Source organism: Aphis gossypii, chromosome 2 (assembly GCF_020184175.1).
Source record: "Aphis gossypii isolate Hap1 chromosome 2, ASM2018417v2, whole genome shotgun sequence".
In the NCBI taxonomy this organism is placed as follows: Eukaryota; Metazoa; Arthropoda; class Insecta; order Hemiptera; family Aphididae; genus Aphis; species Aphis gossypii.
The window spans coordinates 49,306,837-49,553,303 of NC_065531.1; the positions used below are offsets into that span (position 1 = coordinate 49,306,837).

Here is a 246,467-nt window from a genome sequence, read left to right on the forward strand (position 1 = left end):
ATATTATGTAAATGCTAAACTTTATAAAATAATTAAAATCTGTAAATACGTAAGTAGGTAAAAATCTATCATAATCTCAAATAAAATATCAGCTATATTGAACATACTGGTATTAGGTAACCGATAAAGTAAGAACAAATATTTTACATAATTTGAAAATTTTAACAGAATCTTAGAACTTAAAAAAATTAGAAAAGCTTATGTAGATACTCATGATATAAGAATATTAATAGATTCTATAATTAATTATGGTATTTTGATAAGATAACATATAATATAATAATATAATATATATAAAAATACTATAGAAATAACGATAATATAGAGTAGCTATATTTACAAAACAATTCCAATAACATATTTATGTAATTATATTGTTGTGAGTAGGTATCTTAATATGTTTTGAGCATGCGTATTATTCATCTAATACATAACACTATGTACTTCGCAGTATATATTATATATAATAAACGATGCCATAAATACAATATTTTCGCCATGAAAATATGTGCTTGTTAGACATAGATGTGAATATTAGTTGCCTAACCTCCCAAAATATATTGGTCGACAACTTAATAATTTTTAAAAATTTTAGAAATCGATTTTAAACATAGTAAAAATGAAAATCACACAAAACGGCTTGGTGAGAGACACGAGTACCATGTGGTACTTCGAGGAAGTAGTGTGGACGAAGGATTTGGCGATGGCTATGCAGCAGAGTCGTTTGAAATCGATACACCGAATCAAACGCGTGTGGTGTATGTCTTGTATTTAACATGGTTTGAACAATAAACAGCCCCCTAACGGAAGGGTTGACGAATCGTTCAAAATATTTTCGGTAGGTACTAAATATTATAATTTATAATATAGGTACGGCACTATGGCAATAGTATATGTGTCCCATACCCATACCTCGCATCAGACTGTATTGTACGGACGACGAGGCATAAGGTTTGATCGATAATCGAATTACACGACAAAACATTAGTGAATAAACAATAATTGTAAGCCAGACAAACTGACCGACGTCAACGGAAAATATATCTATATAGCTATATATAAACTATGACGTGCTATTTTTCGTTGGTCGTTAACAGTTTTCCTACACGTTTAACGCGCTTTAATCGTCCGATCTTCAGTGATTATTTTTAAGCTAACTAATGGAAATTAGTATGCTGTATTCTATAATATTAAATATACTCGTGAGCTGGTAACACCATGATAATATTATCACGACGTAGGGTTAATCAATCTGAGGAAAACGTTGTCGTACGTTTTCCTCGTGCCTTTCTATTCTCGGTCAAGCCGTCGTAGCGAGTGCGTTAAATGTCATGTTGTACGATTAGAGTCTATACAATTCTATTCGTATATTTACGATCCTCATCACTTCCGGTCCTACTTATCCGTTAGCCAAGAATAAGCCTAACGTGGCATTTCCTAGACGCACATTAGTCACCTATAAGTATGTACACAGTAAATATACTGTACTCCTAATAATAATTAGGAGATTATTCGTATAACTACTGGCCAAACGCTTTTACAACCATTATTTACAATGTGCCGATACGAGTTACGTAAGTTATATTATACCTTATTAAGTCATCAACAATTCAGATAGAACACTATCGTCATCGACAAATTCTAAAATGTCAAAAAAAAAAAAAAAATAGCTTAAAAAGATTTCGACCATGTTGAAACATAAAAATTCCAAAAATCAGAATTTAATTAACGAATAACGATAGTGTGTCGAGAAAGCATAAAATGTCACTCTGAAGTCTTTTTATGCGTATTATTATAATACATGTGGGACTAGAAACATATATTTAAGGAAAGATTTACCTAAATGAAACTTTTTTATATACGGACAATATATTTGTGTTGGTATTGTTTTGTAACAAATATTTTTATCTTGCTAAAAAACTTTTTATCATTAATATCCTTATTATGCACTTAAAACTCATGTGGTCTGAATTCCGAGATCACGTGTTTTGATAGCAAAATGTTGAGATTTATAATAAAAAATGGGATACGGAAAATATTATAATACTGGGTCACAAACATTTTGAATAAGTAGGTACGTCTCAAAAAACGTATACAAGAAGTTAAATACATTCAGATTTGCATTTTTATTCAACATTTTAAATATTAGACAACTCTATCAAATATGTTTTTTTATTATTATTGACTATAATATTTCAGTAATACAGTATTCAAGGCTCAAGTGACTGTACGAAAATAAAATCAAACGCATCGTTTGTAATTGTCGGTCTTTTTTTAGGAACTCTATTAATCGTTATTCGTTAGCCACACTTTCAAAGGATAGGTACCTAAATCATACTGCATCATGAATAAATCAAAAAAATTATAATGTTAAATTGAGAACATTTTTTTTAATGTTTTGTCTTTACTGCGATGTGGTATTAAGAGAAAACGATGATTCTACTATTGTGAATTCATATAAAAATAGACTTTTATCAGATTACTAAACTATAATACGTACAATACATGTTCTCATAAAATGCAATAATAATGGCATAAGAATTGCTAAGGGCTATTAATTTATGTATATATATATATATTTAAAAAAGTTCATAATAAATATAAATCTGAGTTAATCAGGCGGTGAATTTTATCTACGGTACTTCTTTCGATACCTATGGGTGTAAATAAATTATGTGTAATATATCAAATTATATAATTAATTGGTAATATTATAAATGTGACTTAAAAGTTATTTATCAAAAATCTTGAAAATATGAATGCAAATAATCATTTTAAATTATTAAAATAGTTTAACATGTTTTATATAATTATTTTTAATATTGTACAAAGTAAAATAATAGTTTGTGCCACTTTGTTATTAATAAATTTATAAAAAGAGATATATTTTATAACATCTTTTAAAAAATATAAATAATTGAATACGTCAAAATATTAATAATATAGGTACCTATCTAAATTAAAATATTCTTTAAGCATAATATTATAGTAGTTTATTATTCTAGTTGTATCTACATCATGTTAGGTTGTGAAACATAATAACGGAACATAGGTACTAACACGTATGTTTTATCGGCAACTTAATTTTAAGTTATGAGATTTTGACCGTTTGAAATATTCGATAGTGATCTATGGTTGTCCAAAACTGGTTTACTAAATATTCCGGTCGTTGTCTATTTATTATTAATCGATGTCAATATTTTTTTTTAGATTCTGAGTGGAGCAATGAATGTATTGATTTTATCATGATGTGTTTATTATTTTTATTATATTTTATCTTTGTGTGTACGAATACACGATACGTTGTCGATAAAATGCTTTAATTTTTAAAAATGGAGGTGGTTTTGGATACCAAATTGGAACTTAAAAGTTCTCATTGTTTATTTTTATAACTGGAAAAAAAAACAAAAATTAAAGAAAACAGGAATTTTTACGAAAATCCAATTTTTGACAAAATTGGTTTATTTTTTGATATCTCTCAAAAAAAAACCCGTTAATAATTGAAATTTTCACCAAATCATTAAAATTATTGTTTTTCAATTGTGATAAAATTTTCAAAATTTTTGACTACCCACCCATTTTAATAACCACCCAGCGATAAATAATATTATTATAAACAATATTGTTAATTGGGTCAAAATGATGAATATTTAATGCAATATCCTAAAAAACTTATTGTTATATTTGTATAAAAATATTAAAATTAATATATAACTTTAACCTTTTTTTATATGCATTTGAAGTTAGAATTTCAACAAAATTCGTCAAAATTGCAAAAAATGACATACTATTTTACAGTTAAAAATGTATATAAACTTTTGTTTTTGTTTCCAAGTTTTAATTTATTTAACACAAGATTCTTCATAAGTAATTCATATTGAAACCATATAATCTCAAAAATGTATAAAAACAATTATTCTTTACAGACATTTTAAGTTGCAATTTGAACGAAATTACTTATTTAAACAGTAAATAACGACATGTAAATTATATTGTCACAATTTAAAAACATTATTCGTGGGTATTTAAACTTAAATGAATTTTATACTATTATGCATTTTACAATATCTGCACAATAACATTTTGATTTATTTAAAAAATTATCCATTTATAGTTACCTAATATAAATATATTTTTACTGTTATAAGGTGTTTACAAAAATATGTTATTGTGTCGTTTATAGTCGTGCTATTCTCTCGAAACTTATTATAATATAGTAGATCTTTAGGTTTTTTGTCGGGTATAAACCATTTCAACTCGAGCAATAAAATATGTAGGTACATGGGATATGAATAATAAACGATAAATGAATAAATGAAAAACAAAATCTTTTTATTTTGTACACAAAAAATGTTATTTATAATATAACAAAAGTAATATTCATAACAATGAACAAATAAATATTAACTAACCAAAATCAATCATTATAAGATGTACTTAAAAGCTATTGTTACAGGATAGATGGATAAACAAAGGGGGGGGGGAGAGAACCGATGGCGTTCGTGAGAGTTGAACGAATGCGACCACTGATAAAATATAATTTGACCGGTAATAGTTTCGATGAATAATAGTTAAGTTTTCCTTAAACTGATAATCTCTCATTAAATGCTTCGATTTCGTGGGTAAATTCATCTCCATAATCTTCCTCGCCTGATGAAGCCGCACTGCACCCACAACAGCAGATGGTCTTGAAGACCCTGCGGAGACCTCTCCGCAGGGCCGACAAGAATCGACTCTTTTTCTTTTCTAACGGAACCAAGACGTCCTTGTCAATATTAGATGTTTGTTTGTCACTTCTTTTCTCGCCTGACGACAATGCCTGTACTTCCGTGAGGCTCACCACCGCGGGCGGTGCAGCCACCGCGGGCGGTGCAGCCACCGCGGGCGTTGCAGCCACCGCAACATTTTCCATGTTGGGACCGAATATTTCAATAACACAAGTCGAAGTTTCAACCGGCGCATTAGTATCCGCTTCCACGAAACTGATGACTTCCGTCGTCATCAGCTCCGTGGAATGCGCCAGTGACAACGTCTCTTCTTCTGCGGGGCACACCGCCGACTTCGCCACCTCAATATTGTCCGACTCGGGATCAGGAATTTCAATTTCACAATTTGTAGTATCGACCGGCGCATTGGTTTCCGCTTCCACGAAACTGATGACTTCCGTCGTCATCAGCTCCGTGGAATGCGCCAGTGACAACGTCTCTTCTTCTGCGGGGCATACCGCCGACCTCGCCACCTCAATATTGTCTTGGTCAATTATAGATGTTTGTTTGTCACTTTTTTTCTCGCCTGACGACAATGCCTGTACTTCAGTGGGGCTCACCACCGCGGGCGGTGCAGCCACCGCAACATTTTCCATGTTGGGACCGAATGTTTCAATAACACAAGTCGAAGTTTCAACCGGCGCATTAGTATCCGCTTCCACGAAACTGATGACTTCCGTCGTCATCAGCTCCGTGGAATGCTCCAGTGACAACGTCTCTTCTTCTGCGGGGCACACCGCCGACTTCGCCACCTCAATATTGTCCGACTCGAGACCGGGCATTTCAACTTCACAAGTTGGAGTATCAACCGGCGCATTGGGGTCCAGTTCTACGAAACTGATGGCTTCCGTCATCAGCTCCGTAGAATGCGCCGGTTTCAACGTCGGCTCCTCACCTGGATAAACCACCGGAACCGCCACCTCGAAATTTGTCTTCACAGTACCGGGACTTTCAATATCAAAAGTTGATGTTTCGTCCGTTGACAATACTGGCGACACATCCTGATGATATAGATTATATTCAACATCATTTGAACTGGTTGGATCCATAATTATACGTATATTTTACGTATGTTTTGACTTGAAATATAAATACAAATTTATATTTATATAGAAAATACAATTTAGGTACCTATTACAAAACTTTTTGTACAGAAAATTGTTTAGATACCTAGCGAGTATGAACAGTAAGTGAATCAAAAATTGTCTCTATGATACACTTCTTAGAATATCGCCTTGACAACAATTAAAAATGATATAACAAAATACTATGAACACTGAACAGCCAATAGATGTATTAAAACTCTTAAATAAAATACTACAGTTTTTATAATTTAATTATATTTTATTATTTGACAAATTTTATTGGAAAACAATTTGTAATTTACCTACTATTTACTGTTATAAAATACTAAATAGTAAATTTACATTCACCCGTAAAATAACTATTACTGTTAATGTTTTATGGTATAATTTAAAATCAAAAAAACTATAGGTACTTAAAATTTTCACAAAATTTTTATGTCATCGTTGTATAGTTTTCAAAATATTTCAACTCTTTTTAAGCTAGTATAGACATTTTTAATTTTTTTTTTTTTAAATTTTAATAAAAATTATTCGCTGGGTAAAAATTCTTAAAAATTTTATCCAAGATTCCATAAAATTTGTTCATTGATAATAAGATGTACTTAAAAGCTATTGTTACAGGATAGATGGATAAACAAAGGGGGGGGGGGGAGAGAACCGACGGCGTTCGTGAGAGTTGAACGAATGCGACCACTGCACGCGTTGATTCACGCGTTACCGCAGCCGGTCCCGGCGGTCGACTGCTGTATTGTTGGACATCATAATGTAAGGTTTATGGGCGCCCGACAACCGTGACCATGGTGACTGAGCGGTGGACTACCAGATCGACCCGTGCGATGTCGTGCACTCGGATGACAGCGGGGGTGGAGGGCGACGACGGAGATGACTCGGGCGAGTGCAAGGTGCACTTGCCATAAAGTGCAGCGGTCGGAACGGTGGTGGTCGGCAGCTCGTGCTCGTCCGACGTGATGCCGCACGCCGATGCATCCGGAAACGCTGCGACCGGCTGCGAACACGCATCTTGCAATCGGTCGCAGCGTCAACTGCGCTGCATGGTGTCGCGGATATCCACAGATATCAGCGAACCACGTCGATACCCGACATCCGGTATCGGTGGCGCTGTTCGATTGTAGCGTCCGTATAGCGCCAGTCGATCGAACGGTTTCGATATAAACGTCGTCCCGCTTCAAACCCTAACCCAAACGACCATCAAGCTCGACTTCTCTTTGGGTTCTTCTCTGACACTGAATAAGACGTGTCACCGTTGCGTCGGCGCCCACGAAAATAACGGACATCTCCTCCTTATCGTCCTCGACCTTGGGCTCTGGTACCATAGATTCTGCGGCTGTACTTCCAGTTACCATTATCGACCCTGATATTAATTGTTGTTGGAGGTTCGACTGACGCACAGGAATCGATTTCCATGTAGACCAAGAACTCCGACATCATATGCTCCGTGGAAGAATCCGACATCGACGTCCGTTTCTCTGGGCAATCCGATATTCTGATGGGTGTAAGTGTAACTCATTTTATGTTTTAAATGTATCGGTGGTCGTTCCTCTGTTAGTCATACAAAATCTACCAGGTCCTTATTTTCGCTTATTCTGTTTGCTGGAACATTTTGCATACTTGCATAACGTTTTCTATCTATGTTAGGAATAAATAAAAATAAAAATAAACTGTATAAGTTGATATGGTATAAATACACATTATTAAATAATAATTAAATATTAATAATAGAACAAATACAATATTTTCAGTAAAATTATGACAGCTTATTACTGTAATACTAAAAGTAAAATACGACTTTAATATAACATCATGAAATATACTTTTTTTAATTTACTCGACACCTAATTTACAGCAAAGAATTATACACTTTTCTACTTTTTTATTACTTAAGTTCTACTCCAAATATTAGCAAAACATATTAAAAATTAAACTTAAAAACCTATTCATATACGCACCTAATTATATTATAAAATAAAGTCAGCAATTAAAAATTATACTGTTTTTTGTAAATAAATATTAAAACATAATTCGTTACTCACTTGGAGTGGTATAGTGTATTTAATAAAATAATAATTTGGAATACAAATAACCCTAAATATACTTATTTATATACAATTTGTAAATGTTATAGGTAGGTATTTGATTTTTTAAAATGAAATTTATTTAGCTATAAATGTCATAATTTTCTTTTTGATTTTTTCTGTTTAAAGGTTAGTTTTATTTACAAAATATATTTTATTACATTTCTATACACATTGTTATTATAATTAAAATATAGTTTATAGGTCATACAATGTTACAGTATAAATATATAAAATACATGCATATTATTTACATGATATTTATGTGTAAATATTAGATTGTATTTATAATTTATTCAAAATAATATTTGAACATTCGTATTTTTGTTACTACCATAATTATAAACTAAAGAAGAAATGTATAAAAAAAAAAAAGGAAACTTTCTATTACTGCACTGCTAAGTTTGTATTTATTATTTATAAAAAGTGAATAATAAAATTAATGATAAAGTACCTTGTATAATACCGCGTGTACCTACTTGTAAAATAAATTATAAAACAGATTTTGCTCACTTCAGTAATAGTTAATAGATTCTAAGGAAAGCTCAATTAAACAGCGCTTAGAATTAATTAATCAAAAGTTGTCACCTAGTTTGATTTAAAAAAAAACAAATGACTGCTTTATTTTAATTATCATCTCAATTAATTTGTAAACAATTCTAATATTTAAAAGTTCTATAATATGTAGTTTTTGTATTGCATAATTTGGTTATTTACACTACTATTCTACAGTATCCCAGTATCCGTTTTTATTACATCTATTAATTAAGATTTTATGTGTATAAACTGTTCAAAATATTTAAAAAATAATAATTTGATTTATTTTATATATTTTATTAGTTTTGAACGTTTTTATTAAAAGTTATAAAATATTTTTTAGATAAAATTGTTCTTATTACCTGCCTGAAATAATGTGTTATTAAATTTTTTGTATTAATGTAATAAAAAAAATCAAAGAATTATAACAGGACCAATTGATTTCAGTAAATATAGTATCTATTTCGCCAGTACAGGTTCATAATACACATTTTATAAAAATTCACATTTCAATTTAAATTAATTTAATAAAAACTGAATATTGAAACGGAGTTGACCATTATTTAGCATTATGATGCATAAACATTTTTCCACCGGTTATAATTTCCGCGAAAATCCCTCGTGTTTTAAGTCAATAAAGGATAAAAAATTACCATAACTATAGATTATTAAAAATAATAATGAATAAATGCCGGTGATTTTACTGACATGAATATATCGATCATCAAATAAATTTTAAAATTATATTTTAATTAATTAATTACTCACCAATGAAAATGATAAAATAGCAAAAGGTACTATCACTTATCAAGTGCATCGTAAGTATCAATACTGGCTATTCACACATCCAAATTGTAAACGTATTTTAGGCCAGTAGTATATATTATGTTATGGTAATAGTACGAATACCGGTAAATCCTAGGTTTTACCGATCGCAGTCGGCAAATGTTCAAATTTCGGTTAGGTTCAGACAATTACCAATTAATTTTGGCAAAACCTAGGATATACAAAATAATTTGGTCAAACCTCGAGTGATTTTTGTAGTTTGGACTTTTATAAACGGGATTCGGTAAATCTAAGAATAAACAACCACCGTTAGTAAAGGTCCGAAATCTTCGGAAAATTGCGTTTTCCAAAAAAGGTTATAGTCATAAACTATGTACATTGCTGCCTGGGATATTCTGATTTCCGGTCGGTTGTATACTTTAAAGATAAGTATTAATATTATCTTTAATATTGATCGATTAGATATGTTGTACAGTTAAAACGTATAAGTGTTTTTTGAAATATAATGATAATATTTGTAATGATAGTTTTAAAGATCACAATCATATATAAATTTAGGAACCAATAATATATTGACAAAAATTTAACAATAGTTTAAATAGAAAAACGTTAGAAGTAATATTATTCACGTATGTATAAAATATACCCAGGACACAATTTTCATTACCAATTATGTGATATATTTTTTCTTTGTTTATACTCGTATATAAAAATAACATAACGTCAAATAATATATATTATTTAAATATATCTCGTTTGTAAATGTCCAAACTACAAAATTCATTCCAGGTTTGACCGAACTATTTTGTATAGGTATCCTAGGATTTACTGGTATTTATACTTTTACCGCAACATTTAGATACGTTACGTGCTGCAAATCCTTTGACCATTAATGTAATCACATTTTTACCAACACATATTATTCTATTAGAAACCTTCTGCTGTTACTATTGATTATTATCGTTGTTTTTGTAACATAGACATCTTGCGATCTGTAGAACATGTAATTGAGAATTACAAGAATTTATTTCGGTTTAGAATCTTATTTGATAATGCATGTATTTAGTAGGTAACATTATCTATAGAATAAATCGATAACTTAGTTATTTCAGCTTAGTGTAAAAGCGTTGATTACATTATGTCATGTCATGTAAAATTAAAAGTCTACCTGATTGAATGGGACTTTTATAACGCAAATGATTAAATTATTAGTTATTAATTATTACAATGTAGGTATTACATAACAATGAAATATGGTAAATTATAAAAACTAGCCTTGTGGTCTTAAAATGCTCATCGTCAAATGAAAAGCATAATGGAAATGCCGTATAACGAGGTTTATTAGGTAAGTAACAAAAAAAAAAAAAAAAATCGTTAAATAGAATTACTTGTATTTTTTATTTAATTAAATTGCATATAAATTTATTCATATAAAACCATATTTTTAAAATTCAGTTTTTTATTTGAAAGAAATAACCAGTGAGTTTCGTTTGCTTTTTATTATTTTTATAAACAATACTTTTTTCGTGTAGTTATGTTCATTATAATATCATAATTATGTATTCACGATATTTCAATATGGTTAAATAAGAACCTATCGGAATCGGAATACCATATTTTTTAGAAATATAATTTTTTTAACACCTTTTTCGACTTCATTTAAAATTGATCGACAGTTAATAAAATAATAAATATTTACGTTTTGACATTTTTCGTATGCACCTATAGAAAAAACGAGAGAAAATTTAAGCGTACGTTTACGTCAATATTGGAACTGCAGTATTACTGTAAAATTAATTAGCTTGTCTACCTTTGGTATCTTATCTTTATCGGATATAATAACATTTTTAACAATTAGGTATAATATTTTGAAAGTGACAATATTATAAAAAACATGCCGAACAATTTATTCGTTTTATAGAAATATCAGATTCATTATTCATAGATAAATTAACATATAATTAACAATGAAAGTCATTGTTTTTAAAAATATTTTGTTAAACAGAAATTTTCGTTAAATGAAAATTCGTTACATGGAAGTTTCATTATGTATTATTAGTATTTTCAAATAATAGATTGGTTTAAAAACATTTTTTTTTTCAGTTTTTTTATTAATTTACTAGCCCAAAGCTTCATACTATCTATTAAAAATATAAAAGTTTCAATAGGTATAGTTTTATTAAAAAATCGTACTCACGTCGCATTATTTTCAGCCATAATATAAATATTTGGATCATTTTTAGCTTGATATCTTGATAAAAAAAAGCTATTTATTTTATTTTTCACATAATTGTTTTATGTTTCTAAGCCAAACCTCCGGAATTTTATGACCATCATTAGAAGTATCTCAACTATATTATAACCGAGAATAGTACACTATATACGTAGTATATATACAATTTATTGAATACCTACTGGATAAAAACGAAATTTAAAAAAAATATATAATAATAATAATAATAATAATTAATTAATAAATAATCCGTAAGTACAGATACAATTCATAATCGGTGGAGAACGATTTCGCATAATTTTAAATGCAACTTTGTCATTCCGAAAAAAAATATATAATATAACAAAATATAATATTTTATATAAATATAAAATATAATAATAATTATAAAATTATAATAACGTCATATAACATTATCATTATAAGGGCCGATCCACGCTAGAGTGATTTTGGCGCGAGGTAAGCATACAACTACTACTACAGCGTGGCACTCAGTAACGCGCGTTACTCGGGTCATACGGGTGCGTTTTCACCGCGCAGCAAAATCACTCTATGCATAACGTGTAACGATACAACGAAATTATCGATAAAGCGAATAAAACTGTCGTTGTTATATTTTTTATATGTTTTATAATAAAAAATGTTTTAATTGTATATCTGATCGTTTTTTTGTGAATTTTATAACTTCTTATTACCTGTTTAATATAATTGCATACAATAATAGCATCATAATATTATGTCATTAAACTACGTAATGTAAACATAATAGTATGTCGCGTAGGTGTCTGAACAAAATACAATCTTCGCGGAATTAATAATTAATAATTTCTCACTTAATTGTGGTATACTGGTATGTAAACAAGTACACTTATAAAAAACTATTTCATCGAATACAAAATACGTCTGTATCAAATAATTAGCTTAAAGTATTAAGACTTGAATCACGTAAAATAAATACATAAAAACGGATATGTATCCCACGTCCTATACCCCATGTATACGTTTTGGGAAATCGCACCTTACTAAGCATCACTGATTGTTTGTGTTACTCAGAAAGGTTCGTTACAAAACTATTTACATGGCATATTAACGTTTGTTTAATAAAGAATGTAATTATAGGAAGTGGATAAAAAATACAAATATCATTTTCCGGATTACAATTATTATATTTATTTGTTTGTGTTTTGCTCGTGTGCTAATTGTGTTCAAAGAAATGAAAACAATATCGTAACTAAAATAATTTGTGCTTTGGTCGTGAATCGTGACATGTGCGTACCTATATGCAATTTACAATATATATGACCTAAGAACTGTATTTATATTTTTTAAACGGTTCTAAATTCTAAATAATATAAATCGCATGACTATACAGTGATAAAATATACTGATGATCTAATGAATTATTTTTGTTTAAAAAAAGTTAAATTAGTTAACAAAATAAAAACGCGATCAATTTTGATAAGAGTTAAATTATATACCAAATAGATTAAATGAATATCTTTATATTGTGGAGAATATATTTTTTTAAAAACTGTAAAATAATCAGATCAAGCAAATAAAGATTGATAGAAAAATATGTATATCATATTTTAAAACTATTAAAATTCAAATAATAAAATGCACATATAATATTAAAATTTCAGCGTAGTTGTTTTACCAAAACAAATGTTATTTGTTAAAAATATAATAATAATATTATACAAATATGAATACGTAGTAAACATCTAATAAAATATTTTTTCAAAATTATTTTCTTTTAAGTCAGTTAATGTTTTTTCATAACAACAAAATACATATGTTCATATCATTGAAATGGTTCAAATTTTAATTTTTTTTATATTACTCGCATTGTATACTTAAATAAATTTTAGTTTTGAACTTAAATCATTTAAATTTCATCTTAATCAAGATCTCAAAACTCTATTTTTAGTAATATTCCTGAATATTAAATATATTTCTTCTCACAATGCACTTCCCTTTTTTCAAATACTAATAATTTTTTTTCCATTTATTGTGTTACATTATAGTTAATATTTAAAAGTATGACACATCTATTTCACGAAAATTATTGTTGTTATTTTTGTATTCTTAATAAAAAAAACTTACTGTTCAAACTTCGAAAGTATAATTCGTTTTTATTATGCTATTAAATTATTATAATAAAATAATATAATTTTCAACTATTTATCATTCACTAAAGACCATTTTAAAATAACGAAAAATAAAAATTACATTAATTGTTAAATCGAAATATTCAGAATTTCAAAGCTTCCGACACAATTAACGATCAGTAATCTATTTATGAGCTTACAGGCAAATTAATTTTATAATTTTGTTATAAATATGACATATTTTCTGAATCTCATTAAATCTAATTAGTTTCCTTTGAACTTTTTTAGACGTAACTTCATGCATTTAGTTATTTTATTCGATAATATTAACATAAGCTAAGTTATATTTGCTAAAGTTTAAACATGAAATTATTTTTTTCTTGTTATAAACTTTGAACCATTATAATAATATAACATTCAATATTTTACCACAATTGTTTGTATTACCTTAGTATAAAAGTACAAACTTTAAATTTTTAAATAATAACTATTATATTATATTTTTACTTAAAATTTTGCATACCATAATTTAACGTTGTTGAAACAAACGATTATGACTAATAATTGTCAAAGACGCAAATTAGTAAATTATTATGCGTAAACAAGTTTGTATTATTCGCTATTTTTGTTTCAGTTATATGAAATATTATAGTAACATCAATAGAGTAAATTTTTATTTTATTGGTAGCTAACGAAGGGTAAAACTCAAAATAAACTCTTAACTCTTTGAAACAACCCTGAATATAGTTGCTAATTTAACGGACAACAGAAAGCTCCGTCTTATACAGAATTTGAAGTATTAAAAAATCGCGGGTCTTATTTCTCTGAGTATTATAAAAGAAATAAAATCGCTCTTTAAAATGAAACATTATATATTATTTACTTTTTTTTTCACTGTATGCCTATATTTAAAATTTATAAATACAAATAGAATATAATATATGCCCTTACTATATATTATTAAGCACACCATTCTATATAATATAAGACACCCCATATACTTCCTATAATAATTTCAATTATTGATGATGTCTCCTGGGGCCATGATGCCTTTCGTAATATGTTCGCACAATTGGCCATAACAGCGTTTTACGGGTTATTTTATTTTCAAAATAAACTACGTCGTTGTCGGGGCTCTGTGCTTCCGCTCTCCAAAACTATCGATGCAAGAATTTGTGTATCATTTCTTAAACTTTATGGTTCAATTACATCTATCTTATCAAGTCTGGTAACCCTTTTATATGTTTCTAACTATAGTCCCATAAGCCATTCTTCCTCATTTATCCACAAACTATTTGAAACATTTGTATTGAACTCCATTCGTTTGCAACCAAATTGCCGATGACGACTGACAAACGAACGATATTGCTATAATTTTGGTAGAAATATAAAAAAAATAAAAATAAAAAAATATATATATATATTTTATTTTAAATAAAATTAACAAATACCATATGTAAACCAGTTCTTTAGAATTGTATTAGCTTAACAAGTAATGATGGATTTTATACACGAATTTTGTTAAGGTTATAATTGGATTATTTTTCTGTGTTGAGTAACATGTGCGTTTTCTACTTACTTGCCAAACTTTTCACTGTATCACAAACTATGAATACTACAAAATGTATATTTTTATTTGATTATAAATTGTATTAAGCTTAAAAAAATATTACTGTTTAAAATATTTTAATGAGAAAACAAAGACATTTTTATTTTTTAGTGTCTAAAAATATAGAAAAAGTCATCATTTTATTTGTATGCTTAATTATAACATATATGATTTATTTTTATTATTATTATTATTTATTATTGCGCTGAGATCAAGATAATATATAATATGAGCTTATTTTTTTCATAAACACATTTTAAGTTTAGATGAAGTCGAAATTACATTACAATTTTTATGTATATTGATATATACATAAAGATATATGTGTATTTTTTACACACAATGACATTTTTAAATTCAATATTTATGGAAAAAAATATTTCAACCTACTCTACTGCTAATAATAAAATAAATTACCTTAAAAGCAATGCCAGAAAACATAACATTAAATATAGTAAGAGGTATAGGCTAAGTCCGATTAGTCGTTTTTCGTATCCAATGATAATATATCATTTAATTCAAATTTAACAAATGCATAAATTGCATATAGCAAAGCAGTAACCTCTTTCCCACCTTTTTATTTATGAAATATATTTTAGTTATTTACTATCATGTTAGAGGTTATTTCAAGTCTTTATTTTGATTAAAATTAATGACGCTACTGTATAGCCATGCATTTATTTTACAATTTCACAATAATTCAGTCGATGACCTTTTTTTTTAATTTTACGAAATTATTTTTAAATTTTAGAATAATTACTATACATTATTTTAAATTGAGAAGCGTTTGAGTAAGAATTCCTAAGTGCGAAAAGCTGTTACTACTGTTTTAAAACAACATTATTGAGTATTTAAGTTGATATATATTATACACTTTATATAGACCCAATTAGCCATTTAAAGTTTTAAGACTCCAAAAACTTTAGCTTTTATTAAAGTTTATTATTTTACGACATTGAGTATTAGATTCTTAATATATATTTTAAACAATTTGGTTTCTTTGCAAAAAAAAAAATATATATATATATTTTTAATAAAAAATATATATTCAATCTTTAAAAACTTTATATTATTTATTATTATACAAAGATATAATAATATTCTAACAAAGTTAACTTATTTTGATAATTGTGAATGCACTATTTGGGTAGGACAATTGTTTATTTTAATATTATTAAAGTTTAAAATTATAAATAATTTACAATACGGTTTACCGTAAATCAAATTTATGATATAAATGTACATTGTACATATATTTAAATAAGTTACTGTAATTTTTATATTATATTCTATATGTATTTTTTACACTTAAATAAAATCGTTATATATAATAATATGTATACTGTATAAAAGTTAAAATAGTACAATTTTAAATTATTAGAAACATAATTTAGTGATAGCCTGTAAAAATAATTATAAAATGGATTATTTTATTTATAGAAAAAGTAAAAGAATATTTGTGTGATTTACGTTGTTATTGTTTAACATCAGTAATAAGATACTTTTAATAAATATCTAGATATTATAGAAACAGATATAAGAATCTTAAGATATATTTAAAAAAATCTATTTTCCTTGTAAATATTTAGTATTTTAAACTTTTAAAGTAAATTAATAAATAATATATTATTTTAAATAGATACAATCGAATTTTGAACATATTTTATACATAAAATACAGTAATTGTCAATAAAAATAGCAAGTAAATAATAGTGGTTATATTATATTTCATGATACATCATTGGCTATATAGCTTAAGAAAAATAAATAAAAATTTAATATGTTTAATAAGTAAATATAAAATAGGTAATAACCAAAAGGTTAATATATTATTCACCTGATCATCCATTAATAGTTTATAAATTAATAGTCAATAACTAATAATTAATGATCTTACATTATAAAACACATACGTTTAGATTTTAGTGTTAATTTTTCAAATAACATTCCAAAACATTCGTTTTAAAATAAATTTATTTTTAGAGTTTATAATTGTCACTTATTCCAAATTAGTCGCTCAACTGGAGCTCTAAAAAGGAGAATCGAATCATATTTAATGAATACTTTTTTTTTTATTATTAATATTAAGGATTCAATTGCAAAGATTATTAGCTTAGGGTAAATAAATACTATATAAAAATGCTTTACTAAAAACCTTAATAAATTGTTATTGGTTTTTCTCTTAAATGTTTTATCTATAATAAGACATAAGTTATTATTTACTGTATTGCTATCAATCATCATTAATCTCTAACAAGATATATTTAAAAAAAAAAGTCATCTTCAGAATTCACTCTTTGATACATAGGCTAATTGAGTTAAGCTTTTGTCGAGCATTTAACATTTTGTAATATAGTAATAGTTGTATCTTAAAAAAATGTTTTGGATATTTTCTTATGTTCTAGTGATTTTCTCTAATCACTAGAAAATAATATATCCTAAGCTGATAGATCATCTCCGTTCAGAATCATTTTTCGCATACCTATCATTGCATTCAAATTTAACAATTCAACTATAGTGACCTACTCTATGTCTGATGTCCACTCGACACCTACTATGCATCAAAACGTTACCTACTTAACCACTCTTTGTTTTATATTAGTTTATGGTAAGACTTTTAATCTATTAAACATTTTTCAATTGTAATCGTATAGTTCAATAAAGTTTTTGTTTTATGGTTTAAGTAAACTTAAATTTATTATAATATTTTATATCATTAATAATTATTATTTAGGTTATGCATATTTTTGTTAAAAATTATGTACTTAAAAAAAAAAAATTAATAAAGAAATGCTTCTTTAATTGAACAATGAACTCTAATGTAATTGAAAATTTCCAAAATTTGATGAAAGATTACATCTTGAAAGTTAATTTAATTTACATCAAATAAAATTTTGTAATAATTTTGGCACGATAAAATTGTTAAAATCAAAAAGTTGTATTATCAAAAACAATAATCAAAAATAAAAAGTAAAAAATTAAAAACTAAATTTTGGTATTTTTAAAGCTAATAAACTTACAACGGTACTAAAAAAAAACACTAGTTTAAAATATTGAATACAATTTCATAGATTTTGGAAAGAGAAATAAATTACAACAATGAACCACCAGAAGATTTTAATGCAAACGATATTGCGTGTATTGTGTAGTACTGCCGGTGAGCGAAATTTTTCAATAAATAAAAATATAGATATTCATAGATAATCAGAAAAAGTGGATGTTCGAACACATTAAGAGACTTTTGATCATCGAGTGCAATAAAGTAAGTTAATATAAATTCAATTTTTTTTTTCACTTTTTATAAATGTTCGAAAAGAATGTAGTGAAGAAGACGAATTAAAAATTTTTCAATATTAAATTTTTGCATAATTTTAAATAAAATGTTTTCAATTAAATTTTAAATGTATTTTTGTAGCATATTAGAGTAATTTTGGAATCACATTTTAAGGAATTTTCGTTTATACAAATTGTTTCCCTAGTTATAATCTTAAGCCCTACATATTAATATTATTTATCTATCATAATATTATATTAGTATTATTATTGTGAAATAATTAGGTAGTTAACTAGCTGTATTAGTATAAAATTTTTGTAAATTTTATGAAGTTCTGTGTACAGTGCTAATTTTTGGAATACTTGTGGGAATTAACTTAATTAATATTTTTATTTTTTACAGGAACGACATTTGAGGAACAATGGTCAATTTATAAGGTTGGCTAAATAAATAAATTTTACTAACGTCTAAAAATCACTTAACCTGGCCTTCTTTTGACCAATACTACATTATTGGAAGTAAAACATACTATAATAATTTATTCATTTATATACTTGATCGATGCTTATTTATAATTATAATTATATAATTTTATGATTAATCCAATATTATATAATATATTATGTATATTTTGGATTACTACTTACTGATTATTTATTTACAAATATAACATGTGCAGTTAAGTATATCGTTGTATCACCGTCTTAGACTGAAATCGTGAAAAATACATGAATAATATATTATGTTGTATCCACTTAACCTCAGAATCAACCACGAGAGTACAACTCAGATATGTTATTTGTAAATTTTAAATTTTAAGTCAATAAATAAGTATTTTATATTTTTGTCAAATTAATTTTATTAGAAATGTCACTTCTATTTCTATTTTATTCGAGGATCAATTTATATAATTCCAAATGACTAAGTCACTATAGCTTGTATTCACGCAAACCACTAACATTAAACACAACATTCGAAAAACACGCGATATAACATGTGGTAATTACAGCTATTTGGCCTTTACGACTCTCTAATCACATTTTAATCCATCCAAAATATTGAAACCATAAATGATAAAAATAACTAATGAAAATTTGTCAATTTGTTTCTAAAAACGTATATTTTAAGTTACAACGCTGACCATATTTCCCTACACTATTATACATACCTATTATATCATATTGTTTGAGTAAAAAAACAATTTTGTTGATTCGAGTTCGACACAATAATATGCGCGAATATAAGAAAAAAACAATTGTCAAATTAAATTCGCTAACCGAATTGTATGTATTAATAATAAATGAAAAGTTAGATGTTAATTTCAAATGATGATAAATATTTTATTGTTACAGAAATTATTAAGTATTAAACGTATTACAAGTGCATTATATTTTCAATTATTTTGACCAATTATCGTGTGCTATGTTTGTTTAATTTATATCATGTTTTCCAAAGAGATGTTTGTAAAAATCTATCTATGCAATTTCATGAGTTCAGACATTATATTATTTTGATATTAAATAATATTACAATATTGTAATCTGTTTTCTGTATTTTGTATGCAGATTTTATTTATTATTAAATAAAATATTCAAAGTAGCGTTTTAGAATCAAACGAGTTCAGTTGCAGCTCATCCCGTTTCAACAGGTCTCCAAGTATGACAATATGGGACCAGTAAATAGTATAATAAAAGCACATCGCATGCATAAATTAATTAACTTACTATAAATTTATTACATAAACAACGCGCCATGACATCTCACGGTAGATGTAACCGTCGACATGGCTAGGATTTAACCACACTATCGTCTAATAATTTTCCCGATGAATCGTATACGCTTTTACATGTCATAAACGAGTAACTACGATGATTATGGTTAAATTCCATCTCGATAATATGAGTTTGCGCGTATCCACAAAGCATTGTGTCGGAACTCATTTAGTATACCAATCATGAGAGTTCAAAGGTTACAACGTCTCTAAATCCTTTCACGAATTTGTTTCGTATAGCAGCAACAATCATTTTGATTATTTTTTAACGACTTTTCTCGTATATTAATCTTCACACGTAATTAAAACATCAATAAAAATATACGTAATCTAAATGAAGTAGGAAAAAAAAACGTTTAAAAACATTTTCTATTGGGATATAAAGAATACGTATCTATCTATCTATATATATATATTTATATGGTAATACATTTTATAAATTGTGCCGAGTCCAACATAAAATCATAAGTTTTAAAGCGTCGAGTTTTATGAGCACCATTTATCATGACGAAAACTTTTTGATATTTTATGTACAACATTATTGCGAGAAAAATACATTCGAATACTTACGAAATATATTTGTCATACGTATGTACAATAAAACAATGTTTTAAGTGCAACACAAAAAACTTCGCGATAAACTTAACATTGCACGTGTTATATACTATTTCGTATACAATATATTAAAATAAACGCAAATTGATAAATATTACGAAAAACTTATTTCGTTAATATCAATGAAAAAACTTCTACCTATATAGCAACCACCTGTGTTGGACTATTTAAACGTGTATAAATTATAATATTATACTAACACAGTGTCTTAGAATAAAAAATAAAAAACATTATGGAGTCGCGTTTTTTATACCAATATTATTGTTTATATAAATAAATAAAAATTAATACTTTTTTTAAACCAAAACATATATTTTAAATAAATAAAGGTTTTTTTTACTCTCGTTAAATATACGATTAGGTAACGATATTTAAATGCGATTTATCTTCTTCCATATGTTTTTATTTATAATTCAATTATAGCATTAATTTCATAGTCATTATAAATCATTTTATCTGATGATGATAGATTCACATCACACGATCATTGAAACGTTGTTCAAAGAGAATAACAAAATAAAACTATTGGATTTTGTTAAGACAATAATAGCGAATTTGAAAATTATATGTACGCTCTTAAAGTATCTTGCAATTTGAATATATCTATAAACCCTAAATAAATAAAAGTGAAGGTAGCGTACAGTAGTGAATAATAATGTCAATTATTTGTTTTTATATTCATTAAAATACTCTTATCACAATTCACTATTAAGTATAAATTGATTACAACAACTAAAAAACAAAGGAAGTAGCAAAATTAAATTCAAGTAGTACACTCTATAATAATTGTACATTTAAATGAAAAGTAATGTTGTTAGTTTTTTTAATCCAAAATATATTATTGCAATGAGTAATGACTTACAAATTTTCACTACTACTTATATTAATTATTTTCAGTACTCAATGATATTTTCAATCTATTTATATTAATTTTATGTTATTCATACTGCTATAGGTAATTCTGTTCAGATCATTTTACGTATTCTGTATTGAACGATAATATGATATAATATTAAATTATAATATCAGATTTCTTATAATATTATTATTAATATTTGTTATTGACAAATCAATCGGTAGTTCAACTTTCAGTATTATTTTTAAACAAATAAGTAAATAATAGCAATATAATGTATAAAAAAAATATCCTTTGAAATATAGGCCAACTGGCCGTTTTTGTTTAGTAATGTTTTATCATTGAATTCAAATTTAACACATCCATTACAATGATATACACTCAATGGAAAAGTTCATACTCAATATTTACTATACAGCAGACCAACATCGATGGTTTTATTTATTTTTCTTAATTTTTTTTTTTTAAAGGGAGAGGGGTTTTGGATGCTCATAATGGACATACGTAGATTAGAAGTTGTCTTATCATCCCATCATATTATAATATAGTACAAAACACTTCATCTGCAGAGTTGGAGCTGTGATTTTATAATAAATATAAATGTCATCACCACAGTCAATATCGAAGTATTAAAAAGTGTGCAATACAATATAGGTATATTATTATTCATTATATCATTATCAAAAATAAAAAAGTTGTCAGGTTAAAAGAATCCACGTAATTTTCTTTACGTTCGTTGGTACTAATTGAATAAAAATTATTAACAATAATCTCAGTTTCACTGTAAAACGCTAAAACCCAATCAACTATGGACATTTTACAACGAATAATATTTAAAAAAGCATAAATCAATAGAGGTACGTATCATTAGTTATACTTGCAAATTATTATCAATATAATATAAAATTATTATATTTACATAAAAATGTTAATCTTGGTTTTCTTCTTAAAATCATTTTGAACACTCGATCTTAGAAATTTTGTCCTATTTTACAGTTAAAAGACCACCTAATCTGTTTATACTATTACTTTATTTAGTATGTTTAGGTGAAATAAAAAAAGGGTGAAAATATTTATTAAACATATTAAATTTATCATATAGCCAAGCAAGTTAAGTAAAATTAATAATAATAATAAATAGGAACACTTTAGTGTTTTTGTAAAATCGTTTGGCAATATATATTTTTTCTTTGATATTTTTAAAGAAACTCCCCAAAAAAATACAGCCAAATTATAAATTGTTCAATGTGCTGGAAAAAAATACAACACACAGAATAAACTTTTTTTTTACTAAATCGGTGAAATTGAAAAAGAAAACAATTTCGTATAAAACACGAAAAAATAATATAGCTGCAAGATTTTTATTTTTAATCACTCGTCATAATAACGGCTTAGTCTACATTCTTTACATTTTGAACACAATTTATTGAATTTGAGTAAAACGTTATTTTTGCTGTTTTCATACTCTCGGCGAATTATATAGAACAGGAATGTAAGTATTATATATATATCAAGGTTGGCCAACTTTTATGAACTTTCAATCGACCTCTGAGTTTTTTAGTCTTTTTAAATTGTTGCGATCGACAAAAAAATGGTCGTTAATAATCAAAAATATATAAATATATTTATATACATTTCTTGTATTTAGAATAACACGAGGGAGTCACAATCGACTTGTTGACCACCCCTGATATATATTATTATTTTATTGCGTGAGTTATTAGCTCTGATAGAAAGCTCATATATTTTTTAAAGAAATAAACTAAAATAATCAAATAAATACTCTATTAATATATAATGAAACATAGGTTAAATATAATTCGGCTTCACATCGTACAACTGATAGATCAATCTGTTTTAAATTAAAAGAATGATTAATCTTGAAAATGAAAATAATATGATGAAACATCAGTTTAAATTCGTTTTTTACCTATACGTATTATTGAGTAGTATATTTTGTTTTCGTAGTATAATAACACTTTAATTCAATCAGAATAAATAAGCTAAATAAATAAATAAATAAGCTGTAAATCATAAAAAAAATCGTCCATGCATTTACATTAAACGCGCAAAAACTATTTATCATCAAACGCGTATTAAATGTTATACAATATAGTTATTCCTCTCATATCGTTTCATTGTAAATAAAGAAAACACCAAAGCGATACATCATAATGATGCTGCACACTTAAGTTCGCATAAGATAATGGTATACATATATATATATTTAAATATATGTATAATATATTAAATCAAAAATCTACTTTAAAATGTGACGTCAAAAAACCTTTTACACATTATAGTAGGCACGCATATACCTACCATAAAATAAAATATTATCTTACTTTTTCGCACAGGTTTATGCGATATGTATATTATTGTACAGTGAATGGAGAACAAGCACAATATCGCTTCGATAGACTTTATTAAGTGATCTCGTATATAAGCTGACCGTAGATCGCGCGGTGTTCGATGGAAATCCATCAGTCTATAGGTATAATATATAACTTCCGAGAAGAGAGTTTCATATTATAATATCCGGTGGAAAATATCAGGTGGTCATTGAAGAACCGTTTGATATTTTACCAACCAATAAAATTTATATTGTAATGTTAACTTACCTGCCCCTATATCATATTACTCCAGTACCTTCTGTAGGTATTATATATCAAACAATCAAAAAATATATTTCAAATATCTTATTATTATTTCAAAATCTATTAATAAATTTTAAAAATATTTTATTTATTTGCAAAATACGTTCCAGTCGAAATAAAAAAAAAAACGTGTCTTAATTTTTTTACTTTTTTGAATTAAAACATGCATTTTTAATGAATTAAAATAATTTTGAATATTTAAAAAAAAATATATTTTTTTTTTTACTGGAAATTCTGTACGAAAACGTTAATAGATTTTGAAATAATGAGAGTATTGCTCGATAAAAGAATCACCCATTCACCACCCAGTACGGTTTTACCATCACTCATCGTACATTATCATTGTGGTCTGTTCGAAAAACGCTGAACGCCATTACGATCGCACACTTGCACACCCTCGGTAGCAAAATAATATATTCACGAATTCCACTCACGTGTGTTTGCGTTTAAGTGCACACACGAGAACAAAACGTTTGATTGCATATTATATAGACGAAATAGCGAAAAGCAAATATAGTTTCGACATAGAGCAGTTAACGTCCAGTCCTGCAGCAGTATACTGTTAATATAACGTACTGAAAGTGTATTTTTTTTATGTCACATTATGACCCAATTTCGTATACTGTTGACGTGGTTAGAATATTATGAAGATTCAAGAACCAGAAATGAAAAAGAGTGGTGCTTTGTGGCTTAATTTCCTATGCGAGAATTTCAAAAAGAAATTAAAAATTTACAAATACCTTAAAAGCATTAAAGAAATTAAACACATTTTTTTTAGCGAGATGCGAAACAATGTTTACTCTTTACATTTATGACATATATCTAGTCAAAATGCATAGTATTCTCTCCTAACATTTGAAACGTACGACCATCAAAAATAAAAATGAAAATCTTCAATATTTGTTTTAAATTATTACGAATGTGGAACTAATCTAATATATATGTACTGATCAAACCTATACCTGAGTTTAGGTTAGGTAAATCATCCTGCGTTGTGAATTTTGAAATTAATCATTGTAAAAATAAATAAATAAATAATTCGTTCTTAACTAAAGCATGTTAAATTTCCAAAATATAGTAAAATATATAAGTATATTTTAGCGTCAAAACAGTGAGATATTGCTGAAGTTTCAGTAGATAATATTATGATATTTCAACGGATTTACTTAACCGTTCAATTATGTAATGGTTTTGAGTTTAATAGATATAATATACTATAAGTTAATTCGAGGAGCGTAATTCGTTCATCATCTTATATTATATTCTAGATATAATATGAAAACTTATGGAAGTGAGCTTGTCAAACGTTATAAATTTCTGTTAACTGCATTTATTGGTACTTAACCTAAATACATCAAATCATCAAAGGAATCGTTTATTTTAGAAACGAACGAACTAAAAACCTATACATCTTTATTCCTGTCGATCGATAATATTTTGAAACAAAATATTATTATATTTATTATTTATTAACGAGCTGAATCCTATAAAACAGCTTACAATTAAATACAATATACAATTTAAAAAATTAATACAGGTAACAGTGTAACACACATAAGCTTAAATAAAACAACAATAATATAATGATGTTACACGGATGCACCATCTCGTAGTTCTGCGTATTCTGATACTATAAATTGGTATAATTCGCATAGTAAGACCATCCAAGGCAATAATAAAATTATTTATGTCGAGAGTCGTAAAAGTTCTTTTTTTTATCAACCAAGATATCTTGCACTATATCAGTGAAAATATACTGCAAAGGAGTGATACATGATTCCGTCCAATACATTTTTTTATCTACGCAAATTTTGGCCATTCAAAAGATTTTTATTTATTTTTCTTGAACTTAACACGATTCTACGAGTACATAAATTTTTCACGCTACGCTACCAGCTACAATAAAATAAAAATAAAATAATCAGATTATTTTTTTCCAAATTTTGTTACATTATAAATAAAACCAAATTAGTTCGTTCAGTAAATAAAAATATATCAATACAAAGTACGAGTATAATATAAATATATATTACTAAATACAATTATTATTATAATAGTTCACAATTCTTTTCTTTAATTTGCGAATAATTTGAGATAAAAGTGAATAACAGTTGTTTGATTTTTATGTGTATAACCTTATATATAGATATATAGTATAATGTATATAGTATATACATGTATAAAGTACCTAAGAAAAAAAAATCATGATTATTTGTTTTAAAATTCTATTGTTTAAAAATAAAAACAAAGCAGCTAATATAAATGGATAACATATTAATAATAAAGTATCTATAAAAAGGAAAATATTATATCAAAATGTTATTTATTACAATTTTTTTTTTTCATTTGAGCACCGACTTGCGATAAATATTATATGATGATAATTTTATTTTTCATTTTGATATCTAAAACTATTTTTAAAATACAATTTACTAGCAACGTCAAGTTATTTTATACAGAATTGTTTGAGTGAAAAGTTATTCCCTACCTGTAAATATATATTATATAGCTCTTTTCCTTTCAAGTATTTAAACATTTTAGCTTTTGCGTTTTTACGCATAACTTTGTAAATTGTAATTAGTTACAATTAATAAACGATATATTATTAAATAGACATTGATATTTAATTAAAATACTAATATGTTTCTCGAAACACAAAAATTTTAAATATAAATAACACGTATATTATGTGGCTTGTGTGTATTCATATACGAACAAAACTTTTCAGTCTGACGACTGAACGGACCTCGGAGAAACTATAGTGGCCACAGGCCCCCCTTAAACCGACTCGGACTTTTGGCTCGGACTCTCACAACAAAAACACAGAACATATTAAATAATTTCCCACGCACGACGTGCTGTCTAAAGGGACCTTCCATGTTTTATGGTTAGAGGACATGAGAAAATAGGACCATTTCCAAAGCGTATTACTATTACTTATTGCCGCCATATACACTTGGGTGGAATTGGCTAAACGTCGTTCGGCCAATGTTCAGGGTGGAAAGCGGTGTAGTAGTGCGCACACCGCGTGTAGGTTATTCCGCCTTCCCGCGATTAAACGATATATTTTCTTTTATGTGGTTTCATCGTACAAGTGTTAAAATAACAAACGGAGCGACCGATATAAAGCCTTATTCCGATTTTCAAACCTTATTAATGTGTATGTGCATAGCTGGATTGAGGGGGGAGGCTAAGTGGGCTATAGTCCAGGGCTCCCAAAAAATATTATGGGCTTGCAGCTTTTCTATAATATTGTAGAAATATAATTAAAAAAAAAAAAAATGATTTTAACAATATTTATTTAAAGATCCATTCACATTAATCATTTGAAATAATTTTCAAAGTTAACTATAACTAATATAGATTAAAATATTATTCAACACTTAAAAAAAAATTATAACTTAATATTAATTACTTCTAGTTACACAAATAACATGAAATATTATATTAAATATTAATTTGTACTTGGACACATAGTTACAGTAGCATTATGCAATTTGGTAGAAAACTGATTAAACAAAAAAATAAATCATCTTTGTTAACACAAATAAATGCATTGCATTATCAAAAAGTAACTATGCACAAATTTAAAAAAAAAAAAATACTACCAGTTATGATAAATAAAATAAAATATACAATACATAGACTATAAAATAAAAATTATATATTTTTTCATAAAAAATATAAAAAAATAAGAAATATGCTAAGGTTTATTTTTCAAACGTGTCATTATATACAATAGATTTCTAGCTTAGTAGCTATAAAACTAGAACATAATAATATATACAATATACATAGTAAAATATAAAATTCCTACAATTTTTAAGTATAAAACATATTATGTTATATTCGACACAATTTTTCGATTTAACAATTAAATGATTGAAATATTTTATTTAAGTTAAAGACTTTTTATTACGTAATGTATTAGACGTACTCTTGTTAAAATATCTGTATATTCTTATGTTTATTTCAATTTTTGCGATAGTGCCGTTAGAATAAATGAATAAACTTCACTAAGAAATAATTGATTTTTTTACCACGAAATACTAGTCAAAATATAAAATCCAATTATACTCGTATACTTAGTATAATATTTCACTAAAATAGAATTTTAGTATTATACCATATTATTAATGAATATATATATATATTTCTTTAGAATATAAATGTGCATTTTTCCGTGTGGATTTTTTAGAGGGTTATTACTAATTTTTAATTTAATAACTTTTCAAGAATATTTATTCATGTTTGTTATACAATCATTCGAATTAAAACAAATTTGCCTGATATATTATTTATTTAATTCGCATGAAAATGTCTGTATTTATTCTGCTGTCTTGATTTTTTTTTTAGACTTTTGCGGGAATTGCTTATAGTATTTCACTGTAGTTCATATTTAAATTATTTTATCTGCATTGGAAATCGTTATCTAATATTTGTTTGAGGATTAACTATATAAGTAAATGATTGAAAGACTGTTTGTAATTTTTTTTTGGTTGATTGGCTATATCAGTGTTTCTCAAACATTTTATCTTTGCCACCCACTTGTAAAAAAAATGACAGACCCTCATCTTATAGAAAAATGTATTGGTATATAAGTACGCAATGAAAAATTAATTAAGCTTGTAACTTTCATCGTTCCCCTGGATAACTCTATCGTCCACTTTAAGAAACGCTGAGCTATAATAGGTAGGTATAGGTTACCAACTAATCTCGTATAATTCCAATACCAATCAATGCAAAGTTAAACAAAATATATTTAATACTAATATTTCATATATTTACTATAATTCGCTTGGTACCCTCCCTGCACTGACTTGTATCTTAGTTTAATTTTTCTATTTCTTAGTATTTATTTCATTATATTGAATAATTTTGAAATGTTATAATATATAATTATTAATAGAATTATGGTATGCAATGCAATTACATAGGTAATTTAATTACTGTAAAATATTTTTCATTAATTTCTTCAATAAAAAGAATACAGTAGACACATATAAAATATGTACTTATAAATTGTTTACATTTTAATATTTGTTTAAATTTATTTACGTGCATCGAGTACAAATAAAGTTCTAGTTTAAATATATTACGAATACTATAAATACTATTTTCATTTATGTATTAAAAATGTTAAAAAAAAAAATAAATTACCAAGTTAATTTGTTTATTTTAAACTAACAAATCTATAGTGTATTAAAATGTATGTTTTGTAAATTATAAGCAAATTATTGACTGTAAAAAAAAACAAAAAAACAAGACTATTTATATTTCAATATTATGTATCCTGTTCATGAAAAGGTTAATATCTAAGTATATTATTGAAAACAATTCTATACAAATACCATACATTTTCATGAAACAATTTTACTCCTTATCATTTATAAATGTCAACATTTTTTTAATATAACTGTGGGATTGCGCTAGTAGATTAGTATAATTGGTCTAACAACATGTGTCTCAATCTATATAATATAAATTTATTGTTAACGATCTTCGGGATGCTTAACTATAAAGAACAATTTTCTTATAGAAAAATTTTCTAAGAATTAAATAAAGATTGACCTTCAAAAATTGTTTTTTGATCTTTCCCAGAATAGTTTTAGATAAATTCACATTAATCATAAAAATCAAGGAACTCTTTCTATAATAATTAATAAGGTACCTAGTTTGCCTATTATCATTCAGTAATTCACTTAAATGAATGTACCTAGGTATTGAATTTTAAATCATTGCGAATTTTTCAAAGAAGAAGTTAGATTATCAAATTGTTTTAAAAGTATTTTATGTTATTTTATTGATAATATTGTAAGTATTTTCATAATTTAAAACTGACTAATTTTTAACGAAAACATAGAAAATTAATTATAAACTAATACCGATTATAGTAGAGTAGATTAATGATAAAAATAACTAAAATTGTATTAATCTTATTCTAAATATTTTCAAAATTGTATTTTATATTTGTTTATAAAAAGATATTAATACAACTAGTTAATGGCAGAATTTTTAAAGCGTTACTAGTTTTTTCAATACCTGACAACAAAATACTTAACTGCGTTTGAGGGAAAATCGTTATTTTTCGATTATATATTAAACATTAAAAAAAGTGAAACTCAAAAGCTTAAACAAAAAAAATATCGCTGTGATTTTTAACTATTGTAAGAAAAACTTATAAGAAACCTTTATTAAATTTTTAAGTCAATAGTATAAAAAATAGATTTCAGAAACTTTTAGTATAGGCATTTTAAAAAGTATAATTTTCAAACATCTATAATAAAAATAATGTCCTCTTTTCCCCTAAATAATAAAATTTTAATGGAAAATTATAAAAATAAATATTTTCATTCATTTCTTAGTAAAATATAACAATTACCAATTTCTTTTATTTGTTAATATTTTATACTATTTTCCCTCAATTTTAAAGTCTAATTTTGAAATTTTTTAACCTCCTTATCTTGAAAAATTAAAATTATTCAACTGAAGAGAAACATAATCGCCTTTTCATTTTTTTTCGGTAAAAATAAACTTTTTCAGACGTTCTGGCATTTTTAAATAAAAATTTAAGCCTTGTAAGTTTTTTAATGTTAAAGATCTTTGTCAAAGTCAAAACTTTTAACATTTATATAAAAATAGTTACTTTTGATATTTAAAAATTCAATATACGTATCAACCTTGTATTTCTCGGTATCGGATCTACAATCGCACTAATTATAGTTTACGACCAACTAGCTCGGGCGGTGACTATGAGATTATTACATTATTACCTAAATATGACCCCTTATTAAATTGAGGAGAACAATGCCCTTAAATAAATGTATGTATCATAGATGTGAATTGTGGATATAAGTTCGACAAATCAATAATCAACGTATGATCAACGTTAAACAAACCCAATTTTTTCACGAAAAATATCTGAGTATACATAATAATACGCATCTTATAAATTATAATGTTTATGCATTAAATTAGCCTATTTCAACTTATATAATACCGTTATGGACGTTATGGCGTTATAATATGAATATTAACTATATATATATGTGTACACATTAAAGTTATACTCAGTTATTATAAGTGTAGATTATATGTGTTATGTTTACTGGAATTGTACCAAGCATTTGATGTAGAAACTAACATTTTATATTCGTAAAATAAAAATTAGAAAACTGTATCTTTGTTAAAAAATACTTAACATTAAAATATTTGATAAGTATTTCTAGTGTCTGCAGTTATTCCTATCTGAGTTACGACAAAAAGACAAAATCAATTTGGACAAAAACTGATGTTTTATAAAAATTCTTATTTTTCCGTTCTTTTTCGTTGGTTTCCCATATATATCATATTATATCATATAAATGATTGATAAATGAATTATGCATTTTTTTAATTAATGAAAACACCAAATAGATCAATTAATATTTACTGCCACAAACTTTTGAAAGCCATACACTGCGGATTCTGTATTGAAAATGGCACGAGATTTCAGTCATCTTCCACCAGTCAGTCGCAATTCGATTTTTAAAAATGTTATTTTTGCATAATATTATATTGGACAAAAGTGGGCGTGAGTGTATCTTCTCTGTCGTGAATTTCGATAAATGTGTTTCCCGTTCCATTGAAACGATATACGCCATTTCATATTACAAGCTTTTTATTTTTTTTTTTTTTTGGAAAAACTGCATGATAAACGAATACAAGTTTTAGACGGGAGGGAAATGGATAAGTTATGCATGGGAACATAACGTTATTCAGTCGCCGGTAACACCCCATTACTACGAGTTATATGATACATATATAGTGGACGGTGCTGACTATCACTACAATTTACGGTGTAGTATAACAATTTATAATCCATATGTTACACATACCTATACAGTTATACAGGGTGAAACACTGTTTTTGAAGCCGAAAAATTCCATAACATATTCAAAATAATATAAGTTTACCCATATTTATAAATATATATCCATTAAAATATTATTGTTAAGATTTAAATATTGTATGCAGACAACAAACTTAAAAAGTGACGCAAATCACCAAAATAATTTTTAGATGTGCAAAAATTGTATTTATATTTTTTTTGTTTCAGAGATAAATTACATTCACCCACATATTTGAATAAGTTGAATAATTTCTAATTTCCATAGAGTAGGTATTATAAAAAAAATTTTGACTAAAAGATTAGTAGATAGATAGGTCTATGTATATTAAATTAAAGTCCATGATACTGTTCATATATTGTACACACTTAATTTTTATTTGACGATGAAAAACAATACAGTTTGATTGGTGTTTCAAATAAAGTCTTCGACACTTAATATTGCCGAAATATAAATAGTTTTTTTTTATGTTTAATTTATAAATTGCTATAAAACATCATGGAGACCTTAGACTTATTACTTTGCGTGTTTTAAATTTCTATAAATAACTCAAAAAGATTCATAATATTTTTTAAACGCTTATATAAACAGATAATGAAAACTTCAAGTATTTACGGCTGAATTTAAAACTTAATAAGAAGATCGATTTGCCAGACAAAAATTGGATTTATCCCTAATTTTATTTTAATTTTTTGTTTTTTTCCCAATTTAGATAAGTACTGGGAAATTTTTATTTTTGATTCCTCCCTTTGTCCTTTAAGTACCAACTAGATTCATTTTCCTACAAGAAAAGATGTTTAAGCTACAAATCTTAGCATTTTTACTGCTTAAAAATGTAATGATGGATACACAAAAAAAAAAAATCCTTCTGCTTAGAATCTAAAATGTGAAAACCATATCCTTTTATTAACAATACAGATAATATATACAACGAAGACTGAAAAAAACTAGTTTGCATAAAAATTATAAAAATTGTTTGTCTTATTTAAATCATATTTAATAAAAATATTCAAAAGAACATAATTTCTATTTTTGTAAAGTTGAACTAAAAAAGATTTTATTGAAGCTGAAAACGCATTGAATTTTGGGATATGATCTCCACGAAAAAACCTTTTATTGATGTATTGTGCTATAGTTTATTGTTTTTCCATTTTGATTAGAATGACATATTTCTGGCATACTCTTTTTATATCAAAGAGTAATTGCCGATCATATTGGATGTGTATTATTATATTACTGAAGTTTGAACTTTAATTTGTATCCACATTGTCATAATGTGGTTTGACGTACCACTCAAAGTCCGACTTTGATATTTTATAAGTATCGTCGTATTGACGAGTGACGAAAATATTACTCAAAAGAATAAAACGTCATCTGTATAATACATTATATCATTATCCTTACGTTATTATAATACAATAAAATTTATTGAACGACTGACGAAATTATAAAAGCCACGTGCACCCTGTGTAGCTTTTACTCGCATAACAACTACCAGATAATTGGCTTGCCCTTAATAACAATAACAATGTTATTATGGCGTATATAACAATATACCACGTATACATATATATTGGTATGTGAAGTGAAGTGTGTATACATTAATGCATGGGTCATTGCTCGTTGGAAGAGATGATAATATATTTTCGTTGGTGTATGTATGGGGCAATATTATCAATCGCTCCCTCAGGATTATATTTTTTGTATTGATATTAGGTAATACATCTGATAATCAAACTTGGAAGTTGATGAAAGTGATGGTCCCCATTCAGATATATGTTGTTTCTATAGTTATAGGCTATATAAGGTTTGATGATAAATAATATTTATTGATGACTTATTTATTTTATTTCCTACAAAATAGTTAATGATGAAAACAAAAACGTCAACTTCAGTACAAACATTTATTGTTAATTATGATGCATACAATATTGTACATTACGTACCCTTTTGCATATTTTAAACTAATTCCATTTGTTATACATTTTAATTACCCATATTTTATAATATTGGTTAGTACAGTTATTGAAAATAACAAATTGTACATAATACACAAAAAAAAAATTACAATCTGAAATAAAAATTATAATATATTGTCTCATTTTTATTATTTATAATGAATTTCATATAACGTTAAAACATCGAACAGCTAAATGTTGTTATTTTTATTTTTATATTGGGCTTATAAAAATCAATAATAGTTATCAAAATATCATAACAATTAATATGTTCAGACCACAGTTATTGTTATTATAATGAAACTTTTAAATAGTTGACATTTTCAGTCAATTTTGTCCACTATTTGGAGGTGTCCACTAAGCACTAGGTCAAATTAAATTACTATATTATTTTATGTTTTCAGACATTGTATCATTTAGGATCACGTTTTTGTTGATGATCCTCATATTTGTTTTGACAGGATAAACGTCATTACACGTATTACAAATGTGTATGTATGTGGTCAATTTTTAGAAACTTAATCATTAAATCATATACAATATACATATTCGTCGATTATTACAAATTAAAATAGGGAAATGGTTTTAACTAAAAGAATATTTAAAGTTTTTATTGATGACAAGCTGTCTGTCAGTCAAATACTAACACGAGTTAATATGTATGTACTCCAACTGTTTTTTCTATATATTTAGAAAGTTTTAATTTTGTTACACAAAACTAAATTTTGTAAATTTTAGAAATTATTGTCATCGATAATGAATTGAATCATTTTTGAAGATCGATATCCTGAATATTTTATCTTTATTCCAAAGGTTTAAAAACATAAAAAAAAAATTGTTAAAGAATTCAGTTGGATATTTAAACGAAAAACAAATATGTTTGTTATTTTGGTGTAAGGTTTTACAACTATTTTAGTGACTTAAAATTATTGGCACCTATATTAACGCATATAATTATTTTTTATAAATACTTAAATTAATCAAAAATATGTATGTGTGGGCATTAATTGATTCGGTAATCATACGTATTAACCAGTTTAATTTCTAACAATTACTTACATAGAATTTAATTATTTATAAATAATGGTATTCGACAAAATATCTACGCCCAATGCCCTTATGTAAGTACCTATTAGGTGAAAGTATAAATTTAAAGGTGTCGTTCAAAACCGCATACAAGAAATAACAATAATATTACAATTCACAGAAAAAAGTTAATTTAGGATATTTATTAATAAAATATTCAAACATTAAATAATTACACTTTATAATAGAATTTAATAAAAATTCTAAAAAAAGAAATTGTTTTTATACAAATACATTGATGGGCGCATTTCTCGATTTTAATTTAATAAACAGTAAATAGTGCATACTATTGATTTGTTTAAAATAATTTTTTTTTAATTAAGCAAACAAAAAAATAATAATTAACAAATATCACACATCACAAACACAGATAATAAACAATATATTATTATGTTTTTAATTATATCTGTGTTTGCACAGTATTTGATTAAAATAAGAACAATTCGATTCATCAATTCCGCATGGATTTATGATTCAAATAAATTGTGTTTTTTTTTAATTAAAATTTGTACCTACAAAATGTCTTTAGTAACACTTATTTTTTAAAATAAATAAATAATAATATTAATTTAAAAAATTATTATTTTATTGAACATTATATTTAGGAACGAAGTGAATTTTATTTTATTTTAAAAATAAAAATAATCATTGATTTATTTCATAAAAAGACAAGATAAGATGAAATAATAAAATTTGATTTTAAGTTTAAATAATTTGATTACATCTTAAAAGAAAAATATAAAATACATATTTTACTGTGAATATTTTTGATATTTTAAAATTTTATTTTACAGAAGCAATTTCATCCAAATATTATAACTATTCGAGAAAGTGTGTAAAATACCAACATTTTTCTTATAAATAAAATTTAATCTAGCAATAAGTTAAATTATCTATTTACTAAATATTAAAATTTAGAGTTTAAGTCATTTAATTCTAATAACTCGAAGAACTAAAATATGCAAAAACTAATACAATCTATAAATTTAAAATAAGGATCAATAAATCTTGAAAAGAAATTTAATGGGTGTATTTATTTTCATTAACACTGAATTAAATACTTTAAGCAATTTAATTTGAAAGTAAATGATTATAATACCTAGTTCTTGTAAGATTAAGGTGTAAAACATTATGTCTGATTATATATGCCCAGCAAAAAATAAACTTTTTCTGCTGCTATAAAAACATTTATTAATTCATGAAAAATGTGCTATTTTTATTATTAAAAAAAAAATAATAATAAATAATAATGACGTTATTCAAAATTAATAATTTAAATTGCTTAAGTTCAATGCTTTTATGACCATTAGTTTCTTGAAAATAAATTATCCATTACGCATAATTATGAACAACTAACATTATTAGGTTATAAACTAAATACGTTTTCTTTACTTAACTTAAAATGAATTGCTATTTTACAGCCCTGACCAATTTAGATTAATAAATTATTAGAATTGAATAGAATATTATTTTATTAAACATTTGATTCATTATAAATTTACTAATTTTCATTAATAGCAGTATTACTCTTGAAAATATTTAAAATTACATTTTCAATTCTTTAAAAATAATTTTTGAGATACAACAGTCACTTGTATAGTTTGGTTGTCAAATATTTAATTAGATTTTCATGTACATAGACATATAATTATTGTAGTTGATTTATTGTTTAAGATTCTGATTAGATGTAAGTATTATGCATTATATCTAATAACGTTAAAGTAATAAGCTAAATACGTAAAAATAACTAAGATTAAATTTTCTTGCAAACTACTAAATTAGAATTTGTACTAATGAGAGCTTGATATTTAATTAGATAATAAAATTAAGTTATCTCATTATCCTATATTTATTCAAAAGGATATTTGGACTGAATATTCGAGAGGATAACATTTCGTGTGGATTATGGTTATTGGAGTCATGTAGACGTCCACCGATAATGTGTTGAGCTATTGTAGTCATATCAATATATTAAATATGCAATGAATTGTAGTATTGTACATAACATGTTGTCAAGATGGTAGAAATGATTGTGAATAAACATAAAATATTTGTTTATATTACAATAACTTTTTAAATTTTTACATGTTATACACCAGAACACTTTTATGTTATTAAAAATATGCTAATACGATCTATGTTTTATAGGCTATAAAATAACAATGATGGGCAAATTCTATAAAAAGAAATTTTTGACACGAAATTCGAAAAAAATTGAGAGCACTCAAAAAATATAAATATTTATTTTATTGTATTTCATTTTTAATACACTTAAAATACCTTAATGTAATACGTTTTCATTATCATTTAAATTATGTAGAAAATAATAATAGATCCATAGAAAACATACCTACCTATTAAACGTAAAACGATGCAATGGCTATAATTACTCTAAAATAAATTATGTATTTATAATTTTTCATTACATTTATTCATGCGAGTTACTCTTACAGTAAAAAATGTACAGCTAACAAAATTTTAGTATCAAAAATAACCAAAAGTATTATTTATATTAACGTATATAATATTTTATACGATTTAAATAAATATTATAATCTCAGAGACGTTCTAAAAATGTTGAACTCTATATTACAGTTCTTTATTTTGTTAAATATGATTATATTTCTCCATAATATGGCGCAATACTGATTGTATAACATAAACTACCTAACCAATAATATATTTGTAAGTATAGTTTTAAATAAACTTACTGAAGAAATATAAACAATTTTAAAATTCTCCAAGTTGATCTCAATAACCAATACATTATATAGAGTATTCATCATTAGATCGAACAAAAGTCTATGTTCCTTCTGAATCCACTTCGATTTTTTTACAGGTACGTGGTAATGGTTTCAAAAATCAGAATCGTGTACCTATTCATTAAGTAAAAATCAAAAATCCAAACTTCCGCACGGTGGCCCTTTCCGCTATGTACAGCCGGGTTATTTCCACACTAAGAATTATTGTGCCTACGCCTCGCGGTGCGTAAAATCCGAAGAAGTCCGCCAAACAGGCATATGCACAAAACCACTCACCAAACGTCGTCCCTGGAAAATTTGCGTCAGGTTCAGTGACCTGCCCTTCTCCTTTCTCCGTATTGTCATAATGTTGATCATTTTAAGACAATCCGATTGGGCGGGAAACGCTAGGAATCGAATACATTACATCACATATCTTCTCGTCTTCGCCGTTCACACCGCGCCACGTTTGATTTCGATTTTGAATTGTCTCGATGTATGAAAAGCGGTATTTGACCAATTATTACTACACATCTTTCTTTTGGTTCTAACGAATTGTTTATACTTATCAATAACTTTTTTACTTATTTATTTCCATCACTCGCTAATCGCTACTAACAATTATTATTGCAACTTAATGTCTTTAAAAAGTATAAGTATATTGAATAAGTATAAATAAACGTACAAAAAACACCTATATTATTAGTATAACAAAAGAATATCGACGTCAAATCTGAATTATAATTCACTATAATTGTATTACAAAAAAAAAACTGTTAATGTATTGTAATAATAATAATAATACTTAAATGAACAAAAAAAATTATACGGTATATGCTATTATTATAATGAAATACGGAGAAGTTTTTTAGCTTGTATAAAGAATATATACATAGGAAAGTTTATATCTTGTTCATCGTTGTTGATGATATTTTAAAGCATTTAAGTGTCGTTGTTTTTATGGGAAAAAAATATATATACTACAAAGTTATCACATTTTTATTATTTTTGTAAAAACAATTATACTGCAACTGTAGCATGCCAATGGGGCTATTATATTAAAGTAATGTAAAGTTTGAAGTAGAATACTAAGATTTGTATAATATTGTTTTCCGTCTTAGTATAATATTGTCGTGGAACTAATCTACCTCTCGGATAATCGCGCCAACCGCACCTTTGAAGTACCTACAGTTTAGAATTCCTGGTATATAAATAAATATAATAATTAATATTACGGACAAACCTAAGTATAATAGACAATATTATGCATTATAAATCCGTTACGTTTGTATTATATTATTATAGGCAAATATCCGTACACTGAACTATGAATCGTACTGCACGTCAATTATTTTGGTAGGTTCCCACTGTTAAACCTTTGTAGAGCTGCATTTTGCCGCAGGTTGTGCTGTTTGCAGTACCAACTTACTTCATTGTTCTGATGTGCAGCCCAAGTGGCGTGTCGTCACGAGTCATCAATAGTTTCGATTAATATGTGTGCAAACTCGGAGACGACGAGCCTGCACGGCCGCGGGCCGATGCCGTATTGAATTTCGAATTTGCGCGCGGATATTGCAATCAACCGACGCGATGTCTTACGATTCGTATTCGTGTCCCGCAGGAATTTTCCTGCAACGCACGCTAGTCATGCAGTGATACATTATTATGTCGAACATCTTTCGCAGTTGCTGTCGTCCATGGAGTCTTGTCGTTTCTCAATCGCTCTCTCTCTCCCCATCTCTATCTCTCACGCCTGGCATTGTCCGAAATTAATTATTTTTAATTGTAAACCCACCATTGGTATCCGAAATAAGATTTAATTTACACGCAAAGCACACGTTCTGTACAGATAGTCATCGTCAACGATTAAAAAGCAATAAATTATGAACCATAATTTATTATAATACGAGAAAAACAAATAAATAAAGTGCTTGGCGTTCGAATGAGTTATCCGTATGCGATGTATATTCAATATTCATACATAATGTATCTAATTTTATGTCGCAGAGACACTATGAATATCAATCAAGTATTCTAGTGGTGTGGCTTGTAGGACGTATACGTGCAAAATCTAACGAATAAAAAACGAAAATTAAATATTGACGTATTAATTAAATCACATTAAATTGAGTATTTGTCAATATAAACGTATAATATGTATTATCATAATATTTATGTATCGCAATGGATATAATATTAAAAGTACATAAACCTTATTTGGTGAAGTTCCGACCAACCTTTTCTGTCCAAATACCACCTAACCTAATATGCTATATAATTATATTATTATTATTATTATTCGTTAATTAAATGTATACATTCATTGTAGTCCTATGACCCAGATGTGTATTAAAAATATTAAATCCTTATTCATATAAACGATTTTATTTAAGGTAAAATAATATAAAAGTACATACTAAGACTTTGACATACTTTTAAAAGCTATAATTATTATCTTATTATAAATTTAAAAAACTGCTATCAAAATATGTTTTCCATAAATATTATCTAAAACAGGTACAAAGCGGTGTAGCTATTTTAGTTGTACATTAAATCTTTATTTTGTTATTGATACATCATGTATATTTTCATACAATATTATTATGAAAACAAACAGGGACTTGAAAGCACAACATTCAATATTAAAACGATCTGTATACTAAATAAATCAAAAGTATACTGCACCAATGTATTATTAGGTACACACAATATTAGGTTTATAATATTTATACTGCAATAATTCAGAAGTTACCTTACGAGAAAATATTATAGTTTCGATTAATTGTGTTATTTATTTACTACAATAATTTGATGGAATTTGAAAATAACCTAATTCCACTCAAAAGAACATTTCTGCAAAAAAAGAGAGAGAAACATAATAGAAGAATGTTTTATTTTTATTAAAACAAACTAATCATCATCTCCTCAAAAAACATGTTTTTTCCTCCCATTACAAAAAATAGAGTGATAATGTTTTTTAAGTGCATATAAATTATAGTATCATTATTGGTGATTTTAATAGCAGACATTTTATATATTATTATTAAATTTGTTTTGTTACACAAAGCTCAGGTGTGAATACAAAAGAAACAACATAAAAGCCATAGATTTCCTTTTAAATTTCACAATTGTATTTGTTGGCACTATTTAATTTTCTTTATACTGACTATTTCTAAATTAAATATTTTATGTTCATGTAGTTTTCAAAATGATTCCCCTTATAATTAAAAGTGTTTTCATTTTTTGTTCGATACTTCTTTCAAAATAAACTGGAATATAATAATAATTTATGTTGATAATATTTATGTTTCAAATACATCTTAAGAAACAATTTATTTTATTCAAAAGATTTAATACCTTTATAATGATTCGATTTTATTCTATAAGTAATTACTTTGTATTGTATGTAATTAGTTTTATTTTGTTAACATTAGAATCAATTGTTACTTTTTTAATTTAATTAAATAGCAATTTTATATGATAACATAAATAATACAATACCATGATGAGCAAACTTTAATGGTTATTAAATATTTTTTCAACCAAAACTTTATTTTTACTTTATTCATTGAATATAATTATAACTCCGTCAGTTATAACATTATAACTGTGAATAATATGTAACTCTACTTGAAGGTTTGAAAATATCTCAATAAAATATACCTTAAGCATAAATGATAAACAAATATTATTTGTGAGAGGAGGGAGTTTCTCTTCTGACATTGTATAGTGTGCACAAATATATCGTTTTGCACCCCTATTATTTTAAGTTCTAATTCATTGAATATTTTTAATTTTAACACAATTTTTTTTGTTTTTTTTTTTGCTTTAGGTTGAATATTATTTTTTATATCCACCGAGTGGTGCAATTACTTATGTGCCATTAAAATATGTATAGTGTAAATTCTTGTGGGTAAACTTAAAATTTTACTCATTATAGTACAGAAAGTACATTTTTAATAGTATCACAAAACTCCAAGGACTGCGCTATATAATATTTAATTGTATACTTTTAGATTTACTACCTATCAGTAAATTATTTGAGTTGTAGGTACTAGGAAGTCGAGAATGTCAACTCTTCTCCACCATATTTTCAATTTATTTCTCTTTTTGCAAAAATTAAAATACTCCAATTACGCCAATGGCATTATACGTCTATTATTACTATTGATATTATTAAACCTATAAAGCTTTAGCTTTAAAATTAAATATAATACTATTTACATTAAAAAACATACAAATATATAGAAAAATAAATACATCTTGTGATTATGTATTGTAATTATAATAATGAAAAAGAATAAAAGAGGAAATAAAACTGTTTAAATCGTACATCATATTATTATTTACACCACTGCACAGACAAACTATTGACTTATGATATCTTTGTATTACATTCAACATAAGCCATAAGCGTATTATAAAAAACATTAAAATACGATACAACTATAATACAATAGTAATGTGTTTTTATTTGTTATATTATTTTTTTAGAGAATATAATTATTAGTAAAAACAAAATATAATAATATATAAAATCATACTTTTATACAATTCATATTATCAAAATATTTAACTATTAACATTATTATTAAAGTTTTATGATTAATTAGTTTTATTTTATTATCTCTATACTTGATTGATTTTTTCTGTAAAAACTATTTTTATTGAAACTATTGCAATAGGCACTGATAACAGTATTGGTAACTGTAGTGGTAGCAGATTTCGGAACAAATCTGCAAAGTATTGAAACTACAAACGTTCGATAAACATAAGGTGTAGTATGCCAAACTGAAGTTTTAATTAGTATCTAATTATGTGGTACGAGTACACCTTTTGTTCAAAAACAACTTATTGTGATAGCCAATTGCTTGTAAATGTCATAAATCAGTCATGATATGTACTATATAATACACAACCTTATGATAGAATTGGGAAAACTTATCAGAAAATCGAACTTCTTGTAATCCCCTCGATAATCGATGTCTCTGAGTACTTTAGAATATATTTATTTTAAGTATAGATGTGGTCCATAGGGAATACTTCTGATTTTCTGTGGTTCAGTAACCTAACCAACTCTAGTGTGACAAATTACAACATAATATATACAAACAACTCGATACATATAAGTGTAATTTAATAACTCCCAATCAATTAGTACTAATTTTAGTGACATAGATGTGTAAGTACATGATACTATTATGATATGTTATTGCAATAAAAATCTAGCCAAGTACTAATGTGATTCCGGTTATAACACCCCAAAATAATCACCTGAGTTATGAAAAAAGTAAACATACATTTTAAAAATAATATGGATAAGGCTGTCTAAAATAAGATGATCAACACATTACACATTCATGATGATGATGTGCGTGTTATAGTTAGAGCTTATAATTTCTATATAATTTGTTTAGATTATCGTATTATTACTATTATTTATACATTTTTCAATTTATAATTCTCGTATTGTTATTCAATAACGAGATGACATAAATATGATACAAATGCACAGTATGTATATACGAATAATTTCTCAGCTTAGTTAGAAATTAGACATTGCTATTTGATTCGTGGCGTAAAATCTTTTTAGTTAGTTGTACGATGCATAAATCTGTAAGCCGTGAATAGGTTTTTTAATTTAAAGAGAAACCAATTTTACAATATGGACGCATGATGTTCACAATCTCGTTGTTTGATAAATCTGATGAAATTTTCAATCCGTTAATTTTTTTTTAACAAAAAATGGCATTAGTTTTTGAAAAATGTATTGGATAAAAATATTAAAATTATATTTAAAATATTATATTTTGCGTTGTTAAAATATTGTTTCTGCAAATATATTACACTGGCCACCATTAGGAATCTTATTCTGACACGACAAAGTTATGCATCCCATTGATGCGTTAACCTCGTAGAGCATTCCGACCGCATTGACACTGTTACATTCAGCAAGTAAGACATTATTATAGTAAACTATCTATCACAGATAACTATACGGTTGCATATGTCCGGTTCCGGACGCCCGTTATATAATACAAATTTTGGTCATGTGAGAACCAGCACCGTTCGACATAACCGAGTGGTTATATCGTTATGATATACATGTCATACTCCATCAATATTTTGTAGTTTTATTTAATTTGATAATAGTATATTTTGCAACTCAAACATATAATTCTGCAGTCAACAATGTCTGTGAATAGGTCACACGATGTTTTCATTAACTTCATTAAATATCACGATTGATATTATAAAGTGTATTTGGACCAAAAAAATATTAAACGTTTACGAAATGTGTATTTATACTTCTGCAAAATATATATTTATCTCAAAGCGCTTAAAGAAATTGTTAACGTTTCAGTAATCTTTTCACCACCATTCCGTGACTTATCATTGAACCGTTTTAATTCTCGAAAGACAAATTATTTAAAACGAGTCTCGTGACTTTTATATTTTCCATTCATACTTCAAATATTTATATTATCTATTAACATTTAAAACAAGTAAATGTATAGGCTCCGGTCATAAGTTTTAGTTACTTAATACAACTTTAACTCTAGTTGGCAACTTCTTTCATTTTCCTTTTTTTTTATTATTATTATTATTGAAGTTATGGCAACTTTATATAAAGCCAAAGAAATTTATCAAATGGAGACGACCTAGACGTTCATCTGACTGGATATTAAAACGTCTTGAAAACGATCTTATTTCCTGAATTGTTGCTCTCAGCCATATTACATTTTTAATATTTTGATCGGTGTTAAGAGTTTTTTTTAACCATTTCATAAGAATAATTTGATTTACTTTTCTTTGAATATTTTTATATTATTTGCTTCTTCCTTAAAAATAATACCATATACTATATTTCTTTTATTATTTTCAGTTATTCATTTATGTTTCGTTCATTAAAAGTATGTATATTTACGACGTGTCATGACTTATTAAAACATACTTGGTAATTCTATTATTGCTTTCTTCGAGGAAAAAAATTAAGCATTTATAATAAAATACCTAATTTTAATATTTTCAATTGTTTAGTATTTTACTTTCATGGAACTCAAATAATATTTAAGTTAATAAGTTGTGATCATAATAAAGTCGAAATTTATTTCTCTCTTAACAACGAATTATAATTTAAATCATTTTTTTTTTTTGTATTGAAATTTCTATATTTATAGGGGTTTCAGTTAATATGCACGTCTTAGTTGTATTTTAGTTTTTTATTGTAAAATATACTTTCAATAAAATTGCTCTCGTAAGTATGATATTACATATTTTTCTATATTGATTATTATAAAGCATAAATATGATCATGATCATTCCACGGCTTCCACTCTACCACAAGTTCACTTTGAACGCTCGTGTATTTATTTGGTGTAAGCTGATAAAAAAAAAATATATCTATAAATACCTTTAAATCAGTTAAAGTAAACAAAAATCTTAGATTCCATTACGATCATTTAACAATATATATGCCTCTAGTGCAAAATGGACAAAGAGAGACCTTTTATAGCTCTTAATTTTCAATTATTAGATGAGTCTTTAGCCATAAATGGAAGTATAATGTAAATAGATAGGTAACATAGTGTTCACTTAAAGCATTGTGTATTTTGACGGTGTCCATAAAGTGAATGCTAACCTTTTGATGAATGACATTCTTGTTATATTTTGAATATAAAGAAAGGTTTTTTTTTACTGTCATCCATACCCATAAAAATGATAATAAACGGAACCTTTAGGTAATATAAAATAAATCGCTTTTAGGTAGTATAAAATATTTTAGTATTATTTTGAAAGACCAATGCTGTTTTTAATTTCCAAATAAAAATGATACAAGATTATTTGAGAAAGGAGATAAAAAACATCAATATGGAATCATTAATTTAAATTGTTTTGATTCTTATCATTTTACTTTGCCAGCAATGTGAGAATCAACGTCAATCAAATTATCATTGGTGATTTTTAATTAATTCCACTTATTAAATATTGTCATAATTCATTATTCTTCCTTAGTACCTACCTATACCAAATTAATCAAAAAATATATTTGAAATTGAAATATGAGATAACAAGTTTACAACAATTGGATGGCTTATAATTCTTCACATAATTTATAATATTCAATATTGACTTGACAATACTACATTAATAGTTTAAGTTTAAAATATACAAATTTAAATTCACAAAAATAATCATATAATTTAATGAAAAATTATAAAAAGACTTGATTATATGAATATATTTTCGTTATTAACATTAAAAATTATATACAATACATATTTATAAAATTATAAATGGATATACTATTTAAACATAAAATATTTATTATTTTTTACTTGTGTGTTTTTTTTTTTTTTTATCACTTAGGTTCTTGACATTTGTATAAATATATATTTTTTTCTTAGTCAAATTAATTTTTTTCTTTTTTTACGTAAGAATATTTAAAATCTAATTAATGTCTATTATAATTATAATAAATACTTGAAAGTAGTAAGGTATAGCACATACATTTATATTGTTCCACACCACTCATCACTGTACCTAACAGCTTTTTTCATTTAATAACTATAGTAGGAACGAGATATTTCTGGTAATGGATTTGATTTAAAAAAATATATATTACATGGAAAATGTCTTAAATATAAAATACGAGATTTTTTTTTAATTATTATAAACTGAATATAGTTTATAGCAGTATGTTAGTAATCGACTATCGAAAGATGTTTTAATTGCTTTTATTTTATAACTACATATTATAATATTCTACACTAATCTGAAATTTTTAAAAATAATTTTTATATAATAATTAGGAACTATACATTTATTACGAAAAAGTTTAAAATAAATATCAGTTATAAATTTATAATAATAAATTTAAATGCAGTTATATTGGTATATATTGTTATATATTATTAAAATAATTTAGCTAGAAATGCGTCCTTAGGTTAGGTTATTTAGAGCTTTATGTCCTCCTTCTACTTTGGAATTTCGAAGCAAAATTAACTCCATTCTTTTATGCTTTGTGTATGCTGGCTTATGAATTTAAACAAACTATTTTCTAATCTAAGAGGTTTTTCTGACAAATAAAATACTTTACAATATAGACCATAGAGGTAAAAATGATTAAATGGACAATTAGGTATCATAAGATTCTCAACTAGTATATCTCAGACCCTAAATTTCAAATTCGTGTATCTCGAAAAGGAATAAAGTATAAATGAGACATAAACGGATGGAGTTAATTTTGACTTAGTTGTATTCATACTGTATATTTTTACACTATATTTTATTTATAAACTTAATATTTGCAACTAAGCTCAAATGATTCTAAGTTTTTATTAGATTTTATTGTTGTAATAATTTTAATATTATAAATTTTATGAAATAATAAGTTGTATTATTACATCACATTAATAAATAAATAACTCTACCATTAACACACGTTACAGTGGGTCGATATTATGAATGAAAATGTGTTAGATTTAAATAAAAAATAATTTAATGTTAAGATATGAAATCATTACCTATACAATATTAACATTTATTAGAGCTCAGTAAACAAAAATTAATAAATGTAATCTAAGAGATTTTTTTATTTAGTGTTATTTTCATGTTACGGTTATATATTTTTTTAAATGTAGCTTACAAAATGTTTATTTAATGTTTATTCTTCAGAACCATTAGTTAAATCTATGACTGTTCAAAAATTATATATTAATAACTGTACATATATAGATTAAAATATAGGTAATATGTAAAAGTATACATAAAAAATAACGAATGATAGAGATAATATTCGACATGTATATGGTCTACCTCTTAATAAGACCAATTAAGCAAACATAAACAGAAAATTATATTAAAATGTAATTTGATGTAATTAAACAATAAGCAATGAGATATCATAGAAACATAGATGTTACGACTATGGAAAAAATAATTTTTGTAGTATCTAAATAAGGAAGGATATTAATGATCCGATTACAGAATTTAATTTTATAATAAACTGTGTTAACACTGTTGTGAGTTATTATATTAGTGACGATGTCTAATGTAGGTTTATTATTTACAACAACTTCTGTACATGATCTCATATAGGACTTGGCTTGAGCGTCCGGAATCTTGAGTGGAGGGGGTTTTGGAGGAGATCTGAGTATTATAAAAACCAAAAGAGTGTGTTTTGTCCTGGGAAAGTCTAATTTTTTTGTGAGACGTGCATCCTTTATAGTTAGCGGTGTGCTTGCCAAAACATAAAACGCATCTAGCCAGATAGTCCTTTGTTTGTTGCATGATGCCGAGAGATGTTCTTCCCCACATTTAACACATCGTGAAGAGTAGAAACAGTACTTCCGGATATGCCCATAAGTCTGACATACGTGGCACAGCGGAGGACTTTTAAACGGGTGTAGTTTTTCGACGAATATTTTTTTGCTGAGAAGAAATTCGGTCTTGTATATGTTCAAATTATTTGAGTCATTTTTTATGTCTACGAAAAATAGTGGAAAGGGTGATTTATTGGAAAATCGTTTAATGTTATGGACTTTAGTAACGTGGTGACCAAATATGAAAGACTGGCAATGATGTCTTCATAGAAAGTGGTAGGTTGAAGATTGCGAATAACTACGCGTAACAATCAATTAATATTAGCCTAATAAGTATGAAAGAAGACGTCAATATACATTAGATGTTGTATGAGCTGGTTTTTATTCTCTCGAAAATGTGTGCGGAAAATAAGATAAGTTTTAATAGATTTACAAATGAAATCAGTAGTTAAAAATAGGTAACAACTAACAGGGTAGAAGTGAAGGTGAAGATATTACTCACATTTTTTATATACATTGGCGGTTGTTTGCCTGTATCGTACTCCAACTGTAGCATTTGAATCTCGACTTTGAATAGTGTTGGAAGATGAGTTAACGTTGTGCTTGGCAATCATAGAAAACCGATTCGGATTGGAGAAGAACTTGGTTTTCTTTTTTCGCCTGCCTTTGGTGACATAGAAAATGGAGAGTTTACGGTTGTTATTATTTTTAGAATCATTAGATTAAAATGATATAATTAATTACTCTTACGTACGCAGTATACGATTATGAAATACAGGCTGAGCCGTATAATCGAATATAATATAAAGGAGTAACGAGCATACTGACATCGGAATGCGTGTGTGCACCTGACGGTATTCGAAACTGAACTGAATATACATACTTATATTTAACAATTAGTTAAAACATTTATGATAATATTATTGTTGTGTTTGAATTATGTCAAAATGACACCTGATGTGGGTTTCTGCAACCATGGTGAAGTACAAATGTACAATTCTACATATTTGCATAATCGTGTAGATTATTAATATTCACAATTCCACATAATTTTAAATGCAATGTTGCGATTCCGAAAACGCGTAAATTCAAAAAAAAAAAAAAACATAATACATGTATTATTGTAACATTTGTAACATAATATTATATATTATGACAAATCGTTTTGTGTTTAAAACGATTCTGCATTCTTGAAAACAAAACTTAATTCAGAAAACATGGTTTTAGTTTATATTTTACACATTGTTGGATTCGTTAAATTATAGAATTTTTTGTTGTAACTTAGACATGATATGGTTAATTATATCCTTATGATAAGATACATATTGGAATTTTAACAAATCGTTTTTTTGTCTATGAGATCAACATCATCAAATATCAATTATTGTAAAAAGTTCATAAATTTTATTTTACAGATAAATATAAATTGCGTTATAAAATACACACCTACAACACTACAAATATTATACATAATATTATATAATATTATTTGTATTATTATTATATAAAATATTCTATTGAACCGAAATAAAATGTTTTTAGTTCCAATATTCTCCCAAATGGCCAAATCCTAACATTTACAAATGAAATGAATTTAATCAGTAACATACATCCATAATAACGACATTAAGTTTAAAAAAAAATGATCAATTTATGAAGTAGAGTTAATTAGTTATTGTATGGCATTATTGCATTTGAAATTATACGGAATCGTGTGTATATAATATCAATAGCTATTACAATTTACAATGTAAATTTGTGGAATCGTGTTGCAGTCAGACACCGAAATGAAAATTACCGAGCTCTTACCTATGTACATTTATTTACTCAAATCAATTTTTTTTAAATATATAATTCGTATATTAGTTAAATAGTGAGGTGTATTATTCAATACTTATTATAAATTTTAATAAATACAAATCGTAAAACTATAAATTATTGAATTACTTAACGATAACATATAATATTCTTGAATAAAGTAAAAAAAAATTGTATCGAATTAATATAATAATGTTATGTAAAATTATTTTATTAATATAAACCTTATCAAAAAAACAACTATTTTTGAAAAAAAAAACCATTTATTTAAATATTTATAAATTTATAGATTTAAATATTTTAAAACAACATAACGATCGAGTCATGTACCTATACGTTATACATGTTAAAATACGTCATTATACTTTAAAAATTATATTTTCTAACTTATTGTAATATTATTCCCTCATCATGTTATTTCTTATTACAAAGTAAATTTTGTATTCTGCACAGCATACATTTTATATTACATAGTGCGAGTACCTACAACACAGATTAACCTATTTAGTTATATTGATAGAATTTAACGATAACGAACAAACTAATATGGCAGTAATAGTATATATTGCATAAAATCATTGATATGCATATGTTACTAACGACATAAATTTATCATATTTTGGACATCACTTATAACTTATAAGTTATAATATACACAATAAATGCGTATCGATTAAATGTTTAAAATAAATTCACTAACATCAAACAGTTTTACTTGATCTTCATGGTTTAAATAATCAAAATATATTTTTTTAGTTTATGATTGATTAAAAACTATAATAAAGGTCATAACACTCGTTTTTATAAATCTAAGAATAGAATAAATAGCAAATACAATATTTTTGATTTAATTGTTATACTTTAAAAACGTATATTAGTAAATCATATAAATTTATACTTTTTAGTTTTTTTCTATCAAATACAATGACAAATAATGTGATTTTTGACGATTTATTATCCATGTTTTATTTTCCATAATTGTTATTACTATATAATATTCTAATGAAATGTTTTGATATAATAAAATGACAAAGTTTACTTCAAGTAAAAACGACAGCTGTAGACAGAATGTTTTACATTGTACACAAAATATGTATAAAATTAGAATTTATGCATTATAACTTTAATATTTAATTTATACCTACAGCAATAATAACTTTCAAGAAATAATTTTAACGTAATGGTACGTACTATGTCTATTAACCACCCCGTAGACGAGTTTCTAAATATCTCTTTTATATTGCTACCTGTCATGAAAATCAACTGAAAATGTTCTGCCAGGTTTCCATACAGGATATAGCAGGGAAAATTGTGATGTCCTATAATAATAATACAATGACAAATTAAATAATGATATAGTATAATTTCTATTAAACTGTGGAAATTTGAACATTTTTAGGTAATACAGTATTTAATAATTAATAAGTAATTTATATAATACTATATAGTAATAATATTATGATAATTAGTATACATTTATTAAGAATAACAACTATACACGATCTTGAAGGAAAATTTGTCTGAAAACCTTTCTTCGACGACTCTTTTATAAAAATCAAGCATCGGAAAAACTAATTTTTTTTATACCAAAATGTTAGTAATGCATTTTTATTAAAAATATTAATAAAGTAAATACAGAATTTAAATAAAATCCAACATCATTTTATCAGATTTTTATTTTATTTGCAATATTTTGTCTATAGAGCACCTCATTTTTGTGATAATGTTATAATGGTTTTTTTTTTTTTAATATAATATAATCCCTGATGAAATGGCGATTCAAAGAAATAAAGTAATTTTTTTTATATAAATTACTAAATAACATATTGGTCATTTGATTGTTCTAAATAACTAGAAAATTTAAATTTTAAAATAAACTAAATAAATCCCCAATTTCCTAATTTATTTAATTTGAAACAGTCTAATAAAATATACACACAATTTACCAGCCAAAATTGTAGTGCTTGCAGATAGGTAATTCATTATTTTAAGCTTTTTACTAATAAATAAAAATTATACCATAGGTAAATTAAAAAAAAATAAAAATAAAAAATTTCAAATATATATTTACAGAACGCAAAAAGGTAAAATATTTTGAAAATTAAATCAAATGAAAAAAATGATTGTACCTATTAACAGCCAAAACTATATTTTTTTTTTACATTTATTCATTTTTAAGTTATAACACAAAACAAAATCGTTTTTAGAAAATCTGGTTGTGCATAAATTTAATAGGTATTCTATATTTTTCTATATTGTTTTTTTTAAGTTTTTATGATTATTTTAAAAATACTGAATATTTTTACTTATGACCTTTCAAAGTACCAAGTGGTTTTATTTGTTACCAAAAATCATTATTACTGATTCAAACAGAAATGACAGATCTAAAAAACATACATACATACTGCCCTGCTACCAAGAATTGCAGTAACTCCAAAATTGTGAAAAGTGAGGTTATATAATATTCTTATTAATTGAACTATCCCGCGTCTTTTTTTACTAAGGTAAAATGCAGTAAAAATCACTATAAACTCCTTGAAAATCGATTATTATTTCAAAGATATTCTGGAATTCAGGTAAAATACTAAGCAAAAGTGCAGTAACGCCATATACTAAGAACAAAAGCAGCAAGTCCATGGATTTACTGCATAATTTCTTAGGAATCGGATTTCTAGAAGTTTTACATGCTCTTACTGCATATTGCCTTAGTAATATTGTGTGTTTAAATGGCTTCTTTGCCGTAACTCCATAAAATAACTTTTTGACATAACATAGGCTTCAGGATCTTTGAATTTAGATAATTCTAAGTTCTAACCATGGTTATACTTCATAATAATATTGTATTTGATTAGATAAGATTGATTACTCCTAATCTAACAAAAATCAATAGGAATGGATTTACTGCATTTTGTAAATTTAATGTGGGTTATTTCTTAAGTAAAAATGCAGTAACTCCTATAATATGTTTAAAAGTGGTAAAAAACATACAAAAAATGAATAAAGTACAAAAAAAATATATCAACAAATAACTTGAACATCTATTAAAAATGATTTATAGAAAAAATCATTAAAAAATAATAACTTCTGGGTCAAAAATTAAAAAAACCTTTAAACACGATTTCCCAACATTTCACTTTTTGGAGTTACTGCAATTCTTGGTAGCAGGGCAGCATACTCATAACATCGAAAATTCAATACATGGTGCGATGAGTTCCCTCAGAATCTATTATCTAAAACAAAAAAATACCGAATTTGATTTTATTTCTATTGTAAAATATGTATGTATTTAATTTAAGACATTTCACCCAATTATAGTTTAAAAAAAATACTTGGGAATCTTTGCAATTGAATACCTGAACGTAGAACAAATAAATACATTATTATTTAATGCAGATTATTAAATTATATTATGTGCAGGTAAATGCTAGTCAACTGGGACCCATCGTTAATAAAATGTAACGTACCTAAGCCTTCCGAGAATATCTTATAGTTATTTGTGATTTCAAATTCTTGGTCGTTGTCGTTTGTCTTGATATTCATATTTTATAGATTTCTATTAAAATTATTTTGAGACATTCCGTTTGATGGTCAATGAAATACTGAACAATATTTTATTAACATTTTATTATTGTCGTTGTATGTTCCATTGCTAAAAGACTAGTATCAATTGAAAATACTCGTTGTATTAAATTCTGATTTACAGATTTTAACGATGTATCGTAGCACAGTTTTATGTTAAAACAGTAAAATATAACTTAAGTCAATTCTATTTTATTCCTATCTCATAAGTGTTTTTAAATTTTTTTTTTTTAATTACCCCCTTCTATAATATTATATTTTAACTTGCTTACTTTTTACAAAACATTTAGTCAAGCACACCGGTCTACATCATACATAGCTGCATTCTATTATTATTATCGGTACCTATAACTTATCTCATTTTAATACTTTTTATTATATTTATTTAAAATTCAAACAATTTCCTTGGCCTAATAGTATTCTGGATTTATAACTACATATTTATAATTGGGTTTAATTAATTTATTATTATTAATTATTTTTTAATTATTTACAAAATATCAATCCATATAATATCTTTTTAAGTAAATAACGAATTAACGTAAGAATAATTGTATTCTAATTAATGTCATGAACTCATGAAGTATGAACCACATTATTATTTTAGTCTGAGTGATTTAAATTTACAAATATTGGATAGTGATCAGTATACTTATTAGGTATAAAATGTATTATTATTCCTATGATATGTTTGGGTATTGAGATACTCATCGTATAAGCAAATATATTTCGATTTAAGAAACTATTTGACAAAAAAAAAAAAAAAAGAAAAATTCACCAAGGCTCAGAAATAATACACGTACAGTATAGATAATTGTTAAAACTAATTGACTAATTAATTTTCTATGTTAAAATGTATACTAAAATTAATAATCCAACTCTGTTATTTTCTATAAGTCATTATTGTATCGACTTAATGTATAATTATAATTAATTTTAAAATCTACAATTAAATTAATAAATTCATTTTTGTCTGTTGTCACTAGCAGGCTTCCCATTAAAATTAATAAAGGTACCTAAGATATCATATTATTTGTCGTGCGATTATGTCTTCAATTATAAAAAATAATACATAAGTCATTAAATTAACCAGAAAAATCATCATCAGAAAATATAATATTTAATTGTCAAGTTATTCGACTGTTGTTTCGGATAAACCGTGTGAATAACAAACCAAAAAATAAACGTTTTAAAGAGATTTGACACACAAATCACTTCTGAAAACTTCATATTTTCGTAATTCTTCTAACTTAGGACAATATCAAATAAAAGTTCTTAAATTATTCTTCTTATTACGTTATTACTTAAACTTAATAAAAAAAAAATCGAAGGTTCTTCCGAATATTCTCAATATTTACAGTGTGTCACACTGCAATATACTTTCAAGAAATAATAACGAAAAAAAAATTGAATAGCAATGTACCGAGCTGTTAAAAACTAATTTCAGTAGGTACTCGTTCTACGCATCACACGTGATTGTTATTTAATAATGAATTAATAGGGTTCAAATTTACGATGGGACTAGCTATTAAGTCACCCGAACTTTGGTCGAAAAACTCGATGGCCTGTTTCCCAAATAACGAAAGTGGGGCCGTGATTACGGTGTTAGGGACAATCACTAAGCTTTACTTGACATCGAGACTGCATTCAGTTTGATAGAAATTAGCTTTGGATAGGTCATTTTGGAGGGCGTGTTCAAAGAAAGACATTATACATTATAAAAACAATTTCCAAGTAGGAAGTTTAGTACACTTTGGGTTCTGTTTATAAATGTAGCCATTATTAACAGCGTTAAAACAATAATTATGTATAATGACTCGGACAACTTGGGACTAAACTATTCTTATAAATTAAAAATAAATAAACACAGCGGATTATTCTGTATAATGTTTTAAAGTTGATATACTGTATATTGGGTCATGATATAAAAGTTCATACGAGTTACCTTTACCAAAATAACTATATTATCCCTATAAAATAGTAATACCCATCGAAATAGTATAATTCAATAATAATATTTACAATACTAATAATAGATCTATAGTATAGTTCATATTGTTTTGATAATTGATAATATTGTAAAATTAAATATGTACTTATTTCTTATTTATAAAAAAAAATAATAAAAACTTTTTTCCGTATAAAATATATAGATTTTCCTTGAACATATATTTATCATAAATATATTATGTTATAAAAGACAAAATTGTCAACCACTATAGACTTGCTTTTCCTCCGTTCTCTAAGCGCTTCCTAAAGTTTAGACTTAATAACAATAATTGACAAAAATCTGAAATGCAAAATCTACAAAGTATAACACAAAACAAGCACACCAACACAACTTACGTGACATGCTTATGCATGGTAGTGTCACTATAATCTATATATGATGGGACACATCTTAACCATGAAATATTCAAATACCATAAGAACGACTGGAACATACTTACTTACATTTCGGTGTATTTGTAATCTTCATAAAATATACGAAACGGCACCACTGTATGGTAAGCAACAACTAAGCCAACGCAAACCTTCATTGCGAACATATATCAACAACTATAATATAGTTATAATAGCTATAATATAATTTAATACAGTTTTATAACAATCTCAATAGTATTATCATTATCTTCGATTTATCGCCTTTTGTTAACCTCATTGTTAGTTATCACTATTCTTGACTGGCCTTTATTTTCAATAAGTGGTGTAAATGTCGTAAAGAGATCACTAAAATTTATTAATAAGAAAAACTTTAGAAAATAATTAAATCCGCATCGCATTGCGGTGTCATTAAAAGTTTTTTCATCTAAGCTACTAATTTTATTTCCTTGAAATTTAGTATAAATTTATTAATTTACAAACAATCTCGATTGAATTTGAATATTTTTTATTTGAAAACGTTTGATTCTTAATATACTACTCTACATATAGAAATTAAAATCAAATAAAAATATAAAATAATACTGAAGTCAAGTAAAGTACATCTATAGCTTATAGACGTTTTGCATTATATATAATTTTTGTTATATAAACCAGTACGATAATATTAACTTGAAAATCAATAATTCATTATAATAGTAAATTACGGCATCATATTATAATATCCGTGTATGTTTAAGATCGAATTTTTAAAATAAAACGTGTTTTATATGTACGCCGATAAATACTAAAAACGAAATTTTTGTATTTTTATACCCATTTTAAAACAGTATTTATAATAAATAATACCAAACTACCTATATATCTACTATAGGTAATATATTATAACGTATGCTTATGATTGATTGATTGTTAAATACGTGTAGTTGAGCTTAGCTACTTACTTTTTGGGATAGAAAACATACAGGTAAGTCAGTTACAACGCATCGTAATCAGATTATGTACGATAAATTATTCTCTTTTGTTTTGTTCGTGAAACGGCTATATATAAGTAATAATATATCCGTCTTTAGATCAAAACGTAAACAGTAAATAATACAAAATAAACATTTTATTTGCATCGACAATAATAATATGGTTTTAAAACACATCTCTAGCTCTCGAGTTAAGACTTTTTTGTCGTTTATCGATCACCATCATATAGCATCGTAAAGTATTTAGTATCGTATGTATGCTAACTATATTATAATATTATAGCGATATGAGTACTCGGGGATACGACGACATTATGATAATAATATTATTATGCTGTAATATTCCGAAAAAACATGATGTAATTCACGTTCTGATGACAATAATATCCTACATCACAACCCGCTATAATATTATTGCAGGTCGACGTTATAACTCTATAATATATCAGCAGCCGAAATTACGGGACGTGCAGAAATTACGACAGTAATAATGACGGCGATGAAGATAATGATATTAAATATTAATAACAATAATATAACTTTCGATGAAAAATCGTACAGGGTTTATATGCGGTCACCGATTACGCCGTTCTCTCTCATCCGGTCACGCCCGAACTAATATTAACCCTCCGGACGCGAATATATATACACGTAATGAATATAATATTATTACCGAGCATACAGCGTATGTCCTGCGAACAAAACAAAAGGCCTAACGTGAGGCGACAACCACTCGATTCGATTGTTTTTGACGTTTTTGAAAAACGATATGTCTTACATTGTACTCTTATTATTATAAATATATAGGTAAAAATAAATATAATAATACAATATCGCTCTACTCGACCACTCGGAATCCATTAGCCCGATCTCGGCCGGGGACATCGAGAGTATTACGATAAAAGAGAATCACCCTGTATACTAAGTGCGATGACCCACCGCCGCCGACCACAGGTCGCTCTGAAACGTCGTTTATCACAATATTTTACCGCCAATGGCCATCGTCGGTAGGTTTTCAGTTTTCAATTAGACGCTCTCACCTCGGTCGCCTTCACTTTACTACATAGGTCCTATGCACACAACAACGGTCGAACGAAAGTGTGTCGTTAAAAAATATTCGATGCACCGTCGCCGTTTCGTGACGGTTTAAAAGATGTTTATTTTTAAAGTCGTACATTTTACTTTCATAGGCACTCGTACGATAACCTAACCTAACCTACACTGGCCATAGAAAGCTTTAATGAAGGGATACAACTAAAGCTTATATATATGTTTAATGCAAGACGAGAGAAGAAAGCTGCATTGAAACGTTCGTTTTTTTTTCATTTTATTTAATAAAATAAGTTGCGTGATGTCATCATGTACACTATCGATCGACCCGTAATAGTACTTATGGTGTTATCAGAATTACAAAATTTCGATTATTTTTCGAGGGCTTCGTGAAAATAAATACTTAAATGTAGCCCAGTTCCATATTATGACTCATTGAGCTTGGTTAATAGTGGATTTCGGAGCAGAATGACACGTCAATTTGACACGCTTTTATAAAATACACCCATAGCATAGTATATTATATAATAATCAAACGCGTGATTTCGACGAGGCCAAATTTCCATAAATCCAGGCGATTAAACTCGATACCAGGATTCCTTAACATACTCTTACCAATTTCCTGAATAAATAATATCTACCGGCAAGTCTCTAAACGTATTATTTCTCTTGTTTTTTTATTTTTTTTATTTTTTCGTCTACTTATACAAGTAGAACATAACTATGTAAAAAAAAATTATACTTGTCCCTCGTATTTGAAAAAAAAATGTATATAATACAATCACTATAACAAGTGTTATCGACATCCTATACCTACAGAAAATTTCAAGAGATTCCACCGAAATATTTATAAAAAGTTTTCATGGTATATTATGTAGTATCGAGTTATGACTGTATTTTGTGGCTTAAAATCCACAAAGGCTCATAAGTTTTAACCTATACATGTTAACAAGTAAAATCCGTTTTGAATTCAAATTAATTTCCAACCACATTTTTGTTCTATTGAGTAGTATTAATATATTAATTTGTATGGATAAAATTGTAAATGTATTGTTACCTACGTAATTCAGTGTTCAATTGTATGTTGTTAGCTTGTAAGCTATTTAACTATTTTATTCATGCGGTATATATTGTTACAGACTTACAGTAGCGTTCAACATCTACGACATCCAATTTTAACTCGCCATGCTGCATTTAAAAACAAAAATACTTAACAGTTCTAGATCTCGTTAAATTGTTAACGGTCTATGATCAACTGCTCTCGAGACAAAAATTGTGTCCAAAAATCTACGTGTGTAATCAGCAAGCGATTAAGATATATTAAAAATGGTTGCTTAACAGATGCACATGAGTATTAACAATACAATTATATATAACTTATCTCATATGTCATATAGCATAAATTGAACAATGCGTTTACATTGCATAAAATGATCATTGTATAGACTGTATAGAGCATAGACCGTTTGTAAACGACGAGTTTATATGAAACATTTCGATCAAAGGGCAGTAAATTAAACTGTAAAAATACTGTGTTTAACCTAATCACTCTAATTTTCACTTTTCAAACTTTTAGTCAATATATCAAGAGTACTAATGATACAATCCGTGTTCTTCCTCACTAATAGTTGTTGATTTCAAGAAGTTGTAGTATTACAAGTTGAATAAACAAGTTCAACCTATATGAAGTTTAATTTACTCCAAGACAGTAAAATAAAACGTAAGTAGAATATATGTTCTCTTATTTGTTATTATCGAATTACAAATTATATATTTACATCTTATATTATTCCAATGCATTCAAATTAAAATATTAATTTAAAAATTATAATTTTCTATTAAAAATTATTTCAAATACTTTAATGTTTTAATATTTTTGACGATCAGATGTCATATAAATCTAAAATTTTGAAACAAATTTAAAATTATAAATATTTATTATATTAAATTTATGTCTCATTAGTATAACCGATATTTATAAGCAAACAACAATATGATACTTCCTACGTATTCACGTATTATATATAGCAATAGCTAAAATAACATTAAATTCATTCAAGTCTTTCAAAAAAATGTTTTTATTTTGTTTTTTGTATTCATTTACTTATAATAAATGATAATTTATAAATAGTATTGATTTGTAATCACTTATGTAAAAACCAAAATTTACCAGTTAAAAATTATCTAACTAGGCTGGTATAGAACATGAAATCATTATCAGAACCCAAGATAAGTTTTTTAGGTGTTTATTTATTATTTAAGTACTCGAGGGCAATTGTCAATAACAGTTATTTAACTTGAAAATTATTTATAGCTAATTAATATAACAAATAAAAATGTTAATATAACTTTTTTTTAGCAATATCTGCTATATATAGAACTTTATCTTACTTAAAATGTTACTGGATGCAAAACTCAGGTGATTTTGAAATTTGCTTTGTAATAATTTGTTGGTTTTTATGGCTTTTATGTTATTTTTATCTACAGTATGGTTGTAATATCGTTGAACGTTTTAATTTATCTGTGTTTAAAGTTCTTTTAAGTATATCCATAGCCCATAGGCACTTAAAAGGAATACTTTTTTATGTTTCTTGTACATCATAAAATCTCCAAAAACTAACTTTTTAGAATTTTCTCTCCGTATACTGAGCTCTAATAGTTGCTTGACTTATAACATAATACAAAAATATATCATAATAAGTACGAAATATTAATCTTGATCTGAAATATTTTTACTATATTATATATACCTAATATTATTAAAACAGATAATCGATCACTAATATTTTCATATACTTATTAATAATTTTACAAGTGCAAATAGGTAATGAGTGGTATTAGTTTTCAGAATTGATGAATGTATAACCGTATGAGGTGACAATACACAACGCATATAGATGCAATTTAAAGAGATTTTGTTATCCCAAAAATATAATTTAACCATATTATCACCTTTGTACCATAAAATATAGTGGTCTAATGACAAATACATTAAATTTCTATCATATTATATCGTGTCATATAGATACCTTATATTTTTTTCTCCAAGTATTATAACATTGTGACTTATGATTTACAATTAGAGTGTTAAATTAACGCCAAAATTCCTCATAAATTTATCTAAAAATCGATATTAACAATATCATCAACACGTCGTACACGTTTATTTACTTAAACCGTCTGAACGCTCGTTTATCAGTTATTCCGCATTAGTTATGACTGTTATAAGTGTTATGACTCATCGACGCTGTAGGCCACAGACAGCCCATTATCGGGCTAATGGGAGCGTCTGATGGACGTATATTTAGAGTGTTCGCTGTTAACAGACAAATCGGGACATGGTTTTTACACCGAGTCGATTACATTCTGTTCAGTGATAGGTACACTGTAGTAGAAGTAGCTGATCACAAACTCTGTTTGATTTTCCGATTGCGATTTGCACTGATCCATTCATTTTTGTGCGTAGTACGCCGAGTATATAACATGTGGTAATATTACCTGTTTTTAACATAATATTATAGAAACGTTATTAATCATCGAGATATATTATTTTGTATTTACCGATTATTGGTCGAGAAACTTACTTATGGAGTGAAGAAGTGATAATATATATTTTTTAAATAAATAATTCTATAAACAACGATAAAACGGGAGGAACAAAATATAATTCGCTCCAAAAATCCTAAACACCTTACGTGAACGTAGACATATAAAATGATTATTATATTGAGTTAGAATTTTATAGACATATTTCGATTGTAAGAATGTGAAATGTAAATTCGATTCATATTACGCATAATGAAATACACAACATTTTAATTTGCAAACCTGTATTCGTCATAAAGTGAACACGTATAATATATTAAATTAAATTAATGAAAAACTAAATACATAAAATAATGGTTTTTTTTTTTTATAGGAATTTTTATTGCATTTTTGTTTTTTTTTTTTATAATTTTAACTGTACCCTAACTCTAATATATAATATATTGGTGGACCAGTAGCAGATATTTTCGTTTCGTTAGGTAGTTTCTTACAGGCGTACCTACTACCTATATCATACTGACATAGTAACACGACACTAATGCGGTGTGTACATTCATCTTTATAAAAATATTTCCGAGCGACGTTTGCACACGAACCTGCACGAACGTCCAATAGACCGTGATGTGGACACAAAAATATTTGCTTTCAAATCAGATACGGTTGACCTATAGGTTCATGTCACGCCGCAGATACAGTTTAGAAGACATTGGCGAACTCGAAGTTCTATATATTTTGTTTTATACTTGCACAGCTTTATAATATATTATAATGCTATGGCGATGTCGCAAAGCAATATAATATATAAGCTCGACGGGCAAACGATCGGCAATTCGGGTAGGTATATACCGTATACCGCACCTCAATCTTGTCGACAACCGGAAAAGGTCCGTCCGGTCAAACAGGACCTACACCGGAGACAATAATACACGAACGTGTATATACATACGGCTACCCACATCAAGAATCGGTTATTGATCTTACATATAATATGTATATACGCGTACAGCGGGAGGCGATTGTACGGCGTGTCGAAAAGAGATTAATGACGTTTAGTGGTGTGTTATTCGAACGTTTTCGTGGCATTCGTACAAATGTTTTATTGTTACCTATACGTAGGTATCCATCGTTTTTTAGTTCAATATTATATTGTTACAATGTTGTATGGTACGAAATGGAATTATAGAAAAACGCTTGTTTTTTTTTTTAAATTTAACGTGTACAACATTATAACCCATTATGACATAATATTTTGGCCGTAGACATTTTCCTCCAAAAACGAGGTACCGTTTTCCTTCACTCCGTTTTTTCTAAAAAAAAAGGTTGTTTTCCATTTTCCTCTAGATTATGTTTGATTAAAATCATGTTTATTTTTCTCCAATAAAATTTTGAAATTGGTACTTGGATTAGAAATACGTTTGGGTTCACATTTCTAACTCCTCAATAAGTTTCTTTATGTTTTATTAAAGATTTTATGAGTATTATACCTAACAATAATAGTGTGAGTAAGTATACTGGCTATTTAACAGACACGTAAGCTACATTTCAGAAAATACTACATTTCCACCACTTATTTGGGTAGAATCATCATCAACCTTATTACGAACTACCAATACATTTGAGTCATTCCATTTACATTTTAAAGAATATTTTTATAACGAAAAACCAAGTATATTTATGTGTCTCAATATTATGAAGAAAATTCACACTAACATTTATTGTAAAACAAGAAGTATTCATACTCCAAAAAAAAAAAAACCATCGAAAGACTACCGATCAAATAAACGTCTTGAAGCAATTGACAATGCAATTATTAAATTGCAAAACGGAGACATTTCTAGGTATGCAATTACAAGAAGTAAAATAATTTTTTATATTATGTCTAGGTTATATGGTACCCCACCTCCCCTCATAGCAATAGAAATGATATTATATTTGTTTAACAGTTGTGCGCATCCTGAAGATTAAATGATTTAGTTTTTTAACACGTCCAAGTTATTTTGACGATATCGTGTTAACTGTTTCTGTTTATAAATTTTACCGTCTCGAAACCAATAAAATCACCCGAAATAATACTATTGTGTTCCTGAAACTTGCTACTGGTGCTGTGTTCTAATCGTTTTGTTTTATTTTATGATTAAATTTAGTTATTATTTTAGCCACCGTGCATCTGTTGTTTGTGTTTATATTTAGTGATGTTGTGTAAATTGACACATCATTAAAAAATCAAAATTTGTGTGGGGTAAGGCGAGATAGACAATAACATAATATATGTATACACTATACATATACGCTATACAGGTTTACCTGTACGGCTATAATTGGTATTGGACGTTTCCATCCTGAATCAATGTATATTTTTTCACTCATATTAATAGGTTTGAAAATAAGTTCATTAGATTTACCCGAAATATACTATCATAAGCATACCGAAATCAAAATAATTATTTAAATAATTATTTAATACAAAAAATCTTATTAACACTACATTTTATAATTTATATTGTATATTATTCAAATTATACGACAACGCATTTTTTTCAAAATAAAACGAGATTTAATACATTAATTTTATCAACTGCATTTTAAAACAACAGTCAAGTCCACATTCATATTTTTTTAGTCAATCGCAGCCGTTGTATTCGATAAATCAATAAAAAAAAAATGTCCACCATTGTAGCTTACTTAACGTGTCGATAAGTCTTCTAATATATTATAATAAACTGTAATTTTGTGTCATTCTACCGTAATTTCGTATGTTCGATCGCAATTTCGTTTTGTAAGTCATATTATTATGCCTCGTTTCCGATCTTAATAGAATATAATATTATACGTTTCATACTACAAAAATATACATTCATCTGACACTAATCTAGAGTAATTTAATAATAAGTAATATAAGGAAATATTTTGGGATTGTATAAGATCATGGATCATTGTAGGTGAACCAAACAAGGACTGGAAAATAATAACAATTTTAATGTTTACTATTCATTTTTACTGCTCACGTTCTAAATATTTTTGTCTTTATTCGTGTGATCCGATTAAATATATACATAATAATAATAATACTAGTCTCCGTATGTAGAAGACCTGTTATTGAAATACAGTCGTGTTTTTTTTTTTATCATGGCATATGACATTCGAAAAAGCAAGAAAAAATAAAACATATGTATACGCCTACCTCCTGCCTTCCTATCATCATGATTCATGATATATGAAACATACAAATACTATGGTCAAACTAAAATAAACGATAGCACGTTTTTTCTTAAGATGTTCTGGGATCGATGGTATATAATATAAATGGAAAAGATGACGTATTAACTTGGTGTAAATGTAATAATATCTTAATGTCCGTTTCATTTAAAGTGTATAGATCACCATTATAATAAGTAAACTTTAGGTTCAATACAAAAATTTAAATAATTAAATAGTAAATTAAAACAACTTATAAATAAATAATTTAATTGACGTATTAACAATAATAATATCGAAAATACTACGGATAAAACTAATCATTACCTATTCGTTATTCGATTATATCGATTATTTTCTTAACAAATTTTCGTTACAGTTGCAATGGCAACCAAAACATTAACAAATAAACAAATATTATTTGTATTATCGAAAAACCGTTTTTCGACATATTAGACATATTATTACTATTATTATTATTATTATTGCACTATATTTGTTCTATTCAACAGAAACCACAAAAAAACATATATTATTCAATGTTTTTTCATGATGCGAAAAATATACATCAAGTTTTTAACTATGTCATGGCGACGTCAATATGTCATCAAATAAATTACGAAAGTATAGTTTTCCTTTTGGTATAGAAGTGTTATGGTAGAAAATGTAAAAACATGAATATTCGTTATTTTTGAACTTGGACTATAATAATTTCATATTGAAAACCAAATAAATTTTTTTTTTAACTATTTTAAAAATTAGTAGGTCTACAACAGTAATTTATGAATAAAGGTAATAATTTATATCATGTTTGTAAGCAACTTTTTTTTCCAGTTATGTATTAAATATAGTTTGGAAATCAACATAAGTAATAATTAATAGGAATGATGTGATATTATTTTTACAAGTATTCAAACGAATATTGATCAACAATTTAATGAAATATTACATATTAATAGTAGGATTAATTGAGTGGAAAAAATACCAATGAATGTGAAAAATGTTAAAAATCTATTAATATGTATCAATAAAAACGGATATTTTACTAAATTAAATATTTCAAAACATATTCAAATGTTATAGTTGTTACATGAGTAATGTGCACTCATCAATAATAGTTTAATGAATATTATTGAGTATTTTTACTGTCACAGCGTATAGCAACAAATTATGTGTCCTATTATAATTTTACTAATCATAGACAAAAATGCGATACGTGAGTACAATATAATAATTAACATTAATAAATAATAATAAATAATATTAATATGTTAATTTCAATCAACGGTCCTATCTCGAAAAAATCGCGTTGGCAGACGAAATCAAAAGAATAAAAAAAAAGATACAAGCAAAGACGATTCAGTGCGAGAATCACAGACTAATAATAGTCCATTGGTTTTTTTTTTTTTTTGTTTTCGAATCACACATCATGGTGTATATTATTTTATGAACCTGCCTACTGCCTACGCGATGGTGTGAGTGTGGACAGACGTGGCCGTTACATATATTATTGTATCTATTCATATAGTCGGTGCATAGTGTGATACATATATATTATATTATATTGTAATATAATAATAATATGACAAGTGGAATAATAATTAAAGAATAATGAATGCTGATATAGTATATAATAATATAATATATATATATATATATATATATATAGGTATTTATATATTAAATTCATTTTGTAAACAAGTTATCTACCTATTACAGTTCGTTCACCCACTTTTTGTTTTTATATTTATTTTTATTTTTTTTTTTTTAATACATACGGCCATACGTAGGTATAAAAATAAAAAACCACCTAGCCCACCTGTTGTGTCGTACAGTTGTCCGTCAACGGTCGATCAACACGGTCGGAGAAAAAAACCTTTCTCGGGCGATGTCTTTTGTGCCCAACGTATACCATTATAAATTATAATTACTAAAGTATATAATATTATACGGATTGCGATTATCATCATTTATTTTATTCGTGATTTGCCAAATTCAAAAACGCGGGCGAGCACCTAGCTAAAAACGACATTGACGACGTATCATTATAATAATATCGACCAGACAGGAATATAAAATATAATATAAAAACGCCGAAAATTAAATACCGCGCCATAAACGTTATAATTATTATTGTGTGTATTGTAAATTATAATAATATGTAGGTATGATACAATATCGCCGGATAAACCGACAGTGATTCGCCTATGATTGTTGTGATGTACACTATATCATTATTATAATATATGCATTATACTACCTAGCATACTGTATATAGGTATACTAATTGTATATTTGTATAATACGTTCTGGTTTATATAAATCTCTGTACGAGTACGAGTAATCTGTCTGTTGTTCGTAGCCATTTTAAAAAACTTGCGTCCTGCGACGTCAAATGAAAACGCTCTATAGCAATTTTTATTTACTTTCGTATTATTTCGTATTATTTCTATACATGAACTACAACCGTATAATATAATGTTTATAAAAATCCCTCTTTATATTGTAATCACCTACTTAAGGTTTAATTTTATTCATTAATTTCATTCAAAATGAAAACAAAGTGTATGTACCTATACACACACGCCCCTGCGCGCGCGAGCGTATACGCGTATAAAAGTACGTACGTAGTACATATAAATATATAATATTATATTATTATCGTATACAAAAACAATAAGCTCACATTACCAAAACTCCGTAAATTACAATAGCTTATAAAAATATAAAATATTTTTATTTTATTTTTAAATTAAGAACGCATTCAACTTAATCAAAAGCTTTAACAACAGCGATTATAAGCTAATTTTCAAGTACCTTTATTTAAGTATTTATATTATTTTTTTTAATATCTCAATTATTTTTTAAAGCTCTGTCTGTAGTAGAAAATTAATTTTTTTGATTGCCGATTTGATTACGGTACCAGAGTTCTATATTGTTTTTAATTGGGAAGATATAATGTTAAATATATATGTATATACAATATACTATATATATTTTAATGTGTTTTCCAAGTTAATAAAAAAAAGTGATAGAAAAAACCTAAGGGAAATAAGGCTCTGTAATGTCTGTGTTAAATTTGAATTTAATAATTCGTCATTACATATTATTAAAAACGATTCTGGAAAAAAGAATTTCTGTCAGTCTATATTATTTAATAATTTATGATTTATTTATATTGTTATTAAAGTAATTTAACTATAAGAGAATATAGTAACACGTTAGGTTAAATTAATTTTTGCCAAAAACATTACATTTATTTTAATAAATTATAAATTGTTAAGTTACTTAACTATTAAAATTTTACATTTTTATGACATATTATATTATTATTGTTAAGTCAATACCTAAACATAGCATAAAATCTAAATATTTTGAAATGTAATTTTGTATATTACAGATCTTTGTACCCGAATGATAATGATTTATTCGGATTTCGGATTTTGAGTGCTAACTGTTAGATCTATCTAACCTCTAAAATTTAAAATGTAAATAAATGTTTGAAAGTTAATAACCGTTATTATTTGGGTTAATATTGGTAATATAGCCTAGTAAGTTCAGAAAGTAACATATTTTTTTATAGGAGACTGAGCTCTACAAACTGTTAAGAACCCCCTCTGTTCTCTCAAAAGTAAAAATAAAGTCAAAAATTAAAATATTTATATTTTCAACAAAATATCAATTTCCAATAACAGTGCGCAGCAGATTTTTTAAACCAAACTAGGCTTATTAATTTAAAGTATTAATATTTTTTAAAAAATCTACAAGAACTAAATCAATTGAAATTAATATTGGTATTTGTTTTATTGAAGCTATAAAGTCCTTGTTATATTATATGTAAATCTATATATTTAAACTTACATTTTAAAAGTTTCCATATGTATACTTAACTATTACTATTTACTAAAAAGTAACCTATGCCATGGAATAATTGTTACTGTAAATACTATAAAATATTAGTTATGGATATTTTTAGTATTTGGTCACTGTCAATACGTACTTCAGTTGTTGACATCAAACAATTGACATCAACATTTCAAATTGCTTTTGCTTATATTTGGATTTATTTTACGTTATATTTGTTTCAGGAGTTTAATTTTTTAAGGGTGTTTGGAGCGGTATTTAATTCTAGTGCATGGCCATGGTTCGAAATATAGCTATACTAACAATTATTAAGAATCTTGTGTTAAATTTGAAACGAACGAACCAAACGAAGTTTTTATCAAAAAATATTTTTAAAACAATTCACGTGCTCGAAAATTGGTTGAAATGAATTAAAATATTTTGAAAATTATTCTATGCTAATATTTGGAATTTTTTTATTTCCAAACAAGGATTTGCATAGACTTTCAATCTGGAATTGGCTTTACTTAATAATTTTTTTATCAGATATTATATCAAAGTTGAAAATTAAAACATTATCAGTATAAAAAGTGATATCAGGCAAAAAAAACACACACACATCATTGTAAAATAAATTGCTTCACTAAAAATCTAAAAATTGGTAATATACTAATAGATCTTATTATTTCTTATTCGTTTTAAGTATACAAACATATCAGAAAAATCTAAAATATTACTGTACTTAAAACTTTCTTACATTTAAGTATATCATAATATACTTTAACAACTAAAATTAATGACCCATCACTTTTAGTTACAATATTTACATTATTCATATATGTTTTGCAGATATTGCTATAAAATATCGATAAAATGTCAATATAACCCCACATTACAAATATGTATTACGGCATACCCTATAAATATTTATAATCGCAATTTCATTAATTTTTAAATTTAACCGCTTCTCGGAAAAGATTATTTACAATTTATGACATTAATATTTTTTTATAAAACATTTCAAAATATAATATACAATAGTTAGATCCTCAAAAAGCTCTCGACATTGAATAATGTATGGATTATTACGTAACACTGAAAAATAATTGTCATTTATTAATATTTAGTACCTGTTTGGTGTTTACGTCAATTTATTGTGGTGGTGAGTACTTATTGGTACTCATTACAATTCACATAAGTGGATAGATACTTATAAATGTTTAATTAAACAACGATTATACTATCATTATCATTTATCACTAATCGGGATGAATTTTATGTATACAATTACGAGTATTTTTAGCTACAAGATAATAAGTAGGTAATAATAATAATAAGAGTATTTTAATAATGCAACCATACAGTGTACATATATGCTAAATTATAATTTAATTAATGAATAATAATTGATTTTAAATATCATTGAATCTATAATAATTAGTAAACATCTTATATAATATATGTATTTAAGTTACACATTGTATCAAAAAAGGATACCTATTGCGTAAGAGGTGAAACTAAGGTAAGTACTTACTCCAGTCGTCGCTTCCTAAAAATAGAGTACTTTTAAAAGTAAGCCAACAATTATTTTTCTCCTATTCGTTGGACAAATATTGACATTTATTAAAAAAAAAAAATAATAATACGTAAAACAATTAGGTATAATGGCTATCGTCAAGACGTATTCAAAAGTAAATTATTAGCAAGAAAACTCTGTACCTAAGGGTTTATTTCTGAGATGGCTTTAATCAATAATAATTACTACAAGAAAAAAAAACGATTCTTTATTAACTAACACGAAATATTTTATGTTTTCTTACAAATTAAATGCTCTTATTAATAGATCAAACATTTTTTTTTTATCTTTATATCAAACTGGTATCCAATTCTCAGATTAAATAACATCATACTTTTGTAAAAAAATAATTATTCATTTATTCATTATATTTACTTTTAAACTGCTCCGATATTTTTGTTCTTCTAAAATGAAAAGTTTATTTTACCTGATTATTTAATTTTATTAATTAATATAATGTTTTTTGTTTCTTTAATAAGTAACTGAAAAAAAATACCTGTGTATGTATTATGTTGTAGTATTGATGAAGCTCATATCACATATACAGCTATGTGTCATCTAATTTTTAAGAATGTCTCGTATTATATTATATTATACGTCTCAACTACGACAAGACAAACTGCAGTGAAAATATTCCAAGCTACAAAATAAAATAAAGTTGGATATTAATAATTACTTATTAAGTGATTATATATTCATATTATGTTAATAAATTGTATTTAATTTTTCACGTTTATAACATTTTTAGAAGGATATTTAATATTGGTGTGATTTTATGAAATCTAATATCCAGGCATACTCGTGGTCGAAGATTCTACACAATTTTTATAAGGACATTGCTTTGTATAATCTGATTGAGAATAAAAGTCTTGCCACACATAAGGTCATTAAAGAGCGGTATGTATATTATAAAAGTATTAATAATAATTACATTATAATATAATAAATATTTTTTTTTTTTAATATTTATGTTATAAGTTATAATATTCATAAAAACTGTAACTATTTTCATTAGATTTACGATTTAATAACTTGTTTATTTTAACTTAAAGCAAAAGTGGGCTAATAACTATCGATGTCGAAACCTTCACAAATATTCAAAAAAAAAAATTATTTTATTCATTATAGTGATGGCAGATGCAATGTATTCATCGCTGGCGAAGGAATTAAGTTCACGCGAAAAGAAAAACGACATTGTTTAACGTATATTATGTGCATATTATTATTGTATACGCAATGGGCATAATTTATCATTAGAACTTAATGGTAGCGGTGTTGGGGATTTAATACCTTCAAGTTGTTCACGTTGCATACCATTAAGTAGGTGGTATAGTGACTAGTGATAAACTCAGATGCTGCAGCGTTACCGCATCACGTAGTAATCTGAACTGCGCTCGCTGTCTCTCCGGTGGAGAATATCGTGTTTTAAATGTATATTTTTCAATTTATTTCAACAGGAAAAGATGTAACAGTGCGGTCTTATCGATTTTTCATTTTTTTCCTTCGATGCAGAACCCGTAAATCCGTAACAGCAACAGGATCAAGGTGGTGTGGGTCGTTATATATTCGTACTTACATAAATTATGCACAAAAATACGGTTTTATGATGTTTGTGAAGAAGTCTTTTCAGCACGGCAAAAGTTTAGTCTTTCGAGTTTCAGTTAGTATCGAAGTCCCTAGAACTATATGTGATTCACTTTTGTTTTTCGCGGTTAATACGGATTTTCATTGGTTGATGCAGATCTCTGTTATATTGGTCATCGACATTGTTTTTTCCTAAGTTCTATACGGATTTAAAATAATTAAGTTCGAGCGCATAATATATTATAATTTGGTTTGTTGTCATGCTAATATGTTTAATTTTAATTTTTATTACGATTATAGTAAATTATTTATACTTAATAAGAACAAATTTTAATTATTATATTATTATAACACTAAAAAAAAAAAAATAATAATAAAATTAACTTAACGTAGAAAATTGTTTCATGTAAGTGGGTATTATTTAAGATGTAAAGTTCTTTGTTTTTAGTACAATACAATAATAATTCTAGCTCTCGAAGACATGATAAGCAAACATTTTAAATTGAATACAAGTTTTCACCCGTTTGCTATGGTTTTAGTTCAATGTATTGTATGAATTAAAATTCAACAAATCATTTTTATCGATAACTGTTTAGTTATCTTGATTATTTTATTGTTTACATTATCGTACGGCCAAAGAAATTAGAGCTGATGTCATCGTTTGACTGTTTGTCAAATATCGTTATTTTTTTGTAAACTATAAAATAATTTTAAACCTTCGATTACACAGATACAGATTTTTTTCATACCGAATAAAGACTAACTGTAAAAGAAGTGTATTCAAAATGTTCACTGAGGGAACAATCCTCTCGCATACACTTACATGCATTTCAAAAAATACGGGAATATAATAAATTAAACATTATCATTTCATACCGTAATAAGTTCTAGATTGAGTAAAAATTATGTGTGATAAAAAATTAGGGGATTATTAGAGCGTCGATGACCAAATGATTAATATGGTTTTTTACATAAATTGATTAAATTAGAAACACACCTGTTACAGCGGTACAGTGAAAAGATTTTCATAATTAATATAATATAATATACGCCTATAATCAAAAATATATTATTTCAGCAGGTACTTATAAATCACAATGATGAAACTTTTTATGAATATATATATTTATTTATATATATACATGGTCACTTGTTGTATTATTTTAAGTACATATACATATAATTTTAAAATTATTAACCTACCATAAATCTGGTACTATTGATGTATTTTTTTTTTATAAAATATTCCAAGTATCAATATTTTTAATATATATCTGATATTCTGGTATATTGCTTTGTAAGCAGTTATCACCGTATTGATATAGTTCAATTTAAATCATTCCGACTTAATTAAATACTTTTAGTACGTTTTTATATACAATTAATATAAATTTAAAAAATAACATAATATCAACTATATTAAATAAGCTGACCTCGACATTTATAATGTTCATTTAGTATATAAATATTATTGAAAGTATTGTTATTATTCCTTTTAAATTTATAATTATTTTTTACACCACTGTTTAGCTAGTCAGCGAAACAAGTGTCATTCATACATAACCTATATATATTTCCCAGTACAGCCCACATCGTTAGAATTGATTATATTTTTAAATATATTATCTGGTTTAAAAATATTTTTATTTAAGTATCTGTAAGATACTTATAATAATCAAATCATGTTAAGTACTCGCAATAGAATTTGATATTATATATTTTGAACAATATATTTGCGTTTTAACTTCTAGTATACCAATAATTACGTATTAGTAGATAGGTCCGAACAAAAATTCAATACAATTTAATACAATTTCAGATTTTAATTAGTATATGAACATAAATGTGTTGAAATACATTCTTTGATAGAAATCAAAAATCAATTCTTCAAGTTATAATTTAAATGTTTTTAATGCATCATATAATAATATAAATTATTTGTAAGTAGGTATATTAAGACAATTAGGTACCTAGATTTTTGTTTGGACGATTTAAATTATTTAAAATTATTATAAAAACATATAAATAATATATTGAATTTATTATTGAAAAATAAAATGTTGATTCTTTTATTTATATTTGTTATAAAACGTACGTCATAAAATTTCACTTTATACAATATACATTATACATAAATCATGATAATATTTGTTTTAATATTTATTTTTAATTATTTTAGTTTATGAATTATGTTTTATTCCATGGTTTGCGAATTGACCAAATTTTGTGTTTAAATCAGTAACATTTGATTAGTCAATTTTCAACTGATAAATTAAAAATAGTACATTATACCATTTTCAACTTATAATTTCAGTTCAATATTTTTTATAAATTTTATAAATAATAATCGATAGGAAACAATACGTTATACTATTCATTTGATAATTGAGTAACTATATAGTAGACATAATATAATTGACACTTAATTTTTTTATCAGAATATAAAATTAAATCTGGATGTAAAATTTTAAAAATTGAATTGGTTTAGCTGTTCGGAGTATATAATTCAATCAGAAAAGGTCTATATTATATTTTTATCAAAGTGCACAGTCACCCGTATAAAATCCTCCGTTCGTGACGAGCTTTTGTGCGTGGAACTTTTTTATATGTATAGAATTCCAAAAGTAATGTATTCGTGTTATCGGATATATATTATAATAATAAAAATAAAAAATGAACTTTAGGGCGAGATGGCCGACATCGATTACACTACAAAATGGACAATGAAGGCATTACTTGCCTATTACTTTTCATTGCCTGCAGGTCATCCACATGGATTTCAAGTCACGCGAGATTCAGTACAAGTTATATCGAGTGTGCATAAAAAAAAAAAAAAAATAAAAACAACGAAAACTTTGATAAAAAAAAAAATGTATAAAACGTATGGTTTTTAGTGCTCCATCATCAATAAAGTTATATGTTATAACAAGTAATGAAGTAAAATTTGAATTCAAACGAATCCATAGGGAGTTTATTTTAAATTAACTAGGTATAAGAAACTAATAGAAGACTATTAGAAGAAAATAACTAGAAAATGATAAAACCATTATTAGCCGGCTTTATTAAATTTGAAATTTCATATCATACAATAATTTTATTGTGCTAAATGTTATTGTATTCATTATAATAATAAAAAAAAAATAAGATTAATATTATATTCTGCGCTGACAGATTTTACAATGATATAATATGGCGTACTGGCGTGTGCTTGTTTTTTCTTGAAGTCTTATTTTCTATTTGAACATTTGAGGATTTTGTTGAGCTTTAGGACTTGTAGGGCTCTGTTTATTATACATTTTTTTCCGGATTTGATCACCCGTATCATAAAATATATAATATCAATATTAAGTAATGTTTTAAGCGAAAAAAAAACTCAACGTCTCAACCTACCATATAATTATAGTGGTTGTAGGACACTTTGTACGGTCACCCAGAAAAAACTTAAACAACGGACAGTTTGTACTATTTTAGAAAGTAACAGCAGTCAATATGGCAAATACTTTGTAAGTCATAATATATAAATTTAAAAATTTAAAGTATGGCAAATTATTTCAAGTTATTGTGTAATTGTTATTATTTTATTTGCGTGCAGTGTGTAGGCTTCGTGAATTGTTTTTTTGTGTATTTTAGTTTTTTTCTTACATTTTAGTTTAGATGACAAGCATATTAATCCAATTGTAGAGATCGCAAAACAATGAACTGTTCTATCCTTCGGTAAGATGATTTGTCTTATGTGAATTATTAATCGTTTGGTGTTTGACATTCCAAATTTGAAGAGGAAATCTAGGTATACCATTCTTTTCACTAATATAATATGTTGAATAAAAATAAGATATTATTATATTTCTCAGTTTATCTATGCCGTATAAAGTGTCCATGATCGATTTTCAAACAATAGATAGTAAAAAGTGTCCGTTTACCTATAAGAATAGTGAAATAAATTACGTTAATAATAATATAAATAAATCAAATATTATTATTTATATAGACAGATAGATCGTTTTCGCTCAGAATCGTTTTTCATATGTTATGATTTATCATTTAATTCATATTTCACTTATGTATTACAGTGACTTACTCAATGACTCGACATATTCTGTAAAGTAGAACAGAATACATAGGTAAATGGTATAAATAGTTTTAAATTTATGTAAATATTTTGAAAATGTAATAGTTTCTAGTAAATAGTAGGTAATATATTTAATATTACAAAACAATAATATGAGTCCTTAATATTATTTTTTCAACTTCAATCAACTAATTAATATTGTTGTTTATTTTAAAAATATTTAATTTTGTGAAAAAAATAAACAAATTCAAATTCAAAAAAACAAAAATGATACAGTGTAACATAAATTTTAGATATTTTGAAGTTCCTATGTGAAACACTTATAAGGGACTATGTATTACATTTTAACCCTTACAGTTGTTAAAACTAACAATGATATGCATATTTTTAACTAAAAAATAATTTTGAAATGATTTTAGTGACTTTTATAGAAATCCTTATTTCATATACTCATAAAAAATTAATAAGGATCTAGTAAGGATTCCAGTAAGACAAATTAACGACAAATCTTGTACTTGATTTCCAAGTGTTTAACTAATATAATAAAAATTGTAAACAACGTCTGTAGAAAAAAAACGAATATAAATCAAAATTTTAAATAACTTTATAAAATAGAAGTTCAAATTGATGGCATAATATATATATTTTTTAATTTAATTATACCTAATACATTTTATTATGAATATAACAGATAACAACAATTTCTAATTTCTCCGTGGTTATCGTTTTTTAAAACTCAACAAATTAACTAAAAATATTTCGTTAAAAATTGGTGTTCGGTAACTTGTAAATATACCAGTTTTTTCTTATTGTTCGATAGATAATACAGGTTATCTTAATTATTGCAAATAGAATTGATAATTTTTACTTTTGAAGATCCCTTCCCCTAAGGCTTAAAGTTCCGACTAGACAAAAATTTCTATCAAAAACTACCCTCTTTGTTAAAGATCGATGTATTTTTTTTATTATTAAACATGTTTTCAGAAATAATAAAATAAAACAAATTGTAAAACTAACAAATTGATAGCTCTGCTCAGAATTTAAAACATAATGCATTCACTAACTACAACCTTCTATAGACCGGATTACTTTGAATGCAAAGTAGCGTGCTGAAGGTACTTTTTATGTGCAATTGATGATTAAATTAAATTAGTGGGTAAGATTTCTCCGGTTTTATATATTTAATTAATGGTTCAGTATAATTTTATCATGTTTAATACGTATAAAAAATACTTTATGTTTATTTGTTTTTTTTTTTTTAGAATTTGAATAGTATTTTCAATTTCGCTTTTAAAACCAAACTTTAGACTTATGATCATAAAACGTATTTAACAGCAAAATTATGCGTGCAGTTAAAATTATATTAAAAACTAATGTGGTGTGTGTAATGTACATCGATTTTCTAATACCTAATTAATGTTCATTAAAACTACGATGTATACGAAGCACGGGGTCGAGATGATGAGCTGTTAAATATTCGTTTTTGCGAAAACCACAGTTGAACTCATCACTGTTCGTGCACAGTCTCACATTGCAATATAGGTAATACAAAATAAAAGCGGTGCTCTGCGCTTATTATATATATTATATAGGCTTACACTGATAATCTGTCTTCGCATCAACAGTGTCTTGTGAACGAATCCAAACAGATACAACAATAATACCGACCGTCCGTTTTTGATCATTGCCATTTGTATGCATTTGATTATTACCGCTACACGACTATCGCCTAAATATATATATATGAACCACGTTATTAAACAAACAAACACACACACACACACTAGTTCAAAACCACCACGGCTACTGTGTATAAAATATATATGTATATATACACTACTGATGATAATACCCGCTATTATACGAGGCTAATACTATATTAAAATATATACGTGTAATGATATAACAGGACACTGCCGCAAGCCTAGTGTCGGGTCTGGTGGCGTTTCAGCCGGGAGAACGGTTTTGACAAAGGCGACGGCTACGTCGACACTGTTAAACAGAGGAGCTCATTGTTAAACGGTCGCAAGCTATTAATCACCACCACCACCACAACAGCAACGGCAGCCGCTTTTCCTCTATTCCTCTCCCAATCGCTATCTCTCTCTCTCATTACGTATATATACATCGTCCAGATTATTGTTATCCGTTAATCTGTCGTCGGTCCTGAATTCCTGGAAAATCACGGCAGGCTCCCGTCCCGAAAATCGCGTGCGAGACTGATAGTCGTTTTACGCGCAACATAGTCACGTTTAATAATAATATAACTATGTATACGATATATTGTTACTTGTCACTTTGTGGTTCCAGGATAACGCACCTTATTATCATGTGTATAGGTTATATTATGAGTGGTTAAAACGATTCCGCTTCTGAATTATGTAATCGCCCAGGCAGTACTGGATATATATATATATATATAAATATATTATATCGGTGCAACACGATTGCGCACCTCAAATATTTTTTCTTTGAGCAAACACAAATATTTAAAAAAATTATTAACATTAATAATAACTTAATACGTGTAGTAAAAAAAAAATCTTATAATATATCACAGTAATTACTCGTCAAAAAAAGGAATAATATGCCGATATTTATTTATAAAAATAAAGAATTAAGATGTACTCATAACGATGACAGTAATAATAATTATTAACAACATAATTCGTATAGTAAAAAAACATATATACATATGTATATAAATATAAATATATATAAATATATTATATATATGTATAATAAAAATCAAGTTCTTATAACTTTTTAACACAGAAACTTAGTCCTAATGTCAGCAAATAATCATTTAAAGATATTTCATTACTTTTATATTTTTCCCAAGTGTTAATTATAAATACAATATTCTCTTCTTGCTCTTTACGAGGCTTGTTAATATATTGTTGTTTTATACTATATTATATTTTTAAATAAGTTTCACTTTGAATATCCAATAAAATATGTATAATTTGGTGAATATATGGATGAGAAGTATAAAACTGAGCATTATAGTGGCTATGGAAAGATTCTGGCCCATTGGTCGTTCTTACCTCTGTTGAAGGTTCAGTTGCCCATAAAATCGGTGAGAAAGCGGCATCAGATGATATATAATTGTTCAGTTTATAATCAGTAAATTCAAAATTATCAGTAGGGCTATTTTCAATTAAATAAGTAAAAGTATCTTCTATACCTTCCGAAGGTAAAAATCCAAGCGCAAAAAATTGTTTCAACCAAACACCTAATTCAGATTTTGAATTATAGTTTTTTAATAAATTACTGTCTCTTTGAATTTTCCTGAACCAAGATTGGCCTAAATGAAATCTGCAAACCATAATTTTGCAGTTTGGGAAAAAATTTCTAACAGTGTTGTGAGCACTTTTTTCAAAATCAAAATGAAAATTTGAATACTTTAATGAATTTTGTATATCTATGTCGAATCTTAAACATAAATTAATAATTGTGTACCACATTTGTATAAAAGTTTCAGTTGATTCTTAAATTAAAAAACAATAAATTACAGGAGCATAAAAACCATTTTGTAATATATGTATTGAATACAGTTGTTCAAAATATTTGGGTGCATATGCAAATGTTCGTCTGCAAAAATATGAGAAGATTAACTCAATAGTTCAAGATTAGTTTTGCAAGTGAATAAAACTGAACTTGAAGTTTCTTCCATGTGACAAAATAGTTCACCAGTATTAGTTATAATATTTTCACGACCATCAAACAACTGAGTTATCGCTTCCTCTAAAGATTTTGGAATTTTTTGCATATTCTTCTACGTTTATCATACATACCCTTTCTTCATAACTTTATATCAGAATAAACCGGCTGGATATCGTTTTCGGTATTTCTAAGTTCTTGCCTAATTATTTTATTTAGTCTAGTGAGAAGATTATTTTCACATTTTCTTTTTAAACGAGAACTCACAATTTGCCTACTAATAATATTTTTTGGAATCACCTCATGTGTGTACTTATTCAACATACTTAACACTTTGATCACATCCTTGTCAACGAGTAAACTGGCAGAACAATTTTTAATTGTACAGTTATACCGAATGTTCCCAAACTTTTTCAGAACTTTAAATTCACTATATTTATAATCTTCAACTAAAATACACGGTTTACCTTTTACTGTTTCAAATTTTTTTTTGTATTTGTTTCTCCATTTCCCCAAAACAAAATTGCACAAAAATAAAATGGAAATATACACGTTGCACAATTTAGACTGTCACAATATAATAATATAACTTAAGATAATATGTCGTGAGAACGTGACTGACGACTATCACACTATAGATCTCTTTAACGTACAATATTAGTTAATTATCAATAAAATAGAATCTGGTACAATAAATATTAAAAGGTAAAAAATCCGCGATCGTGTCACGCCCGTACTTTGTACACGGATATATTAGTCATCTAGGAAGAAAAAAGTAAAGCTAAAAATAAAATTTATGCAACCTAAAATAATTCATAAATCACAATAAATACTTGTAGTTTTAGAGTATTAATGAGCTATAAACACATAAAATACAATTATAGACAAACACTGTTGGAAATTACAAAATATAACACATTTTTGTAAGTTACCTAATAAACAAGAAATATCTTTTAAAAAATATACATATTGTCTTGTAGCTGCCTCCCAAACTATAAAAATTGTGTATGTATAATGTATAATGTATACAAATAAATATTTTCTAATGAATGTAACATCTACGCAATGGTTTGATATCACGTATCTATTTGCTAAATCAATTTATTGGTATTAATTCCGAGCGAAATTTATTCATTTTAACTTTTATCAAAAAAAAAAAAAAAATGATTGATAAATAATAATTGATAGAAGGATAAATACCCACTCGTACTTTTAAGTTAACAAAAAAAATTGTAATTTTTTAGGTACCTACTATTTCAAAGGTGAAAATAACCAAACTTTTTTTAGGGTGTATCTCTAGAATCAGGTCATTATAGTCTCCATACACAATAGTTATCGATATAAAAATACAAATCATTATTTATATGAATACATAATTTACATTCAATATCCATTTTGTATCTATATAATATGTATACTTAACTATTACGCTTCAAACGGTCTGAATTATTATGAGTATGACGTGTGAATAATTATTTTTTTAAAACATAATACAATGCATAAGTATCTAGATACCTATTCATTGAAATTATACATGATAACGAGTCATCTAAAATACTAAATTACTTGTTTTATTGAACAAGTTATCAAATTGGATTTTCGTGTTTATAAATATACATAAATAATATGCATGAATTCAGTGAATTCAGTAACAGTGTATGAATATTTTTTCGTCCAAATTTGACTTATTATAGTTAATGCACGTCACGGACCGTTAAAGCCATTTTATGTCTAGTCTGGCTTTTAAGGTAAAATACTAAATTGCATAATAAATATATTAAATTATATTATTCATGTATTGGTCAATTTTATATTGTATATTGTTGTTCATTATGTATTTTTGTCAACGGACTCGTCATTATCAATTCACTGATCGGTCACCTATAGACGGTCACGCAATATACGCAGCGATTCCATTTTAGTTTCAATTTCCGTTTTGTCGTATACGTACAATTCATTCCTGCGTGTATCCACTATATGGGCACTTATTAAATAATGTGTAACTCGAAATTCTAATCTAACCAATGCTTAACACAAACAACTTGACTAAAGTTGCACGACTGTATATCCGAACTATAAACGACCACGATAACGAGCAATGAATAACTTAGAGGATAGTCCGTCAGCGTAAATACCGATTTCATATTCGTTTACCATAAGCCAGACGACCGCAGAATAGTTTAGAGTGAATCATGTAATATAGTATACACCTGTTTAATTTAGTATTATCTATTCCTTTAATCCAAACGACCACGATAATTACCGATAGATAGATTGAATGAATATAATATAGTAAATGCAAAAATGAAATCTGGTAGGTAGACAATTTTCGATGAAAAAAAAAAACAATTTTTTAACACAAATTATTCTGTGGACAAATTCTCTACATCGGTCTGCAGGCCCATAATAATTTCTTCGTTCCTTTAAATCTAATATTTCCAGAGCACTTAGATTATTATATAATAATATGTAGGTATTATTACTTATTCGTGAATTTATTGATGTTTGTAGTATACGACACATATATTTAAATCAGTCTACAAATTGACTTGGCCATCTAGGTGGTTGTCATAAAATGAAGTTTTTTTTAGAAATAGCACTCAACGTAATTTATTAAATTATACATATGCCGTGGCGCCGTGCAAATATAAACACTATTGGGTATTAGCATAATAATATAGTATTGTAACATGAATGCTATTAATTTGATTGAAACATTCTGTTTGACTAAGCTTCTTACTGGGATACCATCGGGAATAACGGTAAAGCGATCATTCGTATATTATGTCGGTCTCAGAAAATCAAAGTCAATACACATTGTAATCATTACAGCTTATAAGTACAAAATATAATATCTAAAATACGGGTGTGATTTTAAATATATAAAAATATTTAGATTTTCTAGTGATGAAACTTTCGAACTCACTTTATAAATGCTTAATGATTTTTCTATTAAATTGATATAAACTACCAAATTAAACATATGGTATATATCGAATGCAAATAATTTTAACAAATTTTATATTTAACGATTTATTTATAGTCTAATAATATTTACATTTCGTATATAATATTAAATTTATAAGTGGTTTACAGTCAGCCTCCTGTTTATAGGTACATCTTACGTATTATATTGCTATTATACTCAGTAGATGTGGTTTATTCAGCATTTTAATTATATTGAAAACTCAAGATTATGTCATTAAATCAGGTATTTAATATTTCAAATTATCTATAAAGAGTAAGAACTTTGTTTTGGGGATTTTTCTAATTAAAAGTTTTCTTTATTCAACATTTTATCCTTATGCTAAATACTAAAATAAAAAATAATAACATTTAAAACTTATGGCTTAAATTATAATTAATTTCCATTCAAAAACTTTTTTAATTACATAAAATATCAATGTATATACAAATTGAAGTGCAATCACTTTAAAAACCTTTTAACATAAAATTTATTTAATAGCAGATAAATGAAAATACTATTGTGCCCCATTTGTTTACTAACTTATGTGTACTGTAATAATTAACAATATAATTAAACAATTTATTTATAATTGGAAATAATAAATTTTATTAAGCACGCCAAGTTGAAATACAGTCATAAAACTATAATATATTGTATGTTTTATATCGGTTTATCGAGAACTAATACAATATGTGTATTGTGTATATATATCATAAAAAATGTATAATATACAATGTATTTCAACAACTATGATCTAGCTATGTCTATTACTATATTATTATTATTATTATTATAAAATATACAGTGTAACACTATCAATATGTATTACCACAAGTGTTGTGTAGTTTTCCTAAAAACTCAAAACTAATAATTTTATTTTTAATTTTTGTAAAAAAGCATTGATAAATTATTATTGCATTTTATATATTGTTCAATCTTGATATGTGAAAATGTGTGAGTGTTTACAGTTTTAGTAGGTCGTTTAATTACCAGCGTATAAAGCGGGTATTAAACTAATTTTTGAAAATTTTGCAGGAGGACAGCAGTAAAATTTAATTTTCCATGTGTATTACTGTAAAAATATATTATAATTTCTAACATACGTTATTATGCTTTACTTTATTTATTTAGTCAATTGACAAATATTATAAAACTCGTTAAAAATAATATACACTTTAAATAATGTAAAACTAAATTCTATAACAATAAAAAACAAAACGTAAGTTGGTTTCTTTTTGATTGGATACGCCGATACGGGTATGATCAGTGCGGTATACATCATATAATGTATATATACTTTGTTTTATTTCTGTCGATTCGCATTTATTTTTTGCAGTAAAATCTACATTGTTTATTTGCATACGTAAATTAAAGTCGTATGTATATATTATGACAAATTCATTATTAAATCGCGGATAAATTGTAATTGCACGCGCTAAAAAAAAAAAAAAATATACATAAAACTTGTGTTAAAAACAATTTGAACGTGATTTTATTTTTCAGAACACTATCGTAATAGTTTTAGTTCTACCATTTGATAAAATAACTGAAATATAACAAATAACATAATATTGATACATACCTACTGATTCATGGAAATAAGTACGTTTCTGTGAACCTCTATATAATATTCTTCTGCAGCATTAGTCATTATTACTGGTTTCTATATACTACATTCACGTAATTCTAAATTATTATTCCATTAAGTATATTATTATAATTATTCAGTGAGTGAAATGCAACGATTGGATAACTAATATTATATTGATGAAATAATATCGAAGAATAATTATATTTCATTTCGAAATAATGAATGAATTACTAAGAACCGTGCATAATAATAACGAATGCAGTCGTTGAATTATACTATTGAGTTCCAAATAGAAACATAATGAAAACTATTGGAATGGCTTTATACGACTTATAAAGGTACCGCAAGCTATATTCGCCGTTAACATTACTAATAGAAATCATGTTCATATCTCAATAATTCTGCCTTAAGATAGTTGACATTTTAACGTGTACTATATATGTTTGTACGTATACGTTTAGGGTTTTCAATAATAAGAGACATGTTGAGAGTGTTGTAGGAGAAGCATATAGACTTATTCGTCGAACAATAATTCAAAATTCCCTGTTCGTATCGACAAGAATAATACACTGTGCCCTGAAATGATGTACAAACATGCGCCAAATTTTAATTTAAAATATAGTCCTAATTCTTTTCACTATAACGCAATATGTGTAAGTATTTTTCAAACGATATAATTTAATGAGATGATATTCCGTTCAACTATAGTATTAAAAAAATATAGCTCACGAACGTCTTATTCGAGACACAAGTACCTACAATACCTCTATATATACGTGTCGAAATTAATAATACACAATTTTTTAAATATTCGCGGATTACAACGGATAAATGGCGATAATTTAATCAATAATAATATACTCGTTTCCATCGAAATCGCTCGCCACGGAGTCTTATATATTATTATTGTTTTAATGCTTAAAAACGGAAACAGGAAGTTATATACATATTGCTACAACGCGCAGGTATATAACATGGTACATACAGCAATATAATATGTACCTACCACTACACCAACTATAGTATGTTAATATTATGCTGAAATGTAAATTATTCGCATGATGGGGTTAATAATATATACTCGTTGGAAAATCGACATAACGATATAATATTATATAACTATAATGTATATAACAGCCAGCGCGAAAAAGTGTTAACAACACCGGGAGATTGATGTGAATAGTTGCATTTAAAAATGCCATAATACGCACTCAACTTTTAAGAGAAAAGCTATTTTACGCAAGCAGGTAAACGCTCCCCAGGAACTCGTTCTTCGCGCGAAAAAGTCAGTTACGCGGATTAAAGAGAAGCACATTTTTTTTATCAGCACACCGTTGGGAACACATAATAATTTACTCGTGGCCAGGCGCGAATTTTCCACGCGAGACCTTTGGCGCACACTTGACTAGACGATGTGAAGTTTGATATGTATTTCCGACGAAACGGTATTAGTGTATATATAGTGTTGCTGTAATATTACACTGCGGAGGCGACTGCAGGATACGCTAATAGCAATAAATGTTTATTAGCTCCGCGAATAAGTGCTCTCTGCTGCTGCTTCTATATTATGTATGTAATAATCGTTGTCGTCGTCGCGTTGTCGTCTTCGTCTGGCGAGCAGTTAAGTTTTTAACAGCGACGCGTATAATAATAACATTAAAGTTATATTTTATCATTATTATTCGTTCGCGGTGCATATGCACTATGCAGTATGCACGTTGCAAGTTGCAACGCAGTTTTCGTGCCGGCTGCAACAACTAAACAATCTATGCATCATAACAATAATATTGCATCTTTAATATATTGTGGTAATATTGTCGTGGTAGTGACGAACATGCGGATAATATTATGACACTATCAATTCATAATAATTGATATTAGATATTGTTATTTTTAAACGTTCTGATTTGACGAATTTATGTCGTGTTACACGATAGGGTGAAATGCAAATATTGATAACACTTTCTAAATTATTTCTTAAATAATATTGTACGACGATAGTCTCGCGGTCGTTTTTTTTCAGTCGACTGCGAAAAGGTCAAAGTTGTGGTTAGTAAAATCATCTGACCCGTGGCCCCGTATCGCCGACCGCCCGAGTTCGGACGATTTTAATTAGCGATGACAAAATTACCGAATCATTATTAATATCACACTCCCTTCCGCGCGGAGTATCATCCATCGCTGCTGTAATAACTATCCGTCTCCGTGGCCTGACACGTGGACCGATTAGTATATAATACATAAAAAACGACACGTCTACACCGACCCACCCTGTTACGCGCACGCCAGGGTTGATCTTTGACCACCTCGAGGTGGCTCCCTCTACATAATTCGGTTTATAGTCGTTAATCATCCCGCGTGGTGACGGGGCGAATCAAAACAAACGATTAACCGTCTGTGAGCATTCACGATTATAATCATCGTTTATATAATTATTAATTACATTTATTATTTTACTTAATATATATATATATATATAAATTGCCACTAGATTGTTATCAGCCAGTTAGCCTAAGCGATTTAATTTCGTTTTACGCAAATATTTACATTTGTATAATATTTACGAATATTCAGTAGTTTTTAATGTTTCTATCTAATAGTATAGGTATAGGTATGAATTTTCAACGGGTTTCTCTAAAAATATTGAGCAATTAGTGTTATAAAGTGCATAAATATTAAAAATTAATAAAACTAAATGTCTATATAATTTAATTACAATGTATATACTTATTTATTAATTAATAATATTTATAATATTATTTTATGCATCGTTTAAATAGCCAAAGCCATAAATCTGTTTTTTTTTTTTAGTTCTTATAATATATTTTTATTAATTAAATACATTTTATAAAGGCAAATAATATTATAAGTAACTAAAAATTTTCCTAGAAATTGTCATAATTTTTTACTACAGTAGATACAACTATTAATTGTGATGAAAAGTGACTTACATTATAAGTTAATAGCGTTATTAATTATTATGGTAAGCCAGTTTTAAGAATTATGTAAAAAATAACTATTTTAAACTTTTAACTTGAAGTTAAAATAGTTAACTCAACCTTAAATTATCTGCCTATAATAGCTGTATTAGGACGCACCACATTAGAGACTAAAATATACATTTTTCTGTACTAAAAAATCTATGTTAAACTTTGAATTACCGCATGGGTTAGGTCTGGAATCTCCACACCCCTACTCTAAAGTATATATTTAAACCATATACATAAACACGAATTAGTCTATTTAATTGATTAGTTTTTATTTTTTTTTTTATTTATGCTTAGTGTTTTGAACAACACATAATTTAGAACCTGCGCCTTATAATCATATTATTAAACCTTATTTGACGTAGCTAGCTATTATTATAATAAGTAATAACTATTCCAGTTTCAGGTGCAGCGTGTGAAAGAAATTTTTCATGTCTCAAACGATTGAAAAACTATACGAGGAATCGAATGACAAATGATCATTTAGTTAATTTAGCTTCAATAAGCATAGAAAAAAAAATGTCCAAAAACTTAGACTTATATGTTTTTATGTTGTTGTTTTCTGAATGTCACAAAAACAGGATAATGATTTTATAATGAACTGTTTAGTATTTATATCGTTATAATATTATATTATTTTTTATTATCGTTTTATATTTAAATATGACGTGTATTAAAAAACAATAATTAATATTGTTAAAAAATTATTTTTGATTAGTAGTTAGTACTCATATTAAGATATGAAAATTATTTTTTTGATCAACTAATGGTAAATTTTAAATTATTAAGGTTCTTGTTATCAGATTATGCCTATGCCTAAGAAACTTGGGGAGTATGGAAATATTATATTAGTATATGCCATCGGCATAACAAAAAAATATATTAACAAACAAATAAACACGTATAGAGATGTAAGCTCTCTGCAGGCTTTACAAGTTTTTCACAGGAAACAAATTATGGAAGATGATACAAGGGCCCGAAATTGTTGGCTACCCTAATGCAAATTTCCTGGTTACGTGCTTGGATACAGGAGTTGTCTCACAAATTATTCGAATAAATTTCTCGAAAAACTAATTTTTTGTAAATATAATATTATGATATTATTGAATTACACTCGTCTAAACTTCAATCAATCGTTAAATACTAAATAAGTACTTAATTATTATTAAGTTATCAATTTAAGTATTACCTTTCTAAATTATTGCTTTGGTTTTGAAACAATATGAATTTACGTGGTATAAGTGTTTATAACGTGCGTCAAAAGTTTATGTACATTGTACAGGTAAGTAAAGTTGTATATTATATTTATAAAAAAATAAGGTCGCTACCATGTACGGTAATTTAAATGTCTAAGACATACAGTAAATGTCTACAACAGTTGCATGTTACGCTTATTGATTTTATGTTAGTTATATTATACCTAATAATAAAAGTATAAAATAGATCTAAGAAAATAGTAGTAAAAATTAGTTATCAATTTTTATCAATGGCCGTTACAAATTTGTTTGAAAAATAAAAACAATTAACTATATTAGACAGATATATTTAATGTTTAATTAATATTTAGCACTAAATACAGCGCTATATAATGCCTATGAAAAATTAAATAAAACTTCATAAAAATAAGGTACCTTAGCGTTTTTAAAATCAATACGGTTACCCTAAACAACTCTAACACGGTAAAGTTTTAACACTTTTTTTAGGAGAGTTGAAAAAATAGGATAATTTCAAATTACCACCTTAATCTAGGTGTGTGGTTTTTTTAAATTTTTTAATTGCTTTCCATATCACACACATGGCTTATATTACAAATTAATAAATTCATCATTACATATATTGATTTACTCAATACTTTAGAATATTATGTTTTTTTATTGTGTACATCATTATCGGACATCGATCATTGATTATTGTTAAAAACCATATACCTATAACCATTAACCATATACCTAGGTATTTATAGATACCTAATAATTTTAATTTATTATGAATGAATTTAGTAATATTTTTTAAAAGTCTAGACAATGACATACAACTAAGCACATGCCTTAATAACTTAAAAACACGTTTATTTAGTACCCAGTTTCGCATATTTTCTAGTTTCACATCACGGCTTAAAATTTAAAGTATAATTTTTACAACTAGATAAAACCTTTATTTCTTTACATATACTTATTAGGAACAAGATTTTTATTCAAATGTATACTATTCCACACTTGACTCAAAATATTTTTGATTAATACAAGTATATATCAATGTTGTGTAAATGTAATTTTATAATTTTTTTTTGTTTTCATATACTTGAGTACAAATTAAAATAAGCTAATAAATCATACTTTTAGATAATTTTCATAAATTTATATGTTTTCTATACATAAATAGTTAACATTTTTATCCTATATTTAATTACTTTTTTGTTTGTTTTTATTGAGTATTAATACATTTGAAGTCTAAGTTTAACAAGAGATCGACTGAATAAATTTATCATTTTCTATGAATATTTTATACAATACTAAATGCCATTTCGAAATAACCTTTTTAAAAAATAAATCATGAGAGGCTATTCAAGTATACTTAGGCACACATTACATAAAATGTAATTTACTGTTCATTTGAACGTGATAGATATTTGAGTGATATCAAATTTCATTTAGATTGGAGTTTGTGATAATATAAAGATGGTCAAGATTTTGTTACGAAAAGATGCTCGAATATGTTTGTTTGTAGATTCTAGGTTTAATATGGTCGTGTTCCGTTTTATTTGATTGTAAAAGAAAAATAACTACTTATATATCATTCGCCGTTGTAAAATCATTGATAGCGTCAATTTTAGTATAATTTGCGAGAGGTGTGGATAGAAAACAAACTTCTGTTGAATAGTGTGATGATCTGAATTGACAAATCAGATTCCAGCTCAACTTGTAAATAGTATTATGTGATTAATATGACCGTAAAGATTTGATACGAACATTTTTTTTGATTCACAGATGTGGGTTATTTGTTAATAGTTAAAAGTGATTTTTAACCAGATATTTAAAAAGCACATCGTTATTGTTACACGTTTAGGTTATAACCACAATAATTAGTTGGCTATAATAATACTATAATAGTATGCCTACAAGCAAGTAATAGAATATCATTAGTGTAAGAATACTTACACTAAATTACTGTATTAACTATGTTATATTAATAGGTATAAATAATAACATAAGTATAAGTAATTATTGTTTTATTTGAGTTAAAGAACCAATGATTATTATTTTATTTATAATTTAATTTTAAATGTAAAATATAATAACATTTTGTATAGGTATTAAACTATATAAATCTATATAATAGCAAATACGGTAATTGTTTTTATAAAAGTGATTTGTCAACATTTTTTCGCACTAAAAATAAAAATAAAATAAAATTACATTTACATCTATAAACAATAAACGAATGAAGTTGATCAGAAAAATTGTTTAGTAGTGTGATACAATTTAACAAAATATGCTAAATGAAACGAGAAATCGTTACTAACCTATATAGGTACTTAATGTTTTTATTAAGTATTAATAATAAAGTGTTTGAAAGTTTAGTATTACAAGTAAATTATTATTTGAAAATTATCAAATGATTGATAATGAATCTTTTATAGCTTGTAGGAGGTGTATACTAATAAAACAGGGAATGATTGAAATTATTAGCAATTTATAACACGAATACATTGTTTTTATGTATAATTATACATCTCTATACCAGTCCTTTTTATATGGAAAATAAATTATCGTGAAATTAATATTACATTGTTCCTTGATAGGTTCACAACTTAAAAAATTGGGGAGGGGAAACGCTAACCAATATATATGTCTCCGAGTCTGACATGAATGTTATAATGTTTTATATATATACTTCGGCGCATTGCTTTATTGGTAGGCTCGTGCTTACAACAACTTGACGTTTGATCTTGTAAATCTGGTCACTAGATCATAATAAATACTTGAAACACGAAAATCGAAAGATTAAAATAAACGAAAAACGTTCATCGATATCGGTGTATTATATCGACAACGCGGTAGGAATATTTATAAGTTAAAACTTTTCTTCAATAACGGCTTAATGTTATTTGTAAAACAAAAACATTACTTCTTAGAATTTAAGTTTTTTGTTTGATTGGGTATATACTAAACTCAGTGAGTTTATTTTATCTTTGTAGTACGTAATTATTTTTTGTCTTTAACATTACGTGACCTACTCTTTTTAAAGAATTTTTTTTTGTAAAAGTAATTATAATTATTAATTTTACGTTGATAAAAAATATTCCATATCTTGAAAGTGTAATAAATACATAAATTACTTGTATTTTAATAAAACAAAAACGTTACGCCAGGAAGAATATGGTAGAACATAAATATTATACTTTCTATATTTGGGAATATTATGGTCATAGTTGTATATATCTGTTTTGTAATAAAAGGAAACAACTAATACTTTATGATTATGCAAAGTTGAGTAAGTCGATTGATTAATTCGTTTTTTTTTTTTTTTTTTTACTATCATTAATACTGTTGTCAACTGATAGACCTTAGTTAGAGCACTTATTTCGTATACCTGTATAGGTATTATTAGAAAGTGATGTCAAATAACAAATATTATATTTCACCGAGTTACGACTTATGTGAACCGTAATAGAGGTCACATCAAATTGATGTACAAACAATTATAATAATAACTAATGAGTCAGACTATAATTAGTGGTTGCCTAACTTAACCTATTAAAGTATAGGTATATCTAAAAGTAAAAATGAGTAGTCAAAGAGATTTTGTGTGTACAATTTATTATGAGTTTTGAACATAACCATTTATCATTTGTTGTTTCCACATAAACATCGGTCTCTAAAGAATGGAATTTTATTATTCTTGGATAAACAAATCAGTGAAACGCAAATTTAAAATGTCCTGTTATAAACGATAAGAAAAAATGTACACGGATGGTAATAAATTAATATTTAGTACCACGCTGGTCGCAATGAAAAGGCCTGGAGAAGAGGGAAACTTAATAAAAGAAATGGTGATTTATCTATATAATATATTTTAAACGATAGAACACCCAATCACGGTAGTGGTGATTTAATACCTAGAAAAACTGGACTTACTATCCATTAGTGCATTGCATACCAAGTGGACTTAACTCGGGTTTGGTTGACTATTAAAATGTGCATAATTGATTAAACGATTAATTCTGTCAAGTAGTAATCCGTTTTAAGTTTTTATACGATTGGAAGTAAACTTATACGTTAGTTAGGCATTCTTTCTAAACACAAAATATAAGCAAAAGCATAAATGACTTAAAATGATTTACATATTTAATATGTAAGATATTATAAGATAATATGTCATATTATTTTACAATATCTTCTAAAATAAGTTAGTTTATCTGTTAATAATAAAAATTACTTAGCTAGGTAATAGGACAATAGGTATATATTATAATAAAAAATTATGATAAATAATAGGTACTTGACAATGTAAAATAACATAATATGTTGTCTTTTCAAAAATTTGTACGTATTAGTTCTTTCAAACTCGTATAAAAAATGTAAAAAAAAAAAAATATCGACTTTCTATTTATGTAAATTATTAGTTAATATTTTAGTGATTTTTATGCAATTTTTGGACAAAATTTATTTTAATTAATTTAATCACAGAAAATGTATGATAATAAAGCCAAATATGTTTTAAATCAATTTATAATATCAAAATAAACCTAAGGTAATAATATATATATATATATATAATTCATAGGTAATATTTATTAAAAATACTGTATAACTGTTTTTCAAATGACGTAAGTTATAAGCATGATAACTGAAATTTGTTTTAGAGATACATTTTATTTATTAGAAACTAAAATTATAATATTTTAACAATTATTCATTAATCCTATATTTAAGAATTTTACAAAAACTTAAAATTTTATCTACCTCTTTTACGTTTTTTTTTTTTTGTTTGTTTATTGTGAAGCTTATATGTTGTAGTGATTTTAGATTATCTTCTTCGATTAGTTATATTCAATTTGTTACTAAAAAAATATTTCTTCTTGCACTATTATAAACAAATACACACTTAAAATTAAGATGAATTTACCATCCAAAAATATAAGTATATATATTATATATATAGGTAGGTATTGAGTAATAATTATTTTATTTTTAAACATTTATTTATTTTACGTAATGAGAATAACGATTCGTAGTACCTTCGAAACACTCAATATTTATACCTGCGTTGTAAGCAAAACAAAAAATAAAAATGTTGTTTTAAATTAAATTTGTGTGAATTTCGCCGAACGTGTTGTGATGAATCGAATCTCATTTATTACAGACCCCATTGAATAGCACACCGAGTGGGCAGCAGAACAATATATAATAATAATATATACGAGTGCCACAAGCCACATACATGTATGCGTGTGTGGGCCATACTGCAGCACTACAACGTGTGTCAAAAGGTTGATAAACGTAACACATAAAGATACGTATTATTAATATAATATTATTATTCAATCGATCTTTATAGTTATTACCATTATTATTTTAAAAGTCAAACGATAGGTAAAAATATAAAGACTATTCTATGTTTTATGTGGCCGGTTAACGGTAAAACGTTTACGAGAAATATACCGGTTACTACAACTAAATAACTACAATGCCATTATGACCTAACGTATCAATAACTACCTGTTATCATTGTGAGAACCACTAGGAAATGGCATCCACTAGAATGACTGCAGAAATGCAAAGCTGCTCATGTTAGTAGATCTACACAATAATTGCCACAACCACTTATTATTATTAGCAAAACAAGCGTCTAGACACTAGAGTTTAGCTAGGTATTATTCTCAATTGTACGTTTATCAGTACTAAACAATTATTACTAAATTAAAAAAACATATTTTACCAAGTACACAAAATATTATGCAAACAATAAACACCCATAAATTCAAGCTATTCGCAAAATTCTTTATCTACAAAACTATTACGTATTTTTCATTAGTTTATCTCGTCTCATACACACTTCTTCATTAATCTTTGTTTATCGATCGTGCCTTCGTCTTATTTAATTTTCAGTGAAATTAATTTTGGTTAGAAATGTGATAATTTTATCAAGTATTTCTACCTAATTTATTTGTGGTTCATTAATTGTAGACCATATATTTTATAGTTTGATAGTTTAATTTGTGACATCCTTTATCTAGTACCTATCTACTTACAAGGTGTGTAGATAAAGTAATAAGACTGATAGAGTATCATGTTATTTGTTAACACTAATAGCTTTTCGTATAAGAAGGTTTTGTAGATAAACATCTAATGTAACTTTAGTGCGAGTTTGAACTCTCTAGAGGTTGGTCCGTAGCAATTATTTTCTTAAACCGGTTTTTTTTTTTTTTTTTACTACGTTTGGAAAATGAGCGACAACAATTTAGAGCAACTGTGTGCTACCCGATTTTATTTCAAACTTTGACACAATGCTAAGAAAATTTTAAAAAAAACTAAAAGAAGCATATGGAGATAGTGTGCTTTTGATGGCCCGGTATTTAGAAGGTTTAAGGCATATTTAAAAGGCCGACAGTTGATTAAAGATGATGAAGTCTTAAACTGCAATTATAACGGAAACATCATCTGCAGAGTTCGGGATTTAGTCTAATCCAATCGTTGGTTGTCGGTGAAAATGATTGGAAACAATTAGGATTAACTCATACCAACGTTCAATCAATTTTGAAAAATTATTCGGGGATGAGCAAACTAACCTTGTATGTAACAAACTTTTTTCTCTTTTCATGATTAAAAATTTACCTCAAAGGACGATATTTTGTGACACTAGAAAATACTCAAACACTGACAAACAGTAAAACTCCTATGATCGACGAACTGAAAGCTATATTCTAGTAACCAAAATCCAGAATTGCTACGGACAGAGGAAACGTCGCCTCCAATGCTGTGGATATTTTCAAGGCAATTACTTTGAAGGAGATAATGTAAAATACTCATTTTAATTCAATAACTAAATTATAAAAATCAGTCTCAATATGTTATTTAAATGTCTTGTATGTCTTATTTTCAAATTTGATTTAGAATGAATGAGTAAATGCAATTTAAACGCATGTTTTCAGATACAAATTTGAATAATTTGTAACAGCCGAGTTCCTAACTACTGAAAATAGTATTGCAGTCACGTGTATGTTACGTTGAAAAATAAATGGTAATTTCATGTTAATATAATACTATTAAACTTAAAATACTTAACATCATCGTTGTAAATTAATTATCTAGACGTCGACGATGTCCGCTAAAGAAACTAGTGCACGGTACGTGTTGCAAATATATTTATTGCCAATTATTGCAACAGCCGTAAAGGTTAATGGTAAATTATATATGAAATAGGTAATTTGTGAAAAATCATATTAATTGATTTAAATATAGGTAACAAATTATACGTTGCTACGTATTACGCGTATACCTAATATTTTTGACTTAATATGAATATTAATAATTTAATAAGTAGTAACTAATCAATATATTATTATTATTACAATCATCTCGGAACTTTGTAGAGACTCGAAGTTGTGTTTACGATAAAGTCATTTATGTTTGATTTCTGCATCACAATATACGTCAATATATGGTAGGCAAACAATTGTACGTTTACGCCAATAATTGTACTTCACGCGTTATTTGCTTGAGTATTGTTTGAACTCATCCGTTGCAACGTAATAAATACCTATTTACATAGAATACTCAGTTCGTCGATGCAAAACAAGCAAGCTCGTGTAATCATCATTATTAAAATAAAACATAAAATATCTAGTAACGGTAGTACTTATAATAAATGGTTTACTATGTTAATATGTTTCTTGTCGTATGGTGTATTTTAATATTCTTATTTCGAATTATATTACTTTATTTCTAGATTTTACTGCGGTTAATTTTATTAATTAAATATTCACGAGTTCTTTGAAATTAAAAACGTTGATTAATTTTTTTTATGTTTTATGCATAATAATATAATATAATATGTGCTAAAAACAAGTATAAGAATGCTCCGAGATGTAATATAACACATGACATAGTAAATACTAAATCTTGTATAATAAACGTATATCACTCGAAACTTTACTACAATACATGTTATTAATATCTGTATTTTGTTTAAACGTATAAAGCACTTCTATAATTATGCGCACGTTATATATATTATATTATAATACACTTGAAATGGACAAACGTTTTCATTTACTACTCACAAATTGCTTAAAAAGTTAAATTTTATTTAAGAGATATTTCACAACAAATTGAAGACAATTTTCAGTTAGTTTCAGACTTAAGTTTGTCGAAATGTGGCGAAATCTTCGGAACGAATGTAGGGTTGTCAAAACAAATGCAACGGGACAACATTAAACACGAAAATCTATAATCTCTATAAAAAATAGTAGTTCTTTGAATTAAAACAACTGTTCAAGGTTCTGCTAAAATCAAATTTTTAATGATAGAAAAATTTATTTACGCCTTACAATAAAACATTATAATATGGAAAAATATGCGTTACGCTATGTTATCCATAGGTACTGTATCTATTTGAACATTATTTCACATTGTTTTACTTAATAATTTATTATGAATTTAAAAACATTTTTAGTATACTCAGTCAAATAAATAAAATCTAAAATAGTATTGTATTCAAAAACTTTGAAATGGACACTAATTTAAAGTTAATCGTAATATTTATAACATATAACTGATTGGAATATTGTACTAAAAATTACGATACAACATACATTTTATATCTTGTAATAGATTTATATAAATTGATACTATACTAATAGTAATACTTACGAATTCACTTACTTTTTTCTTTTGCTAATACTTGTATTATAAATATACATTAATTTGCTTACAATATATAGTATTATATTTATATAATACTATATTATAAGTATTTTTATTATAAAATATGATATCACAAACAAAATATTATTAAAATATTTAAGTATACTCAAAATATAATAATGTTATTTCTTAACACGTTTAGTCTAATATTTCTATTTGTGTATAGTATTTTAAATTGTATATAGGTACTTACACACTATGTATTGACGAATTTTATATTTTTGTATACATTTATTTTTTATATGACAATTATTTATTTTCGTAAATAGGAACTTATTTGCTAAGAATTGGCTAATATTTTCAAATATGATTGCCATATTGTTTAAAACTGTTAACGGAACAATAATATTAACTCGATTATCCAGCCGGAACGTTCAACCTTAACCTAAACAGTAATAATTTCATTTAGCAACAGTATAACAAGTAGGTAAATAATTTAATTTTGTAAAATCTTTAATATGTAGTTAGATGTATGTAATTGTAATTTTTCAACTGTTATTAAGTTGGGTTATTTTTTTAAAACAATGATAAAAATGAATAAAAAAACCTTTTGAGGTATTGGATATTAATATAATGAATACATTTATTAAATATACAATATACATGATATGCTTATTTCTTTTTTTGAAAAAAAAAAGTTACTAAATAAATAATTTAAAATGTATTGTTTCTTATAATAGCTGCAGTTATGAATAAAGAATTAGTTTAAGTTTATAATTTTAATTTTGACACAGGATTCCACACAATATATCTTTTTATCTACCTGATTCCGAAAATTTTCGTTATACAAAAGATTTTTTGATTTTATTCGAATGTAACACGATACCACATAAATATTGTTGCGACGTTGCCAGGTATGGCTAAAATATATTATATATATAATAATTATTATTTGTTTTTTAATTCTATTGTATTAGAAATAAAGAAATAGCAAAATTTGGTTAAGATAAATAATTAAAACTAGTTTATTTTATTATAATTTTTTCCTTAAATATCGAGGACCAACTTGTGTCAAAAATTGAATTTTATCAATATTAGATTAAATTTATATTTATTGTGAGAATTTATGATAAAAATTTTTTTTACGTTTAATATTTTTGTATAATTATTATACCCACTCAATACTTATTATAAATTATTTCAATGTCTAAAATAAATTATAATAATAGTAAAAGTATAATAAGTACCTAGTGTCGATGTTTATTCTCTTCACTCATGTTTTTCTAGTCTTGCACAAACATAACTAATTTACTTATTGTATTAAATGTACTTTATAAATAAAAATAATAACAATTTATTTTTAAAGTAACATTTACAGGTTGTAAATTGATTTTGTACGGATTTGTGTGAATAAAAAAGTATACTACGCGGAATCGACGAAGCACATCCCTCCATTATTAATGGTTCAACATTAAAGTTTAATTATTTTTTAATTCTTAAGTACTTTCGTAATGTTAACGTGGGTACATAATAGTAAAATACCTATTACATATGTATTTATATTTAGATAGGTTGATTAAATTTAAAAAAAAAGTTATTATTATTTTTATTTAATTCAAAATACAATTAATTTGATACATTTATACATATGTATAATGTACATTGTATACATATATATTCAACATTCTTATCATGAATATTTTTATTATGAAAATATTGGCCACAGTTGTTCATTATAAAATGAATCGTTATCCTGGACGAAAATGTTTATGAGGAAAATGTCCGGTCAGATACTAAAAAGTAGGCATTGTAGAACTGAAACTTATTCAGCAACAAATCAATAAGACATGATTGATTTATCTTTTATTAAAAGCTAAAAAGAACTGTTGAGTTAGAAAAAAGTTTGAAACAACAATGTTTTCACGACAGTTTATAGATTACAAATTGTGTTGGTTAGTATACATTTTTTAATCTTAACTTTAAGTTTAATATTTTTTTTTTACAATTAACCTTTCATTTCGATAAAATCTTGGTATCAAATTTTAAGTTGTTGTTATACATTTAATTTAAAAATCATATTTATTTTGCAAGTTCTAGACTTATGTGTGTAACAGCGTATTTTTTTCTTGAATTTAGAGTATAATATTATTGTCATATAACGTATGAAAATATTTGGATTTCATTAAAAGAGTATAAATATATTAAATTGTAAGAAATTTTATTTTTCTTACGATTTTGACACCACGCTAAAGATTAAGTTATACAATTTTGTCTCATATAATTATTATATCGATTGAATAGTGATTATAGTGCCAATAATAAAATATTTTGATTGTGCAGACCTCTTATATGTGCAAAAAAGAATGAACATATAAATAAATTAATTAATTTATGAAAATACTACAACCATTTATAATAAAACGTATTCTTTGGACAACAAAAGTTATTATTTTGTCATTAATAATTAGTTGATTTATAAACTTTTGTACAATATACTGTATTCGACATGAGATTAGTACCTACCTACCCGAAAACGATGTTTTCATCTCCAATGATCAGATGACGTCAATCGCTTAGACCTAAGCTTTGAAACGAAGCCATGCTCCTACGTAGGTCCAAGTTATCTGCCCAGCCTGCCAGATACTCATTTCATTTTAAATAGAGTATAGGCACATATCAATCATTAAAATAGTACACATCATGGCCGTTACCATAATATTCTCGCATGGGGCGATGCGATGAACAAATATTTTAACATAAAATAGTATAAAACCACAAAGTAACCAGATAGTTTATTATTTTTTTTAAATTTATATTAAATAAGTATATTAACAATATTAAAATAAGCGATTTTTAAAATAATAAATTCTGGAACATAATATACTTTTAACCAAAAATATGAATATTAAAATATTAAATGTTTATTTAGGTATAATACTCGTAATTATGACTAGTGCCTATAGTGTTCATTTAATAATCAAGTAGGCAATTAAATAATTTAATAAATTTACGAAATTTTAAAATTAATAATTTTAATACTACTTATTACTTACTACTTATTAATTATAATATAGTTAAATACTTTAATCCATATAACGCGTTTTTAAATAAAGTTTCATTAATCAATTCATTACTATTTTAATTTATTGTTATATAATATTTTAATGGAACTTTTTTATTATATCCACACACAATTTTAAATTAAATTTTTTAACCATTTATGCATCATACTTGCATAGAAAATTTAATATTATAACTTGTAGCTGACGTTTACTGAGAAGAAGCCAAAAGGTAATTGAAATTTAATTGAATATAAATTACAATTGAACAATATGCAGGATTAATAAAAATATGTTTGCAATATAATTTGAAATAAATCTATGACTTAATATTTATCCAAAAATCGGAATTGTGTGCATACATTTGTAATTTAAATTATAATAGTACACTCAAGTAAATAATAATAACAATTACAACATTTTTATTTTTGATATATTTTCTTTTTTAGTAACAAATTAACTAGCATTTATTTTCCATTATTAGTTATTAGCTTGATCTGTTGTAAAACAAAACGTCAAAATAATATATAATATTGTGATACTATCAGATTATTAAATATTTAATATAATATTAATATGTAATGAACTTCTTATATTATTTTCCAAATAGTATGTCTAATTGTCAGGCACATGTTATTTTCAAATGCCGTATTATCAGAATACTAAATATAGTTTAATTTTGTATGATGTCTTAATGATATATGATTTTACTTACATGGGAAAAATAGCACTATTAAATATGAAAAAACTAATTTGCACACAAAGTACAAAGTACAAAGGATATTTTCATTAAATTCCATGGAATTGGAATATTATTGCTACCTACTCATATGACGATATAATTTATTAAATTTGTTTTGAGCTCACTACATATAATAAGGCACAATTTATTGTTTGTTGGAACTTGTTACACTTGTTTATTTATATCTAATAAGTGTTTACATTTGTACTTGCTATATGTTACCGTTATGCTAGTGGATTAGCTAAAACTCAGCTTGGAGAGTTAAATTGTTAATCGGAGAGATCAATCTGGGTGTAAAGGATGTTAAGTATAACAACTCATGATTGAGTTGATTAACTAAAATGAATATGTTAAATTTAAATTTAATAATAAATCATTCCTTAAAAAAAAATGTTTTGAACAAAAGTAGGTCTGCGTATATTTATAAGGATATTATATTCTATTTTATTTAAGTATTAATAATAAATTAGTAATTACTATTAAAATTATTAATTAAAAATTTAATAAGTTACTTCGTGGTACTTAAAGATCAATTATTTTTCTCTATTTAATTTCAAAAAAATATATTTTCGTATTAAATATTATAAAATTTATTGTATTTGAAAAAAGTTAATGATTAATCTATATATTATATTTTCTGTGGTATAAAAGCTTTTGAAGTTATCATTACATATTGAACTAAATTAAAATTTAAGCTATCCATATTATAATGATAATAATATGATATAGTAAAAATTAAAATTAGTAATTTCATAAATATAATTAAATATTAAAATTAATTCAAAATAAAATATGTACGATGAACTTAACTAAATTATTTTATATATCCATTTAATTTTAATGTAACTAACTAACTATTATTAGCTAAAAGTTATAACTTCAGTAATTCCCATTGCAATATCAATGCATCAAGACTTAACAAATCGCTAAGAAACTTAATAATTAAAAATATAGTTCAAAAATCTAAATTGGAAAAATATACAGCTTAATATGTCACGTGATGACCTCTGTTTTGGCCTCATTTCAGTACAAATATTATAAAATTACTGCCATCAGTAGGTACAAGAAAATATAAACTTGTATGAAACACGCGATATTTTTTTTTTTTATTATTATTCAAGCTGTTGTTCTGCAATATAGGTAATATAAATATTATATGAACTGTTATTATCTATTCTGTTTTTACCATTTTATTATATGATTGTGGATGTGTAGCTAGGTTTTAAAACATCTTAAATGTAGTTTTGTGTGTTAAAATAATAATACATACATATATATGAAAAATATAATAAAGAAATTTAAATACATTAGTTAATAAAATAAACAATATACTAACTATATATTAGTTTATATTATTGAATATTTTTATAATAATTATAATATATTGTAAATATACATTATACTTTATCTATGAATTATTTATAACAATATAAGTATTTTAAAAATAATAAGTATTTTATTATAAAAATTATTATTTTACAGTACAATTGTTTGTATTATACCATATAATTTAATGAAATTATAAATAATAAAATAATTTTTGAGTGTAAAGAGTTTAAATTTGAATATAAATAATAAATGATACACAATTTTTAGAATATTTTTCAATTAAAATTATAATTTGCATAATATGCAATGTAAAATTAAAGAGGTTATTAAAAAGATTACTTGAATACCTAAAAGATACAGCTATTTAGTATTAATTTTAACTAATAATAGTTAATAATAAAACAACGTAAGTTGATAATGAATTAAATAAACATCTTTATTAGTAAAGTTAACTTAAAATAACTAAAATTATTCCATAAATATAATATGCTGTACATAATACGCAAACTCTTTTAGACTTTATCGAGCTTAAGTTAATATAATTGTTATATCATTAAATTATAAATTTATGTAAATATATATTAATCGAGTTTTTTAATGAAAAATGTAAATTGTTATTAGTTATTATAATAATTAAAAATACAAAAAACTTTACACTAAAGTATTTTGTGTGCATATATTGGTGTAAAATGAAAATATAATATTATGCGTTAAAACACTTAGGTAGGTATAGTTGTTTTTCTTTATTTAGGATAGTATCTACTGTAATATAAATAATATTATACAATAATGGGTAGGAAATATAGGTGCCTTACTCAGATATCTTTAGTGTAAGTATAATCATGATTGATATTTGACAAGACATACATATATATATATAGTATATAATAAGGTTTATACAGCATTATAATAAATAAAAGTATATCGACCTTACGTATTCACTTAATACGTTGATGATATCATATAAGAATATAAAAGATTTTGGAGATTTATCCAACTTCACGTCTTCGCCCTTTACATAATTGCGATACTATCCTTATCTGCTATATCGAGAATATAGTATAGATAAAATAATATCGTAGCTATAGTAACTGTAAATTGTGGGGATGAAGAAAATACAAATAAAACTATAATTTATCGTTTCATTTGATTATAGAGTATGTTACATTTTTATGTGGTACCTAAACATGTAAATTAATACAATAATAGTAAATTATTGAGTAAATTTCGGAATTATCATTTATTACACCTATAATATTATTTACTTCAGAACACAGGTCTGAGAAGTAATCTTCTCCACACTTGACGTAGTGAGAATCATTATTAGGTATGGTTGTAATTCGAGGTAAGGAAAAAGGGTTAGTCTAAAAAAAAAAATCAGTTAGTACTGTACAGTAGAGTAGGTACATTAGCTAGCTCTATAGTAACCACTATACAATGATATGTACACCCGGCTGTAACGGATGTATTCAATTTGAATTCAATGATAAATCAATTTTTTCATGAAAAATAATTGTACATTTAAAGTGTCTAATAATAGTTATTCAAATTTAAAAATGTTATAATTCTTAACAATAAAAGTTTGAAATTTTATTGTTCGTGATTTTGAAAAACTTAGTTGATTTTTTTTTTTAACTTTAATTTTCTTAAAATACAATATATATTTATTATAATATTCCTACTTATTTACAATAAGAGTAAGTGCTGTTTGATGAATGTTATAAGTGGAATTCATTAATGAGGAATATATTAAAACGTTATATTCAGGTAATTTACCAAACAATAAGTACTCCCAATTTTAATAATACATATATATATATATCTACTGTAAATTGTTAAACTGATGATTTTTTTTTTAAAGTTGAAATTTATTTATCTACATTGTATTTTAAAAAGTAGTTTTTAAGTTATTAAATTAATGTACAACGATTTAAGGATAACATAACTATTGCTTTTACATACAAAATACAATTTAATGTATTATTAAGTTTCGTAAATTTGTAGAAGTTAAATTGTAGTAAAATTGTAGTAAATTAATAACAATTACCTACTTTAATTTTCAAATCATCATAATACTTATATTTTTTATAAACCTATTATTATCATATAGACTATTAATGAATTTTCTTTATAATACTTAATACATTTTGTCAAAGGCAGAAATAGCGTGAGCCCAAAAATAGAATAATTTTATAGAAAAAAATGTTAAATAATATACTTTATTTTAAATCTATCAACAGTGTGAACTGTGAAGATATAACCAGCATATTTCTGAGAAATGGATTATATTTTTAAAAACAATATTATACGCAATTACATTGTAAAAATATGTTACACATATATATTGCTAAAATAAAAAAAAATTATAAATTAAATAACTTAAAAATAATAAATGCTCTTGCCTAGTATAAACGATAAACATATGGTAAGTAACTGAAAAAAAGTACTGAAACAACTACTTTAAAATTGTTAAAATTAGTTTTCAGTTTTCAATTATTTTCTGGAAGTTTTTTCTCATCAAGTTATTTGTTTCCTACTATTTTTACAAATTAAACTTTACAAATACAATACATACACTTAGTACGTTTCTGAAATATTGAATAAGTAACCATTGATATTATAGACATTTTGTTGTATAATAAAATGTGATATATATAGTAAAATTTATTTTGGAACATTTTTTTTTTTATTTATATTTTTAATTGTGTGTTTTATGATATTCGAGACGTTTATTAATAAAAATTCTAAATTCTTAATTAAGAATAAGCTTTTAACTTTAAATTTCTTTATTTGTACACAAAAACTTCTGTAATATACTCAAGTGCTGCGTCTAATTAATTGTGCAGTCCAATTTCTAAACTTAAAAGTCCAATTTTTCGACAAAACTAGTTACACGGTTCCTAGATGCATACATATAATAATCAATGATATAATGATAAAATGAATATATAATATTAAATGATGTTCTTGATTATTACATTTTTATACTATGTATATTTAAATAACACACTTGTATTTTAAAATATAAATAGACTGGAATTAAAAAAAAACATGATAAAAACATTAATTCATTAAATCATTCTGTGAAGCTTGTCGATCATTCGTACCACTTTATTTACCTTTATTCAAACTCTTCGCCTGTGGCTATATTAAAGCTGTATCACAGAGAAAAAATTTGCATATCCTTTTCACAAGATTTTCTCAAATGAACATTCAACAAATCACATATAAAATTCATTGTATGGATTAAAAAATTAAAATAAGATTTATTTATTAATAATATTTAAAACTATATCATATTATACTAAAAATAAATTTACATAAATTTACAATAATAGTTAAATCTTTATTTTATATAAGTTCAATTTAATTATCTCAAAGAAAATCTATTTCACACGATTTTAATTATAATAATAAATTGTATTGTATTATATATTATATTATACCAAATACCTATACCTGACCATTTACTATTACTTTTTTATAATTTGCAAGATATAATATTATGTTGAATAAAAGTTTTAAATGCATTATGGATCGATTTATTTAAGTTAACAGGTATGTTCTACTCTTGTTGACAGAGTTAATAACGCTACGAAGGACTATTTCATTTGTCTCCGAAGACCGGAATAGAAGAAGAGTGTTTAAATTTTAAATATGTTTATTTCTAGGTACCTATTCTTTCTTGTACGTAAACAATGATGAATAAAATATAGAGAAAATGGTTGTATCCAAAGAATGCCGAATGATGTGCAGTAAATATTTGAACAGAGTAACAGACAGAAAGAAATATCTTGGATACGACTCAAAAGTTTGAGGTAATAAATCATGGGAATACAAAAACAATAATTATTGCATTTACTCTCAAATATGCTATAATAGGTTACTGAAAAATGAAACGAATTATCAGTGCTTCAAATTCTATTTAAGAATACAATATGAATCATTTTTTTTTTTTATCTTATAAATTTAAAAAGTATTTATTTACCTATAATTTATTTGTATATAATACAATACTTTTATTATAGTATAACGTATAAATACGAATACATTTTAAATACAATTATTAAACGAAGTATAGGTAATAGAAGGTTTTTCACGGTGTCCCTAAGGATCACTATAGGTACCTATAATGACTAATAAGTATTCTTATGAGAAAAAGTTCTTGCGTGAGTTTCTTTCGGAGATGCCCAAGTGCTCCGATTACAGGTAGTCGTATTATTGTGTCCCAAATATAAGTATTCCTGTTACGTCCAAACACATTGGTTCAAAAAATAACGCATAGTTAATAAAATAAGTTTATATAGATAATAAATAAAACTAAAGTTTTATAAACACATATTATAATATGATAATAACTTTTGTTATGATATTCATGATAATAATACCTATTATAGTTCAAGTATCCATACACTTATACTTATATATAGGTTGAAATTTAAATGAAAAATTTGTTATTTAATGTTGAAATGTTGAAATGTCATTGTTTTTCATCTTTCAATTTTTTTTTCAAGCATTTTAATTTTAAATGTTTTTTTTTTCTGTAATGTATAATATTTTTTTAGTATTAATGCAATTAATTAAGATATTCATATATTTATTTGGAATGATCTTAAGACGTAAATGAATTGGGAAATTCGTAGATGACGAATAAAAATATGAATTAAATTTCGAGTGAAAAGATTTACATTAGGTATAAACGCGTTGTACTTTGTAAACTATTTAATATAATACTGATATAAACACGTGGGTGTACAAATAGTGAAGTTTATTATACTGTTAAGTTTATGAACTATTGATTTTAGTGACAAGATATTTTCGATTTTAATGATTTTAGTAGATAATACCGATAATAATTATACAGCCGACTTGTGACTCCAAAACGAGACGTCATAGTTACCAGCTAAATTTACTATCTATAAAATATAGATATCTTTTTTTGGAATGCACGTATGAAGTAACACGCAGCTCTCGTATAAATCATCATACTATCTGGAAAATATTTTGCTTTTTTAAAAGGAAATTATTTCTCAAAAACAATATTGAGTTGTATATCATTTCTTTCGAAACTGGAAAGCATACATATACAAATTCATGTAACGTATTTATTTGAAAATAAAATTTAAATCACACATTATTCACTTGTTAATTTTTACACCTACCTGATAAAATATAATTATACAGAATAATTAATTTTAGTGCAAAACGTGTTTCGTGAATTTTATTCAAAATAAGAAAAAAATCATATTATAATAATTAATGATTATCGCTTATTAAAAAATTGAAATTACATTTAAAAAATTATTCCTATACTTTGTCTTCTTCTTGTTGGTTTATTGGTTATTATTATTTTATCATAGATTAACGAATTTAATGAGTTGATTATTGTAGGTATATTAAAATACTTTAATATCTCATATTATCCTAGGTGATAGTGAAGTATTTTAAAGATAAGAAAATCAAATGTCTATTTTTTAAAGTATTTAGTTATTGTATTACAAAACGTCGTAGGTACTCGACGTATTTATTTATATAATCTTCATTATTTATTAATTATTATTATACAATATAACAAATTTGTGTTAAGCAAAATCGATTTTATACTGTTAACTTTAATATTAGAGTCGATTTAACTATTAACAACAGGTAAGAATCTAGGGCATATCCGGGGATCTTATTAATACAAGTTGTACCTAATGTTTTACATTGTTATAAATCGCTTTAAAATGAAAATATCAATAAAAGCCAAATAGATACCCTATAGATACTTAATATTCTTATCTTTAAGTTTGATATTTGTTAAATTAATTCTAATATTATAACTAATAGCATAAAATTTATTTCGTTGAGCGCTGCATTTAATTTTCCACTTGTACCTCGTACGTCTATAAGATGGAGACAATACAATGCACATTGCACAGGTACGAATAAGTTCAATTAATAAACAATAATATATTAAATAAGCTAAATTACCTAATTATTAAATCATACTATTAATTTTATTTTAATTCAGTAGCTTAATATTTTTTCAATTTTTTAATGAACTCGGCTATATATTATTATTATTCAAAATTGTTAGAAGATAATAAAACACCAAAACTAGTCGCCATTTTAAATATTTTCATAAAATGTATAAGATGCTCGGAGATTTTAAAAATTTTAACTAAAAAATTTTTCCACGATATTATGTAGACTGTGTATCTAGATCTATAGAGTTTAGTTATCGAAATCGAGATTTAATGTTAGTTATTCATAATAATATATTGTATAAATTATTTTAAGTTTATATTATAATAATATTCTCAAAGTGAGTCAGTTTTATTACGTTTTATTTGCGTTGAGTAAATGTACCAGTTGTGTTTTCAATTCGTTATAAAATATATTTTATTAAACTTCTACTCCCTGCAGTCGTATTTATAAAATAAATAAAAATGTACAAAAGAAATCACGATATAGGTAGTTTGTAATTTCCAATAAGAAAAAAACAGCCAAATCTATAGATTTGGAAATTCCAAAACGAATTTCAGTGGTAAGTACGTAATAGCACTAATAGTTAATGACAAAAATTGATTCAAATATGTATCAGAAATAAAAATATAAATTATTCTATTAAATGACAAATAAACAAAACAATAACGTAAAATATATGTAATATAGATTGAGCGCCATTTTAAGACAACCATATACTGAAATACTGGAAGTGCATTATATTATTTATAATGTGTGAGGGAGGTATAGCTAAATAAGAGACCAGTATAGTTTTTCTGGCAGGATCGAATATAAAAATAATATAATTTTTATCTCGAGATTACTTGTTGCGCGTGACCTATAAGACTTGCACAGTTGTACACTGCAGTGGCGTAGACGGGAATTTTCGTTTGGGGGAAAGGATACATATCGCAAACCATAGATAGCTATTTTTTGAAAAAAAAAACATTTCTTCTGTACAAATTTTATTTTTTCTATAAGTGGTATACCTACCTAATGTCTGAAGTATGAATAAAAAAAAGTCATGGGGGGGATCACCCGTGTCTACACACATGGTGCACCGAGTACCTAATATTATTATAGATGTATTGTTGTGAGCAACTACAGAAAATAGAAACAATTAGCTCACTCATATAGACATCATTAGATTAAAACCACCACAGATATTGTTTTATAATTAATATTAATGTTATGTTTGTGGTGATAAATACTTACACGTCATACTATTACAAAAATTGCCGACGATAATGGCAATCCGTTGGCGGGAGACATAATATTATAATGTAATATAATATATAGTAAAACGTAATAAAACAATAATAACAAAAATAACGTTGTTGTCGAGCTGGTATCGACGATAAGCAATCGCGAATCATATTGGGTGGCGTACTGCGTCGTGGAGCGGGCCGCGGTTAGATATCACAACCGATTGCCAGAGAAGCGTTTTGACTTGGGGTTAATAATAATAGTAATAATAATTAATAACGCATGGAATAATAATTATTAATAAATAATAACGACATGACATAATAATATTATTATATATTATTTTATAGACCACGATACCGAGAAGACGCAGAGAACAGTTACCGGGTGTCGGCGGTAGGTGGCATTGGCGTCGCCACGCCGCCGCCGCCCCGTCGGATAGTCTTTGGTCGGTGTGCCACTGCTGCCGAGGAGCGCGCGCGATTTCCATTATTATTTTTTTTCCTTGTTTCTATCCCCGTCCGATTTTATTCGCCCGCGTCGCGCGACCAGTTCACGTCCGTCGACCGTCCGGTCTCGTTCGTCGATCGTGTCATCGTCCGCCGTCGTCGTCGTCGTCGTCTCCGTGTTTGCCGGTCGCGTATACGAAATCGTTCCGATCGGGAGTTGTCGTGTTATTTTTCTATAATATTTTTACCGAGTTTTTCGTCGATTTTGACTTCGCCCCGTGGTGTCCATTGGTCGTTTACCGTTTCGCAATAAGTGGTGTCCGGTGTGTTGCCGAACGACGGAAAAACGATTGGTGAACTTTTGGCGGTGAGTACGATTTTGAAAAACACGGATTGTATTATATTTTCATAGAGATGATTGTTTACGGTTTGATTGTTGTTATCTCTACGATGACTTTTCTATTCACCCCTTCCCCCCCAGGGGGCCGCTTATTAATCGGTAGGTAATCGCCATATTTTTGATTATTTTTGTGTTCGATGACAAAATCGGGACGACAAACGGTCGTTTTCTATCGATCGATTTAATTTTGTACATCAATTATTTGTGTTCGAACCCGAGGTATTTTCAATGTGAGCGAATCTTTTAAAAATCAACGGTTTTTTTTTTTGTGGGTGATTGTAAAGTTTACTTTATTATTTTGTGACGTAGATATTCACTGCAGTCAGGTACCTATAATAATTACCTATATACATTTGAATTAATTGGTGAAATTCTAGTTTGTTCGTATACCTACGACAATAACTGATTTCACCGTTATCTTGATTTAATAATTATCTGAGACACGCAACATTTCTGTGCTTTATATGTAAGTCGATTAATTTTTCAACGACGAATGTTCCCTGATAATTTAAATAAAACGTTATGAACTTATGAATCATAAATCATTCAAATTATAATTATAGGAACTTTATAGTTTCATAAAATGCAGAAAAAAATATTATTTTTTTTAAGTAGGTACTAGGTACTTAATATTATCGTGATTTTTTTTTAATATAAATATGTAGTTTTGATTATTTACTTGCATTGTTCACTTAGGTACCTACTATAAATTAGATGGGTGACTAATTTATTTTTGACATGTAGAAGATATTCTAAGAAATTGCGAAACTTTTTATCAATATAAATTACAAAAGATAAAAAGTTTTAAGTTTGAACTAAATATTTTACTTAATATAAAAATCATTTTAATTCATAACTTACGCCTTACGGTTAATTATATTTTTTCAATCGAAGTTCTTGAAATACTTTTTTTTGATAAGTAGGTACCTACCTACCTACCTGTTAATTTATTCAGAGAATGTACCTATTACATTTTACATAGGTATCCATAAAGTTTAATTTAATGTGAATTTTACTTTTAAATATGAACATGAACTCTTAATAATTTTTAATTTTTTAATTTATTAGTTATAATGCTACTATAATAGTTACTAAAATTAGTGTTCAAATGAACATGCAACGCGTGTCAGCATATTATATTTTTATGAACTAAAATAGTCTGTGTGTCTGTTATTTTTTAAAAAAAGGAATAACAACTCATCTTTAGAAGCCATGTATGATAAGGTTCAACAACATTTCGTGGAAACAAACCATATTGTAACATCGATTTCTAGAGTCGCGTTAATAGGAAAATATAAAATTATCATAATTGTATATTAAATAAAATAATATGTTGACATAAAATAACAGTATAGTTGATTTTTAATAGAGCTTATCAATTATTACGTGCTGGGTCTTAATTGTTCTAGATAATAATATATTATACCTACCTACAGAGTGAACAAAAAAATATAAGTATTAAGTAGGTATTAAAAATATTTGACAAGTGATAATATTTGAGTGGTATATTTTGTTTGTAACAGTAGCGATTATAAAATATTATAATAATTAACTTCGTCTTAAAAATGTATTTTTGTAAATAGTCCATGATTACCAGTTATATGTGCCTAGGTAATTAAAAAACTAAATTATTAAAAAAAACTTTATTATTTTGTACAGGAGTTGTAATTTCAAATGATAAGATACATTATTTGATAACATAATTATTATCTATTAAATATGACTCTAAATCTATTATTTGATCACATAATACTGTATTTAGGAATATAAATGTCGATATTTATATTTACACTAAAATGTTTATAAAGATAAGTATAGGTGTAGGTATAGGTATAGATATATTGTAACTATAGGTATAGGTTTCAAATAAAAAAGAGAATGTTTACTTACCTACATACATATTTTCTAATTTTTATTTATTTTTTTATAAATTTATAAAAAGAGTTGGTACCTAATTAATAATAGGTATTAATTATTAAAGTAGTCATTACAATTATTTTGACAATTACCCAAAAGGTATTATCAAAAACTTGATTCAAAACAACTAATAAAATATTAATTATAGTAAGATGAGTATTTAAATTGAATTATCTGTGTAAGTTCATAAAAATCAATTCGTTTTGCCAAGATTATTAATGTTACATTTTCAATTCTCGTAGGTAAATAATTTATAGACAATATAATTTCAGGTGTTGTTATATAAAAAATAAAAATCAATAATTTTACATATTAAGTTCCAATCGTATCTACTGGTTATTTACTATAATAGCATCTATACGTATCTATTAGATAATAACGGGATAATAATAAGTGTGTTATGGTTGTCGAACTTTCTTTGTTTGCTGATTACATTTTCTCATGAACGTCAATTTTAAATAAACTTGGTCAAAAATAGAAAAACAAATTGTGCTTTAAATGACGTTTTAAAATCTCTAGTACCTACCTACTTACTTGCAGCATATTAATGTTTAAAATAAATTAAAGATGAATAATTTGTTTTAGTCGTTTCTCAATTACATATAGGTTTTATTAATTTTATTAATTTGTTTAGGTATAGGTACATTAAGTTAATAATAAACGCATTTTGGTAGATACACAATTTAAATGATTTATTATAAATGTGGATAGTAAGTTAAGTAAATATAATATTGTCTAAAGTCGTATGATATATAAATGTATTGTATCTATATAGTATCACATTTACCTAGTACCTATTTATTAAAAAATAATTAAAAGGGATAAAATTTAAAATCTATGTAAAATAAAGGTAGTTATCTTATTAAATTAACAATACTTATATAATTTTGTGAATTGAAAAAAAGTTGGAGTTAAATTAATTACTAAAAATGAATTCAGTATGAGGTACCTATATATATTATAGTTTATACATTTTATTTTTCTATTAATCGAAGATAATTTTAAAAACAAGGTACTAATAGTATACGTAGGTATTCGATGTTTTAATATTTACCCGAAAAATAATTTATACTTATTGTTTATTATGTTATAGAGTATTTAAGTATTATAATGTATTATGATATGTTAGAAGGTATACCTACGTTTTATTATAGAATAGATAATATGCACTATATGTGTACCTATAGTTCGTTATACGCCATAATAGTTTTTTATATGGCTGTCTATTTTATTGAGCATTGTTAATTTATTATAATCGACCATTTGTCAAGTAAGTTTCTGTAATATAAAATATATCTCAAATATATTGTATTATCTACGGTATTATCTAACTATATAGTTTTTTCCTTGTTATTTAATTTACTAGGTAGGTAACAATTGAAACTGAAGCCACGTGTCTTCATTCTTGTAGTCGTGTACTAGAATTGTATTTCATAATATACTAATATAATAGCAATAGGTGTATAATGTATATAGCTTATTATTAAAGTATACATTTTTATACGTATTATGTATACAATAAACATGGCTTATATATTACCTTTAGGTACATTCATACCTATTGTCTATTTGCATTTGGGTTTAAAAACATGATTTTTGTCGTTTGAATCGTAAACGAGGGTTTTAAATAATAAATATACCCTATAAGGCCTAAACTAATTAAATATTATAAACATAGGTAAATGTATAAATGTGTAATACACCCAATAATACATTTACAAAATATAGTAGGTATAACTATATAATATTATTAAAATTGTAATTTGTATGTTGAGATAATTAGGTTAGATGGGCAGATTAATATATTTAGGTACTTATTTTTTTTTTATATAATATATTAATTAACAGTTTATAGTATATTATATAAAATTACTTATAAGTTTTTCATTAGGTATATTATATTTTAGGTAGTGAATATTATATTGTGAAGAAATTGAGGATTGTTGAAATAATTAAAATCTCGATGGACCATTTGATAATTAATAAGTGATAAGTTTAAAATGTCTTTCTGCTTTAAACTGCAGTACTTAAAGTATATTATATTATATATTATTTCAATCATAATGAGGTTTGTCGTAAATATTATGGTAGGCAGATGCTTGATAGCGATGTACTAACTGGTCTATGTACCTATATTGTTTATGGTTAATTATTTTATAAATATATTTTTAATAAATAATTCAAATTCAATTTCATTGAATAGGTATTTTGTTTTTGTTTTTATTATAATTATTAATGTTATATATTCTTTTTTTTCGTAAACATTCAATTTTCTAAGTACAAAATTCGTTTAATCTATGTCTTATTTCTTCTTTTAGCGAGTGTCGAGAAACTCAATTACATCAACAACAACCCATTTATGATTTTTATTACTCCTCCAGCGATGCGATATTATTATATTCACACATATAATATATATGTATAAAAAGCTGGTATATATAAACATTAGTTCTCTAATGGTAGCTTTAGCCCACCTGCTTCTTGTAAAATACATATTGTAGTCCGTTTGTTCGTGGCTGAGCTGATTAAATTAAACTATATAGGTCTTTCGCACCCCATAAAAAGCGCCCACTGTTTTTAATGGACGCAATATTCCAAACGATCGCAAACAAAGATGGCCATCAAAAGTGCTTTTATATATTCCAACGAAATTCGTAATGATATTTCTGTTATCTAAGTTACACTATCAGAATTATTATTTACTTGGTTATGTTTACTATTTTTTATTTATATTCTGTCTAACTTTTTCCTATTAGATACATTCATTATGTTTTAAAATGCTATATGTACATTGAATTTAAAAGTCTAGTTATATTCTTATTATACTAATAAATTAATATTATTATATATCTTGAACAAAATATTTTTTATTGATCATTGGGTTTTGTTTTAGATTCTGAGCTATGCGATTAATGTATTCATATTCTAATGATGTTTAATTTTTTTTGTGTCTGTACATATGATTAAATGATTAAATTTCCAACATTAAGAGTGATTTCTAATAAAAATGTATCTAGTTTGTTAGAAATTCATAATCATTTTCAAAACAACCGGTAAAAAAGAAAACGAAAACGCTAATTTTTATTCAAATTCAGTTTTTAACATAATTTAATTTGTTTATTTTAATGTAACTCTAAAACAAAATACTATGTAGATATTATAAATATTCACCAAAATTGTATGTGTTTATTTTCTATTCATCATGATATAGTTTTATAAATATTTTGACTTTGAGCTATGTATATAATTTAAAAAGAATTTGAAAACTTTGAAATTCGCCATTTTTTTTATAAATGTCGATTTAACATTATCGTTTAGTTAAAAAAAATGAAAAATGATAAGATTTAAGATAATATAATAAAATAATATAAGATTCCATATAAGTTTTTTTTAAAGATTTCTTATAATATTTAACATACATACGCATAATTAATTTGAAGTTCAAACTTTGACAAACTTTATCAAAATAATGAAAAAATATGTAATTTTATAGTTATGACTTGAAAATGTAGTAAAAATAATGTGTATACATTTATAAATACATACATTTTTTTCAGAACTTTTATTTATACTGAATGAAACTTAATTTAAGCTGATGTTTTAACCTACATATTATGATAACGAGTTTCTCATAGAGTTAGGATAATAGTAGACACTTTAATTACAACTTTGATTTTTTTTTTACTACATCACCAGCTTAATTAAATTTTCGTTGTGAGGTTATTATAATTTTATTTACCTGGTTATAGTTTCAACAATTTAAGATTATTATTATTTTTTAAAATTTTGATTGAATTCAAAAATGTTCATTGATTGTGTATTTCTAGTTTCATATCAGCGTTTCTTACATTTATCAAACATACTTTGTTTTTAACCGATTTTAACATAATATTTTATTAAGCTTGTTTCATAACATCCTATACTGCAGTAAAAATGTCTTGTAGTGGTTTAGAATCAAAATAATCCACAATAATTTATTTGAGCTAAACTTAAATAAAACCAAATTTGTAATTTTTAGTGCACAAATTTATTAGCATCGTTAGAAATTTAAAAATAATTTATCATGTTTAGCTCTTGTACCTATATATTTGGAAAAAGTAAATTATAGGTATATAGTATTTAGGGCTATATAATATCAATGCAAAATTAAAATGGAATTAGCATATTGATGTATCGATATTTTTACTTTCCAAAATCTTAAGAATATAATATTATAGTTGAAAAAAACCAGTTAAGAATAATATAGTTTTACTTGTTCAATCGATTGTTTTTTATGTTATTGAATGTTAGCATTTTATTTATATTCATCTAGGCAATTTAAAAATAATACTTCAATAATTAATAGTTTCATAGAAGTACTAATACGAATTTTATTGATCATGATTCTTGATATAAAAGTATTTAACAGTTTATTTAAAAAATGCTTGTTACTGAAAAAATGTATAAATAACTATTTAATTTTATTGTGTGGTCATAATTTGAATATTAGATATGTGAAAAATATTGACTTTATCTAAGAGTCATAAATCATTTGGTCTTAAAAGTTCGTTTAATTAATATTGATCTGTTTAGAGATTATAACCATTTTAAACATATAGCCTACTAAAATTAATCTATGTTCTCATGTTACTTTTTATATTACCTATAAGTAATTATTTTCTTATCTAACCGTATTTCTTATCTTGTTATAATTATTATCACTTTCTACTTTCTAATAGTAATATTTAAATTTTCTTTTTTTAAATTGATACATGTTTATAATTATTATATATATATTTTTTTTTTGTATTAATTCAAAACCAATTATTAAGAATTACACCTCCAACATAAGCTTAACTTATAGGAGATATGCAAAAATAATCTATTTGTTATACATATTGGTAAATATGTGTATGTTTGTCAATAATAATAAATAAAATAAAAAGAAACAAGCCGGATTTGTTGACTCGTATACGCATTGTTTTACTAAGATGGAAATTTCCGGAACGTGAGTTATCGACAGATGTCGATGAGTTGAGTAGAGGTTGAAATAGAAAAACGATTAGAGTGTCCGTCAAAGTTGTTTGCGCTTCGGAAAACTCGCATCTCAGACGAGTTACAAGTTTTATATAATCAATTCGGCTCGACGGCGACCGGCTACTGATTGATAACATTGTGTCAAGTAGTTCTTCTTTAAAACGATCTTTCCAGACGTCCTCTTATTATGGTTACACATAATCGATTAAAAGACGTTTTTCTCAACACGTGAATATCCTTAGCAATATCAAGTCCTTTTTTTAGACCCTAACACAAATACTGTTAGAGGCATTTCTCGTCTCGCCCATAATTAATGATATAACGCTTTTAATATAATTAATATCTCTAGTTCTATCGTTAGCTGATATTATTGCACATGATTATTATCATGGTCAATTTCTCATTGTGTCTTGTATTTATATTATCTAGGTACTTATATAGTTATAAAATGTATATATTTCTTTAATATATATATATATCTTTTGTTGTTGACAAATTGTACGTTAATTTATACTTAGTAAACGACAAACAATCGTTTTACTTGAGAGATGTGTACCTATTATAAACTAGGTACCCAAAAACTTCGAGCTGTCACAATAAAGATAACTTTACACTTTTTATTATTAAGATTATTATTTACATAGTAATTGGGCCACGTGGGAGTAGCACTTGAGTAAAAAGAAGTATCATTTATGACGTAGAGTATACGGTTGTCGAATACAGACACTTTTAGAGTAAAAAAATTCTTTGCGGATTTTGTTATTTTTATACTCGTGTTAAAAATTAATCAGTACTATAATGATGCAAAGCAGTTTTATAAATAAATATTTAAAATTGTACCTATAATTATTAAAATAATAATAATAATACTATAAATCTAATATAAGTTTTTGAATACAACTATAATATTACATGTAAATTAGACAACAATAGGTATGAAGTAGGTGCGTGAATATTGAATTGTCGTGTCGAGTATAATATGGTCAATTTTAATCAATATATAGATTATTGATTATTGATGTAATAAATATATTTGTTTATTGCATATTATACGATTGTAGTAGTAAGTGAATGAGTTTTTAGGTCAAATAACTTGTATTTATCGATTGCCCAATTTATTATTCCTTGGATTTAATAAAATACAACGGTCAACAGGCTCAAACCAATCGTAGGTTCATAGGTTTGTACAATATGTTTTGTAGTTATATGTTCCTTTACATACATTTCGAACTTTTATTATAACTATGTTTAAATTCTATTCAAGTTGATGGGATAGTACGTCATATACCTACATAGCATATATTATTTGATAAATCTGATTTACTAGTTTTTTTTTTTTAAATTATAATATTATATTGAATTATATTTTGATGATTTTATCTCATTAGTTTTATTGTTTGCCAATAAATTATGTAGATATATAATTTTTGCAAAAAATAAAAAATAATAATAATAATAATAATAAGTAGAGTATTATAAGTACTTTGGTAAGCACCATAACTTTGTAATTTATGAAAAATTACAAATATCTATTTTGAATGATTCTTAGTTAAATTTGTAATACGTTTTAGTTAAATAGGTATGCTTATTTATTTTTATTTTAAAATTAAAAATATTTCTTTTATATATCGTTATGTTTTTTTACTTTTAAATTAGTGGTACCAAAGTGTTTTAAAAAATACTATGACATCATTCATCAAGGGTTTCTACCACCATTTTCTCAATTTTTTTTTTAATTTCAACAGCTTAGGTATGTTAAATATTAGTCGATGGAGCTATACATAATAATAATTAATTATTATATTCATTATCAACCACCCATTCGTATATCATATTATTCATTTTTATAGGTAAAATTCTGGATTCACAGTTGGGCCCCATTACATCACGATAGGCTCAACACTTACAAAATCTATACTGTGGTATTTATCATAGATAACAATTAGACTGATTCTTTAAATTAGCATTTAGCTTATTTATACAATATATGACTAAGTATACGTCTTAAACATATATTTTACACAAACGAGATTGTGCTCAGGATAGGTATATAATGTGTCCCATAGTTACAAAAATAAGCTTACATCGCTTACTAGTAATACAAATTGAAGTCTATTAAACAAGAATGGCGGGTTGTTATTGAAAATTTTTGTTATATGATTTGTTTATAGATTTGTTTTTAGGATGATTGATTGTCTAGAAAGAAATAAAGAGTGATATGATTTATGAGTATAATTTTAGCAAGGACCTTTAAGTTAATAAGTTTATTAATACATATAATAATTGTATTATACAGTTAGGTTTTAAATAGTATATAACTATATATATTTGTATTATTATTTTTAAGTGAATAGGTATTTGTTAACGTTTTCAAATTATAAACAATGTTCCAGATGTACTTTATGTGAGAAAAAAAGTTTTTGCTTCTCAATTTTCTTTGTTATTCTATGCTTATATGTTAACATATTTTTTATACTTTTTAGGCTGTGTTAACCCATTATAACTTTTTTTGTATGGTAAACTTTTTACCATATTATAATACATATTATGTCTTGCCAATATACATTGAACCAAATCGTATTCTCCTGAGATTTTTAGAGATTTTATACACTGTAATGGATAAATATTATATATTTTGACTAAAATGCCCTCAGGGCCAAATAATATTATTAGAATTTGATAATGCAACAGGTATCTAATTATATTTTATTAATATACATACATGGATCAAAGTGGAGAATTTATCACCTAATGCCATAAGGAGTATTGTAAATAGATTCATATTTATATGATTTAATTAGATTTTGAGTGATGATAATAATAATAATCTGAATATACATTTCAACAATGAGAAATAAAACAATATGGTTACAAATAAAATTAAAGAGATAATGTTAAAGATTCTTTTTATTTATACCTTCTATAATGTATATTTCTTTTTTTGTGGTCCTTGCCTTAGTTTTATGATTATTTTCAATGTGCGTTGAAGTCAGCGGGACGACATTGAGGTCAACGAAGGATGAAATTATTCTTTATATGCAGCCAAAGCGGTGCGAGAATATATTTTAGCAAAAGTATTGCCCCTGGGAAGACGATACTATCATAATAATAATATAAATGACACTGGTACAAACAGTTCTATAGTAACCAGAAAGTGTATATTATACTGAATACTGATATTCCAACCTATGGGATTTTGAGTTGAGTAATTGATTTTTATTCTTGATACATTTATCCGTGTTATCTAGTGTAAATTAATCTAGTCGATGTATAATATATTTTATTATATTAATATTAGTGTCCTGGTTTTGGTTACCTTTAGTTTGTAATTGTGGTCCAATTGTGTATTTAAATAATATTTGAACATTTACCTTTAATAACTGTAATAAAATATTTAAATAGGGGTATATTTCGCAAGCCATTAAGGCTAATGTCAACAATGTTATGTCAAATTAGTCAGAGTAGTATTGTTGTTTCTCAATAAACGATTGAAATATCAGAGAAGCACCACGAAGTAGTTCTCCTGCCATAATAGTCTGATTAAACCCGGCAAAAACAATTATCTTTAGTGCTGTATTATAGACAATATACATACATGTATTATGTTAACATTAATAACCGATAAATTATTTATAATAAATAGCTTTTAAGATTTTTTTTACATATAAAAAATAAATAATGATTCTGTTACCAATTCAATTTTTACTATCATTTTTTTTTATCGATAATTACTTTATCTTGTCCAAATTTTCAAGGAATATTTTAGTAAAACTTATAACTTGAAATAATTTTAACTGGAGTTTAAACTATTTTATAATCAATGTTTAAAATTTTGTATAAAAGGCCCTTCATTTACGTAATATCAGCATGTGATACATAGTTCTGTTACGATGATGTGGATGGGGTCAATGCGCTTTTTACATCTTAGCTATTATCCAAATTTACTGATATACTTAAATCAAATTTGAAATTAATATGTTAAATTATTATTATTCAAATCATTGAAAGTTCTGTTGAGAAAATATTAAGTAAATACTTAAAATATCTTTTATTATATTATTATTTATTGTACATTATACGTCATAGTAAAATACTTATCTCAATATAAATACCAAAATTATCGTTTTTTCTAAAGGTATACATACTCGAATTTTGTGAGAAACTATTTTTCAAACTCAGGTTTAGAATTCAAATTGTAATTTTTTGAAGTTTATAATCTTTTAGAATCCAATAATTAATCAACTTAAAAATATCATGTAATTCGAAGAATCATGGATAAGTGTATTACAAGTCGATATCTACCTGTATATTTGTATTTGTTTCTAATGCAGAAATATTATATGAAAATTAAAAAATCCAACATAAGTTAATCCAACTTTATTGAATAGTTATAAATTATAATATTATATATTATATTATAGTATGTAATTTAATTTCATATTATTTCAAGATTTCTATCAAAACAAATTCTTCTTCTTAAAAAATTAAAACCATTTTAGTGAAATGTAGCCATGTAGGTAATAACTATGTAACATAATGTATACTATACATACTTTATATAATATAATATAAATAATACGAGTATATTATATATATATATATATATTATAAAAAAATAATATAATAATATGATATATGATGTAATATAATTTATAAGTATGTATAAAAAACCGAATAGTTGTCATATTTTGCACCTACGATACGTTCAAGAACATGGACAAAATGTGAACAAATTTGTTCGGTAGGTATACGAACTCGCGAAAATCGTATCAAGTAGTAGACGTGCTCTCATACACACACACACAACCTAACCATAACCATTATTATCCTATATACCTACCTGCGACCGACCGGCCACATGCGTCGGCGAACCGTGTAGGATGCACACACATTGAGTCAACGGCCTCCGCGCGTGCACTCAGTATACGTACCGTGGTATACATACGTAGGTATATAGTCACTGTCCATCGAGATGGTTTTCAATGTTTTATGATTACTGTAGCGGTTTAGGCGGGTGGGGGTGTGTGCAGACGTATGGTGGACAAAAAAAAAAAAATAACAATAATGGCAAATAAACCGACGGATCCGTCATGTCGTGCCAGTTTTGTTGTTGCTCGTCGTCTGTGAATCGAGATCAAATAATAATAAAAAAAATAATAACGATAATGATAATATTTTAATGGTTTCGACCGTGTATTTTTGCACGTTTTTGTATATAAATTAAAATTAGTACCTATATTGTGTGAACGAGTGTTTATCGTTATAATATATGGGTGAATATTTTATTGAACCACACTCATTATTTCAAAATGTATTAATGTTTTTGAAAACAATTTTTTACATAATTCCTAGTCAAAAATAAACATATATTTTTATTAAATTACATTTTTAATCGTTATAGTTTTTTTTTTTATATTTGAAATATGTATATGTATAATATATTTTTTATAAACGTTTTGTGGGATACCCCGCATCTTATCATTTCGCTCACCTATACTTTAAATTTTTATTACTCAAACTACTTGTTCGAATTTTAATTTTTGTTTATCAAAATACTCCCAAAAAATGTGTGTTATTGTCATTTAAAAAAGTAAAAACTTAAAAAATATATAAAAAACGTTGTTTCATTTCGACTGGAAACTAAGTAAAAGAAAATATTTTTAAAACATTAATAGATTTTGAAATAATGAGAGTTGTTCGATAAATGAATATCCAGTTTATATATAGCTATATTAAATGTATTTGTCTTTCGCTATCCATCTCTGTCTCTCTCTTTTTCCTACTTGCTTTTCTTAATAAACGTTCTCGTATTACACCGAGATCACCGTAGTTGTCGTGTGGTGGACACTGAATAGAGGTAGACTGGTTACGGTTGTATAGCCGTTGGTTATACGAGAGATTATTTGAACATTGATCTATCCGATGTACGAGTAGGAACCTTGTTGCTTATAATTTATAACTTATATTATCTAGATTCTAGATTATACTATGAAGTATGATTAAAATATTACTTATATATTAGGTGCGTACTTTTTTTGTTATATAGTTTTAACCTTAAAACGGTAACAAATCGGGTTCACAATCTTCTTTTTTTGCTTGTTATTTCTACTTCTTACATTTGTATAACATTTTTTTGTACATTCCTACAATAGTATATTATATAATAAATATTACATTTTATTACGATTTTGAATGAAAATTAGAAGTGATAAATTCAATATCCATTGTTTTGTGACGAATCATTCAGGATGTTATCATAAATGCCGTATGGTTAACATATTATATTATAATTTGTGTTATACTGTAACTACACGATGTTCTAAAAAATCTCATTTGTGTATAATTTTTTTAATTTATAATTTGTTTGATGAGTAATTAATTAAAATATGATCACGAAAATAAAAGATGTATAATGTCTTGAATAATATTAATATCTATCTGCGTATTTTATAATTATTATAGTAATTACATTGACATTAACAGTTATTTGTCTTTCAGCAGTTAACTATGTATATAAATCTTATTTATACCATCATTAAACTTATAGAATTGTAATTTAATTGCATAATTATTGTATATTTGTACAATAATGTTTATTATAATAAAATAGTTATATATATAAATACATGTATAATGTATATGTATGTAAATTAGACTTTAGACGCTATATATTTTAGTACTAGAATACTAGATACTTGCCGTGAACTTAACTTTAATAAATTATTTTTTATTAATATACTTACAGTTATTTCAAGTAAAACTTCAATCATAGTTAATATATTAACGATACGTATAAAATAAAACTATAATTTTAATTAGTATCATTTAATTTTTGTAATTTTAAAATAAACCATCTTGATTAATATTATGCTGATTGATGATATAGCCTTTTATTTTCACTTATATACTTGATATTACAGTTGTTGCATTTTTTATTCTTAACTGACTTAACTCAATAATGTTGTATTATTTATGTCATACTTTATTTATAAACATCTTTTTTGACATTACCTATAATCTTCTTGAAATTATTTTTAATGTTTTTTGTTACATTGTTTTAAGCCATGAAGTACATATGAATTACAAATATCTTTTTCGCAATAAAATAAGCTTAGTCTCACTAATACGGATTATACCTACAATAGATAGGTACATTTTATTTCTTTTCCCATTAATATATTTCTTGTTTATATAATCACACATTAAAGCTGCATTTTAATTTATATATAAACATAATTTTATAACACTAGTTGTTTAACATGACATTATATAGAAAATGACCTAATGTAACCTTGCTCCCATATTTCATTAAAATTGCATAATATTTTCTCCCACGAACATCAATGTGATGTTTTTTCCCCACGTAATTCGTCATCATCGTCGTTTTCGTTGTTGTTCGGATCTAATCGAGCATCGTGGTATCTTATATATTATCTGAAATTGGGGTCACACATACACACACCATGTTAACAATGTACGTATAGGTAGTTTGGTAATTTCTTATTTAATTGTGTATGTGTGTAAGACATTGCGAAGAAAATAGAAATGAAGAAAAACGACAAACCGTGTCTTCTGTGAGATTCCTAATTTATAGTAGAAATTTATTATACTTTATAAATATATAAAATATACATATACCTATAATATATGCTCAAAATAACTTACAACACCGAATTTGTTAAATTCTAATAGAATGATGTGTATGACACCGTGCTCCAATTTACATTTAAAATATGTACAAGCTGAATAATTCATAAAATTACCAGTTTTACAATTGACAAACAACTTTTTTAATTATTGATATTTACAAACATTTAAAATTGATTCTACTTGTTTATATAAAGCCAAAATTAAATTTATTGAAACAGTTTTTAAACTATAAATCATATAGTGGATTTTAAAATTATTTAAACACATAATGAGAAGAAATATTTGTGTAATATTACTGACTAAGATTGTATATTATTATAACAACTTTCAAATATTTAATTATATGCTAATACTAATGGTACCATTTTTCTTTAACGGAAAACATTTGTTATTTCAAAACCAAAATTATTATTGTTATTTATTTATTTTTGAAAATATTTATTTGTATAATTTTAAGAAAATAAAAAACAAAATTTTTCTAAAAAAATGAATTTTTACTTTATTTTTTATTGAAAACATACATTTTTAATTAGTTCTACCAAACAGAATATTTTTCAGAGTATTTTGATTTTTGATGTAAAAAAAATTGAATTTTGGACGAGTAAATAATGAGTTGTAAGTTTTTAAAGTTTTGATAAGTGGAGTGGTTCAAAGAGTACCTTACAAATGTTGGTCTACTACCCCGCTCATATAAACTTTATAAACTTATGACTTGTTAACTTGTTAACTGCTTGTCTAAAATTTGATTTTTATAAATCAAAATAAATACATCGAATAATATTTTGTTCAATCAAACACATAATGACGGAATGTCGCACATATACTGAGTTTAGAACAAATTTAAAACTTCCTGAAAATCTATCAGAATCTCTTGGTCATAATATATTCTCACTAGCAGCCACCATTGATTTCATCAAAAAAGCGAATCTTCAAAATAAACTGTAATTTACTAAAATATACATACCTAATTTATCGTTCCTAGAAAAAGTAAACTAGCTGATATTTGTATTTTTAATAATTAAAATTAATCTTACCATACAACAAAATCATATTTCCCAATGGCTTATGTCGTCTTAGGTATTTTATTGATAATAATAAAAAAAATATTTTGTTCTGTGATATGAAAGTAGAAATATGTTGCCATTCAAAGGAATAAAAATCTTAACCAATAATAAACATTATTTTTTTACCCCAAAAATTTTATTTTGTAAGGACTTCTAGTTAATATGCGGGAATGATATTCTCAAAAATGTTTGTGTCTTGAAATAATGAGTATCTTATAGGTTAAATGAATCTCACTGCAGTGTATTTATGAAGTTTATTATACAGTCATATTGTACCTATTCTGTGATATAATTACCATTATCATAGTGTTTACTTGTGGATATATTTACGTATTGTATCTAAACTAGAACTTAATATAATCTGATATCTTTATAGAAGTATAATATTGATAATAATAAATTAAACAGTACCATTTTATAAAATAAAATTTAATGTTAATTTAACTATTAAATATTATATGATTACTTTTGTTAAAAATTATTTATAATTTATTTTGCAATAAAATAAAATTAATTAAACTTAGCTTTAGTCATATTAATTACATTCTCGAATGTATAAACTATTATACATGGTGGGACCAATTGGGCCATTATTTAACTTGCAGAGGTCTGTTTCCCTAAAATACGATTTAGGTCCATTAATACTGATATATTAGGAATTTTATTTTATAATAGTAGCACTATAATATAAACAAAGAAACTATATTATTTCCTTTAACAATAGTCTTTCTACGCTTTGAAACAATTTTAATAAACGTTTAAAGTTTAAATAATATTAAATGTATTTAACACATATTTGATTCAAGTACAGTTGTGCTTTTATTGTCAAACAACATTATTGAGAGTATTTTGTATTTTAAATTTTTAACTTTTAAATGTATATTTTTGATTGAGTAAAAGTTAGACACAAACAAGTTTATATTTAGTACAATAAAATTATCAATAGGATTATATAGTATTTACTCTACGAAGATTACTGTATTTATTTAGTGTTGTCAGTACAGGACTTAATTAAAATTCAAAGCCATCATGTGCTCTTTCACTAATAAATTGTCTTTTACACGATAGCGTCTGTTTTTATTTACAGCTTATAATTGTGTTACAATCATCCAAAATAAGTTGAGTACTTATATAACATAATATTGCGTATAATGTTTAAAAAAATTATGGCATCATCGGGGTGCTATGATTTTTTTTTTAATAGATGCTTTTTAGGCGTCGATCTTCCCTTATGTTGTGAAATTAGGTGTCTGAAAGTACGAACATTTTGTTTGCAGTTATATTTTATTATTACGACCTTGAGAGTATGTACGTTCATTGTAATATGATGGCAATGTCGACCAGTGGTTTTGTGGTCCCCTCCCGCAGTAGGCACTTCCTTCTCCGAACCGCACAATCATTTCGGAATAGTATATTAAGTTATAATATATTGTTATTATCATCATCATCATCATCGTGTAATCATAATCGTCATTATTGTCATTATTGATGATCGTAGTGGTAATTGTTATCACCGCTGCTGTTTAGTCCGCGATTAATATTGCAGCGGTCATCAATCTCTTCCTTGTCGATTATTGTACACTATCACGTCAACGTGTGCATGTCCGTTTAATAATACTATATTATCCGACTAGCTGGACACGGTTGGTAAGATATATAGATGTAATGATCACTTCAAGGTCGTGACCGGATACGACGACAGTGACCATCGGGAGAAAGACCCTCATCTACATATACTATATAAGACTCGAGTTTCTACGCGTGTAATGGATACAACTCGCTTTATACAAATCGGAGGTTACCCTTCCCCCCTTCTTGAAAACGCCGTAGACCATTTATACTTTATATATCTGTATACTTATTGCGCTTGTGTCGTGCAAAGGGTTTTTTTCGTATTTCGACACGATAATGGAATAAACAATTCGTCACGTCTGACCATTCGCGGCCTAGGTCCGCGCGCGCACTATTGACTTTCGATTTCTTATATATTGTTTAAACTGGTAGCAGGTTTTCTTATAACCGTCACGATCGTCACTGTGCATCCTTGGTTTGAAAAATAATAATAATTATAATAAAAAAAATCCCATTCAATAATTTTTCCAAATTGTCTTGTTAAATATTATTCATATTATGTTTTAATTTAAAATAATATGTTGATAAATACATACATTATATGCTAATAAATAATATAAGTTATGTACCTGAATATTAAATATTTGGGTCGGACGTTATACTAGGTATGTCTATTGATTACTGGCAACTATTGAGCTTTTTTTATCTATATTTTATATCGGAGAAATATCGAACTTCCTTAATGGCCGTCTTTTTGGAAATTGAATTATTTATAATTTTGTCTGTTTATAAAAAAGTAAAATAAATCACGTACATTTTGATTTGATTTTATAAAATGTTGCTTGAATTTGTTGGCAGTAAAGTTAAGTATTTAATTTTTTTAAAAGTCATAAGTACCTACTATTTTTCCTGTATTCATTGATTGAATTCATATATTTGACATAATAATAAATATGTCGTTGTATACAACTTGACTATGTACTGTTAAAATATTGGTAATTTTAACCGATTCGATGAGGTCAGTGGTTAGTGTGACTGATTTTTGGTATGCTAGTGAAATAAAAATCAGGTAATACAAATAGTTAGGACTATTTTATCATTTAGCATTTTATTTTTTGTATCTACTTATGTTTAGTTAGATCAATTTTAAGCTATTTTGTTAAATATAAAAATTGAAAAAATAAAACGTGGAACCAACTATTTATCTATTAGAAACAACAACAACAACAAAAAAAAAAATCGATAAATTCTATCAAAGATAAATAAGTACTATAACATGCGAGATTAATAAAATATTTCAGTAAAATAGATATTATAACGGCATAGAAAGAAAGGAAAAATGAATTACGAGGTGTGATGTAGTGAAACAGTTCAGTTATGTAGGTACTCTTTAATAATATAGTTGGATACCGCTGGATAAGATGCAATTTTGTTATATCTAGAGTTATATCTATTATTGTATCCATTATTATATTATATTTACTTGTTATAAATATATTTCTCGATATCTTTTATAGTCCTTTAGTTATTAAAAATACTAATAATTTACTATACGAAAAAAACAGATTCATAATATTATCAAGAGTTATTTAATGTATATAGTTAGTTAAAACTATTGTTTAATCATACCTCGTAAACATTTCAACTTAAAGTTTTAGAATAATTGTTAAGTACATTATTTCTATTATATTTATTTAGGTCTTTATAGACCTTAAGTCTTCAAGTCACGAACCAAAATTTAAATTTATTCGTACAATCCGTTTATACTTAAATAATGTTCAATTTATTAAAGAAAATAATTTACAGGCATAAAATAATTATATAGTGTACATCAATAAAATATCTAATACGTAAGTTGATGTACAATAAATTTTATGTATCTATATTTTAGTGAATAAACTTGGTCTTGGAATAATAACTTCTATTATTTATGCTATAAAATTATATATAAATTTTATTGTTTTTTTTTTTTCAGAATTACATTTTGTTTGCAACGAGAAAATCAAATTTTAATTATCATAGGACTTAGGTAAGTAAACATTTATTTTTATGTTATAAATATCTATTTACTTTTAGGTTTATAATATATAGTGTCATAGTGAGGTATGTATTATTAAAATAATCTACCTTGTTTTAGTATATATGATTACGAAATACCTCAATATATGTATAATGATTTATTATACTTATTTATAATTTTTAACCGGTCAATATACTATTTATTTTATCGATTTATTATTTTTAATTATTTAATTTTAAAATATCTTTTTTATTTGTTAGGAAATTACCCAGAAACGTATGACGTTATGTAGTAAAATAATATTTATTCGAAAATATTTGTCTCTACATGTCAAATATTATTTTAAAATTATATTACTTATGGTTTTAATAATATGATTTAATACCTACAAGATGTGCTGTTTCTGTTATTCTGTTACAAATTCACAATACAGCTGTTTTTTTTAATTTAGAACTATCCATTTAATTCTGTTTTTATTTTTATTAGAGTAAATTGATTTATTATAAAACTTAAATGTAAGGTAACAACTCTAGAGGGTTTTTAATACTTAAATTTTAAACTAAGTTATGAGTTTTATAAATTTCATAAAAATGTATAGTTATGAATTTCTTATAACTTATTTAAAAATTAAAATATAAGAGAAAATAACCTATACCTATAGATACTAGCCGAGATACTAGCTAGAAAATAGTTTTACCTTAGATTTTATAATATATACTTTAAGATTAAAAAAAATAGAATGAAATGGATTATTCTAAGCATAATATTTGCTATTATATAAGTTTGTGAGACAGAATTAACACTTTAGGGTATATATAACGTATAGGGTGTATATAACGTTCTCATAAATTAGTTTTTATTTGAATATATATAAGTTATTTAAAAATAGTAAACATATAATAACTATGGTTATATTTAAATTAAGGATTTCATGTATTCGAAAATAGGTACAGACCTCACTCCTCAATAGTTACATTTTGCAGACCATAATTTTCAGGTTTTAAATCTTTGAATAACTCAGCAGGTCACCCAAATATAATTACCATCATAAAAAAAAAAAAAAAAAAAAAAAACGAGAAAAAAAATACAAGAATCTTTATGCATTGTTTTAATCTTGGCTCCTAGACGCTATACATAAACATTCTATAATGTATGTAAACTACAATCTCGCGAGATCGTAATAATAACATACTGATTTACTATTGTTTGAAGCTGTTTTACATATAATACCGGAAATAGGGAAATGAAAATAGTAAAGCATAATATATATAATCATATAAAGTTATTGTTGGTGATTTGTTTTTGTATACGAATATAACCATTTCATGTATCGATGCGATTTTTTACATTATGCAAATTAAAAAAAAGGCCAAGTTGTACTACATTTATACCACTATTGTACCTCTATATGAAAATATATATATTTCACTAGGTATATCAGCATATACGTGTAAACCTTTCAGTCGACATAGTAGTTTTAGGGTTTCGAAATAAAACCGTTTTGCTTTAGACTAGATTTTCAAAATAAAAAAACAGCATTAGGTAATATTGTGATAAGGATTTTTATGTTTTTACTATATTATTAAATCCTTGGAAAAATGGAAACGATTCTGAGCGATATTACATTTAACGAATATCTCCCGATTATTTTGTTTGGAAGTATTTTATAGCTCGGATTTCAAAGCATTACAGAGGTTGGTTTTATTTTTTTTGTATTAAACCATTTTCTAGCGTGGGCACTTACTGCTCCCGGGAGACTATTGATAAAAAAGCGTTTATGACCTGTTCGTCGTTCACAAGCACACGATTGTCAACGCGGTGTGTCACTGCAGTTAAAATATACGGTACCGGACGCGATTAAACATGACTACAACTGCACGAGTGGAGGTATTTAGTTAGAATCACAACGATATTATGTTGAATGAACCGTAGCAGTTTTATTTCCTTGTTTATTTATTTTTTTTTTATTTCGCTTATCAAAAATAACTAGTACCTAAATCAATAATGACACAAAATGTCCTTTACACGGAACTCAAATGAATCCTATTATTAACGGGTTTACTGTTACTTTAAACACTCCCAATAATATTACAGTAGCTGCTACATTGCAATATGCTACATCAAGCATTTTAATTTTCGATTGGGTGTTGTGCGCTGTTCCACGAAATGTTTTTCAAACTCGACGATCTATATTATTATAATAGTATTATATTTAAAAATTGGAATATATCTATTAATTTTTATTAACCTAATATTGATTAACCTTAATATAACTATGCAATGTTTTGGTCTAATTTCCATCACACCTTATTCGTGTGTTAATTAACTTATTAAAAGTTCCATCCGACGAATACAGAACATACTTACTTACAATATTATTTTTATTATTATATTTTAAATGTTAATATATACGTTTTCATTTAATTTTTTATAACACTACATGTTTTAGAGCTCAACAATAAGCTTAATTGATAAAATAAATAATTTCATGGAAATATTGAGTGAAGGATCTTCTAATGAACGCTAACTATTACTGTATATTTAACTATTAATACAATTGATGATTTTACTGCTTTGGTTATAATATAATAATTATCATAAATAATGAATGCTTGTGTTGTAATTCAAAATTGTTTTTATTACTAATTTACATATTGTAATATATTTTATCTACTTATCTATAATATTTCATAGAACTGAAAACACTTCACTTATGGCTCATTTATGTTACAATTAAAATCAAATTAAACTTTTAATTATAGAATCAACAAATGATATATTATAATGTTGTACGAGGTGAGTTTTTTTTATTGTTATGAGTGAGACTAATCGTGATATATTTTTAGTTAGTCTTTCTTCTCCCTTTGTATAACACTCTTATATAATGGAAGTTACACACTATGTATCTATTATCTATATTTTTGGTAAAAATATTATTGATGTTTTACTTGTTAATATTAAACGATACTATTATTATTAAAGTAGAATTTTTTAAGTACGTATAACTACGGTTATATAATTGTAGATAACTGTGATCTTTACGTGCAATGTTCTCATAGAGGTAGCTTAATTTAAATATTGTCATAATATAGGTAGAACAACAATTTTCTTGTTTTCTTAATGATTTATAAATTTAATATAAAATGTAAATATATAATTTATGTGTGCAAATTGACAAGTTGTAACTGTGGATAGGTAAAAGGGTGGAAATTTTTTTTTCTACACTGTATTACACTAAGATTTTAAAAACAAATATACGTTTAAAGTGGACGGCCTAAACTCTTATATACAGTCCTTTACACAATATAGATCTCAATATTATATTATTGCTTGAAGTTTTTCATGTAGACTAGGGTCTATGACAAACGTTTTGTAAATTACTTTATCGGGGTACAGTATTGTACCGTAACTTTATTATAAAAGTGTGATCGATATTATTCGCTTTAGAATCCTTGTAAAACGATGATTAGTTAGCGAGAGTTTAGAGGTCAAGCGTTCTTACGGGTCGATCTTCTAGCGTAGAGAAAAGTGAGTTGAAGGAATTGTCTGGATACACTGGTGAAAGCAGGCAAACTGCTATCGTCTAGGTTTTATATTCATCATCGTACATAGGGACCATGTATGGTGAAATTCACCTGTTCTATCTGTACACTCCACCGTTAGGTATTTGATGTCGCCCGTGAGATTTTAAAATTTTCAAAAACAGCATCTTGTAGTCCATACTCACTATTTACAGGGTGAGTGAATAACAGAGTACGTTTGTTATACGGAGAGAAAAATATATCACACGCATAACATATTATATCATCGCATATATAACGACGCGTACTACGCAAAGACCCGGCAATTGTTTAAGTTAGTATGATACAAAATAATATATAGATCGTCTATGTACTTTTCTGCCCCGACAACCATTTATCAAGAACCAGAGAAGGGTTTGAGATGGTCTCAGTGACTACTTACTATTTATAACTATTACCTGTACGATACATAATACATATATTATATGTATGTATGTATGCAATATTGGTACCTTCTATATTATTCTTCGATGGCAATCAATGATCGTGACTTATCTACCACCCGTATATAATCACGGTCCGTCGTGTTTTCCCACGGTTCCCCGCAATACGCGCGTGCTATAGGAGCACCCGAAACGATGCGTTGTGGTCGTCCGATTATATATTATACGACCACAACTTGTTTGTCAGTCGTGTATTCCGGCAGTGTTATGTTCTTTTTGCTGATGACAACAACGGCGGAGACTAAGTCGAATTATCTTTCCTTTAACGTGATTATTTTTTGTTAATTCGTGCTTCGATATTGACTTTCTAACTGCCGCAGTTTGAGTTCTATTTTCGTGTTTGCAGATTTTCGATTTCACTATTAAACCCTTTAAATCATAGAATTGTGCGTACTTAAACTTATTATTTTACCTATGACAAATCGTTTTTCATAATTGTATGAATTCGATTTCACTTATATTATTGCATTATTTTCTATCATATATATTAGGTATCCAAGTTCTGAGGGTTTGTGTGTGAGAATATTATTTACATACAGTGAGTGACTATGATATTATAGTTGTATCATTTTTTTTTTTTTTTACTTGGCTTTGTCGCTCAGTAACTAAATCTGCTAATGGCCGCTTCGAAAGTTTCGTTAAAAATCAACAATAATACTATTATAAAGCCGCCGCGACGCTGTTCGGCGGCAATACAGACAACGCACGTGGTAAACCGGTTCGGAGACAGACAGGTTTTTTTCGGGGAGTATTTAAAAACAAGTAAGATACTTGGTACGCCAGCAGAGGATTGAGAGTCTGGTTTTAAATGTATACACATTATATTTTATCGGTTCCAAGTGGAACATTCTTGAAGACTTTCCCCACCCTGCAGTGAGTACATCCACGTCGAAAATAATGTTGTTTTTTTTTTTTGTATTATCGAAGACGATCACAACTGCGACGAGTGACCATGTGGCCCAAGGTTGCTGTATTGTCTGTAGTCCGGGACACCTGATTTATTTTTGCATGTGTAACTTTCATTTTCCTTCTTTGACAATGAAATAAAAAGATCATTTGTTTATAAAAACATAAAACAATTAGAACGCATATTTTTCATGTTAAGAAAGATGGTCAAAATAAAAAAGTATTATAGGTAAACACTAAATACTCAATGCTATTACTTATTATCGATCTATATACGTTTTAAAAGTTATTTTACAGATTAAATAATTTTTTAGGATTTCTCTCAAGAAGTTAGAATGATGATTAAATGTAAACAATAAATATATACCTGGATATTTATCATAATCTACATTTTAATTCTGGATTATCATATTATATATCAGTAAGATAAATACTAAAATTTTGTTTAAAATGTAAAAAATAATGCAAGTATTAAAGTTTAAAATAATATGCATTTTATGAAATACACGATGATATTACATTACTATTAATAATTGGTTTAATTTAATATATTATTATTGAAGCGATAATTTAAAATTTAGTTCATTATATTTTTTATAATAACAAATGCAGTTATAACAAGTATAGGTACTTACTAATTATTCATATTTGCATGCAGTCTTTATTTTATAATCTTATATCCATTAGTTTTATTATTGTAAATTGTTAATACATTTAAAAATTTAAAATATAAGTATATGAAACGCTTTTGAATCGGTAGTCATAATGAAATGTATGGTTGATTATTCTATTATTATTATAGTAAATGTTAGGTATTTCACACGAGATAATAGGTAACTATTATAATATTTGTACGATTAACTTATTAAAAAAAAATATATATATGTATTATGTATACTATGTATAATAATTTTTCTTACTGACATTTTAAACTAATAATTTGCAGTTCTTCACCCTCTCTTCCTAATTAATGTCAATTACTAAAACAGTAACTGGACATTTAGTCGTCATTAGATTATCAAATAAATAATAACACTTAAATGGAATTGGTGGCTTTATATTCACACACTTTTTAAATTGAGCCACTTGTCCAAAATCAAAATAGGATATATCCCGTTTATAATCCTAATGGAAAATATTCCCTATCTCCTCATCTTAACTCTCATTATCATTATTAAACTAGTATTACAATACTATGAATAGATTATGTTAAATTAGAAAATAGCAAGATACTCATACCAATTATTAAGTGTTTAAACTCTTATTAATAGTATATTTTATTAAGATTTATTTGGATTTTTTATTAAAAATTATCTTTAATGTTTCTATTGATTTTTGATAAGAAAAAATTCTTCATAATTTTATACGTAGATTCTTATAGACAGTAAATTCTAGTAGGTATTTTCTAAGAAGTTAAAATTAAAAACCTTTAATATTTTAGATAATAATGGTATGCCAAAATTTCAAAAATATAAAAAATATAATTTTTTTGTAAACATTGATTGCAACTTTGTTACTTACATTCAAGTAACATTTTTTTTTTCAAATCGGATTTGAAACTTTTACTTAAGATACCTAATATGTACTCGTATTATTATTTTTTTATGTATACAGATAAATTTTCAAAACATATAGATTGTAGATTAATATTATAGTATGGCGTATTTATAGTTTTTAAAATATATCGTATGATTATTAGGTAGTAAAATGCATTACAATAATAATTTATATATTATATATAAAAATAGGCTGATAAGCTGCCTCCACTCAGGATCTTTTTTCACGTGTAATGAATTATCTTTGAATTAAAATTTAGTAAATTCATTACTGTGATCTACACAATGATGAGATATACTTAACTTCTTCAATAAATCAGATCGGTTACCTTCTTCTCCTATTTTTTCATTGCTAAACTATATTTACGTTTCAGTTTTATAAACATTCTGTGTAAGTCTAATAATGATTAGAAAACAAAACTGCACCATTATAATAATTGTTAACTCGACTGTTAAGTTATAAGTCAGAAAAGAAATGAAAATATATTCGTATTCTGTTTATTTAACGTATATAAGTACAACAATGAAGTCAGATATTCTAAGTAATTCATTTGAATTAAAGTTCATGGTATGGTTAAGTGGACATAATGTTATTTGTTACGTGGCTTTTGAATTTAGATCGTATATGAATTCTTTTTTAAAGTTATTCAACTCCCGATTCATTTAAAATATATTTCACTTTTCGTATCTGCTGTAATAGGAATTGCGTTTGAGTATTGTTATTTATTGTATAAACAATTTTTTACAACAATTTAACAATAATCATAATACAAAGTACTTCACTTGAATATGTATACCTATATATAAATATATACAATATAACTTTATAAATGTTATGAATAAAATCATATATTTTACCCATTCAAAATTTTCAAACAAAATACATATCGGTAGTGTCTGGTAGTCGGGTATGCAATTGGATTCGCTCACTTGGGCAAAAATCAGCAATGTGTATTAATTAATTATTATTGAATGTAAAAAGTATTCAATTTATACTTGACGTATGCAATAATAATTAATTATGAATGCAAAATGTATTAAAAATATATACTAACAATTTCCAAAAAGTTTGTATTTAACTAAAAAAAAAATAAAACAAAATAAAATTGAGTAAGTAAAGACGTATTCGCTATAACGCTAAAAATCTTATTTAATTATAAAAATAAAAATGTTATGTTGTTTTTTTTTAAGTGTTTCAAAACGATTTTACACATGATGTAGTTATATTCTTAATTGTTTTCTAAATAGTTCAAAGTTAACTATAACTAAAATGTATTATATACATATAAATATTATGTTAGTTTTGTTACTTTTACCTATTACCTATATCCTTACATTTCAATCCAAAAAATTAGCTTTGACTATTTTACTAATAGCTACATGCAAATGATTCGAAATATTTGATAAAATTATGGTATGTTGGGATAGATTTTTGTTGTTCAGTTAAAATTATATTGTCAGTTGTAGTAATTTGTTGTGTTTCGTTTGTATTTCTTAGAACTTGTATATAAAGTTATTCGGCTCGTAAACCTTTGGGAATTTTATCAATAGAAGGACACCCGCATCATCAATTTCACGGTTTAGAGACAACTATACTGCGAAACGTGAATAAAAAGAAATGTACAGTGGTGTTTGAGTGAAAGAGAGGGAGAGAGAGAGACCCAAAAAATGAAAGTGCAAAATACTCATAAATGGGACTATGAGATGGAGAGACTATAGTGCATTAATAATTTTCTAACTTTAAAAAGCTCCAGAGAAAAGTTATATGACAAAAAATATTAGGTAAAATAAATATTTGACGTTTGTGACTGCGATGCGACAATATCCAGCGACAATATCTACGTGTCAGTTTTGTCCACAAGGGTTTTATTTTCAGATAGAATGACAAAGCAATATCAATATTTTTCTTAGAACTATTTCATTGTACTAGAAAACGTATTGCAGAATCGTAAATTTTATGATACCACCTACTCTAATCATACTTGTCTAGAACACCTGTTGGAAGATTTACAACATAATGCAATATTTTTAAAAGCAAATCATGATCAATTTTACATTAAATCTTCTTATCTTTCAACTAAATGTTTTATTTTTTACGGACAAACTTTTATTTTTTAACCTATTGATTTGTCAAAATTGTTTTGAAAATTCACATTAGTTAGCTGAAACTACATTATTTATTTGTTTATACATTACATTTGCTTATGGTCAACGATGAATAAAATTAATTACCTTGTTCATGCCATGTGTTTGAAATCATTTGTTCTTGTTTACACTCTACATGGTATAATAGGCGTTCCAAACCATACATATACTTATATATCATATCATTCATATTATTTATTATTTTTTACCATGGAAAAATAACAATACTGCCATACTATATAGGTATATAAAATATTATTCAAATAATTACCATTTAACCAAGTTAAAATATAATAGAGATTTTATCATCATTTATTTTCTTATTCAACAAAGGTGCTTTGTATTTTTTTTATATTTTGTGATACAAATCATACCTATTTATTTTAACTAGTTTATTGATTTACCTTTCCATATCTCATGCCTCAGTAAAAATAAAACAAAATTTTTTAAATATTGTTTACCCTTATTATTTTTAAGTTTTTACTTTTTTGAATGAAAAAATACATTTTTAATTTTATACTATGAAGCAGAATATTTTTCAAAGTATTTTGATACATAAAAATCGAAATTTGTACGAGTATTTCATAAGTTGTAAGTATTTAACGTTTAGGTTAGTGGAGTAACTGATCAATATAATAGGTATTCTAGTATCTTTCTACTCCGATTAAATACATATTATATACGTATAACTCGTAAAATACTCATCTGAATTTCAATTTTCATGTATCGAAATACTTTGAAAAAATATGCTATTCAAGCATATGAAATTAAAAATGCATGTTATCATTTAGTAGTAAAAGTAAAAACCTTTAAAAAATAAATTTTCAAAACATAAATAGATTTTGAAATGATGAGTGTTGTTCTCTATAAAATATTGCCTGTTTAATTGAGTATATGTATAATATATATATACATACATTATATACACTATAGTACCTGTAGGTATGTTACCCAAAATACATTGCTGTCATAAATTTCACGGATTCCGTGACTTGTACGACATCTATATTCACATACACGGTACAGAAGCTGCGTATCTTCGTAACTATTACCATGCGGTGGTTAAGCCAAAAATTAACCTCGGTGTAACTTTTCACAAAAGACTAACGGGATTAAAACTTTCCGGATGGGAGCCCTAGTCGCGTGCGTATAGTGTGTACATATAACTGTATAGACTTTTGTTGTTTTATATCTTATGATCTGCGGACTAATACATAATATACTACATGAGCCCACCACGGCGCTATAGTGTATAATATGTAATCAAACTTCCTGATTCCAATTGTCTAATAGGCATATGTATACACATTGCACTTATGTATACAGTATTATAGTAGATCCAATCAAAAGTTGATTTTTTGTTGGTAAAATGGCTGATACTGAGAAACAAAAATTTAAGGTGTGCTATAGAGATCGGTGATGGTAGAGAATTAATCGAAATTGACCGGAGTTCTGTAGGGTTATATATATATATATATATATACGCCAATATCGTACGATATAATCGTGGTATAACAATAATATGACATGACTTCAAGATGCATATAGGTATACACCGCACTGCGGGTATAAAACTGCCCAGACGAATCGAGTTTGAGAACTTTTGAACCGCAAAACCATAATAATAATAATAATAGTAACAATACGTAAGTTGTATTACTCTAAGCGTGCATGTTGAAGCTTGTTTAATGCGATAAGAAATGAAGTGACTTATCGAAGGATTTTGTGGTATAGTATCCGTGTTGTATACGCGACACCTATATATCCGTTGATACATTTACGGTTACAAAATCACTCTTGTCAATCATATTATTATACAAACGATCCACGATTGTTTAAGTAGCTGGCCTGCTTGCCATCGTCTAGTTCGACCGTGACACGTATTCTACTCCGTTCGATTGCTTTTTTGTCGGCATCATGGCTATACGGAAGTGTAAAAAATATGTAATGGTACCTATAATACATATAATATATATATGACTGAATTTTTTCGAGTCAGTATCTCCAATCTCCACTCATATCAATTACATATTATGCATTTGCTAAATCTGAAATTTTTAAATCAGTAGTTACTATATTATTGAGCAATAGATATAAATTAGAAAATATTTCAAAAGAAACTATAACACATGATTTCGATTTATCTATTAATAAATATATGTATATATATATCACTCCATAGGTTCCAAATAATGATTGAAAAAATTAATAATAATCATAATAACAATAATTAATATTCGTTCGTCTTATATGGAGACAAAAGACGAGTGCACATCTTGTTAGGTTAGGTATAATCACATTCTTATAATTTATATTGGTATACAATTATTATATTTTCATGTTCTTCCTGCTTGTTTGTTTAATATACTTTTTCCGCTGCCCCTGCGTTATCACTTCAGTTCAATAAACTGGTCTCGGGTGTTATTTAATTTATTTGGAAGCATTATTATATTATATACACTATACAGACGCTATTGTTGTCGAGACTTGAACCAAGGCCAATTGTGTCGTAGCACGAGTGTGTGTACACACGTACATCATGTAGAAGGAACCATGCTATTATGATTGTTATTACAACTAGAAAGGGATATATATTATATAAGGGTCGATATACTGGTGCAAGTAATAACTAACAATAATAATAATAATCCAAAGTACTATTGTCCACGGCATCAAGAGAACCTAATATTAACCGTTCATTCAAATTTCACGGTGACGGGGATGTTAGGAGAACGATTTACAGACCTCCCACGTGCCGGGTAGATTTTTATATTGTTGGACCACACATCCGGTTTCTGTGAGAAACTTTTTTTACATATTCCTTGACAGTATGACTTATATACCTTAATCTTCAGACGAATCTATAAAAGTCAGTATGGTACATTACTACTATATAGTTAACTTAGTTGGGCGGTGATTGATTTATATTTCGAAAATATAGGACAATATAGATTTCATCCTTATACCTGACACAAGAACACATTTTTGTTACTTGTATTTAAATAGGCACTAATACATTTTCATTTACATTTTTATTCTTTTGGTCTATGCGTATAAACAGTGTAATATTTGAATAAATATTTATAAATAAGTGGTTACATAATAATGTATACCGAATTTAATTTCAATAGTCAATTTTCTTAATATTTGTTTCCATTTATGAATTACCTACTTTTTATTTTATGTTATTTTATAGTCAAAGGTATTGCTTGAACAAATTAAACAAATATAAATCTACTTAGTTGAATATTACTTGCTGTGTTCATGCTTTTATATATAAACTAGGTAATAGAGTATTTATTGGATAATCTATGTGTACATCAAAGCTACAAACATATTAATGGTACCTACATTAGTTGATGAGTAGTCTGAATTGTAATACGTACCTATACTAATTTAGGTGTCATATCAAATATTTTTATTGTAATAAGTACAAATAAATATAATTTGTATCAATTGTATCATAATTATATTTAATTGAGTTTTACTCTAAATCAACTACAATCTATAAATCTATGTTTTTTAGATTGATTAAAATTTAACTTCTATTAATATGTTTAATGGTGGTCATGAAATATTGATTGACTATAACATGAAACTAATTTATACACTAAACGATATAATCCAAATTTGCGAAATTCTGTGAGATTATAATGTATTCTGAATATAATGTAATTTAGAAAGTGTAAAGGAAATCAAATTTAACCTTTGTGACATTTATTGAATATTACTGCTTGTATTAAAATGATAATTTAAGGAAAAAATTAAACTGGAAAATTTTGTACTTCCATTTAATATAATGATGTCTTCATGTTTAATATTTTTGATGGCTGAAAATGTAGGAATACATTAATAGTTATTGTTAAATTACATTTGATTATACCTATCATTACATATTATGAAAATGTGATTTCATTAACATGGACCATGGTGTATGGTACTTTTTATAAACTGTTAGATTTGTTACATTATCATCTACCAAAACATCAACATAATAAATAATAATCTCATTAATAGTATGTTGTCATTTGCATAATATATGTGAATATAGTTATTAAATTGATGACATTTTATTATTTGTGTTAAAATATACTATAAAATAAAAACCTACGAGGCTATATTTTTACAATAGGTATTATGTAACTTCTAATCAATATGAATTTATAAAAAGGTGCTGTTTTTCCAAATATTTTTAATAACATTTATTCTGTAGGTAGGTACGTATGTTTTATATATTGATCAATTTTATGCTTAAAAATGTTATACTATTTTTAGCTATTGCTTCACAAACAGCGTTCAGTGTACTTCGCGATCTTTCGTTTCTTTCGACTTTGAAAACAAATATACTCTGATAATAAATTATCCCACTTTTGTTATTAAAAAATAAAAAAATAGTTACTTTAGCAGCTTATAGGTACGTAGTTATTAACTGTCTCTTTAATTTTTTCGAAAAATATGTTATACCACTTTGTGCTTTAAGTTAATTTTCAATTCCTATATTATTTAAACATATATATTATAACCTTGCTATCATACAATGGGTAATTGTAAATGTTTCTACAAGCATATTATGATAATATGATTTAAATTAAATATAATTATTTAACATTTGTCATATAGCCATATTATAATTAACAATTCTTTCAATATTATATTTGTCTGATCTCTCTGAAATTGCTGTTGCATATTTATTGTAATATGAATTTGACATACATATTAAAGCATTGTACTTACCACGTAATAGTTGTAAGTTTAAGTTATACAGAAAAAGTTTTACACAAAGTTTATACTACCGCAAAAAGTTTTGACAGCTTACTTTAGTATGGCAGTTTTTTATTCATTGATACCCGTTTTTGGATGTTTCGGTTTTTTCTATTGCTTGTGCATACATTTGTGGAATCTTTTATAAAAAGCAAAAGCTTCTGCATATACGTTTTAATGTTAAGAGCTGTAGGAGTGCAAAGTTAAATTAGATGTGTGTGAGCGTTAATAAATTATTGGTTTTACGAAATATAGTATTTTGAAAAGTTTGATTTTTGGCATTACCTAAAAAGTAAAGCATCATAGAAATTATTAAATTATTTTCGTTAACGTCAATCAAAATGACCCAGGAAAATTTAAGAGGGCCGATAAATATTCATTAATTATGCAGCGTAGAAAATATTACTGCAAAAACCTGTTCATTTGCTGGATATCCCAAGGGAAAATACTATTTTCAGTGCGTTTATGAAAATTAAAAAATATTTTACCTCTATAATTTTGTGCATAAAATTAAATTTTGTCTACGTACATTAAATGAGTTACTATCGATTTCACCCAGTGGTTAAATTATGTTCGAATGTGGCGAAGGGAGGAATTAACAACTATACAAAGACATGTAATTAGAAAATTAAACAATTATATTACATAACATATTTTTTTAATAAAATTAGGATCAAAAACAATAAGAATATTTAATTCTATATGTTTACTTAACATAGGTATAAAAGCAAACTTGAACGCTGTTTTAGTTTTTCTCAGGTTTCCTCTTTGAAAAAATATGGGTTACTGGTTAATTTTTCCGAGTATCTTGGGCAATTAATTAGTTTTACGTTTATTATTACAATTTGTAATACCTACTATTGTAATAAATAATGGTATGATATAACATAATTTATTCGATATAAATACAAAATATATAGATAAAATTATCATTAATTATGCTATTAAATGAAAAAAAAAAACTATTACAACTTTTATTATGCATATAAAAAGTTATTATACTGTTTGATATATTAGCTATTATAAATTCTTATTGTTTTTAAATTAAAAATATTGTTATTAGGTACTAAATACATACTATACTTATTAGTTTCTAGTATAGCGATACTATCATGTTTATGTAAAAGCAAACATTAATGATATTAAGTATATTATGCCTTTATTGTAGAAATGGTTCGTAAGTAATACCTAGGTTGTGTTGTTATTTTAATTTAAAAATTTAGTTTAAAAAAAAAGCAGAAACTAAACTATTACATTCCAAAACGTATAATATTGTTATTGTTTTATTTTGTAGGTTACCCAGCTGGATATTGTTCTGTTATTTTATACGCTCTTCTTGTATAATTTGTATATATAGCTTTTATATTTCCAGTAAATATCAACGAATTTCCATGTTTAATTATACACATTAATTGAATAGGAACATTGAGTAAACGTATTCTCTATACAATGCATATTATATAGTTTCTACGCAATTTAAAAAGTAATGAAGAGTATTAGGTAATTAGTTTCGATCAAATTGTATTTTTAATCAAAGGAGAGAAGCTATTACGGTGGTGTTTGAGGTCCGAATGAAGCAACAAATAAGAAAGAAAGAAAAAATAGATATAATTAAACCAAAAAGGCGTATAAAGACTGTCGAGTTGAAATTGTCATTATACAAGTAAAATACATCAGGTGGCATTTTGTGATAACCTACCATTCGTTGTCAAGTGGACAAAAAAAGCACACGTGTTAAGATAAAGTCCTTTATTTTTATGGTTTATAGGACAATAGTATCATAAATAATATAATATATTGTTACTATTGCCAAAGTTTTTCGCATAAATACCAACAAAATCGAATCTCTCATTGCTCATTAGCTTTGATAGTTATACTGTAAATTTGTTTTTATAAGTTAATCACTTTAAATCATCGTACTTATAATTATCGTCAAATTGAGTCAGTTTTAATTGTCATATGTATATTACTTCAAAGAATCTATAGAATTAAATATGTATTCTATTAACATAGGTTCCGTTCTATATAAATTAAATAATTGAAAACATACTCCATACAATATCGACTATTGACAGACAACAGTAGATTGTTGATATAGAAATGCGTTATGATTTTATAATAGTTATAATTTATATTTATCTAAGTAAATACATGAAATTGTATCGAAATAAGAATATAAAAATCTCTATAATATACAAATTTAATAGATTTTTCAGAAAAAATAATAATACAATTTTTAATTTCAATATATTCAATAACATATTTATAATTTATTTGAATATTTTTTTGATTTATGAATTTAATGATTTAAAATTAATCAATATAATATTTATATAGTTTTAGGTATTTGTATAGTACAATATAATATAGGTACATAAATATAACATAAAAAGTGTATTACTATTTATAGTTAATCTCCGAGTGTTACGTGTTAATAAAGAATAGTTTTTAATCAATGGTAAGCACTTTAGCAAATTGTAAAAATGTTTTTATTTTTTGTTTTAAATAAAACACGTAGGTATTACTATAATACTGATATTACATGAAATTTAACAGCGCGAAATCGCATAATTAATTATATTCGACATTATATTTTGTATGTGTCAAATCCTAAATAATGTTACCTCATCATGTCTGTACATGTTCCTATGAGATTTACTGTAGACAATATTTGTCGTGTTCAAATTATCCTGATGACGATTTTGATTGACTCTTTGGGGTCTTAATACAATATGTATTAATGTAATATGTAAATATAAATAGTAATATCTTTAACGAGTGGCTTGTACTAAGCTGGTAATGGATCGAAGCAACCGTATAGTAATGCACTATAGTAAATAGTAATTTAATTCGTAACCGATTGGCTTCTACTTCGTCTTACAAATTAAATTCGTAATTCCATCTTTCATCGGTGTTTTCTTTTTCCTTGTTCTACAGACCACACTTCAAACATTTTAGCTTTTTCTTAAACAGTTATTTTTCTTTCTGAATTTTGTTAATAATAATGTTTATTCATTCGAGTTTATATTTTCCGTATTTAGTTTAAACAGGATAAAGTGTATTCATGAAATATAACCAGTCGTAATAATTATTTAATCATTTTACTATCGTTATAATTAGTTTTATAAATGCGACAGTAGATTTTTATTGCTACGAGAGCTAATAAAAACTTAACTGCCTTAAAAATAATAATTGTTAATAAAAACATACATACTATATACTATATAGTTGTTTACTTACTTAAATATATATATATATATATATATATATATATATACTTTTTCTTATACATGTATGTATGCGTTTAGTGTAGTATCTTTACAATATTGAATATATTATAAATTAATAACAATTTATTCACGTGTTTGTGGATGATATATTATTAGTAAGGACTATAAATAACATAATATTGAATTACGTTTACTCGTAGGTTATTTTTTTTTCACATAATCAAAATAAGCTGATGAGTTGCAAATTTGTAATTAAATGCTACTAAATCATAATTTACTATACTATATAACTATTAGCTACCATGTATTATGCACACACTAACGTATACGGTATACGTATATAAAATCGTGTAGGTTTTATTATAACTATCGGACACGAGCGAGTGTTACTATATATACGTATTATACATCCAAGGACAAAACGCACGTGACCGATCGAACGTCACGTAATTTTAAAATCTATAACCCTATCAATACGGATACTCATTTCAATGCAGAAACGCGAATGCTTGTTTTCGTTTCCGTTGAGAGATCGATCAAATCATATTTTATTGTTATGAAAATGAATATTATAAAATTTGAAAGGTAGATATATGTAGTATAGAGTAATAAAGACATATAATATTTAAGCGAGGTCATAAAACTTAAACCAAATGTAACAGATGAATGATAAATACGAAAACTCGCGAACACAAATAACGAAAAGGCGGTGTTGGACGTGAACAACGGGGATTTTCGCGTAAAACTCGTAAAGGATATGTGGTAAGACTAAAGCGTTGGTGGTGTTGGTGGTGGTATGGCGGCGGCGGTGGTGGTCGGTATTATCGACAACCGTGAAAACGCGTACGGAAAAATGTTCACGATACGTCAGCTCGTTCTCTCTCGAGACTTTTGCAGGGCGCTTTTGAGTTTTCGACATTCCAATATCCATGTTACTGCGTGTTTACAAAGAACTTCCACAAAAACGAGTCGTGTATCACCGGAAGTGCGATTAAAGGTTGTTATCACATACTTATAGTCCAAAATAGAATCGAACTGATCAAGCGACACAAAATGTTCAATTTATTACTTAATATATACTCGTTTACTCATAAACTATTTTAAATAGAAGTCTCTACGTACACTTAGGAACGAAATGGAATTGAGTCGAATAGAAATAATGCCGACAATTTTTTTAACGGATTTCAATGAGTTATACGTACATTTTCAAACCATATATAGTTCTATTTGGTATTGAACTTTAAGGTGGTTACTCTATAATACCGTGTATCACTCGTTATGAGATAACAATTTGTATTGTATTAAATTATTATGAAAATATTAACTTATTTCCTATTTTACTTTAAAAGTTAATGATTTTAAACATTACGAAATACAAAATGTTATGATATTTTGAAGTACACTATGTACAATACAATATAAAAAGCAACTAAAAATGAAAACATATCTTAGTAAATATATGTTAAGCCAAAGTTCTAATTGTTATCGTGCAATTTTTAATTGATCCAATTCGAATTATTTCAATAAATGTTAGGATGAAAGTCATTTTTCTTTCGAATGGAGAATTTAAATTCTGTTCTTTCGTTTTGTACGATAATGACCATGTGCAAAAACCTCAAAAATAATTATAATATAATTTCGAAGATCGACTATTAATGTTTTGCGTTTTTGTGTACCCGAGTAAGCGCGTCATCATATCCTCGGCCATCTCTACGATGTATCACGAATTTATTCATATTATTCTTAATACGCGTTAGATTGAAACACGTTGTACGTTGTTTTCCACGCGTCGCTGAGTCATGCCAAGACGCTCAGCATAATTTTGAAGTTTTTTGCGTGTTATATTCGTCCACGTCCGTCGGTCGTCGCAAAGAAACAACAATGGCGTGTCTGCAACTCTGCAATTTCGAGTAGTAAAAAGTGAAATGACACGCGTATCTGTGTGATATCATCGTATAACACATTTTGCACGATTATTAAAACTAGACGACAGTGAAGTTTTTTATCCTCAAACTATATACGTTTATTTGTGTTTTGTGTTTATAATAGTTGAGTAATTAAAAACGTACATGTATATAATATATTATATCCCGCTTCGTACTGCTTGTATGCAATGTTAGTCTAAAGAAGAAGTAATAAGAACTATCTTAATGCCATGGAATGTAGTTTCTATCTACTTTTAGACAGATATCACATATATTCGTACCTAGTTATTAATTTTTGTTTGGCTTTAAGAGTAGGTGATACAATAATTATATTTACAATACAAACGTAACTAATTAATATATTTTAAATTATTATGGTAATTATTCTGGCTATTAACCTTGAGTATTAAAATATTGAGTATTTATTCATTGGTAATTCTGAAAAAAAAATACAAAATATTACATATATGAGCGTATTGATAGCTAGATAATCTCGCAAAAAAACAAAATTACCATCGTTGAGTAAAACTTCACTTAAGCTTTTCGATTCAATTGTAAAATTTAACTGATATAGTTTTAAAATCTAGAATTTTAGCTGCGTGAAAATAATGTATTATAAAATATCACTGAAAATTCTTTGAAGTTTTTAAATAAATGTCTTGAAAAATTAAATCAGTACAAAAAAAGTGCTATATATATATATATATAACGGATACATTTATATATCTACAGGAAAGTGTTTAAAGAATTTAGAAAACGCATTAGAGTTTGAAGATGTCGTTGACATTTTGTAATAATTGTCATCTGTAACCTTTATTGAATTTCATTATTTTAAAGAAGTCGACAAAAGAAGAAAGTAACTTTGAGTGGCTGTGCCGAGACAAATTTCGTCACTGGTTCACTTTAAACAGCGTTGACGGTTTTTACTCTGGATTTTACGTTTAATTGGCTTTCGTTCGCTATTACAGTTCTCTTTTATGTACATGCCTTTTTAAAGGAGCCTTATTAAAAAGGAATCTTTATAAAAAAATCTTTATGTTCTCTTGTTCTATTAAGCGTAAGTATATAATATGAGAATATTTTCGTGAAATAATTTCACCCTTGGTCGTATAATTACTGTATTCTATGTAATGTACTCACTCGTGTGTGTTCGTATGTGCGTGTGTTTATGTTTATGTTTTTTAATAATAGTACCGTCGCGAAGAGAAATAAAGGTTTTCGCATTAATAATAATTGTTTACCGGTCGGGCGAGAGAAAATTTAATGCTCGTTTTCTCGCCCTTCCTCGAGATATATAATATAAATAATATAATATATATACGAACGCGTTTAATACGTCGCATATACATATACATTAACACAAACCCATATATATGTACATACGGTTAAAGGTTGGGTAGTTTTTTTTTCTCGTTTTGTTTTTATTTTTTATGGAAGGTGGTGCCTATCGCAACCGTATAACGTTATAAAGCGGAGACACCCTTTTTTTTTCATGATACTGTTATATATGCTATATTATATACTCGTATGTGTTTATAATATAAAATATTTATTATATAAATTTACACGAATCATTGCACAGGAGAAAATGCATTTTTCCTATATATTATAATTGTTTATGCATATTTATTTATTTTTTAAATATTATCATCGTGCACAAACACCGGAAGTTGAATAATATTCTTTTCTGTGACGACGGATGAACGGTGTCCGATTTGTCGTACGTGCGCACGTGAATAAAAGGAATATAACCGATACATATACCGCTTTTATATACAATACTATATACTACATCTATTTTAATTACATCCATGATGCAATATACATCACTGTCGTTTATATTAATATTATAAAAAATGAAAATCATAAACCATGTTTCGTCAGATATATTAAAGAATTCTCTGGTGCATAGTATTGCAATTATAGTATGTAGTTCAAAATGTTACCGCATTCGAGTCTAATAACTCTTATTACTATGTATTTGGAATTATCGTACGTAAATACTAAATTCAAGTATAGAAAAATGTTGTGTTTGCAAACTCGCAGTAATAGGATTAACACTATAGTCGTTTGTGTACCTATAGGTTATATATACATAATATTTTAAGCTCATTATTAACAAAAAATGCACTAATACATTTTAAACATTCTACATTTTTTCTACTGAACTATAGAATCCGTCCATTGTATTACATTTTTAAAATTATTTGGAATTTCTTTCGATTCGGGTACATTATTGATGCACCGTATTAGTGGTTTGTAAATATTTCATATGATATTTTTTATGGTCAACAATTGAAATAATTTTTATAATAATTTTTATTTTTTTGCTATACTAATGGTCTTTTAAATGTAGCAGTTTTCCAATGATTTAACCAATGATTTAACTTAACCCTGATTTAAGCATTACTTTTGTAATTTATTTTACGAAACAAATATCATATAGTATAAAGGTCACATATTTTATTGTTTCAAAAAATGTGAAAGCTTTCCAACATAATCAAAAAATATTTATGATATAATATATTTGTATACATACAAATTTACTCAAATTGTTCGTTAAAAAAAAGTTGAGAGACTCTAATTATAATATTTTGATAACTCTGTTTAATGTATTTGATGTATAATACATTAGTAGATTTTAACGATTAGCTTTTTTTTTATATTCCGTGTCTCCATTATCTTCTAAGTAGTTTATAAATACCATTAGGTATTATGGTTAATTTGAGAAACTATAATGCTGAAAAAACTTAAATACGCTTTTTTTCTGTTTTTATCTTACTTATTATTATTTTGTTTTCTATTCACCTTATTTTCTCCATCATTTTTCTTAACATCATAGACGAATCTGGATTTTATTTCAGAATATCAGTGACTAGGAATGCTCAATACTATACCGTTGGTATTTATAAAGAAAAACTTTACTAATTATATTGGAACACAAACCATCAGCTGCTGAACTGTTCAAAGTCTTATCGAATAATAATCTTAAAAGTTTTGCGAAAATTCGTATATTTAATAAAAAAAATTTGTTTAAAGCTTAAAAATTAAACCACACAAAAGGTTTTTGGTACCCATATACGAATTCAAAGAAAACAATAACTAAACACTACACGGATACTGCTAGTACAGTTTTGTTTCGACAACAACCGATATCAATCGATCTTTGTTTTTGTCTTTGAATTCGAAAACATTGATGCACCTATCTAAATAAGTTGATTTATAGTAGATATATATTGTAGGATACAATATTCTGAAGGAATTTTGGTTATGTAAACATTTTTATTAAGATTGGTAAACTTGTAGTATATCAAATTATAATGTGTATTTAATTTCGGAATTTTATTTTGTACATTTTATTAAGATAATAGATATACAATTTATATCTAGCACATGATCATAAAACTAATATATATATATATATTTATAATATAATGTATTGTATTAATTAAGCCGCATATTATATACAAGATATTTTATGCAAATGCAGTTTGTGGTGTTTGTTAAAAATATAAACAGTATTGTCGTTCAAAAAACGTTTCTTAATAAACTTTATGAAAATGGGAAACTGCAAATGCGTTTTCTGCTTCTTATCTCAATTCATCATGTGATATTAAATGTATGTATATTACCATCACATTCTGGTTGAATACTGTAGCAGTGTATCCTGTACTGGAAATTATTATTATTAAAGTCGCGATATTTTATTGGCGATCACATGGAAAAATACATAGTCATCCGTCTTGTGGTCTCTGAGAATTGTTTTCATTTTTATTGTGTACACCCCCGGCTTTGTTGGTCGACCGATCAGTATTTCGTCACATCAATTACAGCCCGCCCGCGTGCTGAAAATCGGATTATGATTGTCGGCCGCGGGATTCTCTGCTCATTTTCACTGTCGACAATGTTATAGTTTCACGCCTAAACAATCCCGGTCGTAGTGTATAGTATTATATTGTGCCCAATAATACCATGTAGCAACCAGTGCAGTGGCGTGCACCATAATATATTATACGTGCAGGTATGTATATATCGGTAACCGCTATTTGTTCTAGCCGAGAAACACTTATAGAAAATGATTTATGACCGTTTATGGATTTGTGAGCGCGTAACGATGATTTATTTTTGGTCTATACCTATACCGCCGATGTGCGCGGCCAGTGTACATCATGTATATATATGTATATATGAATGTGTGTGTTTCAGTGACGATGCGATAGGGTTGTGGGGTGTGTTGTTAGAGTTAGGCATACGTATAACCTGTGCCGAGGCGAGTGATTGATGAGTGAGGGGGTTGAGCGCCGCGACTTGCATGTGTGTACCACACCTCGCGGTCAGTGTTGGGAATTCGTGTTAACGTATTCGGCCACCCATAATGACAATCGGCTGGTGGTGGAGAGGAAAGGCGCGTCTGTTTTTTGACGTGACCCGGCGTGTAGCTTATGATTATATTATAATATAATATTAATATGCGTATAATACCTAATTAATAATAAGCAACAGACGGCGGCAGTCATCAATTGACGAATCTTAGGTATTTAATAGTATATTATTACGTTATGAATACCTACTATTGCCAACGCGGTGTATACTACGCCGAGACGAATGTTTTTAAATATATGCAATTCACTTACGAACCTCGTGTGATTATTTTTTTTTTTTTGTAAAGAAAAATATTCATTTACCTTTCTCCCCGCACATATATTATTATTATTTAATATTCCTGCCGTAGATTTTAACTTTTTTCCTTCTTTCCAACCCTTGTGTGGCCGTATTCCTTGTTTACCAACAACGTATTATGGAGAATGCCGCCTTTTGTTGACATAATAACGTAAATGGAGATTAAGTGCAAACTTCAAAATAATTTATCCAACGAAAGTCTCTTTTATACATATATTACGTATATATTTTTCGTCAATACGTCTTACAAAACTGACAATAACTGAATAAAATTACTAAATCCAATTTGCTCTGTTTAAAATATATAACGCGTTCTAAATCTTTAATAGTTTTTTGGCGTCAATAAATATAACTTTGTTATAGAGAATTCTTATTATATATAGTCAATACATTTTTACTTCTAACTTACTTAACTAATTATTATTTATCACAATTTTAAATCCACTTCATATATTTTTTTTGCATTCTGGTTTTTGTATCTTATTTGAATATACGTTTTTTACTTATGTTTATAATTCACTTTGTTTTATAATAATAAAATACTTTTTATTCGTATACATAGGTACCTGTTTAAAATATATGAACATTCATTGCATTACCATGCAAAATATTCTTGATTGTTTTTAAGATAACTTCGATGGGGAAAAAATATACCTTTTTAAATATATAGGTACATTTATAATATCGCAAGTATAAATTATGTAAATGTAATGGTTTACAGTTAAAAATAATATTACGTGTAAAATATATAATAAAATAACTAAGATACATTGTTAATCACGATGTCTGTATAGTATTTTATGTTAATATGCGATGTTCAAGTACCTACAAATATTTATTTTTACATTTTCTACAAACATGTTACAAATTCATGTATTATGGACATTGTTTTACATTTAAACTATATTTTAATCGATTATATTGTAACATGCAAAAAATTTTTGTACTCGTATATTGTACGAATTCACATGTTATTATATACATTCTACCAAGATATGTGTGGTGATGTGTTGAGTTCTCTTTAGACTTGATTATTGTATTTAATATTATTTCGAATAAAAATGTATGATTTATCTTTGGTGTGCAATCCTCCCAAGTGACGACCGAAAAAAATAGATTAAGAAAATAAATAACAGACAATAACGGACAATGAATTATGTTTTCGTGAATTTACCAGGACCGTTGTACACTTTGCACTCCAGGACATCAAGTTGGTTTGTGCGGACGTCGGTAAATAGCAAACGTGAAAATATGATTTATGTTTCGGTGGGTTTCAATTTTATTCTACTTCCCGGTAGTCAAGTTCAAGGGTGAGTGATTCATTATGTTTTTTCACTGCAGACCTCGCAGAAATTCTCATTTCCGACGGTTTCTCGATTTCCGGCCAACCGCGTGTTTGTGCGGCACAGTTAATTAGAAACTCTCTGCGCCATCTTTCGTGCGTATAAACAATGACGTTGTAATTTTGTTTCTATATATAATAATATGTATTGTAAAGTATGTGTCTCGACATATTTCGCTACCGATGCTGCTAATGTCTTAAGCTAAGTCTCGACTGCTGTGGTCTTTATATTATTTCTCGTGTGTACTGTATATTGCAGAATATAAGTACCGGGTTTTGGTTAAATATACGTCTCGTGGTCTTATATTAAATGCGCGTCAGTTGATTCGTTTTTCACATATAACTGAAATGCCAACAATGTAAATCTGTAAATCGTAATATAAAGTTTTAATAATATTGTTTGCTATCTTAAATACATTTTCTAATTATTTTATGATTTAAACGTACCTGTCATAATATGTCTGATCAGCAGAACTGCGTATGGCGTTATCGGGAAAAACAAATTGTGTGGTTCCAAAATGTGTTTGGCTATAAGTACGATCTTTGAAATATTATAGTTATGCGCGAGAACATATCATTGGTATTTTCTGGACATCGTATTCAATAAATATAAGAATTACACACACATACACACTATGCGATATTATTCTGCAGAGGTTTCCCAGCTGGAGATGAAATATCCTGCATTCTTCGTTGTAAAAACTTAATGTATCAACCTATATATGATACGACCAACAAATATCATATTTTAAACTGCGTCGTAAAATTGAATTCGAAAATAAAATCGTCGTAAAACCGATGAATTTTACCATGTACCTATACATAATAAAAGTTTAGTTTTCAATTTAAATTTCAAACACTAGTAGTTTATTGATCGACGTGTTTCTGTATTGTTTTAACGACCAATTTTTATAGTAGTTACTTATATAATATAATGTATTAACGCGTTGAGCATAATAACTGCTGAAAGATATACAGAATTACAATCGTATGCTATTAATGATAATCATCTTTTAATATTTCACTCGATCGTTCGGGTCACGTGTATCATATAACTCAAAATTATGCAATATTATTGGACTTTGTGGATGATGACAATATTAATTGTCTAGTATCAATCGGTCTGTGTTGCAACGGTGCATGAATTCCGGTTGAACTTTTGCATATATATATATATATATATATATATATAAGATGCAAAACGAACTTCCGTGTCACCGCATACATGGCGAATCAGCGTGCCAAGTATCGGTTTAGCGTTTGCTCCCGGTCTAATTAACACTGTAGACCGCAGAAGGGTGCAATCCCAGTTCCGGATAAACATTCTGTCACAGTAAGCCATGCACCGGGATCGAGCTAGCGTGTGTTGGATAATTGTCATCGATTGATTGCTGATGTGCATATGTCTAAATAACTGTAGTACATATAATTTAAAATATAATATGCACTATTATATTTGTTAGGTTAGACAAAGAATGAGATTCGAACGATCGCGTTGAATTCTACAATGGATAATATATATTTTCACAATGTTTATGACTCCGATAAAATAGCGTTGGCGTTAAGGTGACATATTTTAAAAATAATACAATTAAAGTGTACGGCAACTTAAATTTCAAAAGATATCGCTGAATTTACAGAATATATAATAGTAAAACAAATTATAACATATTTTTTCTATCATAATATATCATGTATCAACTACTTATACCTACATGTTAGTTTTTTTTTGAGTTCGATAAATAATTAAAAAAAATAAATCTTTAATAAACTATAATTTATTGACACTAAGCAAAGATTTGTTACACAATTTATGTGTCTAAAACACCGCTTGTATTCATATTTTGTTTTAAAGTTTGTCTAACGAAATATCAAAACTTTTAAAACTGATATACCTACTACAAATACCTACTTAAATTGAAAACTATTACTTATAAATTTGATCAATGATTATTTGATCATAAAAAAAACTAAAACAATAATAAATTAGTAAACTTTTTTAACGAAAATATAAGTATTAAAGTTTGTGGTCTGGCATGTTATAATAATATTATATAATAACAGAAAAATAAATTGTGCATGATATTTTGACGAGTTATTGTAACTCAGTATATACTCCTCCTGACATTGTTATTATTGTTATTATAATTATTATTGTAACTTTATAGGTGGGCATAACATGTTTGTATTTCGGCTGTTTGGTTAATTATAAATTATAATATACATATACATACAGACGGCGAGATATAACGTAAGACAGATACAGCCAACGAATCAAACCGTCACAAATATTATTGCGAGTAGGTACGTTGTTATTATAATATATATATATATATATATTATATATACAATACACCTATATGAGAATAATAGATTTATGGTTATCAGACTACGGCAATAATATTATTATTTTGTATAGTGACAGTCCGTATTACTGCGCTGACGTATCGCCTCGGGATACTTGTCTTATAATACGTTCACCGACCGCAGCTGCACGTATAGGTATACTCGTTATATACTCGTATATAACACTAAATTAATCCATTTTCGCACAAGTCGCTGACCTGTACTCGTCTGTTGAAGTCATGAGACTTAATAATAAGTACATATCTAATATCTAATGTATATAATATAATATTATATTTATTATAAATAAATCGAGCGTATAACCACCATTAATGGTTTAATTTTTAATTTTGTTCGTGTATTACATTCGTTATACATATATATAATATAGTTTTCAACTGGTAATATTTTTAATGACCTTCAAATTGACCATTGATTTTTCGTATAAATAATTTTCCGAGCAAAAAGTTTTAGTCAAAGACGATTTAAAATGTTCTTGCCATAGAATGACTTTTGAATGTTCCTTTGCATTATTTATTACAATTTTATATTTTTTTATAAGACTATATATTGAATCGACGACAACGACGACGACTGACTAAAATACGACAGCCTCTCCTTAATCGTCATCAGCAGAAACCCACGTGGGACGTATCCCAACGACTGGAGGTGTGTATGTTTTGTGGGTGTAGGGTTGTTCGCGAGGGGTTGTCATGGTCGGCAAACTTTATATCCTCGAAGCGGAGTCGCTATAGTAAATTATCAGCCGCTAGGCCGTGACTTTTGTGTGTTGCTGCAGGGGGGGTGATCAAAGCACCGGCACCTGCACCACCGCCAGAATAAAATGTCTGACTTCCGGCTCGACGTGTACATATACACACTGTCGTTTCCGTTAAGCCCACCCACACCCGCCGTCGCTGAATTTGCCATTCGAATTGGATGTATCACGGGAAACGCTTCGCGGGTAAGAACAAAAGCGCCTACGTTTTTGGTGTGTTTATATAGTGTGCGTATGTACATGAACGATAGTAATAATTCTTATATAATACACATAATATTACTATCGCAACAAACACGCCGGCTACCTACGCAAATCTCGGAACGTTGTCTTTCCGTTTCACGGTCGCATATAATAATATAACACACACGGGCGTGATACGTATAAAACAATAATCAAAAACTATATACTGTTTTATATGTTTAATACGTGTATTATATTCGTACGTGTATATTTATGTTGTACGCTTCGTGCAGTGTGTCTAGCAGTAAAAGGGAAAAGGGTATAGCACTCTCCTGCGTGTAATTGTGACGACCATACATTCGACTTTTGAAGACGCATACCGATCGTTAAGTGTGTGCGCGTGTAGGCGTATTTTATTCAACAATATTAATTCTCTTACACTGAAATCGTGTTTAGTGGACCGATTTTGGAACTTGAATTTTCTCTCGTTCAGTGGGATGAAAATAAATTAAGATGAATGTATACATAAACATAGTATAAAACATAATGTTATATTCAGTTGAAAGGACGGTCTTGAAATAATTTCATCGTTTTAAGCTCTTTGGATCTATAATTATAATAGGTATCAGCTATTATTCATATATTTTATAAATACTCATATCTATATTGAGCAATCATTTGTAAGCCAAAAATATGATTTAAATTCAAAGTATCAGGACCTAGTATTTTAAATTATAAACCCGTGTAATTTTGATAAAATTAATTACATTTTTTGTATTTTTTTTTTTATAAGCACGCAACACTATACGTTTGCGTCAAAACCGATCAAGTTTTTAATGAACCGTTATTATCTATTTATAATCGTTGTGATCATCTGTAATATATTTGTTATGTATTCATGTCTGGTCATTTACGAGTCACTTACTGCACTGCACGTAACCTTTTCATACGTCTGCAATTCGCAGAACGTTTAAGACACGATATAAAAAGTACTGTAATAAAGTGGGGAACAGCAACCGACCAGCAATTACCACTGACGATTTAGATGTGTACGACTAGTGAATGTTTCTAATATATGTGCATTGTCACGGTAATATTGTAACGTGTGATAGACAAAATTGAGATATCCATGTGAGACTTAAATAAAATGATTTTTTTCAACTTAAAAACTCGATATTTAAATATTTTAATATCTTAAAAACTGTAACATTTTTGAAAAATGTTTACATAATTTTAAGTCATCAAAAATAATATTGTTTAAAAAACGAAAACTATGCAGCCCCATTCCACTCGTCTAAAATTTAAATGATTATAACTATATTATTACTACTTAATCAACATTTTGATTTCTGTATATCAAAATTATACTACGAGAAAAATATTATTCCAAAATGTTAAGAACTCTTAAAGTAATAATGATAAGAAATAGTAATAATAATGTTTTAAAAAATGTTATTTTTAATGATTTAAAGTAAGAAAAAAAAAACTTAAATAACTATCGCAATAATAAATCTGGTGTGTTAAAATCGTCTGTATAATATAATTACCGACGAGCCGTTTAAATACAATTTATAATTATATAATATCATGGTTTATCACAGTGCATATTATAGCATAATATTATTATTATACCTAATATTATATATAAATCCACGAGACGTTCATCTAAATCGAAATACTTATATTAGTTATGCAACATATAATTTTGAAGTGGTATAATATAATTTCGTATATGTTTCGAATCGTTCTCCCGTCTTGTCTTAAATATATGTGTATTGAAAAATGACACAAACTTAACGTCAAATGTTTTACGTACGAATCGCCTTCCATGCATAATATATTATGACGTGTTATAAATAAGTATTAATGCATGTGCGTTTATACATATATTAGAGGTATACGAGAATTATGAGGGATAAAAATTGAAAAATTACTCATATTATTTAAAATGTTACTCTGTATATGCTAAGAAAATTCTATTATTCTTATGTTTTCCATTACCATTTTTTATGGCCGTTATTCTGAGAAAATATTTTTCATTAGACATAATATAATATATATATATATATATATATATATATATTAAATACACCAACACAATATTATAAAACACGAGTTCTTTTAAAAAATATAAAAGTAAGGTCATTAAGTTTCGTTAAAAGGGTAAAAGTTTGTTTGGTCTTAATAAGATTTAATTATTTTGTTTTAAATAAAAATTATAGTATTACACGCACGATGTTAGTTAAAAATTAACTTATAATATATTTTAAATTATTGTACACATTATGTACCATTTAAATCTATTATTTTTTGAATTAATATTTTTAGTTTTTAATATCTCATTATTTACTACCTACATGATGGCTAATAACAATATAACAACCGTCGTGGTTCAAACTTTGTTCAATATATATTGTTGTTGTTTTTTTTTTTTTTTGTTTGGCTTTTGTTTAATTCGATAAAAGTTTGTCTGAAATCGAATAAGTGTTTAAAGCTTTTAAGTCGTGTGACTTTCGTTGTATTTGTTTTTTTCGGACCTTTCGAAATGAAATAGTATTGTAATCCAAAATATAGCTGTTCGGTATAGGTAACATGGGGATTACGCGGCTTAGCGGTGCGTATTGCTTTGCACCAAAATTATAGCGGGTTATCCCGCAGCAGGTAAACGTGCTAATAGTTTCATTTATCGATTCAGAAATTACGGTTGCCTTGAGATACATTTTTCGTCTTCGGATTGGAGATTTTTAGCGAGAAAATCTGCTTTCGGTATTATATTATTTAGCCTTGCTTCGTCGCCCAAAGTGCAGATTTGCCGCAAAAAAAAAGCACAACAGTAATACTAACAATAACAAAATAACGACAAAATAACATCCGGTCTGATACAGTTTTCACTAATGACGATCGGACGCGCGAGGCTCTATATTGATTATATTGTAGCTTCGTATAAATCACTTAGGGACTGTGACGCGAGCGTGTTTTTATATACGTATTATCATTATTACAACTATATTCGCTCAGTTGGCGTATATATACAGTAAATCACACATAATAGCAATGTATAAATGTTTCGTTTCGACCGTCCACAGTACTATACTATAGCTATTCGAGTAGCTATTATTGCTGTTATAATATTATATGTTTCAATACGAGGTGAGTATAGAGCAACGGTTTGATACAATGTGTATATTATATTCAAATTCGATTTCAAATAGGCATTCGCACTCTGTATAATGCGTGTATTATACATATATTATATTATGTATACGTCTAACGTTCTAAGCAGCTCGCCGGTTGAATACGTAAACGATCGCGAAATCATTACGAATTGATGAGCAGAGAAAAATGCCTCGTAGTATACTCTTGGAAAAATCGTGTTACTTTCGGCGTGTATGTATAGGTCGTTACGATGAAAGCAATAGGACATCGCGTAGTCCGACCGAAATAACTCCACGTCATCGAAATCCCGGAAAACGTTACGAAACACTGCACGGAAAAAGGAAAAAACCTTTAGGGACGAAGTTCCATCACGTCTCGAACCTCATTAGTAGCGAGTCCCTCGGCCAAAAATGTGTACGCCGTTGAATTAACTCCTAATGAAATCTCAGCGATCCTTCCGCCCTGCAAATACGTCTACCAGTCTATGAACCAGCACAGTACGTCTGAGCACATACGAATGGTTCGAAATTAGTTTTGATTATAGAAAAAAAAAAAGTTTAAAACTCGGCCCTGTGTCCTGTGGTGCACTCGACTTTTCTTTCTCAAAAATTTCATAGTAAACGAAAACTCTAAATTTACTTTCGTCGGTTCAGCAATAGAAATATTAAAGAAAGAATCTATATCATTTTTGTTATAAAATTACATTTTTACTTATTAATTAGGTCACGCTGAAGCCCTAAAACCAAAAATCTTACAATATTATAATATAGTGTTATAGTGTACCTACTGTTTTTATAATAATTATTGCATTGTGCATAGAAGTTATTAGCGTTCAAATATATATATTGATCGTAGCAATAACTAATATTTTGAATGGTATTATTTGTCTGATATAAATTTTACTTATGAAAAGCTATGTCGAAATACAACGTATTTGTAGTCAACAAATCACGGCCATATTTTGTCATTTACAATTAACCTACATAATTCAACGCAAGATAAAACAAAAATACGATATGTCATGCACTTAAAAATTAAAAAAAAAAAAAATGCTAAAATGCATTAAGATAATTTTATTGACATACCAACAAAATATGTCAAATGATAATACTAAAAATTTTAAGTAGACTTTTACCGAGATAATGTGTGTCTTATATTTTGTTTTTGAGAACTTATGCTCGTATATATTGATCTGTGATAAGATGATTAATCCAATGACATTTCAGACGCGATAATTATCGAATCCTTTAGACTTATATATATAATAATAATAATTAAAATTAAGAATATAAAATTAATAGTTGTGCTTCATCAAAAAAGTTAAATAACGTTTGCGCGAGCGTATTCATGACAGTGTTTCATTTTTGCAGGCCAGACATGAGGGAACAACTACGGTTAGAGTCGCTTACGACCTTCCCGCGTACGTCTCGGCCAAAGCTGCCACTGCCGTCGTCGTCCGACCGTCGCTGACACTGCTGATATCGCGCCGTTACCACAACAACATTAACGCGCCCGACCAGTGACCTCCACCAACACAAAAATAACAACTGTGTCGAGTGCCAACATCGCCGCAAAAGTCACCCTCCATCAACGATGAAAATCGCGTCGTACCTTTACCGCCGCAAGTCGGCACTACTCAAAGGCCTGGTGCTCGGATGCACCGTCTGGTTGACGGTCACCGTTTTGCTCTTCATGGAGGACAGGCGAATCACGCCCGCGTCCAACGACCTGTCCGCCGCCGGCGCTTATCAGCAACAGCAACCGGTGGCGGCGGCGCAGCGGCGCGTGCCCGACGACTCGGACGTCGACAACAGGTTGCTGGACGACGAGTTCCCGCTGGAGGGCGGTGTCGAACAGCAGCCGGCCGCCCCGGTGATCGTCCCGCAGCAGACCAGGACGTCGTCGAGAAGGTCCCAAGCCGGTGCCGCGGCCGCGGGGCTCCAGAACGGCGAAGGGGTCCTGCCGCAGCCCAACAGGGGTGGCGCCGAAGACGAGGGCCGTAAATCGTACGGCGAAATGGGCAAACCGGTCGTGTTGCCCGCCAACCTGACGGCCGACGTCAAGAAGCTCGTCGACGAGGGCTGGAAGAACAACGCGTTCAACCAGTACGCTAGTGATCTCATATCGCTGCACAGATCGTTGCCAGATCCCAGGGACGAATGGTGAGTGGCCTTCTCGTATAAACTTATAGACTATATTATATTATAACATTAGATTATACCTATGAAATAAACGTCACTGCGATGCATTGAGTATTATTGATGCGACACATTATGATTTTTCAAAATTTTTTGCCGTATTGCATACGCTAAAAAAACCGTTTTTGAGTAGGTATTATTGAGTTCTTACGACAGCTTAGGACCGTGTGTGTGACGCTTAATATTTCGTTTCAATCCGCCAGTACATTTTTTTTTACGACTTTGAGAAATTGAAATGCGACAGAGTTTATTCCGATAGTAATCCTATTTTTATGTACTACACTACTATATGGTCTTAAAATGACGTAAAAATCTAAACATTTGAATGGCGAAAGAAAAACAATTCTCTTCAAAGTTATTGACATTTTATTTTATTTTGTTATCCAAATTCGCATTATACCGTTTTTAGGTCATTATTTGTTCTTAAATGTATGCGTACTGCTGGTTATCACTTAAAATCATGTTCCTAGTTTCTAAATCACGTTATAATTGCTCATTAACTTAAAATATTTAATTTTATTATGCATGTATTGTCATTATTTTGTTAGAAGGTATGTACAGATAAAAGTGTATTTCTTAAATTGTTATGTATTCTAAAAATCGTGTAGTTTTTAGCTTAAAAATTACTGATATTTTTCAGTATTTATTTCCAATTAAATGTCATCGTAATTATTATAAATAATGTAAACTATTAAGTTAAAATACAGATCTAAAGAAAATTCTCTCATACCATGACATTTATCATTATTCATTAAAATAACTATTAAAAATAACGACCTATATCACTTTACATATTTTGATAACAGAGACTAAAACAAGAATAGTCATTGTCAGTCACAGAAAATCAATATTAAATAAATTGAATAAAAGTCTCAAAGTATTAGGGGCATGTATATGATATAATTCCTCTATTTATCGTAAAAACACCGTATAACACTCTTCAAAATTATTGTTTCGAACACCAGCCAACTTCATTATTTTATTATTACCTATTATTATTTGAGTTAAATCGACTAAAGTCAAAAATCCGTCGAGTATAATATGTTAAGTAGGTAGGAATAAAGTTGCTAGAACCTTAAAACCATTATTTTTTACGTTTACACAGACACCTATCACAAACTATATAATATGATTATACATATAACGTCCGAACGTGAACTTGGAGACTTTATTTTATTTCCACCATCGTAACCAATCCTTTTAGCGGAGCCTTATGGATTTAAAAATAAACATATTTATTCACTTTGGATTATGTGCATTTAATTCCGAGGATTAGAGTTTAAAGTAGTTATATGTATACTCGTATACAATCATAATATATTATATATATATATACTTCTCTACTACATTTGACAAAACTTTTATGATACTTTAATTGCATTTATTTAACGCTTATCGATATAGCTCAAGGCTTATTGAAATTAAAATTTCTTGATAGTTAATGTATTTTCTTTTTTAACTAATATATTTAACATTTAATTTTTCTCCCAGCTATTAAGAATACAAAAAAAAAATTTAGACAGTTACCATAATCTATATTTGCAGACGTTAGAACGATTCATGATAGCAGCAGTTACAACCATTAGCCATTTAATTTATTTTAAATGTTTATTTTTTACAACAAAAACTGCCAAATAGTATGTATTGAATAAATATTTAATAATTTCTAAAAAATATATTCAAATAAATATTTTTGAATTTTAAGAGGAATAAGGCTCGCTGTTGATACACACAATATATGAATACACAACGTAGGTGAACACAGGTTATATAGATTTGTATAATTATCATTTATAAATGTATATGTATTATGTACTGTAGGTATATATATAATCATCACTTTAAAAACGAGTAAGACTTCAGTTGTCTCTCTATATGTCTCTCATATAAAGCCAACAAGGTAAAAATACACAATATACATGGTTATTCACTAAGCATGCTCATCCTTATTTTATCCTTTAATAATGGATTTATTCAAATTTTATTTTTTGGAATTCTCAAGTAGATATACTTACCTCATTTTCAAATATTTAGGTTCTTTTAAACCATTTAAAGAGGGTTCTGTAGTGATATAAATTTGTTTTTTTCTCATAAGAAACACCGTTTTTTTTTACTGTAATTTTTTTTTATTAAATTTGTATTATGAAAATGTTTATTTAAATCAAAGTTATTTAATTTTTAATTTAGTAGCTATTTATTATACTCTGGCAGTTTTTATAAATGATAAATGTAAAAAAATAGGGTTAGCTTTATGTTTGGCGAATCTAGAATCACCTTTTTTTGTATTGAATGGAAAATGTATGTTATATCATAATTATATTATACAACTATGAATATTATATTATTTTTATTATTAAGTCTTGGCGCATTCTGTAAATAACAAAAAATTGTTAACTCAACTTACCTATATAATTTTGTCAATTTCTGACTTTTATAATTGTTGTTCATTGCAGTAAATTCTGTATAATTTCTAATCGATTTAGACGTCACCATATTATATCTTATAGATATTATATTTTTGGAAACAACGAAGTTATAGAAACTTCCTAATAACTGTTATTGGTTTATTACAATTTTCTAGAGAAGTACAGGGAATATTGATAATATAGTTCTGAAGTACCACGTGTGTTCAGTTTCCGAGTGATATAATAACATTATTATAGTAGTTACGTGAATCTTTTAAACCATTTTGTACCAATATGAAGTATTATTTGAAAAAAAAAACTCTTATATGTGGGCATATTAATACCACTATAGTTTCCCTTACTAAATTTGAAATATCGGCGATTTGAGTAATTAATTTATGCTCGTGGGATCAATAAATTTAATTAAACTATATTCTAGTTGCATCTATTTTAATTTAAAAACGCATTCGAATAACATACAATAGTCTGGCTATGATATATTAATAATACTATTAAATTATGTGAGCAAACAAAGCATTCAGCAATACAAATAATACAATATTATAACATTTAACAAGTTCAAGTTATCTTTATAACATGTACTAATTTAAAACATTTAAAGAACGTTTTATGTCGATTAAAACTAAGTAGAATAGTTTATAATAAAATATACAACGTCTTTATTTCGTTCTAACTTATAATATACTGTTTAGTATTTAATTAATATTATCATCAATGAAATGAATACTATAGGTACGGCTTCGTGTCGCGCTAGATGAGTTAAATGTTATATTATAAAATGGTGACAAATTTCTCATGTGAGATCATGTGTTTTACTGAACGTTCTACGAAGCAAGTAGGTTCACGTGAAATGACTAATGGAGGAGAAATTATTATGACTGCGTCTTAAGGTAAAATATGTGTATAATACTGAGAGCAAGAAAGATATTAATACATTATTGTACCTACATCATACTTATTGCATACGTAGCTACATAATATTATTATGAGCTACATGTTTTGTAGCGCTATAGTTGAGTCATCATCGAACTATACAAAATGAAATATAATCTTTATTACTGACTTAACCAACCGCACCTGCCAACTATATTATATACTTATTTATATAGTAATTTTAAATGTTTCTTCCATAGTAATTAATGATTATCGAATACTATTTATCGCCGTGTATGGCAATTATATTTTTTTGATACTTTTGATTGAAATTGAATATCTTTACCAATGCAAGTAATAAAAACCGAACGTTATTACTTATAAATATCAGTTTTTACGATGACCATACGAATAGGAACTATATGCAATATGCTATATATGGACTATATACAGTTTTTACTGGACTTAGTTGAGAATAGTATTGATTTCTTATTTTAAAAATATTGTATATTATATACATTTGGTGTACAACATTTTATCTCCTTCGGTTTTCGCCTCGGGAATTGTCAAAAACTTTGATTTCGCATCAGTTCTACTAGGTATACGGATTTAAATTCATTCGTTGACGATTATTACGACTAGAGAATATATATTTTCAATGATTAAAGAATATTGTAGAATATATAGATATTTTACATTTTAAAGTTTGTTTTGTTTTACACAAAATTATTTAATTTTGGTAATCTAAAATATAATATAATAAAATAGTTTTGACAGATTACACATAATGATTTAATATTACAAATACGTATTCTTAATTTTGTCATTATAATACAAAATGTTATCTATTTATAGGTTTTCTTGATCGGTTAAAAAGAATTTTCGTTCTCGATCTTTTGAAATTTAACTTTTGATATATTTATATTATTTTCATCTTTATATTTTCAATAGTTGTCTTCAATCTTATATATTTTTTAATTTAAAGCAAACTTTACTCCAGTAAAATTGAAAACATTTATCTATATTATAAAAAAGTAGTATATATTTTTTTTATTTATTAAGTTTTTCTCCCATTATATGATTAAGTAACTTCTGCTTTTACCATTGTATATATTATATTTAATTTATAACCGATGATGAAGTAAGTCCCTTTTCTTAGAAAAAAGGATTAGTCTAAATAAGTTAATAATAATCTATATGGTATACGTTGCTTTAAAAAATAGTTTTTCCAGTAATTTATCATACAGACTTTAATTTCTTTTTCTGTAGGATTGTCAAAGAAATCCTCTTGGATTTATATTATATTAAAAATATATTTTTCATCTGTTGTATAAAGTCTGGAATGATGAAATTTCTATTTGTATTTAAAATGTAATCAAATGAAAAGTAATTATTTTTCTTACATTTCTTAAGAAATCAAATCCATTGAAAGTGGCCTAACCATAAATCGTTTAATAAAAAATGCTAATTATAATATGTACGCATTTATTTTCCCGCAAATTAATCGTATAAAAATGAATTACGTATTTATTGTAATCATTATCCAGTACATTAATAACTACGTTTGTATTTTTGTTTATGGATTGCACTTATTGGTGTATTTTGCTAATTATTTATTGATTCATTATGTTTTCAGTAAAAATACCTATGTGTTGTAAAGGTGTATGTAAATCGAAAAATATATTTATTATCGAATATTAGGAATGTGATACATAATATGTACAGTTTTTGTCTATGCTGTATATTATGTAATATAATACCCATTGTATTTGGTGTTTGTAAATGATCTTCTATTTGTTTTACGACGGTGACCTACAACGATAAATTTTAATGATATCATATTTTAAGCAAACTTAACAAAAATGTGTGTACTAACCATTATCGTTAAATGTTCTTTAAAGAAAAGTAATGATAGATTTAAAACTATTATGGTATGAGTATAATATAGGCAAGTACTCGCATTGTACCTCATTATACGTTGCGCCAATTATAAATTTATAATATTGTCTAATACGTATGGACATATTAGTTTTATGAATTCGGTAAAATAAAAATAAAATTATTTTGATTAAGTCTATCGGCGTGTATAAAATTGGAAGACTGATTGAAGAGTGTCAGAACAGCTCAACGCACAAAATTATTATATTAGGAAAATATTTTTCGTGATAAAATAATAAAAACTAAATCTGTTGTAGACAGGTAATTATATGCATATTATTAACCATATTGATATTATAATAGGTAACTAATAACTGTTATTATATTTAATCAAAAGTTCTGCTTTTCTAAACGTTTTTAAATACTTTTCAATAAAGCTTGTGGGCACAGTTATTAGAAACTAAACCAATTTCAGCTCTGTAATCGTATAATCATTATTGAATTTCGAACTCATCAACATCAGTTTTTGAAAAAGGGCATAGTTATTTTCAAAAAATGTATATTTTTTAATAATAATAGTTTATATTTTATTATTTTTTTATATTTTCCATTGGTTTAAATTAAATTAACCCTACATATTTTATTAATAATTACTAATAATTATAATATTGTCGTCAAATTTAGATTAATAATAAACTTTATATAATTTAAATAATAATATAATAGATTATGGAAATGTTGATATTTATTCTTAATGAATTTGATGAGACATTATGCATATAATTTGGTATATTAAATGCTATGCCTATTTTTGTATATCAATGCTAAAACCTACCCCACAAAAAAATATAAAGACGATTTTTTTGTTTTTGGATTTTTAAGAGTTAGGTACTTATATATTGGCCAGTTTGGTTTAATAATACCACGATAGTTAAAATAACATTACATTTTTGTAGATTTAAACTATTCTTCCGCACAGTGTAATACACATTTTATAGCTGCGCTCATATCATACACGTCAACCATATCATATTAATATAGGTGTATATATATATATAATATGTATATTGAAAGTACGCACAGATCGCTGGTACAGTGCCGCATGTATATGTACCTATAATACTATAATATCGTATAAAGACGATTTCGTGTATTGTATTGCCGGCAGTCGACTCGACGCGTTTTCTGAATATATTATATTTAAGAAGCTACGCGGGATTTTACCAGAATCGAGGTGTGGCGTTATAGTACGCGGTAGAGGATTATACTCTGGGCAACAATATAATAATACAGTTCCATTGTTATGTGTTGTAGAAGTATATCTACTTGTATACACACGAATAATGTGTATACGGCAATAGTGATAGTGTTCACGTTCCGAGTTACCTAGTTGAACGTACTTGCTAACAGTTATGGCATTATTATAGATAAATGCAGAGTGTGCGTTTGCAGCCTGTGCATGCGCGTGCGTGCATGTAAACAAATTAAACTAACGCATGTTCGCGTAGTTGGATATGCCACGTCGGATTACACGCATTCGGTATATGAAGTTCTAAGTGTCCCATATTTAGTTTTAATCAAATTCCATCACAATGCGAAGTATTGTTGCCGCCGCGATGCACACTCTATACACTCTACAGGATGTCCCGCCGACTATCCGTCGCCTACCCCCTCCGCATCATGACAATTTTTTTCTCAACTCTTTTACCTTTTCTCTTTGATGAATTTCGTTTGAACTTACTTTTTTGCGAGTACGATGGTCACACGATATAATCACTTTATGATGGTTAATTGTTTTCTCCTCTTATTTTCTTCTTTTAGTTCCTATCTAATAAATCGACAATTGTCACTATTTTTATTTTATGCATGAGTTTTCGTAAAGTCGTTAATTTACAAGACTCGATACGTGATGTTTATATTATACATTATGTGTTCTTCGTGTCACAAAATATTATGATAATATTCGATAACATAATTATTAATTTACGTTCATCTACAGTCTGATTTCATTCTTCAATATTATAGTAAATATTGATCTATTATCAAATTTAAAACTTAAATATTTATTCCTATAAATAATATATATTTATATATTTCCCATTTATTTTAAAACGAATTTATGTCTTGTAATTGTATATTATAAAATATGATAAAAATTAATTTGATTAAAAAATCCCTTAAATTTATAACTTCGGAATAGTGGTGATGAATATTGGTAAAGTAATAAAACAACTAACCCACCAACCAAAACACATGATCATGGGTTTTTATTATAAATTGGTGATAAAATAATGAATAAATAATTGTACGTATAATGTATATATTATGGTATATTTATAACGTTTATTTACGTTATGCGTATATGTAAATTTGATAGAATCTATTAATATTTAATGGAAATTAATGACATAATTTAAAATAAAAAAATATAATTATGAAATTATTAATAAAAATGATTAAAAATAAATAAATAAATAATAAATAATCTAGCAAAAAAAGTAATTACTGTATAGTTTAGCACAAATGAATAGCCTGTATACTTGTTTACTAACGTATAATAAGAACTCTCGAGTCTTTGATTACGTACCTAGCTTAGTGAGTTATTTATTTGCATAAACGGCCAGTGTTATGTTTAAATCATCATATAATTTGCTTATTCTAATTGTGTATTGACTGACTTAGGTTTTAGATAAAAATAATAGGTGCTAATAATAATTAAGTGATAAAATTTTCGTACTCTTATGGTGTTTTATATTATAAACTAGACTTATATACTTTTTCGTAAATCGCTAGGATGACCTTTTTCCCTTACACACTTTGTTGATTCCTTCGAAAATGTTATCTTGAATGCTTTTTAAACCTTTATTAATTAAAATAATTTTTTATTTTTGGGTTGCCATGAAAATTATAAAACACTCGACAATTTTTTAATATTATATTATCGTTATAATATTATATTAAGTTAGTATATTTTTTAATTTTTGGATAACAAGCAAGTTAGTTATTATGTTGAATAGTATTTTTAGTATTTATATTGAGCAATAAAATACTTTTATAAAATTGTGTGATTCTTTGAAGTATATAATTACTATAGATGCTTATAGTATATAATATATTGTTTAATGCTTCCACTGTTTATTACTAATTGTGCAAACTTATCATATCGCCAGACTGAGCACCACTCAATAATTGTGTGTGTATTTAATTCTCATTTTTAAATTGGCGACTCGTAAAAACAACCATCTTATAAATTATAATATGAACAAAATAAACATAATGATTAAAACAATAATTATTTATTGTTTTGTAACAACGATTTTCTTTTGTTGACTTCTGCTGTATGTGTATGTATGTACGTATTAGGTGTAGACGAGGATATATATGTTAAAAATAATAACGAATTTCATATTTTAAATCGTTTCTAGTTGTAATGTGTTCCGAATAATATGACTAATCAATAGTTTTCAGAGCGATTCGACAATACGACAGCGCTGTTTGTGGTTTTCGTCACTGTCGTCAATGTGATTTATAATTTGATCTATTCTTCGTATAATACTGGATAAATTATATAATAATTTATAGTTACTGTTTTACAGTTTGTGTTCAAAAAAATATGGCAATATATAATGTATCTATATAATTCTTACGAACGAAACCAAACATCAAAACGATATCAACATTTTAAAATATAATTATTATTATTATTATTATTATTATATACTTCATTATTATCATGTCCCATATGGTAACATCCATAAGGTGGGAGGATTATAATTTTCTCTTTTATCGTGCTCCTTTCCACCCACGAATCAACTACGTGGGCGTGCAGTACACGTGGTTTACGCGACAATTTTTATAAGCGATACGATTATAGGTATAATAATATATTATGCTCGTGTAATGAATCTGGTTTATAGGATTGCCTTAACGCGAGCGCAATTTTTTATACGTTTTTATTCGAGTAGTACTTTTTTTCACTTTACACACACACACGTGGACACGTAAAATATATTAACGGAATACAGCATAGGTGAGAGTATTATACTTATTCGCTGTTGACCGCGGTCGCGTTGTTCAACACACGTCTATTTGGAATGAATCATTAATGTAATGTTATCGTACTAGAATTAATATATAATGGTTTTAAACGTAGATAAACCCTTCTGTAATTAACCCATTATATTGTCAACGGTTTTTTTTTATATATATAAGCCATACTATAGCTCATCTCCAATGACGTTGCCCTTGATAAATTAAATAATCCCAGTTGATTTACCCTGTATTGAAATCGTATACAATTATAATGACTATTACAGTATATGTGTACTAAGTTTTACAACATTCCAACCGAGATATATCTAACAATTTCCATTTGTATCCGTTTTTGTTTATTACTCACATTGATCCCCTCAGGGAGATGAATTGTGGGAAATTCTTTCTTAGTTGGTCTCTACATCATAAAAGGAAACTACTAACCAAATGTTATACTCATAGCTTCAGCTGCAGCTTCAACTAGGCGATAATGAATCAGTGAGTCATGTTATTTTACGCACATACTCATACATAGATATATATATATTTATTTATAGTTATGTTCTATATATCTTAATATCATAAAATACCATGGAAGTACGAAATAAATACATTATTAGTATAATAATTATTATTGTTGTTTGTGATAAAATATTTTTCAAATAATGGCAATGTAATACCAGTACTTATATCAATATACCAGCTATAGGTGCCCTACCTATATAGAATATGTACATACGTTTCAACTGGGAAAAAATAAAATTATTCATAAATATGTCAATTCATGTTTAAATAAAAATAATTTCCATAAACTAACTAAATGTGTAAATATTATTATAATTATTTCGTAATATTCTCGACTTTATGTTAGTAATATTCATTTACTTATGTATATAATATACCAGGTACCTTTTATATTTTTATATAATTTTGAACTAACTATTTTTTTATATTTATTATATAAAATTCACAATAAGGCAAAGAGGCAGTGTTCAGTTTTACAATTTAACAATAAAAAAAAAAAAAATAATAATATTACATTTTACAATAATGATCAGAATTTTAATCTTCAGTAAATACATACAGTCATACCGCTGTATAGTTTATATATATAACCATATTACTGTATATTATAATAAATTACTTTAATTTATTCCTATTTCCTATACTTAGATAATAATGTAACATATTAGGTGTAGATTCGTAATTAAATTTACATAGAAGGAAGTACAGAGATTTAATAATGTTTAAATTCCAAATTATTACTGAGTTTAAATTTTAGGAGTTCTATGACCTTCGACAAAAACGCATACCTACCTAATCTCAATAAGTAGTTTGAATATAATAATTCCAACTACTGTGTTAATATTAACATACACTTATATTACTGAAAGTATAAAACGCAGGCGGTATATATATATATATTTTAAATAATTTTCTTTAATATTTATACTCTATATACTAACAACCCGTGCTTATTTTAAGTTTTGACCTTCATATAATTTCACGTTGCATGTTAGTATTATTTACTTTGGATATTCGATGATATGAATTATCAACGAAACAAAAAATTATGTCAACAATATACTTCATACGTATTGTAATACATGTATATTTATTATTTATACACGTAATCGTTGGAATATTCATTTACATCCGGTTATAATCGTGGTTATGATAAATGTGTCGAAAAATTATTTCCCGCACATGTTTGAACATCTTATGGGCAATTTTTTTTCGAATCGTATTATATTATATTATATAGTTTCATTCTTTTTTTTATTTTATCTCGTCGACGCCCCGTGGCAATATGTATCAAATCTCGTGCTTTTGGAATATTTCCAAAGTATTTATTTATATAGGTTAAGAAAGTTAAGTTATCGATGTACCACACCTGCATTTATATATGTACAATGTACATACTATATATACATACGTATACATCACCTGTTAGAACCGCACTGCAAGCACACCGGAATTGAGAATGACCTCAGATGTGTATACAAAGTTGCAGCCGGTATATTATATTTATGTTTGATGTCCCTCTCTAGTGGTATGATAACATGCACGATGCACTTTCTCCTCTATAAGCCGTCACGCGTGGATCCTTCGAACTTCCTCCAAACAACGGGTCATTCGACATTCCTAAACATGCATCAACGGGTCTTACCTGCAGTGTACATAATATATAATGTTATATGCAAGTACGAGTTGTTATCTCTATTCGTCGCGGTGTCGACGTCGCGTATAGCTTCCTTTATCTCCTCAAATATATTGATGTCACCCGTGGTGAAAGAGCTCTAGGAACAAATCGCAGTTCGTGCGAAACGTATATAAATATATATGTGGGCGGCACATCATATTCACTGTATATAACTATATTTTATATATCATATATGTATTATATGTCTGTACACGGACGATTTAGATATATTCAAGGTGGATACGCTATTATAGCCTCAAGGTGAAATTAACGGTTTACCGAAAATAAAATCTGAATAACTCGCGCGATTTATTTAAGTAAGTACTTATAATAATAGTATTTTTTTTTTATTATTTCATTTTGTTTTTACGCCCTGCGAGTACACAGCGGGAGATTATTATTACTATTATTATTTATTTTTTTTTTTTATTAATATTTCGACAAAAGTTGTCGGTGAATAATTTTCCAGAATGATTTCGTGACAATATATATATATATACATTATTCGTTGATTCGAATAATCGGGAGTTTATGTAGGTCTAGGACAAAAAAAGGAGTTTTTCCACCCCGAATTATTCCTGGACCGTAAAAAGTTTTTTTTTCATTTTGGAAATGTTTGAAATATTTTATTTTTCGCATCGTTAAAATTCTTTTCGGTATTTTTTAAACCCCATGCGCCCACTCAAATGTCTCTAAAATGTATAAAAATATATATGGCAATAAAAGCGAGCTAATAATAAAAACACAAAAACCAAGAACACGGCAATATAGAACAACGGTTTTGGTATCAAGTTACGCGCAGAGTATAATATAATATATATTATATAAAGTATTAAATTATTGTAGTTATATTATTGTCTAACTTATATGCTACGCAGTATTGAAAATGCAACAAACGTCCGCTGACATATAATATGGTAGGCTAAAATACAAAAAAAAAAACGTATCCAGATACAATCCATAATAATATTGTAGATAGCTCTTATTATGGTCTATTAAATGCGGAAAAAATATTGCCGGGGGCTCTCGTGGTTGCCTGTGCGCAATGTTGCGCTGTATAGTTTTTATAAAAAATATATATTATAAAATTCGTTTATGTAAATTAAAATTGCTTATGCTAATATCTTTACATTTATCGCCATTAAAGTCAACGGTCACATGTTTGTCATAAACATATGCATTCTTGTTTACAATTTTCTATAGGATTTAATGGCGATTAAACCTCGACGTTGTATGGTTTCTTTTGATATTGTCTGAATAACCATATATGCGCAAAATAATTATTATACGATGCTATTGTATAACATGCCATATACTCGTACTTTTTATAAGAATATTTATCATTACCATCTCAGTAGTGTCTTCACAATTTTTAATATTTTTATGCAATCACTTATTCAAAATGTCTATGAAGTTATAGGTATTATAATCAAATAGATATCGGTATATCTTTGAGTAAAGTATCTCGCCAATTGGCTATTTGTCGATTATTATTATTTTAACTAGGTATGATTTTTAAATTGTATATTATATATTATAACTTCACATGCCATTGCTTTTAATACATCAAAAACGGCAGTAACTATAAATTCACGTAAGATGAATTGCCACGTCTTTACAATTATACTTTTCATTTTTTTTTTATATATAACGAAAAATAAATAAACACCTATTCCACCGATTTTATAACTTTAACAAACTAAAAAAATGTATTATAATTTGAATAGCATAGTCCATAACATTAAACAAATTAAAAATAATAATATTTAAATAAATTTACTACTCGTAAAAGTGAATTTATTAATTACTGTCAAAATTTTTTTTATTGAATGCTATATAGTTACAGAGATAATATCTATAATAAAAAGATCAATATAGACTGTAAAAAATATGATTTTTTTATTCAACCGTCTTTATTTTTTCACGACTTCTATAATACAATTAAGTTTTTTTTTTATTTTATCGATGTATAACTAGTAACTACTAACTAGTGTTATATAATTTTGTTATTTTATTATATTTTTATAGAAATTATTGCAAAACAAGTTTATTAAATTTTAATTTTACGATATACAATTTCAATTGTAATTTTTGTATCATTTATTTTTATGAAATATTATATGTTTTGACAGTTTGACTTATTAATATATCTCTAGATATATCTGATGTAGGTGGTAAGCTATATTTTATCATTTGAACGATAAGAAACACAGTAAAACTAAATTTTGATGTCTAAAAACTAAAGCGTGAATTTCATTCTGTGAAATCGTAATCATATATTTATAAAAATGTCTTATTTTTTCCACGAATAAATGTTTATTATTGCTGGAGCTAATTTGCATTTATACCTACAGCATAGTACTTTACAAAAATATGTTTATCAAAAAAATTCAACCGTTATAGTTAATATTTATTTTGATAAATATTTGTGAAGGATAACAAATTTGATTTCGCGTTTCCGGCTACCATCGCGTATATTATTATGTACAACGACGCGCGTACTTACACAGAGAGCATTTATATAAGGGCGTATAATATATTATTGTTGCGTATAAAAACGTAGTCCGAATACAGTTGTTTTTTTTTAAAAATGTTTAACGCTACAACTGTCGAGCTCTACTCTATTGATATAATTTGATAATGATATACAATTCACTTGCATAAAATATTATATAGTTACCGCTTATACAATATAAATATGCATTATATACTATGTTAATATTTTAGGTAGGTATAGTCACTGTGTGTCGAAACAGCACCGGGTTTGGACACACTACGACGCGTAGTTACTCATTATCAGCTAAATATAATAAAAAATGGGTGGACAAGTAGAGTGGAGAAAAGAGTGCAGCGGTGTCGGTCTTTGAAACGAGGCGGAAGAGTGGTCGACCGAGTCAAAGGTCTGCCGGATTATTAATAACCGGTGACATTTTGATAACCCGATGCATAAATATATAAAATAATAATATGATCATCCTGGTGTTGACCCTCTTCTATGTATACGCATCATATACCTGCACTATATATAGTATAGTATCGCATATATCATATTATTTTGTATATGTATATAAATAATATATAAATATAGGTAGGTAGGTACTTGTCTTTTTCCGGTGACCGAAATACGACACTACCCGTCTCACCCTTCCACCTCCGACTCCTTGGTTAGGTTCTATTGGGTGCACCGTCGCCACGCAAAGGCCACTTAAAATTAAGTCGGACGAGAACTACGCTATATATATATAATATAAGCTCCGACATCTACGTAGGTCCTTTATATTAATGCGCGACGACGCGATCCTGCAAAAACCGTAACGAAAATATCATCAGACATTGCTATGTAGTTAATGTACGCGGACGGGACGAATAGGGGTGAGTTTATGTATATATGTATACGCGCGCACACACACATACACACAGTTTTTCCCGATCCCTATTGTACGATGGTTGTCGCCCATGACTTGGGTCTACACGCCGTATTGTTTTACGAGTCACCACTTTATAACACCACACCGTCGCGACCTTCCCTCCGCCATTCGCCTACGAGATATTAATCGAGTTTCTTATAAACGAAATGTTATCCTTATTTATAGGCCGTCTCCTGCCCGCACTACTGTCCTCTTTACGATTTTCCCTATCCTCCCGTCATCGGAATGAGCTGACTGTACAGTGTCCATGTACTGAACTGCTAATACCTATATAAAACACTGGTGATATTATATGGTGACATCATGACGACCTTTGTAAAACGTATTCCGTAGATCGAGTTTCATAAAAAAAAATTTAAAAAAAAAATAGCATATTTGTACTATTCCACGTACCCATCATTATGGTAATAAATCGACTTAGGTATAATGCGAATTTTTTAATGTAATATATTTTTTGTTAAATTAGTTTTTATATTTTTGAGAAAGAATTTATAAGTTAATGTAATTTAAAAAAATTACATCGTTATTCGTGAAGCAAAATATTTTACTAAAAATATTGTAGTTAAAATCCATCAAAGTTTGAAATAAACTATAAATTATTTAAAATAAAAAAATAAAACAATTTTAACAAAGTTAATGGGTTTCTCTCATTAAGATTCCATCCTTATAATATACAGACGTCTAGTATAATAAACAATTGTATATATATATATATATATATATATTGTACCTATATACATTAGATTTGGTTTTTCTTTTATTATTTTTATTTTATGATCGCATTTTATTTTTCGTTATAAATTTTTAATTTCGGACACGGGTTGGGTCGACCAAATTCTTAATGTGCAATCCATTACGTTAATGGCAGACCCTGTTAAGCGTATATATAGTGACCCCCCTCGAGTGTTTTGGTTTTTTAATTAAAAGAAAATATTATATTATGTATTGTTTTCTACGAGCTGAGCATGAAATCGCAATTTTTTTTAGAATATCTACCTACAGTATATTATATGTTAATACTATATATTTTATGTTGTCGTTTTTATTATACTGCCACTATATAATATTATATTTCAATAATAATTAAACATTCTATAGTTTATTGATATACTATTTTATAACACGTAAAATGCGATATAAAAAACATAGTTATACCTTATACTTCGCCGATAATAGCTGGTATGGTATAACATACTTTAATTGTGCTGATAGGAATTTATCGTATACATTCAGTAATAAAAATATTTATATATTTTTATTAATCATTATAGTCAGGTATGAATTTAATTTTCTACGACATGTGCGTCTATACAGTATTAAAGAGTTAATTATAATAGCAACTTTTAAATAGAATACCCTTTAGGACCTTTAACTTATTGCAACTCATTTTCCTCTAAAAAAAAAAAGATGAAATGTCGTTAAATTTGTTATAACCAGAAGATCCATTTGTGTAATAAGAGAAAATAAAATACGACAATTTTTTTCTGTGAAAAAATCATTAAGTAAAGTGAAAACACTATTCTTATTTTTTTCGTAAAAAAATATTAAATACTATTTCCACTTTTTCACTATGATTACTCAAATCAGTATTATTAAGAGTTGAATAAGTAAAACGTGGAATTTGGGTCTTAAAAATATTTGATTTTCGTTAATACATTAAAAAATATCATTTTATGTACAATATACATATATATATATTGTCCACGAATTCAAATAATATATTGTAATGATATTTCAAATAGATTTCCACAGTGGAAGAATCTCAGTTGACGAAGATCAGTGGGTTACATTCGATGACACTTATACTACTTACTGTTATAATTATATTGTACATCATATTTATTTAGTACGTAATACGCAGATGATGAAATTAAGACATATCGGTCTATGATTAAATTTGTAATATACACTTTGAGCATTCACACATTAAGTCCACACACACTATAATATAGAAGTTTACTTTCACAGAGCTATATTTCGTTTAATATACATTCAAACACGATAAATTGTCTACGATGCAGGTATCGCGTTGCTGGTTTAGCCTTATAAATGAGAACTGGGTGTAAAGAGCACCAGGATAAGATAAATTGCCTCCTCGGAGAACTTCAAATGACACATTTCTTGACACCTCGAATTTGAAAACTGTAACTCTGCAGCTTGTCGTTTCTTTGAATAGTATAATATTATACTACTATATATTATACAACTATTGAAATATTCTAAATTTATAATCCACGACGGCTATATTGAATTTATAAATGTGAAGTCGTCGATTTAATAATAATATAATATAGAAATATATAACTCTTTTTCGTTGAGTCTTAGTGAGTAAATTATTGTGTCAATATGTCATAAATATGTTCAATTTGTGCGTTACATAATCATACAATAAAACGTAGGTATTATTACATTAATAATATAACATATTAAAATTTATCACGAAAACCGGAAAACTAAACAAGTATAATACATTATAATATATACATTATTAAATGATGAGTGTTAAGTAATATATTTAGTGGGTTTTTGTTAAATTTATTATATGTATTTTGTTCGTTTGAATTCAGTATAAATTAGGTATTAATACAATAATATGGATAGTTATAAACAATAAATTTATGGCGAGTAATTTAGTTCTATGTACAAATTATCATAAAATTATTTCGAAATTATAAAACCTCTCTTAAATTTCGTGTCTAAAAATTTGACATGATGATTTTTAGTTTTTTAAATTCTAAATTTAAAAACAACATTTCATCGGGGTTTTAATTAGTGCTTCATCATTATTTATAAATTTCAAAAAATTCTAACTGATAGTATTTATTTAAATTTGTATTCAATTAATAATGTTAGTCATGTTTTTATTTTTATTTGTGTTACTATATTCTTTTAGAGGCATTGTATACAATTATAATTAGATTATCGTATTTGTTATGTTTATTTGTATACTTCTGCAAGTAACAATAAAACGAATTCGAATACACTCGGTATAGTTTAAACATGATGATAGTATATAAAATATTAGTGTAGGTATATAGGTATAAGATTTTTATATACCTAACCAAAATCCGTTATGATCATTATTATTCATCAATAATCACTTTGCCGCTGTCATCACTAATAATGATTATAATAGTCATAATAATTATAGGTCATGACATTTCTTCTATATTTTTTCGAAAATACCATGTTTTTTTTTATATATACCCCTATAATAATATATCGTAATATAATATTTTTGATGGTATTGCTATTGTCCCGTTATTACCAGACGACCACTGCGAAAGCAAAAACTACCGACAACAACGCCTGTTTATAAGTAAAACCTGTTCTGTAGTGGAATCGGAACAGTGGCACCTGACAACTTATCAAAACCGGATATCGATGAAACCATTATGTTTTTCTTCATTTTCAAACGGATGTACATATTAATGTATTTTTGCATAAATTAAAATATACAGGTATCAATACAATGATGAATGTCGTTTTATTATAGTACGTGTTGAAAACGCAGTATTTTAATAACAAAAATTCTGTTCATTGCTGCCGTATATAAATTGAATAACTTTAAAAGTGAATGAAATTTGATTATTCAACTTTTTAAGAAAATTAACATTTTTATTTTAAAAAATGTAGTAGTTTCTATAGTATAAACATATTTTATTAATCGCATATATTTTGATTTGAAATTGTTTTACATCTTTAAACTGTAGTGTGTTATTTGTACTGTAATGGATTTATTTTATGATTAAATAAAAATTTTCATGATTTTTACGTAATAATGTATACTGTAGGTATATATAATATTATAATTATTATTTGACACATTTATTTGTTGACCAAGTTTTTATCGAATTTCAATTCGAAATAATCGTTTTCTCAGTTAGTTTATATAAAAAGGAAAATTAGCTTTTGTACTTTTCTTATTATGCATAGGTATACTACGTGAATCTCATTATTGCTGTTCTAACTACCGGATGTTGTTGCTTAAATTATTTATTAAGCTTGCGGGTAGAGATTTCTACAAACGATAACTTTTACCGTGCACAATAAATACATGAATACTTATAAAATCATAATATCGTTTCAACCGATAAAATGCGTTTCTCGACCAATCAGCGTTTCAATTTTAAATATGAACTTAATATGTTATAATAACTGACTGTTGGAATTCTTGAACTGCTATTTATGTGCTCAAATGTTGTAATAACTCATTTGGTCTGTGATTTCCATAAAATATGGAAAATAATACAGGCAATTGTACCTACTTACTCTACCTATTATGACTTTTTCTTTTATCGTGACTACATTTATATTATTTATGTATTACAAGACTGACTTCTATACACAGCAAAAATAAGACCGTTAATAGCTTACGCATGCCTTGTATGAACAGCTACCACAAAAACAAAAATTAAAAAACTACAAACTCTTCAAAATAAATTTTTAGGAATAAAGCTCTCAAGGCCCTGTGGTTCATGAGAAACAAACAACTATTACTGATACGAGTCTACCATACCTATCTACTTGGATAATATAATAATTTAAAAATTTTCATGAAAAACTTAACAAAGCTGACGAAGCACTCCACTCCAAAATTGGCAGAAAAGCCACCAATCTAAGATTAAAACCACGACTACCACAAGACATCCTACTAGATCCCAAATAAAACACTTCAAACTCTAATTCAGACTCAGACTTATAAGCTAACCAAAATTAAAAATTCATTGTATTATTGTAAATACTATTGTAAACAAATTGTTAACATAATAATCATAAATTGTATTTAATTTCGAATTTAATATTGTAAAAATACCTGATGTATTGACACAATCAAATAAATAAATAAAAAAAAAAAAAGACTGACGTTTATTTTATTTTACATATCTTCAAATTATGAAACTTCATTGAATGTAGACGAATATAAATAATAATAGCTATGCATTTTTATTTTTTTTTTTAAATTATATATTTCTTTTTTCGTCGAAATATGTAGGTATACTAGGGCAACTGAAAATATGAAAATATTAAGATCCCTATTTGTTTGAAAAACATTTTATTTATAATTTAGTTTATTAGTTTTATTATTAAAAACTTGCTTATATACTAATTTATTCCTACTATATTCTGTTAAACAATTAAAATTAAAATTTCACATTTTGTAATGTTAAAGTAACTAATTTATCGCCATGGAAATAAATTATTATTATTTTTTTTTTATCCTGAGTTACATAAACAAAAAATATTACGGTTTATATGAATTGTAGATAAGTGCTATATTTAAAAAATGACATATATTGGTAAAAAAAAATACATTGACCATGAAACATTCTGTATAATTCAATTTCATACGAAATATAGCAATTCGTATTATATTGCAATAATTAAGCATCACCTCGCTAAAGAACATTAAAGTAATCTATAAATTAAAGTTTTTAAAATTATAAATTATTTTTTTTTTTTTTGTAACACAAGTTTGTTATAGTTATCTCATAATAAAACAACTACGATGTTTTTGAATAATCCTAAAAATATTTAAATACGATTTGTTGAATTGAATTTTATAGTATTTTATAATCAGGAAAACTCAGGAAAAAATAAAATAAAAACATTACTGAATCGGAATGGATTAAGTATGATAATGTGATATAAATTAATATAATACAGTATTTCTATTACCACCAAAATATTAAAAATTACAATTCATTAGTTAAATAGTTTTTGTTATTAGTTTGATTTATAGGTTTTAGTATATGCATCATTAAAACATTCCAAAAATAATTGATTTTTTCAAAACCACTGAAAACTCAAGTATTTTCGGCTGTCCGTATTATAACACGTTTATTATTTAAATCATCATAATATATAATGTTATGTTATGCTTATTAGTTTTCATTTATCACTATACACAGGAAATTCTATTTCACAGTTTACTATATAATGGCCAAGCGACTATGACTAATGACGTAAAACTCGCAGGGTTTCGATGTATATTTTAATAATTTATCTAATATTTCAAATTTATTATCTGCACGTTCGCTGTATAATATAGTTAAACGCGTCTCCCAAATCGACAACTAGTTAAAATAATAACGTAAATATTTACTCGTACGACCATAGCCATACCACCACGATGTCGACGAGTGTAGGCATATATTGGTAAATTATGTAATATTTAACTATTTAGATATGTATCATGCGACCTTGTCACGAGTCACGACCTAAAGTACATTACGCACGCACGATTACGCACAATATTCCATTTAACCCGTTTCCAATTACCTTATTGGGATTTTAATGATGTAAAACAATGTATTACCAGCAGCTCGTACCCATACGTGGTGAGATTATCGTAAAAGATTTTATCGGTTTCCGTCGAAATTATCCGCGCCCGCGTGTGTATTTCTAGTATTGGATCCCTATGGCTCGCACAAATCATCACAACGGACGTTACGCGATTTCCCTCGAACCATAATAATATCGTATACTGTGTGAGATTTACACCATCCCGTTTGCGAAATATTCTTCCGATTCTACGTAAATATAGATACATATTATGTACGGTCGCCGGCGTCCCTGCATACATATTATTATTATGAATATATCCTTTCTATACATACGCAATACGCATATATGAGTTTTGTGTTTATTTTATAGGGCAAATATATTTATACGACAATAATACAATATGTCATGTAATAATGTGTATTTTGCTTGAATGTATAAATTCGCCTTATACCTTTTACGAACGTACGTACGTATATGTATATATATATAGATATATATATATAAAATAACAATCCGAACGAAATTTAAGAGATACGCTTTAGGAATTGTCAGGGATATTGTGCGAGAGCTGCAAACTCGGTCCAACGGACGTCCGTATATATAATATATACATTATATATATATACGTTTGGTAGGTGTGTGCAAAGCTCATGCGATATTGCGCTGAGAATTTATGGCGTCTTTGATTTTATCGAAAACTAGAGGAGGAAAAAAATAGGAAAATCGCACACACACACCAATATATCAGGAACGCATTCGGTTAAGTGGACGTGCATTTTGGCGCACGTTACGCCGGCTCTGTCAATTATAACAGGTAAGTACGAACGCCCCCCACACGCGCGTGCTCGCGTTATATCATATTATGTACGTAATTCATACAAGCGTAAATTATAAAACGTGCTTGGAATTATAATATATTAATTCGTACATACACATATACATATTATATATATATTATATATTCGCGTGCGTGTAGCTTACGGGGCCGAGTTTTTGTCGGCATTTACGTGTATAGTGACTATACAGTGTATACATATACGAAAACGCCGATGATATTACACGTCGAACCCGAAACGGATTTTTACAAATCGGACGAGAGGCTCAAAACGCACGAAACGATTGGGATTTTCGTGTCCGTTTTTAATTAAACGTCATCGTCGCGCGTGATGATGTATTCATAAACCGCTCCCCGCGCGATAGGTCTCCGCGTGCATTGTTAAAAAACAGGTAGGTATAGGTACATAACCCTTTTTTTCGCGTCGATTTTTTTTTCTTCTATTTCGACCATAACTCACGCGAACCCCGAACACGGTCATCGCGTAATAGGTACATATCTCGCGGCCATTTTTGACGCGATCGGATTGGAATTCTAAATTTATAATCGCAGTCGTCCGATTGTACCTACATGTGTTACGCCACCTTGTCTAATATACTTTCGCGTCTATACCGCGATCGGCCGAATTCGATTTCTCTCGACTAGCGACCCATCACAAGCGTCGGGTCATAAACGTATTTAATACTGCACGCGATTATTATATGTGTGTACGAATTTATGATACACGCGTTATTTATTAAACGGACGGTAATGAGAAGGTTTCATTCACCGCAAACCGATACTCGTGGTAAAATATTATTATACGTTTTCACCGGGAACTCGCGAGGTTTTAACGGTCACCAGTCGCACATTGCGCATCCCGAGATGAGAAAATGGGAGAAAAAACAATATATAAATACAAATTATAAATACAATAATGATAATGGCAGAAACTCCAAAGAACCGACGCCGCCGCTGCCATAGTATTATAATTCGAAATCGTTACGCGCGTCCGATGTACTATCATTATTGCTACAGCGTACGGCGCGTAATGCGCGTTATTACGTGAACTTATTATACGCACGCAATCCTTTAACGCGTCACGCTGACAATTCGAAGTTAATAAATATGCATTAAACAACGGTTATTTCTTTTCTTATTTTTTTTTTTTTTTTTTAATTATACGCGAAAAAGATCACATTAATTTCTGCGATATTCCATTTAATGACTCCCATAAAATGTTACATAGATAATACAATTAATATATCCGTGGAAATTTATTATAGCCATCTGATCACAACGTATGATATTTTATCGCTCGACAATTCGTAGACGGCAGAGATAACGGCTTAGAACCTAACCTTGAGTCCATAAAACTATGCTTGAAACCTGCTCCGTAATGTGTTCTTTCATTAAAAATAAACCGCATGACGATCGGATGAATGATTTCCGAGATCATTGGCATCTAAGATTCGCACATGTGTTATTTAAGACGTATCCGTGTGCAATTTTCCTAGAATCTGATTGCAACGTTATTGCATTACCTACCTGGCTCAATTGTGAATCTAAACTATTCTGAGACCCTTCGAACGCACACAAAACATTTCATCAAAATCGATCCAGCTGTTTAGAGGAGTTTAGTGATACACGCACGTACAGAAAAATATAAAGATGATCAATAAATAATAAATAATAATATAAATAATACAATATACATATATATATATATATATATATATATATATATATATATATATAATATCTCATTATTTAAAAATGATTAGGTAATACGTATATTAATTTATGTAAAATATATAATTTTTTTCATTTAGTATGACTAATATTATTTATTTTGTTTAATCACAAGCCTGTTATTTTTCAATATTATAATGATTTATACGTGATAAAGCATTAAACTTGTTTAATTAATGTTTCTATACAATATAATATTGTGACACTGACTAAAGGTAATTAATTTTTACAAAAAGAACCTTTGAAGTTTATTGACTCTATCGTTTCGTAAATTAAAGTTATACGAAACCACCGCGAAATAGCTACTTAAACGCTAAAAATAATTATTATATTTTGATTGTTCGATTATATCACTTTAACAAAATGTATATTATCTAAATAAATGTATAAATATATTTACATTCGTATTAATTTCAAAACTCAAAAAAAATTGTGACTATTAATAAAAAAAATAATGTTTTTAAATTAATTCCTATTATGAAATCGACGTGCACGATTTCGGCGTAGGAATTTGTTTACGTTTAGAAAATTAAACAACGTGAATTGGCACGTTTAATAGAGTAGGTGCATACCTACTATAATTTTATGCTTTATCGGCAAATCCTCAGTCATTATATATTTATGATTTGTAAATATAATATATTTATTTAAATACCTGTATAAGTACCTACATATTATAAAAGCATGTACTTCTTCTAAACTCGTTTTATTATTAAATTTATTCGATTTTGAAAAACATTATTGTGATAATATTATAGATTGAAGTATACACGAGTAATAATTATCCGTGACTACATTTTAGAATTTTTTTTTTAATCTCTATTATTAATCTATTGTATAGTTTCATATGTATAAGTTATAAGTTTTTAAAAACAGCTTTTATTAAATATTAAAAAACAAACATTATTATTTTTGTTTTAAATTTATAACATTACTTTTTATCAAGTTTTATATATAGGTGCACTATAAATTATTCTCTGCAGTAGTTTAAAAACAAATTCAACTTTAATTCTAACCAAGCCGATTAATAAAATTAAAGATATAGCTTGTGAATTGTGTACCCGTAATATATTAGTTGTGTGTATATAGTATATACATACCAAAATGGATATTTCATAGAAAAAAATTACGAAATAATTTATGTTTTTTTTTTTTTTAAACGTTTATGTATTAAAGTTTTAAATAAAACTGCCTGTTTGAAACACATTCAACTCTCCTTATTATAATTACTATAAGAGTAAAGATCAGGTTTTGATTTTTTTTTTTTTAATATTAGGAAAATCTAAAAACAAGATAACGAGTAAACGAGTTTGCTCGCAGTTTATAATATAATCCAGTTGTTTTAAACGCATAACATTTCTAGTGGTTAACAATAGGGTTTAATATAACGTCGTAGGTTGTGCACGGAAACAATGCGCCTCATTATTGCTGCATTATTATTACATTAATTGAAAAAGCGTGATCATTTACTACTAGTAGCGAACAAGTTGAGGTCAGCTCGCCGCGAAAAAGGTTCTGTGGTAGGAATGCGTATGATGATGTACCTATACATACTAAATATAATGTATAGACGGCAACAAGCTACGAAGAAAAATGAAATTCGCCCTTTTATAGAATTCGCGTTGCATAATACACCACCGTCTACCTCATCCCTCGCCACTCCCTTCGCTGACACCGTCACACTGGCGCGAAAACTTTCTTCCGCCGTAACTATATTCTCCCGCTAGCGTGAAACTTTCCATTTGTCAGCACCACCCTCCTCCATTTGGCGCTTCCGCCGCGACACCCCCGCAAACGTTTGGCGTGAACCGGCTTTAGACAAAATATAAATAAATAAAATTCTGTGCGTCGGGCTGCAGTAAAAACTACATCCGTCGAATAAATTCTACTAAGTCCTGCACAATACGTATACGCACGCGAAATGTTTGTCTAGTTAATGTTCGTTTGTTGTTATTGTCATCGTTGTTTTTTTTTTTTTTTTACTTTTTATTTATCACCACTTGTGCACTTGGCTATTGGCGGGTGTGCACCAGTAATTTGCCAGTTAGGGGCTGGAGGCCCAAACAACACACAATGTATATAATGGTCGACCCGGAGGGTTTAATTAAAACCGAATATGTACCAAATGGCGGGCGTGGATATAGACGGCTGCTGTGGGATAGATGTAATGAAGTTAATTAAAAACACCAACTATACTTCCACCAGCCACCGGCGGCGATGTATGTGTGTACTACGTGTACGTATTCGGTGAATTATAAACTCTGACCAATCGATTTAAAAACAAAATGATAGGAAATAAGTTAGATTTTTTTTTCGTTCCGTGAAATTTGTCAAAAATACGCATTGTATATTATAATAACGACCCTTGACAACGGACACCCATCGCACAAAAATAATGGTTAGAAACACTTTTTGACACTTGCCCTCTTTTAGGGACGCCCCTCGCCGCATGCGTCTCCACCACTCGCGCTCGCAAATTCCACTAATCGATTCTCGTTGATGGAATATTTAACGATAATTATAATGTCTAAAATTGTTTATGTGTGTGTGTGTGCGTATATTCTACTTTGATCTGTCACAAACTGTTGTTGTTATCGTGATGCGATGTTCTACAGATAATTGGAGTAAATAGCAGAGTGTATATTATATCATATTATATAAAGTGTTACGATCAGATAAATTTCGTATTTTCCGTGTTTTGCGTTTTCGATATAGTTTGCGTTGTATATCACATTATGAACAATATATATATAATACCGTATTAATAATAATTCGCTCTCGCGTGACGTTTCCGGGTGTGTATTATTTCTGCCGAAATTGAATATTTCATCCAACTGTATATCAGATATGCAGTGTAAAACTGCGAACGACAACAAACCTATAAGTTATAGTTTGATCGACGGCAAAATCACTCGATAAGTATACTTGCACGTATATATAACTGCAATAGTTATAATTAACAGTTTACCAGTTAATATAATATTCGTTGTTGTACGACCAGTCACTTGCAGTGTAACGCTTAAATTCAACGGAATTATAAATAATATTAAATCATCATATAATATATTCTCGGTGAATATTTGTATACTGTACAGAATTAAAACACAACGTCTGATAAAATTGATTTCGGCCGATGGTTGTTTGTAAGAATTCAAACCGTCAATATATCCCTATTTCCCACGGTTCTTTTTTTTACTTAATTCACAGATGTCTAAAATACACATGTGCTCGCGTCGTACTCAAAGCGCGCCGATCGATCGAAATCGCGTGAAAGACTATTGGCTTTTGTACTGTATTTTCGCCACAAGACATTAAATATATGTTATTATATAATGCAAACGAGGTCGTCGTCACACGTGACGTACACTGTCATAGTGCCATGTGTTTCCTTTTATGCTGCAGCGCCACCTCATTATAATATATATACCTACACGCGTATAACACGTACATATACCTGACCCTGCTATATCCCTGTGCACATATATAATACTCGTACACATGTAGAATAATATTATGTAATACATATTGTCTAGTTGTGTTATTATACACGCGTGGCCGATAATATAATGAACAGACAAATGCAATTCGTTATCACGAGGTACCTCGGCATACCACACTCCAACCGTCAGGCAAAGCATCGGTGGCGGTAGCGTGCGGGGCGGACTAATGTAAAGCATTTATCGACCCGTCTTCATACACCGTGAACGACCGCGTCCTTCGCCGCTGCGAGTATAATTTGATTCCGTTTTTAAGGCCATCGGACGTAAGCATTGTCTCTCTATTAGTATAATGTTATAATATTTAGGTGGATATTGTTTATTCCACAGTATCGGATCTATATATATATACTGTACACGCACGCATGGTGTAAGATGAACGATCATCTCGCTCACGATCGCCGAACGCCACCGCGTACACAATCGGATTCGGCCGACTCGCGATATCATAAGGTCGACGGTGGTGTTGTAATAACGATTGAAACAACGAAGACGTCGAGTTGTTTATTGTTTCTACTAACCCTGAAATCGAAACAATTTTGTGATCTTAACGATAATCATTATTTCGTTATACATTTTAACATTATATGTATGTGTTAGAAACACGATGAATACGTTTATTATGTATTGTATACTATTAGCCTACTGTCCTGACCTATATGATATAATATTATTGTATTATTGTGTTGTTAGAAGGTGTCTACTACGTGCACATTTTACTAGAATCAAACTATAAATATAAATTTACTATTCTCAAATAGAATTAATAAATATATTATATAACATGATGTATTATAGGTATACTATAAATAAACTTAATAAATAATAGGTTTTTACAAGCGTTACAAACATACTACAATATGCTGCATATAATTGTGAATTATCGTTTAAAAAATAATTAAATAATACCTATTAATACTATTTTTTTTATAAATGTAAGATAAATTTAACTTAAACTTTTAATTATTATTATTTTTATGACAAAAATAATATAACTGTTCCAAATGATTAAGGAAAAAAGGTTAGTTAAATTTGAAAATAATATATTTACAGGATGCTTATAAATTTATATTTGCAGACAGTTATATATTGGTATAGGTCATACATAATACAAAATATGTAAAATATGTGTGGTATAGTATGAGATTTTAGGTAATTATTTTTAGACATATCATGATATATCTACTTTTTTTGACCAATTTGGTCTGAATGTTTTTGGAAGTTAAAACTCAAAAAATATATACAAAATGTATAAAAACAAAGTATTTGAATTAAATATAAAGCTTATGCTGAATTAATTTTTTATTTTATAAACCATATTTAAAGTATGAATTAATTGCATTTACGGCGATGAGTCATAATATACGGTTACTTAGACTTAACATCGTTGATATATATATAGGTATTATTATCTAATATCTATACATGAAAACTATGACGTATTGAAATAATGTAATTTTCGAATTCTGTTGTACGGATAGTGTGTAGGTGCTAAACATGGCCGTATCATAAACACGTATACGCTCATCAAAGATAATGTAATTAATCGCATAAATTTATTTATTTTATTTATACTATCAAATTTCAAACAATTACATTCTGGCATGCATTAAGTACAGTTTTCTCTTTTTGGATGTATGACTATTAATAATTTATTTTATGAAATATTCCTTCGGAGCATCAATATTGTGTCGATAAAATACATAACATGCAAATAAATGTTCCAGTACTTCAGGAATGCTTGTATACCCATTACGTTATCAGCATTGTTATCAGCGTTTTCCTAATACTTCATGCAATAATATGCTTCTTATTATTACCAATGTATTGGTTTAATTTCGTGAATTTATGCTTTATAGCTTATGCGCTGTGCCCAGTTCTTTTAATTTGATTTTTAAATAATAATATTTTGACTACGCTGCAAATTTTTTTATAAACTCATTTCTTTAGTATTCTGAATACCGGACACCATATGCACAAAAAGCCACCTGTTGTGCATGCTTTTGACGTCACACAATTCAAAATAATAGCCTTTTTCACCTCATTCGAGTTCGCACACAATACAAAGGTCCAGCATTTACCTTCTATCACCCTCTCTCGCTTATTTCGGCTTTTTTTTTTTTGCTTTTTCGTTTTTTGTTTTTATCCGTTTAAACGTGGTGGCTAATTCGACGGGATCCGGCGATAAATCAAAAAGCCACCGGTTGAAAAGCGTTTTGTTTTTTTCCCTATGCTAGTCCCTCTTTTAAACACAGACCCTGGGACCTTTTACAAATTTCCGTTTATTAACTTTGGACCCCACGCGTTTACGGTGTACACACGGGCGCGCATAAATATAGTTTACGTATTATAGTTCGTTCGATATCGATCTCTGTGAATTAGTAGTTCATTGTCCAACCTCTAGAAAAAAGGCGGCTCCCACTGAATCCCACACGTGATATATGACCTGCCATATATAGTGCCATATAATAAATAAACGGATTTTTTTGGGTATAACCCTTGCTTACAAAACTTCAACGTTTTAAGTTATTTGGACATGAATGCGTTTTTTTCACCAAAGACCCGAAACGTTTTATCCTGCACTCCGAGCACTGCCTCCTAACAATGCTGATTTAATAATAATCGTGAAATCAATGTTTACTCATATTACTATCATCATAGTATACCTAATAATGAAAGGTATGATCTCGTGTGTGGATTCATATAAATATATATAATACACATAATATTTAGGTCGCGTGATTATAGCCAGGGATCAATTTACACAGTGAACACTATACCATAACCAAGGTTCTATTGATGTCATAGGTTATTTTGTGATATGTGAACGTGTGATATGTGTGTATGTATAAGGAATATATAATACCTATAATAGTGAAAAGCTGTGGCTTAATGCGTCAGTTAATGACGTGACGTCCGTGCGGTGTACGTGTAATTGATATTCATTGCTTTTGGAACCATTAGCTGGGCAAAAACAGCTATATGGAGCTGATTTGGGGTAGTCACTATGCGGTCGGGGTGGAAGAGACGTAGTTCGAATAGAATAGGTTAGGTTTAAACATCTATTTATTATAATAATTCGCTTCACGCACGATAACAATAACATATCATATATTATATATGTGTACATTATGAACGTATTTATATATATAAAGTCGTTATTTCTGTATTTTAGGTGCAAAAAACCGGGAAGATATTTGGACAATCTACCCCAGACATCTGTGATCGTGTGTTTCCACAACGAGGCGTGGTCCGTTTTGCTGCGGACAGTGCATTCCATACTGGATAGATCGCCGGAACACCTCATCCGGGAAATCATTCTAGTCGACGATTATTCTGATATGCGTGAGTCACAATATAAATATCTTATTGTATATAGGCCACGGTATACTACATATATTTCTTCAAACGTGTAATTTGTATAATACACATTTATTGTGGCGTTAAGACGACAGTGGTAAACGATATTATAATAACGGTTCGTAGAGTGTATACCGCCAAAGTTATAATTATTTTAAGATTATAAACGAGTTAGGTAGTTACATTTTGTAAAAAAAAAAAAAAAATAACAATAAAAAATATCCCTAACTGTTTTCGCTTTTTACGTGAATGCAATAGCCTATTTGACATAAAACTATATGCTGAACACGAACAAATTATGATATATATAGGTATAGATAAATTCTTTTTGGATTATTTCGTATCGAACTGCCGTGCTTTAATGGTATAAGAACAAATATTATATATACGCAATGGCGACGACGCGCGATTCATTTTAATTTAAAAATAACGCTTATAAATCATAAAGATTAAAAAACAACATTTTAAAGTTTTTGCATAGTTCAGTAACATTAATTCCGTATAGTATTTTTAATTTATTGCAATCGTTAAAAAATGAAAGTAAAGATATAGTTTTAATTAAATATTAACATTCAATTTATTACTTATTTTTTTCATGTTCAATTAAATTTTATATTTATGCCTATACCTATATACTTTTAAAAATGGGTAAAATTATGCTTTGTTATAATTGTTTAACTCGCGGTATGTATTATAATATATATATACAATAGACATATGTTATATATGTATGTCAATACATTATTTTCGTAGATATATTTTTATCAGTTTTAAATAACTCTGTTTTCAGAATTTTTTATTCCTTAAATTAAAATTAGTTGACACTTTTTAATGAATTGCGTCTTTTACAAAAGTTAATTAATTTTTATTAATTTATATTTTAGATGTATAATTTCAATTTAGTTAATATAAAGTCGAACAAATATTATTATTATATTTATCTATTTTATAATGATTATACATTGTCGGTTGTGCCTAGGAAAAAATACTGTGCTATGGCAAATTTTGTAACTCTAATTATTATGTTTCACAATGAAGGGAACAATTAAATTTGATCTTTTGATAAATTATACTTTGCATTTTTTTCGCAACGCCATTTTAAGTTGTTCCATGTAGGTACGCGTAAAAAACATATTTTTAATTAGTTCTTCACAGAGGTGTATGTGTCATGGAGTTCGCGTTGTTATTTTTTGTTTTAACGATTTTTTTTTATCCTTCTATGTTCATATTTGAGCAGGCGTGACCCCAATCCTCAAGTCTCGTTCCTTCAGTTCTCTGAAATTACGTATGCGTTTGGCGAGTTATTGTCGCGCGCTACGCATTAACCTCTCCACCACCACAAACTGCGCATTCACAAAATAATATATTAATACAAACTTGGCGTTTCGCCGATGCGACGAAAACCGAAAACAGTCCTGCGGCGGGAGACGACTGTGCGTGTTTAGAGTGTTAAATAATGACATTATAATATTATTATCATTATGACGGCGCGTAAGACGGCGCCCAGTGTAGGCAATTGCGGTGCACTCGCGTATTCGCCGCAGGATTACTTAATATTATATAATTTACTATATTACCCATGTTGTAAATACCCATATTTTATACAGACTACTATTACTTTTACTATCTAAGAGTACTCGGCAGTCAATGCGACGACGTGCTGCTCGTGTGATGACGATGATGATGATAATAGTATAAAAGGTTAAGATCATAATGCGCTGTACGATAAAACTGCATGCTGCACTGCATCGATATTCCGTCATTCGACCTTGACGATACCGAAATGCGATTTTAAATTTACATCCATTATTTATAATTATTATGACACGATGCAGTTGTGTCGTAAACGAGCGAGTGTTGTTGATTCTTTTATAAATAAGAATATTACTTTTTCATTCGCGGGTACAGTAATTTCTGCCGCCGTTTGGTTAGCAACCAATCGTTTCTCCTATTTGCATTTCATAGAACGGTACCATGATTTGAACGTTAGATTACGAAATTGCCAATTTGTTTTATCGACGCTGAGTATCCCATTTAATTTCGTTCGTCGCATCACGGTAATCGGTAATTGACTACTATCTGTTTATATCTATTATTCCACAGATAAACGCGAGTCTTAAGTCAATCGTAGTTGAATCAATAGTGTTAAAGAGGTTGTTAATTTTCACAGTTGTGATTTTAAAACTAGCGGGACGGAAAATTTTATAATAGGCCTTTATAAACCGTGAGCAATTTGTTTATATTACATATTTTTTTCCTAAAATTTTAGAAGTATTTACAGTTAATGTACTGTGTAGTGGAAAGTCCAAAACGGTATTCGATTTTCATCCAAAATAAAGATAAAAATATAAAAAAAAGAGGGAAAATAATCACAGGTATAATGATGACGATGAATACGACAAATAAATAACGGCCGTGGACGTTTTTCAACATTTTTCAACCATTAAAAAATAGACTGATCGATATCGGAAACGTTATTGAATATTCGGAATTTCTGGGTGGTGGCGCAGAGAGTGAAGGTTTCTGTAAGTATTATGTTTTTCTTTCGTTCCCTATATAGTTGATACACGATTTTTATATACGATATATTCTATAAACTTATACACCTGTATGATATATAAATATATAAACAGAAATCTGCATCATTATATTTCCAATAATTTTAACGCAATAGTACCTATACAATATATTATACAGCGTATCAAACCGTTTTTGTCCACGTCAATAACTTTTTTTTTCCTATCAATATATTTGAAATACGATATTATAAGATAAATATACTGTATTTTTGAACCATCACACCATTATTATAGATATTATAAATTATAATAGTAGTTTTTAGTTTACTAAAAAATAAAAATGCGTTTCATAAACTATTGGATATACCCAACTGTTTTATATAGTTAATTTATGTGAATATTTTATAAGTCGAATTATTAATTTCCATTAAGTTTTCAAATACAGTCGGGGAAGTATATTATAAATAAGAATATGTATATATAAATTATACACACCAAATGCGTTAAAAGTTGATAAGCAATATAATAATATATAATATACAAATAAGCTAGTGGCGTAAGAGGAGGAACAAAATAATACAAAGTTCTATCATATAGCATGTCTCTATTAAACATACATATATTTTTTTATTATATTATTATACTGCGCATACGTTAATACGTTAATTTTCTTACCGGTCACGTGCGAAAAATCGCAAGAATCCGAGATTCGCATACCGAAGTTTGCCTTGGTCTATGTATAGTTACCATATAATTTCTGTAAATAACACAAACATAATTTCTGATTGTACGATTTTCTTGATTATGTTCTTATTAATCCATCCCACTTGGTGTCGTTCATATATTTTGTATACAATAATAATAATACTCACGTTGGAACGACCCAACATGGCTACCACGATTATAGTGGAACGCTGTCAATTAGTGTGTGTGTAGGTAAGTGTAGGTGTGTGTGTGTATATGTGCGCGCGCATATACATATATAACCTAACCTAACCTAACCAACGGCAGCGGGCAAAGAGGTTCGCACCGACCTCCTATAAATTTGGCCTTTTGATTTTCACTCGCCAATCTCAGACGGACACGTCCGCTTCCGGTCATTAAAAGGCTTTCGACCCAATTAATCCCGGGCTGCTGCCGCCATCGCCGGATACGTCTTATTCACGGGTAAATTTTCAAGAGAAAGGAAACACCAAACATAAATCTGACCTTTGGACAAACTTAATGGGCGGTAACGCGTTCCGGAGTATGAGTGAGCTACGACCCGGTGTCCCGTACCAAGTCGTTGGTCGGGTGGTGGCGGAGCGAAGGAACAATATATTGTATCCTATAACATGGATTTCGTCGCATGGAAATATACAGTGGTGAGAGGTCATCCGATGGCGCTCTTCTTCTAGTCATCACGACGCAGTCATAACTCAAAAATTTGTCAAGCTGCATGACCGATTCGATGTCCCGACGATTCTATAATAATAATATAGTATTAAATTGTACTACATAGCCGTGCGATCAGAATATCAATCTCCGGTGTTTGGCAATACATATTATTTATAGTTGACTTTATCGAATATAATATAAACTGCATTTCACCCACTGATGATATTCACAATATATATTTATAATACATATAATTTTCATTATTATACCCAGGTATATTTTATGTGGTACTTGTACACTTTTCGATAAATCAACGCATTATTGACTTTTTGTTTTTATTTAATAAGATGAATCAAAAAAAATAAATAAATAAACAAATAAACAGAAAAATAAAATTATGTATACTTACATAATATATAACTACAACTCTATTGCTGTTTATAAAAGTCCTTTAAATAATAAACAATGAATAACTGGGAACAAATTCACCGTGCAAAAAGCTAGATTTAAAAATTTATCGAAAACATAATTCGAACTCACAAATTATTATTTGTGTTTATCAAACAAACGGTAGGTAGGTGGTAAGAAAATGAATTCAATTTGAACGAACGTATAAACCCATGCAAACAATGTAAATCGGCTGATTGCTACGTGCACACTTGTGCACGTCCATTGTTTACGGGAATTGTAAAACATCACTTTGCATTGTTAACACTTAATATATCATGTCCCTTGTGCTAAAGATGTTTTTGCTCACACGACCGTTTGTATATAACTGTTGATTTATAGCGTTGTCGTGATCGCTAAGCATCGCAATCAATGTACCTGAACAATGCTGCAATCAGTGTTTCGTTACCAGACGCATTTTTCATCAATCGAACATGGCCATTTAACATTTGCGGAATAATTAGCAGTGTACCAATTCCGCCTACCTATGTCCCATATACTATAGTATATTTGTATGTAGAATATACACTCATCGTCCTTTCACTGCGAATAATAATACAATGTGCGACCCACCAACATTTTAATAGTGAAATTATTCTCGTGACGATGTGACACAGTATACGCAATGATACATTATAAATATATTTACGTTGTATAATATTTCGAATTAATTGCATGAGCATTGTTGTATAATACACTAAAAGTTTGTACATGCAATTTTGGGCGAAAAAATCAAAAGTCAATTATAACTGTGTTTCCAAAGTCTTGGGAATATTTAATTTTTTTGTAATCTATGTGGACTTCTTTACGTCCAATATTAGGACCGATTATGATGTTCGTATTGTAAACTTTTTAGTTTAGCACGAAATAAAAACGCAGTGTCAAGTCTATTGATTTCTCGCTTGGCCGGTGGACGAAATAATTGACTATGATGTATATAGGCGTTTGAAACCATGGGACGTTGGTAAATACATATTATAGCTTAACGCTATACTATACATAGTATAATACCAATTCACAAAATATATATACCTGTCAGGTCCGTTAGTGTTTGGACATTCGCTTTTAGATATTGTATATCGATATTTAAACCCGTATATCTTCCAAAATCGATACGACTGTGTTTGGAATATTGATAGGATATTTCGTGTTAGCGATTACCGCGCACGTCTTGTTTAATTAATTTCATATTTGAAATAATTAATATACATACGCTGAAACGAATTACTCAATTACGCGTCGGAACATTTCCACCGGTTATTGAATAGCGTAGCGTGTTTGACGAAGGTACACATACAATGTACAACTACCTATATATATACACGAGACACGACGCTGATGAAATCACGACATTCAGTCATTAATTCGTCATTCCGTACGATTTTCGTGTCTACAACATCCTTCAAACGTATATTTACGTAATGTTTGACTCAGAATTTCTCACTATTCTGATAAATTATCCGCAAACTTAAATTGTTCGGAAGGAGATCCTGGTGCGGTGTTGTAACTGTGTAAATCTATAATACAACACACGAATAAAATATTTTAAATATGAAAATAACATTATCGATGATGACATATACCTAGGTATATTATAATTTAATAATATTAATGTGTTTATGAATTTTATTTTTTCCTCAGCTCATCTCAAAACTCAACTTGAGGAATATGCGGAAAATTATCCGAAAATAAAAATCGTCCGCGCCAAAAAAAGAGAAGGACTTATACGAGCCAGGTTGATGGGTGCGAGGTACGCATCTGCGCCTGTTCTCACTTATCTCGACTCGCATTGCGAGTGTACCGAAGGTAAGTCTCGTCGACAACGGAACTATAAAATAGTATAATATTATATTATAATATAGTAATAATATAAGACGTGTTGTGATATTTATGATTGTATTACATTTCATTTCGTCGCGGATACTTGCGGATTTTCGAAACGGCGCTAAAATTTAGTGGTCAATAACGAAATGCGGGCGACAATCTCAGACCGAATATCTGCGCCCAAAACAATAAATTTCAATATCGTCACGTGACGTACATTATATTATTATTATCCCGTACTGACCGGGAAATATAAAGCAGCCGGCAGTCGTAATAATCATTATTCGTCCGAATTGTTTCGAAATCCGTTTGTGCCCGTCGTATGCTATGTCGTTTATTGTGTATATATGTGTTTCTATAATATGTGGCCCCTGCACACGTCCGCTGTTGCAGCTTTTCATCATATAACATATACCTATATAATATAATATCAAGTAAATGGACTTTTATTATTTTTTGTTGTTTTATTATTTGGAATCGCTTTTACACTCGTTCGAGGTATTGTCGTGTGCGGTATTGTGAATGGCATATTATTTGGCAGCAGCTTTGCTAACGTTACCATATAATATTTATCATATTATGTACCATCAGGCGCGTCTAACGTCGTCGCGGTCATTTTGATTTATTAGTTTAACCGCGGCTTCTGTTTATTGTTTTTTTTACGTCTCCAATATTTTGTATCTTTTTAAACTAATGTTTCATCAATTCTCATGTCAATGGTCAATTGTACTTTTTTTAACGATTATAGCTATTGCCTTTTGAATTTCTTAAACACAAAATATAGGTATATAAATTTGATTCTTTTGTTTTATTCATTTTTACGTTTTCCCATTTCAGTAAAATGCCATAATTTCCATTTCGAATAAAATTGTATTGATTTTAAATTATTAACACATTTTTAGTGTATAGGTATACTAATATTTTCACACAGTTAAAGTTATTTATTTTATGAACTGTAATTCAGCAATATTGCGTGTGTACTAATATTTTTTCAAAACTTTGTGTTCAAGAGAACGATTAAACCTTTTCAATAATCGACAAACTTTACCACTTCAATTTGTATAATATTTTATCGTTCATTTTAATAGTGTTTAGCGAGCTTAAAATACAACAATAGGATTGACTACCCCACTTACAATTAACACTTTTCTTTAAATCTCGATTTATTTTTTTTTAAATATAAAGTTATATACATTTCTAAGAAAGTATTAAAATATTCCTACAATACAACATTTTTAAATCACAGTTTTTCAACTATATTTTCTCGAAACTTACGATTACTTACAATTACTCTTATAACATAGGCATAACAGTTCATTGCGATTTTGTACACTCTCGTCTGGTGGTATATAATTATAATAGACATCGACTAATGTATTTTTATACTAACAGACGGTTAAATTATGATTATCATGCATAAACGTTCACGTGTGAATGAAACGTGCGCTTGTTTGTAACACTTTGGTGGCTATTGTTGTTTTTATTTCTCAGGATGGCTTGAGCCATTGTTGGACCGGATTGCCCGCGAAGCGTCGACCGTCGTGTGTCCAGTGATTGACGTAATCGACGATTCGTCTCTGGAGTTCCATTATAGAGACGCCGGTGGCGTGAACGTCGGAGGATTCGATTGGAACTTGCAGGTATGAGATCAACCTAATTTTTTATTAAATGCAAAAAAAAACGTTATTAGGTACCTACGTCAAAAGACAATAGATTTATATTTTAAATGCAGTGTACAATAGTGTTCTATATACCAATATTATTATAGAAGTCGAGACAGACTTTATGAATTACTGCGGCCACTCGACCGTGGTTGATGTTTTTTACGGCATATTATAATACGTATAATATATATATCATGATCATTATTATTATTATTATTATGTTATGTACATAAAACGGAATAAAGCTTTTGTAGGCGACCCTCTCTCCCCGATATACCCCGTATAAATATTCGCTTAGCTTTGCGGATATTGCATCTTCTAAAAAAAAAAATTGTCTTTGTTCCTTTTAGCGCGAGCGTTAATTAAAATCAAATAGGACCTTTTTTAAGCACCTAATTTCAAGTACGGCCGGTTTATTATGGGAAATTCTCTAGAGTCTTTTGAAATGCGAAGTCCATTATATTAAGTATGGGTTTACACGTTTAAAACTGACTGTGCGTCTAATGTAAACTAATCCATGAATATAATATATTATTATATGTGCGTGTATAGATAATATGCAATATATACATATTACATACTCTTGATTCGATTGACAGGTTTAATGTATCAAAAATGTGCGCGTTAACAGTTTTCAAACTATAATTGGGAAACGCCTATTAATTTAATTAAGGTCTGAAATCCTATATTAATAGTGCATTGCACTGTTGTTCGATGACGTCGGTCGTTGATGTCTGTACGGCGTTAGTTTCAAAATGTTTGTATACTATCATCATCATCATCGGAATATATATTATACACATTGCCAAAGTACATATATTTATTTGGCACAGTAATATCGCTAATTTTGTCATTCCAATAATTATTTACATGTAATATATACAAAACCATCATCAATCGCGTTAATATCCTCATATAGGTGCAATGATTTTGAAATCGGATAGGTAATAAAATGTGCATGAATTAATTGAAAATCTTTAAATTAGAAATAAATTGTTTATAGCATATAATATATCACACAAGTAAGAGAATGAAAATAAAATATTTTTGTAAAATATTATACGTTCCGACGAGGCCATAATGAAAAAAATAATGTCCGACAAGGTGGAAAATCGAATCTCCTGACAAGAAGCTATGTTAACCAAATAAAAGTTTTTTCTGCATAGAATGTTGCGCAGTATAATTAAAAAATAAAATTATATGACTTAGAATTACTAAAAGAAAAAAATGAATATAGGTACACAATACACATTAATAGCTATTTTTAACTTGTGCAGTTAATACGATTATCTGTACGGTAAAATTCAACTGAATCAACCTGTTTCTAGTGATTGCGCCTAAAAAAATTTTAACCGAGTAGTTGACTGATTATTATTAATATGTATGTTCGTGTTATGTATATTCGGGTATTATAGATTCGGATATATCGTTTAAGATAATATCATGAATATATGTATCGCCGACAAATTATTGTCATCTACGGCGCGGTGCCTTCGCCACAAATATACCGGTCTGACGAGCTGAAAATGTTGGATATAATTATACGGTTGTGGCCATAAACAAAAACACCTTATTTTATTAAAATAAAATATTATGCATCACCGCGTACACGGGCATAAATTGATGAAAATTTAGCAAATAAAATTGCTAAAACCAGTTATTTTAGAATATTCAGGTAATTTTATACGGTACAAAGCCACTAAACAAATAACCCGTGCGATATAACAGCCATCTGTTTCGAATTATTTATCAAAGCGACAGTCGTAGGCTGTACCTATACAGGGTTTTCTAAATCGTACTTATTGTCTAAATGCACGCATTAACGCGAACTCCGTGGTTAATGATCTCGAATGATTCGCGTGTGAAAACAGGAAATTCCCTCAGTTTACATCGATTAACAACAACATATAATTTCAAATCCTAAAATCTCGTTGGACTTATTCGCAATTAATTATCTTTAAATAAGTCTACATAGCTTTTGCATCGGGTTTCTTCGATTTTGACTTCGGTCATATGTTGGTCAAACCAACCCAAAAATATCCTAATATTTTATAGGTATTTATATATTAGATATGTTAAGTTCATGCATACATGATATATATTAGTATACTTGTATACTGTATAATACATGTAAGTATATACAAAGTGATTCACTAAACACGCTCATCCCATATTCTTCACTTAATATAATGAAAAATTTTAATTTATTGAATAAAATATTTTTAAGTTCTTGAGATTTTTATGCGTACTCTTTAAACATGACTCTATGTGAATACAAAATTTTGTTTTCAAATTACAATCTCTCCTTTTCACTGTAAATAATTTAAAGGATAATCGTTTTAATGTCCACAGAACATTATTCATGTATAGTTCAAAAATCTTAAACATTTGAAAATATAATATTATTAGGTACCTATGTTTTTTAATTCCCAAATATAAATTTTGAATAATTGAAATATTGTAAAAGGAAAAAGATTGATAATGCTTAGTGAATCGCCTGTATATGCCTAAACTTGACACAATAATGTTTGCCAAAAAAATCCAACGTGAACGTTTTTGCCGTAGGTAGTCTACGCTGCGGGATACCTGATAACGTGGACCGCGAATAATTATTATCCTGGTCGTTCTGGGCAATACACTTACGACGGGTTTTCGGGGAAACACCGAAATCGCCCCCCGCATGCACGTTAAACATCGTTCTGGCAACCGACACCACAGTATATGTGGGTGTGTGTAGCGCGTGTATATAATATAGTGACTATATATTGTTGTTTTTTTTTCATTTCCTTCGTTCGAGGTCCTATATAACGTTTGGATATCAAAATGTACATTATTCATTTTAAATATTATATTATGTACCTATTAGGTATAATATTATGTATGACCGATTTCTTAAATCTATCATTTTCAGAATACCTATAATCTTTCTTAAATTTCTTGTAAAATTATAAATAACTTTATGATCAATGGTTCTCTACCTATTTTATCTATTTAGGACTATGTATTAAATTTTCCCGAAATATCTATCGCGACCCACATGATTTCACTTTTACAGGATCAATAAGTAGTTCCTGCTGTGATTGATAACAGCGGCTTATAATTGATATGGTATTAAATATCATAATTATCTTAGAATCTATATAATTAGAAAAAATCCCTCATAAACTATCAATCTAAGAAATGCTGCATTACACATTCCCACTCAAGTATAAACTGTGATTTGTTTTTTTTATTTACGTTTAGATTAACCTCTCTTGTTGCAGTAATATTCAAATATTGCTTTATTGTTTACAATGATAAATTTGTCTCGATAACATAAACGCAAAAATAACTTAATTAACCGATAACAATAATATTATAAAATAATACACCTCATTGTATGTTATTTTTACAGTTAAATACTATATTGGGTTTGACATAAGCTGAGATAATTTGAAACTTGGCTAGTGCTAAGTCCCTTTTGTTAGGTTATATAGGGGGGATGTACGTCATCAATGGTAATAAATAATAGTATATCGATCTGATTATAGGACAGCGGGCGATCGTTTTAACGCATTACAACTTCATGATTGTGATGTATGTACTACACAATTATTATCGTTTCGACGTGGATTTATAGTCACGCGCGTTTCACAACAGAACTCACTGATTGTCAGTTTTGATTTGAATTTGCTCTCCCGCATTCCGTAATCAAACTTACGTTCGTTTTCCATGTATGAAATTGCGTTTTCCCAATGCTTTCATTTTTTATTTTATTTGTATATTATTACGTTCTTTTACCTACTACAACACCGATCGAGATGTAGGTGAACACTACTGTTCGACCACCTTATCGCAGATATTTTCATAATATTCAGAAATATTACTACCCGCTGCGAGTATTTTTTTCCCCCATTTAAAGTATAAATGATAATTTGTACACAATATGTTAAGCTTACTATGCTGTAATATTTTAAACAATTTTACAAAACTTGCAAATGCCCTCTCTGTCCCTCTTTAATCTGGCCTTGCACTCGTTCGTCGACACCGCAAATCTTACTTAAGAACGGGATTTATGTATAATATTCGCATGGTCAGTAAACAATATCCCGTTTTGTAAGTTATATATATTGTTATGCTTACTGTATATATATATATATACAAGGGACGCCCATAATTGTTTTGATTGGTATTCATAATTATATTATTTGTCAAGCCAAAGCAAATCATAATAAAGTTTCTTTCAAAAAAAAAAAAAGTCACGAGGACAGGTAGTAGACGGCATAAGGTTTTATACTCGTGCGATTTCGATGATGGTTATTTTGTTTTTGTTTTTATTTCACAAATAAACCATTCGAAACAAAATAAATGTTTATCTTCCTTCGCCGTTGTGTTATTATGACCGTAACGAGTATAGTGCCATAGAATGAAAATTAAAAACGCAAAAATTGAACCCAGCGTTTCTGTTCAAAACTCAAGTATATTGTGTTATATGCTCTCTATATACACGACGTTACATGTATGTGTAGAGTTATATATATATATATTATATTTATAGTAATAATACGACTCCTCATTCGTCTAAACAATCCCTAGAGCTTTTATAATAACGATCCGAGTTCTCGAAACGACTGCACCGGGGTGTGAAAGTGGTAGAAATTAAAACCCCGTTTGTATATTTTATATATATATATATAATATCGTATGTTATGTATACTTATATATTATAAAAATGTATATATTACGTATATATGTCTGGTGGAGTATGTATAATGTATATAATATGTATACCAGACTTTTCTAGTGACAATTAAATTCCACTGCAGTTGGTGTAGCTTGTTTTAGTTTATTAAAAAAATACATAATATTATGTATATAATATTGTATGGATAGTATTTGTTAACATTCTTTTTTTTTTTTTTAAATCTGCTGCTGTGTATTTCTCCGTTTTTCACATACCTGTGACAACTGTATCACTATAGTTATATGATCTATAATGGGTGTTTTTTTTTTTTTTAATCGTTCGTAATTATTATGTTCATGTATAATATATTACATTTATAGGAAATTACAGAAAACATTTTGATTAAAAAAAAAAACTGTTTGTATACTCTCTACCGTGATTATAGTGTTAATATAATACAAATTCACAACTCTTTTTTCCGCCAACATATAAAAAAAACAAACATTAAATCTATGATAAACCGATTATACGACTGTTTTTCACCAGTCCCGATCGCAATAATAATAATATATATTGACGATAATTTACAATGACCTCGTAGTTAAGAGTTATTTCTTTAAATAAAAATACGAAAAAATAATATTTAATTTTAGTTATAATGTAAATGTTTTGATTTCATTTCATTTGGTTGCATTGTGTTTTACCCATTTGAGTCTCGGAACAAGATTTAACAATTAGGTAGGTACGGAAACTCGGTATCGCAGTATACGCTCAAGACATGCGCTTAGTTAAAACGTGAGAATATTACTACGGTGAAAAGCTACGTCAACACAGAAGTTTACACTCGAATTGTTTTGCTTCCATACCGACGCGGTACGCAATGGTTCGTTTCTTTATTCCTATATATTATACTCTTGTCGTGGATTTTATTAACGGTCTAAAAAACAAAATAAAATAAAAAAAAAAACATTTACGACCGTTTTAAATGCTCTTTGCTTAATTCAGAGCGAAAAAAAAGAAATATAGAAATTAAAAATTCGCTGTCTCGTTAATGTTAATTATTATTATGCACCCACAATATATATAATACCTACCGCATGAGCAAAATATATAATATTTTCAACTCGTTTTGTGTACACCGCTCTCTTTGTGCTCGTGTTAATATCGTAATTAAAGCCATCGTTTATTCGCAATTTTCTTTCTTATTTTTCACTTAACCCTCCTCCACTTGCTATATTTTAAAAGTATAAATAATAAAAACGACGTTCGCCTACAACTTTAAGTCCATTAGACTCTGGACATCTACTTAATGTGTACCAGATCATGAATAATACTGTAGGTACGTTTTTTAAAACTAATTTACGTTAATTTAAATTATTTAAACGCCAAATAAATACTTTACTAACTGGCTATAACAAACGTGTAATTTAAATTCTTTAATTTTACAATGTAGAAGGACACTTTTTTTTCTCGCTGTTGCCTAAAATGTTATAAATTACATACTACAGAAATGTAGTAGGTAAATAACGAATTTCCAAAATAAAACGCAAATAGCTCAACATTTATTGTACGAAACATTATTTAAAAGAAGCATTGGAAACTCACAACTAAAAATATTTAAAATTTTTTTTCTCAAATCTGATCTTGAACTAATGCCAAGATGACACTCAGTATGTGTGTGTAATTTATGTGTACCTAGTTTACAGCTATGTAAATTTAGTAAAATATAAATTTAAATATCTTCATCGCTATATATCAAATAATAATAGCTTATTTATATTTTAAATAAATCCAATAATTTATTTTTTATTATTTGTGACAAATCGTGTAAAATAAAACGCAGTTATTTTTACATTTAGATTTTTATAGTTAAATGGATTAACAATAATTTTAAGGTATTATCAAAACATGGAATTTGCTATTCAGTACATATAATATTAAAGAAAATTGAAATTAAATATTTTAAATATTTTGAAAACGTTATTACACGTAGACTTTAATAAAAAACATAATGATGAAAACTTACAAGCACTTATTATAAATATTTTTAATTTTTAAATTAGCAATTAAAATTACTTTTTGCTTAATTATCTAATTTTATCTAAGTTGAAATTACAAATAGTTGATTTAGTTACAATAAACTACAGAATTTCGCTTTTAACTCTCTATATTACCTAACAAGATCTAATTTTATTACCAAAAATTATCCTCAAAGTGTAAATTTATTGTTCTAAAATATGACGATAAATAAGAATAAAACACATTATCGCCCCGAGTTTAGGTTATAATATAATGTTTTATTATTGCATTTGTTTATGCATTTAAAAAGAAATATTTTTTCATCAAATTCTTTCAATTTAAGAAAAGTTCCTAAAATAGTTGGTTTTATAGTTTTTAATAAAATTTTTTTTTTTATTTTTTTTCAATACTTAATACAAGTCGCATTTTTATCTAAATGTTTATGACTACATTTGTTTTGTAATAATCTAACCTAACCTAACTTTACCTAAAAACTACTGAATTGATCAATTAACACTGAACATAATTTCATGGTTTTGATGTCTACGAGTAATTTATTAAAAATGAAACAACTCACAATTTAGTGCAGAATCTTAAAAACCTAAATTTTAATTTATGTTTTAATAATAACGTCGTATTATATATTTATATGTATTATTTATGCCAGATCCTTCTTCTTCTTTTTTTTAATCACCTTGATTTTATCTGATACAATACTATTCTACATGTTCTACACGCTGATTCTGATTTTAATACATTAATTTCCTTTTATTTCCCATTCATAATATTAACTTACTTTTATCAACTTTGAAAATAGTAACATAGATCCTCAATTGATTTCAACGTTCTCCATTCTGTATTAATACTACCTATATAGCAATAGAATATTAATATTTAAAATGCACTATCCTACACAATCGTTATTAACATTTTATACAAAAAATAATAATGATGATAATAATAATAATAATGCATTATTTCTTATTTATTTACTTAGTATTTAATATTTACAAAATTCTTGAACTGATGTTTTATAGTATAATGAACATACCTTTGAGTTTAACCACGGTGCAGTGAGCACACGTTATTGTGGGTTTTTAGCAAATGGCTGGTACAATATATATAAATAAACCAGATACAATACATTTTAAGTATATAGTTGTATTTTTGTCAAAGGGAAATAATAATTATGATTTTTTAAGTAATAAATAATAATGAAAATTTTTATTAACAAATTCACACTCTTAAAAATCTAAGGTAGCATAAAGTTCATGTTTGACTTATAATTATTACTACACATGATTATGAATTAATGTGTAAATAAAAATTAGATACTATATATGAATAGTCTACTTGAAATCAATTTGTAAGTACAAAACCGTTATCCATTATTAACTAATTTATTTTAATAACTTTGAATCTTTTCGGGTTCTTTAGTTTCAACTTAGATGATATATTTTTTATATATTATATGTATTAATATACACGTACAATATAAAATTATAAAAATTGTATATGAAAAATATGATTGATAGGTCTAAGGAACACATAAACAGGCTTTTTAAGGTGCAAGCTGTTTGTGTACTGGTTAATAATTATTACTTAAGCTGAAACTCGTATACATAATTATATAATGGCATTTCGTTTTAATATGTTAAAATTATTTTGAATCTCCCTCTCTATCTTTAAATCGTTCTCGAAATTCCTGAAAAAATGTGTACTCGTCTGACGTTATCTTATTCAGACACGGTAACGGTGGTACGACTATATAACAGAATCCATTAGAGTAACTGTCAGGAGATGAATCGAAATCATTTTTATATGAAAACAAATTACTTTGTCGCGTTTGCTATAGTCAAGATTTTTTGTGTCTCAGACCTATTATGGGGCCAATGCTCGAGTCTTAGTGCGATTATTCGTCGATCGTTTGCGGTCCACGATAATGATAATAATATAATAATAATAATATCATAATATTAAATATTATAGTCTAACGCGACGACCTTTCTACGTATAAAAATCACACGATCCATTAAACACGCAACACTGCGACTGGGGTCGGATAGATGATAAAAATATAAGCCGTGGCTGAGGCCATGGTATGGGGTACAATAAAAACAGACATTGGAAATCGTCTCGTTTCGCCAATAAACAACCGTCAGTTATTCGGCTCAGGGTTCTAATCGCATACGTATATATATATATATATGGAATAACGACAAGACCAGTTGAAATCCTCCGGAGCCATATTTTATACATATATATAGACGCTCACAGATATCTTCTCGTCCGCTGTAAATATATATTTTATACCTGCCGCGTAGATCCGCTGGACCGTAATGAACTTTATATCGGGCCCGCAAGACGACGCAACGCGGACGAGCTGTGTAGGATCGACCGCAGGGATTTTTCGCATCGTCGCTTGACGACCTGTACGTGATGCCGTGGCTATATATACGACACAATTCCCCCTGAGGCGATATTTTTTATGTACTTATAAGGATATATATATTTGTTTCTTCTTTTAGAATTTTTACGACTTCGACCTTGTCAATGCGGAACGTTCCGCAAAACGTTCAATCACTGGGTTTTTGACGACGATGGAATAATAAAAAATTGTATAAAAAATTATAATGCTTACGACGATGCCGACGACAGGTTACTGGAAGAAAAACGAGTTTTTATTTTCATAACGTTTCTTAACGATTTCAGCTGTCGAGACAAAACATTTATCGAAATTCCAATATTATGTTATTTCTCACGATCGTCTAATTCCATTGCATAATGCATATATTATATTTAATGTGATCATCGACAACCAGCGTCAGTGTATTATGTATGACGTGATTAAAGCTCCCATTTTAAATCTCGAATATCTATCAAAACATCGATCATGTTAACTCGTGTTCATTTCGTATTCCAAAACTCACTAATTTTTATACTAACATAATTGGTGTTTGTTATGTATTGCCAAAACAAAATCGACAATCAAAAACTTGTTTTGATTTGAGCGGACTACATGAGTTATCGGTGTTACGTGACGACTTGTGAAACTATATTCGGGAAGAAAAAATCTCGCAAATAGTATGCACCCTTCCTTCATTAACGAGTATGAATCACCCTCTACAATTTAGAGGGGTCATAATTTATCAAATCGTATCCAGTGACAACGGAGAAAATTTTGAACAATATGGACGCTAATAAGTGATCGCACGTCTCTAATTAAAACGCAATTACATACGCGTATACGCTACGGTGTATATTATGATGCATCAGAAACGCAATATAAATGCGGTTAGGTAATAACTGCAGCAAAATATATAATCACTATTCTTCGGAACGTGCTTAGAATAATATAATATTATATTGACGTCGCCGTGTATGAATGACAGTGGAGGTGGCGTACCGGAAGTGTATTTTATTGTGAAGGGCTGAGTGACACCTGACCTGGATGACTATTTCATGTATATACACGTGCATAATAGAAATGTACTAATGTATAATATTCATATACGTATAGTAATGATAATGTACGCCCTCGCTCCGTGTGAGACCGTTATACGTCCGCGCAATATTATAAATCATAATATACTGTTTGCGCGTAGCAGCCGTTCGGTATAAAAACTATGCAGCAATTCCAGCGAGCGCGCAATAAAAGTTTTAATTTCGCGAATTTTTGCGAAAAGAATATCACGTGGGCATATGTATAATATTATAATGATGTAGCGTTAGTGTGCATTACATAGTCGGATTCCAATTCGCTATTATTATGACTTGTTGTGATATCCGTGTGCGCGCGTTTTGTGCACTTGAATAAAATATGCGACATCGTCGCTTTCGAAAACTCTCCTCCGGTATGAGATCAGGTCCACGTATACCCTCGGAACAGCGCCGTATGAACTGCAGGTCGTGAAACGGTCGACGGAGTAGGGAAAACAATTGTGTTTATACGATGGTATTATTACATACCTATTATATGTTTATGCGTGTACGCTCTGCACGAGGAAAAGTATAACGCGATAGCGTGTACGACGTACATTTATATTACTACTCTAACAACGCGGGCCACAGCCGTCTGCAGCCTCAGGTCTTCGCTGCCGTCGGCCTTAGCCCGACAATAGTTTAATATTATGTTAAATCGGCCAAGAGCACTGCCGGCCTGCACAAGGATAACACTTTTACAGAGGTATATACATAATATTACATCGCGTCGTGTTATGTTGCAGATAATACCGTTATATATAGTGTATGTGTGCGTATGTATGGAGATCACAAAAATCGCATAACAATATTTCGTTTGACGCTCGTGTGCATTTTTACGGTCGTTAAGTTTTATGAGTATAACACAAAGGATGAGCGACGACTCGTGTGTTTATCGTGTAAACCGACTATAATATGTATATACGTATAATATTATACCGTGCGCGTTTGTGTTTTAATATTTTCGGCGAACGCTGCACGTCAAACGCCTTCCGCGGAAGCGGATAGTTAATATAATATATTATTTAATCTCCGTTCGGTGCAAGGTCACCGGATTTTGTATCATTGTGTGTAGAGCGACCCGAAAAGACGATTTTCGACACGACGACGATGCGAGACGTCTCGTCTACACTTGCCCGCTACACCGTTCAGCAGGGCACTCGGTGTAGTAGTTCCGTATAATAAAATCGTCATCATCGTATGGATCGTTCGCCATAGTTTTGGGTCCGACGATGAAATATATTACCTATGTATTTATGCAGTGTTTTCCTCAAAAAGTCGTACGAGTCTACAGTCTTATATATATATTAATCTATACGACATACGTGACCGGACGTCTGCACTACTCGATTTAAAATCATATAGGTACCATATATTTATTACAATGATTTTATCGAAATTACGTTTACGGGCAAGCTTCTTCCGCGATGTATACAATATTATACTGTAATAACATATTATAAAAGTACAACTGTACGATAATATTTCGAAAGAAAAAATCTCACCGGCGACCAACACAAAACAACAAAATGAACGTATCGTCTAAATATCTAAATAAAACCTCTTTCCTAAATATCGATTTTGGATTCGTATGTGCTCCGATGAGAAGTATATACTATAGCGCTTTGGGGCACCGAGTTCTTGCCCTTCCTAGGTCCCCCCCTCTCGTTTCCAGCGATATATATATAATATGCATTAATTCTAGGTATTATTATTATCACTATGTACACACAGTATATGGTGAATGTGGTGTTATTACTCGCTCGTATATATGACGTTACGAAGAAAACGGTTATTGACGTATGCTCGTGTGACTGATATTAATATAATATTTAAACCGTCGAGACGGAATGGCACGCGCGTTTTCAAATGTACAATATAATAATAATGTATGTTATTATGATATGATAGTGTGCGTTCCGACCGTCACGATGTGTCGTGTACTGTGGGCGAATCGACTGGCTGAGGATGAGAAATTACCGACAAACGTATACAGTGCAATGCACATAATATTACATATTATGTATGAATGTTAAATATGTTATATTATTATATCTACATTACATATATGTATAACAGGTGCCTCGCGACCAGATCGCTGTGACAATAGAATAATTTTGTGGTCTGTGGATGTCATCCTAATATTATTATCGTAATTCGTAATAATTATGTTATTATTATAATAATGTTGTCCAGTGACGGAGGAACGTCTATATAGTACCTGCTGAGTTGCAGGTTAGCGTATAAACTGTTTATTTTAATATAAGACGTTTTTCTTTTTTAAATTTAATTTACTTTGTTACACGATTATAATATTATTTTAGGTACCTACTCGTCGTTAAATAACTGAACTTTAAAATTCCAAAAAAATATATTTTCAGTTGTATCCCACCCCCAAACAACACGACTTCTCTACGATACGAGTTATAATTTTATTTTTTCATTTCTTTGATGTGTGTTTAAGCAATCGTTTTCGCTTGCTTTTCGATCGCTAGCACATTTTTGTTACACGCACCAAGCCTATATTATTATTTTTTCGCGACGACCGGTCATTTCCGGGCGAGTCTTCCACCGCTATTGCAATAATTCACTCACGCTCCACAATCGTCTCCCCGGTATAACTTCCCTGGGTACACTACATAATATTATGACATGATGCGCACAACGTGTCGCCGTGCCGCGAGAAAATCACAATCTGTTTTTAACCGTGTCCATAAATCACGACCGCCATTGGCGCTATTACAATGATGTGATATACGCATCCCTCGTATATACGCGCTCCGGTTTATCGTGTAAAATCGTCCGAAAACGAGAACTACACTGCAGTAATGTACTTAATATTAATAAACTGCAATATATTAATAGTATTATACCGTTTACTGCGTACATGGTTCGAAATCGTCAACGATCCAAATTCCGGTTTTTGCTTGTATATGTGTGTGTGTGTGTGTGTGTGTGTGTGTTTTTTTAACGGTTCGTATAAGCGTATTTAAATATATACCTGGTATAAAACTACTAACCACTGTTGGGTATTGTGTGAAAATTTTTTTTTAATTTTTATATACTAACGTGAATTTTACCATTTCTCTTAAATCAGTTAACCGGCCTAATTTTTTTTATTACGTTATTACAACCGTAATTGTTTAACCAACCATCTAATTCTTCTAACAATGGTAAAGCTAATTCCATTCAAACGGCGTTGGTCGTAAAACGTATTTTTTTAACATCATCCCTTCGTTTCGCGTTTTCCTATGTTTACTATATTTATACACACTATGTCTGCTACTGAATTTATTATAACACGGCACATCTGCATTGCATTTTTTATGATCATTAGTGTATACTAGAAATTGGTTACACGCTTCAGCGCAGGTGGCAAATGACAAAGGGAAAAATTTTTGAAAATTGCATACGCCAACGTATGTAATTAATAACGACACGAGTGGTATATGACGTGGTCCTTTTTCAAACTTTAAACAAAAAACTACGCTCGTGTCGATTTGTGTGTGAGACTTAAGCGAATATTGTTTTCGGTTTTAAATAATATTGTTAATCATCAGGATGGCTAGAACCGCTGCTGGACCGAATCACCAGGAATTCGACTACCGTAGTGTGTCCCGTGATTGACTCGATCGACGACAAAACGTTCCGTTACCGTTTCCATAATGAACCAATAAGTGTTGGCGGTTTTAGTTGGAAGCTTGTGGTTAGTATTTTTTTTCTTACCAATTGGAATTTTGTCTATATACTGCACCGTCCAAGTATATAATGTTCATGTTTGTTGTTTAAACTGATTTTATTACACTGATTAAAAAATATTTTCGTCCAAGTAAACATAAATTAGAATTTCTTTTGTTGTTTTTCTGTCTCAATAAGTACAACACACAAATTATTAATCTAGGATAAAAAAAATGTAAAACGATCGTTTTTATCATATTAATACTCGAAATCCACAAGTTCTTTATCTTGTCATATTCATACACTCACACGCAGCAAACTGTAGTCTCCGTTTAACACATAACATATAATACACATATATCTCAATCTTCTTTTTTACTACCCACTCAGCTTCCTCCCAAGTTTATCTCTATTACGGTTTTTCTTTACAACCATATCTTATGTATACAATATAATATATCCAGAGAATGTATATAGTACTATATACATATGTTTTTACATGTTCATTATCCCTTTTCTTCTTTTGACATAGCTAAACTATCTAAAATTACTGTTTTTCTTTTTTCCCCCTCGATCAATGACTACACTACATCCAAATGCACTATAAAATAAAAATATACACAAGCACATATAAGACATAAAAAAATTTAAGATTAAATAATTATTTTGAATATATCATTATTTAAATATATTTAAAAAAAATCACATTTTCTGTGGTACTTTTAAATAGATATTATGTAAATAGATATAAATTACTGAACATGGTATAAATATTTCTCAAAACCGGTTTTTCATACTCAAATCAGGTGAATACGAAATTCCAAAACTAAATACTCTAATTATATAATCGAGTTTTAAACTCAAAATTTATTACTCAAATTAAAATTTAAAATACTTATTAGTCATCTCTTTATTATGTGTGTGGTATATATTTTAATTAATTTATAATCGCATAAATCAATTTAAAAATTATTTTTATATAATAAATTATTATCATCTATTTACTTTGTATAAACATTATACAATACAGATTAGCATTTTATTTTATATTCTAAAAGCACAATTCCCAGTACATATTAATTATAACCACCGGTTATAATTAAAAATAATTCATGTATATAAAAAGTATGACATTTTTAAAGTTTTACAAAGTTAAGCATATTGTGTAACATTATCTTTTGTATAATAATATATGTCATATTATATGTTAGATAGATGAATTTCCATGTTAAAAATTATCATATTTTCAAACTTTTTTTTCCATTAAATGTACAAAAACCTTTATTATTCGGAATAATTTTAAAACTACAACTGAATTATTTTCCAGAAAATATTTCACAAGAAATATGAATGGTATATTTATCATTTAGCGATACGTTGTTTAAAATACGCCAATATACGATGGATGGTAAATATAACTTTCAACGTTAATTGTTTGTGCGATTAAAACATTTGTGGAATTTTCTGTTTAAAATTGCATCAATTCGTTAAATATCGTTAAACTTGTTACGTATACACTACCTGTATAGTTGTATACATTAAAAAAGTGCCTAGTATAAACAAATATATAAATATATTGAAATAATTTAATCGTTTGACAATCTGCATTGATGTACTCAATACATGCTTTCGAGATAAAATTTTTATTATCACATATTAGGTTCATTTTTTTGGTACCTTATAACGGTTGTAACTTATTAAAACAGGTTCTGTGTTTTATTCTTATACATTTCAATATACAAATTACGATGATACGGTGTTTCAATTTGGAAATTTAGTAATATTTTTTTATCAAAAGTTCACTTCAAGATAAGATGTTATACCTACTATTTGGTGTATAATATTTTATTATACGACATTAAATACTTTATTACAAAACGTATTAAAATAAAAATTATGATTATACTTTTATATGATACAAAAACACTAGAAACGTGATAGCAATATTTAATGAGCCTAAGGCGGATTGCACTTTTATCACTTATTTGCCAACTGTGCAATGTATGAATTCAAACGATTAATCACCATTAGTCGACCTACCGGTACTCAAATCATAATATTTCATAGGTACACATATTTTTTAAGCTCGTATAGTACAAACATCACACACGATATTGACGACTAATTCCAATTTTATTCTTTTTTTTTTTTTTTAACTCAATTAGTGAAACATAATATTTCAATTTACATAAATGTTTTACTTTCGTTGTACAAGTATTCGTGAGGTTTGATATTATGAGGTTTTTTAGAATTCGCAGAAGGGTTGTACAAAATATTACAAATGCGTGGTTTATACATATTAAAATGTAAAATATACTTCAATTATTCCACAATTAAAAGCTAATAAATATTATATGTTCTGTAATATTCAGTATGATCACACAATATATTTGATAATATAATATACACTATACATATATAAACAGTACACACACGTGAGCGCGCGCATGTATATGTTATTTTTAATACATATTTATAGAAACACTAGATGATGGTTTGTCTGAAAGAAAAAAATGTAATATACATTTATTATCTTGGATAATTATAATAAATTGTACCTTGTTATAACGAAATACTCGTCTTATTGCCATCCGTCAGTTTTGGTGCCATGCACGAACGAGAGAATGCTCTTAAGTTCTGTGTAATACATGACATGTACTCGACGGATCGTGTAGAACTCGCGCCCGCTGGTCGTGCTGTATGAATTACTTCACCAAAAACTTTTCAAAGTACGTTCCAACAACCCCACACATCTTTTGTGGGCTTCATTCTAGTTTTTACTAATTGAATATAACTATACAACTTCGGTTAAGCCTACAGATAATATTTTTTTTGAAGCAAAAGTAAAAAAAAAAAAAACGTGACTAAAATTTAAAATTGATAAATTTCAAGAAGCAAATATTAATTGTATATGATAATACTAAGGGATTAAAATAATATAGTATTTATATATATATAAAATAAAATAATAGATGATAAAAAAAATAGTTAGTAAAATAATTTTTCTATTATATTTGTATATATATTATTATATATTATATACTTATATTAACCTTACTCCGTAAGTAAAAATTAAATTATTTTCAATATAAATTATAACAAATAAATTTAACATTATTACTATTTTTTATCACCCATATAATGGTTAATGACAAATTTAATAAATGTATATTTATTTATTTTAAATTCGTTATAAATATAGTTAATAATAAGAATAGTTCCTTGTATAATTTAATCATCGGTTAATTATTGAGATTTTTGCCCAACTCTTCACGGAGACGTGTGTAGTGCGGTAGTATGAAAAAATTTTCACCGCGGTCGCCGGTGTAAGTATAGTATATAATATTTTTGTACGTTTAGTTTTTTCGAGTAAAATATTTTGATTTAAATTGCATAATATATTACCGAGTGGGCACGAATTTAATATTATTATAAGTATAATAATATACTGAATACATGATAGATCGTAGGAAAAATATGATCAGTAACGATATCGTTATTGTTATTATTTGCTAACCCAGCATTTTATTCTATTTCACGTTCGGCACTCGAGTAAGTGCAGATCCTCCTATTATATTATTATAATAATAGTGATTGATTCTTTTTGGAAAATCGTTACTGACGTGTGTATCATGATCTACAATTTATATAACAGATAAATCGCACATTGATCTAACTTCTCGTGCAAATCTTTTCCCAAGGTCCTAATACACACGAATGTGATATACAGTGTCACGCTAATTTCACAACTCAACTATATATAGGTGCATATTTATGGTTAGTGAAATTATACGATAATTTTATTCAATCTGCACCATTTACAATTTGTTAATGCTCCAATATATTATTTCAGGATCATCCTGTATACATATATTATATATTATTTCTATGTAAAACACGTGTGACAACGTAATCATTATTTTATACGTGCAGCATCTATCTATATTATATTAAATACAAAATATAATTTGCTTTATATTGCATATATACATATATATATATATGCGCCGCGTGTACGTGATATAAGTAGCTTAACTCCTGTCCTCTTCGTCTTTCGCGACACTCGAGATGAATGACTCGAGTGTAATTTATTTTTCCGCAAAAGCCGACAAATTGCCGGTATAGCTAATGACGGCGACGGTGTACAGCCCGATAAGTCGGAAATTGATCGCGGGCAATAGATTTTACTTACTCCACGTATAATATATAAGTGATCGTGGGCGCACTAAACAATATCGCCCCGTGTTTCGTCCCATTAAACACGAACGAACGTCTACAACAACTCGTTTAATGGCGTGCGTATGCGTCTGTGTGTGTCTGTGGAAAGGCGCATGTATTGTGTACATAATAGAGTCTCTTCTCGTGGACTTTACCTTTGTGGCGGTGTATTTGTCCTCACCAAAGCGAGTACCACCTTTATATGTAATACGTATATAGGTATATAAGTTTCACAGACTCACCACTACGTATATAATATAAGATCGACGACGTATATAGTATATATTATTATCTACGATAATAAAATACGCAATTTATTTTCCTTGAAAACAAATCCGGTCTGCGTATAACGACACGAAAGTATTTCCGTAGTCAATATTCTTCGACGGTCGATGATGATAACTCATAAACAATATTCCGTTAGGTGTTTTGTCGCGCAAACTATATTAATACGTTTTAAATCCCGCGTGTTCGACCGATCAGAGTGTTCGCAAACACATTTTAAATTATGATTAATATCTCGATTCGTTATGAAGTCGTTTCGTCATGACCCGAATTTCAATAAAACAGCATTTTGCAGGTTAAGCAATTTGTAAGTGTAGTGTTTGTTTTGTGGATACCTTTTTTTTTTTTAATTTAAACAGTCCAAAATATACCATGTGCTATATTGAATAGTAAAATACAAAATCTTGATAATTTTACTTTCGCGTTGGTAAAAACTGAATAACAATTTAATCATTGTTTATGCAAATTTTAAAACTACTAGTAAAAAAAAACAGCAATGCTCGAAAAACGTAGGTATGTGAAACAATCAACTATTACAACAGTTTCAGAAATTTCAGGGCTTATGACTGTAGTTTAACGTTTAATGAACGATTCTATTTATCTTGCTAAAATACACACAAACAGGTACTCACGAGCGCGCATTTTGGTAGTTTCTCTGTTCAAAAATGTTTAGTTGGTCCCATGTCGCTATTTGTATAATAGTGGCTTATTAAACATGTGATACATTAAATTCGGAATATTATTATAATAACATTTCTAAAATAAACGTACCCTCTCAAATATTTTATTTTATGTATCATATTATTACGTTTTAAAATCCTTATAAATTAACGTTATCGATAATTTATTTTTCAAAAAAAAATCTTTCCGATCCGTTATTACTTATTTTTTATTTTATTCAATATTTGACTGGTACGCTGGATAACGAATGCGGAAAACACAACATTTTCTTTGGGACTTAAACTAAATCTGATTATGATACTGTATATTAGCCCTAAACATAAATATTTATTTTATAATAAAGTATTTAAATTGGTATTTTTACTTGTTAATCAAGCTTTATTAGCTAACATATAATGTACTGGGTATTGACCATCAAACAGTCTATCCAAAAAATCCGAGTTAGCAATATTTGCCATTCTTAATATAAAATTAAATTAAAATAAGTTATCTTTTCTGTCACAAAAAAACCATGAGTCTCAAAACCACCATTGCGATAATTAATGTACGTACATGTACAAGTTATACGTTTGTACCATGTGCAATCAAACCTCCATGCATAAGATTTATATGCCTTGTTCTGACAAACAGACGATCTGCAAGTATATTAAAATATCAACAACATATTAAATTACACTTAATACACTGTAAAACCAGACATCAGCAACATACACGGAATCAAATGATATACTTTTAAATGCACCGAAACAACTTTAAAGATTTATTTTGTAGGTACCTACTTTAACTATAGTGAATTTATTAATAATAACATAACACGAATGATTAATTAATCCCTTGTCCGAGCCTGCAAGTTATAACGTTGTTATATTTAATAATTTATACCTACCTAAATTTAATGTCCACCCACTGTCGTCACTTGTATGAACTTATACATTGTAAGAAGAAAACAACCTAATATTTTTAGCATTTTATTTTTTACCTCTATATGGACACATTATAAATAGTGTGGGACAACGCTTTTGTCCAACATTTTATTTCGTGTATACTCACACACACACATACAATGTCCGCTCGTGCGTACTATAAGTTTTACATATTATTTCATAAAATACACAGTTACTTGGCCACGCGCAATGAATATTTGAATATATTTATTTTTTAATTGTGTGTGCAATACGACACCGTACTGTGAAAAGTAGTCAAAATTTGATTAGATCATTAAAAAAATTAAAATGTGTTATTTTGTTTTAGTGAATTTTTGTTATAAGATAAGCGTATTTAGTAGGCATAGATACAATGAATAATTTAATTTTACTTATATGCAGTTATGCGTATTATAACAGTACGATATATTTACATTTTTCAACCACTGTAAATTTCAACGATTATATGTAAAAAAATATATTTTATGATAAGAAAAATTTATTTGAATTTTTAAATTTATTTCTAGTTCAATTGGCACGTCGTACCAGACAGAGAAAAAAAGCGTCACAAGAACGCCGCTGAACCTGTGTGGTCACCGACCATGGCCGGTGGCCTGTTTGCCATCGACAAAAAGTTTTTCGAGCGACTTGGTACTTATGATAGTGGCTTCGACATTTGGGGAGGTGAAAACTTAGAGCTTTCATTCAAGGTATGTTTAAAGAACATTTCATTTAATTGGATAGGTACTCAAGTATGAACTTAGCCACACGGATGACTTTGAGAGTATAAAAAATAGTAAAAACACCGTAATTTATTATTCCTAAATTATTCTTAGAAACTAATATTAAAAATGCAATTCTTTTTATTTTAATTTAATTTCTGTGGGAGGAAAACATAAGTGGTGCTTGGAAAATACACTATATTTTCTTTATTCGCCGCACTCCTTCCCATAAATTCCTCCTTTGAACTGAAGTATGACTGTATTACTGTGATCAAAATAAACGTCAGCTTAAATAATGTAAAAATGTATGCTTGAACAATATTTAAAAATAATTTGACAAATAAAATAAAATATTTTCATTTTATTTTTTTATACTTCATCAATGTTTTGAAAACATTATTTTGCTATGTGGTGATTAGTACAATTCGTAATTAATTATATTCATCATGCTATTTTATTGCAAGATAATATAATATGAAATAAATAAATTATGGTACGAATTATCTTACAAATGTGTATTACTTTTATGTGACACAGACGTGGATGTGTGGTGGTACGTTGGAGATAGTGCCGTGTTCGCACGTCGGTCATATATTCAGAAAGAGGTCGCCTTACAAGTGGCGGACGGGCGTCAACGTTTTGAAGAAGAACTCCATCCGTCTAGCAGAAGTGTGGATGGACGATTACGCCAAGTACTATTACGAACGGATCGGTAACGATCTGGTAAGAAATTCATCAAATATAAATGTTTTTTTTGTTTAACTCACAATTAGTATAGTATTTTATACCTTATTTGCTGAATATTATATTTTTTCTTGGCAAATGTTTTTGGTATTTCCATGTCTATTAAATTGTTGACAAAAACATGTATATTATAAAGGTCTTTTAAATAATTTCACGTCAAAAATCTAATGGAAATGAAGTGTCAATTTTACGAAGTTTAATATTTTAATATTCTAATATTTAGGTAAAAGCAATCGATGCTGAAAAAATAATTTAGCTTTACAGCTACAAATTTCGTTTAAAAAATGGATTCAAAACCTTAAATTTTAGATGAACGTTTTACTATAAATAGGTATTATATAGTATCATTAACACGATAATTACAAAATTTAAGTATACACTTTAACACTTATTTTATTCACCATTTTCTATTTTCGAGTTAAAAATAATTAAAATAATCGATTCGATTAACACAATTCTCTACTTACGTGCATACTTGTACTCAAAAATTCGCAAAATATTAAAAAAAAAAACGTAAAAACCCTTTAAGTTGCTAAACTAAGTTTAATGATACATACAATTTAATATAAAAATCATAGAACTTCTCAAATGTATTAAGTTATTGTTATTAACTAATTACCTAGATGTATAACTAGATAGCTTAGTATACCTGGGTTCACAAATCTTACATCGAATAATATGTTTTAGTTGTTTCTATGATAATATTGTTCTTTAACATCAAAATAAAACTCTGTGTTGAATATTATTGAAAAATAAATAAAATTGGATTTTCCAAATAACATTATCATGTTAGGAATAAAAGAAATAACCCTTGGGTGATAAAAAGTCGTTGTCATCGTTTAGTTTTAGTTGTTTAGTCCATCATTGATCTGACGTAACGTATGTCGATTACAATAATATTATTTTTAATGTTAACTTAAAGAAATCTGCCCGAGTGATATTCTATCGTGATTAAACTTTAAATAAGTCAACAATAGTTATTTACTCAAGACTAAAGCATAAACATATTAATTGGCCGTGCATTAAACTGTATTCGAAAAGGACGATATACATAAACATTTTAAACATTATAATACTCATACAACTTCTTCATCTTTTTAAACAATAAAACAACCAGATTCACGAAGTTTGATTTTGAGTAATTAAATAATCTTAAAAGCGATCGCGCTAAAACTGCTATATGTACACGTGTTCTTATTAAATTGACATTGGAAATAAAGACGTTCAATGAACTTATAACAATTAATAAATCATACATAATATTAACTGCAAATGTATATTTTACTGTTTTTTATATTTTATTAAAGATATGATTTTATTTGACACAGGGTGATTACGGTGACATAACGTCTCGCAAAGAACTTAGAAGGAAGTTGAAGTGCAAGTCGTTCAAATGGTATTTGGAGAACATATACCCAGAACTTTTCATACCAGGCGACGCTGTAGCGTCTGGAGAGGTAAAAAAAACATACATCGTGTTCGAGACTAGGAAAATGGGAATATATACTTAGGTCACAGTCATCATCTCTCATGCGCACATAAAAGTTTTTAGGGAAATAAGTTTATCCTACAAACTTCTTAGACCCCAGTAATATTTTCTTATTTTCTTTGATTGGAAAATACTATTTCGTATGTGTCTCATTTTATGGACCCACAGAAAACAATTACTGTCCAGTTCTTTTCTAAGTGAATTTCTGTTCATCAGATAACACATTTTTAAACTTTTGTTCCGACCACATTTATTTTTCATTAATTTCGTGTTTATTTAACATAATGATATCGGACATACAAAAACGAAATGATATAATATTTACAAATAATTCAAGCCCATCACAATCTACTCGTATTTTGTATACGAATAGCAGGAATAACAATATTTTTTATCCTTCAGTAAGTACGTTTTCAAACATCGAATTACTTATATCCGACTATCATTTTTATTCAACGTTTTTATGCTTCACATACCTAGCCGTGTTTAACGGTTTAATATAACAAACAGAACACAAACGAATCCCTACAGACCATATCGAATGTTATACAAATATTTTGAAACAAATTTATGCAATTAAATTGTTTTACGTGAAAATAGTCTCTCTTTAAATAAACGTTGAAAATATTAATAAATTAATTACTCTCTACTTTAAATAATTACCGACCTAATAATAGAATATATTGTTGTAAATCATTAGTCAGTAAAATAACATTTGTTTAACCAACTGCAACGATTAAATATGATTATTATCACTATATTAAATTAAAAAGTTAAAAACAGAATACTATAATAATAATTCCTATACGATTATTAATTTACCATATTTATTTTAAACGTTATAATTTCGTAAATTCCGTTAAATTATTTTAAAATTATACATCGACAACAGTTTTCTAGATAATAAAACAGCTTGCTGTTATTTAACATCATTGATACGTGTCTAGTATATTATAGTATAATCTATATTAATTGTGTGTAATATTTTAAACGTATATTGTATTTAAATTTGTGTATTGGGAATCAGGTGCGCAATTTAGGATACGGCAACAAAACTTGTCTGGACTCACCGGCCAGAAAAACCGACCTCAACAAACCGGCCGGACTATACCCCTGTCACAAAATGGGTGGCAATCAGGTGGGAATAATGTTACCTCTCGTATCGGCAAAGAGGCCTGTTTTGCAATTTTGCATACAGGATTGTCGAGGTCGAGCCGGTACAATACGAATCAACACGTCCTGTCTTAAAATTTTCCTGTCTTTTGCGCGTCCTGTTTACACTTTCGTTTCGTAGTGATGATGATGCAATTTTTGTTTTTAACAGAATAAACGTTAGGTGAATCCTGTACACTGTGCATGCGTAGTAAAAAATTGTATAGTATATAAGCGCACAAATTATACCTTAATACATATATATATTATATAGTTTAATGAGTAATGACTTTAACCTATAACTATAACTAAACTTATGTATACTTACAACACACGACATTCTCGCCTGGTCCGAACGTGAAGTTACTCGTTCTTTCATTTCTATTTTGTTTGTATTCATTAATTGTTTTGTTTTATTTTATTTTTATTTTTTAACCCCACATTTTAGATAAAAAACATTGTGTCGAATATGTGCGTAGACTCGAAAGGCGATGCCAACAAGCCCGTCAATTTGTGGCAGTGCCACCAACAAGGTGGCAATCAGGTAAAAAAAAAACCATACACTCTCGGTATATTGAAACATATTATAAATACCGATTAGATCGATTAACGATTTGTTAAGCGTAGTTTGCATATAAATATTATGCTAAAACATTTTCGCATAACATCAGCTATTGGTGCCGGTAATCCGAAAAAAAATAAAGCTTCTAGTTAGAGAGCGAAAAATAAAATCCCATCACGCAGTGTCTGAGCGTGTGCAGTGCATTTTATAAAAATATGTTTATATACCATTTTTCAAAAAAAATTCGGATTAAACTCGCGTGCTTTTCTACTCTTGTTACGATTTGGTATCAAAACGCATCGAAACTATTCGCTAGTATATTATATAATAATATATACCTGTATAAATATTATTATACATTGACAGCTACTTTCCATATTTTTTAAGATTGAAGTTAACGTATAAAATATATTTGTTTTTTACACTGTTTACTCATTTTAGAAAGATTAAAAGCTAGATGAAACTAAAACTATTGATGCAATGGTATTAAAAGCTTATATTTATTTTAAAATGAGAATTTTTACTTCTTAATTTTTTTTTTTGAAACAAAATATTTATTTTTTATTTTTTCTTCTCATTGATATTATAATATTTTTTAACTTGGTTTTTTTTAATAAAAAATTGAAGTAAACTTGTTCACTAGACAATATCTTCTCATGAAAATATTGTACACGACAAAAAATATAAGCAGAGAATATTAATTGACGTTTGTATATTTATATGAGCTATAATTAAAAATAACAAAAAATGAGTGACTTGTGGTTTTTTATTAACTTAAAAATATGTTAATAAATATTCTATAGTAAAAAAAATTAAACTGAGAAAGGGTTCTTGTTTTAAACAAAACTACAATCGTGTATGCGCTCGCTGTCGTTTTGTTCGTGTTTTTTCCAACTTAGTGGTGTTATTAATTGTTTGCTTTTTTTTTCTCCATTCACTCGTACTTCCGACCCATCCCAAACACGGCCCTAACACGATCATATCTTATTATGTACTGGCACTAAAGTTGTAAGAGCATTTTTCACAAAAGTCGTTGGATTTTTAATGAAAGAGGGTGGCAATTGCGCCATTTGACGATGACGCAATGATAACATACTCGTAGATGATAATGTTTTTATGTTCACGCATGGCAATCAATGATCGTAGATGATTTCAATGTATTCATTGTAGTTTGTATTAACCATTTCTATGAAAGGTACAGGTGTAAGATTATATTAGATGCTTATAGATAGCATTTTATTGTTAAAATGCTATCATAATTTAATATACAAATACTTATACCTACCTAAAAAGTCACTCCAAATTCGTTTTTCACTCAAAATCTGACGATCATTATTTCATATAAAAACTTTTTTTTCAATAATGATCGATAGTTTTTTCTATAAATTCTTAAGTAGGTAAATTGTTATATTAAATTTAAATAAAAATTCAAACGAGTAGTTGTCTAATAATTTAACTTTATGTAATTATATGTAATTATTATTGATTGATCGACATTTTATAATTTATAAATATGGTCTGAGTATTTTTGATACAATATTACATTTAATTAATAATATTTTAAAAACTATTTTTAAGAAATAGTATCGTTAGTACCAATATACATTATAACTCAGAACCAACTCGTTCAAATTTTAATGTTGATTATATCAACATTATAAAAACATTTTCTGCATAATTTAAAGTAAAAGAAGTTGGTTTTCGTTTGAAAATAAGAAGTTTGTATTGCTATTTAAAACTCATTGAATAATATGAAAAAATTCATTTAATTGGAAATATGGTATTAAATATATTTAACAAATTAAAAAATGAGTTTAAATTAAATTACTATAAAAAAAAAAAAAAAAAAAAAAAACAGGAAATTGAGAATTCATGATAAATTATGATTTAAAATAATTCAATGGTAATAAAGTGTACAGTTATCTTCGTATTCAAATTAGTATTATAATTCTTATTAGATAAGGTAGAAACAGTAGCTTTTTGTAGGTAATGCGTTTGGCAAACTGCACTGCACGAGCGCGTATGCATGCGATCCGACGATTGTACATAGAACAATTAACTCATGGTTCTTAGGTACAAAATTAATGTTTTACGAAGAAATACAGTAATTTTAAAAGCTATTATAATATTTGACTAATACACAAATGCATGCACGTTCCTCATAATATTATTATCATCTTCCTCCTGTTTACTTATATTTAACTTTATACTAACGTACACACGCAAAAATTATATATTTATATAAAATTGACGCGTGTGTATATGTGTAATGTGTATACTATAAATATACATATTAAGTATGAGTAATTATATTTGTCTGAAAAAAAAAATTTTCCTTGGATGTTGGTTTAACCGTACTCGGCCGACCTTTTCATTTAAATAATGTCCTCTTTGCCTCCCGCGAAACTTGACTAATTATACTAATTTCGTATTATATGCTAAATACCTTTAGTACTGGATGCTCAGTAAAATCGGCGAGATCAGGAGGGACGAGTCGTGCTTGGACTACGCTGGCAGCGACGTAATCTTATATCCGTGTCACGGGTCTAAGGGCAACCAATATTGGAACTACGACCATAAAGTGAGTATTGATGAACAATTTTCTAAATAGGTACAACGTTCCTTATAATTTACTGCAGTATCTACGAATTTAAATTATATTTTGAATATTATTGAATATATTATAATATTTATATCAGAAAGAAAGTGTTTCTTATGTCATTCTTTATGGCTTTTAGAGTATATTATATGGACTGAAATTCGTTCAATTTAATCAATAATATGACAACATTTTCTTGATGAGTACAACAATTCAGTGAAATTTCTTTTGTATGGTTAATGGATTAATAATTATTCAATAACGTAAAAAAAGTAGTTGGTAGGTTGAAAGTAGGTGAATATATAAAAATGTGTAAAAAAAAAAATAATAATAAAGGCTGACAATTGATCAAACATCTATAGTATTATTTTTACCAGTAGTGTTATAAACTTATAAGTAACCGTTGTCTTTTAGGGGTGTGTATAAAATGCACTACTTCGTTGTATTTGTAACAAAATTCATTTTTTTCATACAAATATAATTTATATTTATCATTGTTGAAAACAAAGGTACTCGAATAATAAAGAGTTTGACTTTTTGTACATACAATAAAAAAAAAATGAAACACAAAGTTATTTTATAAAACTAGTACATGTTTGACAGTGATTGAATAACGAGTTTTTAAATAATAAAGTTTTTGATGATGTAGATATACATTTCTTAGCGATTGTTAAGGGATTATAGATTATATTTTTATCGGTGTCTACATTTTCTTTATTAAATTTTTAATTTCACAGATAAAATTGTTCAATAATGTAATTACTTTGGACATTTTTTTTTTGTAGACTAAACAGCTACGGCACGGTAGCAGTAGAAAGTGTCTGACCATTAATAGCACCAAAGACAAGCTGCTCATGGAAGAATGTGACTTAATGCTGCCCAGGCAAATGTGGCAGTTTGAAAACTATAACGCGACGTTGGCCACCGAGGATAGTCACATGAGGCATTAAAGACTTCTAACGAAAAAATTACAATAGAATTACTTCCTATATAATTATTATTTTGTTTTTATTAATTTTTTTTTTTCGTTTTGATCAAAATTTTTTCCATTACAAACTTCCACCGCACCGCGATGGTCGTTTTGTTTTTATGATTATTATTAACATGTATACCTTTGTTCGAACAAAACGAAACGTTGTCGCGCTCAAACAAATCTAGCGACTTGTAAATAATACGCGTTCTTTTTTATGTAAACTATATATATGTATTGTCATTTGAATAATTATTATCTCTATGTATTATAAACTATACGATTGTACTTAAACAGTATTGCGGCTATACGACGAACAAAACATTCCCTCGTGACATTTCCACCTTTTTTTTTAAGTTTTTTTTTTTTTTTTAATTTCGTCCAAAATTATTTTTTTGTCGATGTGCAATTTGTGTTGATTATTATTATTATTATTATTTTCAGTGTACATAAATTATGTCAGTGTAACGTACGTGTTATGTTATGATATATAATTATATTTATATATTATAATATGTTATAAGCTCTATTCGTGTGTAAATCTTCTCCGAAATGCGAACAAAGATTATACGAACGATCATTATACTATTATGTATTACTATTTGAACATATATATAATATTATTCCTTTTAATTGTTATTTATATTTAATAAAAATTGATAAAATATATTTAAACAATGCCGTCGCGTATATTATATACCTTTTATTATACATTGCACGTTCCTTGGCGAGAACATGATTTTATTATTGTTTTAAATCTTAATTTCACAACAATACCCTATGTATACGAAACAACGTGAAATTTTAGCGCAAATAAGATGCATTTTATAAAATATAAAATACTTATCATACATTACTAATAATTATTGTTTCCGTCGTAGCTTACGAATTAATGCTGTGACTATTATACGTTTAGCCGTCGACTTTCGCACACTCGAGGGTGAATAATATGCTTTTTCTATTGCAGCCGGAGCGAAATGAATCGCAAAATACCAAAAACAGTTAAACGTATATGGTGCGACCGACGTTGACGTTATGACGAATTATTTATTTATTTTTTCATCCTCTGAAATTTGAAATCCGAACACGAGTGTGTGGAGGACGGGATACAAATCCAATATTTTTTTCAGTCAGTGCCCGCGTGTAGAACCCTTTTAATCTGTACCGCGCCCATACAATATCGGAGTGCGTTTTATTGTCGTCGCTCGGAATATAATATACAGTGTCGTGCGAATACACACACACACACACATACACAGTAGTATAATTGAATTATTCAATTATCCGTGGTTATCAAAGCACTCCACGGCTCACAATTATTTATCGCAACGATTCATCGTCGACACTCCGTATACCTTTATATATTATAATAAAATAGCCCTGTTTCCGTCAACTATTACGTTATTATTTGGCGCAGCACAAACTCTCAACGTTTTTTTTTTATTTTTTTCAACAGTTATTGCATCGAATACGACATTAATATTGCCAATAATCGGTAGATAATCGAGTACCTGTACCTATTCCAACAATTCACAGCAGGTAAATAATAACATGCAAATATCCCGACGACGTAAAAAATCGAAATATATATTAACTGTGAATAGGTAAAACGAGTAAATATTGGATTAATACAGTAATAAATTATAATAACTTACAACTCGTGCTACACGATTGCCGGTGACCGGACCATGTAACACTATACAAAATTGATGGTTATAATATTTACTATATCGTGAGCGCATGTAAATAAATAAAATATTGTTTATTTAAACATTATTCAACCGCATTTATGTATATTATATAGTCACCTACCACGTTGCGTTTAAATCTATATTATACAGTTCAGATAATATAGTGGGTTCATTGCTTGAGTCAATTTCAAAACCATCAAAATAAGGATATCTTGGATGATAATCTTCAAAAGAAACAAATCTTTTAAATAGATGATTTAAGGAACTATCCGACACCTAATACAAATGAGTATTCAAGATCAGATCAAATAAATTAAAATCGTAACATATATCTGCATTAATTATTATAAACTATACATATAGCATGTACAAATAGTATTTAATATCAAATAATCAATGATGTGTTACCAATACAATGTGATTTGTTTGTTGTAAGTTATTTTACTGTTTAATATTTTCTATATTAAGGGAAGAGAAAAATTAATATTAATGACCTTAAAACCATTAATAAGTTACCTAATGGCATAATTTGATCAGACGATTGTTATTTTAGTTACTGCATTTGCGCATTTAAAATTCTGTTGCGAGCAAAGCATTATATTTTGACTGCGTGGGTGAATAAATCCTGTCCCGAACTCCCAATCAACACATTGTAATATGTTTATAAGTAATTATAACTTAATTATTTGTATTATTAAAGTTTGAGAACTTATTGTTCAATAAATAACACGAATTTAATCTCTTGATTGAGCGTTGAACAAACGTTAACCTATGGTTATTATGTTGTTATTATGTCTAATGTCAGCTAGTACATTATCATTAATTATAATGAACCATAAATCAATTAACAAGTTATTTAATAGTTAATTTACATATTTATGGATAGAAATATATTATAGATTTATGACAACCTGGTTTTACCAGTTCGGTAATTTATAAGATTTCAAGGTTCTTCTCAAACTAACCTTGCCTAAAAATTTGCGTATAAAAACAAAAAATCAAAAGCCACTACCAAAAAATAAGTAAAAACCATATGGAATTAAGTGCTTAAGAGTAGATAAAAAAGAAGCAACTAGTATACATAGTATATTTGTGTAAAATACCAAGTACATTATAATATGTGATTATATAAAAATATTTATGTAAATATAAATTGAAACGACCACAGTCGTGATGATCGTTTTAAATATAAATGAATGCGGGTTAGTTCAGGTCATTGATATATTTATTATAATCACGGCCACCTAACGTTTTCTTTAGCTGATTGTTATTTATTGGCTAACAATATTGTATAAATATGAATAAATAAATAAAAATATAATTTGAAATTCCTCTTAATCGTCTTTTTTTAATTTTACTGATAATATTTACAATCTTAAAATTGTATAAACGTTACATAATGAACAAAAAAATATTCCTGGATAATATGAAAATTCAAAATTAATTAAATTAGATATATATAATAAATTGATTTTAGGTTTACGTAGAGAAAAACAAGTTAAGTTAATAAAACCATAGCATATACTAGTAAACGCATTTTGTCTTTGATGTTTGGTTATTTAAATTCAAATAATAACTAATATACGACTGCAGTTACTATATTATTTTACTTTTGAACTTTAAAATATAATAAATAATCCTTCCACGATGATAACTACGTTACATAATATTAAAACCACGATGGATTTCGATACGGTACCAAATTATTGTCCAAAATCATATTTCAAAAGTATCGATTAAAAAAAAAAATATTGACTCGGACGACCGAACTGTAACATTTCATGTACCTACTACATAATATCATGACATAATAGATATAAGTATTGTATCATGAAAACTGTGATCATTCAATGGTTGCATCTTTTCTGACTTATGTTGTATCCAATTTTTATTGGTCTATTTTTAAATATATTATAATATAAGAGTATGTAATAATAGCCAATAAGAAATAGAGAACTATGATACAGCAGTCGAAGTGAAGAAATATTTGTGTGGTATGAACCATCAAATAATAGTTATATATATTGCCCCATGTACTGGTGAATAATAATTAAAGGTCAAATTTTTATGATTTTACATATTTTGTTTCTAGGGAAGATGGTTAAACTGGAGTAAAATAAATATTTACGATTTATGACACACAGAATTCATAGGGACAATTTTACTTTAAATAAAAAAAGCATGTTTTACAGATCAGAGAATATTTGAGAATAAATAACTATGTTTCTGTTTTTATAAATATTTTTCAAAAATGAAAAAATTAATTATAGTTATATAACACATTATTTTTATGTAGGTACCTTTTACGCACCAATTATTTTTTATTGTAAATAAAATAAAATAACTTTAAACTGAATAATAATGATAATTTTTTTACAGAATATTAAAAGGGTATTTTGCTTTTTTAAGGATATAAAACATCATATACCTGATTTTAAATGTATATTAAAAAAATATAGGGAATTGCATATCTTTAACAACATAAAAACATCATATTTAAAGGATTTTAAAAGATTATAAATCCGACCCTAATAATATTATGTAATACGTATTATGTGTGTACCTATATTACGTGCGACATTCTTTACAGTGGAAACAGTTCAAACTATCTATTCGATGAAAACTGTTGTATAGATCATAATATAATATTATGTAATGTGTTTAAATTAATTAGAAGTATGGCAATAACTAATAACTAACAATCCCTTTATAGCTCAAGACGTAGTATGTATATTTTAGAATTGTTTTTGTTTTTAATAAAATAGATATGTAAAATTATTATAACATATTTCTTTTAATTTTTACCATAACACATATAATATTATTATGTCATGTTCTACTTATTATATTAAAAAAGAAAAATTTTAATATCGCACTATATAATATTCTTATATTATGTATCATGAACTAGGACACAAGGGTTACTGACTTTCCAATTAATTAACATAATATACTGCACAGTAATAACATTATATGTCGCGTGAGTATATAAGCACACCACAAATGTCAGTATATCAATAGGTACCTATACCCAACATATTATACCTGGTAGCGAGTTCCACGGGATTAAAGTCTTAACCGTTTTAGACGTCTCGTCTTGGCATTACTACCAGCATTATATGGGATCTTGAAAAACTGGCTTCCGACTAATCCGTATCATAACATATATATACGAGACTATATGGTAGGCAAAAGGCGTGTAGACCTCGTATAACGTATTATTATTATATTATTATACCGGCATCATAGACCACCTGTTAATATTTCGACGTGCGGTCGATACGATAATCAATCAGCAGCCGTGTATGCGATAGGTATAATATAACATAATATAGTATCTTATTATAAGCACTCTTGCATATATGGTTCGCGTCGAAAAATGATATTATTTCGTTTTCAGTTGAGGCGTATCGTGGATTTAGATGGATTGCACTTCGAAAGTATTATATTATTGTGAACCTGCGCACGTGTATAATAATGTGTGCGTATTATATATTTTATTGAACGTGTATAGTGCGCGTTTGACGTTTTAAACGGCTGCTGTTATCGTTCTTTTTTTCCCGGAAACAGACGATGCGGAATTAATATTCTATTTATTTGAACGCGTAAAAAACAACGACGACGACGGGGCGGCGGCGGCGGCGCTGTTTGACAAGCCGATATCGGTATCGCGCGCATAAAACAACTTACAAAATAACAATGATGGAGTGGCGTGAGTACTATAATAATAATAATAATAATACTGCTGCTACGCTGACACATAACAAGTTATAATAATATTATGTCGTACATTATATTATTATTATGCCAGCAGAAGTAAGCCCGTTTTGTCGATCCACTAATACGGCGGATAAGCCTAGGGCAAGATGTTTTTATTCGTGCACTATACAGCCGAGTAGATAATACGATGAAAAGGCTTTGGTTCGGTTGAATTTTTGAATATAATACGTTATAGGTACCTACAACACTATACCTGCGTTGGTATTTGGTATACCATTGTTGACGCGATTCTTCTTAGATAGTACAGTACACTATATCGAGTACTGCAGAGAATATTAAATCTAACGCGTGTATCATCATATAGAGAAAGAGAGCTATAATTTATAACTCGATAAACATAATATGACTTGTAATTAAAATTGTCGATGACAATACTTACAATAAACTATATTAATATAGATTTACTCAATAACTAATTATGTTTCTTGAGTATAATGATATCTTTTGAATTGTATACCTAGTTCGAAATACACACAACCATAATAATTTATTGGCCTTGACAGGTTTTGGTTGGAGTCCTATGGAGCACTGACTATTGTAAAAAACCATGTACTATGTATCCAGTTAAGGATTGGTAAAAAAAAAATAAAATACATTTTTTAATTCTTTACAATATCTCTAAAACCACGACTGGGTGATGGTGATTAATAAACAAAATAAATTACTCAGCTTTGAGTAAAATGCAAAAATAAGAAAAAAATTTAAATGATTTTACATTCAAGAATTATATCCTGTGAATGATTTATATTCGTGTAGACTTCAATCAGTATATTTTTATTTTTATTTTGTATTATACTTTTATTACAACTTATTATTCCATAAAAAAAACTATGGTCAAAATGTTACCAAATGTATTGTTAAATATTTTATTTATTATTACAACTTTCAATAAGACCAAGATTAAAAATATCTTCAGCAAAATGGTTGATTTAAGTGAAGCCGGCAACAACACATCAGTCGATGATAGAGTAAAATACTCCAACAAAGACTATCGGACTCAAGGACCACTGTTAAAAACAGATTTATTAAAGTGTCCGCAGTTAATCGACAAGCCATCATGCTCTTCTTACAAGGAATCCATTTCTAAGAGATGTAACTTTGCTGTTAGTGACGTGAATACACAAGACGAGTTATAAGTTCGAGCTCTGTGATAAAAATTTCAAGCAAAATTTTTATAAAGAGCAAAAAGTGTAGTAGAAAAAATGGAAAACGAATTATCTTCTATTGCTAAATTTAATGAAATTACGTTGTTAAATAACAGTCGGTTGAATAAAAATTTGTTTAAATAGTAGGGGGTCATGTATATAATTTAATTTTTACATTTGTTGCCATAAATGGTGGAATGTATAAAAAATAATTTATTTATCTATAATATTTGTACAATGTATTTCATATTAACAATGGAAATTAATGGTATGTGTTTCCGGTTTTCCGTTCTTCAACATTGATCTGTAATATCACTTCGACAAACATGGATCGCAATGTTCACACTGGTAAAATAGTTACCTGTAGGACAGATACACAAAATACGATTGACAATTAATAACAAACGATAAAAAAATCATGATTTGTGCCGAAACGAATTTCAGAATATAAAAACGATAACATTTTTTATTCCAATAAATTAGTCGTGTGGTTGTGTCAACACAAACTTTTTAAACATTTTCAATTAGATATGCAATTGCGTTCAATAATTTTGCTGTTTGCTTTGTGCTTGCTGTACTAGACGGTTTTATATAAATTTGTGTTCGATCGAAACTGTCGAATTAAACCTTTAAATCAAAAATCGTAACATTTATCACGATTAAGGTTGAACGCGATATAATAAAGCTTCAAACAAAGGGGCGACGATTGAATATCGTATGTACCGTGTTGCAGATAAGCTTTTGTGAGTCGTAGACACTCGTAAATTACACGAACTGGCGGAAAAATGAGCGATTGTGGACTGAAGTATAGTGATATTCTCCACCTACGATATATATTATTACCTATGTATAATAGAATACAAGACATTATAGTAGTGTATACATTTTGAAGTCCAAAAGCAAAATAGACAATTATATGGGTTGAAGTTGATTTAAAAACAATATTATAATAATTGATAGATCTCCGTTAACGTGAATTATTATACTTCAATATGTTACGGTTGTATATAATATATGAATTTTTAAATGGAAAGATGAAACAAAAAATAACCACAGTGTTCAAAACACCTAGGACAAAATATTATACGTATTAAGTTAAGAGATTAAAATTTGTCTACATTTTTAGATATTGTATAAAACTTTTGTAACTAAACAAACAACAACGACGTCCAAACAAAGGCGTCGTCATTATAGCATCTAATAAATTAGCCGATAAGGATGTATGTAGATCAGAAACACAATAAACTTTATTTCACTTATACTCCTTACCGCACTAACCTGCATAAAATAAAAATATTATCTGATTTCTCATATTTTTGAGTTTCCATTATTAATCATCAATCCAATATTATCTTAAATAATAATATCATATCGAGTCATTGCCGTATATACAACCTAAACGGATTTCACTTTAATATTTAAATTAACAACACAAAATTAGAACTTCTGAATCTAAAATATATTCTTTATATTTAATGCGTTAGTTAGTAGGTAAGACGAAGACAATGTGTGCAGGTATGACGTCTTCTTGATCGAATATTTTATTATTATTTAAAACTTTAAATAAATACACCATAATAAGCACCTATTGTTATAAATTATAATAAATAATATTATATATTATATTGATTATTGTATTAATACATCTGAAAAAAAAAACCATAATTAAGTGTACAAGTATGATATGTTGTATACGATTGCATATTTAAACTATATCATATGATACCATTACAGGTAATAATATATATATATAGATTATAGGTATAAAAACCGAAGTTTTAATAAAAATAAAAAATTATTAACATTTTATGTCATAATATTATATGTTGCAAGTTGTTTATAATTTATATATTGTAATGGCTTAGAAATATTCACCAACGTCTGCAGGAAAAGAATGATTGCCTGCAATCGCTATCACGCTATAACTCAATGTCTTTTCGCTCCGTCGCTGTGCTTTCATCTTGATGTACAAACATAAAAACCTTTTTTTCGATCATTTTACTAGCATTTGTCAATTCACAGTGTGAAACAATGAAAAATGTTGTGTCATTTATTTATTTCCCTTGACAAATGTATACGTTTTGAAAAATAAAATTTCACAAATTCGAAAATATTACGACGAAGCTTCGTAAATTAAACTTTTACCTCGACGATATTGTTTTTAATTCAATTGAAAAAAATTATTTAATAACTTTATATTATATACACAATTTCATTTATTAAATTTAAATTTAAAAGGTAGGTCAGCGCATTTCGGTAGTGGATGTTTGTTCATCATCCCTTCGGTCCTCGAACAGGATAGTGTAATTTTACTGTAGGTATTCGATTTCAATGCAATATGATTGCATTCGATAAAAAACGATTCTGAGCAGACGAAGGGATCTTTTTTATTTAATTTTATTCGTTTCTATGGTGATAAACAAAGCCGTAATTATTTTATACCACATAATCGTGAAGTTGTACATTTTTTCTCCTTTAACCGCTTTTATTTCGAGTATCATTTCGAAAATCGAAAAATGACCTCTCTAAAGTACAAAAAGCTCAAGAACATTACCTTTCAAAAATATGCTACACTTGTACTTTTGAGCAAGTTTAGGGGGAAAAAATTTGTTTACAGAATAAAAAAGAAATAAACATCATTGTAAAACCAATACATTCCTCGCTCCGCTCAGAATTTAAAAAGTTTTTGTTATTATATAAACAAATACATTTCTTATAAATAAATACGTGGTTAAAACTAAACATGAATAAATATTGTATCATTTGTTGGCCTCTATTTTGTTATTTAAATAAGCTGTTAAAAAAGAGATAAAATAATAAAAGATTTTTAACAATCATGTTTGTTAACATTTTTATTTTTATTTGTTTTTTAATAAACGGTGGGTAGGTATGTTTATTTTTTGGCGTGCAAACAATTTTTAAAACCTCGATTACAAAATTTTGGCACTTGACCTGTAAAGTTTTGCCTTCTTTCCTGGAATACATTATAATAATATATACCTAACAGTTCATGATATTAATTAATAAGTGATAACTATTAAAACAGATGAATTAACTTTGTTAGATTTTTTTTGATTTATAAGAATAATATTATGATATAGGTGAAGGTATCTCTACCAATTAACAAAATATATATGATTTAATTTATAATAGAATTAGTTGTGGTGATACTGTATTTAAAATACCAAGTACCTATCGACTACCGACTAATGAATAGAACTATTGTTTTTTTATTAGATTACTTACAATTTATAAAATACCTATTTTAATCGTTAGAGAGTGGGATCTTCTCAAGAACCGTATTTTATAAGTAATTTTAGTATTCTATAATTTTTAATATGATTGCAGTGGTAATCATCATCATCTAGACATTTTTTCAGGCAATAGAATTCTTCATTCATAATTAATATAATATTATATAACTGATTCAAATATATACAATATTATCATATAAATATACGATACCTCCTTTGTTATAGTATCATAAAAAATACTATACAGATAACTATTTTCTCAGCTCAAAAAAAAAAAAAAACGTTTGGTAAAAAAAAATACAGTGGATTATTGTGTACACATTATATCATATTATTATTATCATAATATTTTAAAATATTACTATGTAGATACTATTTTAATTTCACATAAAAAATATTATAATAAGCGTACGATTATTGAATTAAATAAAACACTTTTAATACATTTTAATATGAACATGGCACATAAAATATTTTGTGGTTATTAAATATTTAAATTATTAAAAGAAAAAATAATATAAGCAAACAAAATATTATTGTTTAGTGTGTATTACAAAATATAACCATACAAATCATACAATAAATAAATATTTTAGAATTTAGATCATTTTTAATTTAAACTGTAAGAATCAAAATACCATATTATACAGACAATTTTTAAAAAATAGTATCAAACTAATATCTTAAACATTTTTTAAGCTCAACAAACTGTGTTAGGTAAGCTCGAACAGCAATGTGCAAATTTTGTTGTTGTTTAATATGTTATAATTTATTGTTTAATATAATAGGAAACCATTTCTTGAGTTTCTTGTATGGTTTTACTAGTACTCACATACAACAAAAGAGAAGTGATAGCTAATTATTATATTGCAGACATTACAATATTAACTGAAAAAATAAAGAACAAAAAAATAAAAAATGATCACTATTATTTTAACTTATCTTTTAATTGGATCATTTTTCAATATATTGTATGCAAGACTTAAATCTTTTTCTATTTTTAAATCTATTTAAAAATTTAACTGTGATTGTTTTGATTGTTTTAATTGTGAATTGTTTATTTTGTATGAAATGAAAAAAAATATAAATGCATATGTTTAATATGGATATATAAAATGTATAATTTTGCTTTTGAGATAATTTTAAACGGTTAAATAATATCTATAACTTAGAACGATAAGAGAACATTTATATCATATACATTTTTATTTCACATACTGTCTCAACTTAAAATGAGTAGGCAATGGATATTCAAAGTTCTTACCCTTAAAAATTCTCTGTTGGGAAAAAATTTTATTTGGGTCAATACATAATTTGACTAGCTTTTCCTTAAGCTACTTGCTCAATTTTTACTTTGCCTATTCAAAAATACTTTTATTTTGATTATATAAATTAATTATTAAGTGTACGCACTCATGCGATAAAAATGATTTTACATAGTCAATATATAAAATTAAATGTAAGTTAATTACCTATTTATGTTATACTTAAAAAAAAATAGTTCACTTTCTATATTTATATAGTATATATTATATTTTATTATACAATATTAGTTATGTAGGTAATAATATATATCGTAGGTGAAGGATATCACCATACTTCAGACCACAATCGCTCATTTTTCCTCCAGTTCGTGTAATTTACGAGTGTCTACGACTCGTAAAAGCTTATCTGCAACACGGTACCACGATATTCAATCGTCGCACCTTTATTTGAAACTATATTACATCGTGTTTAACCTTAATCGTGATATAATGTTACGATTTTTGTTTTTAAGGTTTAATTCGACAGTTTCGATCGAACACAAATTTATATAAAACTATCTAGCGCAAAACAAACAGCAAAATCATTGAACGTAATTGAGTATCTAATTGAAAATGTTTAAAAAGTTTGTGTCGACACGACCACACGACTAATTTATTGGAATACAAAATGTTATCGTTGTTATATTCTGCAGGAATTCGTCGGCCAAATCATGACTTTTTATCGTTCGTTATTTGTCAATCGTATTTTGTGTATCCACCCTACAGGTAACCATTTTACCAGTGTGAACATTGCGATCCATGTTTGTCGAAGTGCTATTGCAGATCGCCGTCGAAGAACGGAAAACAGGAAATACATCGAATATGCTGGCCAAACTAAACCAACAATCATACCATACGATAAACGGAAGTGCACCGGAACCGCGATCGACCGCTTCGTCGCTTCGTTGTTCACGCAGCGGTCGCGAAATAGACGTTAGTACGTTACCAAATGCAGCTAGACCGCATGCAAGAAGACCGAGATGTAAGCAGATTCAATGTGTGTCGTCACTATGCAGTCATTCACATATTATTTTTAATTATGCATAATCGTAGTATAGTGTACATTGGGTTTCGGTCACAGTGGCACCGATGTCAGTCGGTCGATAATTTTCGCTAAGTGTAATAAAATATAATTAGTATAGGCCTATCCGATGAAACGAATATTTACATAAACCACAAAATCATTGGTTTTATCATAAAACGTCGCCGCACACGGGACACGGAAAGAACCGAAGAGGTGTTAAATTTTGCTACCTAGTCAGATAAATTTATAGTTGTTTGACACAGTTGCACAATTGTTACATATATTCAACTATTAATAATGTACTAGTTATTACTTATTATTAATAAATATGAAATATTAATTTTATTATTTAGTTTTGCTAAGAATTGGTTCATGATTGGTTAGAAGTATAACTAGAACAGATTGTATTTATTTAGTCATCCAGATCCATTGAATGCATAAAACCATACTAAGTGCCACCTAAATTTCCCAATGAATCGGTTCCTCAGAAGAATTTTTGCAAATAGTCAATATAATCACGAAGCTTTTGCCATGTCATTGATCTTATAGTATTTTAAGATAATTGTGTTTATTAATAATAACTATAATTCACTAAGATAACTAATATTCAAAATTCAAGATCCATCAATACAAATCTTAAAGTTTTACAATAATTATCTGTTTATAAATATTGATCAATATTGAAACTAAATTAAATAATTATTTTTTCTAAAAAACCATAAAATTATCAATTAATTGACTTAAAATTAATCTGATTATATTACCAAAGTATGCAATTTGAAAGAATTGTACATAAATATATAGTAAATTTACTTTAAATTATATGTATAATATTATAAATTATAATATAATTTGAATAGCCATTAAGCTTACACGAGGGGTTTTATAAGTAAATACTAACTGTAAAAATTCGATAATATTACTGTTTCTATTATATTTTCAATAATAGCATTTCATTTAAAATGTAACAACTTATTTATATAATCTGAAATAAAATCAACTAATTACAACCTTCATTAAAATTGTTCAAATCGCATTATTTGCTGATATATTTTTTAATATCCTATTTTATACTTTTAATTCAAATTGACTGCAATAATTAAAAAAATAATAATAACAATCATAATTAAAGTTAGTTTAAATTAATATTTAGTATAACAAAATAATAATTTTTACTATTAATATAATTCAATACTTATTAAATTAATTTTATGAATAATAAAATTTGGCAAAGAAACATATTATATCGTTCATTAACATCAGCAATAACTAATATAACTAATAAGTAATAACGAATGTACGTAAAAATTACTCGTTAAACTTATAGTAAAAAATAATACATTTTTTTTATCAAAACATTTTATTTTATTATAATTTTTATATAATATACATAATATTTTATTTTTTAATGACAAAAAACATGGATTTGGAACAAAAAACAATATTTTTTATTGTATAGGTAAAAAAATCGCCAAAGTGGCTTAAAAAAATAACAAAACATAAGTATATCAATAATAATTTGATGATTTGATATATTATATAACATATATAATATTTTTATACGTTTTATATTTTATTTTTTAATGACAAAAACATGGGTGCACTATATGGCATAAAATTTGGAAGAAAGAAAAAACAATATTAAATTCGTGTAAGTAAAAAAAGTCGACAAAGCGGCGTAAAACAAAACATAGCTGGTATATCAATGAAAAAAAAAATTCGCCAAAGTGGTTTTTAGAATAATTATTGATATAAAAAATACAAAAACAAAAACGCCGGGGCAGAACGACACAAAACTGAGGAGAGAGGATACACAGGAGATGGCGTGGTGGTGCAAGATGTACTGCGATTTCTATTGGTCACCTTTACACGTTTTCCCGGCCGCACGACGTGTCGACCGTCACGGCGGAAAGCGAGACTCGATTTCTTCGGGTCGACGGCGATGGCAGCTAGCGCGCGATGTCGTGCGCTTCGACGGTGTATGGATTGACGAGATTTTGGCGACGACGGAAGTCGGAAAACGGAACACGGAACGAGCTTTATAATATTATAGTATAATAAAAGTTTGGTGCTACATGTGGTGCTACATGTACGGAACCGGCTGCGGCGGCGACCGGCGCGGCTAAGACTCGGCCGTCGTCCTGCCCGTAGTCTTCAGCCAACAAGGGGGGGGGAGTGCGTTGTCGGAGGACCGGCGGATCTTATTCATCTTCTCGCGGTACGCAACATCCGCATAACAAAAACCTCTTCACGGTTCACCATACCGCGGCAAGACGCCTACGTCGCTGCCAGCGAGTAAATTCTCGCGGGGTCATAACTTTTGGTTCTAGCCAGCCGACCTGCTGGCGAAATGTATCTAATGAAATTTCGGCTCCATTGGCCTTTTGTGAGTCTGTCACAGCAGTTGTGCAGTCGTCTTTCAGTCCGTTTTCGTCGACGGCTCCAGACGTCTTTTCGGTGTCGCGGTCGTTATCATCGACGATGAGCATTGGCGCTGTAATTTCTCCTGGTACGTCTCCGTCGTCGGGCGATGATCGGCACGCTGACAGAACTAAATCTTCCACTATTTCTCTGACTGCGCCATCGATTTCGGTCTCCTTTTCGACCGCGGGGTCTTCCACGATTGCGGTATTTTCTTTGCTTGCTGTTTCTATTATGCCGTTTAGCAAGTCATTAATAAATGTTGTTATATTTTTTTCGTTAACCATACCTGTACTAGATTCCATTTTTATTTCGTTTTTATTTTTTCCGTGCAGACTTTATGAGTAAACTTTTCGAGTGCTTTATGATTGCGAATTGACTCGATCGTCTGCCACCGTGGAAAATTTCCCGGACAACGGGTACAGCGTCGTTTATATTATTATTGGCCAACATATAACCGTTCATCGATTCTAATCAGCTGACATTATAGGATTCCGTGGCACCGTTTATTTTTCGAGACATTATCAAAATTATTTACCGAATAGTATCTATTATAATAATTGAACGAAGATTTAAAGTATTTTGATTCGTAAAATGTACCAGTTTTAAACTTTCAGGTGGTCTTTTTAAATTTATATTTTAATATAATATTACACTATATTCATCAATCAATAACTCTATGAACAAATATATTTTCAACAAAATAGTTTCACGATGACGAGCTGCAAGTGCACATATTATTATCATTATAATGCCATATAATTATGTTGTAATTTAATTAATATTGCTAGTGTAGTGCAAATGAATTTGTATATGGTGCATTCATTTCACTAGCTTTATTATGACTTGTAAATTTATAATAAAAACATTAAAATTATAGTTAGTTAAATTTAATTTAATTAATTAAGTATTTAAAAAAGTTGAATGATTTAAATTTAAACTAAGTTGGAAAGAACATTATCAAAACATTAAAATGAAAAACATTTTTTTAAATTTAATTTTGTCGACCAATACTTATAATAATTTCCACTTAAATTAAAATATTATACTTTTATCCTATTAGTATATATCATCTGATAGCATATAATATATATATATTTGCATATTGCATAATATGTATTAATTATGTGTTTGACAAAAGTCGTATTATAAAATTACCATTAACCTGCAGAAACATAAAACAGTGAAGACTTGAGATGGGCAATTACCCCTCTCCTTAAGGGCATCCCTTGCCAATCGGAATTGGGTACTATTATAATATATAGGTGAAAAGGTAACAAAATTAAGCACGTGTTTTTAATAAAATTATTTTTTTATGGTATGTTTTATAATGTATTACGCTGAATATTATTAAGTATATTAAATTTCAGCTATATATTTTATGGAAAAGTCGAATTTGGGAGGTTAGGATAATGTCAGTCTAACATCCTGAAAGATAAAAACATAAATAAAGAGAGTACTGGACAAGAATTGGATTATCATACAATGCTTCTATTACTATTTAAAAATAATATTTGTTAAAATGTTATTACAATTCATTAGAACCATCAATGAATTCATTGTTTAAATGAGATTCAAGGTATTCAATATAAAAAAAAAAATATATCATATGCCATTGCATTAGTTATAAATTTATAATATAATATACGCGTATATTATAACTTATAAGGTACTTTAATTTCAGATAATCACGATTTCACATTTCTTGATTATAAAAATATATTTTCATTCACACGATTTCGAAAAAAAATTAAACGATGTTATCTAGACATTTTTCTTTTAAAACAATATTAAATATAGAAATGATAGATTGCTATTGTGTAATAATTTAAAATAATTAATTATATCAAGCTATTATCATATTTTAATTTTTGTTACAACTTAATTTGATACAAGGAAAAAAGGTAATCGCCAATTTCATAATTTAATTTATTTAAATCATACTAATTTTTTATAATTTTTAATACTACAAAATATGAAAATAAATAATCATATTCTTTTTTTTTTTACCATAACTGGCAATATCGCTGTATTTGTATACGTGATCGTGATCGTGTTACATTCAGGTAAAACAGAAAAAATCTTTTATGTAATAACAATTTTGCGTAATTGTGTAAAAAAAAAGATTTATTATGCTGAATTATATATTGTCACCCTTACGTTTTATGATTTATGTGTGTAATACATTTTTTATTGATCTTTAAATACATCAACAACTTAGCCATTTGTATAATATATAGGTTCATTTTGATACTAACATTTATTTTTTCTTTTAATTAAATTATACAATTCGGTATTTTTAAAGAATGAAATCAGTTCATATATACATATTTAATACCATCTTTTGGGTTTAAGGGCACGTTATAATCACTTAAACTTAAAAGTTTAAGAGTATAGATAGATACCTACATATATAATATGTATTTTTAACGTGGTATAACATTAATGTGTAAATACGTTAGTACCTATTACTTAACTAGTTAACTATGTGTAATAATATAGCGTTGATATTTAAAAAAATAATTTTACTTTTTGTATTTTTAGTTTCAGTAA

General features: G+C 27.4%; 4 protein-coding genes across 7 annotated transcripts; 1 reads left to right on the forward strand and 3 right to left on the reverse strand.

Annotated features, from left to right (window-relative positions):
- Positions 1–4,307: 4,307 nt before the first annotated feature.
- On the reverse strand, positions 4,308–5,857 carry LOC126549930 (uncharacterized). Its single transcript, XM_050200423.1, has 2 exons — positions 5,519–5,857; positions 4,308–5,068 (listed from the first exon to the last, which is right to left on the reverse strand). The coding sequence occupies exons 1-2, from the start codon at positions 5,813–5,815 to the stop codon at positions 4,583–4,585; spliced, it is 783 nt and encodes a 260-aa protein (XP_050056380.1). The 5' UTR covers positions 5,816–5,857; the 3' UTR covers positions 4,308–4,582.
- A 352-nt stretch (positions 5,858–6,209) lies between these two features.
- LOC114119265 (uncharacterized) lies at positions 6,210–49,272 on the reverse strand. Of its 2 annotated transcripts, none has more exons than XR_007604432.1 (3): positions 49,147–49,272; positions 48,895–49,056; positions 6,210–7,498 (listed from the first exon to the last, which is right to left on the reverse strand). XR_007604432.1 is itself a non-coding variant. In XM_050201739.1 (3 exons), the coding sequence occupies exons 1-3, from the start codon at positions 49,220–49,222 to the stop codon at positions 47,973–47,975; spliced, it is 822 nt and encodes a 273-aa protein (XP_050057696.1). In that variant the 5' UTR covers positions 49,223–49,272; the 3' UTR covers positions 47,962–47,972. The 2 variants fall into 2 exon arrangements, 1 of the variants encoding a protein (XP_050057696.1); XM_050201739.1 differs by lacking the exon at positions 6,210–7,498 and adding an exon at positions 47,962–48,556.
- A 60,590-nt stretch (positions 49,273–109,862) lies between these two features.
- LOC114119271 (putative polypeptide N-acetylgalactosaminyltransferase 9) lies at positions 109,863–229,974 on the forward strand. Of its 3 annotated transcripts, none has more exons than XM_027980779.2 (12): positions 109,863–110,226; positions 129,454–129,507; positions 161,901–162,692; positions 193,095–193,264; positions 199,264–199,428; positions 214,833–214,978; positions 221,585–221,767; positions 222,317–222,502; positions 223,852–223,980; positions 225,040–225,150; positions 228,179–228,307; positions 229,111–229,974. In XM_027980779.2, exons 3-12 carry the CDS (start codon positions 162,124–162,126, stop codon positions 229,273–229,275), a joined length of 1,953 nt encoding a protein of 650 aa, XP_027836580.2. In that variant the 5' UTR covers positions 109,863–110,226; positions 129,454–129,507; positions 161,901–162,123; the 3' UTR covers positions 229,276–229,974. The 3 variants fall into 3 exon arrangements, with proteins under 3 accessions (XP_027836580.2, XP_027836579.2, XP_027836581.2); XM_027980778.2 differs by lacking the exon at positions 214,833–214,978 and adding an exon at positions 200,938–201,086 and having other exon boundaries at positions 109,865–110,226; XM_027980780.2 differs by lacking the exons at positions 214,833–214,978; positions 225,040–225,150 and adding exons at positions 200,938–201,086; positions 225,613–225,708 and having other exon boundaries at positions 109,865–110,226.
- A 13,081-nt stretch (positions 229,975–243,055) lies between these two features.
- On the reverse strand, positions 243,056–244,753 carry LOC126549982 (uncharacterized). Its single transcript, XM_050200635.1, has 2 exons — positions 244,204–244,753; positions 243,056–244,143 (listed from the first exon to the last, which is right to left on the reverse strand). Exons 1-2 carry the CDS (start codon positions 244,217–244,219, stop codon positions 243,749–243,751), a joined length of 411 nt encoding a protein of 136 aa, XP_050056592.1. The 5' UTR covers positions 244,220–244,753; the 3' UTR covers positions 243,056–243,748.
- Between the last annotated feature and the right edge of the window lie 1,714 nt (positions 244,754–246,467).

Coding starts and splice junctions, on each gene's coding strand:
- LOC114119271 (XM_027980778.2), top strand. CDS start 162,124: ATGAAAATCGCGTCGTACCTTTACCGCCGCAAGTCGGCACTACTCAAA. Junction 199,429..200,937: donor GCATTGCGAGTGTACCGAAG/GTAAGTCTCGTC, acceptor TTTATTTCTCAG/GATGGCTTGAGCCATTGTTG. Junction 221,768..222,316: donor ACTTAGAGCTTTCATTCAAG/GTATGTTTAAAG, acceptor TATGTGACACAG/ACGTGGATGTGTGGTGGTAC.
- LOC114119265 (XM_050201739.1), bottom strand. CDS start 49,222: ATGTCAGTATGCTCGTTACTCCTTTATATTATATTCGATTATACGGCT. Junction 49,057..49,146: donor ATTTCATAATCGTATACTGC/GTACGTAAGAGT, acceptor ATGTCACCAAAG/GCAGGCGAAAAAAGAAAACC. Junction 48,557..48,894: donor CGCCAATGTATATAAAAAAT/GTGAGTAATATC, acceptor TATTTTTCGTAG/ACATAAAAAATGACTCAAAT.
- LOC126549930 (XM_050200423.1), bottom strand. CDS start 5,815: ATGGATCCAACCAGTTCAAATGATGTTGAATATAATCTATATCATCAG. Junction 5,069..5,518: donor TCGAGTCGGACAATATTGAG/GTGGCGAAGTCG, acceptor GACAATATTGAG/GTGGCGAAGTCGGCGGTGTG.